A 288,358-nucleotide genomic window follows, 5' to 3' on the forward strand; every position below is an offset into this window, starting at 1 on the left:
ACGAAGAAACGCCTTCGTGGGAGGCTTTATCAATCATCAGAAGCAATGGTGAAGGCTGCGGAGGCGATTTTGAAGGACCTCTCAAAAATCGTTCCCAGCATGTATTTGAAGACAGGCAGAAACGCTGCGACAAGTGCATCACATTCATGGGAGACTACTTTGAAGAGGACCATTAAAATTGTGAGGATGTGTAAAGGTATGTTGTAAAAAAAATTATGGCCATCCTTTATTGAACAGCCGTCAAGGAAGCCTTAAAATATATCAACTCGCTTCATGTTACCAAACTCTTCATTTTATTTGATTCTATGTCCGTTTTACAATGTCTAAGGCATAAGAAGTGGAATTCTAAAACCAGCAACCTCTTCTTGCAAACATTATTCAATGCATCTTATGTGAAATTCATAGACAGACGGTAAAATTCCTTCGGGTTAAATCTCACTGCGACATAATTCGTAACGATGAAGTCGATAATCTTGCTAAAAAAAGCCACAGACTCCGGTGATTTCATCGGACCTCAAACTTATGCCCCATGAACTGTCCTGCCTGACCACACAGAATGCCTTTCAACAACGGAAAGAGGATTGTAACGTATCTCAACTATTCAGGGGAGGATATTACGCCTGCATTCAGCCTGTTATCCCACGTAGACCCTTGTTTCGCGATGTTCGCTCAACCAGATGGCTGATATCTATAGTCTTCAGTATGAGATTCAACCACGAAAACCAAAGTACCTCTATCAATCCAATCCCTCTCTGTGACTATAATGACACTACAGAAGATGACACGAATCACACATCCTCTCTGCATGTGCAAAATGGGAGAGACACACAGACAGTCCTTTTTGCAACAATTACGTCTGAAAGTAGAGTTTCCTACTAGTGCCGCCATTCAACTTTCTTTTAATAGAGCTGCATGCAACGAAGACTTTTCAAATTTTTATAAGCTGCCAATATATCTTAGTAATAATAACCTAGCACTAGGAGCTATGCTAACTGTTATGTTCATCTGTATTTTATATGTACGGTTATTTTAATTTCGGCTCTGAACAATTTTGTTTCCACTGCTCCTATTTTATTCGCATTATGCGTTAAATTGTGGTATTAATCGTTAATGTTGTTATATTTCTATCACTGTTATGTCATCAATGTATGGGTTGTATTAAATGTCTCTTACTTAATGTTTAGCTGGCTGAATAGCCGTTAGCTTCCGGAGGTCAAATAAGTAATACTTCTGCTCTTCGTATATATGCTAGTCTTAAAAACAAGCGAATCAACTTGCTGACATATTTTGCATATTTCTGCTCAGTAAGGTTTATGGAATAATTTTCTGAGATAACTCATCGCTTAGAAATAACATACTGATTGCACAAAAGCACCTACGTACTTCGTCAAGGAGTTGCACTTTTTAACTGCACCATCGCAATGCATATATCATAATGCGACAGAAATAATCCATCACAGTTTGAGAAGAGTAGTGATATTCATACCTACAACACTACACTGCGTTCATCGTAAGAATAAACCCAACGTAAACACTACAGTATGTACTCCGCGTTTGCTGGAATCTCGTTGGATTTCATTTCTTATGGAGCGGAAGTCCAGCCCTCTCGAGAACATTCAAATACGATAATAATATTATTTTTTATGCTGTGCGTTACGCACACATCGATCAGTCGAAAATATAACATGCACTTGAACTTAACTAACACAGTACTGTGTGGGTTATGTGCGACGTAAAAGCGTATTTGAGGGATTTCACCGTATAGTTAAATACTGAAGCCACTGAAGGTAAAGGTGTTAGAGTTAGTCGTTGGTTATCACTGAGTTTCTTTTCTATCAGAGTCCAAGTAATACATTTTATTACTGGAACTGTCATCTACGACATTGGTAACGAAGCGATTAACAATAAAAGCCATCCAAAAACCTACATTTTTCCCTCTTCTTTTATGAGATGTTGGTCTGCAATTCGCCAGCATTCGGCAGTGACGTGCATTAGTTCAGTACGTCCGGAAGCTTAGATGTATTGTTATTTCTCGCGATAGATCCTTTAAATTGGCTCCACATCATTTTTGTCGGGTTCAGATTGCAGTGCTGCGGGGGCAAAAGTAAAAAATACAGCTTTTGGTCGCCACTTTGAATGGTGCTTCGCGCGCGTGGCAGAAAGGAGTGAGAGCCATTTTCACAGTACGTATCAACTGCGCGACGACCAGAGACGAGTAACGTTTACAGAGACTGCGAAGGCACGCGATTTATGAAACTAAAGTACGATTAAGAAAAAGGTCGATGATTTAACTCTTTAGAATAGCTTAAAGTTTTATTTACAGAGACATAGTAATAAGATATCAGGTACATAATGCTTCCCACAGCGAAATAACACTAGCGTAAAGTGTGACGGCTGTTAACCAATCATGGCGTTTGTGTTTGTTTACATGACATTCATTACCCAATATTTAAGCTGTCAATGGCTCAGAAAGGAGTTCAATATACAGCAACAAAAATTTTTGATTATTTGTCCAGAACCATAAAATGTTTCACTGAAAGCAAGTTTTAAATCTAACCTAAAATCATTTCTCTTGGACACCAACCAGTCTTTAAGTGTGGTGGCATGAATAGGACTAAAAACTTATGTCTTCATCGTTACCTGTAAATTGACAGGTCCCGTATCATTTCGATAAAAGAATCCTCAAATATTCTATGGAACATGTAACTAACTTAGTTAAGTAAAAGCACCAACCTGGTTCACGATTTTATGTTGACTGTACGTCGTAAGTGTAAAGTCAGAGTTAACACATAAATGAAATTACGTTCCAGTATGAAACTTACGATAACGGCCAGAAAATAACACACATTTCCCGGTGTTGTACGAATTTTCAAATCCTGGGGGATTTATTGTTCCATCAAAAGAAGAAAATAGACTGATTTGTGACTAAGCGCGTGAAGAAATGAATAGTTCAGATTAATGGAAGATTGGATGGACATCATTAAAACAAAGACGCTTTTCGCTGCGAAGCAATCTTCTTACGAATTTCGTCACCAACTTTCTCCTCTGAATGCTAAAATATTTTGTTCACGCCGACCTACAGAGGGAGAGACGATCAACATGATAAAACAGGGAAAATCAGAGCTCGTACGGAAAGATGTGGGTTTTCGTTCTTTCTGCGCGCTGTACGGGATTGGAATAATAAAGAATTGTTTCGATGGACACTTAAATGTGATATGCAGAGTATCGATGTAGATGTAGATGAAGTTATGGTAAGCTACTGATAGAGCCCTGTAAGAAGCTTGGACACCGTCATTCGGCATATTCTTGCCTTTTGACCATCGGGTAACAAAGGGCTCATGATTCAATCTCGGATGAAAGAGTAAAATTAATTATTTCATCTTACATCTCGATTTGGTTCATGATTAAATCTCAGATGAAAGTGACTATTTCATCTTTCTACAGCTAGATATGTGCATACGTTTACAAACAGGGGCGGATTCAGAACATTTTCTGGGGGAGCGAGGAGGAGGGGGCACAAGCTTTCACGTCAATAATTATCCATGTCACAGCGCTGCACATTGTAGGGTACCTACACTGACGAGCCAAAACATTGTGACCACCAGCTTTATAGCTTGTTGGCCCATCTTTGGAACGCAATACAGCACCAATTCTGTGTACCATCGATTCTAGAGTTTGTTGGTAGGTTTGTGGAGGTATATGGCGTCAGATGTCTACACAAAAGTTATGTAATTTCCGTAAATAACAGGCTATTAGTTGTATACCTGTTGATAGCGCCCGATAGCGGCCCAGAAGGGTTCCATCTGATTCACGTCAGGCGAATTTGGTGGCCAAGACATCAAAGTGATTTCACTATCATACTCTACACTCTTCAAACCAGTGTAGCATGTTTGTGGCTTCTAGACAAGGGCGGTTATACTGCTGGAAGATGACGTCGCCCTCTGGGAAGACATCAAGCACGAAGGGGTGCAAGTCGTCCGCAGCTGAAACGATGTCTCCGACTATTACTACAGGTCCCGTGCAAGCGCAGAAGAATGTTTTCCATAACATGATACTTCCTCCAGCAGCCTGCGCCCATGGCGCGGTGCATGTTTGGAGCCGCCGTTCACCTCGACCACGGCGTTTTTCGAGGCGACAATCGACCTGGTGTATCAACAAACGTGATTCATCCGAAGAGCTGACAAGTTCCTAATGATCAACGATCGAATCTTGATGGCCCTGTGTCCACTGCAGTTGTATATGTCGATGTCGCTGGGTCAACACGGATATACGTAGGAGTCGTCTGCTGCGGAGTTCCACGTTCAACAACGTACTATGAACGGTGGCGTGCTCCGAAACACTTGTGCGTGCCACAGCATTGTCCTCTTTAGGCAGAGATACCACAGATCACTATTTATCCTACTTTACAGAGCAGACAAGCCTACGAACCCAACGTTTTGTGGAGAGTCCTGGACGTCCACCCATTTAGCGCCTAGTGGTAGTTTCACTGTTCGTGTACCACTTTCATGGATGCTCACGACAGTAGCACATGAAGATTCGACCAGCTTCGCCGTTTTCGATATACTCGTTCACAGGCTCTGCCCTTTGTCAGAGTCGCTTATCTCGGTGGATTTCGCCATTTGCAGCCCATATCTTCGCTAGAGTGATCACCCATCGGACTTTCCTATGGTTACATACTTTCCTTACCACGTCACATGACCGAAATACCACCATGCGGCTTCCTGCGTCGCGGTGAACAGAGATCATAATTTTTGACTGTTCAGTGTATATGTCAAAATCAAGGTGGCCTTCACAAGGACTTTGTAACAAATTTAAATCAACTAAACAGTTTTATTCAAATTTTACTGGTTTAACTACAGCAAGGCAAATTAAACATTTTATGCAAGTTTTTTTTCCCCACCGCGTACAAACTAGGGATTGATCGATGAGAGGATACCAAACAAAAATGGTCTAATGAACTTATGTATGTATGGAAATGCATGATTTCCATGTTAGAGACCATTTATTCAATCATATATTGTTAGAGAAACCGCGATTTATTACGCGCTGTACCATGAAGCCACAATTACAGCATGTGTTGAAAATGGTTTCACTGTGCCATAAGGCATATGTGAACGCACCGTAGCATGTCCTGTCTCACACGTTCACATCGGCCAGGCTGCTTCCCAACAGTGTGAAAGGTAGCATGAGTACGCTGCTCCAGTGTCTCCACATCTGGAATGGACACAGCATACACGATAATTTTGAGATGGCCCCACAGCCAGAAATCGCACAGGTTGAGATAAGGTGAGTTAACAGGCCATGCAACTGGACTCCATCATCTGATCCATGGACCAGAGAAGACACGATTGAGATTCGTCCGGACGTTACCGGCGCAATGGGCTGGAGCACCAGCATATAGCAGCCACATAACCTTTCGAATAGTCAGTGACACTTCTTCCAGCAGGGGAGGCAAACTCATCCTCAAGAACTCCGATAGTTCCGGCCTGTTAGGCGACCTAGAAGGAAGAAGACTGGTCCCAAAATACGGGCGCCAATTATCCCGGCCCACACATTCCGGCTGAACTGATGTTGATGACTTGCTGTGACCATACTAAATGTCTTCTTCCAAAGCTGTTTCACAGAGGAAGACTGCACTGTGCTTCCTTCTCTAGATTGTCGCACAGTTGACAAAATGGTAGATATCGAAGTAGATGACAGAGGGATAGAGAAACAATTAAAATCGCTCAAAAGAGGAAAGGCCGCTGGTCCTGATGGGATACCAGTTCGATTTTACACAGAGTACGCGAAGGAACTTGCCCCCCTTCTTGCAGCGGTGTACCGTAGGTCTCTAGAAGAGCGAAGCGTTCCAAAGGATTGGAAAAGGGCACAGGTCATCCCCGTTCTCAAGAAGGGACGTCGAACAGATGTGCAGAATTATAGACCTATATCTCTAACGTCGATCAGTTGTAGAATTTTGGAACACGTATTATGTTCGAGTATAATGTCTTTTCTGGAGACTAGAAATCTACTCTGTAAGAATCAGCATGGGTTTCGAAAAAGACGATCGTGCGAAACCCAGCTCGCGCTATTCGTCCACGAGACTCAGAGGGCCTTAGACACGGGTTCACAGGTAGATGCCGTGTTTCTTGACTTCCGCAAGGCGTTTGACACAGTTCCCCATAGTCGTTTAATGAACAAAGTAAGAGCATACGGACTATCAGATCAATTGTGTGATTGGATTGAGGAGTTCCTAGATAACAGAACGCAGCACGTCATTCTCAATGGAGAGAAGTCTTCCGAAGTAAGAGTGATTTCAGGTGTGCCGCAGGGGAGTGTCATAGGACCGTTGCTGTTCACTGCTGTTCACAATATACATAAATGACCTGGTGGATGACATCGGAAGTTCACTGAGGCTTTTTGCAGATGATGCTGTGGTGTATCGAGAGGTTGCAACAATGGAAAATTGTACTGAAATGCAGGAGGATCTGCAGCGAATTGACGCATGGTGCACGGAATGGCAATTGAATCTCAATGTAGCGAAGTGTAATGTGATGCGAATACATAGAAAGATAGGTCCCTTATCATTTAGCTACAAAATAGCAGGTCAGCAACTGGAAGCAGTTAATTCCATAAATTATCTGGGAGTACGCATTAGGAGTGATTTAAAATGGAATGATCATATAAAGTTGATCGTCGGTAAAGCAGATGCCAGACTGAGATTCATTGGAAGAATCCTAAGGAAATGCAATCCGACAACAAAGGAAGTAGGTTACAGTACGCTTGTTCGCCCAATGCTTGAATACTGCTCAGCGGTGTGGGATCCGCACCAGGTAGGGTTGATAGAAGAGATAGAGAAGATCCAACGGAGAGCAGCGCGCTTCGTTACAGGATCATTTAGTAATTGCGAAAGCGTTACGGAGATGATAGATAAACTCCAGTGGAAGACTCTGCAGGAGAGACGCTCAGTAGCTCGGTACGGGCTTTTGTTGAAGTTTCGAGAACATACCTTCACCGAAGAGTCAAGCAGTATATTGCTCCCTCCTACGTATATCTCGCGAAGAGACCATGAGGATAAAATCAGAGAGATTAGAGCCCACACAGAAGCATACCGACAATCCTTCTTTCCACGTACAATACGAGACTGGAATAGAAGGGAGAACCGATAGAGGTACTCAGGGTACCCTCCGCCACACACCGTCAGGTGGCTTGCGGAGTACGGATGTAGATGTAGATGTAGATACCAGGGGGGTTCTACATAATATCCCCCAGATGACTCTTATGAAGGCTGAAGACATCACTTCGCGTAAAGGTGGCCTCATCTGTCAATAGGATGGATGACACAACTCCCAGAATCGTGGTTGACTTGTAAAGAAACCAGTGACAAAATTACTCCCGAAGTGGAAAGTCTGTCGCTAGTAAGCGCTGCACACGCTTTAAGTGGTAAGGGTAGTAACAATTATGGAGAATGTTCCACACGGTCGTCTGGCTTACCCCGTAGTGGCGGGCCAACTTCCTGGTACTGACACGACGGCCGCCTTCCACAGTGTTCAAATCATTTTCCTCCGAGTCTAGTGTCCGAACATTTCGGGTACGTTCTTCATGATTTCCTGCTTCAAAAAACGACCCTCCCTCAGACAAAAGGGTGAAACACTATTACAAACATGGAATACTGTGGTTGTTGTCGGCGGGAACAGGTCTCCTGATACAACCTTGCTACCCACCGCCTGTTCTTGGCCGCGCGGGATTAGCCGAGCGGTCTAGGCGCTAAAGTCATGGACTGTGCGGCTGGTCCCGGCGGAGGTTCGAGTCCTCCCTCGGGCGTGGGTGTGTGTGTTTGTCCTTAGGATAATTTCGATTAAGTAGTGTGTAAGCTTAGGGACTGATGACCGTAGCAGTTAAGTCCCATAAGAGTTCACACATATTTGAACATTTTTTTGTTACCATAAGTTACCGTAAGTAAACACCATGTCGGCAAGCTCTAGATTCGAATACGGAACCATTGTGTCCAATGCTGTATGACATCCACTACATGGTGAGTCAGTAAGAGAAGTGTATCGGACACAACATTACCAATTACTGTGGCAGGAGACGGCGGAAGGGTATGACGTAAGAGGAACAGTACCACCCTGTGGGAGAAAATCATGCATACTGCAACTGTAGCTGTGTGGTACAGCGCGTATTAGTCTGCAGCCTCTATAGTACTATGAGATTGAATAAAGGGTTTAGCATCGAACCATGCTTTTCGGACGTTAGTTCATTAGACATTTTTTGATCCGTATCCTCTCACTGATCAATCCCTAGAGTTTGTACACTGTGGAAAAAATCACCATGTATAGTTATATCATAAGATACCCTCTGTTAAATACTGCACTCTCAAAGATGCTCTAAGTTCACTCTCCTCTTAAATTTTCGACAGAAGAGTTCCAGCACTTTTTCTGCTTTAAATTTAATGTTCCTGTCCATGCGCATCGAAGGTATGCCCTTCAGCCTGTTTTCTGCCATGGCGGTACTAAGTTAGGATTTTATGCGTCGCAGCGCAGAAAATTATCTTTCTGCTGCGCTAGTAATGCCGGGAGGATCGGCAGGAGCTGAAGGACGTCTGCGATGTTTGGAGCACAAGTTTCTGCTGGAGAGGTTGGCTTGTGATCTTGTTTTTTCCAAAACTGATTCCAGATCATCAGTTCCCCTTCCAAAGCCGCGAAACATGGCCAATCATTTTTGCGTATTTCATCGTTTTTCAGCACTTCCCCAGCGGACCCTTCGAAACTTTATTTGGTATTAGCTTCTTCAAATGAGTAACGGCTTCGAGGTGAGCTTTGGGGAATCTATAGGTCAGTTTCTTACACAGAAAACCTAGAAAAGGAATCCAGACTGCCAGTGTAAAGTATTCCTCATGTGACTACACTGTGGCATCCGTTCGATTCTTCTGTAGGGTAGTTGTTCTAGGAGTTTTTATCTCAGTGTCAAATATCTCAGCGAGTTTCTCTGGTGCCTTAAAGATAGGATAGAAATGTAAAATGCTGTCCTGAAAGAAGCACTTTCAACCTATTGCACGCAGCTTCAATGAGTTGCATTGCTTGGAACAGGTCGATTTCCTTGTCTTGCAGTGTCGAGCAAGTGGCAATGTTATCCCAAGCACCCTGGCAAGTACACATGAACTTACAACAAATTCTGATAACTGCACAGCATGAAGCAAGGAAAATGCTGTCGTTGCAGTACTGCTCCCCCTGCGAATGTCACATAGTTTCTGCAGAGCTATAGTTAGGTTAAGAAAGATGTCTCTAAAATGCAAGAAGCACCATGCCTCCATAACCAACGTGTTTCACGGTTTCTTTACTGTGTGAAACTTTTCTGCTGGTAGAGATGACTGCGTTTCATCCTCTAGTAAGTGTCGTCGTTGAGCAGATTTCCTGATGAAGTTCGCCACTGAATCAATTATGCCCATAGCATTTAGTACGCTGCTTAAAGTACAGGCTTTACTTAAGTGCAAGATTCAGCCTGTGGCTAGCAGAGTGACTGTAAATTGCTAATGGCTGTTCCTGTGGTGTACCTGCTAGAACTCCTTAATATTTACCACTCACATTGGCGCCTCTCTCACAGGATGGTCACGGGCAATAAGCTACATTGACGCCATTGGCTACATCAATGCCATCCCGCAGGATGTTGTTAGCTAAGTTTTCACACGTCAAGTCAGTAGCAGTAATGAATTTTAGAAATTCTTCCCTTGCAATACTAGTCTCAAAATCAAAGAAACGCATGCATAGCTATAATAGTTCAGGGATGCTTGTATCAGTTGTCTCAGCTGTTATTATGATAAAAAATGTGGATTTCTTTATATAATCAATCGTTTTTCTAGAAATAACCTCAGAACAGCAATCCATTAAATCATTTAGTGTTGTCTTACTGATATTACTGGCATTTTTTGGGACCATCTTCATGTGTTGTATTTCATTGCTGCATCCATTGGAAATTTCATTAAAGCACAAAAGTCTCCTTCTGAAGTAAATTCCAAAGGCTCACTGTCTGTCTCCTGACTGCCTTCACCAAGCAACAGTCCATCATCTACATGCACCCACAAGGGAATATTCTGGGCTCCACGTAACATTGTCTTTATAATTCGATTACTTTTTTGTCCACTTTCCTCTTTCTAATCTCATCCTTCCTTGTTAAAACATCCGTTGACTTCCGATCAATCACATGCAGAAAGTGCTGCCAGGCAACTATACAGGGTGAGTCAAATGAAAACCTTAAATTTGTAATAACAAATCTAACTTTGGTGCCGTTATCCGGTAAGTTGGTAAGTGTGCTACAAACAGCGTGCAGAATGGCCTATAGGTGACAGCATAGTGCACATACACACATACCGTCGGAGTATCAGTATAAAGATGGCCGCCCCACTTGCGACTTGCACCAGGGAAGAACAGCGTTCCGTTATTCGGTTTTTGCGTAGTGAAGGTGTGAAACCTATTGAAATTCATCGACGAATGAAGGTTCAGCACGTTGATGCATGTTTGTCACAGCAGCAAGTCTACGAATGGAGTAGGAAGTTCGCAAATGGTGTGACTTCAGTGGAAGATGCTCCTCGCCCAGGTCAGGAACAACGAGTTGTGACTGCACAGGACATTGTAGCAGTTGAAGCCATAGTGAAGGAAAGCCACCGAGCGGCGCTGAATGACATTACAGCATATTTACAGATTAGTTATGGGTCAGCACACCACACTGCGCATGATGTGCTCCAGTTTCACACAGTGTCTGCAAGATGGGTGCCACGACGACTGACTCCTGAAATGAGAGAACGGCGTGCTGATGCTTGTGAAGAACTTCTTCGGCGCTTTCAACGAGAAGGTGGAGACGAAACCTGGGTTTACTTCAACCAACCAGAAACGAAGAGAGCGAGCAAGTAATGGCGCCATTCCTCATCACCAAAACCAAAGAAGTTTCGAACAGAACCATCAGCAGGGAAGGTTATGTTGACTCTCTTTTGGGACGAAAAAGGTGTCATTTTGGAGCATTACATGCCTAGAGGGACCACTGTCACCAGTGCATCATACACAGATCTCCTTAAAAACATCTGCGACCTGCAATCAAATCAAAGTGACGTGGATTGCTGTCAGCAGGTGTTCTTTTGCAACATGACAATGCAAGGCCCCACACTGCCCGTACAACAGTTGCAACAATCACAGGCCTGCATTTTGAGTGTCTTCCTCATTCACCATACTCACCAGACCTTGCCCCAAGTAATTTCCATATGTTTGGTTCACTCAAAGACGCAATGGCAGGAAAGAAGTTCCGTTATGATGAAGAGGTACGCCATGCGGTGCATGAGTGGTTGCACGGACTACCAAAAGAATTCTTTTTTTCTAAAGGAATTTATGCACTTTGTAAGCGCTGGAGAACTTGCATTGAGCGTGGGGGAGATTATGTTGAAAAGTGATACAGCTTTGTACCATTTCTGCACAATAAATAATATTTAAAAAATATTTAAGGTTTTTATTTGACTCACCCTCGTATTTGACTAATGACAGTCTTCCTGTTGGTGACTTTGTATAATTTCAGTGGCCTTCTTACACATTGTCATTGATTCATTCACAAGTCTTCCTAATTTTACATCACTGTTGTCTCCTTCCTCCCTACCGAAGGTTTTTATTTGACTCACCCTCGTATTTGTCTAATGACAGTCTTCCTGTTGGTGAATTTGTATAATTTCAGTGGCCTTCTTACACATTGTCATTGATTCATTCACAAGTCTTCCTAATTTTACATCACTGTTGTCTCCTTCCTCCCTACCGAAGAGAATGCAACCTTTACAAGATCTGCCACTTCATTTGTTGCTGTACGCCACGGAAACATTTTCTTCTAGCCATTTTCTCTGGAGCGATAGCATTTTATTACGTTCTGCAACTTGCAGAAAGCAAAATTTGGTAGGAGGTACCCAAACGCACTTTAACCATTGAGATATTTCCTCTTCCGTCAGATGTCGATTTCCGTTCACCAAATGACCCATATAACGTTCATCCACAATAATCTCGTCATCACATAAACCACTCACATTTCTTGCGGAGGAATTACTGTAAAATCTGAATCTGCAATCGCTGGAAGTGATGCCCCTTCTTCAACATTAATTTCACTTTCACATTTTAAGTTTTTACAAAAACGGCAGTGAAGTGTCTTTTACTGTTTGGACTCACTCATATCGTCTCTTGTGTAACGCACAGCGGGAAGGAAACAACTGGTGAAATGATCACGTTCGGTCCGTTCACTCCACAAATAACAGATTGCCAGCCTTGCTTGTTTAAATTATACCGAAAAGGAATAGCATTGCCTCTATTATAGCCATCTACCTGCCATAAATGAAGTACATAGGTGCAAAACGCGTAGGTCATGAATACAGTTTTATACGAACCCTATTCGGGCCTAGTATGGGCTCGTGCCCCTGTGGTCCCCGCTCCCCGACCCCCTGTAAATCCGCCACTGTTTACAAAGCTGAGTGAAACCACCATGCCGCACAAAAAATCTTAGTTACAAACTTCTTTTTAAACTCCTTATATAAGACTCCGCAGAATATTCTTGAAAGCTGTACGTTTCACTCCTACAGACAATTTTTTTTTTTCAAAATGATGAGTGAAATACGTCTCGCGAAATCACCACAACGGAAATTTTGATAAATTAGAGCTAAACAAAAGTTTACCAACAATCATTTTTCCCAAGTGCCACTCACGAATGAAACAGGGAAGGGGGGCATTTAGTTAAAGGAACCAGAAATACCTTCCGCCAAACACCAAAAGTTAGCTTGCGAAGTATAGATGTGGATGTAGGTGTGGTTCGATGCAGGCGGACATGTAAATTATCTGTAATGGTAACATCTTGTAGATAACTAAGATGACCAAGTGGCTTCGACATCTACATAAAACTATATGCTGAAGAGCACCCAGACGTCCTTGTGTGACGTGGAATTGACCACTACATTTCATGAGAGGCTGATCTGCCGGTATGAAAGGTAGAGGGGAGTTCTGTGTTGTCGGTGGAGAAGCGGCAGCACCAGGATGAGCCGGTCAGGTGAGCTCAGTGACGTCATAGGATGTCACCTGAGTAACAAATCAGTCGGGGACATTTCAACCCTAGTAAAGCTGCCCTAATCGACTGGTTGATGGTGTGACTGTGAAGTGGAAATGCGAACGGACAATGACAGCTAAACGTAAACCAAGTAGACCTCAAGTACTGACAGAGAGGGACCCCGAGCATTGCGGAGGGTTGCAAAAAGTCGCATGGAATCTGCGAAAGGAATCTTTCGTGAGTTCCAAAGTGTTATCAGCTGTTTAGCTTCAACAATGTCAACCAAGTTTCTGAAGCCAGTCGCAAGCGACGCTTGAGGTGGTGTAAAGTGCGATGACTGAAAACAAATGATAAATCACGCTATGCCCTGTGGCAATCGGATGGAAGGTTTTGGGTTTGCGAATGCTCGAAGAACTTCTGCCATCATGTGTAGTGCCAACAGTGAAGTATGGAGGAAGTGGTGATACAGTAAGGGGGGGGGGGGGGGGGGGGAGGGTTCCGTGGCTAGGGTGTGTTCTCCATATCGTGCTTAGGAAAATGCTAAATATGGAAGGATATGAATTACGTTTTACAGCATTATAGACTGTTTACAGTATATGCACAGTTCTGAGATGATGATTATTCGTATCATGTCCATGACCATGCAACAAGAAATAGACTCTACTTACATTTACCAAGAAAAAATAAACATAAAACTCAAAACAGCATTTTCTACCAAGGCATAAAACTGTACAATAAATTGTCAAAAGAGATTAAAGAAATTGCCAAAATACGCTTATTTAAAAAGGCAGCTAAAAAGTACCTGTTATGCAATACTTTTTATATGTTGAAGGAGTACTTAGCTAAAACAGTGTAGGGGTTTGATAAAACAAGTTACACAAATAAATAATAATAATAATGATTATAAAATATCCACCATTCCACATAACACCTTCACTTCATGTTTTTTCCCTCCTTTTTTTCCTTTCTAGAAATACTTCCCCCAAGCTATGCATAGCACAATACTAATACCTCTTCCTCTTTCTGAGCTCAACATCTCACTCATTATGGAGGGATGCTGATGCTGACTCAGTTTTTTCAGGATAGCAAATGGGAAGTTGCGGTACAGAAAATGGCCCCGAGATCACCAGTGTGTGTGTGTGTGTGTGTGTGTGTGTGTGTGTGTGTGTGTGTGTATAGTAAGTGAAGTGTTATGAAACAATGTGTGTATAGTGTGTGCAGTGACTGATAGTGAGATACGAGTGAACAATGTAGCATTACATTATTTAATAGCTTATTTGTAAAAAAAATTATTGTATACCAGGAGTAAATCTAATCATTGACTCTAACTAGAAGTCTGTAAATACACTCCTGGAAATTGAAATAAGAACACCGTGAATTCATTGTCCCAAGAACAGGAAACTTTATTGACACATTCCTGAGGTCAGATACATCAGATGATCACACTGACAGAACCACAGGCACATAGACACAGGCAACAGAGCATGCACAATGTCGGCACTAGTACAGTGTATATCCACCTTTCGCAGCAATGCAGGCTGCTATTCTCCCATGGAGACGATTGTAGAGATGCTGGATGCAGTCCTGTGGAACGGCTTGCCATGCCATTTCCACCTGGCGCCTCAGTTGGACCAGCGTTCCTGCTGGACGTGCAGACCGCGTGAGACGACGCTTCATCCAGTCCCAAACATGCTCAATGGGGGACAGATCCGGAGATCTTGCTGGCCAGGGTAGTTGACTTACACCTTCTAGAGCACGTTGGGTGGCGCGGGATACATGGTCTAGGAATGGTAGAACGATGGGTTCGATGACGGTTTGGATGTACCGTGCACTATTCAGTGTCACCTCGACGATCACCAGAGGTGTACGGCCAGTGTAGGAGATCGCTCCCCACACCGTGATGCCGGGTGTTGGCCCTGTGTGCCTCGGTCGTATGCAGTCCTGATTGTGGCGCTCACCTGCACGGCGCCAAACACGCATACGATCATCATTGGCACCAAGGCAGAAGCGACTCTCATCGCTGAAGACGACACGTCTCCATTCGTCCCTCCATTCACGCCTGTCGCGACACCACTGGAGGCGGGCTGCACGATGTTGGGGCGTGAGCGGAAGACGGCCTAACGGTGTGCGTGACCGTAGCCCAGCTTCATGGAGTCGGTTGCGAATGGTCCTCGCCGATACCCCAGGAGCAACAGCGTCCCTAATTTGCTGGGAAGTGGCGGTGCGGTCCCCTACGGCACTGCGTAGGATCCTACGGTCTTGGCGTGCAGCCGTGCGTCGCTGCGGTCCGGTCCCAGGTGGACGGGCACGTGCACCTTCCGCCGACCACTGGCGACAACATCGATGTACTGTGGAGACCTCACGCACCACGTGTTGAGCAATTTGGCGGTACGTCCACCCGGCCTCCTGCATGCCCACTATACGCTCTCGCTCAAAGTCCGTCAACTGCACATACGGTTCACGTCCACGCTGTCGCGGCATGCTACCAGTGTTAAAGACTGCGATGGAGCTCCGTATGCCACGGCAAACTGGCTGACACTGACGGCGGCGGTGCACAAATGCTGCGCAGCTAGCGCCATTCGACGGCCAACACCGCGGTTCCTGGTGTGTCCGCTGTGCCGTGCGTGTGATCATTGCTTGTCAGCCCTCTCGCAGTGTCCGGAGCAAGTATGGTGGGTCTGACACACCGGTGTCAATGTGTTCTTTTTTCCATTTCCAGGAGTGTATGTGTGTATACGAATTAGCTTATTTTAAATTGATCTAAAGTTGCAAATACTTTGACATGTCCTATATCCTTCTAAAAAGAGATCTACCAATGAATAAAGCTGCTGCTACTACTACTACTACTACTACTATCAGTATGACAATGCTCTCAGTCGTAAAACAGAGGCAATGCTTCGTGGTTTTTTGGGCGATAACATTACTGAAATGAGGTGACCTGCCCAAGGTCCAGAGTTAAACCTAATTTATACCTTTGGGAAAGTTATTACGTCGACTTCACTCCAGGCCCCAGCATCCAACATCACTACCTTCTCTGGTTCAGTTCTTGAGGAATAATGGACTGCTATCCGTCCACCGACATTCAGATACCTCACTGAAAGTGTTCCCAACAGAGTTCACGCCGTCATAAAAGTGAAGGGTGGACACACCTCGTGTCAATGCCCGCTAATATGTTTCCATGTTTTTTTGATCAGACAGTATAGGTACTCCACAAGTCACTGTACAATGCTTGGCAGAGGGTACTTCGTACCAGTATTAGTGACTTTCCTTCCTACCCCATTACGACGTATAATGAGGGGAAAATCATAGCAACACATCTCTGAATTCATTGACGTCTGTTGCGATGCCTAGTTGATAGGAACTCCAAATGCTGGGGCATTACTTTAAAACTGCATGCACTAGCGTCTTGTATGAGGTTTCATTTACAAATGCACTTAGTTTTCCAGAACCTTACCAACAAATCAAAGCCTTCCATACTCCTGGTTTTAAATGTTCGTCCCATTTCATATTGCTCCTTAGTATTACCCATAAATACTTAAACGTTATGGCTGACTTCAAAATTTAGCACTGATCTAATTATGTTTTGATAGTTTATACATATAAACAGAAGCAATATCTTGCTACTTGTTTAGTTAATACTCCAATTAGCTATTTTATTCTTTGTCATGTACAGAAAAAATGCGAGTTACGCAGACGCCATTCTTGTGATGTTATCTACTATTGTTGTCCTACTCATATTCCACAGTTAATAAAGAATATATATTACTTCCGTAGTGGAATTGACCTCGGAATGCAGCACTCATCTATAACCGGCGGGTCGGTGCAGGAACCTAGCACGGCATCCTGCTAAAATTTCAGTGTTTTTGTTTCTTTCTATAATTTATCCGATCTGATAAAGAAGTGTCAGATGTGAAACAATGTGGCGTGGACGTCGACAGCGCGTGGTAGTTCAATGTTTTGTTACGACCGAGTGGCTTAGGATGATGAGAAAAGGACCCGTCCTGACAGAAAGAAAGAAAGCGGTCATCAGGCGTGTCATGATGCATAGGGTGCGCCAGAAATGTTGTGACAAAATTCGAGGGCTTGCAGATGGTGTCTTGAGGAACGAATCGAAGATAGAAATCCGTGTCTGGAAACGTCATGCAATTACGCTACAGAGCGTCTTTTACAGGCACTTGTCACTAGGCAGCAAACAAGTGGAACGTCGCATTGTTTGGTATTCAGTTACCGCGACTGGCTGCCACAGTCGCCAGCGGAGAAGATGGCACTAGCTGCAGCTTAGAAAGGCCTTGTCTCCTATGAATGAGTTGCTCTGTTGCCTCAGTGGATGACGGACATGGGTTTCCATCCGCAATTTATTTTTCTTTCTCCTAAAAGTCTGAAGTTTTTCGGTGTACAGTAGAAAAATAAACTGAAGATGGAAACCCGTGTCCGAAACCGTCATCCACCAAGGCAACAGAGCATCGCATCGCATTCATGAGAGATAAGACCTGTCTATGCAGCTTCTAGCACCATCTCATCCACTGGCAATCGTGGAAATCAGACGCGATCACTGAATAACGAACAACAGTGCGAGACCTTCCACTAACAGTCTCTCAATGTACTGAGTCACGTTTGCTGCCGAAGGGGTTGCCTAGTTGCAGGCGCTGATACCTGTAACTTCGACTGCACGCAAGTGGCACAACATTTCTGGGACACCCTGTATACTCAAGACACAGAAACGGGGAGTGGGTGGGTGACAGGGGGAGAGTTTCAGCCACTCTAACTTGGAAGTACATTCAGAAAACTTGTGTACTTTAATGTACAGGGTGTTTTGGAAAGATACACCTGAGACTGTATCTGCTGCATCAATTTTAACTTACACATAAGACTACAAAGTTTTTATTTCCGAAAGAACTAACCGATTTTAAAAGGGTGTATCTTCCTCATACATGCACACACAACCTTGGAGTACCTTCTGGGATGATGTTTAGTATAAAAGTTAACTATTAAAAACCTAGGTACACGGTACTAACGTTCCAACATAATATTTATTTTATAGTTTGTTGTGAACCAGCTTTCGGCTTTGTTGTCCATCATCAAACAATGTAAGACTATACAGATAATTCACATAACATCACTGAGAGTTTATATCTGTACACAGATTGTTTCTCTAAAGATATGTGACCCCAGTTATTATTTCCATATCTTCTCTGATTCAATGGGCGCCCATCTACTTTCTTATTGTGGAAACTGCCCTGGCTGTTAAAATGTCCTTTGGACTGCCAGTTATTTGTCCGAAGGGTTGGTATGTGAATTATTGTCTATTATTTTCCTGGCGTGATCATTAAATTGTCCCTGGGCTTTCAGTTATTTGACTGAACAGGCTGTGGTCGGAATTCTTGTCTGTTATTGCTCTGATTGTTGTTTCTTGGTGGGAGATCAATTTTGTCATATTCAAGTTCTTGTAAAAAGATTTGAAAATCTTCACTGTCATACTATGACTATATATCTATACGAAATCCACATGCATAATGAAATACGCAAAGAAGCTGTGAACAAATAAACCTTCTATTACATTACAGACATAGATTTAAACTATATGCATGTACAGGGCGAAACAGCGAACACTGGCAAAGACTACTACATTGTATGGACATGCTAGCTTGTGAATGTAATGAACAGGCAAAAATGGGTGGGGTGGAAGGAGGGAGAGGGGAGAAAGGAGTCAATGGAAGGTGGCTGGGAAACAGTTAGTTATATTATTTACAACAATTTGTTATAGCGAGAAAAATATTAACTGACTCCTGCTACTTTACCAAGGGTGAGTAGTGGACCTGTATTTGATCATTAAGGATTAGGTCATGATTCTTTCATTACCTATTAATAAACACAACGAAGACACAGAAATAGTTGTATCAGTACAGTCACAGTTTTGTATCAGTAGTCGTTTGGCTGTGGTGAAAGCACACAACAATGACTTCGAAAATCGTTGCTCCCACCAGTTACAAAATGGCTACTAGAATTACATTATTTTAGTGTTAAAGGATATAATTACGTTCAGATTCGTTAGTAGTTGAACTAGTTTATGGTCATGTAGTAGTCAGTGCAGGAGAGGTTAAATAATAGCGTCAAGATTTCAAAAGTGACCGTACGAATGAGCATGGGGAAGAGATGTAGTAGTGGCAAGCTCAGTTTCAAGGCCAATCAATTCGTGCACAAGCGGAGTGAAAATCGTGATCTGAAAGATGATTACTGATTAGTACTCTAACTGATTAGTTGCCTCACTTTGGATGCACCATTATTTTTATGATTGCCGTGGAAAGGCTCAGATATCACAAATTTTCCGTTACCTACAAACACAAAGAGCAAAGAACGTCAACTGACCGAGCGTTTTCGGACCGCTTTCGACAAGGTGGAGATAATTAATTTTTTGGCTTGTTATGGGCGAAGAAACATGGATATCCTCACCAACGCAGAATAAAACAACATTCAATGCAGGGCCACCATTTAGTTTTACTTGAACCGAAAAAAATCAGGTACTGGCCTGCCACGAGGTGAGAACGTAAGGCCATTTTTTTCTGCGACGATAGAGACTATCTTTTAGCTGGATTACTGGATCGCCGACATATCACGAAGCGCTTACCACAGACCTGCCACTTAAAACCAACGGTGTGGCAACTGTCGACCTGAGTAGCCTCTCCCTGACAATGCAGCGCTCACGCAGTGCTTCCCGCACTCGGCGCCAAGAGCGGCTGTTCAGGGGTGAAGTGGCACTTCATCAATATCTTTATCTTGCCACACTTTAAAAAAAAGTTCATTTATCTTACGACGTATACTGGTTTTTACTCCAAACTATTTCCCTTTATTGTACTGCTGAGAACTTTCTTACAACAGCATGGGCGCGAATCTGACCAGGAGGAGGGAAGTAGCCTTCCTTTCTTGCGGGTCAGCCTCATGGGCGGAGCTACGGGTTAAGCATGTCTGTAAGGTTGCTGTAGTAACCGTCATGTTACCTCCTTGAGTCCGTCACAATTGTTCGCGATTGGTCTGAAAGGAGTTTCTGGACAATTCGAGTGAAAGATTTGGCCACCCAGATCACGCGACATGAATCCAATCGGACATTTGTAGGACATAATCGAGAGGTCGGTTCACACACAAAATGCTGCACCGCCAACACCTTCCCAATTATGGACGGCTATAGAGGCAACATGGCTCAATATTTCTACAGGGGACTTTGTAATATACTTAATAAAAAAAGACTTAATGAAAACTTCGATTCCCTGACATCGTATAGTGCAATACCTCAGTTTAAAATGATTGGTATTGTGGTGATTCGTGAATTTCATAAAAAATGACACTAAATTTGAGACTAATGAGCAGACACTATTACAAAATAAAACAAACGACGCTGTATTTTAACAAACGGTGGCATTCATTGTAGTAATGGGAAAGACTTGCATTAGTGAAAATGGTAGGAATAAAATATATGGTATTAATCACCAACTACAATTATTCAAATAATTGAACTTTTACGAATGTAGTTCACCCATTCAAGAAGCTATTCTGTCGCTTGCAAATGGAGGCACATATTGTAAAACGTAAATTTAGGATGAAAGCTGTAAAGAACATTCCATCTTAATGACTTTATTAATTAAACTTGTACTGTTGTAACCAGATATACGCCTAATTATAAAATTCTAGGCATGTGTTACAAATTCTGTCCATGAAAACCTGTTTCGTTTAACCTCTTAGCTTCAATTATTGTTAAAAATGTGAGTCATTGTGTAATTAGCGTGTATTAATTAATTTTGTGAAGTTCATTATTGTACTCATATTCAGATGGAATTTTCATGTTTAAAAACATTTTTACATTATAAATTTCACATATTATTCAATTCTGTAATTTTAGACGTATTATTCTGTGTAAACAGAACATGTTAGCTTTGGAACTTTTAATTGTAAATACGATTAAAAATATGTTGCCATTATTAAGTAGTAATGGTTCAAGTGACCATCCATTATTTAGAATATATAAATAGGGAAGCAGCGAGGCTGCTGGGACGGGCAGTTTGAGCTGATATCTCGAAGTGTAACCTGTGTTAGTTCAAAATGGTTCAAATGGCTCTGAGCACTATGGGACTCAACTGCTGTGGTCATTAGTCCCCTAGAACTTAGAACTACTTAAACCTAACCAACCTAAGGACATCACACACATCCATGCCCGAGGCAGGATTCGAACCTGCGACCGTAGCAGTCGTACTGTTCAGGACTGCGCGCCTAGAACCGCGAGACCACCGCGACCAGCCCTGTGTTAGTTACTTGAATATTATTTCGTATGTTTCTTGGTTTGCGAACCAGTCAGTTGTTTTACGAAGGCATGCTGTACAACTCGGCCTCTTTGCATTGTGTCATGATGGATTTGATCAGCTGCAACGAACGGAAGAATAAATGTTTAAAAACTGGAACCGAGCACTTTCACTGTAAACCACACACTTCATGAAGATCCAGGCAATCTACGAATATTTCCGTTATGTGGAGAAAACTTTCGTTTTAACCTTCTACTTATGATTCTAGATAACAACAGGCGATATGCACTTCTGATAAGTCAGTTCATCTGTCTTCGAAGTTTTGAGGATTACGTTACCGACGAGTAGATAATAATTAAGCCGAAGTGTTAAAGCTTCCAACGACTTGTTGAATCCATGCCACGTCGAGCTGCAGCACTACGCCGGGTGAAAGGCGGTCCGACACGTTATTAGGAGGTACCCCATGACTTTTATCACCTCAGTACAAGTTCCAGACTGTGAAGCAGTGGCTGTCGTTTGCGTGGAACACACATAGTGCGTTCGGTGCTGCATGTTTTAAATATGAATCCCGCTTATGATATAGTGTATATTTTATCAGAAACACCCTTTTCACGTTAGAGAGACGAAAATAGGAAAGAAAAGCCTTGTATTACGCAATTCTAGATCACGTTTCGATGGAAATGGATAAGAAATTTCACAATTCTTTGTTTGCCTTGCCAGTACCACGCAATTTAAAGAATACCACACACGTTTTCCTTCTAGCGCACTTGTAAAAGTTGTCTGGGACAGTTTTCTCCCAGAAGCTGATGGGAAGTACAGAAAGATTTCCATCGTTAAGATGTTAGTAATGCTTACTGAAGGTAAGGAAATTTTTACGGATACTTATGAACTGTTCTTTCTTACTCTGTACATCTCTTCTACTCCAGCATCTGTGGAACGAAGCTTTTCTCGACTGAAGAGTGTAAAAACATACCTGATGAACGTAATTTCAGAAGAGAGACTTCTTTCTTTGGCGAATATTTCAATTCAGAAGGAACCTCTAGCGCAGTTAATAAAAACACAGCCATTCAATGAAGACATCACCGGCCAGTTAGCATCCTTGAAGGACCGAAGGATTGATTTGGTGTACAAGGAATAGATAAGTTCAGTTATTAAGATAAGTTCGTGTAAACATAGGTATGTTTTCCTTTCCTACTAGCTCCTCACCTAACTTCCCAGCCACGAGCCGCCACTGCTCATCGTATCTGTTGCACTCAATTTGATAAACCATTCTACGATTCCTATCTCTCATTCAGCGACTATTTCCTCTTCGTGCCCTTGAAACAATGGCATCGTGGCAAATAGTTTGAAGACGTTGAAGAACTCACAACTTCGTCCAGACACTCGTTGCCCCTAGTGTTAGTGTATATCTGTGTGATTAAAGGTATGTCACTGGGAATTTTCAGAAGTTTACGCTTTTCGTGTGTAGTGTGGTTCGTAATAAATCGACAGTTCTGAGTTACAGCTGTGTAGTCTATACACTTTGGCAGCCTCGTTCGTAAAATCGTTTACCTATAATCACAACAGACAATTGCGTGGTTAGTAAAAACTTTCCACTTTTTCTCACTCGTTGGGCAGTTTATTCTAAGGAAGTGTTCCATAGAAGTGTTAGATAGAAGTAAACATAGTTAATACTAAATCGACTGCTGTGATGTAATGTTATGGTTGTGGATATTATAGCAGTCATACCGTGTAACAGTTAATTTTGTCTATTAAGGGCAGTGTGCATTGTCTGCATTTGTCGAAAAAATTCTCGTACTTACCGATTTGTTAAGCGAATCTGTTAATGAGCACAACCTCGACAAAACAAAATATGCAGACATAAAATTTCAAATTGCCTTAGAGAATCAGTAAACTTCATCCCAGGTACTTCTCCCGTTACGAAATGAACCTCGCTCTTGAGCCTTGTTGCTTCGATTTTTAAATAGAAATTTTAGTCCCTCTAACGGATCCCGCAGTTAAAAAGTAATTAAGAAGGCTAATTTCAAATTCAGAATGCAGTCCCATTGTGAACTCTGTTGTCAGGCATGGGATTAGTTAGCTACTGTTTGTAAGCAGTTGGTTTGATGCGGCCCAGCACGAATTCCTCTCTTGTGCCAACACTTTTATCTCAGAGTAGCACTTGCAACCTATGTCCTCAATTATTTGCTGGATGTACGAGGCCTGTTCAAAAAATTCCGGAACTTTGTCCATAAAATTTTTCTACACTATCTTTTACTTATTGTGCATGGTCTTCTTCGAAATGCTCTCCTCCACAATTGATGCACCGCTCCGAACGCCGTGTCCGCAGCTCATGGTCACGCGGTCGCGTTCTCACTTCCCGAGCAGGGGGTCCCGGGTTCGATTCCCGGCGGGGTCAGGGATTTTCACCTGCCTCGAGATGACTGGGTGTTTGTGTTGTCCTCATTATTTCAAAAAATGGTTCAAATGGCTCTGAGCACTAAGGGACTTAACATCTGTGGTCATCAGTCCCCTAGAACTTAGAACTACTTAAACCTAACTAACACATCCATGCCCGGGACAGGATTCGAACCTACGACCTCCTTATTTCATCATCATTAATGAAAGTGGCGAGACTGGACTGAGCAAAGATTGGTAATTGGTATGGGCGATTATAACCGCGCAGTTGAGCGCCCCACAAACCAAACATCATCATCCCAAAGCCGTTTCTACTTCCTGAAGAAGCCTTGGTACGTCTCTGTCTGGATCGCGCTAAGAGCCGTCTGAGAATTTTCTTTTATCTCGTCTGTCGTTACAAATCTACGTCCTTTCAACGGCGTTTTCAACTTTGGAAATAAAAAAAGAAGTCTTCAGGGGCCCGGACTGAAGAGTAAGGAGGAGGAGGCAGCACAATGGTTTCGTTTATTGTGAAATAGTCACGCACAAACATGGATAAATGTGCGGATGCGTTATCATGACACAAGAGCCACGAATTGTCCAGCCACATTTCAGGGCGTTTCCTTCTCATTGTTCTCGCAAGAGTCGCAATACGTCCCGATAACACCATCGATTAACAGTCTGTCCCTGTGGCACGAATTCATGATGAACTAATCCTTCAGAGTAAGAGAAGCTTGGCTTTTACAGTTCACCCGACGTGACGAGTTTTTTTTGGTCTTGTACAAACTTATGCGACCCATTGCGAAGACTGAACCTTGGTCTCAACATCATAACCGCAGACACACGTCTCATCACCTGTTACTGTTCTCTTAAGAAACATTTCGTTCTCATTTGCACGATGCAAAAGCTCTTCAAAGACTATGAGACGAAGGTCATTCTGGTCTTGACTCATGGGCCGTGTGACGAACTGCATTCCAAGATGCTGTTTCAGGATTTCATGACATGATCCACCTGAAGTGTCACATTCTTCTGTAATCTCTCGGACAGCCAGTCTTAGATTGTCACACATAATTTCATTGATGTTCCTGACATGATCGTCGTCGGATAAATATCGAAAGCCGTCCAGAACGCGGGTCACTGTTAACTTCCCTCTGCCCATTTTTAAGCCGTTTGAACCATTCGGAACACCGAACTTGGCTTTAGCATTCACATCCGTAGGCTGTCTTCATCATTTGGTTTGTCTCTGTAATGGTTTCTCTGAGTTTCACGCACAATTTAATGCCAGCGTGTTGCTCCTCTATCTCTGCCATCTCAATATTCGCCAACTGTGCGACACAACATTCTACTCGATACAGCTCTGAACAATAACTAACAGACAAACAACAATGAAACTTCCGGAAGCTACACATTAAACACAGGCGTGTGCAGGGATGCCAACCACATTTCGTTCCATAACACTATTGGGCGAAATTACGAATGTTCCGGAATTTTTTGAACAGGCCTCATACCCCAATCTCTGTCTTCTCCTACAGTTTTTACTCGTGAACATACAGGACCTGTCACTGCTCAACAACTAGAGAGTGACTGGCGAGTCAGTGGTAGCTCTACTGGTGCAGTAGAGGGAAGACAGAAGGTACTGCACTCATACCTGTCGTTTCTGTTTCCAGCTGAAACTCAAATTGTGACAGTGTGATACACTTCACTTGCTGGGAAGTCTGCAGGGTTAATGTCAGGGGCAAGCAAATACCAAAGGGTAGGGGGACTGGCAATCATTGGCACTTCAGAGGTACTGTATGGCGAATAGCAGTACCCCTCAGGACAGAGACAGATAAGAAAAATCATATTGTGCACTCAGTCACTGGGAGAGCAGCATACAACCAGTTGAAGATAATGATACACGTTGGAACTAACAAAGCATGTTGTCTCAGTTCTGAGGCCATACTTGAACCATTCCAACAACTGGCAAAGAAAGTTGATAAGACAATCCCTGCTCATGGAATTTCAACGAAGCACACAAACTGCAACATTGTCCCCAAACCTGAAAGTGGGACGCTGGTTCTAAGTAGTGTGGAAGTCTTGCACCAAAGACTATGTGACAAGCTAGGCTGTGAGTTCATTGATTTGCGCCGAGGTATTAGGAACTGTAGGGCCCTCTATATGGGTTAGGGGAGCAGTACACAGCAGAGGCTGATACCCAGCTGACTATGTGTGGGTTGCACACAAGGGGTGTTTAGATAGGCAACTTTTCATCCTGTGCAGGCAATGACCATGAAGTGGTGGTGTTAGACCGAAAGAAACGCCCCTCACAGATACCCTAGTAATCAACAACGGAAATATGTAATACAGAGTTCCAGGGTTTGAAGCGGTCATAAAAAAGTGGAGCTCAGACAATACTGGATATAGAAAGATTGTTAAAACCAAAACTGACACCATTATGATTTTTGGAGTAAATCTTACTGTATGTCGAAAGGGTAGGCTAATGGTAAATGGAAGTGTCATATATCTCTCAGTAGATTAGAAACTCAAATCCACTGAGATAGAAATTGGAGCTGCTTGCAGTACCTGTATTGCTTGGGCAGCACTCAGTATCAAGATAAGACGTAAATTTAGCATAGAGCCCTCGTACTGACCTAGATCTCACTCCCAAACGTAAATGAAAACATTAGCCATTGTCTCAACTCGCTGCTACGTATGCTCCCCTTTATACTGGTATCAGTGGAGGAGACTTTAACCATCCAACAATCGAGTGGAATAATTACAAGTTCATACATAATGGGAGTGACAAAACATCCTGTGAAACAATACTAATTATTTTTCTGAAAATCAATTGAAACAGATAGTTCGGAATCCTCCTCATGAAGGGAAAATAATAGGTCTGACAGCAATAGATAAACCTGAACTCTTTGAAGAAGTTCACATTGAAAGCAGTGGGTCAAGGCACTTGAGCGGGAATAGTAAGTCTTGGCTTGCCAAATGCGTTTGACCCACTACCACCCCAAAGCTTATCATAATTATGTGGGGTCAGGCGACATTTGTGGCCTAATTGATGATTTCTTGGTAGGAAGCGTGTTATCTTGGGTGGAGAGCCATAGACAGATATAGAACTAGGTTCATTTGTTACTGTCGGGTCGAAAACATACAAAGGGTCGGGAGCAACAGTAAATGAGGTACAGCTTTGGTTGCAAAGTGCAATTTCTCTACGTGTTTCAGGTGGAGATTGGAGAATTTACATTGATGCTACAAAGATCGCAGCATCTGCGTTCTTTCAAGCAACCAAACAGCTCTGAAAGCCTTGTCAGCCCCTGCTATGAGATCAAAGTTCGTTGCAGAATGGTATTGATGTACACTCCTGGAAATGGAAAAAAGAACACATTGACACCGGTGTGTCAGACCCACCGTACTTGCTCCGGACACTGCGAGAGGGCTGTACAAGCAATGATAACATGCACGGCACAGCGGACACACCAGGAACCACGGTGTTGGCCGTCGAATGGCGCTAGCTGCGCAGCATTTTTGCACCGCCGCCGTCAGTGTCAGCCAGTTTGCCGTGGCATACGGAGCTCCATCGCAGTCTTTAACACTGGTAGCATGCCGCGACAGCGTGGACGTGAACCGTATGTGCAGTTGACGGACTTTGAGCGAGAGCGTATAGTGGGCATGCGGGAGGCCGGGTGGACGTACCGCCGAATTGCTCAACACGTGGGGCGTGAGGTCTCCACAGTACATCGATGTTGTCGCCAGTGGTCGGCGGAAGGTGCACGTGCCCGTCGACATGGGACCGGACCGCAGCGACGCACGGCTGCACGCCAAGACCGTAGGATCCTACGCAGTGCTGTAGGGGACCGCACCGCCACTTCCCAGCAAATTAGGGAACTGTTGCTCATGGGGTATCGGCGAGGACCAATCGCAACCGTCTCCATGAAGATGGGCTACGGTCCCGCACACCGTTAGGCCGTCTTCCGCTCACGCCCCAAGATCGTGCAGCCCGCCTCCAGTGATGTCGCGACAGGTGTGAATGGAGGGACGAATGGAGACGTGTCGTCTTCAGCGATGAGAGTCGCTTCTACCTTGGTGCCAATGATGGTCGTATGCGTGTTTGGCGCCGTGCAGGTGAGCGCCACAATCAGGACTGCATACGACCGAGGCACACAGGGCCAACACCCGGCATCATGGTGTGGGGAGCGATCTCCTACACTGGCCGTACACCTCTGGTGATCGTCGAGGGGACACTGAATAGTGCCCAGTACATCCAAACCGTCATCGAACCCATCGTTCTACCATTCATAGACCGGCAAGGGAACTTGCTGTTCCAACAGGACAATGCACGTCCGCATGTATCCCGTGCCACCCAACGTGCTCTAGAAGGTGTAGGTCAACTACCCTGGCCAGCAAAGATCTCCAGATCTCTCCCCCATTGAGCATGTTTGGGACTGGATGAAGCGTCGTCTCACGCGGTCTGCACGTCCAGCACGAATGCTGGCCCAACTGAGGCGCCAGGTGGAAATGGCATGGCAAGCCATTCCACAGGACTACATCCAGCATCTCTACGATCGTCTCCATGGGAGAATAGCAGCCAGCATTGCTGCGAAAGGTGGATATACACTGTACTAGTGCCGACATTGTGCATGCTCTGTTGCCTGTGTCTATATGCCTGTGGTTCTGTCAGTGTGATCATGTGATGTATCTGACCCCAGGAATGTGTCAATAAAGTTTCCCGTTCTTGGGACAATGAATTCACTGTGTTCTTATTTCAATTTCCAGGAGTGTATTTGCTGTGAGGCTATAGCAAAGCACCCAAGTGTACTTGCAGTGGGTTGCTGGCCACTCAATAATATGTGGTATTCAACAAGGTGATAGGTTGGTCAGGACAGGTGCTATGATTCCATTCTTGGACAGTAATCTGTTTTAGCTATCGCTAAGGTGACGGGTAAAGTCTAAACCACATGGCCTACATAAAACTGCAATGTGTATGATAAATTGTTTAGGAAAGAAGAGAATAAAATCTTTTGGTTTGTGGGACTACAGAATAATGTTGAAGATTATATAGGTAAATCAAATGACTAATGAGGAGGTACCCAAAGAAATTGAGCGAAAAAAGAAATTTAAGGAACTACTTGACGAAAAGAAAGACACACACTGAAGCGTGTATATGGTAATGCAGGGAATTCTGCAGGGTAAAAATTGTAGATGGAGGAAAAAGTCTGAGTATAGTAACCATGTTTAAGTAGATGTACACTGTAGTAGCTATCCAGGGATGAAGAGATTTGTGTAGTATTAAGTATCATCAAACCAATTTTCAGACAAAAATAACAACAGACAACAAAAACAACAACAACCACCTTCCATCATATGAAAGCAGCTGTACACTTTTGTTTGTCCAGACCATTTTGCATTCTTATATCATGCTGCAACATGATACCTTTTTCCTTTTATTCCAAGATTTCTATGATAACCATTGGCCTCATATTCTGCATTTTCATTAGGAAACAACTGTTAAATTTGTGTGAAAATTAACTTTGAAATGCATTAAATTTATACTTTGTTCCCACAGCCTTTCATTATTTTCTGCAACTGATACTTTCTTTGTTTGTCCTGAGGTGTGTGTTGCAACATTGTTAAATATTCTGTTTTTGTTGTTTACACTGACTTTGAGTTGTCATGTTCTCTCTCATTTCTAATTGACCATCAACAACTGACAATATGCTGAAAAATTGGATTAATATTAACTTTGTTGACTATGTGCAACACTGGTGAGAATTTGCCCAACAGAGCTTGGACTGAACATTTTAAGTAACGTTTACATGTAATGTTTTTCTCAGATGCATTAAAAATTAATATTAAAAACATTAAAAATTACTGTTTCCCTGTTTTATCTGCTATGTGACAACGGTTCTTCAAATTTTTCTATAACTTGAAAGATTCCCATTTTAGATATGAAAAGTGTAATGACTATAACTGTGCTGTTAAATGTTATCACTTCATATGAAAGTGTTTCTATATGTTGTTCTGTAAACAGTCCTTGTCTCTGTTGTTTCAAATTTATAACTGTTATTCACAATGTGATGACTCCTCTTTCTTCTAATTTCTTATGCAATGGAAAGCCATTAATTTACAGTCTGAAACATCAAACAGTTCTATTTCTGTTTTTAAATTCTGCTCAAATACAATACTTCCACTTCTTACTTCTTTTAAACAAACAATAGGCATATTTACTTCTTATTTTCAGATAGCAATATTTTGGAGTGTGACACATAATACATTCTTCTATTTGTCCTTCTTTACTGCATTCCAAACATAGATTAATTTAATCTCCCCCAGTGCAGTCTTCAGACTCCACCAAATGTATTTAAGATTAGATGGACAGATCAGACAAGTAATGAGATGCTACTCAATCAAAGTATGAGGAGGAAGAAATTTGTCATATACCCTAACTAGAAGACAGTTCACCATTTGCTGCAGCTTATCAAGGGTATTACATATTCTTCGCTAGATAAAGTAGAATGTTGTCAGAAGTGTACTACAGCACTGCTCCTCTTATTTTACAGTTTATGATTATGTTATTTTTAAAGAATTGTGACTTTTGTCACGATTTGTGATTAATCATATCTGAAAATAATAATTAAATCTAATCAAATCTAGTTCTCAAATGTGACTAACTGCAACAGCGACCATTACAATAATTAGTTTAAAAATTTTCAAACTTGTGGCATTTATCATGACAATATGTTGCCCATTATTAATAAAGTTTCAGCCCATCCTATCAACTCCATGGAACATCTCAATAAAAGTGATTTGTGAGGCATCCAGCAGATCCACTCTTGAGTGAAGCTCCATGTATAAACTTAATAAGGCTTTTTTAAGTTTCTTCAAAGACTTACAGCAAGCCATTTATTTATTATTTATTTTATTCTTTGCTTATTTGGACTGAGCAGATAGGGCCTTAGGGCTCTCTCTTACATCAAATCAGGAATGACTTATGCAAAAGGATTACAAAATAATAATAATAATAATAATAATAATAATAATAATAATAATAAAGGGGATTAAGAATGGTATAGACTAGTTTAGCACATTGGAAGTGGTGTTTAATGTTATCAGAACTGGAAGGGATACAGAAAGAGTTGAAGACTGGAGTGACGATGGCTGCTACGAAAGAACAGGATCCAAACAGCTCTTTTGATATAAGGTGAATCATTAGCTGTCTTTTGTAGATTGGAAGGGATTTAGTTTCTGATATTTTGAGCAAGATTGTTCCAAAGTTCGTTTCCTGATACAGAAAATTATTTGGAGAACATGGCAGTATTACGTAATTGTACAGAGAGGATTTTGTTTTGCTATGCTTTTCAGATAGTAGTGTAAGAGATGAAAATAAATATGAGAGAATGTAATGATCGAGAAGACGATAGAGCAAACATAAAGCATGACAGTCTGCACTTACCAGCACATGGCCATGGTAACTGTTCATAACCAAGAGTGATTTGGACGCAGTAGCGAACATCACAAATGTATCGTACACAATAGTCCATCAACAGCTCCAGCCAGTGTGAGCTTATGTTCTAAATACCTTGGAAAATAAGAGCACCACAATCAAATATGGGGATATTAGTGACTCTATGAAACTCTCTTTAAGCACACAAGGAAATAATTTCTTATATATGAAATTTAAGACTTTCGAATGTCTGTAACATGCGAGTACTATATTTCAGCGCAGAATCTTCTGGCCATCTTCCGATTAATACTGACGAGCAGTACACTGGGCTCCCCTGTTTGGGTGAAAGCTCGCCTCTTTGATATCAAAACGATTGTAAGATCGCAAGAGCACGAAGTTTTTCTGTGATCAGATTCCGTGTAGAATTTTACTGCAAACCACAGTCTCGATTCGTTAGGGAAATTCATTCTTTGAACTGGTTCTATAATTACCTACCTCCAGGCTGATGAGAAGATGCTGGAGAATGGTTACAAATGTCCGTTATGTTTGACAGTAGTAGAATGATGAGAAAATTGATCATTTGTACTGTTATATTATCGTGTCCTGCAGCTACCAAATGATTTCCCGCAGCTGACTTCCTGACCGTGTTAGAGCCTACTGGCTGCAGCAAAAATTTTTGTTTGTACCAGCCAGTGATACTATAAGGGAATCTATGGCTTGCAGCCTTGTGTCTTGGTCAAAAAGAGATGTTGCCATAGTGATACTCGAATTTAGATCCTCAATAGGAACTAGAGGTTCAGCCGCAGATTTGAGTTTGTCCGTTCCTATTCTTCATAGATTTTTACAGATGTCAGGTCTCTGAATGCCCTCAATTAGCGAGTGGCTCATATTTGAGTTTTGGATTTCTCACAGATTGACTAACTCGATTGTGTAGTTGTCTGTAGGTGAGATGATTATCAGAAGTCGGGTGCCGTTTATATTTACTGTGTGCTGCATCTCTGATGCTTATAACATATTTGAGTTGTTCTGTACGTCATGATACTGGTTTTCTCCTTCTTCTTACTATTTTCAGAAGAGTGTGTTTATCATATAGTCTCTAAGAGGAATTATTTACTTCATTATTTATGTCAAAGTTATTTTTCACCCTTATCATAGATGTCAGCTGTAAGGTCAAACATATACATACCCTTAAAATCTCTGAAAGTCGTCACTTGCAGTTTGTTCTTTGGGCAGCGCAAGGCACCAACAACCGTTTCTGTTGCACTGACAAAGTTCATCTGGCCAAACATACCAGGTAGCATATTCCAGTAAATACGGATACTTGCAGTGGCTGTGGGGGCATCTGCCTCAAATGAGAATTCATTTGGTTTTCAAATGAGAAAGAGAACCTGTAAACAAAGGGAGCAGATTCTTGTGACCTGAAATATTTGGAAAATTATTACTAAAATAATCTGAAAATAACGATACAAATGACTTAAAAAGGCCCAACAGACCGTCCCATCGCGCCATGTCACATCACGGATTCTTGGGAAGAAAGATTTTATGGCGGCATCTCCTGTTAATGTTGGAAGTTAACCTATATTCTTCATGCTCACTCTTTTCTAGTAGTCAGTATTGTACCTTTGTGTTTTCTTAATCTTTATTACTGTGCAAATGTTCCATGGTGACTTGGATATTTTTTTCCGCTGAGTTTTCTTCCACAAGATGGTCGATATGTAAAAACCAAAAATTATTTAGGTTTGACAGTAACAGAACAAAGCTGTATGCAGGTTGTTTGTGTAAGAGCATGCAAAAATTTAACAGGATGTAAAGGTTGCTCTACTGAACAATTTGAGATAGACGACCTGGGTTTGGAGAAGCCTGCTTTAGGAGATAACACGAATAAAATCACATTAGTGTGTACCTTTTCGTTTACATTAGTTACAATTAAGTGCAAATGCCATCAGTGACACAATAAAGTACCATTTGTACTGTATCTCAAAAAATGTGCTGAAACTAGCAACCATCAACCTCAATACAAGCATGACATAGGTGAACAAGATACTGACACTCTCTGACTAATATCTGCTGTGTGTTTCGATTCAAATAACAGGCAGATACAATTCTGGCAACTACTTCCATCTCCTTATCCACTGGGGTCTAATATACAAGTGCCTTTAGGTACCCCCTTGGAAATGATCAAGGGGAGTCAGGTCAGGTGATTTTGCAGGCTGTGGAATAGGACCTTTCCTTCCAATCCAACGACCAGGAAATGTAGCATTGAGGTGGTTGTGGACATCCACACTCAAGTGAGATGGTGCACCATCATGCTATATCCACATCTTCTCATGAACAGAAAAGGGTATGTTCTCCAACAACGTAGGTAGAACTCTTTGCACAAACCTAAAATAGGGTGGCCATTCAGATGGCATTTTGACTTCTTAGTAATCAGACTCATCCTGCTTGTTTCTTTGCAGGAAATAAAGAATGTACATGTAAATAAACATAACAGTATGTGTAAACTTTTACCCATGTTGGCTGTAATGAGCTGGGAAACAGTAATGCTAGACATTATGGTAGTTTACTTCCATATCTCCTCAAAATGGATTCTCGGACCCAACATCCCCTACCTCAAATTGTTCACTTGAGCATTCTCTATGTCGTGTTACATTTTTGTACGGTCTTACAGAAACACCCAGTATAATTAAGAACATAAGTTGGTGAAGCAGCTTCCATTAAACACCATTTTAAGCGAAAACGTGAGCTTTAATGAAGAAGATAAATACAGTTGTCTATGACGTTATTAGTTACAGTAGAAAAATATTATATGGGTCAGCAATGCTGTTTAACTTCAAAGCACTTTACCATGCTAAACTGATAAACATCATATGTTATGAAGTTCACTCAATTCTGATACTATAGTCCTTCTTTTTGAATTATGGATGGTAATTCATAACCTCACTGTCACCATTCAGTACTGGGCTCAGCAGTTTGAAGTGACATGATGCAGTGGCCAGTGTGAACACAACCTGACCTGACATGCTGTGTCATGATGTGACATGAAGTGACAGAAAGTACAAACTGGGTTTATTGTTGTGTATGGCAGTAAGCAAATAACTCTTGGTATTTTGAAATGTTGTCTCTCTTCTCATCACTTTACCACACAAAACTGATAAAAATAATAGCTTATAAAGTTAGCTTGGGCCATTAATAAACTTTATGATTGTTAGTTTCTCAATTCCAATAGTATAATCCAACTTTTTGTATCACAGATGATAACTCATAACTTTACTTTCACAGTTCAGTACTGGGCTAAGAGAACTAATCTGACATAAACTTTGAAAACACCCTGACCTGAAAGTGTCATGTCATGATGTGACGGCCAGTGTGATTTGATCTTATTGCTGTGTATGAAAGGCAGCATCCAGAGGTTCTCAAAAGTAAGGGAACATCTGTTGGTGTATAACACATGCTTGTAGTTAGAAAACCATTTAACATTTGCTGAAACAGCTAGAGTGCGCACTTTGACATTTTTCTCTAGCTTCAAAAAATAATCTAAAAAATTAACACCCGAATATGATATTTCACAAATTTCCTTTATGTATGGTATGATACTGACATGAGATATCAATATTTTTGCTCCAATACCCTAGGCTAGGGCGACTGTGAGTAAAAGTCTTTTAATTGGCCTTTTCGATTATTTGTGACTTAAGAATATCGATTAATGGTATCATAATGACCATTATTTGGTTAATTACTATTGCCAGATTTATACAGGTATGAAATACTTACATCTGCATCCCACAATCACTCCAGTAAGTCAACTTACACAGCGTTATGCCAGTTTATGTATATGTTACAAAAGACGAAAGATATTTTACTTCCTAGCGTGATGTTGCTTCTCCCCCTATCACTTTTGAGCGTTAGGAACTGCTGATAGGTGGATGTATGTGGAAAGTTAGCATCATGCCAAGATAATGAGCTTAGTCTTCAAATAAGCAAAGAAAGACTTTCTAATGTGGCAAAAAGTTCTTGAAGAGTGCAATAGGAAAATCATTCTAGCATTTAGCGATTCTGTATAATCACTTATTTGTAACAGAGTAACACATCTTATTTGGAATGACAAAATAGAGAGCTGTGCTAGATTAGCCAAGCGGGCTAAGGCGTTGTAGTCATGGACTGTGTGGCTGGTCCTGGCGGAGGTTCGAGTCCTCCCTCAGGCTTGGGTGTGTGTATTAGTCCTTAGGATACTTTAGGTTAAGTAGTGTATAAACTTAGGGACTGATGACCTTATCGGTTAAGTCCTATAAGATTTCACACACATTTGAACATTTTTTTAGAAAATTGGGTAAAAAGTATTGGAACTAAGAGAGTGAAGTTGCTGAGACTAATAGAATTCTAGAACAGTCAGTACTGAAAAGGTATTTTTATTTCAATATAATGATAGTAACATTCCACTACTGTCTTTCAGTGTAAATATTACCATGAAACTCTTGACTCTCATTAAAATTCTTTGCAAAGACAACGGTGTTCATATTGGCGCCTTCATTGGTTTGTGACTGTCTTGACAACAGCACAATGTTTGGTTACTAAGTTAGGTACCATACCATTAAAAGAAATGTATGTTTAAGACACCTGTGATCTGAAAATAAAAACAAAGTTGCATTCTTGAAGCAAAAATCTCACTTTCAGGTGTACCTTCAGTGTAGTATAGATAACATAAAAATTTAGAAATAATGCTTTTCAGAATGCAATACATACATTGCAGTGACTCAAGTTACCGAATGTTAGTAGTAATTTAATGCGAGTTGGCACAGGATCTCACTTATGTGTGTTAGACGTTTGTACAGAGCCACAAATACGGCTGAGACTGATTTAAAATTTTTTTTTACTCGTTCGTCCTTGTCAGATAATTATTGTATTACTCTATTTATATTTGCAGACGACTCCTACAAGATACTCATTCCCATATGCCACACCTGGGGATCCATTTTCTCTTCTTCAACGTCACTATAAGCTCTTTGGCTGAAAGCTGCACAACTTCATTACAAATAATTTCACTTTACGCCTTCTTGAAAGCGGCGTAAGTAGTGTTTCCATCTCAGGCACGTGGAAATTCTAACATGCATGTAAGGGTAGTGGTGGGGGGATGCACATGTGAGATTACGTGCAAGTGGAAACCTGGCTTACGTTACAAATTCTTTTTAGGCCTATGACGCATTCCCATAAAATTATTTTTTATAGTAAAATAGTTTGGTTCACAAACAACAAAGTGATATTGCCATACTTACATTTCTATTTATGTAAGCAACAATGCATGCTCTGTTTCAGGAAATACACTGAAGCCTCAAAGAAACTGGTAGCCGTACCTATGTACACAGGCAGAATACGGCGCTGCGGTCGGCAGCACTTATATAAAACAACAAGTGTCTGACACAGTTGTTCGATCGGTTACTGCTGCTATGATGGTAGGTTATCAAGATTTAAGTGAGTTTCAACATGGTGTTATAGTCGGCGCTCGAACGATGGGACACAGCATCTCCGAGGTAACAACGCATGGCTACTTCATGAGTGTACCGTGAATATCAAATGTCCGACATTGCTGTGGCCGAAAAAAGATTCTGCAAGAATGGGACAAACTACGACTGAAGAGAATCGTTCAGAGTGACAGAAGTGCAGCCATGCCGCAAATTGCTGCAGATTTCAGTGCTGGGCCATCAACAAGTGACACCATGCAAACAGTTCATCGATATGGGCTCCTGGAGCTGAAAGCCCACTCGTGTACCATTGATGACTGCATGACACAAAGCTTTACACCTCGCCTGGGTTGTCAACACTGACATTGGACTGTTGATGACTGAAACCATCTTGCCTGGTCAGACGAGTCTCCTTTCAAATTGCATTGAGCGGATAGACATGTATGGGTATGGAGACAACCTCATGAATCCATGGACCCTGCATGTCAGCTGGGGACTGTTCAACAGGTGGACGCTCTGTAATGCTGTGGGGTCTGTTCAGCTGGAGTGATATGGGACCCCTGTTACATTTAGATACGACTCTGACAGTTGACAGATATGTTAGCATGCTGTCTAATCATCTGCATGCATTCATGTCCTTTGTGCATTCTGAAGATCTTTGGCAATTCCAGCAGGACACTGCAACACACCACAAGTCCAGAATTACTACAGAGTGGCTTCTGCAACACTCTTCTGAGTTTAAACACTTTCGATGGTCACCTAACTCCCCAGACATGAACATTATTGTATGCTGTGTAACATGCTGTTCAGAAGAGATCTCCAGCTCCTTGTACTCTTACGGATTTCTGGAGAGTCCTGCAGGATTCATGGTGTCAGTTCCTTCCAGCACTACTTCAGACATTAACTGAGTCCATGTATTGTTGTGTTGTGGCATTTCTGCATGCTTGCAAGGCCCTACATGACATTAGGAAAGTGTACCAGTTTCTTTGGCTCACTAGCGTATAGTTGTTTTCTGTTTAGCAGAATATATACCTATTTAACATTAATTATCAAACATAATTAGTATTGTTGTTTGTGACACAGGTACTATAGTGAACATGTTGACAAGCACCAACATTTTTCTGGAAGTGAACTGAGGAATACTAATGGGTTCATGCACATTGTATCCATCAAGAGCTGTATTATAAATTACGACAAAGATAATCAAATTTAGTCAAAGAGTATTAAAGAGATGAGCATGTTCAGACACACTTATTACATTATTTATTTATTTCTTGGGCGCACACAACACAAGACTTTGGCATGCTACATAACTGCCATTCCACATGGACCTATCTATCTGCGCTGATACCTTTGGATCACCGCAAATCTCATACATTCGTATGACACAGTTCCAATCTACTGCTGGCATAACATATGTCAGTATACGAAAGAACTTTCAGAGGTATGCAGCTACTGTTTTGCAAAGGATGTTTCGAATATCTCTTGATATTGATCACTTTCATATACAAACAGTTATGGTAACAATGTCCAGCCATGACATTTTTATTAAATGCAGTCAGCAAGATAAGATTTTTTTTGTTTGCTTGAAAAGTGCAAAACACTCCTGCCTACACCAGAGGTTATGTTCTTCCTACCTCACTGAACATTAGTATCTTCACAGAGACCACCTCTGAATTTATAGAGCGCTCAATTAATTCAGGTTGGGGTATGCCAAAATTCTCAGGGATGGATTCAAGAACCACCTATGGCAAGGCACGAGTCATAAAGAGGCAGGAAGTGGATTTTTTACCAGGTAGGCACACTGTCACTGGCTGAACAGTTGTCAGCCTACAGACTATGTTATAGAAGCTTCATCCAGTTGACCTTTGGTGCTGTAAACCCTGTACATGTTCAAACCCACACTTTGTGAATATTTCTCAAAATATTACCATTACAAATTGTCACATAAATACAGTTTTTACAATACTTAAAAAAAGTAATTTCCACACTAAACTGAAAGAAATATTGACTAAATTTCACGTACTTTAAGAAAAATGGGTCGACACATTTTCAGCTGCCCATCGACGCCTTGGGCAGCGAAAACGGTTTCATTTCCAATTGAAATGTGTTCCTGTATTTCATTGACCACACTTTTAGATTCAGATCAGTTCTCACTGAGGATTTTTGACTTGTGGTGAAGGCTGTATTTATCTGTGTAGAACTGTTAACCGCCCCACACACAATGACCTGTCTGCACACAATACATCTGTACAGAAAGATGTAGCATGTGGACTGTAGATAACTGCAGATATACCACTTGAAACGTGTTTGAAACCACTGTTTGCTCAGTCTAGTATCTATCGTCATTACACATACAGAGTATTCTGAAATGACTGATTTACATCAATGCTTTAGTGAGTTGATCACTGAGTAGGAGCTACATATGTTTGTGGAAAGCTGAGAATAATGATTATAGTGATCAAGACAATAAGGCAACAGCTTTTAATAGAGAAGACAAGACCAGTTACTCCACAACCAACAGGGAGACTATCACTGAAAGAAAACATAGTTGTGAGCATAAGCAGGATTATTAGTTCTGCCCAGTTTGACCATAGAAGTATGCAGATAGATTGTTATGTGTGGACCAGCCATTATGTCGCTGATATTGGCAACTATCATAAACAGAATGCAGTAAACACAAAACGTTCCAACATGCAACATTATTACACAGTGAATTCCAGGGGACATTGGATTTATTTCCATAGTCAAGCTGTAGACACCAAGTCAGCGCTAAGGTGGCTTTAAAATAAAAGAGGAGAAATTGAAATAATTAATCAAAAGTGTAACTGATTATGCAAAATTAATGTTCATGAAAGAAATATCGGCATATTCATAATCAATTACTATAATAATTGTGATTAATCAGTTGGCTGCACTTAATCACCCATCCCTACACACATCTGATGCATGTTAATAACAATAAGTGATGTGATAATGCCGACAAGCAAATGAACCATCAATTTATTTTCAACATGTATGAGTTCATTCTTAAACAACATTGAAGTGGCATGTGCATTGTACACTCTTTCAAACATTAAAATAATTCATTGTTGTCTCATAAATGGATATTTGAACACAAACATATAAAATATGCAGTGATATCTTTAAACTGATATCATCCTTGAAAAATTAAATATGGTACCTGGATGACGAAAAATGGAAAATTACATTTCTATAGCCAGAGTATTAGAGGTTTTAGTACTTGTGAACAATGCTAAATTTATATTTCTGTTGCCTGAATACTCAGGATTTTATTATCTGCGAACAATGCATATCTCATCAACAAAGAAAGATTACAAGTCAATAAACTCCAAGTGTTACTAATAAGTTACAATATAATAAAATGAAGTTGCCAATCAACAGAGTGATGGAACGTCTACATGTGTACATCATCTCATTAAGAAATATATCCATGGTGAGCGTTCCATCTCGGAAGTCACAGTTCCATTTCCCATGTTATCTGAAATGCTTATTGTGAAACGTCCCCTTAGAAAAATTGTATAAGACTGTGCTTAAACTGACACACAATATGTTTAGCGCAACGCAGTCTCACTTTCAAAAATCCCTACAAAGAATGGCCCTGACTAACATTAACCTATAGCTTTCACAAATCACTTATCTCATCAAAAATCTTCGTTCATCAAACTACTGCAATACAGCGAGCACCACTACTGCCAGCTAAATAAAAGATTCAAACTACTGAAGGCACTAACTACTGATAGTCATAGTTAGCAAATGAAAGATTTTGATAGAGAACAAACAATGTATTTACCTCAATAGTGTTCAAAAGTCATAATGTATATAGCAGTTCATGACATCCAGTCTTACAAATTTCAAAACTCCGCCATTTCTCTCCCCACATCTACCACTGCTGGCGGCACACCTCCAACTGCGCAACGCTGCACGCTGTTAACATGGTGGTGGTGGTGGTTAATGTTTAACGTCCCGTCGACAACGAGGTCATTAGAGACAGAGCGCAAGCTCGGGTTAGGGAAGGATTGGGAAGGAAATCGGCCGTGCCCTTTCAAAGGAACCATCCTGGCATTTACCTGAAACGATTTAGGGAAATCCCGGAAAACCTAAATCAGGATGGCCGGAGACGGGATTGAACCGTCGTCCTCCCAAATGCGAGTCCAGTGTGCTAACCACTGTGCCACCTCGAACGCTACAATGGCAAGTATTACAATAATGCCAACCAGCCACAGACTGCACACAGCACAGCCAGTGATCTTCATACAGAGGTGGCGTTACCAATAAAAACCTAAACAGCCTACTTACAACTGGTGTAACAAAACAGTTACATTATGAAATGCACTCCACAAAAGCTTACTCCTTCAAATTCAAATAATGGTGACCAACTGTATGGGGATAATTTAAAGTAGTGTGTTGTATTATATTTCTTTTCATCTACTGAACAGCTTTTCGTTTGTACTGTGTGGCCACTGATTGGCACTTGTCAGTAGAAGTAGAAAGTTGTCATCTTTGAAACTACAGTACTACCAGACTACGTGGTCTAACAGTGACTGGCCCTCCTTGTGTAATTATCGGTCAACTACCTTCATTTAATTTATTTCATAATCACTATTGCAAGTAAGCATCACATTTAAGTATGAACATCTCTATAATTCCCTTTCACAAAACCCAGTTGATCAGTGCAGCAGAAGAATATTGCTAGCAGTGAATAAAGTTCTCTCTCATTTTTTCTGTAGTTAACACTTTTTAGTAAGTGAACAGTGGTGCATGAATGTTGTTTACTTAGAATTTTCTGGTGTTATGTGCAAAATCTTAGTGAACACAGCGAAAAAAAGACCAATGTTTTTAAATTTTTTGGAACTCAAATGATCAAAAACCTAAAATAAAATTAAAGTAATCGAAAGTATGCTACCTGTGATGAAATATCACAAGAAAATGGTGAGTCATACTCAAATATCTCTATTAGAAAATTACATTAATTGCACTGATGCCAATCAGCCAACTAATCAGAACAACTTATTTTCACACACATCGATTTGAAATTCCATGCTGAAGCTTGGGGTACAAGTTTAAAAACGTAAATGTAGGAATTGCTATCCACACGAAATCATTAACTGTAGGAAAACAATTAATTGAGACAACAGAGCTTACAGTGGTGGTGGTGGTTGGTGTTTAACATCCCGTAACAGAGCTTACAGTGGGACTATTAGAAAATTACATAAGTGGGGTGATACATAAAACCGGGGAGTGCAAAAATAGATTTTGCTATAATTACACTGTCAGCTTGTTTATGTTTATAACATGCGCCAGGTATTAAAAGTGCACTGTAAAAACTAATAGGAGAAAATGATGAGCATATATTAATGTCCTATAAATTTCTGAACTGGGGAAAATGATTCATCCCCACTGATATGAAAATCTGTGCACATCCCTACTGTGGCAATAGCTTGGTGCAATCTGAATTGTTATATTATTCTGAAATACTGCGAGTCACTATTGTGGTGTTCATTGACTGGGTATGCTAAGACATAAGCATAATATGATGTGTTTTATATTTATAGTAGTTTATATTTGACATGCTGATGTTCCTTGCTATCTTTTATTGTGAAACAATGCAGTATCACTACATAACGTGTAAGTTAGTGAAGCTCATGAACTTCTGTTAATATGTTGTAAAATCCAATAATGACATCACATATCTGTGGAAACTGGTAATCAATAAAATCTTGGTCTGCATGAAATTGCAGGATGATATAAAATGAATAAATGTGGTATATATTTGATGTTAAGCGAGTAAGCAGGAAAAAGTTTAAAAACGGTTTGAAATTTTGGTTAAAGTTTGTAGGAAGTCGCTTAATACTCTCACCATCAAACGCTGGATGAATATAGTTTAAGTAACTTGTGATATGTTTTCAGTAAAAGCTAATTCTTTTTGTTTATGGCAGCATATCTCTGGAAGTATGTGTTGTACAATGATCTAATTTTGCAAATACATTCAGTGCTATATGTGGATGCTCTCTGCAAAATATGTTGCAAACAGTGTTAGTAGTAAAGAACTAATAAATCAAAATTTCATACCTGATGCTAAGGATTTACTGCATAAACAGTGAAAATGCAGTGAGTGATAAACATTTCTACTTTCATCATTTTGTGTTTGTGGAGAAGTGTGGTGGGGGTGGCAGCGAGAAAATGATTTATAGAGGTTTGAAGTATATATACTGCTGAAAGTCGCTAAGTGCTCCCATTATCAAATAATGGATGAATATTATCTGCATGCTTGCCCACAGTGAGTCATACTGTCTCAAGGCATGAAAGACTTTCTAACTTGAGTACTTGTCTTCTGGTGTTAATTCTTTTACATTAAATTATACCTCTTAATGAGTAGATTATGACAGCATTTTAAAGTTTAGTCAATAATTATTTGAAATAATGAAACTGAAAAAGTTGTTGACCCTGGAAGAATTTAAATAGCGAACCTGTAACCTGGTCTGCACATCGTGAACCACAAGCCAGGTTAGCCATTTAGTGAAACAGATACTCGCCAGTACCTGTTAGTTCTTGTTTGTGATTAGTCATAGCTTAACATCTATGGTGATAAATTGGAGAAATGGCATTTTGACAATGGTGGAATGCAGAGGATAGAAGTTGTGAATTCGTAAAACTTGATTTTAAACTGTGACAAACTGCAAGTAAACTCACAGTTACTAAAAAGTAGTATTCACAGAAATCACTAATATCGAGAAGTTATAGTCTAGATCTCCCTAGACTGGAAACTCCGACACTGGCAGCAGGTCATATTTCCTAAGCACACTTCTAGAGATATTCCATCTGTCATAGAGACTGTTGTGTACTACAGATCTTGGATCATACCCCAAAGCGAAATTATTTCCTTATATTCAACATCCAAAAGCTACTTACCACTTGTCTTCTAAGAGTGTTTACACTTCATCAAATCATACACAAAGTACGAGTTTCCAAGCGTTTCATGTGTAACATTTCAAGCATTTGTCAGAGACTATTCAATGCCTGCTCTTCCTCCTTCTTGTTCTGTATATTTCAGAGTATGTCTTTCTCAATTCTGGCAACCACACTATATCCGATCTACAGTTACACCTCTCTTTTCTAGTTCTCTTGTTGGCACGTTTATCAAATGTTTCAACATAAACTTTCTTTTTGTAATAATTTAGGTCAGGGAAACCATTTGAATATTTTGCACTTTTATAAGTTTAAATTGATAGTATTTGGAACAAGTGTAGTCGTTGAGATAAGGGTAGTTGGGGGAAAGCCACCATTATCACTGAGTATGTAATTGAACTGCAACCAGTCTTTCAGAGTGAACTGACAGCTTCTAATGTTTTTTTCCTTGGCGTTGTACGATTTTCGTTTAGTGTTTATGACAGTAATATTAACTAAAAATAGGGCATTTCAGTCTTTTGATCGCTATTTTTTATTTTCAGTAACCGGTTTCAGGCTAGCTGCCCATCTTCAGATCTGTTAGACAAAGTTTAAAAATATAATTAACAAGAGAGATACAGGTAGTGATAGAGATATCTTAGTTTACAAAAAGAAATTTTGGAATTAAATGCCAACATACCATATATTGCAGTTGCAGAGTAAGTTGTCACTACAGAACTATCGGTTCTCTGTCATAACTAAAGTAAATTTTAATCTGTTAAAACTTTATATGGCAGTTTTAGAGAAACCTGATTGGTAACAGTAAAAAGTGCCCTCTACCTATAAGAATTATGCATATGTTACAATTTCACAGTACATATTAATGAGGAATATACTTTTTAACAAAACAGTGGACCATGAACCGAAATAATTTAAACTAATTTAAAATTTGTTTATAAAGAAACTTAAAAAATATATAATTAAGATGTAGATATTCTTTCGAAAATGTGCGTTTCCTCTTCTTTGTTTTGATTGGTGGTGGAGAGGATTTCTCTAAATCAGAACGTATACAACGCCATGCCAAGTCCTCTTGCGCTGCGTCAATTCACCTATCTGCCAGTATGCTGAGGGCCATTCCACTGCAGCTTCTTCTCACTGGAGCTTGCTGTTGCATTCAAGAGTAAGCCTGAAACAGGTCTTTAAAAATCTCATAATTACTCCTGTGCATAAAATCACTTTGCTCATTAAGTAGTAGGCCTGGGGTTTTTCTTTGATGAGCGTATATTTCAATCTCTTCGAGCACGTTGAGATAGAGACTTTTTGGAGCCTTTTCTAGCACCTCCATTTGTTGATTTATATTACTTACTTCATGTTTACTATCTTTTACATGTACTCCAAATGCTGTCCGATTGCTATGACAGCAATGTTCCCTGTATCAAATTTCAAAATTCCGCCCTGTCTCCCCTAAATAATAGCTGTCACATTCAGCACATTTGATCTTACATGCTCTGTAATTGATGTATTTCATCGTTGAAATACAGACAGGGCCATGTCCTGCCTCAATCCGACCTGATAGGGATCCCAAACGCTCGAGCAGTACTCAAGATTAGGTCATATTAGTGTTTTATATTACAGATGAACCACATCTTCCCAAAATTCTACCAGTGAACCGGAGACGACTATCCGCCTTCCCCACAACTGTCATTACTTGCTTGTTCACTTCATATTGCTCTGCAATGTTGTTGTTGTTGTTGTTGTGGTCTTCAGTCCTGAGACTGGTTTGATGCAGCTCTCCATGCTACTCTATCCTGTGCAAGCTTCTTCATCTCCCAGTACCAACTGCAACCTACATCCTTCTGAATCTGCTTAGTGTACTCATCTCTCGGTCTCCCTCTACGATTTTTACCCTCCACACTGCCCTCCAATGCTAAATTTGTGATCCCTTGATGCCTCAAAACATGTCCTACCAACCGATCCCTTCTTCTAGTCAAGTTGTGCCACAAACTTCTCTTCTCCCCAATCCTATTCAATACCTCCTCATTAGTTACGTGATCTATCCACCTTATCTTCAGTATTCTTCTGTAGCACCACATTTCGAAAGCTTCTATTCTCTTCTTGTCCAAACTAGTTATCGTCCATGTTTCACTTCCATACATGGCTACACTCCAAACAAATATTTTCAGAAATGACTTCCTGACACTTAAATCTATATTCGATGTTAACAAATTTCTCTTCTTCAGAAACGCTTTCCTTGCCATTGCCAGTCTACATTTTATATCCTCTCTACTTCGACCATCATCAGTTATTTTACTTCCTAAATAGCAAAACTCCTTTACTACTTTAAGTGTCTCATTTCCTAATCTAATTCCCTCAGCATCACCCGATTTAATTTAACTACATTCCATTATCCTCGTTTTGCTTTTGTTGATGTTCATCTTATATCCTCCTTTCAAGACACTGTCCATTCCGTTCAACTGCTCTTCCAAGTCCTTTGCCGTCTCTGACAGAATTACGATGTCATCGGCGAACCTCAAAGTTTTTACTTCTTCTCCATGAATTTTAATACCTACTCCAAATTTTTCTTTTGTTTCCTTTACTGCTTGCTCAATATACAGATTGAATAACATCGGGGAGAGGCTACAACCCTGTCTCACTCCTTTCCCAACCACTGCTTCCCTTTCATGCCCCTCGACTCTTATGACTGCCATCTGGTTTCTGTACAAATTGTAAATAGCCTTTCGCTCCCTGTATTTTACCCCCGCCACCTTTAGAATTTGAAAAAGAGTATTCCAGTCAACATTGTCAAAACCTTTCTCTAAGTCTACAAATGCTAGAAACGTAGGTTTGCCTTTTCTTAATCTTTCTTCTAAGATAAGTCGTAAGGTCAGTATTGCCTCACGTGTTCCAACATTTCGACGGAATCCAAACTGATCCTCCCCGAGGTCCGCATCTACCAATTTTTCCATTCGTCTGTAAAGAATTCGCGTTATTATTTTGCAGCTGTGACTTATTAAACTGATAGTTCGGTAATTTTCACATCTGTCAGCACCTGCTTTCTTTGGGATTGGAATTATTATATTCTTCTTGAAGTCTGAGGGTATTTCGCCTGTCTCATACATCTTGCTCACCAGCTGGTAGAGTTTTGTCATGACTGGCTCTCCCAAGGCCGTCAGTAGTTCTAATGGAATGTTGTCTACTCCGGGGGCCTTGTTTCGACTCAGGTCTTTCAGTGCTTTGTCAAACTCTTCACGCAGTATTGTATCACCCATTTCGTCTTCATCTACATCCTCTTCCATTTCCATAATATTGTCCTCAAGTACATCACCCTTGTATAAACCTTCTATATACTCCTTCCACCTTTCTGCCTTCCCTTCTTTGCTTAGAACTGGGTTGCCATCTGAGCTCTTGATATTCATACATGTGGTTCTCTTCTCTCCAAAGGTGTCTTTAATTTTCCTGTAGGCAGTATCTATCTTACCCTAGTGAGATAAGCTTCTACATCCTTACATTTGTCCTCTAGCCATCCCTGTTTAGCCATTTTGCACTTCCTGTCGATCTCATTTTTGAGACGTTTGTATTCCTTTTTGCCTGCTTCATTTACTGCATTTTTATATTTTCTCCTTTCATCAGTTAAATTCAATATTTCTTCTGTTACCCAAGGATTTCTAGCAGCCCTCGTCTTTTTACCTACTTTATCCTCTGCTGCCTTCACTACTTCATCCCTCAGAGCTACCCATTCTTCTTCTACTGTATTTCTTTCCCCTATTCCTGTCAATTGTTCCCTTATGCTCTCCCTGAAACTCTGTACAACCTCTGGTTCTTTCAGTTTATCCAGGTCCCATCTCCTTAATTTCCCACATTTTTGCAGTTTCTTCAGTTTTAATCTACAGGTCATAACCAATAGATTGTGGTCAGAGTCCACATCTGCCCCTGGAAATGTCTTACAACTTAAAACCTGGTTCCTAAATCTCTGTCTTACCATTATATAATCTATCTGATACCTTTTAGTATCTCCAGGGTTCTTCCACGTATACAACCTTCTTTCATGATTCTTAAACCAAGTGTTACCTATGACTAAGTTGTGCTCTGTACAAAATTCTACTAGGCGGCTTCCTCTTTCATTTCTTAGCCCCAATCCATATTCACCTACTATGTTTCCTTCTCTCCCTTTTCCTACACTCGAATTCCAGTCACCCATTACTATTAAATTTTCGTCTCCCTTCACTATCTGAATAATTTCTTTTATTTCATCGTACATTTCTTCAATTTCTTCGTCATCTGCAGAGCTAGTTGGCATATAAACTTGTACTACTGTAGTAGGTGTGGGCTTCGTATCTATCTTGGCCACAATAATGCGTTCACTGTGCTGTTTGTAGTAGCTTACCCGCATTCCTATTTTCCTATTCATTATTAAACCTACTCCTGCATTACCCCTATTTGATTTTGTGTTTATAACCCTGTAATCACCTGACCAGAAGTCTTGTTCCTCCTGCCACCGAACTTCACTAATTCCCACTATATCTAACTTTAACCTATCCATTTCCCATTTTAAATTTTTTAACCTACCTGCCCGATTAAGGGGTCTGACATTCCACGCTCCGATCCGTAGAACGACATCCTCCTGAGTAGTCCCCGCCCGGAGATCCGAATGGGGGACTATTTTACCTCCGGAATATTTTACCCAAGAGGACGCCATCATCATTTAATCATACAGTAAAGCTGCATGTCCTCGGGAAAAATTACGGCTGTAGTTTCCCCTTGCTTTCAGCCGTTCGCAGTACCAGCACAGCAACGCCGTTTTGGTTAATGTTGCAAGGCCAGATCAGTCAATCATTCAGACTGTTGCCCCTGCAACTACTGAAAAGGCTGCTGCCCCTCTTCAGGAACCACACGTTTGTCTGGCCTCTCAACAGATATCCCTCCGTTGTGGTTGCACCTACGGTACGGCCATTTGTATCGCTGAGTCACGCAAGCCTCCCCACCAACGGCAAGGTCCATGGTTCATGGGGGGTCTGCAATGTTACGCCCAAATATTTAATCTATGTGACTGTGTCAAGTGCTACAGTACTAATGGAGTATTCAAATATTATGAGATTATTTTTCCTATTCATCTGCATTAATTTACATTTGTCTATATTTAAAGTTAGCTGACATTCTTTACACCAATCACAAATCCTGTCCAAGTCATCCTGTACCCTCCTACAGTCACTCAATGACGACACCTTTCTGTACACCACAGCATCATCAGCAAAACAGCCGCACATTGCTATCCACCCTATCCAAAAGATCATTTATGTAGATAGAAAACAACAACGTACCTACCACACTTCCCTGGGGCACTCCAGATGATACCCTCACCTCTGATGAACGCTCACCATTGAGGACAACGTACTGGGCTCTATTACTTAAGAAGTCTTTGAGCCACTTACATATTTGGGAACCAATCCCATATGCTCGTACCTTAGTTAGGAGTCTGCAGTGGGGCACCGAGTCAAACGCTTTCTGGAAGCCAAGGAATATGGCATCCGTTTGATACCCTTCATCCATGGTTCGCAAGATATCATGTGAAAAAAGAGCTAGTTGCGTTTCGCAGGAGCGGCGCTTTCTAAAGCCGTGCTGATGCACGGACAGCAACTTCTTTGTCTCAAGGAAATTCATTATATTCGAACTGAGAATATGTTCGAGAATCCTGCAACAAATCGATGTTAAGGATATTTGTCTGTAATTTTGAGGATCCGTTCTTCTACCCTTCTTATATACAGGCGTCACCTGTGCTTTTTTCCAGTCGCTCGGGACTTTACATTGGGCAAGAGATAAATGCAAGCTAAGTAAGGAGCCAATGCAGTAGAGTACTCTCTGTTAAACCGAATTGGAATCACATCAGGACCTGGTGATTTATTTATTTTCAACCCATTCAGCTGCTTCACAAACCTAGGGATGTCTATCACTATGTCCCCCATACAGGAATCTGCACGAGACTCAAATGGTGGTATGTTTGTACGATCCTCCTGTGTGAAAGATTTCTCAAATGCTAAATTTAAAATTTCAGCTTTTGTTTTGCTGTCTCCCGTTGCCAGGTCAGACTGGTCAGTGAGTGACTGGATGGAAGCCTTCGACTCGCTTACCGATTTTACGTAAGACCAGAATTTCCTTGGATTTTCAACAAGATCTTTTGCTAAGGTTTGACGGTGGTTGTGGTGTATGCTTCGCTCATTCCTCTTTTTACAACAGCATGAATATAATCCATTATTGCAGTGGTCATGGCTATGAGCTTTGGCAATGCTGTAAACAAATCATGCAGTTGATAAGTACTTTAAAACAAATAAAATTGTATTTGTAATAAGATAATACGAAAAGGAAATCTCTTATTGGTGATTAATAACTTAGCTTTGTAAAAAGTATAGGTACGAAGCTTGGCATCCATGATGTCCTTTTGCCTTGCTTATGATAATTAAAAGTCTCCTTTACTTTAAGATTTCCCACAAATAGTAAGTTTTAGCTCATAATTGGTATGCAATTTCAAAAGCCAGTTAAAAAACCTTTCTAACAATACTTAATTTGCCCTTGTACGATAAGTGTGTTAAGAAAAAGGGATGTAGACATAAGAAATAATATATATGATTAGTCTGGTAGCAATATGAAACTTCATGGAAATCAATTTCTCAAGCCACTTTACTTCCTGCACAATGCTGCAGACTATGGCTACTAATAACAAGAAAAAAATGCAAAATGTTAGGTGTTTATGGGTCACTTCTGCATTGTGCAAACGGTAGAGATGAAAGGTTTCGGTTCTTGTGATGATAGATACTTTTATGTGAGATCTGTTCAACACATTAAGCCTTCTATATTAGTAAACAATAACATTGGCACACCTCTCACTGCTGCAGCCTCTTATTGAGATTCCTCTCAATATAAGAACACATTGCTTTTTTCGCTTTATTCTTATTTCAGGCCAATGCTTCATACCTTCTCTCTAGCTATAGGTAAATTCATTACTTTGTGGCTAAACAGGCAAGTATAAACCACAATTACAAAAGCATGCGGGTCAATCCTACAGGAGCAACCAAGATCGTCAGGTACTGTCTGATGCTGTGTTGGTGTCAGCTGTCAAAGAGTTCGTGCACCAGCTGCCAGAGCCGCTTGGTTTTGGTTATTTTGTTCTCTGTGTACAACCTGACATTCCAGGAATGTCACATAGAGCAATAGTTTATTGCCAGTTAAGGTCAGTTCTTCTGAAATTCTTCTCTAGCGCTAACTTGTCTCAGGTCTTCCCAAGCATCTTTTCTATGTTTTTGATTACTTAAGGTTTATTCGTTCCTGGTACTCTGAGTTTCATATTTTGTATAACTGGCTGACTAACTCATAACTTGCAATTGTAGTTGTTTGGGCAGCTAACACCTAGTTATGCCAACATTAGTGACCCTGATGTGATCCCAGCCTAAGTAGTCAGTACCACAAGAGGCAAGAGGCAAGATGAACTCTGAAGGGTGGATAAAGAATTTTCATGAAATGAAAGACACACCGGTCACTGGAGTACCCTCAATATCGCGATTTGCTGTGAGATAGCCTCCATCCTAGCCTCATAATCTTGCATTATAGTTCACACAGGTTGAAGTAAGCTTTCAATATACCATAATAACTATGGATTCGAGAAAATTTGTCTTGGTGATCAGGCATCATTACGTGACTGGAGATGAAGATGTAACAACTGCACCTCTTCAGTGAGATTCCTATGACAAACTCAAGGCCGAATTAATGCACAGAAATTCTGCTCCATCTGATCATCGCGTTTTACAAATCCTAATGCAAGAACATATCGGTGATAGAAACCCCCCACAATTTCTCACACACTTACACAGTCAAGTAAATGCAAACACTGTACCTGATACCTTACTATTTACACAATGTAGCAGCTGTCTTCCAGCCAAAGTGAAAGCTATAATAGCCGCCACAATCCTGGCTGAAACGATACTAGATGCAATAATCCTGACTTTGATCAATGAAGTGGCAGCGCTATGAAACAGTACCTCGTCATCACAATAACATGCACAGATTACAATTACTTTCCAGATAAGATTGAAGCTGTGCTAAATGGATCTGAAATGCTGTCTCGTCGAAACTTCAGCAACGATGGATGCTATCGCAAGGAATCGTGTCGTTGTTCTTCTACAAACTCCTTGGCCCAGAGTGGAGCAGAGCAGCCCTTTCTCTTTGTTGTATCACAGAAAGTTTTAAGATGAGTGACTGGAAGATGCGTCAAAAATATCTTGTGAAAGCTGGTGTATTTGTCCACATACTTTACTGTATAACTGCTAGTCACCAGCTTCGTTCTGCCTCTCCACAGACAATAATTCATCAGTAGCGATTTACGGCACTCAGCATATTGTGTTGCACTTGGGTCTGTGCTGTGCCTTTGCCTGGAATTTCACCGCTGCTGACACTACAGAACAGTAATCAGAACAGATTACCTAATGGGTTTCATGTGCCACTGGATGTGGTGAAAGTAAGACCCATCAACAGCATCACAGGCCTTACAACTGCCAGACTCTGACGCAGTGCAATGGTGCACAGCGGCAATATCGGCCACGTGGCAGACTGTAAATACGCATAGCTACTTTAACAATTTCCAGCTGTATCGCGATCTCCAGGCGCTCTGAGACAGGTATGTCACAATACCGTGCATCACGTTAAAACGACAGATGGACCACCAGTTTTGTGCAGACTAGGTGGTTAGCTCCTGACAGACTGGCTATCGCAAAAGCAGAATACGACTTAATGCTCAGGGAAGGTATATCTGTCCTTCTAGGGCTAGTAGCCCATGGTTTCACCTTTCCACCCAGTACCCAAAAAGTGTGAGGCATGGCTCCTGCATGTTGGTTATAGGACACTTAATGCAAGGACGATGTCAGGCACACATCAAGTTCCTCTATTAAGAGATTACCTATGCTCTGAATCGTGCAGCAGTGTTTAGTGTGCTTGACTGTGCAAATGCCATCATGTAAATTCCTGTAGCAGATGAGGATATCCGAAAAACAGCCAGAATCAAGCCATTCAGTTTGTTCAAGAGTCTCTTCGTAACATTTGGTCTATGCAATACTGCACAGTCTTGGCAAAGATTTATTGACACTGCAAGGGCTGTCTTCCTGTTTTGTCTACCTAGATGACATCCTCGTTTTTTTGGCCACTGCAGAATAGCACCAGCAACACTTCGTGGACGTCTTTAGATGCTTAGAGCAACATGTTTTCGTACTGAGTACTGCTAAGCGTGTTTTTGGCGAACAACATAGTACCTTTTTAGGCCATTTGATTTCGTGAGCAGGGTCACTACTGCATCATGAGATGGCAGAGGCCATAATAAATATTTCATAGCCTGAAACCATCAAGGAAATAAGGCTTTGTTAGGAATACTAAATTTTCACCAGTGTCATCTGCCCCACTTTGCTGAGCTGTCAGAACTGTGTCACTTTCCAGACCTAAAACTAAGGGAAATTTTCTGATCCAAGGACAGACGCAACGAGCTCTGTCTTTGAAGCAGAAAAGCAAAGCATACCGAATGCTTCACTCCTGGCATACCCCATCTGGACGCACCTCTCGCATTGGTGGTAGACACTAGCCAGTCTGCTGTAGATGTAGCATTAGAAAAGATAGTCGATGGTGTTTTGGTAACCACTCATCTAGTTTTCACACAAGCTCTCACCTCGAAGCAAAAAACGGAATCTTTACGATCATGAACTTCTCGCATTTATGAATCGATCGAGTATTTTGCCCCCAGTTATAAACCAGAGTTCACAATTTTTACCAATCACAAGCTGCTTGCTTACACCCTTAGACAAGAGAACAACAAATGCTCATCATGTCAGTATGATCAATTGGAGTTCATTACCCAATGCAGCACTAACATCTGCCATATTTCAAGCATTTGCAACACGGTAGCTGTCTGTCTGTCTCAAGTTAGGAGTGTAACGAATGCTATTGATGTTGAACAGCTTGCAAAGCTTAGGAATCCGAGCAGGAACTCCTAAATCTACTGAAAGATGCATCGTCGACCCTACAGTTACAACTGGTCAACGTTCCTATGGCAGACATGAAGCTATACAGAGATATTTCTAGTGGAAAACCTCATCCTATTCTGCTACCCACACTCTGCAGACGTGCTTTTGACACTGTGCACAATCTGTGTCTCCCTGGCGTTATATCATCAACTCGTCTAGGTTCAGAACGCTCTTTATGGTATTGCATGAATTCATTGCCACCGTAGCAAGACATACCATCATGTGCATGCATGAGCCCAAAATTTTCCAGGTAAGACAACATGATTTTCACCTATAAACATCAGTGTAGTAGGTCGGCTACTTCTGTCACATAGTCAGCATTACTTGTTAACAGGAATCGATAGTTTCACACATTGGTCAGAAAGAATACCAGTTGACAATATTTCGACACAAGCCCTAGCCTTCGTGTTTGTGTCGAATGAGACTTTGCGCTTTGGTTGTCAGCTGCACGGTCACCACAGACTCTTGATGAAAATTTGAATCAGAGCTATTTACTCAGCTAGCAAGTTTTATAGTTTCTCATAGGACATCAAACTACCACACAGGGACAAATGGAATGATTGAACGTTGGCAGTGTTCTTTGCAAAGGTGTTGATGTGTCATGACACTTATTGGACTAATTGGACAACAGCCTTACCCATGGTTCTGCTTGGTCTTTGAAACACATATAAACTGGGCTTAGGTTCTTCGTTGATGAAACACACATAGGGTAAAGCACTGTGAGTCTCTGGCGAATTCTTTGACCCAAGTCCATGCAGCTTCCTGACCACAACGAAAAGAATTCATTTGTCTCCTGAAGGAACATGTTGCTTGCATTCTTGCTCATCAAGCATCCAGGCACAGCAGAAGACCAGCCTATGTACATCATAGTTTACAAACATGTACACAATTCACATTATGCACAGATGATGTCAAATTAGGGCTATAATCACCTTACACAGACCAGCATCGTGTCTTCGAAAGAGGAGCATGAACACTAGAATATCTAGGGCTGGCAACTCTACCACAGTCTAGATTGACAGAGGGAATCGAGTTTACATTTTTCCAGGAGTACCACTAGCATGCAGACCGCAGAAATAGTCTCAGCCTCATCCTCATGCATAGCTGCATACCCCCAAAGCACACCCTCTCTCTGACTGTAGAACATGCCCCAGATGTTAGTGCACTTCCCAGCAAGATTTTTAGATGATGTACTACTTCCCTGTGGGGGCTCATGTAGCAACAAAGATCGCTAGTTACCACCCGCTGCTGTGTTTTCATCAGCTGTCAAAGAGTTCTTGCACCAACTGCCAAACGCTCTGTGTGTGGTGCGACGTTCCATAAACGTAGCTCGATAATTTCTTCTCAATTAGAGACAGTTCTTGAGAAGTTCTTCTCTAGCGAGAACTAGTCTCAGCTTATCAAGTATATTTTCTGTGCTTACTAATTGAGTGATGTTTATCCGTTCCTGGTAATCGAGACTTCATGTTTTGTATAATATGCTGAGTATCTCAGAACGCGCAATTGTAGCTGCTGAGGCGACTAACACCTAGTTGCACAGACACTAGGTCAGTCCTATGGCTTTTTCTGACATGTGTCTCTTCTGTCAACTCTGGGAATGATTTGCATATGATATGTAGAAAAACTACCTTAAATTGTGGGTTCCCTATAACAAACTAGGTCATTTCAGACGTCAGAGGAAGATGAACGCATACATGTGCAATAATACAATGCTACTAAATCTCTGAGGTGTTCAAGGCAAACCTCTGGCAGAGCTTTACAGTACCTAAAGATGATCCATAAAAATAAAGAAGCTTGCAATTTAAAATTTATATGTATGCGTCAAGATAAGTATGAGAGATTTTTTTGTACTGTAAGATCTTACCACTAATTATCCTCTGAGGATGTAATTACTATTACTTCTACTTTTACTAATTTTATAAACATCAATTAGGTGCTTAATATTTTGTGCTGTTGAAGTTGTTGCTAGTAGTTAATATTGCAGATAGTTGATTGTCTCAAACAGTGACAACGACCCAGCATAATGAGCAATAACAAATAATGCACTTGATTGAGATTTTGTTTTTAAGTAATTATTAATAATGTTCCTAAAATTGTGCATTCCTATTACTCACATTATGAATACGGTATACGATTTTATCATTCTATAAACCAAGTTTATCTCATATGACAGTTACGCTTATATCAACCACGAAATTCTAAAACAAAATGAATCAACAGTAGCAAAAGCATAGACTCAACAGTTTCTCGATGATCTATTCAGATCTCTGTTTCTGTAGGAATTTATGCTTCCAGAGGTAACAAAGTTATTGGGCAAAGCTATTAATTTCAGACTTTTTTGTTTAATTATGCAAATCATATTCGCATCCCTTTCGAGCTAGCTTTTGGTGATAGCAAGTACACACCGCTATGAACGACTATACTCATCCTTGCACCCTATTAATTATGTCTGCACCTGTGACTATAAGATGAACTCTGTTTTTTATGTAAGAAAGTGAAGAAGTAGAAATCTTACAACATGGAAGAGAAATAATTTATGTCGCCAGCCATAGTACAAATGGAATTGGCGCCGCTAAGATATGCCTAGTGTGGATTAAATGTTGACTTTGGAGAACAGAATATGCACCTTTGGTTTGTTTATACTATATCTTTGAGAAACATACGATTCAAAATAAATAACAGCTGTTTCCTAGCAGTTGATTTGCGAAGGCTTCCTATTTCAACAAGGTTTTAAAAGATTTCTGCTATGTCAGCTGTGACGTTCGGTAAAAAAACATTTACTCCTACGCCTCCAGATAAGGGCAGCTTTCCACTTGATCATGACGGCGTGTGTAAGACGTCTATGCTAAAATATATGATATGCCTACGCGAAAACAAGAATGACAATTCAAAGTGCCGGAAGGAAGCAAAAGATTATTTAGGATGTAGGATGGATCATAATTTGATGACTAAAGAGGAGTGGTCGAAGCTAGGCCTTGGTGACGTCGATGTAGAGTCGAAGAAATAGACTGTAACGGACTGCAATATTGCGTAACAAAGTGCTTTTGAGGAACGATGCCGAACAGAGATTTTGAAAGAACTCCCGGTGATGATGGCTCATTGCAACAGAAGAAACATATTTTGATAGGTTGTACAGGGAGTGTTGCTACTATTAAACTACCGAACCTTGTTGCATTTTTGAACCAAAAATATGATGTAGATATTCGTATAATTGTGACGAATCATGCACAGCATTTTTATTCGCCTGAAGATATACCCTCCAGTATATCAGTTTACACGGACAACGACGAGTGGAGTATGTGGTCCAGGCGAGGTGATCCTGTGCTCCACATCGAACTGGCAAAGTGGGCCGATATTTTTGTTATTGCGCCTCTTGATGCCAATACTTTAGCTAAACTATCGCATGTAAGTATACCAGTTTACTATTTTTAATGCACATTGTAGACTACACATTTATATGGGTAAACCACACTGTTGTCTGTTTATGGTTTACCTATTGTTTCATGGGATATTTTTGGAGCGGAATTACAGTCGTGTGTACTCTGGTCTTCGTGTGTTCTAGAGGTGATCAGAAATGAGCGAAAAGTGAATAACTGTAATGCCTCATATTTAGACAGTTACAGCTTTTAAAATAGATAGTGCATCCAGTTTTCATTAAACACGAAACGTTGACGACTTGTATTGAACTTTTATTTCCCTAGCAAATACGAAGCATCTTCATTGGCACACTCATGGTTGTAAGTTATTCTCAACAATACTCGTGTTAATTTATCCCAGAATGCAATTCCTTGCTGCATATTTACCTTTCTTATTGATTCCAAAATTTATTATTTTTCACAATTTTTTATGCCAGCATAGATTAATGTACTTCCAAATTATTTTGTTTGCTGTACAGGAAACAGGACGAACACATAAGGAGCAATATTCATGTATATTGTATATGCATTCTGTGATCGTACAGGTCTCGTGTATCTCATGATGATCTGTCACAACCACCACATGCAGTAATTGGTTAACGAGTTGTGACAATGGCCAAAGTGACAAGCTAGAACTGACTGGTTTCTCAGCATTTGGAATTAGTGCCTTGGGCTCTATTGTATAATTCAGGAGTTCTTACTACAAATATCACCCCTGATTGGTTCTAGTTTCTCGTTTAATTTCTTGCCTTTCAATTTTCTGGACGTTTTTCCTATGCAACATTGACAGTGTACAGTAGTCACTGTAATGTTTCATTTTTCCGCATGTCACCATTAACCTCTTTGACTTTGGTATCAGCAGGCCCTCATAACGAAATAACCAAATGCTCCATCATTTAACAGTTTTACAATATAATGTATAAAGTTCTTTGTACATATCACCTATGGCCCTATGTCAGCTATGTGACAATTGTCTGGTGATGCATTTTGAACTGAATTAAATTATAGTCTAATAACTGGCTATTTGGGTCAATTCTTGGTGTGAATGAAGAAAATTCTCATCATCACAGTGTTAGTTTATAACATAAAGTAGTTATTACCCTCAAGAAATAACCAATGGATGATGGTGATAACTGAAGATTCCAGTACCACTGGTCGCTTTTTATCTGTGACGTCACAAAGAGGGCGGAGACTCCTTTTCAACCTTCAATATGATAGCTGTGACACTGCGCACTACATTCACAAACGGATGCAAATAGTACAGAAACAATGTGAAGCTAATGGGAAAGCTGCAGGAATTATGTCATTTTGAGTGGGGAGAAACGAAATAGATGACAGTCCCAATAATGAAAACAATCCATAAAAGTTGCTCTTGTTAAAATGAAACAAATGAAATCCGCAACAATAAGCAAAACCTGAAGACAAGAACCTGGAAAAACTGGTATTGGAAATTTCGCTAATGTACAAAGATCAATCAATCTTGCTACCGTGAACCTACACAAAGGTACAAAAATCAGTACTGAAAATTTCATTTGACCTATATAGCTTTAACAAAATCCATGATACCCTTTACTTGACCAGTGTAGCTAAAATGAAGCCCGCAGTACCAGAAAACCAAAGCTCACTTATACATGGTGAAAAGTATTTAAACCAACAAACTCTGGGAGGTTGTAGGGGACATCAAAACAAATATTTTTCCCTATGACGAGTATTTAAACTGGTAGAGGAAGATCTCTGGCAGCAGATTAATTAAACCAACAAACACTTTTCCATTTTTTTATGACCAAGAGGCAACACATTAATACAACCCAATTTCAATTACAGTAGATTTTCAAAAATGCCTCCATTGACATGTAAACAAAGGTTATACCATTGGATCATGTTCTGTCTGACATGGGCAAAAACCCCAGGATTATCCTGAATTGTTCCTGATGCTGTTCCTATCCGGGCAACCAGATCCTCTTCTGATGCAACAGGATTTGGGTAAACAAGGTTGCACATCCCTCCCCACACAAAAAAGTCCAGAGGGGACATATCTGGGGATCGAGCAGGCCATGGTACAGGACCACCTCCACCAATCCACGTTTCTGGGAACCGTCGGTCCAGGAATCGATGCACACAACGTATGAAATGTGCCGGCGCCCCGTCATGTTGGAACCACATGTGTTGTCGTGTAGGGAGCGGGACATCTTCCAACAATTCTGGCAATGCTCTGGTGAGAAAATTGTAATAGTACCTCCCATTTAATGACCTAGGCAGCAGATATGGCCCAATTAAACAGCCCTCAGCAACACCTACCCACACATTAACGAAGAACCGCACTTGATGAGGTAGTATGTTGGTTATCCTCACTCCAAACCTTGCAAATTGTGCATGTTGAAGACTCCATCATGCCCGAATGTTGCTTCATCGGTAAACAACACGGAGGATGCAAATGTAGGATGCCATTCACACTGTTCCAGGTGCCACTGCGAAAACTGTGTTGTGGGTGGATAGTCAACTGGTTACAGGTTGTGGACACACTGTAAGTGAAATGGACGTAACAATTCCTCTTGAAGGACTGTTCTTACATTCGTCTGATTTCTCCCCATGTTACGTGCAATTGCAAGAGTGCTGGTTGAAGGATCCTACTCCACATGCTGCAAGAGAGCTTCCTCAAATTGCAGCGTTCTTACTGTGTGATGTCGTCCCTATCCAGGTAATCTGCTAAACGACCCGGTCTCAGGCAGACGTTGGTACACAGCAGCAAAGGTCATATGATGTGGGATGTTGTTGTTGATAAACCTGCTGTGCAGTTCGTCTGTTGTGGAGCGCTACGTAGTATGCACCAACCACGTCAGTGTACTCACTCGTTCCATTAGTAAACAGAGACAATGCACTACTACACTGGTGGACAGCAGTTGCCTTCAGCTGAAGAGCGTAATATGCTCTCTAACAATTGAAGATCATAATATGGCCTCTAACAACTGAAGAGTATAGTACAGCCTCCACTGGTTTAAATAATCCTCATAGGAAAAAATGACATTAGGGAAAAATATTTGTTCTGATGTCCCCTACAACCTCCCAGAGTTTGTCGGTTTAAATACTTTTCACCCTGTATAACTAATATAGAAAACCCAGCATCACTAATGTAGGTGAAAGAAACTTCATGGTACATACCAATCACAATCCAGCATTGTCACGAACCAATGTAAGTCAGCTAACACAAAAATCTACCAATTTAGTGATACCAAAATGTTGTCAGCAGCATGTCCACATTAGCCAGCTTCTGAAACCAGGATATCATATGGATGAATGCCATTTTGTCCAGCCAACAGTGCTACGTACATGGGTCCCTGGTCTCAGATATAGCACTGCCGGTCCATCTCATACCTTTTCCACAGACATAACACTTCAGGTACTTGGCAATTATACAAAATAACTACAGGGATTTATCTGTGGTCATCTGCCATTCTGGCACGCTGGTTCCTACTCATAAATTTCATTCTCATGTTCATCACTAACAAATGGGAAACAAAGTTAGGTCTCCAACCATAAAGCGCACATCACACTAACCCGAAAATGAATCTATTCCCTGTAACTGCCAACATCCAAATAACTTTTCAGCCGTCACAAACTCTTCCAATACTATTGTCATCAATAGCAGTTCAGAAGTCCAATGAACCATTAATGTCACTTACTAAATATGAAAATATAAACATTCCACACTAGATAGAACCACTGCACCCTCCAACACACGCTCTGCAAACACTATCCATTTGAAATATTCTTTACTATCATGACGCCGCACAACACAACAGAATTAGGTCATTTGTCAAAGGAGACAGGTGGTACTGTAAACTTCAGTTGACCTAGATGATGTCACTAACATGAAAGAGTTAGAAAAACGAAAACAGACCCTTTAATAGTATCTTGATGGGAATAGAGTTTTGTGGGGTGTCCTTGTTTTTATTAGTGCCGTGTTATTCATAGTCATTGCATTTATATTATAGAACTACCTTAATCAATGTCCCTGTCTCCCATTCAAACATATTAAAGATATCGGACTAGGCTTTTGTTTTTGAACATTTTGGTTGAAATTCAGATGATGAGCTATTTCCATATGTGCTTGCTGCTTTACTGTGTTCAAATTCCATCAACTGGAAGTTCTGAAGCTACGTCATTGTTTTTAGATATTTTGGAGTAACTGAAGCCCTGACACCTCTTTGCAAACTTGCAATCGAACTTTCACCTTTCAATCTAACTTGGTGCCACAATTAAGATTTCATATTCACATTCATGGGCATGTCAGCTCAGGCAAATTGTAACCTTTCAGCCTAACCTATACATTATGCCACACTACATATCAGTTTGTCACCATAACCTACATTTCAAGAAATAGTGTATATGCAAAAAAAAAAAAAAAGGTCCGTTTTGTTTTCTCTTTGCAAGCATTTAACATCATAATACAACAACATGATTACATCATGGCATGGAACTGACATCCAGTATAGATAGATTCAGTTACCCCAAATTTTGGCCTCTTTTGTAAAAGATATGTATAACTTTAAATTACGTATGTAGTTTTTAATAATTGTGTTTCAAAGATGTACATGTTGCCATAGACATTGCATTCACTAACAGCACAGAGGCCGTACTGGTGAAATTGTTTTCCTTGTACAATATTGAACAGTCTTTGTAAGTTGGATGTTATGGACCAGCATGTGACATGATATTCTGTGTGTAAGTCTGCGTACCTTGGCTTATGGTAAAATTGTCTGAGTCATTAGGCTGCATGATGTGCCTACTCAAAGTTCAGTTCTCAACATTTTGATCCCTATGCAGGCATATTGATCTTCAAATTCTACTAGTGTCCTTCAATGACTGGACTGTCAAAAGACAGTATTGTGTTCAGTTATAAGGACTATTTTCCTGTAGTTGAAATATCACAGAAAGAATACAGTTTCAGCTACAGATTTCCATCTTCGAGGCTACTTGCTATCATGGGAGCAAACACCTAGCCGCGGCAAGCAAAGAATGTAAACAACTGAGGCAATACAACAGTAGTATTTTTAATTCAGCCTATCTTTCAATACCTGCTTTCAGTATTTACTCAATAATGATGGATTAGACTGAAGATTTTTACCCAGTAACTCCATTTCTCTGGAAAAGTGTGAAGCTAGTCTTTTTATAATTGAATGCGGCACTATCTATTGATAGTGTTCAGCCATCCAGGGTCACCACTGAAGTCATGAAGACTACTCTGTTAGCGGGATTGAAATGTCGAGTACTGAAGTAGTTTGAAGAGGAGTATGATGTGGATGAATGACTTAGAGGAGTTTTTTTTCTTTTTTTTTTACTATCATAACGCTCTATGTTGATTTCAGTACGCAGACTTATGTTCTTCACTGCTTACCCCATGTAGCAGTTTGGTATTTTTTTCATTTTTGTCTTTTATTCCAAATTTAATCCCACTGAAATAATGATGGGGGTTCTCCTGAAACGTGTCATGGGATTATAAATGATATTATTTTGGTTGTTGGTGTAACTTCCTTTGCACACTTTGTCGTTCTTTAGTGGATAATAACAGTAATAAATTGCAAACAGCAGCATGCAGTGGAAGAAACATGGACACTGTAAGTTCACTGTAGCTGATATTTTAATATGTTGCCAGAGAGAGAGAGAGAGAGAGAGAGAGAGAGAGAGAGAGAGAGAGAGAGAGAGAGATGTCTGTTGTTGACAAAGGCCTTAATGGCTGAAAGCTTTAATTGTGAGAGTCTTTGTGTTGTGCCTATCTGACTCAAAATCTTCGCTATATGGTGAGTAGCAACTTTCCTTCTCATAAAGTTGTTACATATATAGTTTATGTTTGATCAACTGGCTGAATTATCAAAATTTGGGACTTTTGTTATCAGTTTGTTATTTTGTAATGTGTTTTTGCAACTAGAAATTTGTTAATTCTACTTCGTGGTGAATGCCTAATTTCAAGCCTTTCTGAGTGAGTTTCATAAAAAAAAAAGTTACAGTTTTAATTTAGCTTCTTTCATTCACTGAAGAGCCAAAGAAACTGGTACACCTGCCTAATATTGTGTATGGACCCCGTGCTCACACAGAAGTGCTGCAGCATGATGCGGCATGGACTCAATTAATGTCTGAAGTAGTGCTGGAGGGAATTTACACCATGATTCCTGCAGGGCTGTCCATAAATCGGTAAGAGCACGAGGGGGTAGAGATCTCTTATGAATAGCCCGTTGCAAGGCTAAATAATGTTCATGCCTGAGGAGTTTGGTGGCCAGCGGGAGTGTTTAAACTCGGAAGTGTGTTTCTGGAGCCACTGTGTAGCAATTCTGGTTGTGTGGGGTCTGGCACTGTTCTGCTGGAATTGCCCAAGTCCTTCGTAATGCACAATGGACATGAATGGATGCAGGAATTCGAACAGGATGCTTACGTATGTGTCACCTGTCAGAGTCATATCTAGACATATCAGGGGCCCCATATCACTCCAACTGTACATGCCCCACACAATTAAAGATTGTTCACCAGCTTGAACAGTCCTCTGCTGACATGCTGCGTCCATGGATTCATGAGGTTGTCTCCATACCCGTACACATCCATTCGCTCAATATGGTTTGAGACAAGACTTGTCCGACCAGGCAACATGTTTTCAGTCATCAACAGTCCAACCTTGGCGTTGACAGGTTCAGGCGAGGTGTAAAGCTTTGTGTCATGCGGTCATCAAGGGTACACAAGTGAGCCTTTGGCTCCGAAAACCGTATCGATGATGTTTCGTTCAATGGTTCGCATGCTGACACTTATTGATAGCCCAGCATTGAAATCTGCAGCAATTTGCAGAAGGGTTGAACTTCGGTCATGTTGAGTGATTCTCATCAGTCATCGTTGGTCCGATTCTTGTAGGATCTGTTTCTGGCTGCAGCAGTGTCAGAGGTTTGATGGGAAATCCCCACTTCGTTACTACTTCGGAGATGCTGTGTCCCATTGCTCGTGTGCCGACTATAACACCACGTTCAAACTCACTTTAAATCTTGATAAACTACCATTGTTGCAGCAGTAACTGACCTAACAACTGCGCCAGACACTTGTCGTGTTATAGAGGTGTTGCCGACCATAGTGCCGTATTCTGCATGTTTACATGTCTCTGTATTTGAATACACATGTCTATACCAGTTTCTTTGGTGCTTCAGTGTAAAATCCACTTTCCTATGATAAACATTCAAATTCTAAAGAACCTGCTGTCATTCAGTCTTGGACACAGTTATAAGTTGTTTTTGTGGTGGTGGGTCAACCAGAATTTGTGATACCATCTATCTGCTTTGATCTGTGATCCAACTGTGCTGTGTTGTGTGACATCCTGCTATCATGGCATATTTGAAATCAATCACATTTTCACAGGGCATGTTGAATTCGGCATTGGTGCTTTCTAGTGTGGGGTGTAATTGATTCATTGGACTGCTTTAATGCTGTTTGTAATAATGATATTGGAGGTGTGTGTCGCAGCTTGCTAGTGAATTATTTTGATGTTGACAGTTCCGGGTAACAATTCTTTTGGGTTTCAATGTATTAGTGCAATATGTTGTTTATGGTTGGAGATTTAATTAAATGTTTAGTTTTTTGTTAGATATTGATATGGCAACATAGTTCACGAGTGGGTTGTTGATACCACAATGGGGCATGGCCTGTTGACCATGATTAAGTTCTGACAGTTGTCCAGTTTAATTGCTGAATATGTGAAGTGTCATGTTTGTGGAGAAGCTATGAGACTGACTGAAATTGTTGGGCGTATACTATTGTGTAGGGTATGTATATTTAATATGTAGGTTATATTAAAAACAAAGATTCCAAGACTTACCAAGCGGGAAAGTGCCGGCAGACAGGCACATGAACAAAACACACAAACACACACACAGAATTACTAGCTTTCACAACCGATGGTTGCTTCTTCAGGAAGGAGAGGGAAAGACGAAAGGATGTGGGTTTAAAGGAGAGGGTAAGGAGTCATTCCAATCCCGGGAGCGGAAAGACTTCCCTTAGGGGAAAAAAAGGACAGGTGTACACTCGCACACACACGGATGGATATGTGTGTGTGTGTGTGTGTGTGTGTGTGTGTGTGTGTGTGCGTGCGTGCGTGCGAGTGTACACCTGTCCTTTTTTTCCCCTAAGGGAAGTCTTTCCGCTCCCAGGATTGGAATGACTCCTTACCCTCTCCTTTAAACCCACATCCTTTCGTCTTTCCCTCTCCTTCCTGAAGAAGCAACCATCGGTTGCGAAAGCTAGTAATTCTGTGTGTGTGTTTGTGTATTTTGTTCATGTGCCTGTCTGCCGGCGCTTTCCCGCTTGGTAAGACTTGGAATCTTTGTTTTTAATATATTTTTCCCATGTGGAAGTTTCTTTCTATTTTATTTACATCATCATTAATATGTAGGTTATGTATGTGTTTCTTGTATTCCGAATTGGTATTACTGCAGTTTTTATAAATTTTGTGCTTGTGTTGTTAATTTGGGTAATTATGTTGGACTGTGGTTGATAATTTAAGTTTTAAGTATTACATATATTAGTGAGCTTTGATGATGTGGTACCACAGATGTCATTTTAGCTATAGGTCAAATGAAGTGTTTGATACTGGATATTTTTTGACCTTTGGATGGTTTTATGATATTGTGGATTTCATTTGAGCTTATAGATCAAGTGACATTCCTGCTATCCATTTTTGGAACTGTGTGTGGGTTTGTGGTATTATAGAGCTCACTTGAGCTATGTAGGTCAAGTGAAATTTCCATTACCAGCTTATTTTCTTGGCTGGTTCTTTTATTGAGATTTTGTTGATTGTTGAGGATTTTATTTGCTTGATTTTTGCATAAATATTTGTTTTGGCGTATCTTCATTATTAGGATTGCCATTAGTTAGTTTGTCCTTGCCCAAAATGCCCTAATTTTTGTGGTTGTTCTGAAAGTTTCATGTTATTTCTGCAATTCAATATTTTTCGTCTGTTTGGGTGCATAATGTGTGATGTTATGATTGCTGTATTGTACAAGCTTAAAAGAGGGAAGCCTGCCAACTTCATGAAGTCACGGGTAAAAGCTAGTGGGTAGTAACAACAACAACAGTAATAGTAATGATGATGATGATGATGATGATAATAATCCTTCCTGAACTTTTCATTATTATGGTTTTGTTTCAGTGATCATTTTATTTGCTCTTTTGCTGTACTATCTATTGTAGAAATGGAATGATTTCTGCTGTTTTTATTTGGCTCTCTCTTTCCTGTGATGTTTCTCTTGATAGGTGGGAACAACATTTTGTCAATTAGTTCTTTATCCATTTTATTTGATCTTTAGAAGGAGCTTTCAGTTACTCAATCTTGAGGCTTTTTTCTTTGTAATTTAGATAATTTTTTGCTGCTGTCACAGTATATTTCAATAAATAATGCCTTCTTGTGTATGTTTGTGTCAATCTGGGCATTAGAAACAATACATAAGACTAATCTTGATAATACTATTCACTGTTTTGGATGAGCATGCATTGGTTAGAAATCATGTGTGTTGTATATGTCTGACATCAGTGGTAGTAACATAAAAATAATAAAAATAACCAGTTATGTTTTCATATTTGCAAGCACTTTTATTGCTGTTATGCGAGGTTTCGCACATGGCATACCATTCATAATATAGTAGTTGCCAAGAAGACTTATGGTTGTACTGGTACAGAACGTCATTTTTCTTGGTGTGCTCTGCCCTACTATTATGTTTAGAGGAAAAATACCTTTCAGTGTTTCATATTTGATTTCAGGGTATGTGTGATAACCTGTTGACATGTGTTGCAAGAGCCTGGGAAATTAAGAAGCCACTGCTCTTCTGTCCAGCTATGAACACAAAGATGTGGGAACATCCAATCACAGCCAAACAAATTGAGTCACTGAAAGAATGGGGCTACTGTGAAGTTCCCTGTATCTCAAAAACTTTGATGTGTGGTGATACTGGTTTGGGTGCAATGGCTGAGATAGATACAATTGTTGCAGAGATCATGGGCAAATTAAATAAGCCACATGAGTCTATGGCACACTGATTACTGATTTTATATTTTTCATGTGTATGTAACTTGTACATAAAAACTTATGTCCACAAACAGTGATAACTTTGGTGGAAGTCAAATTATAGTCAGTTATGTAGCAACTTAAAATTTAATACTTGTTATGTTCTCCTCACTGCCCTCATAACATCCATGAGCTATGGTATTTATTGATTTATTGTTATATTACTCCTTCCTTTTCCCATTCCCTGTAATCATGTTCTAAAACGAACATTCAGTTTTTCAGGGATCAAGTTTGGCTAGGCTATGTGTAGTTTTGTATATCATTGTATAACTACGTAAAATAACTTATTTTTAATGTGGGTATATTTTTTCAAATTTATTGAGTAAAGCCTTTTGACAAATACAGTGAGTCTTTGATAAACACATTACCCTAAACCGCAACTTAAAAAAGAAAAGAAATAGTATTAGAAAAAATTACTCTACTGCTGTGTACAATAATTAGCAAATGGTCTTCCATGTGTTTTAACATAAAACAGAAAAAAAGTGGATAATATTGAAGTGGACAGCTCAATGTTAAGCCACTGCAATTTTAATAAATTGAATCATATTGCGTTTTTAAATTTAAATCCACACTAGTTCAGTTATTCATTTACTTCATAGTTTTCACAAGATATTTCAATTCACATCGACCAATACATCTTTAAAGAGACAGTAATACAGAATGAGGCGTATTCAAAAAATTTGGCCATAAAAATACAGTTGTAAAAATTTTTTATTGGTAGTTATAGTTTCTTACAACTCTGATTCACTTTTCCACATAACTGCCATTAACTTCTGTGCACTTTTTGTTACATTGCTCATATATCTTCCTTCCGTTGCATAGAAGTTCTCCTCCTAGAAATCAGACCATCTGGCAGCAGCAGTCTCAAGTTCTTTATTATCTTGTCCACAAAGCTATTGTTTCAGAAGGAAGAAAAAGAATGGCCACTGGGTACAAGCTTGAGATTATTGAGTGGGTTGTGAAAAATTTCCCAACAGAAATACTGATTCTTAACTTTATTGTGAAAAGGATGGTTTTGTTACTCACCACACACACACACACTCTCTCTCTCTCTCTCTCTCTCTCTCTCTCTCTCTCTCATGCAACTCCCACACACATGACCACAGTCTCTGGCTGTTAGGGCCAGACTGTGAGCAGAGCGCATGAAGGGGAAGGCAACCAGATCATGAGGGTAAGGAGGAAATGGGCAGGGGGGAGGAGAGGGATAGCAGGGTAGGAGTAGGGGACAATAAAGTACTTAATTATGGCTTGTGCCAGTGTAAAGGGATGAGGTGGAGAAACGGTAGGGCAGCTAGGTGCAGCTGGGAGGTTAGATGGAGATTGGGAGGGGGAGGGGGGGGAGGGTAGCAGAAAAGGAGAGAAGTAAAAAGACTGTGGGTACGTTGGTGGAATTGGAATTGAGGGCTGTGTAGTGCTGGAACGGGAACAGGGAATGGGCTAAATGGGTAAGGACAATTACTGATGAAGGTTGGGGCCAAAAGGGAACATAGGATGTTTTTCAGGAAGAGTTCCCACCTGCACAATTCGGGAAAGCTGGTGTTGGTGGGGATCCGGATGACACAAGCTGTGAGGCAGTCATTGAAATGAAGAATGTCGTGTTGGGCAACATGCTCAGCAACTGGGTGATCCAGCTGTTTCTTTACCACAGTTTATCAGTGGCCGTGACAGACGGCTTGTTGGTTGCAATGCCCACATAGAAAGCAGAACAGTTGTTATAGCTTAGCTTGTAGATCAAATGACTGTTTTCACAGATAGCCTTGTCATTGATGTGATAGATGATGCTTGTGACCTGACTGGAGTATGTTGTGGTGGTGCGAGGATGTGTGGAACAGGTCTTGCATCTAGGTCTATTACGACGATAGGAGACATGAGGCAAGGAGTTGGGAGCAGGTGTTGAGTAGAGATGGAAGAGGATATTGTGTACGTTTAGTGGGTGGCTGAATACCCCCGTGTGTGTGTGTGGGTGGGGGGGGGGGGAGGATAGTGGATTAGGACGTTCCTCATATAAAGGCACAACGAGAGGTTATCGAAACCCTGACAGACAACGTGATTAATTTGTTCCAGTCGTGGGTGGTACTGAATCATGAGGGGAATGCTCCACTGCAGCTGAATGGTGGGACTTTGGGAGGTGATGGATGACTGGAGAGATAAGGTATGGGAGATCTGTTTTTGTACGAGGTCCGTGACTGTCTCAGTGACACCCTCGGTATATTTTGAGAGGGCCCATCCATCACTGCAGATGCTACAGCTACGGGTGAGTAAGCTGATAGAATAGACTTCTTGGTGTGTAATGGGTGGCAGCTGTCTAAGTGGAGGTATTGTCGTTGGTTGGTAGGTTTGATATGGATGGAGGTACTGATGTAGCTACACTCCTGGAAATTGAAATAAGAACACCGTGAATTCATTGTCCCAGGAAGGGGAAACTTTATTGACACATTCCTGGGGTCAGATACATCACATTATCACACTGAAAGAACCACAGGCACATAGACACAGGCAACAGAGCATGCACAATGTCGGCACTAGTACAGTATATATCCACGTTTTGCAGCAATGCAGGCTGCTATTCTCCCATGGAGACGATCGTAGAGATGCTGGATGTAGTCCTGTGGAATGGCTTGCCATGCCATTTCCACCTAGCGCCTCAATTGGACCAGCGTTCGTGCTGGACGTGCAGACCGCGTGAGACGACGCTTCATCCAGTCCCAAACATGCTCAATGGGGGACAGATCCGGAGATCTTGCTGGCCAGGGTAGTTGACTTACACCTTCTAGAGCACGTTGGGTGGCACGGGATACATGCGGACGTGCATTGTCCTGTTGGAACAGCAAGTTCCCTTGCCGGTCTAGGAATGGTAGAACGATGGGTTCGATGACGGTTTGGATGTACCGTGCACTATTCAGTGTCCCCTCGACGATCACCAGAGGTGTACGGCCAGTGTGGGAGATCGCTCCCCACAACCTGATGCTGGGTGTTGGCCCTGTGTGCCTCGGTCGTATGCAGTCCTGATTGTGGCGCTCACCTGCACGGCGCCAAACACGCATACGACCATCATTGGCACCAAGGCAGAAGCGACTCTCACCGCTGAAGACGACACGTCTCCATTCGTCCCTCCATTCACGCCTGTCGCGACACCACTGGAGGCGGGCTGCACAATGTTGGGGCGTGAGCGGAAGACGGCCTAACGGTGTGCGTGACCATAGCCCAGCTGCATGGAGACAGTTGCGAATGGTCCTCGCCGATACCCCAGGAGCAACAGTGTCCCTAATTTGCTGGGAAGTGGCGGTGTGGTCCCCTACGGCACTGCGTAGGATCCTACGGTCTTGGCGTGCATCCATGCGTCGCTGCGGTCCGGTCCCAGGTCGACGGGCACGTGCACCTTCTGCCGACCACTGGCGACAACATCGATGTACTGTGGAGACCTCACGCCCCACGTGTTGAGCAATTCGGCAGTACGTCCACCCGGCCTCCCACATGCCCACTATACGCCCTCGCTCAAAGTCCGTCAACTGCACATACGGTTCACGTCCACGCTGTCGCGGCATGCTACCAGTGTTAAAGACTGCGGTGGATCTCCGTATGCCACGGCAAACTGGCTGACACTGACGGCGGCGGTGCACAAGTGCTGCGCAGCTAGCGCCATTCGACGGCCAACACCGTGGTTCCTGGTGTGTCCACTGTGCCGTGCGTGTGATCATTGCTTGTACAGCCTTCTCGCAGTGTCCGGAGCAAGTATGGTGGGTCTGACACACCGGTGTCAATGTGTTCTTTTTTCCATTTCCAGGAGTGTATATTTGAGCTGAAGGTCAACTTAGAGAAAAGTGACTTGTTGGGTTGAGTAGGACCAGGTGAAGCGAATGGGGGAGAAGGTGTTGAGGTTCTGGAGGAATGTGGATATTGTGTCCTCACACTCGATTCAGATCACGAAGATGTCATCAATGAATCTGAACCACTTACATCTACATCTACATGGATACTCTGCAATTCTCACTTAATTGCGTGGCAGAGGGTTCATCGAACCACCTTCACAATAATTCTCTATTACTCCACTCTCAGACTGTGCACAGGAAAAATGAACACCTATATCTTTCCATGCGAGCTGTGATTCTGCTTATTTTTTATGATGATTATTTCTTCCTATGTACGTTGATGTCAAAAAAATATTTTCTCATTAGGTGGAGAAAGATCGAGATTGAAATTTTGTGAGATTATGCTGCAATGAAAAATGCCTTTGTTTTAGTGGTGTCCATCCCAAATTCTGTATGAAGTCCATGACACACTCTCCCCTATTTCATGATAATACAAAACATGCTGTTCTTTTTTATGTACTCTGTTAATTTTAACTGGTAAGGATTCCAGACTGCTCAGCAGTACTCCAAAAAGAGGACGGACAGGCATAGTGTATGCAGTCTCTTTATTAAATCTGTTACATTTTCTAAGTGTTCTGCCAATAAAATGCAGCCTTTGGTTTGCCTTCCCCACAACATCTTCTATGTGTTCTTTGCAATCTAAATTGTTCATAATTGTAATTCCTAGTTATTTAGCTGGTTTTATGGCTGTTAAATTTGACTAATTTATCATGTAACCAAAGTTTAATGGTTTCCTCTTAGCACTCATGTGGATGATCTTACACTTTTCATTATTTAGGGTCAATTGCCAATTTTTGCATAATTCAGATATCTTTTCTAAACCATTTTGCAATTTGTTTTGATCTTGTGATTAATTTACTGGATGATAAACAACAGCATCATTTGCGACAGTTTCCAATATTGTTTATATAGATAAGGAACAGCAGAGGGCTTATAACACTATCTTGGGGAATACCAGAAATAACTTCTGTTCTACTCAATGACTTGCCATCATTTACTACGAACTGTGACCTCTCTGACTGGAAATCACAAATCCTGTAATATAACTGAGACAACATTCCGTAAGCACATAGTTTCACTACAGGCTGCTTGTGTGGTACAATGTCAAAAGCCTTTTGGAAAAACTAGAAATGTGAATTCAATTTGAACTCCCTTATCATAGCACTCAACACTTGTGTGGGTAAAGAGCTTGCTGTGTTTCACAAGAAAGATGTTTTCTGAGTCCATGTTGACTGTGTGTCAATAGACCATTCTCTTTGCGGTATTCATAATGTACAAACACAATATATATGTTCCAAAATCCTGCTTTTAAGTTGCTTTACTACTCTGAGGATGTCTGCTTCTAAGTTACTCATGTTAGCAGCTCCTCTTGATTCGAAATCTGGAATATTTACTTCATCTTCTTTGATGAAGGAATTCCAAAAGGCCATGTTTAGTAACTGTAGATGGCTCATGAATAGGTTGCATAGGATGATCCCATGCGGGTGCCCATAGCTGGACCCCAGATTTGTTTGTAGGTAATGACTTTAAAGGAGAAATAATTGTGGGAGAGGTTGTAGTTTGGTCATAGTGACTAGGAAGGAGGTTGTAGGTTTGGAATCAGTTGGGTATTGGGAAAGGTGGTGTTCAGTAGTGATAAGGCCATAGACATTAGGGATGATAGTGTAAAGGAAGATGACATCAATAGTGACAAGCAGGGTATCATGTGGTAAAGGAACAGGAACTGTGGAGAGTCAGTGGAGGAAATGGTTGGTATCTTTTATATAGGTCGGTATGTTGTGAGTAACAGGCTGAAGGTGTTGGTCCACAAGAGCAGTGGGGGCACAGTAACCAGCCAGAATGGGGCATCCTGGGCGGTTGGGTTTGTGGACTTGGAGGCATGTAGAAGGTAGGTGTATGAGGAGTGGTAGGGGTGAGGAGAGAGATGGACTCTGGGGAGAGGTTCTGGGGTCAGCCTAAGGATTTGAGGAGAGACTGTAGATCTGGCTGGATTTCTGGAATGTGGTAACTGTGGCAGGGTTTGTAGGTGGATGAATCTGACGTCTGGCAGAGTCCTTCTCCTGGTAATCCTTATATTTCAAAACAACAGCGGTGGAGCCTTTATCAGCAGGTAGGATTATACATTGGGATCGGTTTTTAGGTGGTGGACTATGGTTCTTTCTGTGGATGTAAGATTAGTTTGCATATTGAGGGATTTGGGGAATGATGGTGAGGCAAGGTTTGAGGTTAAGAAATTCTGGAAAATTAATAGGGGGTGATTTGGGAGCAGTGGGGGAGGATCACAGTTGGATTGAAAAGTGAACTGAGTTATGCAGTGTTCAATATTGGTCTTTGGTTGAGTCTGATTGATATGGTTGTAGACGAAAAAGTGTTTCTACTGTAGGGACCAGGAGGAGGAGAGAAGGTATGCAACAAGTTGTGCATGATTGAACTTGGGAATGGGGCAATAGGCGAGGGTTTGGTAAGGACTGATACTTCTATTGATTTACAGATAGACACAAGGATTTTGCAGCTGAGGTTTTACATCATGTAAGATTTGATGTAAGTCACATAAATGGTGTAGTTATTCTTATCATTAAGAGACTTGCTTGAAATGCAGACTATAACCATGCATGTTATCTCTGTGTACCAGTCAAATCCCCTTAACTTTAGAGCACTAAAGCAACAGCTTGATAGAATGGACATACAGAACATTCCACCACAAGAATCAAATCTACGCAATTCACCACTACAAATGTCCATATACCTCACCAGAGAGGTGCAACTCATCTGACTGAGGATCGACACAGGTGTATCAGTGGCACCTTTTAACCCCAGCACTTACCAGTAGCTGGAATTTCCAACCTTGTTGCAGCCCATAAAAGAGCTACTAGGATATGGCAACCATCACATTCCACAGAAGGGGACTCACTCACAGCAGATGTTAAAAATTAATGCATTGCATTTAAAAATGGTGATAGTGAATTACCTCTCTGTAGAAAACATCTTAGAGCTGAACAACTTAACAGATTTTGGATTCTCTATTGCAGATATTTTCTAGTCTCGAAATCCATTGCTTTTCATCATTTGACTCTCTACAGACAGAATTTGCCACTACGTACTCAGTAGAACTCAACTTAGCAACAAACACACATTAAGATGAAATTGGCAAGTTTGATGTGTTAAATGATACTGTCAGAAAAGCAACATGACATTATTGCTGAGGATGGACTAGTACCACCAGTGTTGTTATGTCATTGCTTGCTGCCAATGAGATTTAAAAAGACTGGACAATACACAAGACTATTCCAATGTAGGACTTGGAAGTTTTAGAGCTTCTGTTTGGACCTACTTGTATGACGAAACTTAAGTTGCACTAGAACTTCATGACTTTCCTACTTATAGCATGCTTCTTTTAATGTGTTGTACAATTCTTCAGGTGGTCGTACAGTTGCATGTTGCAATGAGGATAGTTCTTATATCAACAAAATAGGCCAGGCTTACTCCAAAACAAGGAAAAGCTTATTGGAGCTCTGCTTTTTCAACCTTAGAAGCAATCAGCACTGGTTCAAAGAAGGTTTTTACAAACTGTTTGTTTAAAAAAAAGTCTGCTGGCAGAAAATAATGCTATTATTTAGTTACTTCATTAATGAAAATTCACTCTCTGAAAAGAAAGAGCAAAAGCTCCAACATGAACACCTGAAGTCAGGCTGCTGGTCACAGATTTCAACAATACCAGGAAACCATGTACAATAACAAGCAGAAAGCATACCCCGGGCACCACCTCCTGTGCAAATGTAAGTTATCCCCATCTACTGCACATGCAAGGATTTACAGGGGTTTAAAACTCCTGTCTATTTCCATGTGCAGGTAATGCACCTGCTAATGTTCGTAGTTCCACTCGTTCAGCCACCAGATGGCTGTTGTGTTACTATGAGGTGTCCCAGGAGGAATGGTCAGTATTCAGGGATCTGAGAACAACACCACATATGTCCTATTGTAGATGGTTTCTGAGTGAGAATACATTTAATGTTCATTTGTTTTTTAGCTCATGATGTGCACAAATGTGTCTTACCTTCCCAACCTCTTTGACATTTTATTGTAGTCCAACCTACTTCGTTTGCTTTCAATCTCTTTGCTTGGGATATCTTTTTGTCATTAAAATAGCCCATTGCACAGAGAGTTGTCCATGGTGTGTTGTGAATGAAATTGTGTGAGGGACTGATAGTATATCAGACAGATTAAAATGCCATACATCTACGCAAGTGAAGGATATGCAGATATGGTGTGTGTTTATGGCTTCTGCATTGGACTGCTCATGCTACTGTCGGAGAAGAACTTCCTTTTAATGTATTGAATAAACAGAAAAGAATAATAACAATGGGCGTTAAATATGTTCTGTCTAGGAAACCAATCGGAATAGGGCTTATATACATATGAAGTTTTTTGCTTCAAATGATCATTTCTGTCATATCACTGAATATTGAACATTCCTCCATTGACACACTGTATATTGTTCATGGTGGATCATTGTGTAATATCCCCTTAAGGGAGCAACTGCAACCCTGAGTTGTCCTCTGGGAAGACAGGAGGTGGACATGGCCCTGATCCAGGAACACAATTAATATAAAGGCAGCATATCAGGCCTCGGAGGAACTGAAGGTAAGTTGATTTATGCTTGAAATTGAAAGAGCACCAGAATATGCATTTATAGCATGAAGGGAATTTCTTTCATGCTGACGGCGAGGTCTCCTTCCAGGGACTTAGTGTCTATCAGGATGAAGCAGAAAAACAAAGATGGCAAGAAGGAAATTGTACTGACCCCAGCTTACCTTCCTTGCTAGGACAGTGCTCCTCATTCCCAGAAAATGAGGAGACTAGTAGGCAGTTCTTCTCAGCTGAATGAAAAACTGTTTGTTGGTTCTGATGCCAATGCCCATAACCTGGTGTGGGAAAGCAGTGAGGTGACTACCTTCTCGAATATTTACTCAGGAATAAGCTGGATATCCTGGATCAGGAACATAACCTACATTCAGTAACACAAGAAGGGAAGAAGTAATTGACATAACTTTTAAGTCCATCTTGATGGGTAGTTAGGTCTGACAATGGCATGTGGCATTGGAGCCACGCTTATCTGATCACATATATATATATATAAAGTTCTAGATTTAAATGGGTGCTAAACAGACCATGGCAAATAGAATTCCTAAGAAAACAGACTGGAACTCATATAGGAAAGACTTGAACTCATACCTATTTGATGTCAGAACTTCAATAAGGAATCCAGTAGATCTGGAGGAAATGACAGATGAAGTGACATCTATGACTATGACCTTGTACTTTGAAAACTTTCCTATCAACAAGAAGTGTGCAAACAGGAATGTACTTTGATAAAACAATAACCTGGAATTCCAAAGGAAGCAGGTAAGAAGACTATAAAACTGTAAGAAGAGATGGCAATGGTCAAAATATTGGGAGACTTTTGCCAAATACCAACTTGCAATTAAGAAAGCGAAACTATCATCCTGAAGAGTACTTCATAAAATCCTCACAAGAATACCAACCAATCCAGGAGGCAGAGAGCCAAAACAAGAACTCAAGGCAATTCTTCCAATGCATAAAAAATTGGAATCGTGGATTTCAGAGCCCAACTTTTTTCATTAGAGATAAGGATGGCAAGTTGATAAATGACAAGAAAAGAATTGCAAAAAGATGGAAAGAATACTTCTAAGAACTGTTGAATCGGCCAGACCAAGATGAGATATTACCTACAAACACTACAGAGGAAAGGAAAGATAAAGAAGAATGGGAAGTAAGCGAAGAAGATGTGAAAATCGCAATCAAAGGGCTCAGAAACAACAAAGCCCCAGGGAGGATGGAATAATATCAGAATTAATCAAGGAGGGAGGTGAGAGCTTACACTTAGAGATATATAAACTGATCCAGTTGATATGGGAGAAGAAGATACTGCCAGAAGAATGGAAATTGGCTATAATATGCCCAATATACAAGAAGGAAAGCAAATTGGAATGCAGTAACTACAGAGGAATCAGCTTGTTGAATGTAACGTATAAGGTGCTGTCCATCATTATCCTCAGAAAATTGCAACCATTCATAGAGAACAACATACAGGAGTACCAAGCTGGCTTTCGACCAAACAGATCGACAATAGATCATATTTTCACACTAAGACAACAGTTTGAAAAACATTGGGAATATGATAAAGATATGTACAGCCTGTTCATCGATTTTCAATGTGCATATGATAGCATCCACAGGAATAGCCTCTACAATGGAATGCGGGACTTCAGAATCCCTGAGAAGCTAGTGAGAATGATGCAAGCTTGTACGGAAGAGTCAAAGGCAGCAGTACGTTTCCGAGGAGCCACATAAGAAACATTTGAGATTGACACAAGCCTCAGACAAGGGGATGATCTCTCATGTGTTCTGTGCAATGTCATCTTAGAGAAAGTAATAAAAGAGTGTAGGCAACAGGAGTGGGCTGGAGAAGAGATGGGCAGTAACTTTAATTGTCTCGCATATTCAGATGACATAGTACTATTAAGTGAGTCAAAGCACGAGTTGAAAGAAATGTACCAGAAAATGGACAATTATGCACAGAAGGTAGGGCTCGAAGTGAAATGAGACAAAACAGAGTTCACGCAATTAGGAAGAAGACAAGAGCAGATAGATGCCAAGCAGTTCAAGAGAGTAGACCAGTTCAAACACTTGGGACTGTGGTTTACCACAGACAACAACAAAAAAATGGACACCAAGGAAAGAATACCAGTGGGAACCAAATGCATGCATACCCTCAGAGAGACGCTTGGCTCTAAATCGATGTCAGTGAACACAAGGATGTAAATCTACAACACAGTGATATGCCGAGCAGTAATGTACAGTTCAGAAACATGGATCATGACCAAGCGAGAAAGGGAAAAACTACGAATATTTGAAAGACGAGTAATGAGGAAGATATGGGTACCAGTTTTAGATAATGGAGAATGAAGGAGGAGGAAAAACGAGGAAATCTACCTTCTGATGCTATAACCAACTATCCTACAGAAGATAAAGACCAAAAGAATACAATGGGTGGGCTATGTAGGCCGTATGCCAGATGGAAGACAGGCGAAGATGGCACTAGCGGGGAAACCCAAAACCAAACACACCATAGGACAACCAAGGCAGCGCTGGATGGACGACCTGGTGAAGGACCTTGCAGCCCTGGGAATTGAAGACACCTGGTGGAACCGGGCACAAAACAGGAAGGAATGGAGGCAGTTTGTGGAAGCGGCCTGTGATCGCTGAACATCTATCTAAATATTAAATTAAATAGGTGAATGAAAGAAATATTGGTCCGTTTACAATTTCCTGTTTTTACAGTAAGTGATAAGTGGTTGACTACAACAAAAAATCACCAGTATTCTCCTGGTGATGCTAATTCTTTGAAAATCTGCTCAAAATGGTGATGTAGTCGGGATCATACTACTATTTGGGCATTACAAATAGTGCTAAAGGGTGAAAAATAAAGTAGAGAACTTCACTTTTCATATTAGTTCAACTGTTTTCAAGAGCTACGAGGAGATAAAGGCATGTGTGTAGACACAGGCAACAGATCAGCCACTTTCTATTTTTATTGTATACTGCAAATGAATTGTTAAGTTTGTTATTTATTACTGTGACCATAATTTCTTTTTTCATTTGTTATTTCATAGAAATGGCAGGTAAATCTTTAATCCGTTGAAGTAAATGAAGCATTGTACTTTATTGCCATCTCACTTTGTAAAAATATTTCCATGCTAGGGTTGGTGCCATTCTGCAATGAACAGATGTTCAGCGATGACAGCAAGAAACTACTGTATTGACCAGGTGGGGCAAGTCTTGCACACAGCATGTACACACATATCTGCTACGGTCGCAGGTTCGAATCCTGCCTCGGGCATGGATGTGTGTGATGTCCTTAGGTTAGTCAGGTTTAAGTAGTTCTAAGTTCTAGGGAACTGATGACCACAGATGTTAAGTCCCATAGTGCTCAGAACCATTTTTTTTACACACAAATCTTAAGCCACAACACAAACAACAGCAGGAGTATTGTTTCAGCATTGCTGAACTTTTGTTGCTTGTTTCTGTCAGTATTGTTATTAAAATAGCACTGACCAGTTTTCCCATATTCTGCAACACCACAATATTTCAAACCAATGAAAATTTTATGAATACAAATTACTCCTTTTTTAAAAAAGATTTGCATAAAAATGAAAAATTGTAGCATTCCTGCTGTGGCTAATTGGTATTTCCATGGTGTCTACAGATTTTCAGAGGATCAATTCATGACCTTTTCATGACTTTTTCATTACCTCTTTAGTTATATACACTCCTACTACACTCTTGGAAATTGAAATAAGAACACCGTGAATTCATTGTCCCAGGAAGGGGAAACTTTATTGACACATTCCTGGGGTCAGATACATCACATGATCACACTGACAGAACCACAGGCACATAGACACAGGAAACATAGCATGCACAATGTCGGCACTAGTACAGTGTATATCCACCTTTCGCAGCAATGCAGGCTGCTATTCTCCCATGGAGACGATCGTAGAGATGCTGGATGTAGTCCTGTGGAACGGCTTGCCATGCCATTTCCACCTGGCGCCTCAGTTGGACCAGCGTTCATGCTGGACGTGCAGACCGCGTGAGACGACGCTTCATCCAGTCCCAAACATGCTCAATGGGGGACAGATCCGGAGATCTTGCTGGCCAGGGTAGTTGACTTACACCTTCTAGAGCACGTTGAGTGGCACGGGATACATGCGGACGTGCATTGTCCTGTTGGAACAGCAAGTTCCCTTGCCGGTCTAGGAATGGTAGAACGATGGGTTCGATGACGGTTTGGATGTACCGTGCACTATTCAGTGTCCCTTCGACGATCACCAGAGGTGTACGGCCAGTGTAGGAGATCACTCCCCACACCATGATGCCGGGTGTTGGCCCTGTGTGCCTCGGTCGTATGCAGTCCTGATTGTGGCGCTCACCTGCACGGCGCCAAACACGCATACGACCATCATTGGCACCAAGGCAGAAGCGACTCTCATCGCTGAAGACGACACGTCTCCATTCGTCCCTCCATTCACGCCTGTCGCGACACCACTGGAGGCGAGCTGCACAATGTTGGGGCGTGAGCGGAAGATGGCCTAACAGTGTGCGGGACTGTAGCCCAGCTTCATGGAGACGGTTGCGAATGGTCCTCGCCGATACCCCAGGAGCAATAGTGTCCCTAATTTGCTGGGAAGTGGCGTTGCGGTCCCCTACGGCACTACGTAGGATCCTTCGATCTTGGCATGCATCCGTGCGTCGCTGCGGTCCGGTCCCAGGTCGATGGGCACGTGCACCTTCCGCCAACCACTGGCGACAACATCGATGTACTGTGGAGACCTCACGCCCCACGTGTTGAGCAATTCGGCGGTACGTCCACCCGGCCTCCCGCATGCCCACTATATGCCCTCGCTCAAAGTCCGTCAACTGCACATACGGTTCAAGTCCACGCTGTCGCGGCATGCTACCAGTGTTAAAGACTGCGATGGAGCTCCGTATGCCACGGCAAACTGGCTGACACTGACGGCGGCGGTGCACAAATGCTGCGCAGCTAGCCCCACCGTGGTTCCTGGTGTGTCCGCTGTGCCGTGCGTGTGATCATTGCTTGTACAGCCCTCTCACAGTGTCCGGAGCAAGTATGGTGGGTCTGACACACCGGTGTCAATGTGTTCTTTTTTCCATTTCCAGGAGTGTACATGACCTCTTGAGAATATACATGGTACAATGATGAAGACACTTCTTTTATGAGCCCAAAAGCTGGTTGAAATGAAAGCTGAATGTGAGAATTCTTATATCACTTAAGCTGTATGTCAGCATGAATAATGTAACTATGTAGGACTTGTAGTATTCCATTCATCAGATGCGATAAAAACATTAAACTCTCACATAGGCTGGGGTATGACTGTTTTCAGATGTATTTATTATCACATGAAGTAAAATACAAACTGTTTTAACATAGTAATCTAGTAAAAACTACCATTTTCCTTAAGAAATTGTAACAATTTTGAAGGTACAAAATTTATGTCAAATCATAAGCTTCACAGTAAAAGACTCGGTGTTTAAGTTTCTTTGCTAAACCTGAAATTTCAACTTCTAAAACTTTAACTTGTTCTTTTACCTTTTCTATAATCATTCCTCTTTTTTTTTTATTTTTGAGCCCTCTTCTTTCTTGAATGGTTCTTCTTTTTATGACTGGCCACTTCATTTTCATCAGATTTCTTGTTTTTCAAGAGTTCTACTCTTTTTGATGAAGCAATTTTTGCAGTTAGTATCACTGATTTTGCAGTGTCCACATTCAGTTGTTTCTCACTATTAAGTAACCCGCCTAACAGTTGTATTGTATTGTAAACATTTCTTCTAAGTTTTCAACTAAAACTTCTTTGTTACCAGAAAAGCCTCTTTCAAGTGCAGCATTTCCATGAAAAATGCCTAACAGCTTATTTACGAACTCAATGAAGTCATAGTTCGCACTTAGCAGTTAATTAAACAAAAAGTGATCAAGTTTCTCCTCCTTAGGATTGGGTTGTTTGTTATTTTTCAGAATGGTCACAAAATTGGAAGTATTCTCTCTTCACTACGGCAGCTGTTGATGGAGTTACATGTTACATGTTTTGCAGTTGACATTCAAGAATTTCTTAATATGGAGCTTGTCATAGTAATAAACATGAAGCACCTTCTATTATCTTTAATTTCAGTGGACTCTTCTCAGCAGTTTTTGGATACAGGCTTTGCAAAATACCTGTGCACTTATTTCTGGAAATAAGGATACCCTTTTCTGTGTAGTTCTTGCTAGCGGCAGTGGCACCAAATCCAACATCTACATAATGACTCGTTTTATGATTACATACTTTGGTAACATCAATAGCAAGTAATTTGCTAGGACTGGTCACCATTTTGAGAACCCTTTTTTTTTTTATCAACCAACAAGCAATCCCATACATTAAAATACATTAAAATGAACAAATCTTTGTACAAAAAGTGGAAGGGAGAGTAATTTTATTGATACTTAGTTAAATTGACAATAGTATAAGAAATTCAAGTTTTGCACAGGGTAATTTGTCTTCTAAGTCATGTCAAATTTTTGAAGTTTTTGCTTTCAGGTGGTCTTTTATGTCCTTCAGCAACATAAATCTTCAAATGTGGACTAAGTTCAAGTGCTCTCTTCATGTCTTTAGTATTTCCAACACCTCTTATAGAACAAATTTTGAGAGGAAACGTGGAAAAACCCAGTGATATTTAAGAAGTTTGCCCTCCTTGAAAGAAAGTCCTTCATAAAGTACCATATCACCCTAAGAAATTCATGTGCATTCCAACCACTTTTATTGTGAGCAATTTTCAAAGCTCCATTCATTACATGAAGTGAGCAAGTATCACAATTAAACATTTGTGGCTGATTATCTTCTTCACTGATTAGAAATGCGTGCAAATCATGCAACATCTTAAAGTTCACATTTGGCGCATCCTTTGAAATTTGAGTTACAGTCTTAGGTGACAAATTCAAACCATCCACACCATCCTGGAATTCTGACTGTAAATCAGAAGATGTGGCAGGATTCAAAAACATAGAAGTTAAATTTTTTATAGATAGAGACTGATTTTGTTCATCCCAGAAATGAACCACCAAATCCGTGTGTTCCTTTTGGACAACTTTGTTTAAACTCTCATCATAGGACATACAAAAAATCCAACTTTCCTGACTTTGTTAATTAGTAGATTCTGGATATGAGTGCCAAGTCCATAAGTAATTATGCATGACAACTTATCTTTGTGTAACTGGAACTTTTTTTGTCAATCATGTTGCCTGGAAACATAATTTGGAATATGTCTGCTGTGTTTTCAGAATGTCTCATTGAAGAATGAGGCATGACTCTGTTCATAGGCCAATTAATTTCAGACTTCAGTATCTCATTGGTAACTAAAATTGTTTGCTGTGGAACTTTCTTTAGTGTAGGTTCTAGAGGTTGTAGCAGGAGCAAGTGATGGTAGTTTGTTACTGCCATTCAAATTCTGTTCAGCAGAAACTTGTGACTGTGCTGACATGTGATAGACAAGTGGGAAGAGGTCGAGTGCAGGGACAGGTTGTCTGTTTATACCAGCATGGAGAGCTACATCAAACGATTCTTCAGACTGAAGACCACAACAACATGTTCCAAAGCAAAATGTGCTACTATGTGCACTAGAAAGGCCAGTGGTAAAAACTTGAGCATGTACTGGATTTCTACCACTACAATAAGACCTATTATAAGTTATGGGAACAGAGCGAGGTGGTGCAGTGGTTAAACACTGGACTCACATTCGGGAGGACGACGGTTCAATCCAGCGTCCGGCCATACTGATTTAGGTTTTCTGTGATTTCCCTAAATCACTCCAGGCAAATGCCGGGATGGTTCTGAAAGGGCATGGCCGACTTCCTTCCCTAATCCGATGAGACCGATGACCTCGCTGTCTGGTCTCCTCCCCCAAAAACAACAACAACAACAACAACAAGTTATGGGACTACAGAATGGTGGAATAAATTACAACAGAATGTGGCTACTAAGGAGTTTACCAAGGTGCAGAGATTGGCCTGCTTAGCCATACTAGGTGGAATTAGCAGTACACCCACTACTGAGAGGGAGATCATGCTGGACATGCCCCTATTACACCTTTGGGTTACAAAGGAGGCAGCTGTGGCAGCAGGAGCATACAGGTTAAAAACTGGAAATAACTGGAAACCTAGTCCAGAATCCCACAGCAGTATAGTGAATTTGGTAAATAAATGAATGTTCAGGGAAATTCCAGCTGATTATTTAACAATTTCCACATATTTCAATAAAAGTTTCAAGGTAATAATTGGAAATAGGGAGCAGTGGAATAATGGACTTCGATACTGCTCAGGAGAAGGAATCTGGTTTAACCTGAATCAACACATGTGAAGGCACTGGGACTGGAGCATACAAGGTACACCCCAGACTAGAGAGAGTGGGAAGATCATTGCAGAATGACTTGCAGCACTTGCAAAGCTAGGGAAAAGGAGCAGGGTAAATCTGCTTTGGGTCCCTGGTCTCTCAGGAATCAATGGCATTGAACAAGCTGATGGGCTGGTCAGGACAAGCACTATGACTCCATTTATTGGAACAGATCCTGTCCTAGCCATCACTAAGATGGTGATAATAACAAAACTATGTAGCTGGATTGAGAGGCAATATGTAGAATATTGGACTAAGAGCAAGCTAGTGATGCCGAAGCCATGTCTTCATCTCATGACGTGTGTATTTGTGTAAAGCATGGTCATTGATGTTTATTATCTAAAATATAAGTTGTGTAATTCTGGGCTCAAACAGAAGACAGATTAAACTTATAGTAGAACTGGTGATTTGCCATGGGAATGTTAAAAAACACCTACACATGATGGGCATAGAGAAAAAAGTCCCCAAGTGCAGACTATACAATGATGGGGATGAAACTGCACCATATTTTAATCATTGAATGCAAAAGCTAAATTTGGGTCACTACTTTCTGAAGAAATTGTGTCTAATAAAGACCTAGCAAAAGGCTTCCCACTACTCTTTAATGATACTGGCTGGTTTTATATTAATTACAGGTACTTATTCAGTTTTGGCACAGGCAATGGTGGACTAAGACCCTGTTTAGTCTCCTTGCATAAATCAATATATCAGTGCCAGTATGTTCTTGAAAAAAATAAACAACACATTTTTTTGTTGTGCCACATTCTATGAAACACATGGTGTCCTCTATTTAGTCACTTAGTCTGTGTACATGAGGCTGCATATTCCTAGACTCTGTGGAGTTACTGCAAGGTTTGGAAGTATCCAACATAATATGCACCATGTAAAACTACATCTGTTAACAGAATGCCTTGCTTTTCGTTTTGATTGGGAATTATAACCAATTTTCTTTCTTTGCATTATTTACAAACATTGCCAACTCACCATTTGTATGGAAAGTTTTGAACCTATTGTTCATAAGTTTAATCTGTCTTTCAGATAAGTTGTGAGGTTTCTGATTTTTGTTAGCCAATGAATCTAGGAGTTACTCTACTTGTAATATAAACATACTCTTAACCTAAAATAGTAAAGAACAAATATGTGTGATATTACTAGCAGTTATTTCGACTTGTCTCAAGTCAGTTGAGGTCAAAATGTTTATCACTGTTCCTTCATATCCATTGTAATATCATTACAGTAATCACTTCAAGAACTGACAGTTGACTGGATTACTTGAGGAAAGACAACATTCCACCACACTGTATTTTAAAATACTTTATTTGGCACTACTAGTTTTGGACATGACACATTTTCAAATGCATCTACAGTATAACAGGTGTGTGGATACATCATCTTCATCTCATGACGTGTGTATTTGTGTAAAGCATGGTCATTGATGTTTATTATCTAAAATATAAGTTGTACAAAATGATAATGATTGTGAGAACAGTGCATTACCACACTATTAAAATGGGACATCTAACCAGTAACAGGAAGAAGACAAATGCCATTATGCATTGCTACAAATCCAACATAATATTAACACAGAATAAACTTTTGGGTTTATTAGTGGATGATTTCATTGTTGATTAATACTTTATACTCATGACTACTTTTACAAGCTATCAATCAAACTACACAAGGCAAATAGTTACTTAAAATAAGGGAAAGGCAACTAACCATCTAAAATGGACTGAAGTGTGGAGTGTAGAAATGTGACAGGAAACACTATACACACTAGCTTCTAAACTCTTGCTCTTTTGCAGTAAAAGTACACCCATTCACATACACAGTCACCCAAATGTCCAATCCTATGGCCATGGTGAGATTGATTATTGATTATCAATTATTGAAAGCAGTTGCCTGGGTTGAGGGATATGGAGACGGAGTAGGGAAGGACACAAGGGAGTAGGGGGAAAGAGGCAGGTCTGTCAGCAGATAAAACAGTGGCTGTACAAGATGGAAGGAGTACAAGGCACAGAGCATAAAAGAGATAGAGAAAGAGGGAGTAGAGAAAGGTGGAAATGAAGAGGGAGACAGGGACAGGAGAGAAAAAGGGAGAGGAGTGCAAAAGTGGGGGTTGGATGCAGGGGATAGGGGGGACAGACAGTAGACGATCTGGGTGGGGAAGGAGTGGTGTCGACAGAAGAGAGAAGGGAAAAGGTAAGGTGAAGTATTGGGAAATGGGTTAGTGGAGTTTTGTGCTAGAGCAATTGCAAAAGTGCAGGATATGCTGGAGAGAGAATTTCCACAAATGTAGTTCAGCAAAACTTGTTCTGGAAAGTTGTATCCAAATGGCCTGTGGAGTGAAGCAACTGTGTAAGTCATTTGTATTACAGTGAGCAGCATGCTGAGCAACTCAGTGGTCAAGTCTGCCTCAGTTAGGCATTGGCCTTTAATGTGACTAGGCAGTTGGTTACAGTGCATGCCACATAGAGTGCTGTATAGTAATTGCAGCATAGCTGATATGTATCATGGCTGCTTTAATAAGTAGCCTTGCCTTTTATTGGGTAGGAAATGCCTGTGGTGGGAAGAGGTAGTGAGGGGTAGATGGGGGTTTTTGAATCTAGGCTGACCACAAGGAAATGACCCTTGGGGTGCAGAATTGATAACAGGTTTGGAATAGGGATGGTAAATGATAGTCTATAAGGTGGGTTGATGGCGGAACGCTGCCTTGAGTGATGTGGGTAGGATATCCATCTCGGTGCACAACGAGAAACGAGAGGTAGTCGAAAGCCTGGTGAAGGACGTGGTTGACTATTTCAAGGTCAGGGTGGTACTGGATGATCAGAGGAGTGCTGGTTGGTGGTAGTTAATGGGTTTGCTAGTGTCATAGGAGGAGATGGCACAGGAGAGCTGTTCATGGATGAGCTGGGTAGGATATTGTCTGTCAATAAAATCTCTGATAAAATTGTCAGTATATTTTGACATCATCTGCTTACCACAACATATGCAGTGCACATGGGTGATGATGCTATAATGAAGAAACTCTTTGACAAGGAATGAGTGACAGCTATCAAAGTGGAGGGACTGTTGGTAGCTGATGCACTTGATATGAACAGGCATAGCTACGGAGCCATCTGAGAGGTGGAGGTTGACATCTAGAAAGAGGGCGTGTTGAGTTAAGAAGGACTAGGTGAAGTGAATTTGGAAGTAGGTGTTGAGGAGCGAAGGTTGCCCTTGCCATGAGTCCACATCATGAAAATGTCATCAGTGAATCTGAACCACATGAGGGGTTTTAGCTATTGACTAGATAGAAAGGATTCCTTCAAATGGCCTAGAAATAAATTGGTAGACGATGGTGCCATGAGAGTACACATTAAAGTACCATGGATTTGTTAATGGATTTGGCCTTCAAAGTGAAATAATTGTGGGTCGGGATGGGATTGGCTCGGAGAATTACGAGAGAGGTGATGGGCTTCATATCTGGAAGATGTTGGCAAAGATGGCATTGAGAATGCTGGTGTATAAGGCTGTCACATCCACAGTGACCAGGCAGAGTCTCTTGCTAATGGTTCAGGAACTATGGAGAGGTGATTAAGGAAGTGAGCAGTGTATTGAATGCACGATGGGAGGTTACGGACAACAGCTTGGAGGTACTGGTCAACAAATGCAGATGTTCTTTCTATGGGAGTAGGCACAATATTATAACTGGTAGAGGGATCTGTTGGTTTGGGTTGGTGGAGTTTGGGGATTAAATAAAAGTAGGATCATAGGGGGTTGCTAGTGTGAGGAAGGAGTTGGATTCAGGTGTTACACTGTGGTGTGGTCGTAAGGCCTTGACCTAAGGCATTGAGGAACTGCTGAATGTCATGGTGATGTGGTCATGGTCATAAAGTTTGTATGTAGAGATGTTGGAAAGTTGGTAGAGACCCTCAGGCACATAGTCACTATAATTAATGAACATTGTCTCTGGGGGGGGGGGGGGATGATAGTGTAGAATTGGTTTTCAGGTTACAGATAGCTGTGAATTCCAAAGGATTAATGTTCAACTCACTGACGAGGAATAGGAAATGAAGAAGAGACCAGGTTAGAAGTAAGGAATTTCTGAAAGATTACCAGGGATGACCGGATGAAAGTGAGGAGTATCACAGTTGGAGGGAGGTTGAAACTGTTTTAAACAAGGCTATGTGTGGAGGTTTTGGTTGGCTGTTGACAGTGGGGTGTATGGTGAAGAAATGTTTCCGTGGCTGAAAATGAGTAAAGGAATGAGGGTCCTTTATAAGTACTGTGACTTCTGGAGGGGTCATAGTTTTGGCAGAAAGGTTGACAACAGTGTTAGGGGAGGGTTGTTTAAGAGCAGTGTGTTTCATGAATGGTGGAGGGAGTTTCTGGGAATATGGAAGGTGGAACAAGTCAGCAAGGCATGGTGAGTAGCTATGAAGGAATGACAGGGGAGGGGGAAAGAGAAGTGAGAGCAGTAAGCTTTTTCCTTGGTTATAGATAATCCCATGTGGGCACAAGGCAGGAGTACCCGGGGCAGTTTCCTCAGGTGGTACTGGGAATGCTGTTCCAGTTGTCAAAGGTCAAGAGTTCCTACTGCAGTGTTGGCATCCAGGAGATTGTGGTCATAGAGTAAAAGGATTTTGTAAAAGGAGTAGAGGCTGTCAGATATGGGCTTGACCATGGACTGTACGCTAATGAAAGACCAGATTGGTGAGAGTGAGGATCTGATGGAACTGGAAAAGCTGAAGTTCCTTGTGATGATTGACTAACAGTCAGGTTGGACAGCAGGAGTCGATAGTAGAGTATATGTTGTAAATAGCATGGAAATGAAGTGTTTGAAAAGGGGCCATTGCCATGAGAGGAGGGAGATTTAGTATGGAATTAGGAGAAGTAGGTGGAGATGAAGAGGGAGACATGGAACATGGAAAGAAAGGGATGGTTCTGCAGAAGGGGAGAGAGAGATGTCTGCATGGGGATGGCAGAGTAGTAGGAGAAAACAGTACATGATATTGATGGAGAAGGAGGAGTGTGGACAGAAGGGAGAAGAGAACAAGTTAGGTGATGCACTGGAAAATAGGTTAGTGGATGTTTAGGCCAAGGCCATTGCGAGAGTGCAGGATATGCTGATGAGACAATTCTCACCTCCCTACTTCAGAGAAACTTGTTCTGGAAGGGAATATGCAAATGGCCTACGTAGTGAAGCAGCTTTTGAAATCATTTGTGTTGTGGTAAAATGGATGGACTCATAGACCCATGAATGATTTGTTATGATGATATTTAGCATTATGAACATTCATTATCAATGTTGTCATATCTAGATATTTGGAAATGAGAGAAATTCTTGCAGTACCATAAATATCATTACCCTGTCTTTGCAAAACTACTTTTTAGAGCTATATTTAGAAGCACCACAAGTATGATAAATTATGTTAGAAATCAAACAATGGCAAATCTGGGATGGAACTGGATAAATTGCTACTCACCACATAGAGGAGATATTGTGTGGCAGATAGACCCATTTAAAAGTACATTGAAAGATTGCAAACATGCTCACTCACTTGTACATGGTCACTGTCATCTGCATTCCAGAAATTTGTAAATGAAGGAGTAAGCAATGATCTCTCTTCCCTTTGTACTAGACTTTTAAAAAACAAAGACAAATGAACTATTACAATAAAACATACCACTGAGAAATATAATTCCATGTAACTGAAGGTGGAGCGGGCAAAAAGTGAAGGAAAGATAAGGAACTAATGATATCAGCTGCATTGGAATGTTATGTGGAATCAGCAGCAACCGATGAAAAAGTGTGCTGGAATGGGACTCGAATCTGAGATCTCCTACTTACTAGGCAGTTGTATTAGCCACTGCACCATCTGGACACAATCTTTATCATAAATGTGTGGACTATCTCTGCACAATCCCTGGCTTACATTCCCACCTATCCTATTCGCACATGTCTGAAAGAAGACAGACAGCATGCATTCACATAAAAATAACTCTGTTGACATTTGAAGTCAGAGAAGCAATTAATTCTTTGATACTTGAAGAAACTGTTTGGTATGTGTTATTTAACTGCATCCTAGATTGGGTTAAAAAATTCTACATATCTCTATTTGGTTTAATGCAAAAATCTTCAGTTATTTTAATTTAATAATATTTGTGAAACCAAGAACTTATTCTAGAATTTTCTGAGTGTCATAAATTAAATGCTCATGATTGATGCTTAAAGAATGCAGTACTTAAATCCCATACTGGATACATAATCCTCAGCAGACAACAGAGGGTTCTGTATTGCAGGAAAGAGGTCCTCTAACAAGATAATGCAGCTTGGACTGACTCACATTTTCAAAGTAAAAGCTTCATGTTATATTCCAGTTTTATTACAAAATAAAAAAAAATACATTCTTTACAAACTGTAGGATTAAATCACTGTTAATAAGAATAACAGTGCATGGTATTTTTGACTGCACAGTGTCTTCTAGTGTGGAATTAACAAAATTTAATACTGTTAAATGTATGTTACACAACATATAAAATATTACTTAAATCAACATTTTTATCAGTACCTACAATATATTTTCAGAAGTGTTAGTAGAAATATGGCAGGTGGAATTCTTCACTTGTTCTAGAATTTCTGTGCCCAAGTATGTATATAGATCTGCAGCTAGCAGCAGACAAAATAATTCCATGTATCTGTTCTTTTTTGTGTGTAAATAAAATCTTGGGTTCTTAGTAAATAGGTGTAGTATAGACCAAGTAATGTGCTGATGTCTGGTACAGGCAATGGATGCAATACAGCACATTTTCCCCAATTTCAGCAAGTACTGCAAACATAGGGGTTAAGATCTTCAGGAAGTGTTGCATTATAATCTTCTTTGGCAAGGGACCAATACCGCTGTCTCACCATATGTGCTGTCATTTTGGGCTGCCGTGCTCTTGTAAAGATTCCCTTCTTATTTCCTGCAGCACGTTTGGAATCTGCAATTAATCAGTGAATATTAAATTAATTTTTGAACAAATTATATAGTTAGTTCTGTCTCCAATTAGTGTCTGAGTGTGACAGTGGAAGGATTACGCTACTAGACTGTTGTGAGGCACTATCATCTGGTGCACCAATTTATATTTTGCAAAAATGTGACTGATTATTTTGAGCAGGAAGTGGTTTAATGTGTCAAGGAAGTTTTTAAAAATCATTGGATCATCCCCAGGTACACAAAGTTGTCGTACTCACTGTAGGACATACATCCATACAATGTTTTTCACCAAAAATGTAACTTCTGCCATACTGTTATTGGACAAGTATGGGAGTCTTATTTATTAGATTAAATCTATGAAACACTATAATCAGCATTGTAAATAACAAGTCAAATTGTTATGCAAATCATTCCAGATTTGTGTAAAAATTTGATGTAGTGCTGATTCTAGTAGTTCAAACTTGAATATGCTCTTTTAGTATGACAAATCATGCACAACCTGACACACAATAGTTGATTGTTCAACACAATACAGTAAATATTCAGTTTTTTAATGTTGAAGCCAGTGTACATGCTTTAAATCTTTTTAGTTTGTCATCTTTGTATATGTCAGAATGGTTTACTGCACCGTTGAAACTGGTATTTCCAGCAAAGAATGTTGACACACATTGAATGACTTTTACAGCCTGATGATTGAAAAACTCGACAGATATCATTAACACATCATCAAGAACGTGGCTAAAACGAGATGATATTATTATTATTATTATTATTATTATTATTATTATTACAGTCAAGTAGCAAAAGGACAGGCACTGGTGTCAGGTATGGGGCTTTGCTGTGACCAGTGGCAGCCTCTTGGCAGTCAGTGCCTTAAATCATTATGCTGCTGTTGATTACTTACTCTGAGCAGTTTGGAAATCTGCAAAATTCCATATCATTTCCCCAACAAAGTAATCTCTTTCTCGAAGTTTATCAAAAGCTTTGAAGAATGCAGAAAATAAAGCTCCTTGGTACTCCTCTGACCACATGAATTCAGGTTGCTGCATTAAAGAAAAGATTTAGTTATGATTTGCAATATTGTTACTATATATTTCTAATCATCAATAGATAAAAAAACTTCTCTGTTAAAATAATAAAAATAATATAAAATAATAGTTTTCATGTAAAAATGTTGGGCAGATGAAAGTAGTACTCATGCTCTGCGCATTCCATACAAACTTAATTACGTATATAGACAGTTCAGGTCAGTGGCGGATACAGAAAAACGTCAAGGAGGTGGTGCCAAAGATACCTTCGGCTACCTTTACTTTCATCGTAATAAAAAATAATCAAGTCACATGCAAAGCTCAAGAAATTTTTATTTAAACTGATTATACACATATACAGTAGAGTCTCGATTATCCGAACTAAACCGGCCGTGGCAAGGTAGGATAAGTGGGAAGGTTGGATAACACGGAAAATAATACAAAAAAACACAAAAATTAAACTAAAGTAGGCCAATGAGTTAAACATTTAATACAATACAAATCAAATTAGACTGAATAGATATTTACTGTGTGAAGAAGATAGTAATTGTCTTTTGTTTGCTTGCTGTTTTTGCTGGTAAATCATGTAGCCTCTTAAGAAGTAAAACCTCAGTAGACGATGTTTCCTCCAGTTGCTCTACATATTTTAAAGCAGTTTCTAAGGCCTTGTGTCGTTCGTTGTGAGAAATCTTTGGCACACTTTCCTCCACTACATCCGCTTCTTTGTCTTCTTCTTTTTCGTTTACCATGTTGACTATTTCTTCATCTGTCACTTCAAATTCTTCATCCTGGACAATCCATTCATTTATGTCATCTTCTGTGGCATCAGCACATCCCATAACTTTTCATAACAATGAAAGCAGGGTAGTATTTTCTGTTTTGGTTTGCTGCTGTAGATTTTCATTATCTGGAGAATTTTCTTGATTTTGCTGTATCAAAATTTTCCAGGATTTTGCAGTTGTATTTGTTCCAACAGTCTCCCAAGATTTGACCATGTCATAAGCTACGACTTTCAAATGAATATGGCGCAACTGCTCTAGCATGTCTTCTCCCTTGTCCATAGCATTAATTAAAGAGGAAAGCAAGTTTCTGCGGTAGTTTCTCTTCAGTGTATCTAAGGTCCTTTGGTCCATAGGCTGACATAAGGATATGACATTTGGAGGCAAAAACATGGCCTTTATATCTTTATCTTGAAGTTCATCTTCGTTAGGATGACAAGTGGCATTGTCTAGAAGCAACAGTGCTTTGCGGGGTAAGTTGTTGACTTTCAAAAACTTTTCAGTTTGTGACACGGACTCTTTAAAACCCATTCTTTAAAAATCCAAGCATTTTTTTGGTTGTAATATTCCACCAGTAAAGCATTTTTAGATACATTTTAAAATGCTTTCAGTTTTTTTGACTTACCTATCTTAGACAGTTTCATTTTCAAATTTGCTGTGGCGTTAGTGCATGCAAGAATTGTCACTCTTTCTTTGCTATGTTTGTAGCCTGGCGCTGCCTCTTTGGCCTTTGACGGTAATGTTTTTCCCAGTAACATTTTGTAATTGAGACCAGTCTTGTCACAGTTAAAAATTTGATCGCCTGTTAAGTTTTCCTTGTCCAATACCTTGTGAAGTTTATTCGTAAACAATTGAACAGCTTCAAAACTTGCTGAAAGCTTTTCACCACAGACATTAAGTTGCCGAATTCCATATCTTTCCTGCCATCTATCGAGCCAGACTACACTAGCTGTGAAATCAGGTTCACCTACATTTAGTTTGTTATGAAACTTTAAGGCTTTTTTTTGCAAAATAGGTTCCGACATGGGTACGCCTTTATCTCTATGTTGAGTAAACCATAGGAACAAAGCTTCACTTACTTTTTCAAAATCACATTTTTTTCATGGTTTTCTGATCTTCTAAAACAGCTGAGGTTGCTCGCTGAGAACACCACTTCTCAATTTCATTGCGGTTCCTTTTCCAGTCTCCAACTGTTGTTTTCCCAATGTTATAATTTTGCGCCACTTTTAATAAAGTTTCACCATTGTCTATTCTTTTTAAAGCTTTAAGTTTTCTTCCATTGAAACGACCACATTTCTCCCTTTTGAAGCCATCACCACAAATTTTTACAATAAACAAAGTGCAACACGTCCACTCCACTACAGATCTAAGTTAACACTGAGGAGTGAGGAGTAACAGACGGCGACAATGAACTGAGTATCAACAAACAACACGTTAGTCACTGAACTATTGTTGGCTGGCACAAAGCTGGCACGGTGAAAGGGTCGGATAACACAGGAGGTTGAATAACCGAATACCAGATAATCGAGACTCTACTGTACAATACAATGCCATCTTATGATATAAAAAAGTTAACAATTGTGGTTTCTCTTCCTTAAATGATGAATTCTACATGCCTGTTCTTTCCTGGCAAGTTGCTTAATTACATTGTCAATAGGACAATCAATGTCAGGATGAGTGTTCAACAGAACTAAGCCATTAAGTTGATCCCTATGTGACAGACAGAAACTTACAAAATACAACTACTCGATTTAGTCGAGTGGACTGACGAAAGAAACGAACGGATAGTGTGCGAGCTGACTGGTTGGGGCAATGCGGGTGGCATTGTGGGTGGCCCCCATATGTATCTGCCACTGGTTCAGATATCCCGAGAATCGAGAATTGCAATGATTTTTGCCTGTTACTGACACAAATACAACGAAGATATTGATCCCGGAAATTCCAAGACCTTCAAGAAGGTTTTAATTTTAAGTTTGGAATTGGATAAAAAATGACAAAGGAGATATTTTTGTGTCATATGAATACAGTTTAACAGTTTTCTGATTTTTTCCTGTACTTTTACTGTGAAAGCTTGCTACTTGCCAAATTTCATGTTTCTAGGTCAGTAGATTTTGATGAGTGACTTTGTGAGTATGAAAATAGGCCATATAAATAACCATATACAGTTACTACACTGCTAAGGAACTATAGACCTTGGAATTTGACAAACTTCATCTCGGTATGTGTGTCCATTCGTGAGGAAAATGGGGCCTCAACAGATGGATGGACAGACAGACCGACAGAAAGAAAGTCAGATTCCAAAGAGAATTCTTGTCACTGCAGGTAAACTATCCACAGGTGTCCAAGCTGTACGGCAGTGATTTTTGTTGTTGTGGTATGGTGACAGCTGTCAAAATACAGGCATTGTTGGTGGTTAGTTACTTTAATATGGATATAAATGTGGGTGGAGCCATCAGAGAGGTGGAGATCAACATCCAGGAAAATGGCATATTGGGGCTTGAGGAGGATCAAGTGGAGTGGGTGAGGGAGAAAGTGTTGAGGTTGTGGAGGAATGAGGTTAGCATGTCTTACCTTGTCCAGATAATGAAAATATCATAAATGAATCTGAACCAGACAGGAAGGTTTCCTCTAGGTAGCCATAGCTGTTCTTTGGATTTATGTATATACCTCCCCCACAAACAATAAGTAGTGTGTGTTATCAAGTAGTTGGTAAAGTGCATGAGGAATGAAGTAGTGAGTTTGAAGTCAGAAAGAAGTTTGGGGAGGTAGTGTTCAGTAGTGGAAAGGCCACAGGCATGAAGGATGTTGCCGTTTAGGGAGGTGGCATCAACAGTAATGAGCAGCGGTCCAGATTATAATGGATATGGTGGAGAGTTGGTTAAGGAAGTTGTTGGCATCTTTGATGTGTGACAGTAGGCTTCAAGGGATTGGTTGGAGGTATTGGTCAACAGGAGTGGAACTTCTTTCAGTGGAAGCACAATAACCAGTTACAATGGGGCATCCGGGATTGTTAGGTCTATGGGTTCTGGGAAGCATGTAGAATGTGAGTGTGCAGGGGGTCATTTGGATGAGGTATGAGATGAACTTGGGAGAGATTCTGGGATGGGCATAAGGATTTCAGCATGGATTGGAGGTTATGTTGGATTTCTTGGTTGGTGGTCACTATGGCAGAGCTCGTAGCTGAAAGAGTCAGGCCATTGACAGAAGCCATCCATCATGTAGTCACTGTGATTCATAATGACAGTGCTGGAGCCTTTGTTTGCAGTGGGGATGATTAAATAAGGGCCTGTTTTGAGATTGTGAATTGTTGCCCTTCTTCTGTTGAGAGGTTTGTGTTATTGAGGAAGGACCTGGGGAAGGATGGTGAGGCCAAGTTCAAGGTAGGGAAGGTGACCTGGGGTGGTTAGGTGCGAGGGGAGGGGGGGTTATGGTTGGATGGTGGAATGAACTGCGAGAGGAAATGTTCAATGTTGGGATTAGGTTAGCTATGGTTGGAGGGATTGGTAGCAAAAAAATGTTTCCACTGTAACGATCAGGAGATGAGAGTAGGTCTTTGATGAGTCCAGCATCGTTAACCTTGCCTGTGGTGCTTTAAGTGATGCCTTTGGACAGGGCTGAAACTCCTGTGGAATTGGATGTTTTTGATGGAACAATCTTTTGAGTTTGTTTGGGTTTTGGGTTTCATCGAGTGATGGGAGAGAGTTTGGAGAATATGACAAGTTGAAAAGGTCAGCTAGTTAGACTGTGGGGGCTATTAGGGGTTGATGTGGGAGTAGAACAAGTGTTGATGGATAGTGGTGTTCCAAGGTAGGATTAGGATGTTAAGAACTTTGATAATTTGTGGATCTGGTGTCTGAAGTGCTGTTCGAGGTGTTGGGGAGCAAGGGTTTCAACTTTTCGAGATGTGCTGTATATAGTTAGGATTAAACTGTAATAATATCTTGTGGAGAGAGCAGAGCTGGTTGCTTGCACGAGGGAGATGTGTTTTGCAGTACCAGGATTGTGACTGGTGGAATGTAGTTGGTACCACTACTGATATTGAGGACATTTTATTGATATTAAGGACATTTATATTACTGGTGTTACTGATGTTACTACTACTACTGATTTTACTGATGTCGCTGTTGTTGTTGATGAAGCTAGTGACTCTTCCTCTACTTGGCTGTCAGTGACCAGTGGTTGAAAACATGAGGTGTTGGAGTCACTGGCACTGACTGGCAGGCACAAGTCACCTCAGGTAACAGAAAGATCAATGGACCCCAGAATTCGTTAGCTGCTGTGGAAAGGTAACTTGAGTAGTACTACATTCAGTGAGGGTGCAAAACTGCAATGATGGGCTTCCTGTCAAATTAGGAATGTATCCCATACTAACATTGCAGGAATCTAGTCACATTATGTCATGGAGACAAATTAGCTAATAGTTATGCTCTGAGGATTAAGAAACTTGTGTCAGTGTGTATAAATCAGTAGACCTACTTATACAAATAAACATATTAAAATTCATAACCCACAGATACCAGGTGCATATAGTCACAGACAAGATATTAAACAATAGCCGAAGAAATCAATTGTCAACATTGATCATCTTGTGTCATGGTCTCAAGGGCAATCAGTATTACAGTTTATTTTAATTACATATGCTTATACAAATGTGTCATATGTGCAGATTTAAGATGTATTTAGTAGTTAATTATATAATTAATCATTTGGTCATTAATGTAGACAAATATCACCTAAACAGTTCTGAGCACACCACTGAATAGGGCATATAAAGACACTCAATATAAACAGTTCATGTTTGTTTATATTTCCTGATGTATCTTGAGAGAGAGAGAGAGATTGAAAGAGAGTGTCTTAAATACTTTTGTAAATGTTCGGTTCTGAGCAGCAGTTGTGGCTTAGAATTATTTTTTGTGGACTTGGGAGAGATTGAAAGACTTCAACGTTTTGAGTGTGAGTTGTAGGACGATAATGTGAGGTCCTAAACTGTATTTTTTTTTTCAGACAGACTATTGAACTTTTGTGAAGGTGAGGCATTTCAGAACTTTGCACTTACACATCAGTTAAATAAGTTGTTATTTACGGAATCTGCTATCACATGTCATTTATTATTTTTATTTCAAGCTTTAAATTCAGTGCCTAAATTTTACAAGTTACATCTGCTTTGTTTGTTTTACTGTAAGGCAACTATTCATAAGTTCGATTGTTGTGGTTTTTTTTTCAGAATATTAGAGATAGCACAAACAATAACCCATGTAATTTACAGACAGACATCTAAATTTTTAATATAACCAATTGCATCATTCACTAACATCAGTAAATAGTTGAAAGTTCCACAGTAGGTCTTGTTGTGACATTCTGTAACAATATGATGAATGATTTGCTAGGCTGTTTGACTGTCCTATACATGAAAAGAGTGTATTCTTCTGCCATGACGTTGTCCATGTTCTGTGTGATTGTTCAAAGGCATGGGGTTTCTTTCTTATGCAGGGCAAGTCTCGGCAATGTGGAGGACAAAGCCTTTGTCCAGTCTTTTTCTCATGAGTCTGTTAAGGTGAATTAAGGCGTGTACTGTTCCATGGCTGTTTTCTTGATCAAATTTGGTTTCTTTCTAGGATAACCACATCTAGATGGATATGGAGATTCTAGTTGCCTTGTATATGTTTCAAATCCTGGTGCAGAGCTGTTTGTTGTCAGTGGCCAGGGAGCAGAATGCATCACAGTGTGGACAACCATTTGATGGGGGCTGATCTTACTGTGCCATCGATAATTCTCATCGTGTTGTTCAGTTGTGCCTCAAGAGAGTTTGTGTGAGTGCACTATTGAGCCATGCAGGAGCTCCATATTCTGCAGCAGAGTAGACTAGTCCATTGAAGTGTGCAGAGTTTCAACGGAAGAACTCCAGGTCATTCTGCATAGCTCATGTGGGATATTGTTCCTAGCCATATCTTTGCAGTGGTGTTTTCCAGATGCTTCTTGTAGGACTGGGTCCAGTCCAATGTAACCTCTAGATATTTTGGCTGCTGATTGCGGTGAAGCAGTTTGTCACCAAAATAGACCTAGAGTTGTCTGTTGCTGCTCTGTTGCACAAATGAAAGCAGGCCATCTCTGTCGTGATGGTGTTTAGTTACAGTCTCCATTTCTGAAAGTATGTTCCCATTATTGCCAGATGAGATGTTAAGGTGGCTTCCATTTATCCAAAAATTCTAGTGTCCGACTGTAGCATCCAGTCACTGACGTATCCAAACTTATGAGATCGAGTTTCAGGCATATCGGATATGTACAGATTAAACAGGATTGGAGTGAGGACAGATCCCTGAGGCAGTCCTTAAAGAGCTGTTGACCAGTATGGCTTGTAAAGACCTTCCAGTAAGCATGCTATTAGTAAGTTCAACTGTTTTTCTGCATGGATTGTTTGAGTGATTTTGTAGAGAAGACTGTGTCTCCATACTGTGTCATAAGCTGTTGAGAGATGCATAAGTGCATTGAATGTTTTAAAATTCTTTTGAAAGCCTGCTTCTATATAGGTCATGGGTGACATTATCTGGCCTGTAAAGCTTTTTTCTGGGTGAAAGCCAGCTTGTTCAATCAGAATTTTCTCAAGTATTGTAGCTGAGATTCTTTTGTAGATTATTCTTTCAAGAACTAAGAATTTTCAAGAAGTAAGAATGGCTGTTGAGTGTTAGTGTTGTGGCTTGTTGCTTGGTTTCACTGGCTTAAGTATAGTGATGACATTCAACATTTTCATTTTGTTCAGGATTCTCCATCTCATCATGATATCACTAAAGAACTCTGCTTGCCATCTTTGGTATATTTACCACAGTTAAGGGGGAATTCAGGATGAACTGCATAGGCCCTCGTGCCTTTCCTGTTTTAACTCCTTTGAGTGCCATTGTTATTTCCTCAACACTAAAAGGCTGGGAAAATTCAGTAAGGTTGGTGCTGGATGTTGTCAAAGCTGTAAATTCATGATTTATATGGGTGGTGTGTGCTTTTGTCCCATAGGGTTCTTGAACAAGTCACATCATTATTTCCAGTTCAGCCTGAATATGAGGCTGTTCTGCCTTCTGCATCCTCAGGACTTCTGCCTAGTTTCTTTAAAATTGCCCATGCTTCTCTGCTAGGTCTTTTGAAGGCCATGTTCAGGACTGTTTCTGTCTATTTCTCACATCCAGCCATGTCTAGTGTGAGTAGCAGATCATTGGATATCTCTCTGTCCCCTCCTTGGAGGAACTCCTTATATAGTTCTTCACACTGAACATTCCATCCTGGTATGCACTACTTGCAGAATCGTCTAGGGATGGTCCTCTTTGCTGTTTCAGTCACAACTCTTGTGAATCTTTGGGAGCTTTCAGTAGTGGGTGGAATCTAACCTAAGCATTTGTCAAGGTGGCTGGAGAAGTTCTTCCAGTCTGCCTTCTTAAAATTTCATCTTGGATGGGAATAGGACCGGATCACAGGGATGGTTATTCCTATTTCAATTAGAGCTGGGATCAGTGTTTGCTATGTGGGAAGTCTTGAAGTATTCTGCAGGTTGCTTGTAGCAGTATGTTCTTATTGTCTTTGCTCACAAAGCACAAATCAAGGTTGTATTATAGATTCCAGGTTGCTGATTTAAAAGATCCCTCCTCTTTTGCATCATTGGTCCAGCTATTGTTGCTATCATTGGGCTTATAATTCTGTTGCATATGATGACTGTTAAAAGTCTCCAACACAGACTGCTTGGTGGGGCAGTAGAGGCAAGATTTCAGACATGTGGGGGATTTACATACACAGCTCAAAAGAATTAGGGGACATGTATACCAATGTGTGCTACATTAAATCTGTTTTGACACAGGCAGTACCTGTGGTCATATTGCATAATTTTAGACCTTTGTTTTAAGTGTATGCAACAACTAATGTCATTTGCCATCTATCGGCCCCTGCTGCTCCCCAAGAAAGAAGTGAGCAGTGGTAGCACAGAGTTTGCAAGTGAGATACACAGATTGTCATTTGTGGACATTGTATTCAACCAAGCACATACAATGAACATTTTAATGCAGTACAAGTTGCCAGGACAATCTGTTTCATCCAAGAAGGATGGAATTTCTGTTGTGTTGCTATATATGCCAATTTTTCTACATATGCCTCCCATAGATTCTGGATACACTATGGGGAGAAGAGTGTCTACACAAGATGTGTTGAACAAAATTGCCAATGCTTTACAACCTCACTTGAAGACTGATATTTGGCCTTCTCTGCATTGTGGTGTCATATGACTACTGCCAGAGCATTGTAGAACCTTTTCATAAGGGCAGAACCTTTTCAAAAAGGCCATTGGAGCTGCTGTGTCCAGTCATACAGTAAGAAACAGGTTATTAGAAATCACCTTATGACCCAGACATGCTGTTTGAATACTCCACTTGACATGAAAATGTCTGGCAGCTCACCTACAGTTCCACCATTCCTGTCGGATCTGACAACTTCATCATTGGTAAAATGTGTTATTCACAGATGAGTCCAGATTTCCTCTCGTCCAAGGTAAAGGCTATGCCCTTGTGTGGTTAGCAGTAGCTGTCAATTTTTTTCCAAGAAGTCAACAGATTTTGTAAGGTTCTGTGATGGTGTTGGGTGGTGTCAATGTTGACAGCCATTTGGATCCCGTCATTGTGCGTGGTCTCCTTACCTCCAGCTAGTATACTAAACAGAACCTGTTGGACCATGTGGTGGCTGCTGTATATGGTAGTGGCCCTGAATTCATTCTCAAGCTTGATAATTCCAGAATCCATGTGGCAGTAAGTGCCAGGGATGTCTCTTAAAGCCAGGACATTGAAATAAAGGAATGGCCAGTAGTGGGCCCTTCCCTAAATCCCATCAAGAATGTGTGCGACATGCTTGACAGACATGTTTGTGGTCATCCTGTTTCACCACAGACTTTCTGAGAACTCTCAAGTACTCTCATTCAAAAAAATGGGTGTGAATACAACAGGGTGACAGCTGCAACTTATATGGAGCATGCCACATAGGTGTTGCCTAGTGATTATGCTTGTGGAGGGTATATATGGTCTCACCATCCAATGAAAAGCACCCAGCATAATGGAATGGATGATTATTTCCATTTTGTTTTTGACACTTCTCAGGCACTTCAGTTCTTGTTATCTAAATGAATGAAGATATAATGATGTTTTCTTGTGTACATAATTTCTGAAAGATGAAGGTATAATTTGACAATTTATCCAGTCCTCAGTTATTACTCACTAGAGTATGGCAGTGCCCAAAGCCCTGTTTTCATAATTCTTTTGAAGTGTGTATTACTGATGGTTATTTCTCCTAGTTTGATGATGACCTCATGAGTGTTGTTGGTGATGGATTCGTAACAAGGTGGGTATGTTCCATGGAGGAGCAAACGTATGTAGCGACTCTGTAAGTGAATAGGAAATAAACATCTAATTTAATTTGTCCACACATGTTTGTTCTTGGCTACCAAATTCTAAATTACAGCCTTTAAGTTATTATTTAAATTTGTAAACTTGTCTGGCTTAGGATTGTTTCAACTGAATAATCATTTGTAACAGCTGTTTTATTTGTACTGAGGACATCTGCAGGAAAAGTTTGTAGGAGTATGAAATTCACAATGACAACATACATGAGATACTAGAATTCAGGATTACTTTCTACCCAAAACCACTGTACCAGATTGCTGTTTGCTCTCAACAACAGGAGCAAATAGGTTAGGACTTAACAAGATGCAGATTTTGTTGGCCAAACTTCCATGCCATTAGTGCTGTTTCTGACTCATCTAGTATTGCAGACTTTGGATTAACAATCAGTGGCAGATTACTTACAAATATATGAGATTCTGCTACTAGTAATAGAACAGAGTAGAATACATTGATTGAAGATCTAGTTTTCCTGAAAGCAATGAGTTTGCTTCATTCAAATATAAGGCACCCTTTATAGGTAAGTTTATTCCATGTCTATTGAAATGCACATAGAAACAGGGCATATGTAAAAGACAGAAGAATAATTTTTTAAATAGACTATATTGACATAACATGCTTTAAGAGTAAAGGCAACCATTCACTGAGCAGAAGTCTTGAGTTGTCAATAAGCACACGCAAAAAGGACATAAACACCTGCATGCTAGTGCCCCTCCATAGTGCTAGCTGGATGCACAATGCCAGGAGTGTAGTTTGGCAGATAGACTGAGGTGCGTTTGGGGTTGTATTGGGTGAGGTGAAATGGGTATAGTGAAAAGAAAGGTGGGAGGGAAGAAGAGGGCTTGAGGGTGGATAGCTAGTGGCTTGGAGGGAGGCAGCCAGTTTGCTGGTGAGGAATGGAGGAGGGACGGGTAGCAAGTGCACAGGCTAGACATTCATGTTACACGGAGAGGTGTATTGGGAGGGGGAATACAATGCAGAGGGAGATGAAGATATTGGGGAGGGTGTGGGGTGATCAGTTAACAGAGATTGGGGCCAGGATGGTTCTGGGAGTGAAGGAAATGTTGTAGGAATAACTTCTGCTTAGTACTGAAAAGCTGGTGGTGGAAGAAAAGATCAAGATGGCATGGTTTGTGAAGCAGCCATTGAAATCGAGAATGTTGCCAGTGGGTGGTCAACATTGTTCTTGGCCAGTTCAACAGTGGCCATTCATTCTGGTGGAGAGCTGGGTAGTTGCTATACCAACATAAAAAAGCTGTGCAGTGATTGCAGCAGAGTTGGTACAGACAAAAACCATGTCATATGTCACCTCTACTGCAATCACTACACAGTGTTTTATGTTGGTATGGTGACCAACCAGCTGACCACAATAAAAAATGGCACCACGAAACTGTGGCGAGTAACAAATTAGACAACCTGATTTCTTAACATGTAGCTGAGCACCACATGCTCTATTTCAATGGCTGCTCCATGACACTGGTGATGGAGGAAAGGATCAAGATGGCCATCTTGATCCTTTCCTCCACCACTAGCATTTCTGAACTACACAGATGGGAGTTGTCCTTGCAACACATCCATCAGTTCTGGAACTGTCCTGGCCTTAATCTCCATTAACTGACTGTCCTCATATCCTCCACCCCTTTCTCTGTCCCATCCTCCCTCCCACATTATTTTTCCATGTCACGTTCATTGTGTGTTGCTCCCCACCAGCTCCAACACCAGTGCATCACATGCCTAACCAGCACCTGCCACCCCCTAGCCAGTAAACTGACTTCCTCCCTGCAAGCCACTTGCTGGTCACTTCCAATACCTCTACTTGCTCCTGCCTCCCACTCCCTATACCCACCCCATCAAATATAACCCCCCACCACACCTCAGTCCACCTGCTGAATTGCAAGCATGGCATTGTGCATCCAACTGGCCCTATGTATGGGCATAGGCGTGCCTCTGTGTGTGTGTGTGTGTGTGTGTGTGTGTGTGTGTGTGTGTGTGTGTGTGTGTGTGTGCACGAGCATGGGAAAAGAACTAACTCTGAAAACTAATAACTTTTCTCTCTTTTTTCCTTGTGTGCCTTTTAACGATACCATGCTTCTGCTTTTCTATGAGTGGCCTCATTTACTCCTAAAGTATTTATACTCTTGCCATTATACTTGACGTTGCTTAGATATGAAGAATACAAGAGATCATCTCTTTGAGGAAGGTCTATGTAAACTGAATCTCAAAGTTAAATTTGTTGTGTTTTTTTTTTTTAAGTTCATTCCTGTATAAATCATTTGTGCAATCAAATATTACAGATGCTTTGATTGCACAGTGTATTGTTAGTTTTATTACATTTATTTTTAAATTTCATGCATGTGAGTACTCAGTTTCACAGACTGGCTTTTTTCAGTTCTTAGTGGCATCAAAAAGCTTCTACAGTTCGTTTTCTATGACTCTCCAGAAGATGATACTACTGGATGGAATACCAACAGTGGAAAGATTAAAGGTAATGACTCAGCAAATGGCTTAGGCCTTGAGCACTCTGTGTCTGTCCAAGACTCAACTGTATGCTGGGTACTTACCTTTAATTTTTTTGTCATTTTTATTGTGGTTTTGAGATAAATAGTGCATCATTTCATAAACAGGATGCATTACTTGAGGAAATGTAAAGGTTTGGGTAACAAAATAGCATGAATGGTGACTAAAGCACAGAGGCAGCGATAACAAAAGTTTTATACTTCATGTAAATTTAATTGCCATGCTTTTCACTTTATAAAATGAGGCTTTCTGACAACTGTGTCTGTAAATGTTCTTATCTGAAAAACAGAAATCTCTTTCATTCTTAATTTGCAAAATTATTAAATATGTGAAATCTATGCTTTAATAGTACACTACTTAAGAAACAAAAAAACTGGATTGGAGGTGTAGTTTCTTAGCAAGTTCTATAAAAGAAGAAAAAAATGTAAATTCATATGCTACTGTAAGATTTAGATTCTGTTGATTTATTCAGTTTTTTTGGGTACTGGAAGCATACAAACTGATAATGTCATGTAAAATTTGTCACTATCAAATACTTTGTCAGATAAACATACTGCAATTACTAATTTATTTTTCCTTACCGAGTGCAGCCCAACAATGTTTTCAGCTCCATATTCTGTAATTATTATTGGTTTGTTGTACTTTTCTCTCCACATATCAATTTCCATTATGAACTGTGGTTCAATTGTTTCAAGAAGCCCTCCATTCTCATACCATCCTAGGTAACGGTTCACTCCAATAATATCCAAGAACTGACTCTGCAGAGAGAAACATGATTGAAACACTGTACTGCTACTACAGTCATATGATTTGTGGCTGTTAGAGGAACATAAACAGTACTTTACTTGTATTTAGGAAGAAAACCTTATTTCCTGTAGTCTAATGTCAAATTGATATTTTGTCAAATGACTACCAGATTCAGTACCAGGTACCATCATCAGACCATTCTACATTCAAACACATCACAGTGCACAAATAAAATACTCTTTGAGAAACATTTAACTTTCCCATGAATAGGCAAAGGTCCCGAGTTCTAGTCTCGGTCCAGCACACAGTTTTAATCTACCAGGAAGTTTCGTTTATATGTAATATTTTCCTATATGATACAAATGAATATCAAAACACCAAGGCAGCTAAAAAAAGCAGGAAGATATGTGTGTTCAGCAATCAGACAGAGATAAAGTTGTGGCATACCTCAATGAGGAACTTGAAACTTTTAACTCCAGACAAGAGTGTGTAGAGAAACTATGGATCAAGTTTCAAAGAATAGTTGACCAAGCACTGGACTGATATGTACCCAGTAGGAAAGTTCATAATGGAAAAGATGCTCAATGGTGTACAGTTACAGCAAAGAATTTTCCAAAGAAGCAGAGATAGCTACACTATATTTATAAGGCAAAGCATAGGGCTATAGATAGAGAAATGCTGATTGAAATGCATCTTGCAGTCAAGAGAGCAATGTGTGAAGCTTTCAGTGCCTATTGCTGCAGGATATTATCAAATTATCTTTCACAAAAACCAAAGTAATACTGATCATATATAAAGGCTGTTAGTGGCACTAAAGTTAGTGTCCAGTCACAAGACAAGAACTGAAATTGAGAGTAGCAAAGCAAAATCGGAAATGCATAATTCTGTTTTCAAATATTCCTTTACAAAAGAAAAGCCCAGGAGTATTGCACCACTTTAATTCTCATATCACCGAAGAAATGAGTGAAATAGAAATTAGTGTCAGTGGTGTTGATAAACAACTGAAATTGTTAAAACTAAATGAAGCCTCGGGGCTCATTGGAATCCCTTTCAGTTTCTATACTCAATTTGAAGCTGAGTTAGCCCCTTTGTCAACTATAATCTACCATAGTCATTGTCCTTACCCATCTACTTTCTTCCCTGTTCCCATTCCAGCACTTCACAGCCCTCTGTTCCACCAACGCATCCAATCTTTTTACTTTTCGCCTTTTCTTTTACCCCCCCCCCCCCCCCCATCTTGACCATTCACCGGCTAACCTCCCAACTGCACCTAGCTCCTCTAACCTCCCTCCACCTTGTTCCTGCATGCTCCCACTAGCAGTAATTTACTGTCCCCCCACCTCTCCCCTGCTATCCCTTCTCCTCCCCAACCCAGCCTCCTCCTTACCTCCACCAGTTGCCTATCCTTTTCATAATATGGAGTATATTGAATTAATAACACAGTACTGTAGGATTGAAAACCATAGATAGAGTAACATTGTGGTTTTTGGATCACTGAAAAGAGTTATATTTTGGTGTCTGAGGAGTGGAGATAAATGTCAACTGGAAAAAGCATGAACTCTGAAAAACTGAATATATGTAGAGGATGATTATAATTAAAGTTCCAGTTACAAAATTCTGTAAGAAAAGACTTGCTGCTGAGAATAACATCAAATTTTAATAGAATATTATCGAAGAAGGGGGAAACATCATGGAAACAAAAAGTTTAATGAAAATTTTGGAACCTTAAGTGGCAGAATATGCACAGTAAAAGTTTGCACCTATGAAGCTCAACATGTCTTTCTCAGTGTAGTATTGTGCATTGCTGGTAAAGCTCTTTTACAAGAATGGCAACTGTGCACCAGTAACTATGCAGAAGTTCTGGACACTGAAGGGTATAAAAAAAGGCATTGGTTTGAGGTCTGCTAAGGGTCCGGAGGAAACAGTTACTAAATTCATAGAAGACAGGTTCTTTTGAAGTGCAGTGTGGTACAGGGAAAAAAAATTGACCCAACATCAGTAAAAATATTTGGCCTGAGCATTGCAGGAAGGTTGTTCAAACATGCAGTGCATGGGGACGTGCCCATACTTTGGACACACCTGCAAGCAGGGCGCATAAAATTGTATGAAACATTCTGCATTGTTATATTAAAAACAAAGATTCCAAGACTTACCAAGCGGGAAAGTACCGGCAGACAGACACGCGTGTGTGTGTGTGTGCGCGCGAGTGTACACCTGTTCTATTTTTCCCCCTAAGGGAAGTCTTTCCGCTCCCGGGATTGGAATGACTCCTTACCCTCTCCCTTAAAACCCACATCCTTTCGTCTTTCCCTCTCCTTCCTGAAGCAGCAACCATCGGTTGCGAAAGCTAGTAATTCTGTGTGTGTGTTTGTGTGTTTTGTTCATTGTGCCTGTCTGCCAGCGCTTTCCCGCTTGGTAAGTCTTGGAATCTTTGTTTTTAATATATTTTTCCCATGTGGAAGTTTCTTTCTATTTTATTTACATCATCATTATTCTGCATTGTTATTCGCACAAAATTACCCATTTTCAGGAGTTGCTTCATTTTAACCTGCCAGTAAGACAAATGTTTGCTCTAAAATTTCTTGCTGGCATGGTAGTGGGCAATGAATGGCCATGGGGACCTTCTGTGGACAGATGAAGCCCATTTCCATTCCCAAGGACATGTCAATACAAAGAATTGCAGAATTTGGGAAACAGAAAATCTGCTTGTAAATCAACCAGTAGTGTTTCATTTTGCAGAAGTAACTTGTGTTCTGTGGGTTGATGGATCATTTACCATAGGGCCATATTTTTCCTGCAGATTATCCTACCTGTACCGTCATTGCTAAATGCAATGGGGGTCTTTTGCTCAGCAATGTCATTCCAAACCTTCAACATTGTGGATGTCTGCTTAGCATCATTTTTATGCAAGGTGGCACTCCTCTGCACATTACAGCTGATGCAGATGCATCTTGGAAATGCTAGAATTATCAGCCACCATTTCTCTACAGCCTGGTCATCTAGATCACCTGATCTTAATCTGCTTGACTTCTGACTTTGGGGTTATCTGAAAGGTACTATGTTCAGTGCTCTGATTATAAAAATTGAAGGCACACATTGCACAGAACATTTTCAATGTGACCCCTCAGTCACTCCAGTCTGTTGTGCAACATGTTGTTTCTCAATTTTAACTTGTGGCAATAAATGTTAGGTAACATATTGAACATGTCATCCACCAGTCTCACGCCAATTAAAAACCAATGTCATTGCAGCTTTTTCTGTAGTTTTTGGCCTCTGATTTTCCTCATCCAATGTGGTATGACCATGTCAGGGGGGGAGGGAAACCAAACAGTGTCATAACTCTTGAACTGCAACCTTGAGCAGTCATGCGAATTATGCAGTGCACTTGGTTTTATGTGCAACTCACACTATAGCCATCGTATTGCAGTTCATCTGTCATATGCAGCCAAACTTATTTATGTTATTATGAAGCTTATGGCAACATCTAGTAGGAAAATTTTCATTATTTTTGTTTGTTTGCATAACCCTTATCCCTTCTTTGACAATGCTCTGTTCTCTGTATCGTATAACACAATTCTTTCTTATTCGTATTGGTATATCAAAGATAGTTAAAGTTTATTTTTATGTAATTAACTTTACATCAGCTCCCTAAATTGTTTTGACCGGTATAATGTGAATTCAGATCGTTATGTATCTTACAGCCCTTATGTGACCTGTTTTAATTTTCTCTTAGTTTCAGCTTCAAGTAAATATAAAAATCTGCCCATGACTGTAATTGTCATTAAAGTGAATGCACATCAGTTTTATTATCCCAGAAGATTGGCGCCAGGGTTTGTGTTCACAATTCACAGTGGTAGCAGTCTTGTAAAATAATATAAATATTAATCTGGGGCCTTGATGCTTTGATTAAAAGAGAGTTGTTATATAATAGAAATTACTGTAACCTAAACTGAAATATATAATGAAATAGTTCGTACTGTGTACTCAAATTTCATGTACACAGTTTGTCCAGGTGAAATTCGGAACATTCTTATCAGGCACCAACATAAATTATTTTTGATAATATGTGATATCAAATAGCAGAGCTTTTTGCTTGTCATGTAACAATTTGTGATGAATGTAAGTATTATTATTTTATAGTAATTTAATGTGAAATTAAGAAGTGGTGAAAAACAAAATGTTATTCACACTTACCGCCTGATCCTTAGACCAGCTCTCTGACTGAGCAATTGTAGTAGGACGAGTTGTGTCGAGGCTTTTCACATGATTGACAATTTCCCTGAAATATAAACAAAACTATATTAACGTGATATAACTGTGTGTTCTGTGCAATGATAGAACATGTAGGCTATATGTGAAAATAAACTTCGAATTAGTAGCCTACACAGAGGAGTCATGTGATAAGCAGATACTGCAGGCAGCATACACACAGGAAATAGTGTAGACAAATCATTTTCATGGTCTAGTTTTTTAGCTTAGTAGGTTATATGTAGGTAGCACATGAATTTTGCGATAATATAACCAGAATCAAGTTGAAAATCTGAAAGCAGGGTTTACAATTAAACAGAACACTTATCACTGAAGGCATGTTTATTACAAACACCAATGTACAGCCAGAACAGAACTGATCTCTTGAATGAAGAGGGCTACTATTTAGACAAACATAAAATATTCCAGAACATACAAGCATTAGAAAGATAAGAACTTCACAAAATCTCCCAGAAATGGTTAATACTAAATAATCAAACAATGGAAACTCCAGGTACGAATATCAACAATGTAGGAAAAGACAGATTCCTACTTACCATAAAGAAGACCTCTCAATATGCAGACAGGCACAATTAAAAGACACTTACATAAAGGTTTCGGCCACAGCCTTCATCAGTAGAGCAGAAGGAACAGTGTGAAGCCTGTAGCATCTTGCTTTGGTCTGTTGAACTCAAGTATCATGGTGGGAGTATTGCATGCCAGTCTCTCTGTTTGACATCAACATATGATGAGAGCTTACTTTGCAACAACTTATTATTGCAGTCTGTGAGCCCATTTGTCAGTGGGTGGTAGGCAGTTGGCATCCTGTGGGCAATGTCACAGTGTGAAATTACCTTTGCTACTAGTCTCAACTGGGAAACTTTCCATGATCAGAGATCACCACACAGGGTACTCCATGCTTCAAAATGATGTCTTTGATAAGGAACCTTGCAATTTACAGAGCTTCACCTGTCATCAAAGCTTTGGTGACAGTGTAGTAGGTGAGGCAGTCAGTGCTGACTATTATCCACTGATTCCCATTTGTCAGCTTTGAGAACCCCCCCAAGATGTTGATTTCAATGTGATGAAATGGTGTTGCTGCAAGTGGAATTGGTACCAGATGTCTCAGAGATTATTGCGGTCCCTCTCCCATCACTGGCATTCCTTACAGTGGCTCACATCATAGTGTCTAATGGATGGTAGATCCAAGCCAGTGATACCTGTGTCTGATTCTGTCTGGAGTCTTCACGAATCCCAGGTGACAAGACATCTGACTGTCATGGAAATATTTCAATACAGCTGACCATATACGAGCCAGGATTGCAAATACAATTTCCACCCCACTGGATCGTAGTTCCTCTTATATAATGTTCCATTTATTAAATGGAAGTTTACTTTGATTGGTTTCTCCCCCTTCAAGGCATCTGTGGTTCCCAACAGTGCTGGATCCTTCCTCTGTTCAGCGGCAGCATTGTTTAATCCAGTGATGACCGAGATTTGATCCATGCTGATGTGTTCTGCCAAAGGATTTCTTTAAAGGCAATCATGTTCACATGTGCAATTTTATACAGTTGTGACACTGAAGAGCCCATCTTGCCACTTGGTCTGACAAATCCTTCAAACTAGTCAGCCAAAACAGAGAATGGTGGCCCATCACAAGAGTGAATAGCTTGCCAGATAAATACAGTCAGAACTTGTTTATGACTCAAAGAACTGCAAGTGATTATTTCTCAGTTGTAGAGTAGTTCATCCTGGATTTTGTGAGTCTCTGGAATCATCATCTTTTCAGCACCTTCTTGAATTTGCATGTCTACCTCAAATGCTAACATCAGGACTGCAGAAGATGTTAGCACCTCCTTAAGGACAAGGAAAGATCCTTCCTGTACCTTGGTTCAGAAAAATTTTGCATCACCATGCATTAGTTATTGCAGAGGACACAAGTTAGTACAGAAGTCCTTTACGAATCACAGGTATTATGAGCATATTACAAGAAAACGTCATGTGGCACAAATGTGCTGAGGAGCCAGAAAATCTGTGACTGCTCATATTTCCTCTGGACCTTATTTTTTCTCCAATTCCATTCACTTGGTGCCCAAGATTTTTTATTTAGATTTAGGCAGAGGTCTGCAGTATGAACAAACTTTAACACAGTTGTCAGGTGACTTAGATGTTCTTCAGATGTCTTAAAAAATGACAATGCCATTCAGATAGCAAAGACATGTCATCCATTTAAAATATTGAACCATCATACAATGTAAGCTTTCACGGCCGGTATGGTCTTCACTTAAAACTTCCGGGCTGATAGGCCATGGTCAAAGTATAAAACTCTCTCCTGACGTTTCGTCTCCGTCTGCAGGAGAGATCCTCAGAGGTAAAGCGGCGAACTGCAAAGAGAACTCGAGGAAGCGCTGATTATATAGGCAGTACAGAGGGCGCCACTGTCGATCATGTGGCGTCGGCTATGAGATTGTCTCTGGTAATGCCAACATTCTCGAATGAAAGTAATTGATCGTCACTGTTGCGGTGCAACACTGACATCCAAATTTTATCCAGTTTAACACCTTCGTCTTTCCTGTTAAAATTATTATGATGTTTATCAATCTTGATAGCCTCTCTATACAAGTGTGCATAATAATGCAAGGTTTTTGATATGACACTCGTCTCGCAGAATTTTATTTCATGATCACCTTCCTGGTAAACGTGTTCCGCTACGGACGATTTATCCGTGTGACCCAGGCGGCAATTCCTCTTATGTTCAACAAGACGGGTGTTCACACTTCTCTTTGTGGTACCGATGTAAACCTGTCCACAACTACAAGGAATTTTATATACCCCCGGGGTAGCCAAAAGGTGTCGTGCATCTTTTGCTGACCTTAAAAATTCTTTTATTTTCCTGGTAGGTCTGAAAATAGTTTCCACCCCATACTTGCCTAAAACTTTCCCAATGCAGTCTGTGACCTTACTAATGAACGGAAGAAAAACTTTGCCCTTGGACGACTGTTGTTCGTCGTTATTCCTTATTCTCTGCCTAGAGCGAAGTGCTCGATCTATATCCTTGTTAGAATAGCCATTCTTCATGAACGTTGAGCATAGATGTTCAATCTCATCTTTTAAATAAACAGGTTCACAAAGTTTGTACACCCTGTCTACCAAAGTTTTCATTACACGTTGTGTCGTTATTTACCATGATTCCGGTAAACAAAGCTATCTTACGCATAGCGGATATTTTCCCTACCGATATTGTGGCGTTATTCTGACACTGCCTCACCACAACCTACTTACAATACAATAATAACTTTTATGAACAGATTGACAGGGTGGCTATGGGCAGTCCTCTCAGTCCTGCTGTGGCTAACTTATTTATGGAGACTTTTGAACAACGGGCATTGCAGACTTCCAGTAAGAGACCAGCCAGATGGTATCGCTGTGTCGCTGATACATTCGTAGTATGGACACATGGAGCAGAGGATTTGGATGCCTTCCTGACACATTTAAACAGCATTAAGCCGAAAATCCAATTCACTATGGAGACGGAAAGGAATGGGCAATTGAACTTCCTGGATGTGTCTGTGATTAAATGATGGGATGGAATGTTGGGCCATAAAATGCATAGAAAGCCCACACATACTGATCGTTATCTACACAAAGAATCAAACCACCACCCTAGACAAAAAGAGGTGTAATGAAAACTTTGGTAGACAGGGCGTACAAGCTTTGTGAACCTGTTTATTTAAAAGATGAGATTGAACATCTACGCTCAACTTTCATGAAGAATGGCTATTCTAACAAGGATATAGATCAAGCACTTCGCTCTAGGCAGAGAATAAGGAATAACGACGAACAACAGTCATCCAAGGGCAAAGTTTTTCTTCCGTTCATTAGTAAGGTCACAGACTGCATTGGGAAAGTTTTAGGCAAGTATGGGGTGGAAACTATTTTCAGACCCACCAGGAAAATAAAAGAATTTTTAAGGTCAGCAAAAGATGCACGACACATTTTGGCTACCCCGGGGGTATATAAAATTCCTTGTAGTTGTGGACAGGTTTACATCGGTACCACAAAGAGAAGTGTGAACACCCGTCTTGTTGAACATAAGAGGAATTGCCGCCTGGGTCACACGGATAAATCGTCCGTAGCAGAACATGTTTACCAGGAAGGTGATCATGAAATAAAATTCTGCGAGACGAGCGTCATATCAAAAACCTCGTATTATTATGCACGCTTGTATAGAGAGGCTATCGAGATTGATAAACATTGTAATAATTTTAACAGGAAAGACGAAGGTGTTAAACTGGATAAAATTTGGATGTCAGTGTTGCACCGCAACAGTGACGATCAATTACTTTCATTCAAGAATGTTGGCATTCCCAGAGACAATCTCATAGCCGATGCCACGTGATCGACAGTGGGGCCCTCTGTACTGCCTATATAATCAGCGCTTCCTCGAGTTCTCTTCGCAGTTTGCCGCTTTACCTCCGAGGATCTCTCCCGCAGTCAGAGACAAAACATCAGGAGAGAGTTTTATATTTCGACCACAGCCTATCAGCCCGGAAGTTTTAAGTGAAGAAAATATTGATCCAGGTTGCCCATCATATGTTTGAAAGTGCCTGGAGTACAAAGGGCATAACTCTGAATCCATAGAGGCTGTCAGGTGTTATGAAGGCAGTCATTCCCTTATTAGCTCCTCAGCCTTTATTTGCCAGTTATTTGTCATAAAGTCTGTAGTTGAGAAATTCTTATGCCTTTTAAAGCAGTGTAGGACTTAAACAATGTGCAGCAATGAGTAGACGTTTATTTTCATGATTTTGTTCAGTCATTGGTTGTCAACACAGAAATGCCAATTGCTATCCTTCTTCTCCACAGGAATAAGGACCCTCTGCAGATACAATAATATCATCTTGCAGCATATATACAAGTGCTGGCTAACTGCTGGGTGATCTCCTGTGTTGATACTGTATTTTATTATGGACCCCTCGGTCTGACTATTCTCAACTCTGGATTTGAAAGCATCCAAAAATTGGTGCAGAACGGCTAATACTCACTGGCAGTGTTCCTTGGCCAGGCCAAAGCGTACTAACACTTCAATAACAACTTCCTCCAGTGCATTTTCTGTAGTGATGGGACTGAGCTGCCCATTCTGGACTTATTCAGCTGTTCCAATACACATATATTAGTGAATTAGTTGTTGCAGCTCATGACAATGGATGATTAAAAGTTCTCATTGACCACCAGCAATGCTTATGATTCTCCTGGTATGTAGATTTCTTTTGTGAGCGCGTGTAACTTTTTGCAATCAAAAAGAGCTTCACAGTTTAACTGAGGATCTAGAATGATGACTGAACCTATCTTGTTGATGTCGGTGAGATAAAAGTATCTTTGTCAGTAAACTGCTGCCCAGAGCAATCTTTGTTGTGTGTGCTTGTTGAATAGCTTCTCTGTTCTGGAGCTTTTATGTTCCATGGTGCTTGTAAAGCCTGCAATAAGTTCCATCCAATAATAACACTATGACTAAATTTTGTTAAAACAAAAAATTCAAAGGGCTGTGTTGTGTGATTGATAGTTATTCTCGCAACATATCTTCCTGTTTGCTGAAAGTATTTCCCCTTTTATGATCTTCAGCACAATTGCTTTCAAATGATGGAAAATAGTCTTGTTTAGTTGAGAATGATAAACATTTGACATTACAGAAAAAGAATCCACTGAGTTGACTAGTGCCCTTACAAGTTGGCTCTCAAGGAGATTTCCTGACATCTTGTTAACCTTTTCCACAGAGGATTTACATCTGTGATGGCCTTGACCACATACATTGTCACCATGCATATTTTTCTTGAATTCAGTGGTTAGGTAAGTGGCTGGTACCTTCATACAGAGATGAGAAAAGACTATTGTTCACTGAGCAGTGACTTCATCCAGAGTAAGGTGATGGACTTCATCCCACTGGTTGATTATAATCATTTGCAATTGACTGATCTGAAAAGGACTGTTATGATGATTGTTGTCTTTTGGCTTAATAGCCACCAAACAGTTATCTTCTTTCTCTACAGTAGTGGGCTTAATAGTCACCAAACACTTATCTTCTTTTTCTACGCTAGTGTAGAATATGTCCAGGGCATCCATAGTGGGGACATATCAGCATATTTTCCTCCATCTTTCAGATGTCTTTATCTTATGCAGGGCATTATACTTGGTGTAGGAGTTTATTGTACCTGTGTTGTTTGGATGCTGGGGTTTTGTTTGCCACTGTATCATAAGTTCAAGTTGGCCAAGCCTATTCTTCATTGGGCATTCAACTGGCATCAAAGATTTGTGTTAAAGATTGATCATCTCTTCTTCAACATTGCCTATTACATCCTGACATGGGTTCAACATCCGTGGCTGCTATCTCTTGCGTACTTGGTCTGACATTTCTGGCTGCCATAAACTGCTTCATCTCTTCTCTTTTTATCTGGCTTATGAGAGAGGTGAGGTCTAGGTGGTGCACAACAAGTGCCATAGGGACCACATTCAGGAGTTGGTCATACCTCATTTGCCCAACTTTCTCTTTTGTTTTCTGTATGTATGCAGACTGAGGTATGAATGAAAATCTGTACCTAGGCTGGGATTTGAAACCAGGTCTCCTGCTCACTAGGCAGATGCATTAACAGCTTCACTATCCTGGCCCACTGGCTTTGCACAACTTCGTGGACTACCCTAGCACACCTTCCTCAGTCCAAATTCCCATTCACACTTCAGTCCACTTGGTATTCCCATACCCCTGAACCCCTGAACTCGAACAGCATTGCTCATGCTCTCCAACTGTATTGGAATAGTCCTGCCTGAAACCCAGGCATAGCTGCTTTAATCAGAAGAAGCTATGTGGTTCCAGAGACCTTTTTCAAATCTCAAAAGATGATGTGACTTATCAAACAAAAGAGCTGGCAGGTTGATAGACACATGTGTTTGTGTTTGTTTGTGTGTCTAACAACCTGCCAGCGCTTTTGTTTGGTAAGTCACATCATCTTTGTTTTTAGGTATATTTTTCCCATGTGGAATGTTTCCCTCTATTATATCTAAAAACAAAGATGATGTGACTTACCAAATGAAAGGCACTGGCAGGTTGATAGACACACAAACAAACACAAACATACACACAAAATTCAAGCTTTTGCAACCAACAGATGCTTCATCAGGAATGAGGGAAGGAGAGGGAAAGACGTAAGGATGTGGGTTTTAAGGGAGAGGGTAAGGAGTCATTCCAATCCCGGGAGCGGAAAGACTTACCTTAGAGGGAAAAAAAGGACAGGTATACACTCGCACACACACACATATCCATCCGCACATACACAGACGCAAGCAGACATTTGTAAAGGCAAAGAGTTTGGGCATAGATGTCAGTCAAGGCGGAAGTACAGAGGCAAAGATGTTGAAAGACAGGTGAGGTATGAGTGCGGGCAACTTGAAATTAGCGGAGGTTGAGGCCTGGTGGATAACGAGAAGAGAGGATATACTGAAGGGCAAGTTCCCATCTCTTGAATTCTGACATGTTGGTGTTAGTGGGAAGTATCCAGATAACCCGGACGGTGTAACACTGTGCCAAGATGTGCTGGCCGTGCACAAAGGCACGTTTAGCCACAGGGTGATCCTCATTACCAACAAATACTGTCTGCCTGTGTCCATTCATGCGGATGGACAGTTTGTTGCTGGTCATTCCCACATAGAAAGCTTCACAGTGTAGGCAGGTCAGTTGGTAAATCACACGGGTACTTTCACACGTGGCTCTGCCTTTGATCGTGTACACCTTCCGGGTTACAGGGCTGGAGTAGGTGGTGGTGGGAGGGTGCACGGGACAGGTCTTACACCAGGGGCGGTTACAAGGGTAGGAGCCAGGGGGTAGGGAAGGTGGTTTGGGGATTTCATAGGGATGAACTAAGAGGTTACGAAGGTTAGGTGGACGGCGGAAAGGCACTCTTGGTGGAGTGAGGAGGATTTCATGAAGGATGGATCTCATTTCAGGACAGGATTTGAGGAAGTCGTATCCCTGCTGGAGGGCCACATTCAGAGTTTGATCCAGTCCCGGAAAGTATCCTGTCACAAGTGGGCCACTTTTGAGGTTCTTCTGTGGGAGGTTCTGGATTTGAGGGGATGAGGAAGTGGCTCTGGTTATTTGCTTCTGTACCAGGTCAGGAGGGTAGTTGTGGGATGCGAAAGCTGTTGTCAGGTTGTTGGTGTAATGGTTCAGGGATTCAGGACTGGAGCAGATTTGTTTGCCACGAAGACCTAGGCTGTAGGGAAGGGACCGTTTGATGTGGAATGGGTGGCAACTGTCATAATGCAGTTACTGTTGCTTGTTGGTGGGTCTGATGTGGACAGACGTGTGAAGCTGGCCATTGGACAGATGGAGGTCAACGTCGAGGAAAGCGGTATATGATTTGGAGTAGGACCAGGTGAATCTAATGGAACCAAAGGAGTTGAGGTTGGAGAGGAAATTCTGGAGTTCTTCTTCACTGTAAGTCCAGATCATGAAGATGTCATCAATAAATATGTACCAAACTTTGGGTTGGCAGGTCTGGGTAACCAAGAAGGCTTCCTCTAAGCGACCCGTAAATAGGTTGGCGTACGAGAGGGCCATCCTGGTACCCATGGGTGTTCCCTTTAATTGTTGGTATGTCTGGCCTTTGAAAGTGAAGAAGTTGTGGGTCAGAATGAAGCTGGCTAAGGTAATGAGGAAAGAGGTTTTAGGTAGGGTGGCAGGTGATCGACATGAAAGGAAGTGCTTCATCGCAGCGAGGCCCTGGATGTGCAGAATATTTGTGTATAAGGAAGTTGCATCAATGGTTACAAGGATGGTTTCTGGGGGTAACAGATTGGGTAAGGATTCCAGGCGTTCGAGGAATTGGTTGGTGTGTTTGATGAAGGATGAGATACTGCATGTAATGGGTTGAAGGTGTTGATCTACATAGGCAGAGATACGTTCTGTGGGGGCTTGGTAACCAGCTACAATGAGGTGGCTGGGATGATTGGGTTTGTGAATTTTAGGAAGAAGGTAGAAGGTAGGGGAGCCGGGTGTCGGTGGGGTCAGGAGGTTGATGGAGTCAGGTGAAAGGTTTTGAAGGGGGCCTAAGGTTCTGAGGATTCCTTGGAGCTCCGCCTGGACATCAGGAATAGGATTACCTTGGCAAACTTTGTATGTGTTGTTATCTGAAAGCTGACGCAGTGCCTCAGCCACATACTCCCGACCATCAAGTAACACGGTTGTGGAACTCTTGTCCTCTGGAAGAATGACGATGGATTGGTCAGCCTTCAGGTCACAGATAGCTTGGGCTTCAGCAGTGGTGATGTTGGAAGTAGGATTAAGGTTTCTTAAGAAGGATTGAGAGGCAAGGCTGGAAGTCAGAAATTCCTGGAAGGTTTGGAGAGGGTGATTTTGAGGAAGAGGAGGTGGGTCCCGCATTGACGGAGGACCGAACTGTTCCAGGCAGGGTTCAATTTAGATAGTGTTTTGGGGAGCTGGATCATTAGGAGTAGGATTAGGATCATTTTTCTTCGTGGCAAAGTGATATTTCCAGCAGACAGTATGAGTGTAGGACAGTAAATCTTTGACGAGGACTGTTTGGTTGAATCTGGGAGTGGGGCTGAAGGTGAGGCCTTTGGATAGGAAGACGACGGTTCAATCCCATCTCCGGCCATCCTGATTTAGGTTTTCCGTGATTTCCCTAAATTGCTTCAGGCAATCCTTTGAAAGGGCACGGCCGATTTCCTTCCCCATCCTTCCCTCACCCGAGCTTGCGCTCCGTCTCTAATGACCTTGTTGTCGACGGGACGTTAAACACTAATCTCCTCCTCCTCCTCCTTTGGATAGGACAGAGGTTTCGGAATGGGAGAGAGGTTTGGAGGAAAGGTTAACTACTGAATTAGGGTGTTGTGGTTCCAGACTGTATTGATTGGAATTTTGAGGTTTTGGGGGGAGTGGAGCTGGAAGTGGGAGATTGAGTAGATGGGAGAGACTGGGTTTGTGTGCAATGAGAGGAGGTTGAGGTTTACTGGAAAGGTTGTGAAGGGTGAGTGAGTTGCCTTTCCAGAGGTGGGAAACAAGGAGGTTGGATAGTTTTTTGAGGTGGAGGGTGGCATGCTATTCTAATTTCTGGTTGACCTGTAGGGGAATGCTCTGAACAGCCGTTGTGGATGTGGGAGAGGAAAGATTGAGGACTTTTATTAAGGATAGGAGTTGACGGGTGTGTTCGTTGGCTGAGTTGATGTGTAGGTGAAGGATTACGTGGGTGAGGGAAATGGATTGTTCAGTCTGGAACTGGTATAAGGACTGATGGAAAGAATGGTTACAGCCAGAGATGGGAACTTTAAGTGTGAGGCCTTTGGGGGTAACGCCAAATGTCAGACAAGCCTGAGAAAATAAAATATGGGAGTGTAATCTGGCTAGGGCGAAGGCATGTTTTCAGAGGGAATGTAAATAAAATTTAATGGGGTCGTTGTGGGGGTGTTGTGAGGGTAACATGGTATTAAACAACCATTTCGGCTAGTTCTAATAACTTTCAGACTTATCAAATGAAAGAGCTGGCAGGTTGATAGACACATATGTTTGTGTTTGTTTTTGTTTGTGTGTCTATCAACCTGGCAGCACTTTTGTTTGGTAAGTCACATCATTTTTGTTTTTAGGTATATTTTTCCCACGTGGAATGTTTCCCTCTATTATATCTAAAAACAAAGATGCTGTTACTTACCAAATGAATGCATTGGTATGTTGATAGGAGACAATAAAAAACACACAAACACACACACAGATTTCAAGCTTTCGCAACCCAATGTTACTTCGTCAGGAAAGAGGGAAGGAGAGGGAAAGACGAAAGGGTGTGGGTTTTAAGGGAGAGGGTAAGGAGTCATTCCAATCCCGGGAGCGGAAAGACTTACCTTAGGGGAAAAAGGGACAGGTATACACTCGCGCGCACACACACACACACACACACACACACACACACACACACACACACACACATCCATCCGCACATATACAGACACAAGCATACATTGTAAAGGCAAAGAGTATAGGCAGAGATGTCAGTTGAGGCGGAGGTACAGAGGCAAATATGTTGTTGAGTGACAAGTGATGTACGAGGGGCGGCAACTTGAAATTAGCGGAGGTTTAGGTCAGGTGGGCAACGGGAAGAGAGGATATACTGAAGGGCAAGTTCCCATCTCTGGAGTTCTGACACGTTGGTGTTAGTGGGGAGTATCCAGATAACCCGGACGGTGTAACACTGTGCCAAGATGTGCTGGCCATGCACCGAGGCATGTTTAGCCACAGGGGATCCTCATTACCAACAAACACTGTCTGCCTATGTCCGTTCATGCGAATGGACAGTTTGTTGCTGGTCATTCCCACATAAAAAGCTTCACAGTATAGGCAGGTCAGTTGGTAAATCACACAGGCACTTTCACACGTGGCTCTGCCTTTGATCATGTACAACTTCCGGGTTACAGGGCTGGAGTAGGTGGTGGTGGGTGGGTGCACGGGACAGGTCTTACACCGGGGGCGGTTACAAGGGTAGGAGCCAGGGGTAGGGAAGGTGGTTTGGGGATTTCATAGGGATGAACCAAGAGGTTGCAAAGCTTAGGTGGACGGCGGAAAGACACACTTGGTGGAGTGGGGAGGATTTCATGAAGGATGGATCTCATTTCAGGACAGGATTTGAGGAAGTCGTATCCCTGCTGGAGAGCCACATTCAGAGTCTGATCCAGTCCCGGGAAGTACCCTGTCACAAGTGTGCCACTTTTGGGATTCTTCTTTGGGAGGTTCCGTGTTTGAGGGGATGAGAAAGTGGCTCTGGTTATTTGCTTCTGTACCAGGTCGGGAGGGTAGTTGCGGGATGCGAAAGCTGTTGTCAGGTTGTTGGTGTAATGGTTCAGGGATTCAGGACTGGAGCAGATTCGTTTGCACAAAGACCTAAGCTGTACGGAAGCTACTGTTTGATATGGAATAGGTGGCAGCTGTCAAAATAGAGGTACTGTTGCTTGTTGGTGGGTTTGATGTGGATGGATGTGTGAAGCTGGCCATTGGACAGATGGAGGTCAACATCAAAGAAAGTGGCAGGAGATTCGGAGTAGGACCAGGTCAATCTGATGGAACCAAAAGAGTTAAGGTTGGAGAGGAAATTCTGGAGTTCTTCTTCACTGTGAGTCCAGATCATGAAGATGTCATCAATAAATCTGTACCAAACTTTGGGTTGGCAGGTCTGGGTAACCAAGAAGGCTTCCTCTAAGTGATCCATAAATAGGTTGGTGTACGAGAGGGCCATCCTGGTACCCCTGAGTGTTCCCTTTAATTGTTGGTATGTCTGGCCTTTGAAAGTGAAGAAGTTGTGGGTCAGAATGAAGCTGGCTAAGGTAATGAGGAAAGAGGTTTTAGGTAGGGTGGCAGGTGATCGGCGTGAAAGGAAGTGCTTCATCGCAGTGAGGCCCTGGGCGTGCGGAATATTTGTGTAAAAGGATGTTGCATCAATGGTTACAAGGATGGTTTCCGGGTGTAACAGATTGGGTAAGGATTCCAGGCGTTCGAGAAAGTGGTTGGTGTCGTTGATGAAGGATGGGAGACTGCATGTAATGGGTTGAAGGTGTTGATCTATGTAGGCAGAGATACGTTCTGTGGGAGCTTCCCACTGACACCAACCTACAGAACTCCGGACATGGGAACTTGCCCTTCAATATATCCTCTCTTCCCATTACCCACCGGGCCTAAACCTCCGCTAATTTCAAGTTGTTGCCCCTCATACATCACTTGTCACTCAACAACATATTTGCCACTGTACTTCTGCCTCGACTGACATCTCTGCCAAAACTCTTTGCCTTTACAAAATCTGCTTGTGTCTGTATATGTGCGGATGGATGTGTGTGTGTGTGTGTGTGTGTGTGTGTGTGTGTGTGTGTGTGTGTGTGTGTTTGTGTGCGCGAGCGTATACCTGTCCCTTTTTCCCCCTAAGGTAAGTCTTTCCGCTCCCGGAATTGGAATGACTCCTTACCCTCTGCCTTAAAACCCACATCCTTTCGTCTTTCCCTCTCCTTCCCTCTTTCCTGACGAAGCAACCTTGGGTTGCGAAAGCTTGAAATTTGTGTGTGTGTTGTGTATTTTTTATTGTCTCCTATCAACATACCAACGCTTTCGTTTGGTAAGTAACATCATTTATATATATAGCTTCAGTCTGCACACACACACACACACACACACACACACACACATATATATATATATATATATATATATATATATATATATATATATATATATATATATATATACTGAAGCTATGAATGAAAATATTTTACCATTTATGTCTTCAGTGTGCATAATAGATACATCACCGATGTTTGAAACTTGAAAATGTCTGTGGAACCAAATAGTTTCTTTTTTCTATTTCATTTTCATGACGTACTGGTACAATTTTATAAATTCTTCTGTCATTGTGGTATCATTTACCAGATGAATTTGGTCTCCTGTGGCTCCTTTCTTTAGATGTGACAGTATATCGGTTTCTGTCGTATTCAGATTCACAATGTGGCACAGAGTCAAACATTCTGTATGAAAGATTCCCTGTGATGTTGGGCCCTGTTCTTCACCAAATGGACTTGCTATTGATGATCATCAAATGTATTCTTCAGATCAACATGGAATTTGTCTCAGCTATTGAACTTCATTTAATTGTTCTTGAATCATTACCGGGCTGTGCCATCCATGTAAAAGTACACATTTGCCAAACACATTATGTTGTGCCACTTGTTGTATGTGATGATTAGATTGAAACCTTTCAGGCATTTTGTTGGGTCTTGACGAGCATCTCTAGAAAACACTGATGTATGCCTGACATGCAGATGATTACTGGTGTTTTGGATTGGATCTGTCTCTTGAATATACAGACCTTACTGATTGCAGTTCTATTCCTCTCTACGTAGGCAATAGCTTTTACCTGGTGTTTCCACCAAACAACATCCCGTCATAGCCACAGTCAAGGCCAAAAGCAAACACAGGGTCCTCAGTATATTACAGCACTTTACACTGGAAACAGGTTTATTGTGGACATCAGAGCACAGACAGAACAGAACTGCACCCTAGATGGAGAGTGCTGTTATTTATACAAACATTGAATACTCCACAATGTACAAACATTACTGACATAAGAAATTTTGAGAATCTTCTAGAAATGATAAATACTAAATAACAAACACTTGTCAGTGATTGGATTAGAACTAGTAACGCTCAGGACACCAGCCAGCAACACTAACCATTACTCCACATTGCATACAGCACAGCTCATGGCAGTATCTTTCTTATTACCTTTCATGTAAAGTGGTCTTACAATAGCATATTTCTGACTGTTTGGAAAACCCCAAAATTTTATACATACACTATCTGATCAAAAGTATCTGGACACAGAATAGTGGACATTAATATGAGGTATGCCCTCACTTTGCCTTTATGACAGCTTGAATTCTGCTGGGGACATTTTCAGTTAGGTGTCTGAATGGCTCTGGAGGAACGGTAGCCCATTGTTCCTCAAGAACCAAAAGCAGTGAAGGCAATGGTGTTGGAAAGTGGAGAAAAGGTGATGTTCTAACTCATCCCATAGAGGTACTGTTGTGCTCATGTCAAGACTGTTGCCTGGCCAGTCCATTTCAGGAATGTCATTGTCCACAAACCTTTGCCTCAAAGAAGCTGCTTTAGACATGGTGCACTGTCATGCTTATATGAACAATCATAATCTCCAACTCTTCCTCTACAGTATGAAGTACACAATGCTGTAAAATGTGTTCATAGCCTTCCACATTAAGCATTTTCTTAAGTGCAGTAAAGTGCTGTTCTCAAACCTTTTTGGCAACAGATCTTTTTTGAAGTATGAAATATTCTATGGAGTCCTAAAATAAGCAAAACCTGGTTTTATGTTCATTCTTTAGTTATAACCATTTAACGAAAATCATACAAAAATAGGTACATTATACATTACTGACTTCTACAACAATATATAAAACAACACACAATAATACAATACACAAAATAACGCTGAGTCCACTGTAAATTTATAAAATTGTTTATATTCTGTGGCAGTTATGAGGTTGTTTTTTTTTAATGTTTGACCAACTCTTTAATGTCGGGCTTGTTCGAAGAGAGTTAAAGAGGCATGTCAGGTTCAGGTTTGTAGATGCATGTGATGAGAATTCCATTTTAAACAAGTATGTTGCTAGGATCGAGGAGAAGAACAGAAAGAGCCTTTGTGGCAAGTTGTGAAGATTAGATTATATTAGTATTTGTTCCATAGATCATGAATACAACACTTTGTAATGATGTGGAACGTGTCAGGTTAATAAAAGGTGTCTATACAAGATATTACATTACACAAAATATTACATGACACTCAATAATTTTTTTGTGGAGGTTGGGAAATTACCCACTTACTATATCAAAAAATTCATCTAATGAATAGAAGGAGTTGCCATTAAAAATTCTTTTAATTTCCTTTTAAATGCTATATGGCTATCTGTCAGACTTTTGATGCTATTAGGTACGTGACCAAAGACTCTTGTGGCAGCATAATGTACCCCCTTATGAGCCAAAGTTAGATTTAACCTTGAGTAGTGAAGATCATCCTTTCTCCTAGTGTTGCAGTCATGTACACTGCTATTATTATTGAATTTGTTCAGATTGTTAATAACAAATTTCATAAGTGAATATATATATTGTGAGGCTACAGTGAAGATTTCTAGCTCTTTAAATAAGTGTCTGCAGGATGATCTTGGATGAGCTCCAGCAATTATTCTGATTACACGCTTTTGTGCAATGAACACTCTTTTACTCAATGATGAGTTACCCCAGAATATGATGCCATACGAAAGTAGAGAATGAAAATAGGTGTGGTAAGCTAATTTACTCAGATGCATATCACCAAAATTTGCAATGACCCTAATAGCATAAGTAGCTGAACTCAAATGTTTCAGCAGATCCTCAGTGTGTTTTTTCCAGTTCAACCCCTCATCAGTGCATACACCTAGTAATTTTGAATATTCTACCTTAGCAGCTGATTTCTGATCAAAGACTATATTTATTAATGGTGTCATTCCATTTACTGTGTGGAACTGTATATTCTGTGTTTTGTCAAAGTTTAATGAGAGCCCATTTGCAGAGAAGCACTTAATGATTTTCTGAAAAACCTCATTTACAATTTCACCAGTTAATTCTAGTCTGTTGGGTGTGATAACTATACTTGTATCATCGGCAAAAAGTACCAGCTTTGCATCTTCATGAATATAGAATGGCAAGTCATTAATATATATTAAGAACAGCAGAGGACCCAAAACCGAACCTTGCGGCACCCCATTCTTGATTGTTCTCCAGTTTGAAAAATCACCAGTTTTTTGCATATTATGTGAACTGTTTATTTCAACTTTTGCACTCTTCCAGTTAGGTATGATTTAAACCATTTGAGCACTGTCCCATTCATACAGTACTTGAGTTTATCTACAAGTATTCCATGATTTACACATTCAAAAGCCTTTGATAGATCACAAAAAATCCGAACGGGTGACTTCCATTTACTCAGAGCATTTAATATATCAATAGTGAAAGTATATATAGCATTTTCCGTTGGAAAACCCTACTGGAAACCAAACTGACATTTTGTTAAAACTTTATTTTTACAAAGGTGTGAAGCTACTCTACATTACTTTTTCAAGAATTTTGGATAAGGCAGTCAGAAGAGAGATTGGGCGGTAGCTGTTGACATCTGATGTATCCCCTTTTTTATGCAGTGGTTTAACAATGGCATACTTCAGTCTATCTGGGAAAATACCCTTCTTCAGAGAGCTATTACATATGCGGCTAAGAATCTCACTTATTTCTTGGGAACAAGCTTTTATTATCCTGCTGGAAATGCCATCAATTCCATGTGAGCTTTTATTCTTGAGAGAGTTTATTATCTTCCTAATTTCTGAAGGAGAGGTGGGTAGAATTTCAACTGTATCGAATGGTGTGGGTAAGGCCTCTTCCATTAACTGCCTTGCTTCTTCTAATGAACATTTAGATCATATTTTCTCTACAACATTTAAAAAATGATTATTCAAAATGTTTTCAACTTCCAGCTTGTTGTTTATCAAGTTTCCATTCGCTTTGATGGTGATGCTATCATCCTGTACTCTTGGTTGCCCTGTGTGCCTTGTAATAATATTCCAAATTGTTTTGATTTTGTTATCAGAGGTATTAATCTCAGACATGATGCACATGGTTCTGGACTTTTTAATAACCTTTCTTAATGAGGAACAGTAGTTTTTATAATATTTGACTGTTTCTGGGTCACTACTCTTCCTCGTTGTTAGATACAGTTCCCTTTTGTGGTTACAAGGTTTTTTTTGCATGGTTTCTTACAATTAGATTTAACTATTTTCTTGTGGAAACAGTTTTTCAAATTCTCTTACAAGTGTATCATCAAATAAGTTATATTTTAAATTAGTGTTGGGTTCCTTGTACAACTCATCCCAGTCTAGCTGCTGAAGATTTTCTCTGAAATTTCTAATTGTTGAGTCATTAATTGAATGCACAACTTTGGAGGGTAGTTTTGAATTACTGAATGGAGCTATGTCATATACTGTAACTAGCTGAGCATCATGATCAGAAAGCCCATTGTCAACAGGACAAGAATTTATGTTTTTAAACCTATCTTGGTCTATAAAAGTGTTATCTATGAATGTGAATATTTGTCATGAACCCTGCATCAAAAATCATGTAACATTGTTTTGAACAATGATTCCATAATTGAATCTGAAGTCATTTTTAAACATGATTTACAGGTTCTTTCTTTTGACATATTTTCTGGCTTCTGCAATTTCATACTTCATTCTCAGAGTAGCATTCTGTTCTTCAGGGAAATATGACTCAAAAGATATGTGAATATGGAGACATTGGACCAGTTCTTCTAATATTTCATATGGTAATTCAGCTGACTCACTGAAGAACACATTAAGTGTTAAAAAGTTTTCTAGTTCCCTTTTGCAACACAAATGATCAAAAAAATATACGTTTTTTTAAAGACTGTTATTTTTTTACTGGCACTGAAAACTGTTGTCTGTTTCCTTGTAGAGTCTGATTTAATTAACTAAACAAACACCATTTTTGGCCTTGTTTCACAATTTTATTATTAATGTTATTGCACAACCTAGATTTCAGGTTGTAAGCCCATTTTCACGTACATTACTGCTTCTAGTTTCTAAATGTTGGTACATCTTAGGTACCTTGGAACTATTGAGAAGTGTAGAGAGGTGAGCTGCTGGAATCAGCAAACCTGAGACTGATGCAAGATTTGTTACTCTTTCTTTTTCCAGCTTTAGTGAGTCATTAGATATCTTACAACTTGAAACCATGGAGCTTGAAGTCATTACATCACCTTCTTGAATCTCATTGTCTTTACTGGAAATCTTTGAGGTTAGCCACATCTTCTGGGTGAACAACCCTTGAACTTTTGATGCAAGATTTTGTTGAAACACCTTTAAGCCAATGCTTCATTCTAAGCCAATGCTTCATTCTATCTTTTAAAGTTAAATTTTACAATATGATGAACATAAAATAATATTCTGACAACATTTAAAACTGTAATCAGTAACAAATATGATTTAAATGTACTGCAATTTGAGAGCTGTGCAGGAACTAACCATGCTGAATTGGACTGTGCGTCGCTTTTGCAAACTCAAGCAGAAACTTTACTCTGTAGTTCTTGATTGTAGCATTATTGTAGATTTGTTATGCTGCTTGTCACCTCATTTTTGGCACTGTAGTTTTTGATTATAGCATTATTGTTATCATTTGGGCAGAACTGTTGCTGAGGCCTTGCAGAGCCCATGGTGTACACTTTGAGTATTGTTTAATTAAGGGAACTACTTCCTAACTGCAAAAAACACCACAATATTATAACACTACTTCCTCCGTACTTCGTTGTTGGCACTAAACACGAGGGTGGGTAACATTGTCGAGGCATCTTCCAAATTCAAACGCTTCCATAAGACTGCAACAGGTTACAGGGTGGTCCAGTACTCCAAATTACTCATTTCTAGCCATCCACAGTCCAGCTGCATTACACCACCTTAATTGTCTCTCAGCATTGACTATAGAAATGTGTAGGATATGAGGAGCTGTACCTCATTCTTCTTTATCTCCCTGTACACAGTCATTGTGCTAGCTGGACTGTTCATAACACTTTGGAACTAATGAGTGATTCCTTCATTCCTTACAATCATCCTCCACAATGTTTGACAGCCCGTATCCATCAGTACATTATGTCTACCTGCTCTCAGTTTAGCTGTGGTTGTTTCGTCACATTTCCACTTCAGAATCACATTACCAACAACCAATTTGGGCAACTTTAGAAGGGTTGAAATGTCCCTGTTGGATTTGTTACTCAAGTGACATCTGATGAGTAGTGCATGTTCAAAGCTGCTGAGATCTCCTATATAACTAATTCAGCTGTTACTGCTTCTCTACTGACAACACAATACTTCCTGCCTCCTTTTATACTGGCAGGTCCACCTCCTGTGACATCAAATGGTCCATTCCCTGTTACATGGGGTTGTCCAGATACTTAGGATACACAGTGTACAGATTTTTAAATAAAAAAGCACAAAATGGCAACAACTCACCTGTAGCTGATTGATGCACTGTGCACAGATACACACCAAAGGACATAGACTTTACAAGCTATAAAGTTTTACAATTAAAAGTGCTTGATATCACATGTAACTGTGTTATGGTACAGGTGGTTGACTGGGGAGTTGTTTCGGAAATGTTTATACTGAATGAGATGGAACCCTAGCGGCATCCACTGGCAAATGATACCACAACCTGTTGACAGTACTTGTCCACTCTTTTGAATGCCTACAGCTGTGTTTGAAACCCTTGCATTCTACATGACAATGACAATCCATCAGTCACCAGTTACATCAGAATGGTTTTTTGAGACGCAACAGCCATGACAGTTCTTGCCCAGGTTTTAAGGATACTGATCCAAATCTACTGAAAACATATGATGTGCTTTCAAGAGAGACATACATATTGGGATCTTAATACAATGAATCTCAAAAAGCTGTATATGGTTATCGAGCAGTGATGCGTCAGTCTCCCTTTCCAATGCTTTTGGTGTTTTGTGGACACCATGTCAGTTCTTGTCTTTATCTGAGGGAATAGTGCTATAATGTACCCTGAAGAGTTTTTAATCAAGTTGCTCTTTAGTGTATCAGCACTTGATCATAAATATTCTGAGCATACTGAAAAGGCTACTACAGCATTTGTGATTTTTTGCTGCAATACACTTGATTTCTCAGTTCCTGTTACTTTTACTAAGTTGTTATTGTTCAGCAGAGCAGAGAATGGAAATAACAGCAGCTATAACTGCCTATTAATATAGTAGGTTACATCTTTCAGAACAAAGTATGCAGAGTAAATGTTGAATATGTCCATTCCATTTAATCAGACTGGCCAATAAAGATAACCAGAAATTTTATATATGGAGTCTCATTAATTTCCTCTTAATTAACCTCATTCCAGGACATTACAGCAGAGTTTCCCAAACTGAGGACACTATAACAGGGTTTCCCAAACTGTGTTCTGTGGAACTTTGAAGTTTTGCGAGAAGTGAATAAGTGCTCCACAAAAAACTATTAATAAAATAGCTTTTTTAAGACATTTAGTTGTTACTAATTATGTTTTAAAAATTATGTTATGATATGAGTTAAAATCAAAGTAATCACTAAATAAAACAAGTTTTTCTGATTTTTAAAGAAAATGATACCCTTCAAAGTAGACAATTGGTGTTCTCTCAAAGTACCATGATTCTCAAAGTGTTCTGCTTGAGGAAGACTTTGGGAACCCTTGCATTATAGGCTATATCTTCATTGCGCAGAACAACTTATGTTCTTATATTTAACTTACAATTGTCAGTCACCAACTGCATTACCAATGTTGTAGCTGTGCCCTGTATAACAAAGTTCAGCCTCTCAATAGTTTAAATGCGGTGAATGAATGAAAAGGATGTGCATTTGATTAGCTGTTGTTTCACTACATAAGCAAGCTTTCATTATGTACAAATATGTTCTGTCCCATCATCTAAAAAATTAAAAACAGCCCCATCTATGACATAAGTCATGGTGACACTATTTTCAATCTACAGTGAGAAGCTTCTGCCAATTATTTCATGAGAGGAAGGACAGGAACTTTTGCTAGTTCTTGCAGCACATTAGGGCAGTTACTGGAGACTCTGTACATAATTATTGAACAATCTTTTAAAATTTTGAAAATAAATAATTTTTCGTGCCTTGGCAATAAAATACACTCCTGGAAATGGAAAAAAAGAACACATTGACACCAGTGTGTCAGACCCACCATACTTGCTCTGGACACTGCGAGAGGGCAGTACAAGCATTGATCACACGCACGGCACAGCGGACACACCAGGAACCGCGATGTTCGCCGTCGAATGGCGCTAGCTGCGCAGCATTTGTGCACCGTCGCCGTCAGTGTCAGCCAGTTTGCCGTGGCATACGGAGCTCCATCGCAGTCTTTAACACTGGTAGCATGCCGCGACAGCGTGGACGTGAACCGTATGTGCAGTTGACGGACTTTGAGCGAGAGTGTATAGTGGGCATGCGGGAGGCCGGGTGGACGTACCGCCGAATTGCTCAACACGTGGGGCGTGAGGTCTCCACAGTACATCGATGTTGTCGCCAGTGGTCGGTGGAAGGTGCACGTGCCCGTCGACCTGGGACCGGACCTCAGCGACGCACGGATGCACGCCAAGACCATAGGATCCTACGTAGTGCCGTAGGGGACCGCACCGCTACTTCCCAGCAAATTAGGGACACTGTTGCTCCTGGGGTATCGGCGAGGACCATTCGCAACCGTCTCCATGAAGCTGGGCTACGGTCCCGCACACCGTTAGGCCGTCTTCCTCTCACGCCCCAACATCGTGCAGCCCGCCTCCAGTGGTGTCGCGACAGGCGTGAATTAAGGGACGAATGGAGACGTGTCGTCTTCAGTGATGAGAGTCGCTTTTGCCTTGGTGCCAATGATGGTCGTATGCGTGTTTGGCGCCATGCAGGTGAGCGCCACAATCAGGACTGAATACGACCGAGGCACACAGGGCCAACACCCGGCATCATGGTGTGGGGAGCGATCTCCTACACTGGCCGTACACCTCTGGTAATCGTCGAAGGGACACTGAATAGTGCACGGTACATCCAAACCGTCATCGAACCCATCGTTCTACCATTCCTAGACCGGCAAGGGAACTTGCTGTTCCAACAGGACAATGCACGTCCGCATGTATTGCGTGCCACCCAACGTGCTCTAGAAGGTGTAAGTCAACTACCCTGGCCAGCAAGATTTCCGGATCGGTCCCCCATTGAGCATGTTTGGGACTGGATGAAGCGTCATCTCACGCGGTCTGCATGTCCAGCACGAACGCTGGTCCAACTGAGGCGCCAGGTGGAAATGGCATGGCAAGGCGTTCCACAGGACTACATCCAGCATCTCTACGATCGTCTCCATGGGAGAATATCAGCCTGTATTGCTGCGATAGGTGGATATACACTGTACTAGTGCCAACATTGTTCATGCTATGTTGCTGTGTCTATGTGCCTGTGGTTCTGTCAGTGTGTTCATGTGATGTATCTAACCCCAGGAATGTGTCAATAAAGTTTCCCCTTCCTGGGACAATGATTTCACGGTGTTCTTATTTCAATTTCCTGGAGTGTATTTAGAAGATAAAAATCTGATTTTTTTGTAATAATTGAGCCCAAGAAGATATTGACATGACCTTCAGCCCAACTTCAGTGAACATGAGGTTCTTTTTTGCACTGTAAAATCAACTACAATAATAACAGTTTAGTGAAATTGCATGCTTACCTATAATAATCCTCCGTTCCATTTAGTTCAGTAAGAGGCTCATTAGCTACTGACCAAATGATAGCACTAGGTCTATTTTTATCTCTGTTGATTAGCTCAGTCAGTGAGCGTTTGTGATTTTCAAGTAGATCTTCTGAATAGTTTCTAAAACAAGACCACACTGAGTACATACTTTGAAATTCTTTATGTGTTATGTAACAATTCGTTTTGAATTGATTGATGCATCTCTGTGATTTATTGTCATTTTACTGTTCATAAATGTTTGACACTTACGCAATGTTCACTGCTGAACACTCATCAATTATGATGAAGCCTTCCTTATCAGCAAAGTCCATTATTTCTTCTGCATAAGGATAATGTGATGTCCTATAAGAATTTGCTCCCACCCACTTTAACAAGTTATGATCGCGAGTCACCAAAGGAAGATCAAGACCTTTCCCACGAATCTGAAAATACAAGAGGAACGATGATGTTTTATCTGATTTTTATTTTGAATTAAGAGAGATCTTAGTCTTTTTCACAGGAAGACAGTAAATCAGTTACTGTGAGGCAGAATCAAAGTAAATGGACAACTGTAGCATGTGTGTGTGTGTGTGTGTGTGTGTGTGTGTGCTTGTGTGTAGCATCATTTTAGTAAACAAAAGAGAAAAGAGAAGACTGCAGTTTTACATCCCATAATATTTGAAGATGAAAATACTTACATCAGAATCTTCATGTCTGCCAAAACCTCTTATGTAAATGGGTTTGCCATTGATAAGGAATGATGAGCTATCCCAGGTGAGACGCCGTATTCCAACAGGAAGCCTGTATATATCATCTGATACCCCATCTGGAGATATCACATGAACCTGTTCAAATGTGCCAAATGAGTTAGTTGTACAGGAATGTCAACAGGGTACAATTAAATATTATTTTAAATGGATGTTTACTGTTCAATCCAAGAGAAAGTGATTGTGTTTAAATAAAATGAAGTAGAGAGAACAAAGTTAGATACGTACTTTGTACTGGATTAGACATAAAGTTCTCATTTTCACTGAATAAAAACGGCAATGACCTTTTCTCATCTTTGAAAACTAATTAAGTATTTGTGGTATGATTAGAAATATGGAGAAGTAAAACCTTAACAGACAGACAAGCAAGATTCAGAGGACTATTTAGTTTATCTTTCCAGAAAAAAATTTGGTTGTTTGAGGAAATATGTTGAAATATCAACAATAATATGAGAAGGATAGATTGTTACTCACCACTGAGCTGCATATAAGCATTATGAAAAGACTGTTGCATATTGACTTTCCAGCCAAGCCTTCTTCAGGATGGAGAACACACACACACACACACACACACACACACACACACACACACACACACAAGCAAGCATACCTCATGCACATATGAAAGCTATCTCCAGTCACTCCAGCCAGACTGTAATGGTGTTGCATCAAATTATAGTAGAATTCTGGAATGGGTCAGGGAAGTGGGAGGGATAGCAGGGTATTACTGCCCAATGTGTGAGTATGCAACATATATTGCCACTAGTGTTCAGAGATAATCAAATAGTGAACTACTACTCACACAATGCACCTCAGTGTACTGTAAGATCACCAGCTTAGATTCATACACATCTATCACTACCATTTTCCACAGCCATTGCTGTACCACCTGTGCAGGTCAATCATGCTCATGTACTTTCTGCATTGCGACTTCTTGCTCACTCCATGGGGGCCTCGGGCGACACAGCACACAATTCTCTCTCACTTCACAAGTGCACACCACTGTTGCAACCAATGACCTTGATCATCGTTGCTGCATCAGTTGATCACAACACCCTCATGACTTGCACATAGTGTGTTATGTGTGGACATCACCACCATCCTGCAATGCTGACCTCAATAAATGCAGCTCTGCAGCATCAGCCCTCATATGCAGTGCTTAATCAAGACTTCACCAACCACAGCTCTTTGTCACTACCAAGGGTTCTTGGTCCCCTGGTTTGGTATCCATAGCATCATGGATGACGATCTATATTTCATTTGCCTCGTCAGCCATTTGCACAACCACACTGATCTCATCATGATTTGGCCCTCTGCCCACCTACTCATTGTAAGTACTCTGTTAAGATTTCTATTATTGAATGCCTGTTGTGCCCACTGCATGAAGTCATTCATCACATTTTTCATGAAAAAAGCATTGATTTTCAGACTCTGTCTCAAGTCTGTCACCGTCTATGAGCTCCGGTAGATGCCTGATATTGCACTATGGACTCTGTGGCTGATTAAACCACCACATGAATTGCAACTACAACTGCTGTCACATTCTTCCAACTATTTCAAGACCAAACTTAATCTCAAAGATCAAGCCTTTTAGACTTCTTTTTACCTATCCCGGCATCTGCTCTGATGATTAAGTTGGTAACTGTGACACCCTTCCCCCCCCCCCTTTTCACTGCCCCCCTCCAGCTTGGGGGATGTCCAAGAGCCCACATAGGATGACAGGAACACATGCAGCCATCTGGTGGCAGCCTTCATGCACTACCTGTGCTGGATCCATGGTCCCCTCTGGCCACTGCCGAAGGCACACCTGAACACTCTGTTGACTCCACACGGAACTCAACAGATTGTGTGCACATGGTACAGACCACTCCACACCCTGCATACCCTCTCTGTTGTTTCTACACTATGTTTGGAGATGCAGCACAGAACTGCCGCACTCCCTGTGCATATCCAAAATCTGCCTGTGGGCCAGTTTAGGTACCCAGGTTCATGATAACCACACACCATACCTTATTGTGCAACAGTCAGTGAATGCGATCTCCACCACCAGGTGGATACCTCTACATTTTGAATCACACAATAAATTTAAGATCCCTGATCGATATGGGTGCAGTGGCTGGTATCATCCCTATTGCTTCGGCACCTGCTTGCACATCCCAAGCTATGCTCACATTATGTGCAGCTAACAAGTCTAACATCAATATACTCAGCACAGCATAACTCCAAATGCAGCTCACTTCTGGTCTGGACTTTATCTGGACAGTCTACAACACTAATGTCAAAGAATCTGTGCTTGGTATTGACTTTCTTAACCATTTTGGTTTACACCAAACATTCAGTCCGCCTCTTTATTCCACTATGCCTATGATTCTCTCACTCCATGCTCATTCAGCTCTGTGACCCCTCTATTACATACACATGACCCCTCTCCCTCATTCTCTCTCTCATGTTCTACACTGATGACTCGCCTCATTGCATCATTGCTTGAGGTTATGCTCGAGCACTTTCAACACCAAACTTCATCAACTGGTTGATGCAGCATCCAAGCAACAGTCACAGGATCATCATTTGCTATGCCAACTCACTGATGCACAGCCATTGTATACAGTCAACATGCCTGCAGCCACATTCTTGTCCCCTTCAGCGTCACTCCCTCTAAGGACACTAAGGTCAGTGACATTGCGCTCCTCTGTGTTTCTCCTCAGTGCCCTCTCTTTTGCACCCCAACCGTACCCCATCTTCCTTGAGTATGCACAATATGGATGTGGAAGTGATTACTAACAGTACTATGATGGTGCCAGCCATACACCATATGGCTCACCACCTCACCCCTAAGAAACTGCATAACACAAAAGCAGCTGTCAAGGAGCTACTAGACGCAGGCAATATCAACTCCTAAGACAGTGACTGGTCTTCCCCCCATGGACTTCATCCTCGAAAAAGATGTGGACTTCATCCTTGAAAAAGATGGTTCATTTCATTTGTGTGGGAGCTACAGAGGTCTGAATGCTCACATCATTATGGACAACTGCCTGTTCCCACATGTAAAGGGCTTCACTCAACTACTCAATGGTGCACAACTGTTCACTGTACTTGATTGTTGCAGAGCTTACCGTCAAATTCCCATGTTCAAAAAAGATATACCTAAGACTGCACTCATCATTCCTTTTGGATTTTTTGAGTATTATTTGATGCCTTATGACTTCAAGAATGTCGCCCAAACATGGCAATGATTTATTGATTCTTTATCATTCAGCCTTCCATTTTCAAATGTCCACCTTGATGACATCCTGATCTTCCACTCTCTGTCAAAGAATGCCAACAGCACCTCGCCCAAGTCCAGTCCACACTCCATGACAATGGTACCAAAGTCAGTCATGAAAAGTCACAACTAACTTGCGATAGTATTACTTTCCTACACTATACTGTTTTTCTTTTTTTTCTAAATGCTTCTGACTGAGATCCAACTGTGTCAAGTTTATTCATAATATCCCACTTCCTTCTGGATACTGTAAACTATGGAGATTTCTCAGTATTATAAACTTCTGTCACTGACATTTGCCTCACACTAACACCATTCAGGCCCCATTTACCAATGCTCTGGCTGGCAAAAATATCTCTGGCCTGAGGAGAGTACTTTGGACAGATGAAAGACATTGATTCTTTTGATGCTCTTAAGAAGGCTGTAGCCCATGCTGTTATGCTGCCACATACTGTACCCAACATATGCATTTCAGTCACTGTCAACCTGAGTGGTGTGTTGATAGGTGTGGTCCTGCAGCAACATATCACCAATACCATTGAGCCCCTCAGATTTTTCTCCAAAAAACTATCAACTTTGAAGAGCAAGTGGTCAACTTTCGACCATGAGCTCCTTGTGGTCTATGGGGCAGGCAGGCACTTCCATCATAGGGCACGAGTTTACCATCTTTACTGACCAGTAGCCATTTGCAGATGCCACCCAGAAACCAGGCAAAGACATTACCAACAGACAACTCAGGAAAATGGACTTAATCAGTCAAAACTCCATATATATATCCACTACAAATGCAGAGCTGATAACATCATCACTGATTATTTGTCATGAGTGAACATCATCACCTCTCCCATTAATATGAATGAGCGAGCTGACTTTCTTACAAAAAGATGACACTGAACTTGCAAACATGCAAAAGTATCCCAGATGTGCATTGACTTTTGAATAGTGTATACTACCAGTCTCCTCCCTGCCAATCATTTGTGATGCTCCTTCACTCTGACAAGCAGTATTCACACCCAAGCATCGAAGCCACTACATGACTTGTCACTGATTTGTTACTGAAGGCTTCATCTGGCCTGGAGTCAAGACTGATTGCCACTATTGGACATGTGTACAAATCCCTTGTCAGAAAAGCGAAGTTGGACAACATGCACAACCATCTTTTGGTCATTTTAATGTCCCCAAAGGTCCTCTCCCTTCTTATAAAGGTTTTTGAGATATATTCCTGATCGTCAGTTGAGTCACAAGGTGGGTGGAGGCAGTTCCACTATCTGATATTATAGTTAACTCGGTTGCTCATACTTTAATCAACTACTGGATCTTCCACTTTGGTTGCCCTTTCTCCATCACTACTGACCAGGGCTGCCTTTTTGAGTCTTGCGTTTTTGCCAAGCTATTTGAGATGTGCTGTGTTGACAAGTTGCACACCACTGCTTACCACTCTCAAAACAATGGATTTGTCAAACACTGGCACTACACTCTCAAGGCAGCTCTCATGTGCCATTGTGGATCCTTCTTGGCACCTGTCCTGCACACAAAGAGGAGCTACAAGTATCATTAACTGATATTCTATATAATGAACTGCTCATTCTGCCAGCTGAGTTTGTAGAGAGATCTGACCTCCCAACTCAAGGTAGCTCCCTGCTCTAGTTCAATGAGTGTGCTCTCATATTTCTGATATTTTTACTCTCCAATTGAAGCCACACACCCTGCAATGAACCTTCGTTCATAAAGAACTCTCTAACTGTGAATATGTCATGCTTTGTGATGAATCAGATTGGGAATCTCTCGAGCTGTCATACTTGGGCCTTCACAAATTCCTTAGCTAATGAAAGTACACAATTATCAAACTGTTTAACAGCAGACGCCAAACTGTCTCAGTGCACAGGGTAAAAATGGCCTGGCTATAGCTGATAAGCCCTGCCTAATTGAACCCTACAATGCTCCTGCCACTATCGATAATGTTTCTCTCTCTGAGAGTGTAAACAGCGCCTCTTTACAGGATACAGTGCATGAAGTGTGAAATGACATCATGTAAACAACACCTCTTCACAGGATACAGTGCATTAAGTGTGCAATGACAACATGCAGAAAATGTCTGTTTTTAAACATAAGAACATTCACTGGTATACTTGGGAAGACAGGGGAACCAGATCTGTCATTGACTATATAATAACAGAGCAGGAATTTAGGAAGGCTGTGAGGGACACATGTGTATTCAGGGGATTCCTTGATGACACTGATCACCATTTAATCTGAAGTGAAATTGGTATTGTGAGGCCGAAAGTGCAGGAGGTCAGGTCCATATGTAGGAGGATAAGAGTGGAGAAACTTCAGGATAAGGAAATCAGGCACAAGTACATAACAGTGATCTCAGAAAGGTACCAGTTAGTTGAATGTAGTTAATATTGTCACTGGAAAAGGAATGGACAAGGTACAGGGACACAGTATTAGAAGTGGCTAAAGAATGTCTTGGAACAGTAGTGTGTAAAAGTAGGATGAAACAAACAGCTTGGTGGAATGACACAGTCAAGGCAGCCTGTAAAAGGAAAAAGGAGGCATATGAAAAATGGCTACATACTAGAATTCAGGGAGACAGAGAAAGTTGTGTTGAAGAAAGAAAAAAAGCCAAACAGATAATTGCAGCATCCAAGAAGAAGTCTTGGGAAGACATTGAAAACAGGTTGGAGACTTTGGGTCAAGTTGCTGGAAAACCATTCTGGAGTTTAATTAGCAGTCTTCAAAAGGGAGGTAAGAAGGAAATGATAAGTGTTTTGGACAGGTCAGGAAAACTGCTGGTGAATCCTGTTGATGCCTTGGGCAGATGGAGGGAATATTTTGAAGAGTTGATCAATGTAGATGAAAATACGATCAGTAATGTTTCAGATGTCGATGTACAATGGGATAGGAATTATGATGGATGACATTAAGTCAGAGCTTATCAAATAGAGTGGAATGTCAGGTCTTAAATAGCTATGCAGGATAATTGAAATGGCATGGGAGTTGGTACAGGTTCCATCAAACCGGACGAAAGCAGTAATCACACCAATCTTTAAACATGGAAACAGAAAAGATTGTAACAACTACAGAGGTATCTCTTTAATCAGGATTGTGGGTAAAATATTCTCAAGTATTGTTGAAAGGAAAGTGCGAGTATTATTTGAGGACAAATTGGATGAGAATCAGTGGGGGTTTAGGCCTCTTAGAGGTTGTCAGGACCAGATCTTTAGCTTATGGCAAATAATGGAGAAGTGTTACGAGTGGAACAGGGAATTGTATCTATGCTTTATAGATCTAGAAAAGGCATATGACCAGGTTCCTAGGAGGAAGTTATTGTCTGTTCTATGAGATTATGGAATAGGAGGCAAACTTTTGCAAGCAATTAAAGGTCTTTACATAGATAGTCAGGCAGCAGTTAGAGTTGACGGTAAATTGAGTTCATGGTTCAGAGTAGTTTCAGGGGTAAGACAAGGCTACAACCTGTCTCCACTGTTGTTCATATTATTTATAGATCATATGTTGAAAACAATAGACTGGCTGAGTGAGATTAAGATATGTGAACAGAAAATAAGCAGTCTTGCATATGCGGATGACTTAGCTGTGATGGCAGATATGATTGAAAGTTTGCAAAGTAATATTTCAGAGCTAGATCAGAAATGTAAGGACTATGGTATGAAGATTAGCATCTCTAAAACGAAAGTAATGTCAGTGGGAAAGAGATATAAATGGATTGAATGCCAAATAGGAGGAACAAAGTTAGAATACATGGACGGTTTCAAGTACTTAGGATGCATATTCTCACAGGATGGCAACATAGTGAAAGAACTGGAAGCAAGGTGTAGCAAAGCTAATGCAGTGAGCACTCAGCTATGATCTACTCTCTTCTGCAAGAAGGGAGTCAGTACCAAGACTAAGTTATCTGTGCACCGTTCAATATTTCGACCAACTTTGTTGTATGGGAGTGAAAGGTGGGTGGATTCAGGTTACATTGTCAATAGGGTTGAGCTTATGGATATGAAAGTAGCTAGGCTGATTGCAGGTACTAGTAGGTGGGAAGAATGGCAGGAAGGTGTCCACAATGAGGAAATCATAGAAAAACTAGGAATGAACACTATGGATGTAACGGTCATGTCAAACAGGCTTAGATGGTGGGGGCATGTTACACGCATGGGAGAAGCAAAGTTACCCAAGAGACTCTTGGGTTCAACAATAGAGGGTAGGAGGAGTCAGGGTAGACCAAGGTGAAGGCACCTGGATTTGGTTAAGAATGATTTTGAAGTAATAGGCTTAACATCAGAAGAGGCACCAATGTTAGCACTGAATAGGAGATCATGGAGGAATTTTATAAGGGGGTATATGCTCCAGACTGAACGCTGAAAGGCATAATCAATCTTAAATGATGATGATGATGATGATGATAATGATACAGGATACAGTGTGCAATGACATCATGCCCCTGTATGACACTTCTCTTTCTATCTGATGTCCCATATACAGTGGTTACATCTGACATTGTGGGCCTTAACTTAGATGAATTCTCCATTGAGATACAAGACAGCAAAATCGTAGACTTCCTTGTCTCTCCGACAGGGCAGCCCAATACATTCACAATCCACATTCAATTATTAGACATCTTCCAGCTGTTGGCAGATGAGGACCATGTCATGGTCCTAATCTCAAGTGCTGGTGTATTGTTTATTATTGTCCCTGTATGCCTGCCATCCATGGCATCTGCCTTGGTCAACAAAGCTCCTCGCTCTCACAGAGGACTTCACCTTTTCCCTCCTACATCGCTACAGGACTTTGGTGAGTCTAGCTGTCCTGTCCGGCTTCTCCCCCATGTTCCACAATAGTAGGGGAGGGTTGTTTCTGTGGTGACTACTGACCACTCAAACAGCATCTTTGTGCTATCACTGAAAAAAATTCTTTGGTTGAATTTCACTTTCATTTTTGCACACTGGTTAGTTCGCACACTGTGTTTTTGTGTTTTCAATTTTTGAGAGTAAAATTGTGTTCAATAAATCAATATGTGTTGGTGCTACTATTCCCTCATCTACTGCAAGTGGACAGAAGTTGCCCCAATGTCATAGGGTCAATTTTTTTCCCTTATGCTAAATGTAAGTAAGACTTCAGAATTTGCTTGGTTGCTGTGATTACATAGAGCATGATCAGTAGATGTTTTGGTTTGTATCCTATCCTTTCTTTTGACTTTATCCCTTATCTTTCACCTCTCAGTTTTTGACAAATAATTATTAATTCTCTTGAATTTGAACCTCAGCTTTTAGTTCATTGTTACTTCTGAGTGGTGAATAGTTGTGTGGTACAGATTCTTCTAAAAATACCATCAGATAAATGGGTACCAAAGATGCAACCAATTAAAAGGAATACTTACCTCAAGAGTGTAGAGATATCCTGGTACAGGATTCATAAGATATGGCCACCAGGCATTGGCATTTGTGACAGTCAACTCTCCAGAGAAACCTGTACTGTTGGCTACAACCTGGCCTTCTGCATCCAGAAGGGACACAGTACAGGAAACAAGATCAGCAGACTGACCATCTACTGTCACATTATATTGCACAGAGCCTGAAAATGATAAACCATACAGAAAATAACACTGTAAATGACTCTTAGTAGTAATTTTTTAATGGTGCAATACAGGAAGGGAAAATATGTCAGATAATCAAACGTAGATCAAAGTAATGCAGATGAGGAATAATTATAATAAAGTTTAGCTTTTATTCTAGATAAATAAAAGTTATCCATGCATGCCTATGTAAGTAAGAGTTTATAAACTTGTTTGCTTTGCACCTATAGGTAAGTCTGTGAAAGGATGTAAATGATTTCAAACCATAAATTTACAGCCATTCACTATTTCAATACTTTGGAAACTTCTTAAGTGATGAAACTTCCTGGCAGAATAAAACAGTGTGCCAGACTGGGATTGGAACCCACAAACTTTGCCTTTTGTAGGTAAGTGCTCTATCAATTGAGCTACCCAAGCACGGCTCACAACCCATCCTCAGACCAGCATCTCATCTCCTATCTTCCAAATTGCTTGGCTGTAGGGTTTTATGTCTCTTATGAAATATTTCATAGGAATGCTACACTACAAATAACTATACTCATATATAGTGCAAAATGTCACCATTTGCCTGTCTTATGAATACTCTAAATGGTACAGTTACACATACACAATTGTAGAGAATTTGGTATCATAATTATTAACCTTTGTAAATATGAAAGTCTAATGTTTATTGAACTATAATGTCATGACAGGGAGTTGACCAAATATCATAGTAATGGTAATTCCAAAGTATGAATTAGCAAGCCTGCTGCTGAATGACATGAATGTATTTTAATGTGGAGCAATTAGCAGTAGGTCCTCATAATGCTGAACAGCCCCCTGATAATGCCAAGCACATAAGACAATGCTACAGTTTCATTTCTGAAGAGATAAATCTCCAGGCACCTGCAGGAGTACTATTGAACGATGACCAATTATTTTCACTTTTTATGTAGTTTCTATTAGAAAGGTAGAAATCTAGCACAAGTATTCCATGTAATCATATTTAGCTGTGCATTATTTATGTGGCTTCATAGCTGAATTTAATATCAGTGTATGATGCTTGAAAGCCAATGACCTTGCCACAGTGGTAACACCAGTTCCCATCTTGTCACTGAAGTTAAGTGCTGTTGAGCTTGGCTAGAACTGCCCAGTCTGCCAAGTGCTGTGACAAGTAGAATGCAATCGACCCTTGTGGGGCAAATTGAAGAGCTTCTTGACTGAAAAGTGGCAACTCCAGTCTTGTACACTGGCAAAGGCAGAGAGAGTGGTATGCAGACCACATGTCCCTCCATATCCACATCCAGTGATGCCTATAGGCTGAGGTGGCCAGTCAGCACCACTGGGCCTGCCAAGGTCTGTTCAGATTGAAATTAGTAGTTTTATTAGAATGCTTGAAAAATATTTGGAGAGGGGTCTCTTGGATCTTTATGCTACACCATCAAATCCAGCAATGCTTCACAATTGCTAAATATGTATGGTAGTCTGAAGTACATCTTAATCTCTGTCTTCTGTGCCTCTCTGTGCATGACCTCCTCCTCCTCTTTATGTTCATTTCCTTCACCCTCTCTGTCTTCCTCCTCTTGCCCCCCTCTCTCTGATGTTTAGTCTTGTTTATTGGTGTTGTCAAGGGAACCTTGATTGGGAACTGAAAAATGAATGGGTAAATCAGTTGGGATCATTGTCATATAGGATATGAGAGAGACCTCTCCAGGTGCTAGATCTGTGAGGATAGTAGCACCAGTTAAAATATTTTGTGTGGTTTCAATCTGCAAACAAGTTGGATCATGGCCATATTTAGGCACATGCAGTTCCACAGGGCAGCAAATTTTGGGGATGGCAAAATGCTGCCATTGAAAAACTTCTTTTAATTATAATTCATGTGTTCAATCATTTATTGGCAAAGTGTTGACGAATAATTATACCCATCATTAAACTCACATTTTACAGCTTGTCTACCTGTATAACATCTTCCATGTACCAGTGCGTTAAGGCTCTGTCAAACATGATGCATGCCACCTGTCAAGACCCAGTGCTGTCTCTGTTTTGGACACTATGGTGTCGTCCCAGTCAAACAGAAGGCAGATGTGCATGCTAGGCCACCCTTGTCTGCAATGTGCATCTGTGATTTTATACAGAGTCTATGGCATGTAAGTCTGCAAAAGATGGTGGCAGAAACAGGAAGACTGATTGAGTTGCTATATGCAAATGTACTTTTGTACAATATATGACACTGTGATTATAAAAGCTCGATGAAAAAGGTGGCAATGAGGAAGAAAACTGATGCAAGTGAATACCAAACACACATTTTCTTTGTTTATAAATAAATGTGCAGTTGTATGACATAGTACCAGATGAATATTGTAGTATACAATAGAGTTCAGCTGAAACAATAATGTCCTCCCAAAAACTACTGGTGGCACTCTAGTACAGTTGAAGCTACAAATATGCTGCTTTGACAACAGCTTCTTCAATGTGGATCATACGTTTATAGGATTTAAAATGACTTATTAGCTTGGAGTGAGTGTACCAAAGGCATTTTCTACCACACAACAGTCCCTACATATTTGTTTATTGAAAATTGCTTTTGAAGGCTCTTCCAAAGCTCATGAAGGCCTATCAGACAAATCTGTGATTTAAACCCTTCATCACCTCTCAGCATGAGTGATGGCCATGTTTGCTCCTGGCACTGGTTTCATAGGCAAAATACGTTTCCCTCATACAAATTCATGAAAAAATGCAGTTTTCAAAACTTGTGCTGTCACAGTGTCTACCATAGCTGCCCACTTGATAACCATGGAGTTGTAATTGTGATCAATAACTGCAAACGGGAGAACTGAAAACAAGTTTTTGTAACAAAAATAATTTGAGCCACTGTTTTTAGCACACTTCATTCTAACATGTTCCCATTTATGTTGCCAGATCAGTTAGGAAATTGCCACTGTTCCATTAACTTAATCTTAATTTTCTTCCAGGTTTCCTCCATTGGTTGAGGAAAATACAGTGGCCATAAAGCACTGTAAAGTTCTTAACACACATATTTGACTAAGCTGGAGAAAGTTCTCCTCCTCATTCAGAATTAAAAAGTGATGGTGTGGTGTGAATCACCAGTGGCCAAATATCTGCAACAAAATGTACTATTTGTTAGTAATAAATGCATCACATGAAATAAAATAATTTGATTGTGTCTTGACTGACAGGTGAGGCTGTTTGACCCAAATGGAAGAATCTACAAGACTGTTACAGCAAATACCTAAAATTCATGAAGAGAGGAACAGATTCAGCCAAAAAGCATCAGAATTGGCCATGGGCAGATCATTTGGAGTTTCTTCCTGACACACTGTCACTATGTCATACATCATGTATGTCATACATCGTCAAATGCTGAAGTGTCAGAGGGACCATTTCCAGACAATTGAGATCAAGAAGAAGAAGCATAATTGACTGTATAATGTCAGTTCATCCAGTGAAAAAGCCAAAATAAAAAGAAATAAATGACGATGTAGCTGCAGTCACAAATTATCAACTCTCCAGAGACAGTAGTAGGAGAGAGAAGTGTGAACTCAACAATATGGTACCTTATTTTTAAGTTATGCACACTTGTTCAAGACATTCCCAACTCAAACACAAACTCATTTAAAAATACAGCTGGCACAGTATTTGGAGAGACTGAACTTGCAATATTAAACAATGAAACACCACCACATCTATTCTCCACAGTCCTTGCACCACTCAGCTCAGTAGTGTCACAATGTAGTGCTGATACTATATCATAAAATGATGTCACCTGTGTAATTTAGGAGCCAGAGGAATCTTACAATGACTTTTGTAGCACCAGAGAATTGTATGAGAATGCCAAAATTTGTTTCAGTGTTGATGACTGACCTGTAGCTCTAGATAGCATTTTTCAGTTTATTTTTTATTCATATAGTTCCATGTTTTATGGTTATTACTTTTTTTGGTCATATGTAATGTTCTACCAAGCATTGGCAGAAGAATCAATTAACATCATGTGCTTGCCTCAAACAAACTGACAAGTCTTTCTTCTGAACCTACGGGCTTTCTCTAGTTCATTTCAGTTTTTGAGATTTTTGGTTAAATTAGCTTGTGGAACACTCCAGTTGTTCACAAGACATTAGAAAAAGCTGAAGAAGCTGTCTTCACAAGACCACAGTACTGGGTAAAGATAGTGAAATTCCCTGTTATCATTTAGTGTTAATTTCATACTTCCATTTTATTCATTTCCTCAAAGTGAGTGCAAATAAAGGAAACAGTTTATTGTCATTAGAACTGATACTCATATTTACTGGCCAGCAGCTGACTCACTCACAATGCGGCCCTTTCGACAACAGGATCACTGTGTCCTACCCATGCTCTGTTTGATCACAGCTGACCAAGCAGGCAACAAAATGTTCTGAGTGCTCAAGCAGCCCGTTCTCCGGTTGACACAGACTTACTCTCCATGTAAACACGTAGCCTATGAGAGCTTGCATGTGGCATGTTGTTCAATTCTTCACCCATTTATGATAATGTTGCTGTCAGATGCAATGCAATGTTTCATGTGGTTCTCAACTTAAAATTAAGGTATATAATTTGAGTACTAACTGGTCATAATGAAGTTGGTTCTTTTGTATAGTGGACTCTTGATTATCTGACTCATGATTATCCAGCCTACATACTATTCAGCCTGAGGACCATCCAACCTACTTAATTAATATCATAAAAATACTTCCCCATAATACAATGAGGATTCTGACTTTCAAAGTTCTGGAAGGATGTCAAGAAACTACATGTTCTAAAGCAGAGGATTTTTCTGTTCCCATTAATGACCCATTTTATTCAGAAAGCAGTGACCAGACACTGGAGTAATTTGTTAAAAATTGTATTAATCAAAACAGAATTGCAGGTTTTTCTATGTCCTCACAGCGATGTGCCAATGGATCTTAGCACTTTTGAAGCAAAAAGTAGTTTCAGATGGTTTTGGTGAATGAGGAAATTGTCAACCATAGATGTTTTGTATATTGTCCTAGCCGAGGATCATTGTTCTGTGTATGTTGTAAATTATTTGGTTGTGCATCTCAGTTTTCAGCATCTGGCTTCAGTGAATGGACCAATGCTGCAATATGAATAGCTGAACAAGAAAATTCTCCCTCTCACAGAGACATCTTACAAAATTGAAAAACAGGGGAAACAAGATGAAAAGAACTGACAAATGGTTGCTCACTCATTGTGAACATGAAGTTACATATTAGGAAAAAAAAGAGTTGTTTCTGTTGTTCTGAAGCTAGCTTCTAGGGATCTAGCATTTTGTGAAGATGAAGAGGTGCTTTGCTCTGTGAAAAATGAAAATTTTGTGATGTGTCTGGAATTAATTGCAGAGTTTGATACTTTTTGTCTGATGATATAACTACGTTTGCTGATACTGGAAAAGGATTCACTTCGTGCTTGTCACCAGCAACTTATGAAGATTTAATATGTCTTATGGGGAGATCAGTGACCCAAAAAATATGTAATGAAGTTATTTCTTCTAAATATTTCTCAGCCATAGTAGATTCTACATCAGAGTTATCCTATAATGACCAGTTAATTATAATAATTAGATACATAAAAGAAGATAGTCTCTCAGTTCAAAAATTCCTATGTTTATGGAGAGAATCATTCTGAATTCTTTAGAACTACATGCAGCCAACATGTCTAGCACATATTAAGGATTGCAAGCAAGACTCAAGTAGCAAAACACTCTGATTGTCTTCAGTTCATTTTGGGATCACTCACTAAATGTAGTTGACTCATGAGTTAATTCAGGGTTTATAAAACTTCTTTGCAGATTTTACAGGCAGATGAAACATCTTGTAAACATATTTTTAATCCAGAAGTTTGACACGTAAGTCACTGTCTACAACATGATGCTGTACATGTGAGGATGTTTGTAAGAGTCTGAACACAGGATGGAATATTTGTTTTTTCCCTTAAGAACAATATCAGAAAATGAGAGTGTTAAAGCTAGAAGTGAATCTGACGGTCTTCTTAGAAAGTTAAGAAGTATTGAAATAGGTTTCATGATATTGGTGAGGGATTGTATTCTGCTATAGTTTAGCAAAACAATGAAGAAACTGCAAGCTTTTGTAGACAGGTCTAGTTATTGCTTTATTGCAATGAACATGAATTCAGCTGAAAAGAAACTTATGGAAGTCAGGAATTTGGAATAAGTTCCATGTCCTTCAGCTGCTGAGAATCAAAGAAAGAAATACCACATTAAATGCAAGAGATTCTTTGATGATTCATCTGACTCAGAAGATAACCACAAATGTCCTGAAGAAGAAACAGGATTAGATAGTTTTGAGATCTGGAAAAGATTGAAAATGTCATATTGGGAAATTATACAAGTTCTGCAGGATGAAGCACAGAAGGGAGTTAATATTTACAAAAGACATAACTTAAGATTCTCATCTCTCTCTAATATCACCAAACTAGAAACAGTTCAAATTTATGATGCTGCAGAAAGCTTAAAGCCATCTGTAGTTCTAACATAGAGAAGAATGTATACATTTTAAAAGCTATCTGTTGTCTATGAAAAAAATATGGTGGCAACTTGTTCTGTCTTCCATTTCACTGTATGTTTTTTTTTTTTTTTTTTTTTTTTTTTTTTTTTTTTTTTTTTTTTTTTTTAAAAACTAGTGATGTCTATCTAAATGACTACACAGCACTCAAGGCTTACAGTTGAACTCCAGCAACAAAATGTTCAGTTAAAAGATCCTTTTCTGTTTTAAAATGGATTAAGAACTGCATATGGACATCCAAAAATCAAAAATGATTGGTCAATCTTGGAGTGCTAACCACAGAATCAGGCATGGCAGTCACTCTGGATTTTCAGGAATGGAATAAATTGACAAGTACAAAAGTAAGAAGGAAATAATTTCTCTAAGTTCTGTATTTTGGAAAATGTCAGTTAATTGGTATTGTACCATTATTTGGGACTGGCCAAATGTCACATTTAAATGATGTAATTTTGGTACAGTGTACTAAACTATAATGATTTTCTTTGCACCTTTACTATATATTGTGTCCAGGTTTGATGTTTCTGTGGTAAATTTTCAGTCAAAGGAGCTATTGGCCTGTAGTATTTATTTTATTATTTTTGAATATTTAACTTCCACGTATGCTTTGTGTTATATGTTACTTAAATACTTCAGTAACACTTATAACTGGAGTTAATGACTGTGCAGTTTTATTGTTGGTAGTCTGCAAATGAATAGTAATGCTGAAGTTAAGGCATTTGAGGGGTAACGTATTCCCTGGGACATTGCAAACAGCAGTTCTGATGTGATCCTTCAACTCAGGAATGGTGGCACAATGTGTTTGGAACACTTCCTGCTTCAGGTACCCCCAAAGGAAAATGGCTGCACATGAAAGATCAGGTGAGTGAGGCAGCCAGGAAATGTCACCAAAATGGGAAATTACTCTATCGGGAAATGTCTGTCGCAAGAAATTCATGCTGTATGCTAGGTCGCTCCATCTTGTTGAAACCATAATTGTTCCACATCCACATCAACCATACCTAGTTGGGGAAGTACAAAGTCTTGCAGCATCTTTAGGTAGCTTTCACTGGTGACAGTTACAGCCGCACTGCTGTCATCCTCAAAGAAGTTAGGGCCAATAATCCCAAAGGAAGCAACTCCACAACACACTGTGACACAAGAACTGTGCAGGGGCTTGATGTACAGTTCATGCGGGCTGACATCACTCCAATAACGCATATTCTGTTTATTCACTGAACCACATAACTCAAAATGAGCTTCATCTAACATGAGGATGATGTGTAACATTTGTGGATTTTGGCGAAGTAGATCATGCATAGCTAAGCAGAGTGTTTCGTGTGAAACCCTATCACGAGGCCTAATTTTGCTGAACTATCTGCAGCTAATATGGGTGAAAATGGAGATCTTAGTGCAATATTCTCCTGAATGAGCAATCGGACATACGCACAGTTTGGGCATGATGACAAGCAGATATTTTTGGGCTGTGCAATAGTGCAGCATGAATATTTTCCATGGCTCCTGGTGTCTGCACAGTTCTGTCACTTTTTTCCGGTTTGCCATTCCAAACAGAACCTGGTGTTCGAAGTGCACGTACCCACGTCACAATGGTCCGTCCACCTGGAACTTCCCCATGAAATCCCAAGTTGAAATGTTGCTGAAATAGATGCTGAGCTCATTAGTACACGAATGCGGCATGAACTGTCATGCTTTCCTGCAGTACATCATTGTACTGTTGTTGCTGTTGTTGTGGTCTTCAGTCCTGAGATTGGTTTGATGCAGCTCTCTATGCTACTCTACCCTGTGCAAGCTGCTTCATCTCCCAGTATGTACTGCAGCCTACATCCTTCTGAATCTGTTTAGTGTATTCATCTCTTGGTCTCCCTCTTCGATTTTTACCCTCCACACTGCCCTTCAATACTAAATTTGTGATCCTTTGATGCCTCAGAACATGTCCTACCAACCAATCCCTTCTTCTAGTCAAGTTGTGCCACAAACTCCTCCCCAATTCTGTTCAATACCTCCTCATTGGTTATGTGATCTACCCATCTAATCTTCAGCATTCTTCTGTCGCACCACATTTTGATTGTACTGTGCAAGTCAAATTACACTATGAATGCTGCCGCACCCTCTATATCATACCACATAGATTTAAAGTACTATATGTAGCTTGTGTCTGTCTGAATCCTGATGAAAGTATTGTGTGTAAATCTGAAGGAAATCAGTGAAGAGAACATTTAGAGATTTATTTTAACAACCTTTCCCAAATATATATATATATATATATATATATATATATATATATATATATATATATATATATATATATAAAACAGAAAGAAACTTCCACATGGGAAAAATATATTAAAAATAAAGATTCCAAGACTTACCAAGCGGGAAAGCGCCGGCAGACAGGCACATGAACAAAACACACAAACACACACACAGAATTACAGAATTACAAGCTTTCGCAACTGGCAGTTGCTTCGTCAGGAAGGAAGGAAGGAGAGGGAAAAATGAAAGGGTGTGGGTTTTAAGGGAGAGGGTAAGGAGTCATTCCAATCCCGGGAGCGGAAAGACTTCCCTTAGGGGAAAAAAAGGACAGGTGTACACTCGCACACACACATATCCATCCGCACATACACAGACACAAGCAGACATATTTAAAGGCAAAGAGTTAAGGGCAGAGATGTCAGTCGAGGCGGAAGTACAGAGGCAAAGAAGTTGTTGAAAGACAGGTGAGGTATGAGCGGCGGCAACTTGAAATTAGCGGAGGTTGAGGCCTGGCGGATATCGAGAAGAGAGGATATACTGAAGGGCGAGTTCCCATCTCCGGAGTTCGGATAGGTTGGTGTTGGTGGGAAGTATCCAGATAACTCGGACGGTGTAACACTGTGCCAAGATGTGCTGGCCGTGCATCAAGGCATGTTTAGCCACAGGGTGATCCTCATTACCAACAAACACTGTCTGCCTGTGTCCATTCATGCGAATGGACAGTTTGTTGCTGGTCATTCCCACATAGAAAGCATCACAGTGCAGGCAGGTCAGTTGGTAAATCACGTGGGTGCTTTCACATGTGGCTCTCCCTTTGATTGTGTACGCCTTCCGGGTTACAGGACTGGAGTAGGTGGTGGTGGGAGGGTGCATAGGACAGGTTTTACACCGGGGGCGGTTGCAAGGGTAGGAGCCAGAGGGTAGGGGAGGTGGTTTGGGGATTTCATAGGGATGAACCAAGAGGTTACGAAGGTTAGGTGGACGGCGAAAAGACACTCTTGGTGGAGTGGGGAGGATTTCATGAAGGATGGATCTCATTTCGGGGCAGGATTTTAGGAAGTCGTATCCCTGCTGGAGAGCCACATTCAAGGTCTGATCCAGTCCTGGGAAGTATTCTGTTACAAGTGGGGCACTTTTGGGGTTCTTCTGTGAGAGGTTCTGGGTTTGAGGGGATGAGGAAGTGGCTCTGGTTATCTGCTTCTGTACCAGGTTGGGAGGGTAGTTGCGGGATGCGAAAGCTGTTTTCAGGTTGTTGGTGTAATGGTCGAGGGATTCAGGACTGGAGCAGATTCGTTTGCCACGAAGGCCTAGGCTGTAGGGAAGGGACCGTTTGATATGGAATGGGTGGCAGCTGTCATAATGGAGGTACTGTTGCTTGTTGGTGGGTTTGATGTGGACGGATGTGTGCAGCTGGCCATTGGACAGATGGAGGTCAACATCTAGGAAAGTGGCATGGGATTTGGAGTAGGACCAGGTGAATCTGATGGAACCAAAGGAGTTGAGGTTGGAGAGGAAATTCTGGAGTTGTTCTTCACTGTGAGTCCAGATCATGAAGATGTCATCAAATTCTGTGTGTGTGTTTGTGTGTTTTGTTCATGTGCCTGTCTGCCGGCGCTTTCCCGCTTGGTAAGTCTTGGAATCTTTATTTTTAATATATATATATATATATATATATATATATATGGTGTTACAAAAAGGTACGGCCAAACTTTTAGGAAACATTCCTCACACACAAATAAAGAAAAGATGTTATGTGGACATGCGTCCGGAAACGCTTAATTTCCATGTTAGAGCTCATTTTAGTTTCGTCAGTATGTACTGTACTTCCTCGATTCACCACCAGTTGGCCCAATTGAAGGAAGGTAATGTTGACTTTGGTGCTTGTGTTGACATGCGACTCATTGCTCTACAGTTTGGGCAGGGATTGTTGGTGATGTCTTGATTGGGCCCCATGTTCTTCCACCTACGTTCAATGGAGCACATTATCATGATTTCATATGGGATACCCTACCTGTGCTGCTAGAACATGTGCCTTTGCAAGTACGACACAACATGTGGTTCATGCACGATGGAGCTCCTTCACATTTCAGTCGAAGTGTTCATATGCTTCTCAACAACAGATTCAGTGACTGATGGATTGGTAGAGGCGGACCAATTCCATGACCTCCACGCTCTCTTGACCTCAACCCTCTTGACTTTCATTTATGGGTGCATTGTCTACGCAACTCCGGTACCAAATGTAGAGGCTCTTTGTGCTCGTATTGCGGATGGCTGTGATACAGTACACCATTCTCCAGGGCTGCATCAGCGCATCAGGGATTCCATGCGACGGTGGGTGGATGCATGTATCCTCACTAATGGAGGACATTTTGAACATTTCCTGTAACAAAGTTTTTGAAGTCACGCTGGTACATTCTGTTGCTGTGTGTTTCCATTCCATGATAAATGTGATTTGAAGAGAAGTAATAAAATGAGCCCTAACATGGAAAGTAAGCATTTCTAGACACATGTCCACATAACATATTTTCTTTCTTTGTGTGTGAGGAATGTTTCCTGAAAGTTTGGTCGTACCTTTTTGTAACACCCTGTATATATAATTTATGTATTACAAATATGGAGCATATGCCCATCTGTAAGTTAATTAGAGTAGCATGTAAAAATCTGAAGTAAATATGTCAAGAATTTTTCAACCTTTCCCATTTACATAGTGCATATATACTTACATATTATAAGTAGAAAATCTTGGCATTAGGGGAACAGCTAACAACTGGCTCAACTCTTATCTTAAGAACAGGGAACAATATGTGGAAATAAATCAAGAAAGGGACAATGCCATTAGGAAATTAATTCCAAGCTACTGACTGTTAAATATGGAGTACCACAAGGATCAGTAATGGGTCCTGTTCTGTTCTTTCTCTATGCAAATGACCTAAACATAAGCAACGACAGCAGTAAAATATTTCAATTTGCTGATGATACGAGTGTTCTAATTACAGGAAACTCAGAAGAAACTCTTGTAAAAAATGTAAAAGAAGCCACTCACAGGCTAACATGTTACTCTGATGACAATGACTTAATAATAAACACTGAAAAAACTGTAGCTATGTATATACACACAGCACAAACAAAAAATGTGATATCACCCAATCTAGAGCTATGCGGACAGACGATTGCCAAAACAGCCTGTACCAAATATCTTGGACTTCACCTACAAGACAACTTGAAATGGAAAGCACATATTGAGCAAATGACAAAAAATTAAGTACTTCTTGTTTTGTGCTGCGTACATTAAAAAATTGTACCAGCTACAACACCCTTCAGTGTGTATATTATGCAGTTGTACACTCTCACTTCCGGTATGGGATTATGTTCTGGGGTAATTCTGAAGATGCCATCAAAACATTCAAAATTAAAAAAAATATATATATTATAAGAATAATGGAAGGGGTAGATAATCGCAAATCATGTAGACCATTGTTTCAAAAAAGGATGATCCTGCCACTTCCTTGCATATACATATATATATACTTGAAAATATAATGTATTTAAAATAAAACTTACATACAAAAAGACCACTCATCACTCAAAATCACACAATGCACAACTATGATACAAGACAAAAATTGGATGTACATGTTCAAAGTGCCAACACAAAAGTTATTTCAAAACAGCCTTATCCATCCCAGTGTCAAACTATACAGTACCTTACAAGATACCATTAAACACATACAAAACATTGGTCACTTCAAATCTAAACTGAAGTCTTACTTGGTTGATCACTGCTTTTACACAGTAAATGAATACCTACAAAACTAAATTTTTGTGTGTTTACCCAATGTAGTCCCATTCAGAAGAACATTTGTATTTTATCTCTCTGTATATAGCATAACAACATTTATTTAAGTATCCATCATTAATTGATATATTAATGTGTGTTATTATGTACAAAGGTATATTATATGTAAAACTGTTAATATTAACCAAAAAAAATCTAAATATCTCTTGTACATTGTGCAGCTGTAGATGAAAATGGACCAATAAATCAAATCAAATCAACTGACCATCAACAGGGGTTCCCTTTTGACATCTGTTATCACCTCCCCTTTCCCAACAACACCCTGGCCCTTGTGGAGGCTACATATATGATGGGAAGCAAGATTATTCACATACTCATCTTGCCAACGCCTTTATACACCAAAAATGTACTGCCAAGCTAATTCAGAATCACATTTGCCATGGATATGTCCAAAAGAACAGACACTATTTTGAGCCAGCAATCACCATGAATTAAGACTCAAAAGAATTACAGACAATGGCTTTTAGTGTGCAGTGATTTAAATCAATGGGAAAGGGTGAAAATTTGTGCTGGACTTGGAATAAAACCCATGTCTCCTGTTTACTTGGCAGAGGCACTGGCCACTGCACAGTCCTGATCCAGCAGCCATCCTAACTGCATGAATTACACTAATGTACCTCCCGTCACAGCCAAATTCTCATTCTATCCACATACTATGAATGTAGTGCCCCTTGTCCATTATCTTTATTATTTTTTTCATTTCACCAAATTCTATAAGATTTTGAGCCTGGTATGCATCTGCACTGAAGAAATCATCAGCTGTCATTGCCTTAATTGTATAGATGTGGTGTCTGTTCTTTTGGACAGCCAACATCTGCAATTCCTTTGCATCTGCCGGATTGAATATACAGCATTTAATAAAAACTTTCATCCACTACTTCACCCCATCGGTATTAAATTTCCATAAATGCTGAAACACTTATTTTTTACATATGACTGAGGAACCAAATATTAATTTTCAGCTCTAGCTCCAAAATAGCCTTAATAGTGACATATTTTCAGAAATTCTTTATTCACTATTTCACCACTTTCAATAAATTCCGTCTTAAATGATGCCAACAGTATAAGATCAGCCCTCTCCAAATTTTTAGTTTCTATCCTTAGTGGTTTGGCTAGGCAATAATGAGTCAGTCAGTCAGGACATTTCCTTTTATATGTAGAGATATGAATCAGTATAGTTCAGGTAGTCATTTAACAAGTAAAGAAGATAAACTGTCTTTCTTGCTTTTGAAACTTTTTGAAATATCTTTATAGTAAGTTACCTAAAAATAACCTTTTATACCGGCACATTGCCTTCAAAATGAACGAAACTTGTTGCATGTTCCAAGGTTGTTGAATACAATGTACTAGTTTCATACATAAATAATAATTTCTAAAGGTTATTTTCATGTAATTCTGAAAAAAATCCTGCAGTTTCACCAGTTATTGCAGAAAAATGATGTGGCCTATAGCAATTTAATAATGTATATGTTAGAAACTATCAATTTACACCACTTGAATTACAGTGTCTATGTGGTCTCTGATTCATATTTTACCTGTCCCATCAGGTAAGTAGTCAGTTGTAATGCTGATATCATCAATGCAGACCCCTGGTGTGGTGTAGAGATAAACAGGCCGATCAATGCCCGCATAATTAAAGAAATCAAATGTATAGCTCTGGTATGTCTTGGTGCCATTTGTACTGTACAACAAAAACAGTTCATAAAACATATTTATTTTACCTCTTTAAACAAATATACTTGGGGTGTTTCAGTCACATTATTATTGTGCATTCATATCAATCTGGCATTTGTGTATAAAATGGGAAAACTTGCAAACAGATGAAATAATGGTTGAACCAATAAAATAAATAACTCAATAAAATATTGGGACATGTTACTCAGATCCCTGGATTCACCTTATGAGAGGACAAGGGGAGCGCACAGTTTCCCCTAGTCATCATCTCAGGTGAGTCCCTCTCATCCCAGGGTCTAAGTGATCTGCCCCTCCTTTACAGCTTTCCCCATTCCATCCTTCTATCCTTCCTGAGGATGGACCTAAAAATTCCTAAAGCAAGGAATATTGTTTTTGCTTTTAAGTATGCCTGTCAGCAGCACAGGAATTTTACCTCCTGAATGTACACTGAGGTGACAGAAGTCAGTCTCCTAATATTGTGTCGGACCTGCTTATGACTGCCATAGTGCAGCAACTGGCAGGGGCTTGGAAAAGTCATTGGAAGTGCCCTGCAGAAATACTGATCCATGCTGCCTCTGTAGCAATCCACAATTGTGGAAGTGTTACCAGTGCAGGATTTTATGCAGAAATTGACATCTTGATTATCTCCCAGAATTGTTCAATGGAATTCATGTCAGGTCATCTGTGTGATCAGATCATTTGCTAGAACCATCTAGAATGTTTATCAAACTAATTATGAATAACTGTGACCTGGTAACATGGTGCATTGTCATCCATAAAAATTACATTGTTGTTTTGGAACATAAAGTCTATGAATAGCTGAAAATTGTCTGCAGGTAATCAAACATAACCAGTTCCAGTCAATCATTGGTTCAGTTCGACTAGAGGACGCAGTCCATTCCATGTAAACAGAGTCCACATCATTATGCAACCAACACCAGCTTGCACATTGTCTTGTTGACACTCTGGGTTCATGGCTTCATGGGGCTGCACCACACTTGAACCCCACTATCAGCCCTTATCAACTGAAATTGGGACTCATCTGACCAGACCACAAGTTTCCAGTCATCTGTGGTCCAACCAGTATGGTCACAAGCCCAGGAGAGGTGCTGCAGGTGATGTCATTCTGTTAGCAAAGGCACTCACATCAGTTATCTGCTGCAATAGCACAGTAATGCTATATTTCACTGCAGTGTCCTAACAGAGATGTTCATCATACATCTCACAGTGATTTCTATGGTTATTTTATGCAATATTGCTTTACTGTTAGCACTGACAATTTTATGCAGATGGTGCTGCTCTCAGTTGTTAAGTGATGGTCATTGGCCACTGCATTCTCCATGGTGAGAGGTAATGCCTGAAAGCTGTATTCTTGCAAACTCTTCACACTGTGGATCTCAGAATATTAAATTCCATAACAATTTCCAAATGTAATGTTCCATGCATCTAGCTCCAACCACCATTTCACTTTCATAGTCTGTTAATTCCCATTGTGTGGCCACAATCACATTGGACATCTTTTCACATGAATCACTGAAGTACAAATGACAGCTTCGCCAATGCACTGCCATTTTATACCTTGTGTACATGATACTTTGACAACCTGTAAAAATTCATATTCCTATCCAATGACTCTTGTCACCTCAATGTAAGTCTTTCTCTTTGAAGTTCTATATATTTTCCTCTCGGGATTTATCTTTTGATGCAAAAGATGTAAAATGACATGTAAGTCACAACAGTTTTTGTCAAGAAGTTCAAGATGAAATCAGAAGTAAATTTACACAAAAGCACTTATTCTAGTGAGACAATTAATCAAGTAATATTTTAAAAAATCAATTTAAAAACATGTAGTAACTTATCAAACACACATAAATATAACTTACAAATATTAGTCCTCTCCTTGACTATAATGAAGATAATGATGATCATGATAATACTGGTAATGAACACAGGTCTAAAACAATTATTAGACTCAAATATATGAAGCAGTGGTCTCACACTCTTTAAGGAACCTGAGTAATGAATGGAGCATCAAATATTTACTGATTGTAAGATACAAAAGCAGAGAAGTTAATGACGTTTTATTCATTAAGTCACTCATTCAAAATTATTTTCTGTAGCTTATAACATGAAAGAGGACTTACAGTATTTGCAGTACATCAGATCACATGTTAGTTTGAAACATTATTCTTAAAACCTTAAAACACTGCTGAATTTTCAGTTGTATTCAGAAGTGAAGGTTGAAGGGAAGGATGGCTGACAGCTGGGAAAGCGAGGCATCAAGCATGTGGAACAGGAATGTAACTCTGGTGATATTGCTCTGGTGCAAGTAAGGGAAGTTGAATGCAGCACATAATGACATGGGGGAGTGGACTGGGACGGGAAGTCATAACAGAGAAAGAGTGAGGCTGCAGGAAGGAGGGTGTAACAGCAGAATGAGTGAAATAAGGTTCATGAGTACAGAGTTGGATATGGATGTGGGACAAAGGCAAGTGGAGATTGAGGCCGGGAGGATTATAGAGTTGAAGAAAGTGTTGCAGGGATGATTTCCAGATATTCAGAGAATTACATAGAGGGCTACAGGCTGTTGAACAACCACTGAAGTTGAGCACAGTACTGTATTCACCACCAATTGGTCAACTCAACTTTTTGCCACAATTTGGTTATCATTGTTACTGTGAGTGGGGTGTTGGTTGTTGGTCATGCACACATAAAATGCTGTTACAAGTTGAAGCAAAGCTTGCATTTGACACGAGCACTTCCAAAGATGATCCTGCCTCTGGTGTGGTGGATATGCCTGTGACAGGTCTAGAGTAGGATACGCTGGGTGGACACACAGGCAGTTATCAAACCTTTCACAGGAGTATTACGCATGTGGCAAAGAGTTGGAGGTTGATATGGAATAAGGATTAATTAGACCATCTTGTAGATTAGGTGGGTGGCAGAATACCACTTTGGGAAGGGTGAGAAGGATTGGGGATAGGATGTTCCTCATTCGCGAGCACAGTGATAAATAGTAGGAGCCAAACTCTAGGAAACTTAGTTGTGGAAGATATTGCATGACATAATGTGTTTGAGACTAGTAGGTGAATCATCACACATCCTATTTGGATTCTCACCACCAACACAAGTTCTTCTGAAGAGAACATTTGGGAACTCTTCCTCAATGTAAAGAACATTAATGACAGCCACTGATGTATTGAGAAAAAGGAACAAATAACGGCATGCAAAACATATCAGAATTTGAGAATCACAGAATTTGGTTTCTTGCTTTCTGCAGCTACATGACTACTCTGCAATACATAATTAAGTGCCTGGCAGACAGTTTGTCTAACTACCTTCTAGCTACCTACACCTCTACTGTTCCACTCTCACAATGCACGCTGGAAGAAAAAACTTTTAAATCTTTCTGTGCAAGCTCTGATTTCTCTTATTTTGTTATGATGATCATTTCTCCCTATGTAATTGGGCTCCAATAAAATATTTTCACACTCCAAGGAGAAAGTCTGTGATTGAAATTTCATGATAAGTAAAAAACACCCTTGTTTTAATGATTGCCATCTCAGTTCATGTGTCATATCCATGGCACTTTCTCCCTTATTTTCCAATGATACAAAACAAGCTGCCATTCTTTGAATTTTATCAGTATCCTACATCAATGTTATCTGATGTGGCTCCCTCACTGCACAGCAATATTCTAGAAGAAGGTGGACAAGCACAGTGTATGCAGTCTCTAACATTTTCTAAGTGTTCTGCCAAAAAATCAAAGTCTTTGATTTGCTTTCCCTACAGTATTATCTATGTGATTGCTCCAACTTAAGTTATTTGTAATTGTAATCCCTAAGTATTTAGTTGAGTTTACAGCCTTTTATGGGATTTATCATCTAACCAAAATGTAGTGGTTCCTTTTACTACTCATGTGGACGACTTTACACTTTTCATTATTTAGACTCAATTGCCACTTTTTGCACCACACAGATGTCTTCTCTAAATAATTTTCAATTTATTTTGATCATCTGATGATTTTATGAGACAGTAAATGATAGTGTCATCTGCAAACAATCTAAGAGGCCTGTTCAGATTTTCTCCTAAATCATTTATGTATATCAGGTATAGCAGAGGGCCTACAACACTTCCTTGAGGATGCCAGATATTACTTATGTTTTACTCAATGATTTTCAGTCAGCTATTATCAACTTTAACCTTTCTGACAGGAAACCTTGAATCCAGTCACACAACTCAGATGATACACCATAGGCATGCACTTTGATTAGAAGTCACTTGTGATGAATGCTGTCAAAAGTGTTCTGGAAATCTGAAAGTATGGACTCAATTTGACATTCTCTGTTGACAGTACTCACTGCTTTGTGAGAATAAAGAGCTAGGTTTGTTTCAAGAATGATATTTTATGAAGCCATGTTACCTATTTGTCAGTAAATAATTTTCTTCAAGGTAAATTCATGATGTGCGAACACAGTATATGTTTCAAAATACTACTGGAAATCGATGTTAGTGATAGGGATCTGCAGATTACTCCTATTTCCTTTCTTGGGTGTTGGTGTGACTTGTACAACTTTCCATTCTTTGGATTTGGCTCTTTCTACCAATGAGTGGTTGTATGTGATTGATAAGTAAGAAGCTATTGTATCAGCATACTCTGAAAGAAACTAGACTGGTATATAATCTGGACTGGATACCTTGTCTTCTGACATGTTTTAAGCTGTTTCCCTACACCAAGGATAAGTACTTCTTAATTTACTCATATGGGCAGTTATTCTTGATTCTAACTCTGGAATATTTATTTCATCTTCTTCAGTGAAGGAATTTTGGAAAACCATGTTTAATAACTCTACTTTAGTGGAACTCTCATCAATAATGTCACCAATGCTATCACACAGTGAAGGTATTAATTGAATCTTGCCACTGGTGTACTTTTCATACAACCGAAATCTCTCTGGGTTTTCCCGCAGATTTCAAGACAGAGTTTCATTGTGGAAACTATTAGCAGCATCTTGCAATGAAGTTTCTGCAAAATTTCAAGCTTCAGTAAAACTTCACCAATCTTGAGGATTTTGTGTTTTAAATTTGGCAAGCTTTTTTTTTTGTTGCTTTTGAAACAGTATTCTGACCTGTTTTGTGTGCCATGGGGGATCAGTACCATCTATTATTACTGTATTTGGTACAGACCCTCTCAATTGCCACCAATACTATTTCTCTGAATTTGAACCACATCTGGTCTGTGCTTTGGTAGAAGTGTAGACTGTCTCTTAGAGAGGTAGCAAGAATTTTTTTTTATCTGCTTTCTTAATAGATGTATTTTGTGCTTATTTTGGTGGGTTTGGTTGTTATGGTATTCAGTTTAGCTACAACAATCTTGTACCCAATACCTGTCATAATGCTCCCTATTTGGTCAGGCTTATTTGTTGCTAAGAGGTGGAGTATGTTTTCGCAAAAGATGATTTTTTTACCTACCACTGACTTTAAGATATCAAGGGTTAATTGAAGTCACTGTCAACTACAATTGTAGGAATTGGGTACCTATTGGAAACGAGACTCAAGTTTGTTCGTTTTTTTTTTTTTTTTTTTTTTTTTTTTTTTTAACTGCTCAGCAACTGTGTCATCTGTGTCAGGGGGTCAAAAAAGGAACCAATTATTAGTTTATTCTGGTTATCAAGTATAACCTCTACCCATAACAACCCACAGGAACCACCTACTTCAAATTTCAATACAAGATAACCTACTTTTAACAGCAGTAAACACTCCACCACCAACTGTATTTAATCCTTTCTGAATGCAGTTAGACCCTTTGTAAAAATTTTGGCTGAAGTGGTTTCAAGCTTTAGCCAGCTTTCCATACCCATAAAACGTGAGATTCAGTGCTTTCTATTAGCACTTTGAGCTCTGGTTCTTATACAAGAGAGCTACGACAGTTTACAAATGTAATACTGATTGTTGCTATGTCTACCCTCATCCTGTGATCGTCCTGCACCCTCTGAAAGTGAAGCCCTTTCTTCACTTTCCCAAGATCCTCTAATCTAACCTTCCCCTCCCCCCCCCCCTCCACACACACACACGCACCCATGCACACACACACACACACACACACACACACACACACACACACACACACAGCCCCTGCTACCTGTGGAGCCACTGCCTGCATGTAGTGGATCCCTGGTTTATTAAGTGGAATATGAAAACCCATCACACTATGGTATGTGTCAAGGAATCTGCCATCTACACAGTTGCAAAACCATTTGAGTCTCTGATTCAGATATTCCACTCAACTCTGTACTGAAGGACCACAGTCAGTTCAGTTAATGACGCTACAGATGCTGAGTTCTGCCTTCATCTTGAAATCAAGATTGGCAGTCTTTACTGCTTCAGTTAGCAGCCCAAAACCGAAGAGAATTTGTTGTGATACAACATGAAACACATCATTAGTACCAACATGAGACACCACTTACAGTTGGCTATACCCTGTGCTCTTCACGGCATCTGGAATCATCCATTCCGCATCTGGAATGACTCCTCCTGGTATGCACACAGAGAACACGTTGGATTCCATCCTCTCCTTCGCAGCCATATCCATAATGGGCCCTATTAAATGCCTAAAGTTGGAGCTTCCAACTACCAGTAATCCCGCCCTCTGTCAATGGCCAGACCTTTTGGGCTAAAAGGCTTCCTGTGCAACAGAGCAAGCAACTTCATTTGGATGCATGTAGTGTAATCAATGCAGTAACATTGGTGTATGTCTACATCTACATCCATATTGTGCAAACCACCACAAAGTGCAGTACAGCTTTACAGCAGAGGTGGATACAGCAGAATGGTATTGCTCTTATACAGTGGGTGAATGTCTTTGACTTTCCCATGGTGTAGTGAGTTCTGACATTGCCTCCATAGATAATGATGTTCCTGCCAGCAGAAGAGACTGAGTTTCTGAGATACTGGAGTGTGAAGATTTTGCTTAAACCCGATGGCCTGCACATTCTCTGAAATTGTGTTCTAATAAAGAATATGTGGGATGTATATTAAGAGATGTGCTTTGTAGAGGATATTACCACATCTGACCCTAAAGAAACTGCATATCAGATTGATGTAGCACTGGAACAATGTGACCAAAAAATGTGGAGTAGCCTATAGGAAAGCATCCTAAGCAGATGTGGACCATGAATTACTGTACATGATGGAAGCATTCAATACCAATCTCTTGTCATATGTTAGGTAATAATATTTTCGGTCATTTTGGATTTTTGTTGTCCTGTCCCTCTCTGGTGGAAATATCCTGCATCATTAAGTAATTTAAAAATATTCTACAGACATATATTTGGTTTTTCAGCTATTATTTTATTTGTGCTGTTTGAGGCTTTCCCGGCGCTGCATTTGCTTGATAGGTTCACGGGAATTACGCCGGATAATATTGTAGAAACCGCACAATATTTCAGCAAGACAATTGCCTGCCATCTTCAGGTGCTACTGTCGCCTTGCAAAGAAGCTCGCCAATTTATATGCGGGCTTTCTACAACAGCGCAGGCGCCAGCGGGGCATAACATCATCGAAGACCAATCGTAGACAGCGTCAAATACAAGAGCCCTCTGCTGGAGAATGGGTCGTGGTCTGCGAAAGGGTGTTTTAAAACTTCTGAATGATGCTGCTGAAGAAATAAGGCGAGAGGCTTGCAGATCAATAACCAAGATGCCTGCACCCAAGCAGAACGTCACCATTGAAGAAAGAAGAGCGCTCCGTTCTTTAAAAGAAGACAATGATATAGTAATTTTACCTGCTGACAAGGGTAACGCCACTGTTCTTCTGCCTGCTACATCTTATTTTGGTAAGATGATGGACATACTACAGGATACAGCATATCGTCGTCTCCAGAAAGATCCGACGGATGCCGTACAACAAAAGACATCTGCTCTCCTCAAATCCAGCAAACTTCCTGACCATCTGAAGAAGAGTTTAAGAGAATGAGCACCAGTTCCACCACGACTTTATGGCCTGCCAAAGATACATAAGGAGAATGTTCCGCTTCACCCTATCGTCAGTAATATAGGTGCCCCAACATACCACCTAGCTAAACATCTGGCTTATCTTCTGAGTCCCATGATGGGGAAATGTGAACACTATATTCGAAACTCAGAAGATTTTATATGGCGACTGAAGAACCTGCGCCTTGAATCTACTGACTTACTAGTGAGTTTCGATGTGGTTTCTTTGTTCACACGGGTGCCTCTGATGGACTCATTACAACTCATAGGAGCTAAGCTGGAAGAAGACGTCTTACACCTTTTCAAACACGTGGTTACCTCGACTTTATTTAATGACCAGTATTTTGAGCAGACTGACGGTGTTGCTATGGGTAGCCCTCTGTCTCCCATAGTAGCTAATCTTTTTATGGAAGATTTCGAGGATAAAGCACTTCAGACGGCAGTTTTGAAACCCAAATGTTTTTGGAGATATGTAGATGATACGTTTGTGGTATGGCTGCATGGGACAGCAACGCTTCCTTCTTTCCTGCAACATCTGAACTCCCTCCATCCAAGCATCTGCTTCACCATGGAGGTAGAGAAAGATGGTGAGCTCCCGTTTCTGGATGTTTTGGTTCCTAGAAGAGGAGACGCCTTCCTGGGTCACAGTGTGTTCCGGAAGCCTACGCACACAGACTTGTATTTACAAGCTACGAGCTGTCATCATCCCTCACAGCACAGCGGTGTATTACGGACGCTAGTGCATAGGGCTAGAACTATCTCACATCAGGACAGCTTATCGGCAGAGCTTAGCCATCTCCGCCCTGTGTTTGCCCAGAACGGGTACTCCGAAAGCAAATCCGGAATGCATTTCAACCAGCACGCTCCAAACCTCAAGAAGAGCCTGAAGAGGCAGAGATCACCACGAGGTTGGTTTTTCTACCGTATGTCGGTGGCGTGTCTTTTAAGATGGGCAGAATTTTCAAGACGTACCGGATTAAATGGGTTTTCCGGCCTCCAGCACAAGTGCAATCAATGCTGTATTCTGTTAAAGACAACCTCGGCCTGAGAAGACCAGGAATATATAAAATCCCGTGCCAATGCGGGAAGTATTATATTGGCCAGACATGTCGTACGATCAAAGGCAAATGCGATGAACATAAACGTCACACAAGGTTGGGTCAGCCAGAGAAAGCTGCGGTTGCTGAACACTGCCTTGACACGGGACACAGCATGAATTATAAAGAAACCAAGATCCTCTTGCATGCTTCCACATACTGGGACTCCATCATCAAAGAGGCGGTCGAGATACGTATAAACAGTGACCTAATAAACAGAGACATGGGGTTTCACCTGAGCAAAGCCTGGGAGCCAGCCTTGGCGGCACTAAGGAATCGTCAGCTGCAGAGTGGCAACCACACTGAATTAACGCAGATGGGAAGTCTCAGCGCAGATGCTTAAATCGCACGCCAACACCTCGCGCGCGCGAACGGAGTCCGTCGCTCCCGGCCGCATTTTCCCGCACTGCAGCGTGCTTTCGCAGACCGCGACCCATTCTCCAGCAGAGGGTTCTTGTATTCGACGCTGTCTACGATTGGTCTTCGATGACGTTATGCCCCGCTGGTGCCTGCGCTGTTGTAGAAAGCCAGCATATAAATTGGCGAGCTTCTTTGCGAGGCGACGGTAGCACCTGAAGATGGCGGGCAGTTGTCTCACTGAAATATTGTGTGGTTTCTACAATATTATCCAGCGTAATTCCCGTGAACCTATCAAGCATTATTTTATTTGTCAATAGACATTTTGAAGCACTGCTTTATCATCAGGCCTTCATCTGACTACTGAAGGGCTTTCACTGTAGTGTCAGCCATAGATGAACCTGTACTCATGGAAGGTTGTAATGAATTTTAATTGAAGAAATACACAAAATAATAATAGAAGGAAGAAAACATAAATATTTTAGATATTCTTTAGCAGCTATTATCAATGAACCGAAGAGCATCAGCAGATACAGAAACCAGTAAAACTGTTAGAGGAGCAGATACTAAGTCAGATACAAAAATGGATTTCAGGTGGTTCCAAGTTTCTTCCCCAATGGCTGCTGGAAACTTGCTTGAGACTGTTGTACCAGAATAAAGAATCCTAAACTGTAATTTTATTTTTGTACATAAATTGTCTTCATTTTTTCATACACTAACTAGCTATTCATGGCCATGTGTTGCTACGGCTTAGCATGGTTAAATCTAAAATAAAGAAAAGAGAAGACACACATTTGTAATATGAATAGGAACTGGATATACAACCTAATCTCCTTCTTCCTCTTGTCTCTGTCCATCTCCTCGTTTCCACTTTCTGTGTTCATTTCCTCCCACCCCTCTGTCCATCTACTATTCCACATTCTATTTGACACCAAGCATTGTTAATTGTTATTGCAAATTCAGATTCTGTAGATTCTGGAGATTTAAGATTTTAACAGATGAACAATTACATAATGAAATAGCTCATAACAGATAAGTGTCTGTGATAATGTAGCCTATTTGCTCAGAGCTAAGCTTTATACTTTCAGAATTGTTACCAGTAGGTTCAAACAACGTGCACATGTTATGGAAATGCTTCAAGAACTCAAATTGAAATCACTGGAGGGAACACAACTGAGAAAATTTGGAGAACTAGCACTTGAAGTTGACTGAAGAACAATCTTACTGCTGTCAACATAAAGTCTGTGTAAGGACAAATTATGATAAGATTCAAGAAGTGAGGACTCATATGGAGACGTATAAACAGTCATTTTTCCATCAATCTATCTTCAAGTGGTGCAGGAAAGGAAATTAATAGTAGTGGTATGGGATACCATTTGCCATGCATCATGCAGTGGCTTGTGAAGTATGTGTGTAGATGTAGAAAATTCTTGAAAATTCATATTTGTGATGAAATACACAGAACACAAGGAATCATTTAATGTGTGTAGTTGCCATTTAAATATAAATTAAATGTGAGTTTTGAGTGAAGATAATGTTCTATTTTCTCTTGGTAATGAGGAGAGCCAGTCCTGATGAAACTCTGCCATCTGGTGAGCAAGATGTTTGAGACAGGCAAAATACCCTCAGACTTCAAGAAGAATATAATAATTCCAATCCCAAAGAAAGCAAGTGTTGACAAATGTGAAAATTACTGAACTATCAGTTTAATAAGCCACAGCTGCAAAATACTAACACGAATTCTTTACAGACGAATGGAAAAACTGGTAGAAGCTGACCTCGGGGAAAATCAGTTTGGATCCCGTAGAAATATTGGAACATGTGAGGCAATACGGACCCTACAACTTATCTTAGAAGGAAGATTAAAGAAAGGCAAACCTATGTTTCTAGCATTTGTAGACTTAGAGAAAGCCTTTGACAATGTTGACTGGAATACTCTCTTTCAAATTCTTAAGGGTAGGAAAGGGGTAAAATACAGGGAGCAAAAGGCTATTTACAATTTGTACAGGAACCAGTTGGCAGTTATAACAGTTGAGCGACATGAAAGGGAAGCAGTGGTTGGGAATGGAGTGAGAGAGGGTTGTAGCCTCTCCCCAATGTTATTCAATCTGTATATTGACCAAGCAGTAAAGGAAACAAAAGAAAAATTCGGAGTAGGTATTAAAATCCACGGAGAAGAAATAAAAACTTTGAGGTTCACCAATGACATTGTAATTCTGTCAGAGACAGCAAAGGACTTGGAAAACGAGGATAATGGAATGTAGTTGAATTAAGTCAGGTGATGCTGAGGGAATTAGATTAGGAAATGGGACACTTAAAGGAGTAAAGGAGTTTTGCTATTTGGGGAGCAAAATATCTGTTGATGGTCGAAGTAGAGAGGATATAAAATGTAGACTGTCAATGGTGAGGTATGCGTCTCTGAAGAAGAGAACTTTGTTAACATCGAGTATAGATATAAGTGTGATGAAGTCGTTTCTGAAAGTATTTATACAGAGAGTAGCCATGTATAGAAGTGAAACATGGATGATAAATAGTTTGAACAAGAAAAGAATAAAAGCTTTCGAAATGTGGTGCTACAGAAGAATGCTGAAGATTACATGAATATATCACATAACTAATGAGGAGGTATTGCATAGAATTGGGAAGAAGAGGAGTTTATGGCATAACTTGACTAGAAGAAGGGATCAGTTGGTAGGACGTGTTCTGAGGCATCAAGGGATCACCAATTTAGTATTGGAGGGCAGCACGGAGGGAAAAAATTGTAGAGGGAGACCAAGAGATGAATACACTAAGCAGATTCAGAAGGATGTAGGTTGCAGTAGATACTGGGAGATGAAGAAGCTTGCATAGGATAGAGTAGCATGGAGAGCTGCATCACAACCAGTCTGAGGACTGAAGACTGCAACAACAACAACAACAACAACAACAACAACAACAATGTTCTATTTATTTTTACAGGCTTGTGTACTTACGTCTCCAGTGTTGTAAATGAGCCTTGTGGAATAGTTACATTATTAAGCAAATTGCTCACTGCAACTGTAACTAGATTGTTTCCTCCATAGATAATGTCAGATGTGACTTCAGATTGGAATGGTAGATGGCCAATATCATGTTCCATCACCTTGTTGCCATTCACCCACTATATAAAAACAGAAAAATACAAATGTATACTCTGAGAATTACTTAATAACTGCAACTAAAATTTATTTGAAAATTTATGTATTTCAGGTTTTAAATACAATGGTGGATTAGGGTAAGCACTTTGGAAGTGTCACTTACTCAAATAGCAATTTCTTAGCACTCCTAGAACATAACCAGTCAATATTTAATTATAGTGACAGTTTCTTCTCAGACTTTATATGGTATCATCACATGTTAGAAAAGCTGTTCTTATGCAAAATTATATCACAAGTACTATACAGTATTAAAAGGTTATTGTTTCATTTGCATAAAATATGTGAATAAAATCGTAACACATGGATCATATGAAGATTTCAGCAACATCCTTAATGTTGAACATTTACTAGATTTTTAAAGATTTTGATTTTATTGAGAAATATAATTTATGTGCCTAATAACATCACTAGCTAAACATTCGACTTAGGATACATCAAGATGTATGTCCTGATATTCATAATTAGAGAAATACAGTGATTCATGACATTATGCAATACAGGGTAGTAATGTTAGCACTAAGTACACCATGGTGAAATTGTGATATGTGGCATTGTGATGTGGATATGAGATACACTAGAAAACTGTATAGGGGTGGGACTTACTGTCTGTGATGTACCCCCGTGACTGGCACAGACAACATTATTGCACAGTGTGATCCTGTTACACAGTAGTGTTTTCCCATACTATGGACCGAGACATTCTACATGGTGTTCATAAATCTATTTACTGCAGGACAAGTGCCTGCTGGATGTCAGTTATGGTCAATTTTGCCAATGTTTGAATTTTAATCCACTGGTCCAGTGCATACCAAATACATTCATCTATGGTGAACTGGCCTCTCTTATGCATGGTGTCCTCATTTTGCAGGCACTCACCTAGCAAGCCAGCCACATGTGACTACTACAGGTATTAAAGTGTCTTCAGAAAGAAAAAGAAAACTGTATGAGACAGCAAGAACTAGTAAAGATTCAGAAGTAGTTTTGCACTATAAGAATTATTGTAACATACTGAGAAAAGTTGTAAGGAAATCAAAAAATATGTATGTTAGAGATGAAATTAACAACTCCAGCAATAAAATCAAATCAATATGGAATGTTGTTAGAAGGGAGACAGGAAAACTAACCATTGGGGTAGGTGTTAAAGAGAATGAGACCATCTTAACCAACAGTACACAGGTAGCCAATGTATTTAACAATCACTTCTTAAGTGTAAGAGTAAAAATTGGAGAGAATAATTCAAAAGAAAAAGCCAGGCAGTACACGGAAGAATCAGTTTTGAAAAATTTTAGTCAGATTAAGTTTCATCTAACAACTTCTTGTGAAATAAGGAAAATTATTAAAACTTTGAAAAATAAATGTTCTGTTGGAGTAGATGACATCTCTAACAAGTTATTAAAACAATGTGGAGCAATTACAGCTGATGTTTTGAGTAACATATGTAGTGCATCATTGACTCAGGGTATTTTTCTAGACAGGTTAAAATATGCCATTGTCAGGCCTCTCTACAAAATGGGGGAAACCATAGATGTCAACAATTACTGGCCAATATCCTTTCTTACAGCATTTTCAAAAATCTTTGAGAAAGTAATGTACTCAAGAGTGTTTAGCCATCTCAACAGTAATGGGATACTTAGTAAATCATAGTTTGGGTTTCAGAAATGCTGTTCCACTGAGACAGCAATATACAATTTCACTGTCCACATAATAGAGCCTTTAAATAGCAAAATGACACCAGTAGGAATATTCTGTGACATATCCAAAGAATTTGATTGAGTGAACCATGACATGTCAGAGAAATGACAAATGTATGGTACAAATGGAACAGCATATGAGTGGTTTAAATCATATCTACAGAATAGGAAGCAATAAGTCTCTTTATATGCTTAAAGTGATTCAAAGTAGTTTGCCACTTCATCTAAGTTGGGTGAAATTACATTATGTGTTCCACAAGGTTCGATCATGGCTCCCCTCCTGTTCTTGATATATGTGAATGACCTCCCTTCTTACATGAAACAAGATGCTGAACTGGCATTGTTTGCTGATTATACAAGCATAATTATTAATGCAGTAAAAGAAAGTCCAAAGAAAATAATACAAATAAGATCTTTGGAAAAGTTATTAATTGGTTTTCAGTGAATGGGCTTGCTCTGAACTTTGAAAAAACACAGTACATCCAATTTTCTGCTGAAAAAAGTATAATTCCTTCAATAAACATAACACATCATAAGAAGTCAGTAGCCACGGTAGAGCATACTAAGTTTTTGGGTGTACATATAGACGATAATCTTAAATGGTAAAGTCATATTTTGGATCTCCTAAAGCGACTAGGCTCAGCAACTTTTGCAATCAGAATAATTGCCAATTTTTAGGATGTAGAAGTTAGTAAGCTAACATACTTTGCATAGTTCCCCTCTCTGATTTCACACAGAATAATATTCTGGGGCAACTCAACACTTAGGCAAAAGGTATTCACTGCTCAAAAGAAAGTAGTTAGAATAATCTGTGGGGTTCATAGTCACACATCTTGTAGGAATCTGTTTAAAAGGTTAGGAATTCTTACAACTGCTTCACAGTACATTTACTCAGTAATGAAATTTTTTCTCAACAACATGGACCAGTTTAAAATCAACAGCGATATTCATGATTACAATACCAGAAAAAAGAAAGACCTACACTATACTTTACATAACCTATCTTTGGCACAGAAAGGGGTAAAATAAACTGCTATAAAACTTTTTGATAAATTAGCAGATGAAATAAAATGTCTGACAGACAGCAGTAATAGTTCCAAAAACAAATTGAAATCATACCTCCTTGACAACTCCTATACCATAGATGAATTCTTGAATATGAGTAAATAAATCTGGAGATATAATGTATGCATTTTGTGCCATTTAAGGGAATGGGATAGATAATAGAAATATTTAGGTATAACACTATAGTGTTAAAAAAAGGAAAAAAAAACTGGTTTCCTGTGCGCATTTCTTGTGCATTTGACACGTTCCACATCATAACGGTTTTCCGCACTATTGATCAATGCAACATGTAACTAACTAACTAGGCATTATCACTGATTAGATGGAACCCAGACCTAGATGTAGTTTGCTGTGGTGGTGAAACAGATCAAAAGCTGTGCATCTACTCTGCTATTATAGTTATGTGTTATGAAACTGTGCTATTAGCTTTCTGCCTTTTGATCTAGATCCACATCTAGACTACATCCTTACTCTGCAAACTACTGTGTAACACATAGCAAAGAGTACATATAATTTCACCAAGTATTAAGGTTTCTTGCCTTTTTATGTACGTAAGGAGTATAAAAAGAATGTCTGCTAAAGTTCCTCTGTGTGTGCAGTTACAGGCCTATCTTATCATTGCAGTCCCTGTAGGAGTCATGCCACATGTAACAGGCAGTGGTATATTCCTTGATTTCTCACTTAATATTGGTTCTTGAAACTTTGTTGGTAGGCTTTTGTGGGATGGTTGACATTTGTCTGCATCTATACTCTGCAAACCACTGTGAAGGGCATGGCAGAGGGTATGTCCCATTATACCAATTATTAGGGTTTCTCCCCTTTCCATTCACATATGGAGCACAGGAAAAACTATCATTTAAGTGCATCTAAGCATACTGTAAGTAATCTAATCTCATTCTCAGAATCTATAAGTGAGCAATACATAGAAAGTTGCAGTATGTTCCTTTAGTCATCATTTAAGCCAGTTCCTGAATCTTTATAAGTAGGCTTTCTGGATGTAGTTGTCTATCTTCAAGAGTCTGCCAACTCAGTTTCTTCAGCATTTCTGTTACATTCTCCCATGCGTAAGAAAAACTGCAACCATTCATGCTGCTGTTCTCTGTATATGTTCAATATCCCCTGTTAGTCCTATCTGATGCATGTCTCTCCCACTTGAGAAATAGCACTCTCCCACACCCAGGTATTAGTGTGAGTTTACAGATTCCAGCTATGACTCACTGATATTATATTCATAATATATTATGTTTTCAATGTGTTAAGTACACAATTTTAAATTTCTGAACATTTAAAGCAAGCTGACAATGTTTGCACTACTTTAAAATCTTAACAAGATCTGAATTAATATTTATGCAGCTTCTTTGAGACAATATTTCATTATAGATTATACAAAAACTCTAAGATTTCTATTAATATTGTCTGCAAGGTCATTAATATACAACATGGATAGGAAGGGTCCCAGCACACTTCCCTGGGGCACAAGTGGAGTCACTTCTACATCTGACAATGACTCTCCATCCAAAATAACATGATACATCCTCCCTACAAAAAAATCCTCAATCCAGTCACAAATTTCACTTGATACCCCATTGATGGTACTTTTGACAATAAGCATATATATGGTACTAAGTCAAATGTTTATCAGAAATCAAACAATATTGCATCTATCTGACTGCCTTAATCCAAAGCCTTCAGTATGTCACATGTGCAAATGCGAGTTTCATCATCAGCGTCTTCATAATCTATGCTGGTTTGCATGGAAGAGGTCATTCTGTTTGAGATACATTATGCTTGAACTCAGAATATGTTTTAAGATTCTAAGACAAATGTGTATCAAGGACATTGGATGGTAGTTTTGTGGCTCACTTCTGCTACCCTTCTTGTAAATGGACATAACTTGTGCTTTCTTCCAACTACTGGGCATCATTTTTGTTCAAGGGATCTGTGGTAGACTGTATTTAAAAGAGAAGGCTAACTCAGCTACAAATTCAGTGTGTAATCTGACAGGAATTTCATTGTACCTTGGAGCTTTGTTCAATTTTAATGATTTCAGCTGTTTCACAACACAACTGACGCCAGTACTTACTTTGAGGTGACAAATTCATGGGATACCTGCTAACCTTGTGTCAGACCTCAATTTTCCCACCATAGTGCAGCATATAAATATAGCATGGACTCAGCAACTCACTAGAAGCCCCTGCACTACTGAGCCATGCTGCCCCTATAGCCATCCATAGGCCATAACTGTGGAAAAGTCGCTGGTGTAGGATGTTGCGCACGAACTGATCTCTCTATTAAATCCCATAAATGTTCAATGGAATTCATGTTGGGTGATCTAGGTGGCTAAATTGTTTGCTGTATTCCAGAATGAGATTTTCACTCTGCAGCGGAGTGTGCGCTGATATGAAACTTCCTGTCAGATTAAAATTGTGTGTCGCACCAAGATTCGAACTCAGGATCTTTGCCTATGTGGGCAAGTACTCTATCAACCGAGCTACCCAAGCACGACTCATGACCCATTTTCACAGCACTTGCCTACAAAAAGCAAAGGTCCTGAGTTCAAGTCTCAGTCTGTCACACAGTTTTAATCTGCCAGGAAGTTTCATGTTTGCTAAATTGACCAGAATGTTCCTCAAACCAATGATGAACAATTGTGGGCTGGTGACATGACACCATAGTTCAGGAACATGAAGTCCATGAATGGTTGCAAATGGTCTCGAAGTAGCTGAACATAACAGTTTCCAATCGATGATTGGGATCCAGTTCATTCCATGTAAACACACCCCACACCATTATGGAGCCATGACCAGCTTGCATAGTGCCATGTTGACAACTTGGGTCCATGGCTAGATGGGGTCTGCATTACACTCAAACCCTGCCATCAGCTCTTACCAACTGAAATCGGGACTCAGCTGACTAGGTCATGGTTTTCCAGTGGACTAGGGTCCAACCAATATTGTCACAAGCCTGTGAAACATACTGTAGGTGATGTTATGCTGTTAGCAAAGGCATCCGTGCTGGTCATCTGCTGCCGTAGCCCATTAATGCCACATGTCACTGCACTGTCCAAACAGATACATCTGTGTATGTCTCACATTGATTTCTGCAGTTATTTTATGCAATGTTGCTTACCTGTTAGCTCTGACAACTGTACACAAATGCTGCTGCTCTTGGTCATTAAGTGAAGGCTATCGGCCACTGTGTTGTACATTTTGAGAAGTAATGCCTGAAATTTGGTATTCTCAGTACACTCTTGACACTGTGGATCTCAGAACTCTGAATTCCCTAAAGATTTCCAAAACGGAATGTCCCCTGTGTCTAGTACCAACTACCATTTCATATTCTAAGTCTGTTAATTCCCACTGAGTGTCCATAATCAGATTGGAAACCTTTTCACATGAGTCACATGAGTAAAACTGACAGCTTCTCCCTTTTATACCTTATGTAAATGACACTACTGTGTTTGGTATATGTGCATATCAATATCCCATGACTTTTGCCACCTCAGTGTATTTCATTGCCTTCTAAGTGGTACATATATTAAACTGGAGCAATTCTCCTGGTTTTTATTTGCAAAGGAACATTTGAAAATGAGTTAAGCATTTCAGTTTGTGCTTTGTTGTGCTCAATTTCAGTTCTTGTCTTATTTGTGAGTGACTGGACACTAACTTTGGTGCAACTAACAGCCTTTACATATGAACAGAATTTCTTTGGGTTTGGTGAAAGGTCATTTGACAGTACTGTGCTACAGCAGTCATTGAAGGCTTCATACATTGCTCTCTCGACAGCCAAATGCAATTCTTTCAGCATTTCTCTATCTATAGCCCTATGCTTTGCCTTATAAATATAGTGTAGTTATCTCTGCCTCAAGTTGCCAACTTTGCTACTGGGGACATATCTGTCTAGTGCATGGTCAACTATTCTTTTAAACTTGAGCCATAGTTCCTCTACATGCCCCTGTCCTGTGCTGAAAGTTTCAAAATTCTTCAAGAGTGCTGCAGTTTAGGTTTTTCAGCAATTTCATGACACTGTCCCATGTGTCAAACATGCTTGTGACCATTTGTATTACCCTTCTTTGTATAACATCCTTGAATCACTCACAAGTAGGGCAGACAGTGGTAACTTATTACTGAAGACAGAAAGAAAATTATTCAAAGATCCAAATGAAGTCAGTAATCTTTTTAATCGGCATTATGTTGAGGTAGCAGAGAAATCCATAAATCCTAAAAAATCTGTAGGAAATAAAGCTCAAGTATCACCTCCTGTCTGACTGGATGTCTTTTCATGTTCCCAGCAAATTAAACACTAATAACAATAATATTGCATAATTGGAGTGACTAGATAATATATTTACTATAATAATTAAACAGGGTTGATGTGATCATTGACTTTTCTTGAGAATTCAACTATGGAAGAATGAATATTCCCTAACACCTACAAAGAAGTAAGGTAGTGCCTGCATATAAAGGTGGAGATGGGGAAGCTCTCAAGGATAATCTAACATGTTTTACGAAGTGAAAATGATGACAAAAGCAATGGAAATCTTTGTATTCCTACATTCTTAATGCTCTGTAGATCCCATTAAGAAGGAGAACATTCAAGTATGTGGAGTGAGTCGAAGTGTACATTGATAAAATCACAGAAACTTCATCTGTATGCTGTATTAACAGTAAACTGTCACTATACTGCTTAATGTTAATCACACTTGTGCTGGCTAAAATTAATCTGGTAAGTTAGAAAGGAAACTGCTACACTGAGAAAAGCTGCTGGAACCTCAGTTGCACTAAAAAGTTATTATAGTCTAGTTGACAAAGTAAATTATGGGACACATATGTGTAGATGCAAATTTTTGTACAGTGGTAGGGGGGAGTGTAATGAATAACATACTAAAAATCCTGATAGGTGGTGTGTGAGTGTGGAGATGGAAGGCATTGGAAGGTCACTTTTTTGTGTTTTTCTTGACTGTCTCAAAAATTGTGACTTCTAGCAAAAATGTTTCCCAATACGAAATTAAACTACATTAAATTCCCTACAAAAAGGTCCTACTGATTTTCCTGTAGGACTAATAGTTTCCATATTGCAGGAGATGGAAAAAATGCAGATTATTAGAAATATTGTTTTAATGGTATAAAATTAATTTATATTGTTAAATAATGTGAGTAAGAACAAATAGTAAATGTTTGTATCACATCTGCCTTCAGTAAAATTGTATTAAGGGATAATTGTGTTCTGCGGGTGTAACAAGGTGGAAAGGTAGAGGTGCAGGTTAGAAGCAGGAGGGAAAGTAGGTCACTGGGTTGTGATCATGTACTCTTCTCCTTCATAGGCCTGCAAAAAGAAGAGTGAGTAGGCAGTACCCCATTCTTTGTGCTGTACTGCATCACAAAAAGCACTGCAGGGTGTTCCACAAAGTTACAATGATCCTTCAAAAGTTTGCATTATGCATCGATGGCAAAGCAGTGTACAGACAGGCCTGGGGGGTGTCTAATTTCCACAGAGTGTGTTAATGCTACATGGAATACTGATATGAATTATTAATAATGCATATGTACAAAATCTACTTTCCTCTCTGCACATTGTTTCACAATGCTAGAGGGAAATTGATTATTATTATTATTGATCCTGCATGGCAACTATAACATTCCTCCAGGAAAGGCAACTTTCCCGAATGTGAGTGCTGCTCACTTTTCAGTTTGGAGACAGACTATACATTTCAGCATTTCCTATCCAATTCTATCATGTGAGTAGACAACGTACTTCACTGACCTTGTATTTGTACTGTGGACTATTTTCAGTTTATTAAATGAATACTTCTTTGCAGTCATTAAATGAGATGTGTAAAAAGGCTCGACAGCTGCAACTGTCTGCTGTCTACCACACTGAAGAGCCTTCCACAAGTGTAACATACTGTGAATATGTATTCAACAATGTTGATTTCATTGTCTCCACTATCAATGGCTGGAATAGTTTTCACAACTTGAGGGTATCAAATGCACCATCCCAACTATAGCTCTCCCAAAGACTGAAGAAGCCCAGAGGCTTAAACTGGCTCTCTCTATAACAGAAGTAAGCCAACTAGGTATTGTGGAACTCCAGATATTTCAACACAAGTCAACAATTCATTACAGAAGATTATTTTTCTGTGTGTAAACATGATCAGTACTATTCCATCAGACATATTGACACCTGCGGTGTTCCAGATTTAGTAAGCAGCACTGTCCCTATTTTATGTTTGAGTTGCATCAGGTAAACCATAACTGTATATGCTTTAATTATGTAAATTCATTTATATGCTGACTATTCTGAAATATCAGTGTTTTGTGCTTGTTTCATGTTGCATGGAGGAGATCCTGGCAGATGTTCCACCAATACAGCAAATCGGCACTGCAGGTCACTTATCACGAGAGTGCTGATAGTCCGTGGTGGTAAGAACATCAGATCGGTATTGTCAGCATCACCTTTGTACAGTGTTAAAAAGTAATGTTTGAAATGAATATATGAAACTGTATCAGTTCTATATAATGTCTTGGGCTTATGTGACCATTGCAAGTCATCAATGTTTGTAAAGGAAACTGATTGTTAACTACATGTGTGTCAACTACATCTAATGATTAGCATAGTAATAGTAATGCTGAACTATAATGAAGTTAATGAATTTGGATGTCTTGGAAGATAATCTTTAAAAGGATCTGACTGATGCTATATGGGAAGGATGTATCAACTATAAACTGGTGGTGACTACTGAGACCAATTTTGAGGTTATTAATGGACAAGACAATTTTGTGAATTCATGCACAATTGAACACTGTAAAAGTTGTTTCCAAACAGTGAAAAGTGCCTAATTAGGTTTGGGAAATGTTATGTCACTGAAAACATTAACTTTTACTTAAGTGATAAGAGAATAGTTTTGTTTGATCACTTGATTTCAAATTTTATCTTGGCTGTCATTCAAGTAATTGATGTTTTCACACAGACTTCACTTTGCATTCATATCTGGGAGACTCTCCAATTATCATTTTAGATTGAAGAGGAGTTTGATGTTAAAGTGAATGTGGAAATTTAGAATTATAATAATTCTTCGAATTTCTTGCCAGTTATTGATTGACATCTGAATGTAAAGTAGTAGGAAGTGATATATTTTAATGTTACACAATAGGACTGTTGAAGAATATCTGTGGTTGACTGAATTTTATCAAGTTGATGAGCTATTGTTTTAGCAAAACAAAAAAACATTTCTTACATGCTGAAGATGATTTACTATAAAATTAAAAGACAGCCCCTTCTCAACTAGCCAGACTAAATAAATATCATATGTAAATGTTGCAGAAAAATGGATATAATTCCACCTAAATAAGATATAAAATCATCCATGAAGAAATTTTCATATGAGTTTTGGTATTGTTGATAAACACAGTCATTTATGTTATTGGAAAGAGGCTTCGAAGAAATTTAGTTAACCATTGGTACTTCTGAAGGAAAGGGTTCAATGTTTTTTCGTAACCTGAATACACTAGCTTCGGTTGGTAAAATGTTGAAGACATGGTAAGTAGTTCCACTCAGTGCAGCCTACTCTATGAGTGCCAGCAGTTCCTGAATGGAAGAGATTTATTCAGTCTATTGGTAACACTATTAATGGGAGAGAAGTGCAGTAAGTTTCTGGTCGTTCATTAATTCACTGACAAGTGACTAAAACATTGTTATGCGACTTCACAGACAGGAGCAATATGCCACATTTAACAATCCAATCCCTTTCCTGCCAGGGTTACATGTATCACTGAACATCACACTTATTAGTTAAACACTTCTCAGCCATTCTTTATAGCAATGTATTTGACATTAAAGCTCACTTAACAGCTGCAAATAAGTACTCACTTAATAAATTGAAAATAACTCCACTATAAACACAATCTCAGTGAAGTTATTTTGTCTACTTACATAGGAGAAGTCGCAGCTCGTGGTCTCGCGGTAGCGTTCTCGCTTCCCGAGCACGGGGTCCCGGGTTCGATTCCCGGCGGGGTCAGGGATTTTTCACCTGCCTCGTGATGACTGGGTGTTTGTGTCGTCTTCATCATCATCATCAATCATCCCCATTACGGTCGGAGGAAGGCAATGGCAAACCACCTCCACTAGGACCTTGCCTAGTATGGCGGCGCGGGTCTCCCGCGTCGCTCCCCTACGCTCGGTAAACGGAGTATGGGACTCATCATCATCATCACATAGGAGAACTGGACAGGAAAAATTGGGGATATATAATCTGTCTGTAAACTAAAAAGCAAGCAATGTCATGGTGGAAGAAGTCACCTGTCCCGGAAGAAAGCTCTGACTGCTGTAGAGGATGACTAAGAATCAATTTCCCCTGCTACAGTGAAGAACAGTGTACAAAGATTTACATAGAATCTGTCCATATGCTTGTCTTGTGTTTGCATTGTTAGCAACTCACATCTGTGTTCAATCTTTTGTTAAAATACTTGTGAGAACCCTGTAGCAGCTTTTTGTGATATAGTGCTGTAGAGAGCACTGGGAATCACCTGCTCACCCTTCATTTTACACATCTATGAAGGAAGAAGTATGTGACCACAATTTGGTATTCTACCTTCCCTCACACTTCTAACATCCATCCCCAGCTTTCCACCCTGTTACAATCCCAGATCACATTTTACCCCCCTAGTACCAGTCTGCTGTATTTATATTGACATACACATATAATATTTGTTCTCAACTCACTACACTTAACAATAAATGTTAATTTTATACCATTGAAATACTGTTTTTAATAATCTGCAATTTTGGCATCACTATTAGTCTTACCGAAAAAATGGATGTGACCTGTTTTGTAGGAAATTTAATGTAGTTTAATTTTGTACTAAGAAATATTTTTCTAGAAGCTACAATTTTTGAGACAGTCAAGAAAAACACAAAAGTGACATTTGCACACCTCATCTATCCATGCTCACACCCCACTGGTCAGAATTTTTAGTATGTTGTCTGTGACACTCCCACCTGCTGCTGTACAAAAGTTTGTGACTACATCAATATTTTTCCCCAGATGACGTTTTTTGGACTTTGCTGACTGGGCTGTTATGACAAGAGTCATGGGATACCTCCTAATATCATGTTGGACCTCCTTTCGTCTGGCATATTGCAGAGAATTGATGTGCTATGGACTCAACAAGTCATTGGAAATCCCCTGCAGAAATAGTGAGCCATGCTGTCTCTATAGCCATCTATAATTGCAACAGTCTTGCCAGTGCAGAATTTTGTGCATTAACAGATCTCTCAGTTAAGTCTCATAAATATTTGATGAGATTCCTGTCAGATGATCAGGGTGACCAAATCATTCGCTTGAATTGTCCAGAATGTTCCTCAATTCAATTGTGAACAACTGCGGCTTGATGACATGGTTTAGATTAGATTATATTAGATTAGTACTTGTTCCATAGATCATGAACACAACACTTCGTAATGATGTGGAATGTGTCTGGTTAATAAAAGGTGTCTATACAAGATATTACATTAGACAAAATATTACATGACACTCAATAAATTTTTTGTGGAGGTTGGGAAATTACCCACTTACTATATCCAAAAATTCATCTAATGAGTAGAAGGAGTTGCCATTAAGAAATTCTTTTAATTTCCTTTTAAATGCTATATGGCTACCTGTCAGACTTTTGATGCTATTAGGTATGTGACCAAAGACTTTTGTGGCAGCATAATGTACCCCCTTCTGAGCCAAAGTTAGATTTAACCTTGAGTAGTGAAGATCATCCTTTCTCCTAGTGTTGTAACCATGTACACTGCTATTACTTTTGAATTCATTTGGATTGTTAATAACAAATTTCATAAGTGAATATATATATTGTGAGGCTACAGTGAAGATTTCTAGCTCTTTAAATAAGTGTCTGCAGGATGATTTTGGATGTACTCCAACAATTATTCTGATTACACGCTTTTGTGCAATGAACACACTTTTACTCAATGATGAATTACCCCAAAATACGATGCCATACGAAAGCAGAGAATGAAAATAGGTGTGGTAAGCTAATTTCCTCAGATGTATATCGCCAAAATTTGCAATGACCCTAATAGCATAAGTAGCTGAACTCAAATGTTTCAGCAGATCCTCAGTGTCTTTATTCCAGTTCAACCCCTCATCAATGCATACACGTAGAAATTTTGAATATTCTACCTTAGCTACCGATTGTCATCCATAAAAACTTGTTGAGATCTTGGGTCCATGGCTTTGCTGGGTCTGTGACACACTTGAACCCTACTATCAGCTCTCACCTACTGTAATTGGGAGTCATCCCGACCCGGCTACAGTTTTCTAGTCATATAGGGTTCTACCAATATGCTCACGAGCTTGGAAGAGGTGCTGGAGGCAATGTCGTGTTGTTAGCAAGAGCACTCACATCGATCGTCTGCTTCAATAGCCCATTAATACCAAATTTTGCCACTCTGTCCTAATGGATAAGCTCATCATACATCCCATATTGATTTCCGCATATATTTCATAGGGTGTTGCTTGTCTATCAGCACTGACAGCTCTATTCAAGCACCCCTGCTCTCTGCAATTAAGCGAAGACCAGCCACTGTATTGTCTGTGGTGAGAAGTAATGCCTGAAATTTGGTAGTCTTGGCACAATCTTTACACTGTTGATCTCAGAATACTGAATTCCATAAGATGTCTGAAACTGAATGTGTTATGTATCTAGCTCCTACTACCATACCACATTCTGAGTCTGTTGATACCTGTCATGTGGCTATAATCACATTGGACATATTTTGACATGAATCACCTGAGTGCAAATAACAGTTCCTTCAAAGCCCTGCCTTTTTATACCTTGTGTACATGATACTACTGTCAGCTGTGTGAGTGCATATTACTGTCCCATGACTTATGTCACCTCAGTGTTTGTTCCATTGCTTTGATAGCTTAGTATTTAGTGAATTACATTGTTTAGGGCATCCATTTCATTTTTATTAAAAATTGAGACTTTTAAAAGATTTAGAAAAAGACCTGGGATAATCCAGGAAAGAGACATGACACAAATTTTATTTCCAAAATGTAATGGACCCAGCCCACTCCCCCATGAACCAAGGACCTTGCTGTTGGTGGTGCAGCTTGCATACCTCAGTGATACAGACAGCCATACCATAGGTGCAACCATGACAGAGGGGTATCTGTTGAGAGGAGAGACAAATGTGTGGTTCCTCAAGAGGAGCAGCAGCCTTTTCAATAATTACAGGGGCAATCTTGCCTTGTAACATCTACCAAAATGGCCTAGCTATGCTTGTATTGAAAGCAAGGTGAAATTAAACCCGTAATTTTTCACGAGGGCACAAAGCACTACTGTATGTTTAAATGCTGATGACAAAATACTGACACACATTCTTTACAAAAGAATGGAAAAACTGCAGAAGCTGACTGTGGGGAAGATTGCATTGAATTTCTGAGGAATGTCTGAACATGCGAGGAAATACTGACTATACAATTTATCTTAGAAGATAGGTTAAGGAAAATCGAAACCTACATTCACAGCATTTGTAGACTTAGAGAAAGCTTTTAACACTGTTGACTGGAATACTCTCTTTGAAATTGTGAAGTTAGCAGGCTTAAAATACAGGGGACGAAAGGCTATTTACAGTTTGTACAGAAAGCAGAGAGCAATTGTAAGAGTCGAGGGGCAGGAAAGGGAAGCACTGGTTGAGAAGGGAGAGAGACAGGGTTGTAGCATATCCCCACTGTTATTCACTCAATGCTTTGAGCAGCCAATAAAGAATACCAAAGAAAAATTTGGTGTAAGAATTAAAGTTCAGAGAGAAGAAATAAAAGCTTTGAGGTTTGCTAATAGCAATTCAATTTTATCAGAGACAGCAGATAACTAGGAACAGGAGCTGAATGGAATAGACAGCATCTTCAAAGTAATCAGGTTAAAATGGGTGATGCTGAAGAAATTAGATTAGGTAATGAGGCAGTAAAAGTAGTAGATGAGTTTTGCTATTTTGGCTGTAAAATAACTGATGATGGCAGAGATACAAAGGACATAAAATGAAGTATTTCTGAGAAAAAGATATATGTGAATACTGAATATAGATGTGTGTGCTAGGAAGTTTGTTCTGAAGGTATTTATCTTGAGTATATCCATGTATAGAAGTGAAACATGGATGATAAACAGTTTAGACAAGAAGACATTAGAGGATTTTGAAGGGTGGTGCTACAGAAGAATGCTGAAAATAAAATGGGTGGACCATATAACTAATGAGGATGTACTGAACAGAGTTGAGGAGGGAAATTATTTGTGGCACAAATAGAGAAGGGATTGATTGATGGGACATGTTCTCTAACATCAGTGGATCACTAATTTAGTATTGGAGGAAAATGTGGTGGCTAAAAATGATACAGGGAGACAAAGGGATGAGTACGGTAGTTATTTGGAGATGAAGGTGCTTGCACAGGATAGAGTAGCATGGAGAGCTGTAGTAAATTAGTCATTGGACTGAAGACCACAACAAAAGCAACAATTTTTTTCTTACTGTAATGCACTCAAATGATCATAAATGACTTTTAACATTTATTCTACTGCACTGTCAATGTACTTTTCACTTTTATGTATTTTATCACTAAGTGTATTTTCCTTTTGACAGTTTGACAGTTTGTCATAGAAGTTAGCTTATGATAACTCATTCAAGTGTGTTCTGACAATCAGCATGGCCTTGCCTGTTTCAACTTCCATTCTGGTGTTTTATTGCCATCTTAATCACAAGTAATCCACTAAGGAGAACTCATATAATTCTACAGTTCCTCCATTACCACTGATAAAAGAAGGTTTCCTTTTTTATATTTCTGTTAAAATTAAATTTTTTATTTGTCATGATATGACAGTGACTACACAGATGTAAAACTGTTCCATTTCCACTATAATATCTTCAGGCTGCTTACAAGAATGGAGATGGAAATTATTGCTATCTAAACCAACTGAATACAATTTAACATGAATCGTTACTACTAACAGTGCAAAACATTAACAATAACTAAATAAAAATTATAGAGCAAGTTGTATGAGTGCATTCTAATGTGTATACCTTCTTAAGGGAAAAATGCCCCACCAAGGAATTATCTGAATGGGATGGAAAGTGGTAGATGTGATGTACATTTGCAGACACACAAATTATTACAATTTCAGAAAATACGTACATTTTACTCAAGAGAAAGAGCGTCACAAGTTGAGCAATCAGTAATGTATTGGTCCATCTCTGGCCCATATGCCAATTATTGAGCTGGGCATTGATTGATAGTGTAGTTTGATGTCAAATTATCAGGATGGAGTGCTAGATTGTCAAAATTCCAAGCTGCCAGGAGGACCCTGTCCATAATAATCCAAATATTCCAAATTTCAGTGAGATCTGGTGATCTTGCAGGACAAAATAGAATTTAGCAAGCTCGAAGACAAGCAGTAGAAAGTTTTTCCAAGTGTGGGCAGGTGTTATATTGCTGAAATGTAAGCCTAGGATGACTTCTCATGAAAGGCAACTAAATGGAACACAGAGTATCATTGAAGTACCACTGTGCTGTAATGACGTTACAGATGTCAACCAAAGGGGTCCAGTTATGGAAAGAAATGGCACCCTAGACTATATCTCCTGGTTTTTAGGCCGTATGGTGGGTGACAGTCCTGTTGGTATCCCACTGCCGACTGGGACACCTCCAGACATGTCTTCGCTGGTCATCAGAGACCCATCACTGAAGACAATTATACTCCAGTCAAGGTTTTAGGCCAACCAAACCCTACCTTGGTCAGCAAGGCCACCAGATCTCTTCCCGGTTGAGAATGGTTGGAGTACTATAGACTGGGCCCACCAACCACCCCGCGATTTTGACAATCGAACATGCACATGGGACAGAATTTGGCACGATATCCCTCAGGAGGACATCAAACAACTCTATCAAGCAACACCCAGCTGAATAATTGTATGCATGTGGGCCAGAGGTGGACCAACTCGTTACTGACTTGTTAGATTTGTGAAGCTCTTTCTCTCGAGTAAAATTTAGATTTTTTCTGAAATTGTAATGATTCGAGTGTCTGTATATGTGTATCAACACACACACACACACACACACACACACACACACACACACACACACACACACAAACATACACACACACACACACACACACACACACACACACACACACACACACCACCACCATGAACCATGGACCTTGCCATTGGTGGGGAGGCTAGCATGCATCGGTGATACAGTTAGCTGTACCATAGGTGCAACCACAATGGAGGTATGTCTGTTGAGAGGCCAGACAAACGTGTGGTTCCTGAAGAGAGGGGCAGCAGCCTTATCAGTAGTTGCAGGGGCAACGGTCTGGATGATTAGCTGATCTGGCACTGTAACACTAACCAAACCGCCTTGGCGTGCTGGTACTGTGAACAGCTGAAAGCAAGGCGAAACTACAGCCATAATTTTTCCCAAGGGCATGCAGCTTTACAGTATGTTTAAATGATGATGGCATCCTCTTGGGTAAAATGTTCAGGAGGGAAATAGTCCCCCATTTGGATCTCAGCGGGGAGGGGGGGGGAGCTACTCAGGAGGACATAGTTATCAGGAGAAAGAAAACTGGTGTTCTACAGATTGGAGCATGGAATGTCATATCCCTCAATCAGGCAGGTAGGTTAGAAAATTAAAAAAGGAAATGGATAGGTTGAAGTTAGATATTGTGGGAATTAGTGAAATTCGGTGGCAGGAGGAACAACACTTCTGGTCAAGTGAATACAGGGTTATAAATACAAAATCAAATAGGGGCAGTGTAGGAGTAGGATTAATAATGGATAAAAAATAGGAATGCGGGTGAGCTACTACAAACAGCATAGTGAACAGTTTATTGTAGCCAAGATAGACATGAAGCCCACACCTACCAAATTAGTACAAGTTTATATGCCAACTAGCTCCACAGATGATGAAGAGATTGATGAAATGTACAATGAGATAAAAGAAATTATTCAGATAGTGAAGGGAGACGAAAATTTAATAGTCATGTGTGACTGTAATTCGATAGTAGGAAAAGGACGAGAAGGAAATGTAGTGGGTGAATGTGGAATGGGGGTAAGGAATGAAAGAGGAAGCTGCCTGGTAGAATTTTGTACAGAGCATAACTTAATCATAGCTATCACTTGCTTCAAGAAACATGAAAGAAGATTTATATGTGGAAGAGGCCTGGAGACACTGGTAGGTTTCATATAGATTATACAATGGTAAGACATAAATTTAGGAACCAGGCTTTAAATTGTAAGACATTTCCAGGGACAGATGTGGACTCTGACCACAATGTATTGGTTATGAACTGTAGATTAAAACTGAAGAAACTGCAAAAGGCATGAATTTAAGGAGATGGGGCCTGGATAAACTGAAGGAACCAGAGGTTGTAGAGAGTTGCAGGGAGAGCATTAGGGAACAACTGACAAGAATGGGGGAAAGAAATTCAGTAGAAGAAGAATGGGTAGCTTTGAGAGACAAAATAGTGAAGGCAGCAGAGGATCAAGTAGGTAAGAAGATGAGGGCTAGTAGTGAACCTTGGGTAACATAAGATATATTGAATTTAACTGATGAAAGGAGAAAATGTAAAAATGCAGTAAATGAAATGGCAAAAAGGAATACAAACGTCTAAGAAAAGAGTTTGACAGGAAGTGCAAAATGGTTAAGCAGATTGGCTGGAGGACAAATGTAATGATGTAGAGGCTTATCTCACTAGGGGTAAGATAGGTGCTGCCTACACGAAAATTAAAGATACCTTTGGAGAAAAGAAGTCCACTTGTATGAATATCAAGAGCTCAGATGGAAACCCAGTTCTAAGCGAAGAAGGGAAAGCAGAAAGGTGGAAGGAGTATATAGAGGGTCTATACAAAAGTGATGTACTTGAGGACAATACTATGGAAATGGAAGAGCATGTAGATGAAGATGAAATGTGAGATATAATACTGTGTGACGAGTTTGACTGAGCACTGAAAGATCTAAGTCAAAACAAGGCCACAGGAGTAGATAATATTCCATTAGAACTACCGATAGCCTTGGGAGAGCCAGCCCCTGACAAAACTCTACCATCTGGTGAGCAAGATGTATGAGATAAGCGAAACACCTTGAGACTTCAAGAAGAATATAATAATTCCAATCCCAAAGAAAGCAGGTGTTGACAGATGTGAAAATTACTGAACTATCAGTTTAATAATTCACCGGTGCAAAATACTAACATGAATCTTTTACAGAGAATGGAAAAACTTGTAGAAGCTGACCTCGGGGATGATCAATTTGGATTCCGTAGAAATATTGGAACACGGGAGGCAATACTGACCCTATGTTTGGATTATGTAGAAATGTTGAAAACGAGTCGAGGGGCATGAAAGGGACGCAGTGGTTGGGAAGGGGATGAGACAGGGCTGTAGTCTATCCCTGATGTTATTTAATCTGTATATTGAGCTAGCAGTAAATTAAACAAACAAAAAATAATAATAATAATAATTCGGAGTAGGAGTTAAAATCCATGGAGAAGAAATAAAAACTTTGAGGTTCGCTGATGACATTGTAATTCTGTCAGAGACAGCAAAGGACTTGGAAGAGCAGTTGAACCGAATGGACAGTGTCTTGAATGGAGGATATAAGATGAACATCAACAAAAGCAAAACGAGGATAACGAAAAGTAGTCGAATTAAATTGGGTTATGCTGAGGGAATTAGATTAGGAAGCAAGACACTTATAGTAGTAAATAAGTTTTGCTCTTTGGGGAGCAAAATAACTGATGACGGTCGAAGTAGACAGGATATAAAATGTAAACTGGCAATGGCAAGGAAGGCGTTTCTGAAGAAGAGAAATTTGTTAAAATCGAGTATAGATTTAAGTGTCAGGAAGTTGTTTCTGAAAGTATTTGTATGGAGTGTAGCCATGTACAGAAGTCAAACGTGGACGATAAACAGTTTAGACAAGAAGAGAATAGAAGCTTTCGAAATGTGGTGCTACAGAAGAATGCTGAATATTAGATGGGTAGATAACATAACTAATGAGGAGGTATTGAATAGAATTGGGCAGAAGAGAAATTTGTGGCACAACTTGTCTAGTAGAAAGGATCAGTTGGTAGGACATGTTCTGAGGCATCAGGGAATCACCACATTAGTATTGGAGGGCAGCTTGGAAGGTAAAAATCGTAGAGCGAGACCCAGAGATGAATACACTAAGCAGATTCAGAAGGATGTTAGTTACAGTAGATACTGGGAGATGAAGAAGTTTCACAGGATAGAGCAGCATGGATAGCTGCATCAAACCAGTCTCTGGACAGAAGACCACAACAACAACAACAACATGTGTATCACATCTACTGATTTCCATTCCATTCGGCTAATTTTATCATGATGTGTCGCTCAATTTTTTTTGTCTTAGAGTGTATTTGCGCAGTAAATTGGTAGCCTAAAGTACTTGACCCATCAGAATCACAAAAAACGGGAAACTTGAGCGTCTCCAAAAATACTTTTGGGTCAGCGGGACATTTTGGAGAGTAACGGGACTATCGTGGAAAAGCGGGACTAATGGACAGCCTAATGTTGCTGTACATACTAGGTTCTACTAGCAATCCGACTCATCACCGGCCGTGCGGGACTAGCCGAGCAGTCTAGGGCGCTGCAGTCATGGACTGTGCGGCTGGTCCCGTTTGTCCTTAGAATAATTTAGGTTAAGTAGTGTGTAAGCTTAGGGTTTGATGGCCTTAGCAGTTAAGTCCCATACGATTTCACACACATTTTTTAAACTCATCACACATCTTTACAACAAACATTACTTCTTGCCATGTAGTTAACAAAAATTGTCGTTCCTTGACTTTAGATATGAGATATTTTATAAGGGGATTTATTGGCTAGTGAGGTATGTTTTTAATTCTTTTGAGCTCGTTAAGAATGCCACTTAATTGTTTTATGTTAGGTAAACACTAGACAAGCAGGCAAAATCTACATGAAAATTAAATTCATGTTTTGTATTGTGATTATGTACGTCATAGTTCAGCAGGATCTGATTTTTACTATCAGCAGTAAAAGCCATTAAAGAATGAATGTATACGGCGTGAGTGTAAGAATTCAAAATCCTTAAAAAGGATTTTGCAAGACATATGGTACTTTATACAGTAACCTACCCACTAGTTCTGCTGACTAAACACTTTATTTACTCTGCCCCAGAAAGAAACTCTGTGAGACAACAATGAGTGAAAATGTGCAAATTAATTTGGTCAACACAGCTTCTCCACTGTAGGCCTACATCGCACATGCAAGTATTTCCCACTTCATGCTAATACCCGTCTCGTCCGATGTGCATGAGGCTCTGTGAATGAGCTGCAGAAGTGCAAGAAGTAGAGACAAAGCCGAAATTCTGAACCTGAATGATGTTACCCCAGCTTGTGAATGTTCCCAGATCTATGGATTTGGAATCCATGTACTATGGCTTCTCCTAAGAAATTTGAAGGCCAGCTTTGATGGTGATCTCATAAAACTTTTCTAAGTCATATCAGGCTCCAGTGCTAGCCCTGGTAATTATTGTTAGGTCATGGACAAATTCAAGACGTTTGATGCTAACTGTTTTGGGCTTGTTCCCATATTTATATTCCAAGTATTTCGTTCTGCCATATTTTGATGCTCTTATATAGCGCCATATTGAAAATGAATGGAGATAAACTGTCAGTTTTTGTATCACATGATGTAGAGGTTTCGCCTATGAAATTTACAATTAAGGTTGTATTTGTTGACGTCTGTTTGATTAAGCTAGTTATAATATTACTGCATTAAACAGAGCGGTGCCAGCCGGCTGGGTTCTAGGCGATTCAGTCCGGAACCGGGATGCTGCTGTGGTCGCAGGTTCGAATCCTGCCTGGGGCATGGATGTGTGTGATGTCCTTATGTTAGTTAGGTTTAAGTAGTTCTAAGTCCAGGGAACTCATGACCTCAGATGTTAAGTGCTATAATGCTTAGAGCCATTTGAACCAAGAGCGGTGCCGTCAGTAGAATTACAGAATCTTTTACATCTACAAAAGTGGTGACTGTGTGAATCTCGTGGTGGTGCCACACTATCATCATGAGATTGAAATTCTGTTCTGCTCAAGATTGGCACTCTTGGAAACCCGCTCAATATTCACCCATCTTCCATTCTATCTGTTACTGTAATCTGGTAAGGGGGCATGATGGAATACTTTGCAGGTGATTAGCAGAGGAGAAATGCCTCGTTAATTGTTTGGATCTGTCCTGTCTCCTTATGAATCAATGCAGTTTTTGAATCTATCATATACTCACAATGATGGTTTGTAGTCTGTCACAGTTTCTAACTCACAATTCAAGAAGAACCGATATTTTAATCAGACAGAATGGGCATATTATAAGCGAGACGGAACAGTTCAAGTTCCTAGGCGTTTGGATAGATAGTAAGCTGTTGTGGAAAGCCCACGTCCAGGATCTTGTTCAGAAACTAAATGCTGTTTTATTTACCATTAGAACGGTATCTGAAATAAGTGACAGTTCAACACGAAAAGTAGCCTACTTCGCATATTTTCGTACACTCATGTCGTATGGTATTATTTTTTGGGGTAATTCATCTGATTCAAAAAGGGTATTTTTGGCTCAAAAACGGGCTGTTCGAGCTATATGTGGTGTAAGTTCGAGAACCTCTTGTCGACCCCTATTCAATAGTCTGGGAATTCTGATATTGCCCTCACAATATATATTTTCTTTAGCCTATTCCCAAGAGTTATCAGCTTTCACTCAGTTAATACTAGGCAGAAATCAAATCTGCATGTTGAATGCGCTTCCTTGACTTTTGTGCAGAAAGGAGTGCAGTATGCTGCTGCATCCATTTTCAATAAGCTACCACAATAACTTAAAAATCTTAGCAGTAGCCCAAACTCTCTTAAGTCTAAACTAAAGAGTTTCCTCATGGCTCACTCCTCCTATTCTGTCGAGGAGCTCCTGGAAGAGCTAAAAAATTAAGGGAATTCCAGTGTTACATTGTTGATTTTCTTTATTTAAACTTAAGACTTATCGCCTGAATATGTTTTTTTATATTTCATTTTATCTGTTTCTAGTATCGTGTTATAATTCCATGTATTGACTCGTTCCATGACCATGGAGACTTCTCCTTAATTTGGTCCCACGGAACAATAAATAAATAAATGAGTTTGTCTCCGATGTTCAGCAATTCAGCAGCTACCGTTTTCCTGGCGCTTTGTTGCTTTTGAGGCGTAACATTTTGATAAAGTATCTCACCATGACAGTGGAAATAAAACTTTGTTTGAGGAAAATCTGTCCAACTTTAGTTTTTATGTAGCAGATTCACAGTTGCATGTTTCCTGTAAATTGACTTAACGATTCGAGATACCAGAATTAGAATTTGTGGATGAATCGAGCGTTCCATATGAAGGACGGAAACAAATAACTGGGAGGAGGGGGGATTATAGTTAGTTAGGTTTTCTCTAAAAGGCCTATAGAAATTTCGTGCGTTCTGTTTGAAGTCATTATCAATTTCGTACAATCTGTTGAAGTGGGACGTGGACTTAACTCCTCTGTGTTTTATGGAGGTTTTCTTGTGCATTTATAAGTTTCACCAGTTCTCTGGACTTTAGTGGCCATTCCAATGTTTCCAGACTCTGATGCAGAATTCCAGTGTTCTATCACGTTCTGAATTACACCATTGGTGTTTACACTCCCATGGAGGTATGTTGAGTTTGTCTGCTGGGTTTTGAATGCCCTCATGAAATGCATCTTTTTTTTTTTTTTTTTTTTTGGCTGAATTACATGAACGTTTCACAACGGTATAACTAGTTTCGACCAGGCAGTTGTCAGCCTCCGACAGTCAATAAAATTGTGGAAGGATTGTTTTTGAACGAGGAACTGAGTCGTCTTGTACGTTGTTTCCCTCTTGTGAAATCCAGTTACTCCACTCCCCACATACAGAGATGACAGTTCTTCGATAGGCTCCACTAAAGCAGTGTCTGTGAAGCTACTACATGAAACGTCTGCAAGCTACGCACCACTTCAGCGGCATAGGTTGCACTGCCGAAGCGCAGCCACACGCGGGTGTTGGGCGACTGCCAGGAGCGCGGCACGAAGAACCGCCGGTCGTACCAGACCAGACCCACGTGGTCGCGCACCTCCTTCAGCTGAGTCACGTCGTTGTAGCTGGCCGGCACTGGCATCGCTAGCACCTCTCCTGCCTGCAGACATTCAAAATTGGTCAGCTACACCGCAGGACTGAACAAGAAATTTAAAATGGCAGCTTTAATACTGCCGAAGTTATTATTGGGGGTATCACACTGCACTCAGGACTACATTCCTTGCAATTATAACAGAATACTTTTCTACTTTTTCTCAGAATTGAGCGAAAAGAATGTTGCAGATCATGCCGATAAAAGACTTTGAAAGACTGTTGTTACTTGACTGGATTTAACATTGTCCATAAAGATTCGAACAATGCAAAATATTGTGTGGTGTCTATAATTACTTAAATGGCGGAAACAGTAGAAGAAGAGAGGTGCAATATGATGCCAAGGTATAGCCTACATGTTCCAAAAAGCTTGCCGTCAAGCTTCAGGTCTCTGATCGGTCTATGGAGTGGTGAGTATGTGGTGCACAATGGCATTGTTATCAGCACTCTTGCTGAATAAAAAAATATTACTTCAGAATGAAATCTTCACTGTGCAGTGGAGTGTGCGCAGATATCAAGCTACCTGGTAGATTAAAAGTGTGTGCCTGAGCGAGACTCGAACTCAGGACCATTGCTTGGGTCACTCCGTGGTCGATCACTTGCTGGTGTAAGGCTAAAGTCCCGAGATCGAGTCTCAGTCCCACACATAGTTTTACTCTGCCACGAAGTTTGATATCTGCGCACACCCATCTGTAGAGCGAAGATTTAAATCTGGAAACATCTCCAGGCTGTGCCTAAGCCACGTCTCTACAATATTCTTTCCTCTAGGAGTGCTAGTCCAACAAGTTTCCCTGCAGAACTTCTGTGAAGTTTGGAAGTTAGGAGACGAAAGATGTGAGGACGGGTTGTAAATCGTACTTGGATAGCTCGGTGTAGAACACTTGCCTGCAAAAGGCGAAGTCCCGAGTACGAGTTTTGGTTCGGCACACAGTTTTGCTTTGCCATGAAGATTCAAGAGTATATGCATGTAGGGAAACAAAGCACAGCAGTCTTATTCTGTGATGGTGTTACATGGGTACATAAAAGCTGCTTTTTAGAGGAGATCTGACAGCACCAAAGGTTAGGCCATTGAAGATGTCTCTATCCCCAGGACAGATTTGTTGAGAGAGACAACCCTCGCAGCCTCCAGCAATGCCAACATTGCCTCTTCGACTGTAGAGCTGTTAGATGTTGGCATTCATTCGAAGCATTCCCTTCTGTCACTGTGGCGCTAACATTGACGGAAGAGTGCTGTTTTGAGTTACGAAGACAAATTAAATGAATATGGTACTACGAGAATGGCACATAACAAAACTGTATATCTTTGGGAGGAACGAATAAATAAGTTTTTTCCAGTATACCTTCACAAATGAACAAGTCCACTATTAAAATGGATGAAATTAAAACGATTAATAGTTATTAGCAAACGCAGATTTCATCTGCAGGGCACAGAGCAACCATTGTAATTACTGCACAGATAAACCGTCGCAAGTTGCGTATTATTTGATTTGTTTGACTGATAGGTCTAATCAGAAGCGAGCACCAGCATTTTTTAAAATTTTTACTTTTTATTGTCTAGCAGCACCAACAGTAGAGACTTCGAGCTTGTCGGTGTTACTACTCAAGGTGAGATACACCAGCGGAGAATTGCTCCTGACAGGGCACAGAAAAGGCAAATATGTTTCTCTCTAAATGACTGTGACAGAAAATTGCGGAATCAGCTGGCTCAATCTTCATTCTGAATTCCTCATCAAAGGTTTTGGTATGCGAACACATTCACGATCTTTTAACACAGATCATTCTAAATCCTTTTACACAGTTTCTCTTTGTATTTAAGCCTTAAAATTCAGCATCTCACTGTTACTGTCTGTATATGTCTTTCCCACTGTCTTCTATTTCTTCCGTTAATTTACAGTATGTCCTCTCTCGCTTGAGCTGTCTTCTTTCGCCTTTCTTTCCTTCCCACTGCCACAGTCTCCACCATACGTAGGCAACTCAAAAGTTCTGGTGGTCCAACTTATTTTCCACCTATACCCACGTGTTTAAAATTTCGGTCCAAAATGCGCCCTTCCTTATATCTACTGTTCAAGTTCACTGGCCTTCAAGTGTCCAAACCCCACGCCTATTTATAGTCACTACTGACCTATTTTTCATTTCCTCTGTCTCCCTCTATTTTGCTTACACGACATCTATCTTCGTCCATCTCTCTTCTTCTTTCACTGCCACTATCTCTCACTGACCATCAACATCACCTCTCTTTGCTCCCACTGTCATTGTCTTCATCCATCACTCTTTCTCTTTCACTGTCACTTTCTATCTCCCACCGTCTCTGTCTTCTCACTCCCTCAGGCATTGTCTCCTCTCTCTTCCACTGAAACTGTCTCTCTACTACTCTTTTTCAGCACAAAAGAGCACAAATATGTTCGCATGCCAAAATTTTTAGTGAGGAAGGCAGATGAGAATTGAAGCAGCTGGTTCTCCACTTTTGTGTCGTAGTCGTTTAAAGAGAAACATATTTGCCTTTTTATGCTCTACAAGGAGCATTTTCCTGTCGGTTCCCTTCTTTTGCCCATTGTGTTGCTCACATAATACGTATACAATAGTCAGTAAAGTTTGACATTTTACTTAAAAAATTCAAACAATTAATTAAAGTTATTTATCTTGACGCATATAGATAACAAATAAATAGGCATAATATAAGGTTAACACAAAATCGTTTCCTTTACATTTTTTCTGGATACTTTGCTTATTGGTCACAGTTCATTCAAAACACACGGTTTATGATTTGTGTCATTAAACAGTAAAATTGTTATAAGAAATATTTTACAGAATTTGCAATCCTTCCAATTTTACATAATTTTTGGCAGTCATTTTAAGTTCTTTTCAGTCATGTTAAAACCCTTTTTTGTCCGTTGTTTATCACTGCTTTGGGGGAGGGGGGGGGGGGGGCAGGTCTACTAGTCTCAGGAAACAAGGACTCGAGACAACATACTGCACTTCTTATTATATAAAACAGTAAACCAGTGAAAAACTGGTTTTAATAAACATTTTAAATACAAGAATGCACTTGTACAATCCGAGAAAACATACAACATTTCTTATTAAATAAAACAATAAACTAGTGAAAAACTGCGAATATCTTCTGGGGGAAGGGGGGGCAGCTGCACCCCCCCTGCCCCCATGCCACTTTGGGAACATTTGCATATGAGGTGTAAAGTGCCCATTATACAGAGGCAGAGCATTACAAAGTTATCTTGGTGAAAAATGCTGACTAAAAACATAATCTGGTGACCTAAGAACCCTTGCGTGACCCTAGAACCCTTGCCATCTGTTCACTACGTCAGTTAAAACCACATTTACCCCTGAAACCGTATGTTACGTGCGTAAGTACGGTGACTTTGAACCTCTGGATCTCGGTAAGAAATAATTATTTCGAAAAAAATTCCTAGTTGCCCGAGAAAATCATCTTAATAACACATGGAAAAAATTTCGACGATTTGCCATGAATAAAAATTACAGAAGTGGCTATCCTCACAATTGGTACTCTGTGTGCCCCAAAATCATGCGTTCTTGGGGTTTTCACAGGAACTGTCCACGAACAGTCGGTGCTTTTACACGCCGCTTAAGGTCCATCCTGCACCACACGCAATGCAAAAGAACCAATTGGTTTTCTCATTATCCTGGGCTGTTGGATGTGTGTAATGTTTAAATTTTGACCCTGTACTGTAGGATAGCTATAGCATGACCGTTCTTCCAATTTGTATACGAAAGATCGCTAGGCCAAGGGCTATGCAACATACTTGAACCCGTATCTCTGTGATCAGTAGAACCCGAGTATATGACCCCCTGAATGATTACATTTTCGTGCGCGGCTTTTGGAATACAGTGCGCGGACCAATATTATGTACACATTTATGGGTAAACTTTACAAAGTTGAAAGACATGCATCAGTAAGTGGTAGCACGAGAAGTATTCACGTAAGTAAAGTTAATTATGCCTATCTAGTCTACGTTCATCCCAAATCCACATCTACATCTACTCTGCAGACCACTGTGAAGTGCATGGCAGAGAGAACGTCCCATTACACCGGTTATTAGGGCTTTTTCTTCGTTCAATTCACGAGAGGAGCGCGGTAAGAATGATCCCTTAAATGCCTTTGTGTGTGTTGTATCTAGTTTAACATTGTGTACGCGATCCCTATGGGAGTGATACGTAGTGGTAGTGGTATATTCCTAGATTCATCACTTAAAGTTGGTTCTAGAAACTATCTATGTAGATTTTCACGGAATAGTTAGCGTCTGTCTTCAAGCGTCTGCCAGTTCCGTTATTTGAGCATTTTCGTAACATACAAACCTATGACCAACCGTGCTGCCCTTATTTGTATCCATTTAACCTGCTGTCAGTCCTACTTGATACGGATCCCTCACAATTGAGCAATATTCTAGCATAGGTCGCACGAGTGTCTTGCCTGCCGTTGCCCTTGTAAACTGATGGCACTTCCCTAGTATTCTACCACTTAACCGCTGTCTGCCACCTGCTTTACCTACGACTGAGCCTATGTGATCCTTCAATTTCAGATCCTTGCAAACTGTATTTTTATGACTTGAGCGATTACAACAGCGACTCATTCATATTATTGTCATAAGATACCATCTTTTACCATCTTTATTTCGTTTTGTAAGATAAATAATTTTACATGTCTGAAAATTTATATACACTCCTGGAAATGGAAAAAAGAACACATTGACACCGGTGTGTCAGACCCACCATACTTGCTCCGGACACTGCGAGAGGGCTGTACAAGCAATGATTACACGCACGGCACAGCGGACACACCAGTGGTCGGCGGAAGGTGCACGTGCCCGTCGACCTGGGACCGGACCGCAGCGACGCACGGATGCACGCCAAGACCGTAGGATCCTCTCAGTGCCGTAGGGGACCGCACCGCCACTTCCCAGCAAATTAGGGACACTGTTGCTCCTGGGGTATCGGCGAGGACCATTCGCAACCGTCTCCATGAAGCTGGGCTACGGTCCCGCACACCGTTAGGCCGTCTTCCGCTCACGCCCCAACATCATGCAGCCCGCCTCCAGTGGTGTCGCGACAGGCGTGAATGGAGGGACGAATGGAGACGTGTCGTCTTCAGCGATGAGAGTCGCTTCTGCCTTGGTGCCAATGATGGTCGTATGCGTGTTTGGCGCCGTGCAGGTGAGCGCCACAATCAGGACTGCATACGACCGAGGCACACAGGGCCAACACCCGGCATCATGGTGTGGGGAGCGATCTCCTACACTGGCTGTACACCTCTGGTGATCGTCGAGGGGACACTGAATAGTGCACGGTACATCCAAACCGTCATCGAACCCATCGTTCTACCATTCCTAGACCGGCAAGGGAACTTGCTGTTCCAACAGGACAATGCACGTTCGCATGTACCCGTGCCACCCAACGTGCTCTAGAAGGTGTAAGTCAACTACCCTGGCCAGCAAGATCTCCGGATCTGTCCCCCATTGAGCATGTTTGGGACTGGATGAAGCGTCGTCTCACGCGGTCTGCACGTCCAGCACGAACTCTGGTCCAACTGAGGCGCCAGGTGGAAATAGCATGGCAAGCCGTTCCACAGGACTACATCCAGCATCTCTACGATCGTCTCCATGGGAGAATAGCAGCCTGCATTGCTGCGAAAGGTGGATATACACTGTACTAGTGCCGACATTGTGCATGCTCTGTTGCCTGTGTCTATGTGCCTGTGGTTCTGTCAGTGTGATCATGTGATGTATCTGACCCCAGGAATGTGTCAATAAAGTTTCCCCTTCTTGGGACAATGAATTCACGGTGTTCTTATTTCAATTTCCAGGAGTGTAGATAGAGTGTAAACGGTATAAGGCGCCAAAATTATACAGATGGCACATCTCGCAGTGCTTGACAAAAAAGTCTAGTAACATGTTTGCGTACTTCCTACGATTGTCCCAGAAAAAAAACAGTTCGTCTCAGGATAATGGTTTTGGAAATGTAGATACTTGGCCGTGCACATACGTAAGCAATCGGTTCCTGTTATTGCCCGCTGTGCGTATTGACATCGCGAGCGTAAATCGTAAACACATAGGCAACTGCGGCCTGAGTCGCTGCGTCATTGTCATACACCGAGCGACGACAGTAGGAGAGTAACCTGTGCCGATGTTATTGCAACTCTGTTAACTGTTAGGATCGAAAGGAGATTTACTATAGCTGAACTATGCATTTAATTTATGGCGAGGCAGCATCTAAAATCTACAATGAAAGACATTTGCTGCTGTGCAGCAAAGGTTTGTGACATTGTAATTCTCTACTTGTATGCGATTACTATGCATTTACATTTTAATAAAGTACAGTAGTTATCTGCACCTTTGTAAATTTTCGTCCGTATGCGACACGTATCTTCTGTTCCGATATGCTGTCCGTTTTTGTTACATCATGACAGAATACAACGGACGAGTACGAATTTAATTTCCTTAGACTGAGAGATACTGGCTCTTTACTGCCCCGCGCAGAAGGCAGAGGCCCACAACGCGCCGATCGTACGTTGGAAGCTGAGGAAAGAATTCTGGACCGCATCCAGGAGTATCCTCCTCAGAGTACTAGAAGCATCGCCCGCCACGTGGGTATATCGCACGCTGTCGTTCGTCGCACTTTGCAAGAGGAGCGTCTGCAGTCTTACCACATTCAACGCGTCAAGCATTGCAAGAACAAGATTTCCCTCCACGACGTGAATTTTCAGAGTGGTTTTTGTTACACAGTGCGCAGCATGATTTTGTCAACAAAATACTCGTCACAGATGAAGCGTGTTTCACTCGCGACGGAATAACTAATTTCCATAACATGCACACGTGTAGTGTACGCAATCCTCGCCACGTAGTGGCAACAGATTTTCAGCGACGATTTTCCGTATATGTGTGGGCGGGTATGCTCGATAATAACATTATTGGGGCCCATGTTTTACATGCACGTTTACTGGTAACTATTCTAGAGGACACATTGTTACCAACGTTGTTAAAAGACATTCCGTTAGGCATACGACATAACATGTGGTTCCTCTACGATGGTGCTCCACCCCACATTGGTCACAGAGTACGCACATTTTTGGATAGTCGATTTCCAGGACGATGGATCGGGCGTTCGGCTCCACGTCGATGGCCAGCACGCAGCCGTCATTTAAATCCACTGGATTTTTACTTTTGGGGCCATATGAAGAAACTTGTTTATGCTGAGCCGGTAAATAATGTGGACGAATTGACGCAGAAGATGCTGCCAGTACCATAAAGGCCAATCCGCATGTGTGTGAACGAGTGTCACAAGACTGGGTTCGCCGTAATGAAGCATGTGTAGAAGCGAATGGTGGTCATTTCGAAGCATTACTGAATTATTATTGATGCAACTCCTGATTCAAATCATATTGAACAAACAACATTCATTTTACGTTCAAGAACGAAATTGATAAATGTGAAGTAAATGAACGGTTTTTTGAAATCGTAGATTGTAATAGGAAAACGGGAGTTGCTATTGCACACTTAAGTCGATCAACACTTTTGAAACAAAACACTCGAGTCCTATCAGTGAATGCTACGGACAAGGTTATGATAACAGAAGTAATATTAGAGGGTCTTACAAAGGAACTAAGACACGTTTTCTTTAGTGAAATCCTCTTGCAAAACATTCCCTCTGTGCCTGTCAAAGCCTTATGAGGCCTACATCAGCTGAGAGCTGTCACGAAGCAGATACTTATTTCAGAATAATTCAGCTTCTTTATAACCTGCTTAGAAGCAGTCTACAACGATGGGAAATTCTGAGACAATGTGTTGGAAGCTCTTTATATTCTTTGCCTGATAACAGCTGGAGTGCTCTGATTGACTCTGCAATACCAATTACAGCTCAGTTGGATAAGATTGCCACTGCTGTTGAAATTCTCATTAAATTAAATTTGTCACTGTGTGTTTTCGATTACGTGATGACATTCAAGTGTTTAATCATGGTACCAATTTAGCTATAGTTATTGGTATCAACTGCCTATAGAAGCAAATTGCTACAAGCTCGAAATACAGCCCTTAATGCTGAGGTAAGCCACGTTGGGACTTATTATACAGGGTGTTGCAAAAAGGTACCGCCAAACTTTCAGGAAACATTCCTCACACACAAAGAAAGAAAATATGTTATGTGGACATGTGTCCGGAAACGCTTACTTTACATGTTAGAGCTCATTTTATTACTTCCCTTCAAATCACATTAATCATGGAATGGAAACACACAGCAACAGAACGTACCAGCGTAACTTCAAACACTTTGTTACAGGAAACGTTCAAAATGTCCTCCGTTAGCAAGGATACATGCATCCACCCTCCGTCGCATGGAATCCCTGATGTTCTGATGTAGCCCTGGAGAATGGCGTATTGTATCACAGCGGTCCACAATACGAGCACGAAGAGTCTCTACATTTGGTACCGGGGTTGTGTAGACAAGAGCTTTCAAATGCCCCCATAAATGAAAGTCAGGAGGGTTGAGGTCAGGAGAGCGTGGAGGCCATGGAACTGGTCCGCCTCTACCAATCCATCGGTCAACGAATCTGTTGTTGAGAAGCGTACGAACACTTGGACTGAAATGTGTAGGAGCTCCATCTTGCATGAACCACATGTTGTGTCGTACTTGTAAAGGCACATGTTCTAGCAGCACAGGTAGAGTATCCCGTATGAAATCATGATAACGTGCTCCATTGAGCGTAGGTGGACGAAACTAAAATGAGCTCTAACATGAAAATGAAGCGTTTCCGGATACATGTCCACATAACATCTTTTCTTTATTTGTGTGTGAGGAATCTTTCCTGAAAGTTTGACCGTACCTTTTTGTAACACCCTGTATGATTTAAAATAACTTCTCGAAAATTGAGACGCCGTCCTCCGCTCTTGCAGATGCAGTTAATATAGGAGCACACTAAGACGAGCTAGTCATTTCATAATGAAACCAGGAATAAAGTGACATGTGAATTCATAAGATTTATTCATGATAAATGTATTTTGTATCATTATTGCCAATTTATCGTGTAACTTGAAAACCCAATATGAAACAGTGATGATTTTTGATAAAACATTTGAGTTTTATAAAAATACTCGAAGATGACTGGCAACCAGGTCACTGAAGTATGTAAGTTTTTCTGTCAATGGACACCATAATGATATCACAACGGATTTAGAAGAAGAAATTAAATATCTGAAAACAATTTATGCTTCTAACTTTGAATTCATTACTTTGCAACCATTAGAACTTTGGAGCAAGATGCACGAGCTTAAAAATTTAAGCTTCTTTTCCAAACGTACGTATAGCTATCCACATTTTTTACGCTCTTCTAGTGGCTGTGGCCGAAGCAGAAAGGTCATTCAGCACTCTGGCTCTCGTTGAAATTTTGCCTGAGATCAACTATGCGTCAACAACATCTCACAGATTTGACAACCTTGGCAACTGAATATAATTTGACATGGCAACTAGATTTAAGGCTATGATTCAGACACCTCTTAAATGAGAGGTTTGCAAAGCGCCTTTGACAGTGTCATAGACAAGTGGCCTTTAATCTGTGGGCACACCAGGGAGCGCATGGAGACAGAACGTCATATCGCGGCGTTATTGGCATCAGATATTTCGTCAGTGTACAAATCAGTATAATACTTAGCCGTTTGTTTTAAAGTGAAGTGGCCGTAAATAAAAACAAATTAAAAACATAAAATGAAATGGAGCGTACGCACATTTTACAGTAATTCATTATTGAGCGGCATTTGAAGCTGAGTTTGTCAGTCACACCAGTTTTCTACCATGCTGTGTAGATCATAGTTGACCTATCAGCCAGTTCTAGTGGTCTTGGGCTCCTCATAAGTGTCTTCCTCACTACTTTTCAAATCAATTTATTACTAGTCTTTCAGTCTCCTTGTAAGGTGTCAAATTTTGCCATCATACGCGAATAATTTTGACTATTTATATTTCATGTTTGCCTCACATCGGATCGCATTTTTCAGTGGGGTTATTGAATTATTAATCATTTATTGGTTGATACTGGGTAGCCTCATAGTACGATTTCTATAGAGTTGCATGCTTTGAGGATAATTTCGTGCTGGCTCCCTAGGGCGGCGGCTAAATAATCCAAACGGTTGTTGTATCGTTGTGTCGTTATACTAAGACACTTCATTTGTTCAAATGGTTCAAATGGCTCTGAGCACTATGGGACTCAACTGCTGTGGTCATCAGTCCCCTAGAACTTAGAACTACTTAAACCTAACTAACCTAAGGACATCACACACATCCATGCCCGAGGCAGGATTCGAACCTGCGACCGTAGTAGGCTCACGGTTCCGGACTGCGCGCCTAGAACCGCGAGACCACGGCGGCCGGCGCACTTCATTTGTCTGTGCATGCCTTACACCTACTTCCGCCGTTTAAAAGAGCCTGAAAACTATTTTTGCGATCAGCTAGAAAGCGTCGGAGAACATACTGACCGTAATTTCCAGCCTGCAGATCTACATTACGCAGAAAGAAATTGGTCCTACTTCCTATTTACACGGTGGGGTCAGGCACTATGACTATGAATTAAAGTTTGAATTTAATTGACTGAAATATACAGTAAAAGTTCACACATAAAAAATATAAGTCTTCATTCTAACTAATGTCCCTATCGGAAACAGCACTATTAACAGTTCAGAAGCGACCTCTAATGGAAGTTCCAAGTAAAATGATCTATCGCTGTGACTTCTGCTCACCAAAAGTTAATTGCTCGCCTTAAAAGTGGCAAATTAATTTCGCCACTTGCCACGCGGTTTTACCAACATTGTGGGCGACACACAGACAGTTACTTCCGTGAAATCTAAGCGATCCCAGACGGTATACGGTCCTCGTGAGTTCACTCACTACTTTTACTGAAAACGCATTCAGGTCTGTTCATCTCTGACGTCATCCGAGGCATTCACTGACGTGAACAGATTGGTATCTCAGTGCGAAGTGCCTCTTCCAGCTGCTTCTCTGGCAGTTTAATACTACATAGATATATGGGCGCACCGGACCACCAAACGGAACATCCGCTGTCAACAGCCTTAAGCACAGGTAGCAGCATCTAAATGACCATTTTTTCGGACACGTAATAATTAATATCTTCCTATTTTGTATATAAACATAGTTCGCTTTAGTTTGGTATTCTCGGCTCACTCTTGGCGCTGTCGACCTTGGAATATTGATTTTCTTAACCATTTCCGAAGCGGAATGAACCATGAGTCTAGCTCTACTTACCATTCCTCGTCCAGAGTCTGTTAATTCCCGTAGCGTGGCCATAATCATGTCGGCAACCATTTCACGTGAATCGCCTGAGTACAAATTACAGCTCCGCCAACGTACCGCCAATTTATACCGTTTGTATGCGGTACTACCGCCATTTGTATATGTGCATATCGCTATCCCATCATTTCTGTCGCCTCAGTGTGTACTCTATCAGATGTGGTAACAATAGCAAACACAAACAACACTATCGCACTTTTGTGTCCATTTAGTTGTCATATAAAACTGGAACTCTGATCATTTACACAACTTCCGATGGTATGTAGTTTACAGTCATACTTTTCTTTCGTCAGGCAATGTATTTGCACGAGGGCTTGCATCTGGCGTTTAAGAATACAGCTACCCATAAACTTAAATACAAGTCTCATACAGAGAATACCAAATCCAGGACCTCAAAACTGCAGAATTACATAACTGGTTACAGAGTCACACCAACTTAGCTTCTATTACGCCTCATCAAACAAGCATAAAAATTCGTTCGAACTGAACTTAATGTACGAAACTCATAAATTTCACGGGTTTCTTTCCTTGTCTGTAATTATTTACAGTTCCGGACATTCAACAGCGAGTCTTTATCTGAGTCTTTATCTGACTCTCATGCTATTCTGACATTCTTCTAAATTATATGCTTAGTTGCCTTTAAACACTCAAATAAGGTCATGCGGCATACGATTAGAACGTGGCTTATAGTGTTCCTTACAGGGTACACGAAATAATCTTCGCCGCCTAACCGTACTTTAGCGCAGGTTGCTGAAGAAAAGCAAGATTCCCACTGAACCGTGGCGGCTCGGTTTGCTGGCCTAACTACCTCTGGCACCAGTATCGATAGTCACCTCCCTTGTGACTTATCTTTGGTTTTGAGGTGTGGAGGCTCGGCCCTAAGGCAGTGAGTTGTGAACGGCACGTGATGGGAGTGTCTGGCGCCGGGGTAGCAGAACGATCTGCTAGCTTAAAGGGGGTGTGGATTTTCATATTTTACTCCTGCCGCGTTTGTCGTTTTCAGCTTACTTATATCAACTAAAGTAGTTGTTAGAATACAGTACTCTTACCAGTGCACTGATTTTTCTTTATTTTCAGGAGGTTCGCCTGCGTCATGAACTCCAGAGCTTGTCCCGGGATTTCCCACTTTAAACGCGAACATCTTCTCTACGAACAACTAATTCGTGGGCTTCCCGTAAATGGAAGCGTACCCGAGTTAGCAACCCGGCTCCGTGCAGCGGTTGGTTGTCCCCTCTTCACTCTCGGCAGACACCTTTGGCGTGTTAGGTGACTTTCTCTCCAATATTTCAGATGATTTAGAGGAATTGTGCCGCAATATTTCGTTGCTTGAGGCGAGTGATGCCACCTCAAAACAAGTGTGTCGGCTGCAAGCATATTTAGCTCACCTGGGGAACCGTCTAACCGATCTTGGATTCATAGATCTTAAAGACTCCGATAGACAGCTTCGGCAGCAGTTATCTGATAGAGTCAGTGAGTTGCAATTCAGGGTGGTGTCCTCGAGCTTAAAGGGTGGCGGTCCAGATTCTCAGCAGGAATCTTCACTGAATGATCAGCGGGTCAGTGATAGAGATTCTCAAGATCGGGAAAGCAGTAGTTTCTCGGGTCATTTTGGTAAACTACCAAACCCCCTAATGGGTCTTGTTAGTGAGATTTCGGAATTGGCAGTAGAGAGCTTACTTCAGAACCAGCCACAATATGTGGCGCAACTGCCCGTCGGCCTCTGCCAGCAGCAATTACCAAATCGCCAGCTAAATCGAACTTCCAAATTATGTTCTTCAACCTCGGTGCGGAAAGAGGACCGCTCCGTATCCTACAATGCGTTGATTCTCGTGAAGAGCAGCCGCACTATTGTTGTTGTTTTGCCTTCCTGTGTGACCGAGCGGTTCTAGTCACTTCAGTCTGGAACCGAGCTGCTGCAACGGTCGCATGTTTGAATCCTGCCTCGGGCATGGATGTGTGTGATGTCCTTAGGTTAGTTAGGTTTAAGTAGTTCTAAGTTCTAGGTGACTGATGACCATCGATGTTAAGTCCCATGGTGATCAGAGCCATTTGAACCATTTGAACAATCAGTCCCATAGAACTCAGAACTACTTAAACCTAACTAACCTAAGGACATCACACACATCCATGCCCGAGGCAGGATTCGAACCTGCGACCGTAGTGGTCGTGCGGTTCCAGACTGTAGCGCCTAGAACCGCTCGACCACTCCGGACCACTATTTTCAAACCAGATAGATATTTTTCACAAACGTCATTGAAATTTTCTTGCAAAGATGATTGAGCTGCATTGAGTTTGCTGCAGAAGAAAGCGCTAAGGGGACATCAAAGATGGACGCAGCTACTAGGCTTAGCACGTCAGAAATGTACCCAACAGCATCTCTTACGATCACTTATTGACAACGTACGAATATGTCCACGCAACGCTGTTCGCAGGGCTGAGATTCGTCTGAAACGACGACGTGATACCACTCCTGTCTCCTGTGTTGTCGTTGGGCTCAACACTGTCGGCGAGCTTCCCTGTGCAGCCACATCAAGGGAACCCGCAGCAGTGATTGCTGTGCTGACACGTCCCACTGCCCGTGTGGATACTCGTCTTCCAGCACGTAAGCCAATTTCCTAACTCAAGGCGTATGACATATCTGTACGATCTCTCACCGCCAGGCAAATTATGTGTCTGTCCTCTCGGGCGCTGGTTTAGTGGGATCATTGAGATCTACCGTTATGATCCTGTACGGGATACAGCATGGTCTTGTTGAAACCATCGATTCTATAGTCACATGACAGTCATGGAATCCTGACCAACACGAACAGCAGCATTGTGGAATTATGAACTGAAATCTTGGTATCCCACGAACTCCGAAACATGCTGGTAGACATTATCCTTCTTACATGAGGCTTGACACTGTATTTTAAAAACAACATAAAAATGAGATTCCTGAACAAGAAATCCGTTTCGTAATCTTCCCTTACACACAGAATGTAGATGCCATTAACCCTATCCACTTTGTGCTGTTGCACTGAAACGCTAGTCATTTGCACAGCAAAGTACAGCAGCACGCCTCATGCCAAGTTTTATGATTATCACAAGCCGCCTTCAAGGTGTTGCAATTCTATTGGCCGGTAGTGTCCATAAAGGGTGTCCCAGAAATGCTGCGGCAAACTTCGAGGGTGGTAGAGGGTGTCTCGAGGAACACATAGAGGATGGGAACCTGTATCTGGAAATGTCATCCAACTGCGGTACAGAGCGTTGAAATTACTGGCGCGGCGCGTGCAACTGGGCCACCACTTCGGCAGTATACGTGACTGTGTACGTTGACAAGCCGTAGGCGGAACTTTTCGGAACTTGACTGATTGCCACGATCGCCAGTGGTGGAGGGTTGATGCTGCTTAGAAAGACGTTGTCTCCTATGACTGCGGCGTTTCTGTTGCCTCGGTGGAAGACGGTTTTGGGTACGAATTTCCATTTGCTGTTTATTTTGCCTCCTGGAACTCTCTGAAATCTCCAGTGTTTTTAGGTTTACAGGAGAAAAATAAAATGCAAAGCAAATCCATGTCCGTAACCTTCATCCACCAATATAACAGAGGATCACATACACAGGAGACGAAGCCTACGTAAGCAGCAGCTACCTCCATCTTCTCCACTAGCGAACGTGGCAATCCGTCGCGATCATTCAATGACACAAACAACATTGTGAGACATTCCGCCGGCCGGAGTGGCCGAGCGGTTCTAGGCGCTACAGTCTGGAGCCGCGTGACCGCTACGGTCGCAGGTTCGAATCCTGCCTCGGGCATGGATCTGTGTGATGTCCTTAGGTTAGTTAGGTTTAAGTAGTTCTAAGTTCTAGGGGACTGATGACCTCAGAAGTTAAGTACCATAATGCTAAGAGCCATTTGAACCATTTTCTTTTTTTAGACGTTGCACCTACGGTCCATCAGCGGACAAGTTCGCGTTTGCTGCCGAAGGGCCGCCCTAGTGGCAGGCGTCGGCACATATAACTTCAACACTCTGTAGCGTCGTTAGATGACGTTTCCGGACATGGGTTCCTATCCTCGACTTGTTCTTCAACACACGCTCTACAGCCGCTTCATACACTCCTGGAAATTGAAATAAGAACACCGTGAATTCATTGTCCCAGGAACGGAAAACTTTATCGACACATTCCTGGGGTCAGATGCATCACATGATCACACTGACAGAACCACAGGCACATAGACACAGGCAATAGAGCATGCACAATGTCGGCACTAGTACAGTGTATATCCACCTTTCGCAGCAATGCAGGCTGCTATTCTCCCATGGAGACGATCGTAGAGTTGCTGGATGTAGTCCTGTGGAACGGCTTGCCATGCCATTTCCACCTGGCGCCTCAGTTGGACCAGCGTTCGTGCTGGACGTGTAGACCGCGTGAGACGACGCTTCATCCAGTCCCAAACATGCTCAATGGGGGACAGATCCGGAGATCTTGCTGGCTAGGGTAGTTGACTTACACCTTCTAGAGCACGTTGGGTAGCATGGGATACATGCGGACGTGCATTGTCCTGTTGGAACAGCAAGTTCCCTTGCCGGTCTAGGAACGGTAGAACGATAGGTTCGATGACGGCTTGGATGTACCGTGCACTATTCAGTGTCCCCTCGACGATCACCAGAGGTGTACGGCCAGTGTAGGAGATCTCTCCCCACACCATGATGCCGGGTGTTGGCCCTGTGTGCCTCGGTCGTATGCAGTCCTGATTGTGGCGCTCACCTGCACGGCGCCAAACACGCATACGACCATCATTGGCACCAAGGCAGAAGCGACTCTCATCGCTGAAGACGACACGTCTCCATTCGTCCCTCCATTCACGCCTGTTGCGACACCACTGGAGGCGGGCTGCACGATGTTGGGGCGTGAGCGGAAGACGGCCTAACGGTGTGCGGGACCGTAGCCCAGCTTCATGGAGACGGTTGCGAATGGTCCTCGCCGACACCCCAGGAGCAACAGTGTCCCTAATTTTCTGGGAAGTGGCGGTGCGGTCCCCTACGGCAGTGCGTAGGATCCTACGGTCTTGGCGTGCATCCGTGCGTCGCTGCGGTCCGGTCCCAGGTCGACTGGCACGTGCACCTTCCGCCGACCACTGGCTACAACATCGATGTACTGTGGAGACCTCACGCCCCACGTGTTGAGCAATTCGGCGGTACGTCCACCCGGCCTCCCGCATGCCCACTATACGCCCTCGCTCAAAGTCCGTCAACTGCACATACGGTTCACGTCCACGCTGTCGCGGCATGCTACCAGTGTTAAAGACTGCGATGGAGCTCCGTATGCCACGGCAAACTGGCTGACACTGACGGCGGCGGTGCACAAATGCTGCGCAGCTAGCGCCATTCGACGGCCAACACCGCGGTTCCTGGTGTATCCGCTGTGCCGTGCGTGTGATCATTGCTTGTACAGCCCTCTCGCAGTGTCCGGAGCAAGTATGGTGGGTCTGACACACCGGTGTCAATGTGTTCTATTTTTCCATTTCCAGGAGTGTATTTGCCCCAACGTTTCTGGGACATCCTGTATACATAAGTCGACTTCAAGATGTTTGCAACCGAGTGAAGTGGCGCAGTGGTTAACACACTGGACCCGCATTCTGGAGGACGACGGTTCAATCCCGCGTCCGGCCATCCTGATTTAGGTTTCCCGTGATTTCCCTAAATCGCTTCAGGCAAATGACGGGATGGTTCCTTTGAAAGGGCACGGCCGACTTCCTTCCCCATCCTACCCGAATCCAATGAGACCGATGACCTCGCAGTTTGGTCTTCTCCCTCAAATCAACCCAACCCAAGATCTTTACATTCAGCTATAAGGATATGTAAGAATGTTAGGACTCTAGTATCATTCATTGACGCGTAGTGTAAAGAAACCAGTTAAACTTTGGAATTTTGAAGCTGTTGATGTTTATAGCTAACTGGAGGATAACCTATTAGAAATTAGCGAGAACAGCTGACATGAAGAAATTATATCTCTTAGGAATTCATGTTCATCACCACTCCAAATAATAACGAATTTTCAGAGCCCTTTGAATGAACTGAGTTGAGAAAACACAACTGTCGCAACCTTTCTAATGTCTACAATGGTTTTCCTTCTGAATGAAGGAAAGACTGGGTTTGACAGGCTCGTCAGTCTTTTTCTCTATTCCGGTGTATTTCGCTCTCGGATTGTAGTAAACATTACGTACCCAAAATTAAACATGATTGCATAACCTCAGTCCAATAACAGCCGTGTTCATAACTTTCAGTGAAACAATGAAGCCGTGCTGATGTCTCCATCACAATGAACAGGTTTGTGAATGCGCTATATGAGCATAATCCAGTCTGTAAGGAATAACTGTTTAAAATGACATACATAACCTGTGGCAGATTTACGCAATCGCTGTTAAAAGAACACGCAGCAAATATAGCAAAGGGAAGAAAATTAGAGGGTTAGGAAGACGTACACTGTGGGATGCAGACGACAGAAATAAAGAACGACAGAGAGCGCACTTAGGTAGCAGTCTGGAAGGCTACTTACCCTGGCGAGGTCATCGGCGTACCACTGTTGAGCGTGGCCCTCGTCGCCCGGGTCCAGCCTGAAGTTCCAGAGGCCGTCCAGAGACCTCACCTCCCTGGACTCGGACTCCCTGGGATACAGGATACCGGCGTCCACGAGCGGCACCGCTGCCACTACAGCCGACAGCAGCACGCAGAACCTCCACAACCTCATCATGGCAGTCTGTTAACTAGATGGTCGACGCGATTACAGAAGGAGCATTCCTCACGCTAATTTACAGAATTTTATGCACTATTAGACGTATTTTTTTCTTCAAAAAATGCCTCCAACATTCAAGACTCAAAATTAATACAAGAGTAATCCCAAAAATAAGGTCTCAGATTTTTTTTTATAAGTGCCGAACTCTGTTTGTGTGGCAGTTGGTCACACTGTTATGAAGACTGTTTCACGCGCTATGTGTAAAAATGCGCACACCGTGCTGAGGCGCTCAGTCTTGGCTTGAAGCTGAGAATGGAGCTCCCGTTGGATGTTACCACCAAATGCAAATTGTGCGCAGTTATTCGGTTTTTGAACGCAAAGGGCACTGCACCGATTGAAATCCATCGCCAATTGGCTGAAGTGTATGGTGAGTCGTGCATGGATGTCAAAAATGTTCGTAGAGAGTTTGCAGCTGGTCGAACCGAACACAGGAGCAGGAGACCGTCAATTTCTGAGGAGACAGCGTTGAAGGTTGTGCAAAGCATGCGTGAAGATCGGCGGATCAGCCTGGATGATCTATGCACGTTGGTTCCTGTTGTTACCCAAAGGACTGCTCACAGAATTTTAACTGAAACATTGAACTACCGCAAGGTGTGCTCACTATGGGTGCCACTCATGCTGACTGAAGACCACGTGCGGCAACGAGTTGATGCTTCCCGTGCATTTCTTCACCGCCTTGCAGCCGAACAGGAGAGCTTTCTGGACTCAATTGTCACGGGTGACGAAACCTGGGCATACCACTTTACACCTGAGACCAAGCAACAACCATGCCAGTGACAGCGTCCTTTTCGCCAAAGCCGCGGAAATTCAAACAAACACAGTCTGCCGGTAAAGTCATGACAACCGTTTTTTGGGATCGTAAAGAGGTATTGTTGGTCGACTTTACGCCCATTGGGACCACAATTAACGCTGACAGGTACTGTGAGACTCTGAAAAAAACTCAAAAAAGCAATTCAGAACCGGAGAAGAGGAATGTTGAGCCAGGTCGTACACATTCTCCATGACAACACTGGCCCACACATCGTTCGGAAAACCGTTGCCCTCCTGCAACAGTTTCAGTGGAACATAATCACCCACCCACCCCATAGTCCTGACTTGGCGTCCAGTGACTATCACCTGTTCCCTAAGTTAAAAGAACATTTGGCCGGAAAGCGATTCAGCTCCGACGACGAGGTGAAAGAAGAGGTTCATAACTTTCTGAACAGCATGGCGGAGAGCTGCTATGACATGGGCGTACAAAAACTGCCACAACGTCTACAAAAATGCGTCTGCAGAAATGGTTATTATGTCGAAAAATAGCTAAATATTCAAGCCGTAAACTGATGTAAACCATTGTAGAAATAAACAGGTCTATGTACTTATAAAAAAATAGGAGACCTTCCTTTTGGGATTACCCTAGTATAGAAATGTCAGCGTCTGATTTGAAATTCCCACCAGTCTTAAAAATGGCCACACATTCGATGCTGTGGAAAAGTCATGGTCTATAGTGAGAGAAGACATTATTGTTAAACCTTTCAAGAAGTGCGGCATAGGCGACGCTTCCGATGACTATGAAGAGGAAGAAGAAAAAGAAAGTTCAGATAACGATTTTCAGGGATTTTAAAGGTCAGTTCGGTGTTGCAAAGTAAGAATTTTCTTATTATGGCTTGCAGTTTAATAATAAAAATGTTATTTTTTTAAAGACACTGCTTAAAAATTAAGGTGCATCTTATAGTCCGTAAAATACCGTGGCAATATGACTTTGAAGCAAAGTAAAGTTCGATGCTCTGGCCTACATGAGTAAATCGGCACTGACCGACCGCCGTGTTATCCTCTACAAATTGCATATTTTGGTGCGCTATGGAGGGGCATTTGATCACCACACCGCTCTCTCCATTGTTGTCGGCTTTCTTCTCACTCAAGTATCTCCCAATTGGCATCACGAGGCTGTGTGCACCACTTTCCAGCCTCCCGCCAAGGAAAAATCTCTAGCAGTACTGAGAATCGAACCCAGATTCTCCACGGAGCAGTCAGACACGCTCACCATTTGGCCACAGAAGCGGTCGTGGCACGTAAGAGTCCATATTACTACGATACCTATATGAATAAAAAAGGAAATTGTTCGTTAGTTGAAAATCTTAACTTTCCAGATGTTCTTCACCGTTTGCTTTGAAATTTTGGCACTGACACACGAACATGTAAAAGGAAAAGGTTGCTACCAAAAGTCTCGTAAAGTTCTTGATCGATTTATTACAAAATTTTTAGACAACAGTCTAGTGAACTTTAGTGTGTACTGTACATAAGGCAATGTTCTGACTGGCTGACTGAATGGCTGACTCATCACCACCCAGAAACTTAAATTTAGGAGAAGGTGTGGGTCTTATACTGTAGGCTTCGTCCAAGAAGGAATTTTTTTTTCACCCCTAAGGGGGTGAAATAGAGAGTGAAGGGATTTTTTTTTTAAAAATGTCGCTAGTAAGACAATTTTGAATCTACATCTCGAAAATCGGTATTTGGTTTCTCTGTCAGAAGTAAAAAAAATGTCTGTTTCGGCGATTTTGGAAATTTAACATTTTGGGGGTGAAATAGCGGGTGAAAATTTTTTGAACTATATCATTACTAAGCAACTACTAAAGTATTTTAAAGCTATACTCATGAGCATTGGTATTTGACTTCTCGGTTACAACTAAAAAAATACGGGTTTCAGTGTTTCTGGAAATTGAACCCCTAAGGGAGTGAAATAGGGTATGAGATTTTTTAAGAAAATATTTTATTATGAAAGCATTTTAAAGACAAATCTACGAAAATTTGAATTTGGCTTCTCAGTTGTAAATAAAAAAGTACATGTCTTACTCTTTTTGGAAATGCAACCTCTATGGGGGTGGAATGGGGGATGAAAGTTTTCATGGAAATGTTTAATAGTGTAAATCTAACCTAACCTTACCTGACCTAACCTAAAATAACCTAACAAAGCATTTTTGAAGGTAAAACCTATCAAAATTTGTACTTAGCTTCTCTGTTAGAAATAACAAAAAGCGTGGCAATGTTTTTTTTTTTTTTTTTTTTTTTTTTAATTCGACCCCTAAGGCGTTGAAATAGGGGGTGAAACGTTTTATGAAAATATTTCATTGCGAAAGCATTTTCAAAGCTAAATCATTGAAAATTCTCGGTTAGAGGGAAAAAAACGTGTTTCACTGTTTTTGGAAATTCAACCCCTGAGGTGGTGAAATAAGGTCAGATTGATTCACTGATTCATCATCGCCCAGGATAGAAACCGCTAAGGACAGAATGGCTCAAATGGCTCAGAACACTATGGGACTTAACTTCTGAGGACATCAGTCCCCTAGAAATTAGAACTACTTAAATCTAACTAACCTAAGGACATCACACACATCCATGTTCGAGGCAGGATTCGAACCTGCGACCGTAGCGGTCGCGCGGTTCCAGACTGAAGCGCCTAGAACCGCTCGGCCACTCCGGACGGCGCATCTCTGACATTTTTCATTTTCCTGCCTCCTATGTTCCTGCTCAAAACGTAAGACAGGAGCTGAAGTAGTTGTGCGCTATTGATTACGATCTTCTGTTGCGGCGCACCTATTACTTGGGTCAATGTTTAGACTCTTTAGGTGCTTCTAGGACTGGTCTTTATTGCGCTTCAGAGAAGCACTACGAGGCCTTCTAGCTGTGCTCCCTTCACTGTACAAAATTTGTCGAGCAAATTGTTGTTCCTTATCTGCTGGACGGGCCCAATTCTTTTGAGTTGGCGACTAATTACGGTGGCTTCTGTACTATATATCTTTCCCTTCTCAGGGACCGTAGTGTTTGATACGAAGTCATCCCGTTTGATGTTCTTAATGTATCTAAGCTCCTATTGGTTTAACAGTTCTAGTTTCTTAAGAACACCGCGATATACGATGCAGTGTCTAGATTTCGATATCCTGGAGCAGGGTAAAAACAATTGCTCGTTACACCATCAGTCTGTTGCATAGTGTCAGATCTTTATTCAGAAAGACCCTGTGTAGGGGACGTGCAAAAGCAACATGTGCAGCATGCATCCTGTTCTCCACGTCCTTTTCTGGTGAGCAGTTAGTTGATAATATACTTCCTAGACAGAGGAAGTGTTCCACTTGGCCCAAAGGTATGCTGGAAACAGAGATATTGAAATCTGGAAAGGCAGTTACAGGAGCTGTCTGCCTTTGTTTTTGGGATGTTAACAGTCAGACCAAACCGTTTATAACCAGCACTGGAACAGTTTACAGACAGTTGCAACTCTGGGGGAGGGGGGGGGGGGGGAGCTGGAGAAGCATTGTCGTCAACGTACTGCAGTTCAGTTACCTGAGCGAGACGTTTGAACATTTTAGAGTGCAGTGTGGACTGATTAAATCGCACTCCGTCTAATCTGTATTTAAGTTATGTTCCTGTGCTGTTTACAGACGATATCTCGTAAAGCTTGGCTGATAGGCAAACAGCAAACAACTTTGTCATGAGGTCATATCCTTGTATGGGTTCATTCGTAATAGGAAATATATCAGACGTTTCATTCTGATGTAGCACTTGCCCACACATGACATCGTGGAAAGCTTGAATCAGTTTAACAAAGTATTCAGGGCAGCCAAAACGTTTTAAGACCTTCCACACAGGTTCTCTGTGCACTGTGTCAAAGGCCTTTTCTAGGTCATAGAACTCAAAGAGCTAAGGCTTATCTTGTACCCTGAGCTTCTCCTGCAGTTACCGTGAACAGAAGATAATATTAACAGTTCCTCTGGAGGGCTGAAATCCGCACTGAGATTCAACAAGTGCAGGGGCTCAAATGGTTCAAATGGCTCTGAGCACTATGGGACTTAACATCTGAGGCCATCAGTCCCCTAGAAATTAGAACTACTTAAATCTAACTAACCTAAGGACATCACACACATCCATGTTCGAGGCAGGATTCGAACCTGCGACCGTAGCGGTCGCGCGGTTCCAGACTGAAGCGCCTAGAACTGCTCGACCACCACGGTCGGCAGGAAGTGCAGTCTCGGAAAGAGTTTGGAGGCGCTTCGACAGAATTCTAGCAAAGATGCAAAGATTTTACCAGCCACGGAGAGCGAGGACATGACACTGGTTACCACGTGTGCTTCGGTCGCCTTCTTTTTTTTTTAAAAAAAAAAAAAAAAAAACATGGTGACATCTGTGCAGTTCTTCATTTCAACAAATACGTTACAGACGTCTCACATTAGAAGAAAGAGGGAGAAGATTCTGGTTTTTAAAGGCAAGCCACCACTTTGAATGATGTGCAGGGGGTTGCCGTCAGATACAGGTGCCTTTCTCGGTTTCGTGCTTTCTAGAGCCTTGCTGAATTCGTCGATGGAACTGCCATACAGGGTTGTGTTGGATGTTCTGGGACATTTTCGAAAAATACGTCAGTGGTAGATAGGTCAAAATCAGTCACAGAACAAAGGAAAAAAAATGCGATGAAAGACGTTTTGAATTCAACAAATTTTCAGCATTGGGTCGTATAAACTTTTTTGTGCTTATGTCAAACTTCATCATGAAAGTGACACGGTTTTGTCTCCTCTGGGTGCCACTCCTTTTAGAGAAGCTTGTGGTTCATCGTGTCTCATGGTGTAAAACGACAACCAGGAAATCAATGGTGCTTTTCGTGGATGTTGATGTTGAACCTCAGTCACTCCGGCCATACAACATTTATTTTTCGGCGAATACCAAAGACATCATAACATGTTTCTACTGCTTTGTAACGTTGTGGAGCTTACCTTGTATTGGGCCTGCTATGTGGCGTTCCAGAGGATGTGGGACCAAACACTAATAGGCTGCGCTGTGTGTTACCTGATTTTATTCAGAGTAGTTTCCGCATCTCTTATCGCTAGTAATTCTGTACTGATAAAGTGTACAAACAATTAATGACCGGGGCACATGGAATACGTAGCCAGCATAAAGTCGTCGCACACATAACCGAAATAGTCAAGTGGGTCATCCACTTGGACTGCGGGATTTCACAAGACACTTCTGGCACCATCATCAGTGGCCGTTCATCATCATCATCGTCACTTTTCAGTCAAGTGTTCCACATGTTGTTCTCTAATTATAATTGGGAGAGGGGGCATATTATGCCTTATCTGTTTTGTGAGTATGACGTTTGCATCACGGGGTGATTCCCCTGCGCCATCAGCACTCCCTTGCCCCCTCGCACCTGCAAGCGATCACCTGACATGTGTGCTCACAGCGTGAGATGGCACAAATTTTAATGTGTGACCAATATTAGAGAGGACCATTGTTCAACCCCTGAACGGCCATCGTGACTTGAATTTTCTTTACTTTTCCTATAACACGTTAATAAGGGCACGGATACACCTTTCACATTTTGTTGTTAATAGCTACCGGAGCAGTGATGCACCACACTGTTAACCATTTTCTACTTCGGAATGCCAAGCATGTTGTTAAGTCTGTCAATTGAAATCAATTCTTAACTCGTATATCTCTGGGCCGTCATATTTCATTCAAAAAATGGGGACGTTGGTGCAATATGACGAGAACCTCTCGAAGTTTTTGTGAAGTGCAAGTCTATTTATGTGCGTTTATTTCTCTTTCTCTGTCTCGTTTCATTCGCTTTGCTTGTGTTGCTGTGACACGTTTAGCGATTACTAAAAGTGTAAGACATGAAGTGTCTAAATATTTTTTGCTCCTGAGCAAAATACGGGCTGTAGGAGTCTCATTATTAGCTATAAGGGAAATGAAAACGATACAGATAGATAAAAAGTAAGTAAACCGGTTTTTGTTTCAAAAGTAATCGCCATAACCGCTATACATTTATTCCACTGTGAGCAAGACGGCCAATGCCTTCATAGAAAAATGTTTGCGATTGCCTTCGGAACCATGACCATACCCAGACGTGCACCGCTTCATGCGAAGCAAATCAACGGCGACGGATGTCTTTCTTCAGGACTGTAAAAATATGGAAATCGCATGGGTAACTATCGGGACTGCATGGGGGATGTGTAAGGGCTTTCCAGCAAAACTTCTGCAGTGTAGTCGAAACAACCTTGGCAACGTGTGGGCGGGCTTTACCCTGCAACAGAATGATGCCGTCCATCAACATTCATGGCCGTTTGGACTTGATGGCGCGCTTCAAGTTTTGCAAAGCATCCACATGAAGCGCGCCATCAAGTCCAAACGGCCATGAATGTTGATGGACGGCATCATTCTGTTGCAGGGTAAAGCCCGCCCACACGTTGCCAAGGTTGTTTCGACTACACTGCAGAAGTTTCGCTGGGAAGCCCTCACACATACCCCATGCAGTCCCAATAGTTCCCCATGCGATTTCAATATTTTTAGAGCCCTGAAGAAAGACATCTTGTGACCGTCAATTTGCTTCGCAAGTAGATGTGAACGTCTCGCTATAGTCATGATTCTGTAGGTAATCGCAAACATTTTTCCATGAAGGCACTGGGCATCTTGTCTCACAGTGGGATAAAAGTATTAACGGTTATTTTATTTTATTTATTTACACGTCAAGTCCGTAGGATCAATTTGAGGAGCAAATCCCTAAGGTCATGGGATGTGTCAATACATGAAATTACAACATAAAAGTAATAACACGTAAAAATAAATGTTTATGAACACGAAAAAAGTCAATCCATAAGTTTAAGTAAACGAAGCCAACAATACAACAAGGATCACCTTAATTTTCCAAGGGACTCCTGCTGAGTATTAACTGAGTGAAAGCCGTTTATTCTTGGGAATGAGCTAATATTGTTAACAAGAATGTATATATTAATAAGCCAATGTCAAAATACCCAGACTCGTGAACAGGGGTCTACAAGAGTTGTGTGAACTTACCACAACAATTATTGCCCGAACCACCAAAAATATCCTTTTAGAATGGGAAGATTTACCCCAAAATATAACACCATATGACATAAGCGAATGAAAATAAGCAAAGAAGACTAATTTTAGTGGCGGACGATCACCCCGGCAGCTGAGTGGTCACCGCGACAGACTGTCAATCCCAAGGGCCCGGGTTCGATTCCTGGCTGGGTCGGAGATTTTCTCCGCTCAGGGACTGGGTGTTGTCTTGTCCTAATCATCATCATTTCATCCCCACCGACGCGCAAATCGCCGAAGTGGCGTCAAATCGAAAGACTTGCACCAGGCGGTCTACCCGACGGGTGGCCCTCGTCACACAACACTTCACTTCTTCTGAACAAGACCCTGAACGTGTGCTTTCCACGACGGCTTACTGTCTATCTGAACACCCAGAAATTTGAACTGTTCAGTTATCACTAATGATATGCCCATTCTGTAAAATTAAACGTCAGGTTTTGTTGAACTGTATGTTAGAAACTGTAACACAGTAGTGTTAAAATGTGTGCATCATGGTCTGAAAAGCCATTCACCTTTTTACTAACAGAAAGCCGATCTAGTAATGAAGAATGAATAAAAATATTGTCTATGGCTGTGCTACTGTTCCCCTGCACCCTAGTTGGAAAAAATAGAGTCTGCATCAGATTACATGAATTTAGGAGATCTACCAACATCCTTTTCCTTGCACCATCATATACAAAATTTATATTGAAGTCACCACATGTAACTAATTTCTGGTACTTCCTACAAAGTGAATCAAGAACCCTCTCTAGCTTGAGAAGAAATGGCTTGAAGTTAGAGTTAGGGGACCTATAAACAACAACAAGTAGAAGTTTTGTTTCAATAAATTCAACTGCCCTTGCACAACATTCAAATATCTGTTCAGCGCAGTGTCGTGATACGTCTATGGACTCAAATGGAATACTGTTTTTTTCATACATAGCCACTGCCCCATCCGTAAGGAACTCCTTGAAAAACAGCTAGCTAATCTGTATCCTGGTAAAGGAAGTCTCTAAATTGTCAAATTATTTAAGTGGTGAAACTTCCTGGCAGATTAAAACTGTGTGCCCGACCGAGACTCGAACTCGGGACCTTTGCCTTTCGCGGGCAAGTGCTCTACCAACTGAGCTACCAAAGCACGACTCACGCCCGGTACTCACAGCTTTACTTCTGCCAGTATCCGCCTCCTACCTTCCAAACTTTACAGAAGCTCTCCTGCGAACCTTGCAGAACTAGCACTCCTGAAAGAAAGGATATTGTGGAGACAAGGCTTAGCCACATCCTGGGGGGGTGTTTCCAGAATGAGATTTTCACTCTGCAGCGGAGTGTGCGCTGATATGAAACTTCCTGGCAGATTAAAACTGTGTGCCCAACCGAGACTCGAACTCGGGACCTTTACCTTTCGCGGGCAAGTGCTCTACCAACTGAGCTACCGAAGCACGACTCACGCCCGGTAGAGCACTTGCCCGCGAGTCTCGGTCGGGCACACAGTTTTAATCTGCCAGGAAGTTTCATATCAGCGCACACTCCGCTGCAGAGTGAAAATCTCATTCTGGATATTTAAGTGGTGCTTTGATATGCCAATAATTTCAAAGTCAACGTCTATAAGCAGTTCACTAACATTATCTCTAATACCTCTTATATTTTGGTGAAATATGCTAATTCCTTCTCTACTTGGAAACATTACATCCTCTGAAGGTGAGCCCTTAGTTAGAGAGACTTCCTTTAAGCAGGTGTACTTGTCAGCTGACTTCAATCTAAAAAAGGTGCAACTCTAAAACCAATTACCACAAGAATTTTTCCATGAGTGATCCCACCCCTCTGTCTCCTATAAGCTTTGCCAGCCTCCCCTTCCCATATCTATTGAGGTTCAAGCCACGCCTAGTGAATTCCAATCTACTGATAGACCCAGCTGTCACCACTGAGATGTGAGCCAAAGTTACTATCACAGGATATAAAGTGATCCGCTTACTGGCTAGTGTATGGCTGCAGGGTGTCGAAGATGGCCTAGAACATTTCAAAGATGACTCTTCCAAGCAGTTGAGGTGAAAAGGAACAGCTGTATTTTAGGTCTTCATAACATCTTACCGTAGCCAGAAATCGTGTTGTTGCGACTAGCCTCTCTTCATCACTGATGGTAGCTCTTACCTGTTTTGGATCGTATCGATTCCAGCCATTCACAAAATTGTCGTTCATACACCACAAGAGGTTTTTTAGTTTATAGGCTCTTGAACTTGGAGGTTTGGCAACAGATTTATGTGAGAAATATTAGATTTATCTTTGAATCATTTTTTCGTTGATAAACATTTTTTTCCTTGTCTTCATCCAAACAGCCACAGCAATATTTCTCTTTTGGTTTGATGATGAACACTGCCATGCTATCAGGTGCATAGCAAGCGGAGTCCACCGAGCGGTCGCCAGCTTCCACACACAGCGGACGGCTCACGGCTGTGGACGGCGTGGATCGTCGCGCGGTTCACCCGACCGGTGGAGGTCTGATTGGGTACCTCAACGCTGAACACAAACATTGTGCAGCAGATAAAGGAAGAGAAAACTCGGAAGCGGCTCGAATGTACTCGCTGCGGCGGACACGTGGTCGAACTGCCAAAAGTGTCGCTTTTCGGCTGCTGATAGTTACTCGCAAATATTACAGGGAAAAAAATTGAAATTGCACCCAATGGACTTACGAAATTAATGACGATATGAAATTGTGCTTCTTGACGCCACGAGTTTAATACAGCATTGCACGACTCTGTGCGAACTCTAGCGTTACATTATAACTGATTTTTATGAACAATAATGCAACAAATACTTGACATTAAACAAGTAGCAAATGCATGTGGTCAGACTCATTGATGACATGTCAAACGGGAGCTGAGCTATACAGTAAACACATACCAATCTAGGTTATGTGGAACTCGACTGGATCCTGAGCACTGACAGTTCTAATTATCACTAATCAGTTAAGCTGACCACAGCACAATGTGTTCCACAATGACGTTTATGATGACGTCAGTATATGTCAGCATATGCATTTACTCTATCCCCAGGATATCACTGCCTGACAAGAAAAGTAAAGTAAGCAGAAGGGATGGAGGAAAAGCAATGAAACGTCACAGGTTGACAGCAAGTGTGGAGTTCTTTCAGTGACTACAAAATCAAGTCATATTTACCAAGAACAGTACAACGTTACACAATTTCTTGCCTGGATGCATGCAGTAGTTCAGTTACGAAGGGGTCACAAAGCCGTTGTATCCTTTCCTGAAGTAAGCCAACCTACAACTGTTGTAGCTGGTTCTTGACATCCTGGATGCTGCTAGTCAGTGAGGTTGACATCAGTGCTTGTTCTGTTGATGACAGATCTGGGGTTCTTGCTGGGCACAGGAGTGCCACATCAAGTAGACAGTTCACACTGACAAGTGTCATGTGTGCCGAGCATTGTCCTGTTGGAAACTGACGCCACGATGCTGTCACATGGAAAGTAACGTATGAAGGTGCAGCATGTCGGTGGCACGCTATTGTGTCATCAAAATTCCTTCAGTCACTGCTAGTCGTGACGTCCAGACGTACCGAAGGGTTCCCCACATAATGTCGCCAAGAGTAACGCCACTGAAGCTCTCTCTCTCTCTCTCTCTCTCTCTCTCAAAAAAAAAAAAAAAAAAAAAAAAAAGAGAGAGAGAGAGAGAGAGAGAGACAGAGAGAGAGAAGGAAGAGTGGTTCCTCTTCCTGGGTGGCCGACGTACTTGTCGATCATGGTCATCCACGGGTAATAATGAACCGCTATTCATCACTGAACACAATGCGACGCTTTTCATCAGCAGTTCATACATCCCAGTCGCAACACCACTCCAAACGTAGCCGTTTGTATTGTTATGTTAATGACAACCTACGCATCAGATGGTAATTCCCTAGTCTGGCTGCTGCTAGTCTATGACCAAAGGGGTGCGTTACAATGTGCTTGATGCACAATGCACAGGTTCTCCTTTTTGATAGTCAGATCGACTAGGAACTTGTCGAGCAGTATGAGCGCTCTCACATTTGCAAGCAGTCCAGCACTGGGCCACTGTAACATCTGAATTCCAACAAATCTGGATATTGCACAATTCGACAAGCTAACCCAATGGAGATCAACAATGTCGCTCCTTTCAAAGTCTGTCAGGTGCTGATAATGCTGTCTCACACGAGTAGGCACCAGCTCTGTGATCTTTTCAGTGATCAGTCAACGTCTGGCGCTGTTCACCCCCCTTTTATACCCTACCAGACGTGCTAAGAACACTCAAGATGAACGACAGTAATCAGCCCCGGATCTACGAATTTCCGAAACGGGGCAAAAACATGATAGTGGCGCCCCGTCCTCCCCCTCAAGCTTTTGAGACAGACCGTCAAAAATTTTAAAAAATCGATTTTCAAAAATATGTTTATTTTGTAGCGCTCATACTTCTGAAGAGTTCGACATATAAAACATACATGTTCGATGAAAGGTAAGACATGTTATTTGGTCTTGACCTTGCCAAAGTGCAGTGCCGCGCCTCTTCACACGGCGTTCTTCTGTCGCACGTCACTGTATTTCGCTCTGTGAATTTCAAACGTGTATATTTTGTAATGGAAGCCATCGAACTGGTATTCACGACAGTGGAAATTAAAGTGTCCTGTGGTGCCTCACCTGCTTCTAGTCGGCCTGTTTGACATCGTAACTCCCTTACAAAATACTCTCAATTAGTACCGGGTGGGGTTATTTGTGACTGGAAGAATAAGAACTGTTCAGAAAATTTGCACTCTTTATTGCCTATTACTTAATAACTTTCCCTTTCGTATGACCTAAGTTCTTCGGGCTTTTCTCTGCTTGAAAGACCAGAATGTCATTATCTAATACTGAAAAAGCTATTCATATGAATAATACCCAAGACTGGTGTGGTTCCTCGATTTGATTACGTCCATGTTGTCACTGTCTGCTAGATAAAACGAAATAGGCCTTTCCAATATTGCAGCAGTTGTAACACACGCCAAATAAAGGAGAGTGTTTTGGCACAAATGATCATTTTTATCTACTTCATTTACATAAATAACACGAAAGAATGTAACTCACGAAGTACCAATATCAAATGCCTATTACGCCTACTACAAGCAAAACGTTTTATGTTAGGAAATAGTTTCATATTTTATTCACACGCTCCAGTTTCTCAAGCATGAGATCAATAAATAGTAGTAGTACGAAATTTTTATATAAATTTGGACTCTTCATGTTCTTCCATCCTTGTTCTAATAAACAATTTGTCATTACCAATTCTGTAACTCTTCCTGCCACTGTGAAAACGTATTCTCCGGTTAACTTCGCTAGCCCTACCAGAATTACCGTTTCAGTTATCCCGCATTTATTCTCCGGTTAGGCGTTATTACGTATTCGTACAACGTTTTTTCCGAGCTATTCCGTTAATAGAACTTAAGCTCCTGCTAACTGGAGACTGTACAACTTTTGGCCCTTAGAACTGTAGCGTTCTGACAAAACTTTTCTGTCAAAATTTCATTTTCTAGAATACACAGATAAGATAGTATGTAATCATTCTTCCTGTTCACCCTTTGTTTCCACTCTTGTACTCTGAATCTATGGATTTCGCTAATTAATATGACAACGGCTATCATTCGCGCACGCAATAAGTCACGTAAACAGAGACTGGCACTCAGCCGTCCGGATTTATTCGGCTGAGCTCGTGTAGTCTCGTCCCCTTTTGTCTACAGGAAGTTTTTTATTTCTCTATACGGCGGGGATTCTCCTGGCAGAGACATCAAGTACGCTAGGCACGCATTCAAAATAAACTTATGAGTAGTTCAGAAATCAACTTAGAATTTGTTCAAAAATGTTCAAAAAACCAACAGGTGTGCGTTTCAAAATTATATGAATAATCGATAGACCAACATGTGCTGGATGCTAGGTGCTATGTGAAACAAGGTTTATTCTTCAAAAATATGAATTTGGCGCCCCTGAAATTGCCGCCCGGGGCAGATACCCCTGTCTGTCCCCCGCCCTCCCAACCCCTGCGTCGTACATCCGGGCCTGACAGTAATGCAACCCGCTGGCTGTTGTATCTCACAGAGTGTTGCAACTATAATCATTTACCTATCCGCCAGTGGTGTGCTGGTGTACGAAGTTACATTCAGTTTTGACTATATCTTCTTAGTGCTTCTTTTCTTGCCAGGCAGAGTATTTGCGTTTATGTACCAAAATAAACTTTATGTTGATCGTAGTTCAGATTTAGTGGGAGCCACAAAAAAACCAAGTGCGCTACATACAAGGGCAGGTATCGGCACGCTGTTCTGATATGTTGCACGTGTACATATATAAATATTAGTTTGTTTTTTGTTATTTTACGAGTTATGCGTGAAGGCACCACTTTGTGTTATCGTTAACATTCGCTGTAATATATTTACTAGTAGTTTTGTAGGGTCGGGAAGCAACCCGTATGGGAAGGTGTCATTTTCATTATGTTTATTTGTGTAAGTGATGGACTGTAGAAGACCTTGGAGTCAAGAACAGCATACCAGGAAACGGACAATGACGACCCTTGGTCGCCGACTGTGTGTTCAACAGCCCAGCAGAAGTCGCTGCTACCGTATCACGAGACTTCTGCGTATCAGTTCCCTGGGGTCAGCCCTCAGAAAGCGTCTATGACTGGACGGACTGCCACATGCCATCAGCCGCTGGGCTACTGCCTCTATTTCAGAACACTTCCGTAGTGACACAGAAACACGCTCCTCAAGTGAAGTCAGCATCGAGGAGATGTATTTAAACCTCTTCCCAGATCAGTCGTCATTGTCGAGCAGTTAGACAGCAATGTGACTTGCAGCCTATATTGTTCAACATCGTATCGATGACGTGGCCATCTCTACCATCACTGGGATTCGAAACTCTGTCCAGTGGCCGAGCATTAGGACGAAGGGGCAGTTCAGCATGCTGCCACCTCCACTGAACTACGATATAGGGGATCCAGCTGTCCCCTTTCGTGTCGGGGTATCAACGACGGACTTCCATGTCCTGTACGACTGGACGTGGCGCAGCCTGCCGTAATCAGAGTGGAACCGGAGACTAACGGCAGATGGACTAGGAAATTACCGCCCCGTGGGTAGGGTGCCGTTAACGACACAACACGAACAGCTGCATTTGGTGTGATGTCGTAACTGGAAAGGAAGGACTGCTGATGAAAGGCAATGTACTACAGTTCTACACTGTCCTGGATTATCATCGTCGGCACGTATGTTGGTGAAAATGAGGAAAGGTCTCATTCTCCCAATGTTTTATGGAGACGTGGAAAGGTTGGTTTTGGCGCCAAGGTTTGGGGATCTATTGGGTCACTTCATGGAACTCTGAGGACACAACCGTACATCACGGACATCCTGCGTTCTCTAGTGCGACAGTGTCGTGGTGCCATTTTTCAACACAACAAAGCTCGTCCACACGTGGTACACTTCTCTATGAACTGTCTTCTTGATATTGAGGTACTCTCGTAGCCAGCAAGATTTTCAGATCTGTCCCTGATTGAAGATATTTGGGACCAGATCGAGTGACAGCTCCGCAGCAGCACCAATATTCTGCATACCAAGTACCAGTTACAACAGTTGTAAGCCAGTTAAGTCAGGAGAGGATACAACGGTATGACACCATTCCCAAAGTGGGTGCAACGTCGTACTGATAAGAGGGCTTATACTGCGAAATTAATTGTAAATTTGACTCTGCGTTGTAATCACATACCATTTCAACCCATAAAGCTTCATTTCGTTTCTTACTCTCCCTCTGCGAGCTTCACTTTCTTCTTGGCAGTCATTGTACATTAGAAACGTCATAAGAACAGCAAAAGCAGAGGCATATAGGGCTCTAGAATTGGTATAGAGGGTTCCATTTGAGGGCTTGAGCGCCCCCCGGACCCTCCCAGACCCGCACTGTGCTGTCAAAAACTGCAGCGTCCAAACTGGCGACACTGGATGCTGCAATCCTCTATGGCTCGTTGCATATTAGTGGAGCAAATGAAACTTACGTCCCGAGAGACAACAATACTTGACGACATAGGGATTGTCTGAAGGTAGAATACAATGTGGCGCAGGATGGTGTCGCAAAGAGCGCCATTACGATTCTGTCACTAATTATGTATGGCTGTGTGGTCAAGGTTTTCAGCAGACCCTTGCTGTTAAGAGAGCAACTTTACAAGGAGAATACTTCTGCTTCTTGTCGAGGTAATATACACTGACGTTTTTGGTAGTTTTATTTGTTGCATGTTATACGATCTGAAGTTTGGTTAAGTTTCATTGTATACAACGATTTGAGAATTGCTATTTTTGTAGTTTTTTGCTGAGCGAAATCTCAAATGTAGATTGAAAGGTTGCTTTATTTGATTCCGGGGAAAGTAAATACATTGCTGAAGTAAAAGATAGTCATCTGCAGAAACGTAATGAGGTAACGAGCTTGTTGTGTGGATATCTTTTACTAGAGAACGACAGCTCAATACCCTTGCCAGTTTGATCTTTCTTGCGATTAAGTGAAACAGTAGCCCAGAAACAGATATAAGCACTCTGCACGACCACTTGTGGACGGCTATTGAAGTCCGTATCTCTGTTTGCCTACAGCTTATTACATTTATGAAAGTAAAATTTTATCGGTAGGGCACTCAAAAAGGAAATGATAATATTAATGAGATATACAATCACTGAGTGACCTTAATTTGAAGTGGATGTTTTACATAATAATTCTGTTATTCCCTCATTAAGTTGATAAACAATTATAATTATTCCACACTGATACTTTTCACTTGTGTTAAGTTCGTAGATCTTATTTTGGTATCCTATTCATTGGTTCAAACTTGACTGTCGTGTCCAGATCAGGTATTTTCGTCTTATACTTGAGAAATAGGTGCTGCCCCATTACTTCGTGAACGTCCCCCGTAATAATACTGAAAGGATACTTAAAACAACACCTGTTGTGTAAAAAGAAAAGTCAAAATGCTTGGAGATGAAGTTTCCCTTAGGTCATATTCACATTTGTTATCCGTAGTTGTACTACACCGAATGTCGGGATGGTTCACCGCATAAGGCCAACCCGATACTATCACTAACCTTTCGCGGGTGAGTATGCAACAATTTGGGTGGAGCAATGTAGCGAGGAATGCGGACGATTCGTTTTAGAAAGCTGTTACCAAAGCAAAGAGAGCTTCACGGCAAATTTAAGAGTAGCCAAAGCCTCGTAGACAAACGAAAACTAAACGAAACCAAAATTAGCATGAGAAGAGCTAAGCGTGAAGCATCAATGAATTCGAAAGTAAAATCCTTTCTACGAACTTTAACAGAAAATCCTAGGAAGCTTCGGTCTCATATTAAATGAGTAAACGGATCGAAGCTATCAGTCCACTCTGTGATAACAACGGCGTCGAAAAGGTGGGTGACAGAGAGAGCGCCGAATTACAAAACTCCTTTTCTCAAAACTGAAACACTGATGAAAATTGTACTGTAGTTCCTCTTTGAAATTGTTGCACGAACGTCAGAATGACAGACGTCGAAATAAGTGACAGCGGAATAGCAAAACAGCTGACTCGCTCAACGGAGGAAATGCCAATGGACCTGACGGGATACAAAGACGATTCTAATTTGTTATGAGAAAGAACTTGTCCCTTTTCTAATTGCAATACACCGGAAGTCTCAGGTGGAGCGATGCGTTCCCGATATTGGAAAAAAGCGCAAGTCATTCTCGTTTTCAAGAACTGGCACACAAAACTCTGACACTGGTTTCTTGTGGAATTTTGGAACACGCTTTATACTTGCTTGTTATGTCATTTCTCGATGCCGAAAATCTCTGTGGGAATCAACAGTGGCTCCGAAAACGCCGATCACGTGAACCTCAGCTCGCTCTGTTCGTCGAAAAGACCCAGAAATAAACGGACACCGGCTTACTGGCTGATGCTGTGTTATTTGCCTTCTGAAAGGAGTTCGATACAGTTCCGCATTGCCACCTACTGAACAAAATACGAGCGTACAAAATATCAGAGTTATCACAATACAAGGTGCACCAAAAATGTACGGCGCAAATTGCAGGACACGTTGCTGACACGTAGACAAAGAAATCATGTTACTTGAACATGGGTCTGGAAACGCCTTTCTTACAACTCATTTTCTCCAACTCATTAATCATGGGAAACACACAAGAACAGAACGTTAGAATCATGGCGAACACGCACTCTTGGTGACGTCTGGTTCGTTGCGCACCCACAATGTTTTGTTGCCATGAGACGTCGTCATTGCTTGTTTAAGGGTAACATCAACTGTTCCAGGTATCAGTAGGACCGTTCTAAGCACACGGGTTACTACACAGAGTTAATCGCAGATTTGGCTCGTGCAGTGGCAGTGTACACAAATGCAGAGGAGGCAGATACCCATGTGACGTATGCATTGGCTGACGGCAGTGGCGCTCGCGCTCAACGTTTTTACCGGGAGAGATTTCCAGGACGAAGGTGCCCCCGCAGGAAAAGATTTGAAGCCACTGGCCGTCGTCTTAGGGAACATGGGGCGCTTAAGCCTGATACTCGAGACCGGGGGAGGTCTAGAAGGACGGAGACACCGCAACTGGAGGCGGCAGTTCTTCATGCAGTGAGGACGACCGTGGTGTCAGTACAGGACAGGTAGCTGAACGTTGATCGCGTGACTGTCTGGCGAGTGTTACACGAGGACAGCGTGTAGCAGCCCCTATCAGCAGCTGATTTCCCCGCACGGGGTTCTTCTGCTAGTGGTTTATTCAACAAAGTGTCAACCCTAATTTTAGTGGAATGGTGTTGTCCACAGATAAGACGTCGTTTCAACGAGATCGGGTGGTTAATTTTCACAATCGGCATGTATGGGCAAACGTCAATCCTCGCAGAGCTGTTGAAGCAAGTCATCAACAAAGACTTACTGTCAGTGTTTGGACCGGCATTTTTGGTGATGTTTGGTGGGGTCTCACTTTTTCCTCCCAGGTTCAACGGACAAAGTTGTCATTATTTCGCAGAGAATGTTCTATTGATCGGTTAGCAGATGTGCATTTATCTGTGAGACAAATGGTTCAAATGGCTCTGAGCACTATGGGACTCAACTGCTGAGATCATAAGTCCCGTAGAACTTAGAACTACTTAAAAGTAACTAACCTAAGGACATCACACATATCCATACCCGAGGCAGGATTCCAACCTGCGACCGTAGCGGTGGCGCGGTTCCAGACTGTAGCGTCTAGAACCGCTCGGGCACTTCGGCCGGCAGGCTCTGTGAGACAAAACATGTACTTCATGCACATCCTCATTTTAGTGTTAATGTCCGTCGTATTCTAAATAATAGATTCGGTGTGAGATAGATATGTAGAGATGGACCAACTGCTTGACCTCCACTCTCTCCGGACCTAAACTCACTGGACTTTTATTTGTGGGTGCATTTTTAAAAATCTTGTGTATGGAGCCCCAGAATGAGATGATCTGAGTGTCCGTATCCGTATTATGGAAAGCTACTGAAAAATACGCAATACTCCGGCGATACACCAGCGCATCCGAGATCACTACGACGGTGAGCTGATACGTCGATTAATGCTCACGGAGGTCATACTGAACATCTCCTGTGAGAAAGAGTTATGTGCGGTATGCCGGTGCGTTCTGTTCGTGTCTGTTTTCCATGATTAATGAACTGGAGCATGGAAAGTAAGCGTTTCCAGACCTATGTTCATATGACATAATTTCTTCGTCTATGTGTGAGGAATGTGTCCTACAATTTGTGCCGCATATTTTTGCATTTCTATTACAGTGTATATACCGGTTGTCTCTCCTATGGGTCGCCACGCTCATATTCTCTGGTGTTTCGGCAGGTATTTGCAATTTCATTTTTTCGACATGTGGCTGGTGTCAGCCCCAACAGATCGTGTTCCTCAGGTCTTTTTTACGACGCCCAGCGTTGACGGAATGCGTCGGTTTGGTCCCCGTTCCAAACAAAATGATTTTGAAGTCGGAATTTTACGTGTTCACTCGATAGAGCAGTACTAGATTAATCTAGTATGAAATTCTTCTTACCGATATGTATTAACAGGAAAACCACAACGCGAAGAACAATCAGTTCTCCAGCAGTGACTGAGCGGCGCGCTACGCCATGGAGGCAGCACTCGGCGCGTGACGGGCGGTACTTGGCTGGCTGACCCGCCTGGTCGGACGTGCCGGCAGCGCGCTTCGCCGGCCGCAGTGTTTACATCGGTGGCTGCAACGCCGGTGCTGCGAGTGGTGTCCTTGCTACGTGTACGTGTTGTGACAAATTCTTTCTACCGAGTAATTGGGTGAGTGCAGTGATGAACTAAAACAGGGCATACTCTGTGCAATGCGCATCCGATAGAAATTGTCCGTGAGCCACGGCTTACGAAATTCATCTGGATTCGATTCACTTTGAAAATACCGGATAAGGATTTAGGAGGGCATTGAGTTGAACTTTCCGTTGAACTCGTGTTTTTTGAAACTTTGTACCGCTGATGTTGCTGAACGGTTGGTGGCCTGTAATAACGGTGTCCGGAAATTTAAACTTGTGGGTTGTTCCATCAGTGATGTTTTGGTGCAACCTGCTGGATATGGCATTAGGAATGCAAGGATGTCCAATGTAGCGGTATGTAGTCCCAAACGAGGAATTTGTGAAAACTTTAGAAATTTTTGGAAAAGTATATTCTGTAACAAGAGAATTACATGGACAGCAGTGCTCCTTCAGTTTTTTTTCTTTATTGTTATTTTGATACCTCTACAATAAAGGTAGTCCGGCAGTGTCCTAACTACGCCGCTCTTCGGCCACAGTGAACACATACAGGAAACAGAAAGAGAGAAAAACAAACAAACATGGTGGATAAAACGGTAGACAGGTGTAGTAAAAGAAATGAAGCCGTTCACTGACGCACTGTTTGGATAAAAACGTTCGTCACTGTACACAACGGGGAAGACAGAGTTTACACACGTGAACGGAGGAACACAAACGGAGAGACACCGAAGCACTGACGCGAAGACACACACGAGCACTGGCGACGATCTCAGGCGCATGAAGATGCGTTGTTCACACGAAAAAGTCGGGGACCTGCCAAAGGGAAGAGGTGAGGGTAGGAGGGAGAGGGGGAGGGTGTTGATGCCAGTGAGAGAGGAGAAGGGAGGAAGAGTGTAGAGGGTACAGGAGTTTATGGAAGCTCGGGGGAGGGGGGGAAGAGAGGGAGGGAGGGAGGGAGGAAGAGAGGAGGGAGAGAAGGGAGAGAGGGTGCCCTGGAGGAAAAACACAGGGGGAGGAAGGGGAGGATCAAAGTTGGTAGGAGGGGTAGATGGAGGGGATGAGGGCATCATCAGGGAGGGGGAGTTGGCGGAAGCCACCTTGGGAAGTATGGAGTGTGGAGATGTCCAGAGTGGGTGGGATGTGGGAATACAGCTGCAGCAGTGGATGGGGTGGGAAACGATGGGAGAAATAAGTGGGTGAGGGGGATCAAGTTTGCGGGAGATGTAAAGGATCCGTATCCGTTCGAGGAAAAGGAGGAGGTGTGGGAACAGTATTAAGTCGTAGAGGATCTGCGTGAGGGAGGGGAGGCGGATGTGATAGGCGAGGTGGAGCACATGGATTTCCAGGATTTAATGGGATTTGTAGAAGGTAGGAGGGACGGTGATCCCGGCGGGATGGGCATAGCAGAGGATAGGGCGGATGAGGGATGTGTAGATGTTGAGGACGGTGGAGGGGTCGACCGCATGTGCGGCCAGAAAGGAGCTTTAGGAGGCGGAGACGGGAGTGCACCTTGACTTGGATCGTCCGGAGATGGGGCGTCCAGGAGAGGTGGCGGTCAAGGGTGACGGTCGTTCAGTCGGAACGGAAGTTCTAAATCGTATACTTTCTTACATTTACATTTGAGGATATCGAGCTTTTGTGTCGTACAGCGGACAACCGCAGAAATGTGCGACATTTCGCTGCAGGGAACAGCTGCGACAAAATTTTCCTCGAGGAGGCCCGTTCAACTACCTAGGCAACCCTGGATCAGCGACGCTGATAAGGTTATACTGATACTCAGTGAGATAGTGGCTGTCACTGCGTCTCAATCCCAGGACAGACAAGCGGTACTTGTTGTGGAAGCCGCTGCCCACTTGGAACAGTCACCGCCGCTGCAGCCAGCCACGGCACCGGCGAGCAGTGTTGTTGACGCGGAGAAGTTCCGTGCACACTCCAGATACGGGTCCTCCCTCGCTAGAGCCACGTCCTGCGGAGACCGTTTCTCGGGAAAGCGACAGCACGGTGCACCCAGAGAAGGCAAAGTCCGCTGATTAAACGCCCACTCAGAATAAGCCACGGAAAGTAACAGAAGACGGTGGGAGTTTTCGCGAAGTGCCAGCCAAACAGCAGCCAGCTATAGTCACTCGTTGTGGATCGGAAAGTGAACTGTCGTAAGAATCGCTTTCACAACATCAAAAATGGTTCAAATGGCTCTGAGCACTATGGGACTCAACTGCTGTGGTCATCAGTCCCCTAGAACTTAGAACTACTTAAACCTAACTAACCTAAGGACATCACACACATCCATGCCCGAGGCAGGATTCGAACCTGCGACCGTAGCAGTCGCACGTTTCCGGACTGCGCGCCTAGAACTGCGAGACCACCGCGGCCGGCTTCACAACATCCCGCATTAGGCAGTGGATGTCTAAAGATAAGCAGGCTGACTACAAAAGATTTGCATCTCCTCCCCCCTGCACTCACAGATGTATCACTTGGTCAGACAATTGAGGAATTGTCACAATCGTTTGTATCAGGCCACGCAGTATATCCGACATCACAAGCTGTTCTAGTATGTCATCTACTCCGACTCTCTCAGTGTCCTTCAGAGCCTCGCTGTGCTGCACACCGTCCACCTCTTAGTGCAACAGGTCCAGGAAAACTTTCATCTGCTCACTCTCGATGGTGCCATTGTGATCTTTATGTGGTTCCTGGTCACGTCGGTCTGACGGAAAACGAGGGCGCTGACGCTGCTGCCAAGGCTGCAGCCTCATACCCTGCAAAGATCCCTGTATTGCCGTGTTTCAGCAGGTGGTGTCACTTTGTCATCATGACTGGTCTCCTCTTCATGGAAACAAGCTCTGGGAATTAACAAACTCCCAACGGTCTGGTCGCCCTCGTCTCGGTTCTCTGGCTGCGAGGAGGTCGTGTATTAGGCATCGCCATTTGTTAACGGGTGCTCCCTCACCACTTTGTACTCATTGTCCTCAACCTTTGATGGTTCTCCATTTCCTGGCGAAAGCCCCTTTTTTTAACTACTTAGTTCTCGTTTATGTTTGCCGTTCCTATTATCGGCCGTTTTATCGAAGGGCGCACAGTAGTTGCAATATGGTGAAGGGCATTTAATCTTCAGTTCAGGACTTCGGTTGTCTCGATGGCATATTTTATGGAGTTTTCTCTCACTCGCTGTTATTAGCTGTCTTGTCTTCCGGCGATAAGGCGTGACATAGGGTGACCAAACGTCCCGAATTTTCGATATCATCCCTTATTTAGTTTCAAGTGTCCAGTTGTCTCGACAAAATAAATACGAGACCTATATTTTCCGTTTTTTATTAACTGTCTCGTGTATTTTGAAGTAGCGCTTTTTAAAGTAATGTCTAGCGTAACATAATGGAGAACAAATGTGGTCATAACCAAAGATTAGATTAGATTAGATTAGATTAGATTAGATTAATACTTGTTCCATAGATCATGAATACGACACTTCGTAATGATGTGGAACATGTCAGGTTAATAAAAGATGTCTGTACAGGAAATTACATTACACAAAATATTGCATGACACTAATGATTAAGTTTTTTTTACTTAGTTTATATCTAAAAATTCAGCCAATGAGTAGAAGGAGTTGTCATCTAGAAATTCTTTTAATTTATTTTTAAATGTTAGTTGGCTATCTGTCAGGCTTTTGATGCTGTTTGGTAGGTGCCCAAAGACTTTTGTGGCAGCATAATTTACCCCTTTCTGTGCCAAAGTCAGATTTAACCCTGCATAGTGAAGATCATCCTTTCTCCTGGTGTTATAGGTATGCACACTGCTATTACTTTTGAATTGGGTTGGATTATTATCAACAAATTTCATAAGGGAATATATATACTGTGAGGTTACTGTGAGGATCCCTAGATCCTTAAATAGATGTCTGCAGGATGACCGTGGGTGGGCTCCAGCAATTATTCTGATTACACGTTTTTGTGCAATGAATACTTTTCTACTCAACGATGAATTACCCCAGAATATGATGCCATACGAAAGCAGTGAATGAAAGTAGGCATAGTAAGCTAATTTACTGAGATTCTTATCACCAAAATTTGCAATAACCCTAATAGCATACGTAGCTGAACTCAGACCTTTTTAGCAGACCATCAATGTGTTGCTTCCAGTTTAACCTCTCATCAATGGACACACCTAAAAATTTTGAAAATTCTACCTTAGCTACAGACTTCTGTTCAAATTCTATATTTATTACTGGAGTTGTGCCATTTACTGTACGGAACTGTATATACTGTGTTTTATCAAAATTTAAAGAGAGTCCGTTTGCTGAGAACCACTTAATAATTTTGTGAAAAACATCATTTACAATTACATCACTTAGTTCTTGGTTTTTGGATGTTATTACTATACTTGTATCATCAGCAAAAAGAACTAACTTTGCATCTTCATCAATGTGGAATGGTAAGTCATTAATGTATATGTATAAAGAAGGAAGTAAATAATCTGATTAAATTAAACTGAATGACAAGTTCTTTGGTTGGTGTCATAGTGTAGAAATACTTGTCCTCTATGGTTGGTACTACGTAGTGCTTTCACATGGCAGCTTTTCCGTGTCGTGCAGGAGTTGGCAATGGTGCGATGTATGACGGGAAATCCAGACGACCAATCCGTATTTCATTCTTCATTTGTTTCGATGCCTGCACCGCACACAAAATCACGAGTAGTTTATCTCTTTGTATTACTTTTGGTATTGTCTGTTGCTTCATGTTACTGCGTTTAGAAGTGTGAATTAACTGATTTTAGACGCAGCTTACTTTCCCTGGTGTAATATACTGCAAACTTTTGCATTTCTCAGAAATGCCGAAAAGGAAGTGTGTATTTACCGACTAAGTGAATGCAGAATTTCGATTTGAAATTAGCACACCGCAGTAGTTATTCTGCACATTGTGTAAAGGTACTTTTTCAATCGACCATAGAGATCGACGTGATGCTGTGGGACACATAAATGTGAAGAAAAACAAGCTAGCTGTTTCAAGCAAAACTTCGCCACAAAGTATGATGTCTGTAATTACAAAACGCGAGAAAAGCGTTATTGTGAATGATGAAGAAAAGCGACTTGCTGTTGAGGAAGGTTTACTAGCTTTTCATTAAATAAACAACCACTCCTTCAGATCAATGGACTGCACTGTTGCGATCCTCAGGAAGCTGTTTGATAAGAAGTTTACTTGTTCGAGAAAAAAAGTGTGAATCCATAACAGTGAATGTGTTGGCTCCATACACATTGCATCAGATTTGTGCGGAGCTGAAAGATGCGAAGTATATTTCAATTACGGTGAACACATCCAATTACGAAAGTGTAATCACTGCTTGTTAGACATTTAATGCCGAGTAAGACTTTTTAGTCCGCCCGGTTGGCCGTGCGGTCAAACGCACGGCTTTCCGGGCGGGAAGGAGCGCCGTTCCCCGACACGAATCCGCCCGGCGAATTTCTGTCGAGGTCCGGTGTGCCGTCCAGTCTGTGGTTGGTTTTTAGGTGGTTTTCCATGTGCCTCGGCAAATGCGGGCTGGTTCCCCTTATTCCGCCTCAGATACACTATGTCGGCGATTGCTGCGCAAAGAAGTTCTCCACGTACGAGTACACCACCATTACTCTACCACGGAAACATAGGGGTTACACAACATAGGGGCTACACTCGTCTGTTGTGAGACGTTCCCTGGGGAGTCCACAGGGGGCCGAACCGCACAATAACGCTGGGTTCGGTGTGGGGCGGCGGAGGGGTGAAGTGGACTGCGGTAGTCGTCGTGGAGTTGTGGACCACTCCGGCTGCGGCGGGGACGGAGCCTCTCCGACGTTTCTAGGTCCCCGGTTAACATAACATAACATAAGGGTATTTAAGTACAGATGGTTGACTTCCAGAGTATAACATGTGAAATGGCTAATGTTATAAAAACGCTTATCACAGAAGTTCTCAATAAATACCATCTCCAAGAAAAAACCGTTGTATTTTGCGGTGACAACTGCAACACAAATTTTGGAGGTTCAGGAAGAAAGGGGTAAAACAATGTTTTTGCAAGACTTAAACCTTTGCTGAAGAGAAAAATTCGTGGTGTAGAATGTGCAGCGCACATAGTGCATAATACAGTACAAATCAGTGCTGATATTCTCCCAGTAGACATAGAAAAAATTGTAAACAAAATTTTTCGGTATTTCCACACCTACACCATTCGTGTGGAAGAACTAAAAGAATTTTGTGAGTTTTCTGAAGTGTTCGGTAGCGCTAAAAGCAGATGACTCTCCTTGGAACCGGCTGTTAACAGAATTGGACTAAAATCTTATTTTTTGTCTCACGACAAATGTTCTACTAACTTGAAATCATTCTTCAGTGAGCGTCGATCACTGTTTTGGCTCTGTTTCATTCAGGGCGAGTTGAAAATGTTTTCATCAATAATAAAAACTGTTGAGGCAGCGTATATGTCAGCAAATGAAGTTTTGGGGAAGCTGGAAATGTTGATAAGGAAAGATAAATCGAGGAAAGTGGAAAACTTCCACACCATAAAAATTCAGTCGTTGATAAGTACATTACAAGACGATGGGTTGCTGAAACAGTCTGATTTTTTGGACATTTCATGTTTATTTTATTAAACATCAATTGAGTATATTGAGAAGTGGGCTACACATTTCATGTGCTGAAACCATTTAACTGGGTCCAACTCAAATATACCCTTCTTTGGAAGTCTGTTCAACAAAGTCTTAAAAATTTAGCGGAGTTTCATGAAAATATTCTGAAAGGAATATGTGAAGATCAGCTTTCTGAAGAAGAGAACCACGTGAAAAATACATGTGAAGTGAAAATTGGTGAACTGAAAACTACGAAGCGTGTTGGTGAAAAATGGTCTGTTATTTTCAACTTGCCTGCAGATGAAGATATCTTCTGCAAAAACATGCAGCTCATTATTTCCTTTATGCTAGCTCTACCTGGCATAAGTGCAGCTGCAGAAAGAGTGTTCCCTCTCACAGATAGTTTATGGGCAGATGAAAAGAATAGATTTAGTATGCAAACTGTGAGGCAAATAATTATAGCAAAAAATTCATTTTCAGAAGACTTTGTGCGTTGATTTTTCTGAAATTCTATCTGCAAATATCAAACTCCTGAATGACGTTCATGCTGCAGCAAAATACAATTGAGAGAGAAATAAGTAAACTCCGTAAGTAATAATCATAGTACATCCTAATTATTTGCTTGTGACAACTATAAAACAATAAAATATTTATTCGTTTAGTAATGCAGGTTATTTCGACTTTTTTAGTGCCGCCCACCCAAAACCACTTAATTTCTGCGCTTGTCTCGTTGGCTTCATGTTCTTTCTGCTCATTAAATATTTTTGTGATGTGATCATTTTATACTCAAAAGCCCCATTTTCTATCCACAGAAAACTGTACTAAAAATGAAGTGTTTTCGAAAGAAGCAAGTACGAGAACCACTAAATATAACACGTTAGCTCTGGAAAGCATAAAACTGTCTCCGTGCCTTCATATGCTATGTTTGTATTAATTCCTGTGTTTGTGTCTACCTGCATTAATGAGTGATGTCAGGATCGGCCATATTGTATAGGTTTTAAGGGTGTGACCGCCATGTTGATGAAGTCACTGGTCAAAGTCGAGGTTTGGTACTGCATCTTCGGTACCCATATGTGTCTCGTATTTTGATTATGGAAATCTGGTCGACCTAGCTTAGCGTGTGGTCGCTTTTAACTCCTTTCTTTCCTTCCCGTTCAACTGTTGTGACGTGGGCTAATATGGCCCTAGATGTTTTTGCGCCGTGCAACGAAACAAACAAACAAACGGAGGAAAGGCGTGCGGACAGTGTGCCGCTGCACACTGATGCAGCAGCTGAGAAAATACGTATGGAGTGGGCGGACGATCTAGAAGGGGAAGATAATATGGCGCTTAGCAACTGTTGCTTTAAGATTTGCAATGTAAAGGCTAACAAAAAGCGTAGCGACTATAAGGCACTGGCACTGAATTACTCCTTACGGGACAATAAGTGTCACATAGCATTCCTCCAAGAAATGATCCTAGAAGCCCATGATTTTATCAATGATTTCAATGTTATCCGAAATGTAGTCCCAAGAATGATCACAGGAACAACTATTTTGACTCGGCCAGACATTGATGACAAAGATGTTGAACTCTTACGAGAAGGTCACGCAATTGTTTCTACAATAAACAACATTTTGATTGTTAACGTTTACGCTCCTTTTGGCGATAGACCGGAAAGAAGGCACTTTTATGGTCAATAAGTTTGTCAACTTTTGCACCGCAATGACGACCAGACTATCATTAGTGATGATTTTAATGCAGTGCTCAGTGATATCGATTAAGTGGCACAGCCAAACAGCTCTCCCAAACTTCATGCTCTAGCCGACAGTTTCCGCCTTAAAGACACGTGGCGTCTCTCGCATCCAGACGAAACCCACTGCTCCTATTCTCATCGCAGGCAATAGTCGGTTAGGGAGGATGTATGTTTAGTCTACACTAATGGCACACATGAAGCAGCACTCAAGTCACACCCGCCCCATCTTCTCGAATCGTTGCAGCTACTTCTGCCAAATGACTGTGCCTCACAATCGGCCTTCACGTCACAAAAACATCTGGAAGTTCAATTGTGGTCTTTTGGACGATGCCATTTTAGCTAAAGATTTTAACGCCATGTGTCAAAAAGTTCCTCCGGGAGCAGCACACTGCGAACAGTAGATTTGAATGGTGGGATGTTTGTGATCAAGTACAGTCGTCAGAAAGCTCACTGGCGCAGGGCAACGGTCCAGTTCTGTCGGAGCCGTGTACAAGATCTTGGTCAGCACGTTACAGGACAACCAGATCTACTTCAGGTTTGTAAGACATTTAAAGTAAAGCTTTTAAACGACATGAGGCTCAGACTTGAAGGTACAGTCACGAGGAACCAACGCATAGGTGCTGTACATGGGGAGTCGCTCTTAATATGTAATTTACACAGGGAGAACAGGCGTCGGGAAAAATTATACATAACAGACTGGATGAAATAGGATGGTGGGAAAACCCGTGACATGAAGGACAGACGGCCCGAAATCTGCAAGTATTTTGAACTTCTTTTTACGAAACTAACGTAGCTTCCGAAGCGTTGGCAAGTGTTCCGAAAAAGATTCCCCATGTTTTAACGATGGCTGACAGATTACACATCAGTGACGATTTGGAGGATGCTATCAAAGAGAGTCCCAGGGGAAAATTTCCAGCACTTTGCGGGATCCCTGTTGAATTTCATGCCAAATATTTTAACACTTTGACACATTTATTCATATTGCCAATGAAATCCAGAACAGGATCGAAATCACCAACATTTGAGGCACGCTGCATTACGCTCATTCCAAAGTCAAACGCTATACCGAACATTGGCAGTCTACGATCAGTCACATTGCCCGACAGCGACTATAAAGTAATGGCGCTGTGTGTCGCCAGTAGATTGAAGCAGGTGATGCCAGAGGTTGTCAGCCAACATCAAACGTATGCAGTGCGGATTGAAATATATTTGATACTGTTCTGGCATACAGACACTGTATCGCATATGTCAAAAGTGAAAAGATGGGAAATGCTTTGATTTTACTTATCGAGTTTCAAAATTCGTTTGACAGAATTAGTCACGCGTGTCTGACGAAAGTAATGACCAGATTTCGGACCAAGCTTACGACTGTCATTCAGAACATGCTTGGAAACGCCACTTCGATGCTCATCATCATTGGTTGCCTGAGAGGCAAAAACGCGATCACTAGGTTAGTACGGTAATGATGCCCAATGTCGCTGGCTTTGTATGCCATAGCATTAGATCCGCTCCTCCGACATAGACCCCACGAATGCCGGGGGATCACGATGGACAACTACCGACTGATCTGCAGAACTTACGCCGATGACCTTGGAGTTTCCACGGAACAGTCAGCAGATGTGGAAAGTCTATACACTGTACTCTGCCACCCTGAGAAGGCAACAGGCGCGATCGTCAACCCTAAAAGGAGTTACTACCCCTCACACGACGAGAGCGCAATATTCAGCGAACTGGTTCTGTGTCCGGACACAGCAAAAAGTCCTCGGAGTCGTCATGACGGATAACCCGCGGAGAATGGAGGCGCTCAACTGGCGTATCAGTCTGCGTAAAATCGGAGCGGTAGCCAGAATACACTCGGTCAGGGCCTTGGAAATTCACGAAAATGTGCAGAAGATTAACACCTACATTCTAGCGAATGCTTGGTGTCCGTCTCAGGTTTCTACCACGCTATTAAACAGGATGCTGTGAGGGGACATGTCCTCGAGGTCTCCATGCAAACTTGTACACTGACTCTCGAAGACGGTGGACTGGGGTTAATACACTTACATGCTAAATGCGCGGCGCTTTTCATCAAACGCACCAAAGCAGTGACTGAAAAAGGTTCTCGGTTCAAATGGGTCTGAGCACTATGGGACTTAACATCTGAGGTCATCGGTCCTCTAGACTTAGAACTACTTAAACCTCACTAATTTAAGGACAACACACATATCCATGCCCGAGGTAGCATTCGAATCTGCGACCGTAGCAGCAGTGCAATTCCGGACGGAAGCGCCTACAACCGCTCGGTCACAACGGCCGGCAAAAGTTCTTGCTGTCCAGCCGCAAGAGTATCTAATACATTCCGGCCACAATCACTGGATGGCCCAGTCCAGATGAGCAACATCCCCTAAGAGCTGAACTTCATGCGTCAGTTTTACCTCGACACCGGTTACCCTCTACACAGTGAGTCGCGTGGGAACAAAGTCAGCGATGTCACTACTGCACTTTGTGTATCTCCAGTCGGGGATGAATGGGAGTTGCGACTGCCACACAACAAGTGAAAAACTGCATGGAGAAATCTTACCTCCAAGGTTCTGCGCTCAACGTGGTACTAGGTCGTAATTCGACTCTGTTAGAGTCACCTTATCCGATCAAGCGAATGCATCACATGTGTCGAAGAGAAAACAATGGAACATCGTTTTGTGCGTTGTAAATTTCGTATAATGTGGGACTCAGCAAGAGATATGTTTCGTTTCATAAACCGAGTCGCTGTGCAACAACTTCACGGTGTCATACACCATCATATCATAATGGAACCCCTACCCCAAAACAGAAAAATGCTACGACCTGCCTTATTGCACACGCAATTCACGCACTATTCACCTTAAAATGTCTGACAGAATGGATTTCTTTGAATAGAACAAACACAGAATTAATATAATGAAACCTTCGGAAATTTCCTGAAAATACCACAGCCAAACACATACGGTGATATGGTACTCCGACTTATTTGTTCAATATTTTCTTTTGTGTTTTCTTCCCTCTTCGTTTAATGTGATTTCGTGATGTCTGAAGTCCTTATTTACTTATCTATGCTTCAGTGCTTAGATTTTGTTTATTATGTAACACTTTATTAGAAGAACACTGACAGAAAGATAGACATAGACAACTTGCGTCGAGAGTGCTCTGGACTTTCTTGGTGTGGCGTATATTCCAATACATGTCTCTTTGTGTATTAGGTATAGGCGGTTTTTTTGCTGAATGTAACCGCGTAAGACCGCACCTGTAACACAGGTAGAAGGAACTTCTATTTCCTCTATCCAAGATACATTTTATTTCTAAGCAGGATGTAAATTCTGGAGATGAACATTTACTTCCAGTGTCAGTGAGAATGTAGGTGCAGTTTATGTTCTTCCTTATTGCATATTTCTGTCAGGAGTCCTATGATTTAGAAGACGATTGTTATCCACAGAAAAAGTTTTCGACTAAGTGCTTCGAGAAGGATGATTAATTCCGTACAGTGTCCAGTAACTCTCTCGTTTTTTCGTTTGATGACCAAGCAACGACCCAGTATTTAAACTCTTATGCCAGACTGTCAATTCGACCATCTGCTGAGAGTTATGTTTTGACCTTCGTTCTGTTATTTTGAATTCAGAACAACAGTACATCAAGATATTTGTACATAAATTTGCAATGTGAAGAAATAATCTTTCTGTTCCTGCTACGCATCATGTGGGTTTCAGTTTTAAAAAGGAATTCCCACCGTGGAAAATGGACTTTGAGGAATATTTACAATTTCATTTCATGCCATTTATTTCTTGATTGCGTTCTTTAGATTAGATTAGATTAGATTAGATTAATACTTGTTCCGTAGATCATGAATACGACACTTCGTAATGATGTGGAACGTGTCAGGTTAATGAAAGATGTCTGTACAAGATATTACATTACACAAAATATTGCATGACACTAATGCTTAAGTTAGTTTTTTTCCCTCCCTTAATTTATATCTAAAAATTCAGCCAATGAGTAGAAGGAGTTGTCATCTAGAAATTCTTTTAATTTGTTTTTAAATGTTGGTTGACTATCTGTCAGGCTTTTGATACTGTTTGGTAGGTGACCAAAGACTTTTGTGGCAGCATAATTTACCTCCTTCTGTGCCAAAGTCAGATTTAACCCTGCATAGTGAAGATCATCCTTTCTCCTGGTGTTATAGCTATGCACACTGCTATTACTTTTGAACTGGGCTGGATTATTAACAACAAATTTCATAAGTGAATATATATACTATGAGGTTACTGTGAGGATCCCTAGATCCTTAAATAGATGTCTGCAAGATGACCGTGGGTGGGCTCCAGCAATTATTCTGAGTACACGTTTTTGAGCAATGAATACTTTTCTACTCAACGATGAATTACCCCAGAATATGATACCATACGAAAGCAGTGAATGAAAGTAGGCATAGTAAGGTAATTTATTGAGATTCTTATCACCAAAATTTGCAATAACCCTAATAGCATACGTAGCCGAACTCAGACGTTTCAGCAGACCATCAATGTGTTGCTTCCAGTTTAACCTCTCATCAATGGACACACCTTAAAATTTTGAAAATTCTACCTTAGCTACAGACTTCTGTTCAAAGTCTATATTTATTACTGGAGTTGTGCCATTTACTGTACGGAACTGTATATACTGTGTTTTATCAAAATTTAAAGAGAGTCCGTTTGCTGAGAACCACTTAATAATTTTGTGAAAAATATCATTTACAATTACATCACTTAGTTCTTGGTTTTTGGATGTTATTACTATACCTGTATCATCAGCAAAAAGAACTAACTTTGCATCTTCATCAATATGGAATGGTAAGTCATTAATGTATATCAAGAACAGTAAAGGACCTAAGACCGAACCCTGTGGGACCCCGTGCTTGATAGCCCCCCAGTTTGAGGAATCGGCTGTTGTATTAACATTACATGAACCACTTATTTCAACTTTCTGCATTCTTCCAGTTAAGTATGAATTAAACCATTTGTGCACTGCCCCCCTCAAACCATAATGATTTAGCTTATCTAAAATAATTCCATGATTTACACAGTCAAAGGCCTTTGAGAGATCACAAAAAATACCAATGGGTGATGTCCGGTTATTCAGAGCATTTAATATTAGATCAGTGAAAGCGTTTATGGCATTTTTTGTTGAAAAGCCGTTCTGAAAACCAAACTGACATTTTGTTAGTACTTTAGTTTTACATATATGGGAGGCTACTCTTGAATACATTACTTTGTCAAAAACTTTTGATTGAGCTGTCAGAAGAGAGATTGGGCGATAGTTGTTGACATCCGACGTATCCCCCTTTTTATGCAATGGTTTTACAATGGCATATTTCAGTCTATCGGGGAAAACACCCTGCTCCAAAGAGGTATTACGTAAGTGGCTGAGAATCCTACTTATCTGTGGGGAACAAGCTTTAAGTATCTTGCTGGAAATGCCATCAATTCCGTAAGAGCTTTTACTTTTCAGTGAGTTTATTATTTTACTGATTTCAGAGGGAGAGGTTCGTGGAAATACAGTTGTTTCAAACTGCACAGGTATGACCTCTTCTATTAGAAGCCTTGCCTCTTATAGTGAAGATCTAGATCCTACTTTCTCCACAACATTTAAAAAATGATTATTGAAAATATTTCCAATTTCAGATTGTTTGTTAGTACACTTGTCATTCAGTTTTATGGCACTAAAATGTTCCTGTGCTCTTGGTTGCCCTGTTTCCCTTTCAATAATATTCCAAATTGCTTTAATTCTATTATCAGAGTTACTGATGTCAGACATGATACACATGCCTCTGGACTTTTTAATAGCTTTTCTTAGTACTGCACAATAGTTTTTATAATATTGAACAATTTCGGAGTCAGTACTCCCTCTTGCTGTTAGATATAGTTCTCTTTTACGGTTGCAAGATATTTTTATTCCTTTAGTTAGCCAAGGTTTTTTATATGTTTTCTTGGAATTATGTTTCACTGTTTTTCTTGGGAAAACAATTTTCAAATACCCTTAAAAATGTATCGTGAAATAAGTTATATTTCAAGTTTGCATCGGGTTCCATATACACTTCATCCCAGTCTATCTCCTTTAGTTTTTCCCTAAAGTTTGCAGTATTTATATTGTTAATTGAACGCACTGCTTTGAAATTCTGATTTGATAAACTGCATGGAGCTATGCCATGTACTGTAACTAGCTGTGCACCATGATCTGAAAGACCATTCTCAACAGGATAAGCATTTATGTCCTTAAACTTATCTTGGTCTATAAAAAAGTGATCTATCAATGTCGTGCTGTTCTTTGTTATCCGAGTAGGAAAATCAATGACGGAGCTCAAATTGAAAGAACTGAGTAATACTACAAGGTCATTCTTCCTATCACGCTCTTTCAGGGAATCAACATTGAAATCCCCACAAATGATAATTTGCTTCCCCCTGTCTGACAGATAGCACAACAAAGCATCCAAGTTTTCTAGAAATAGCTGGAAATTCCCTGAGGGGGACCTATACACTGTTACAATTATGAAAGTACTATCATTTAGTTTTAGTTCAGTGGCACATTCTTCCATATGTTACTCTACTGCTGTCAAGGTGGAAGGATTTTGAACCACCTTTTGTCGGAACATGATATTTAGATTTAAATTTAAGCAAAGAATTGAAGTTGGCCGTCGAAATCACCGTTGAAGAGCGCAAGGAAGGGATATCAGGGGAGAAGCGAGGCCCCTAAAAAAATAAAAATAACAAATTATAAAAAATATGTAAATATAAAAAGGTACTTCTTTTATTTATTAATCGTAAAGTCCGTAGGACCAAATTGAGAAGCAAATCTCAAAGGTCATGTAACGTGTCAGCCCATGAAATTACAACTTAAAAGTAATAACAGATAAAAATAAAATGTTTATGCACCCGAAAAAAGTCAGTTTAAGTAAACGCGATCCGCATTACAATAAGGATCAGCTTAATTTTACAAGGAACTCCTCGACAGAATAGAAGGACTGACCCATGAGGAAACTCTTCAGTATCGATTTGAAAGCGCGTGGATTCTTGCTAAGACTTTTGAATTAGAGTGGTAGCTTATTGCAAATTGATGCAGCAGTATACTGCATACCTTTCTGCACGAGAGTTAAGGAAGTCCGATCCAAATGCAGATTTGATTTCTGCCTAGTATTAACTAAGTGAAATCTGCTTATTCTTGGGAATAAGCTACTATTGTTAACAAGAAATGTCGATAAGGAATATACATATTGAGAGGCCAATGTCAAAATACCCAGACTCGTGAACACGTGTCAAGTAGTTCGTGAGCTTAGACCACGTATTGCACGTACCGCCCATTCCTGAGACAAAAATATCCTTTTAGAATGGGAGAAGTAACCCCAAAATATAATACCATATGACAAGAGCGAATGAAAATAAGTAAAGTAGACAAATTTTCGTGTCGAACGATCACTCACTTCAGATACCGTTCGTATAGTAAAAACGGCAGCATTAAGTCTTTGAACAAGATCCTGAATGCGGGCTCTCCATGACACTTTATTATCCATCTGAACACCCAGAAATTTGAACTGTTCAGTTTCATTAATCATATGGCCGATCTGTGAAATTACAACGTCAGGTTTCGTTGAACTGTGTGTTAGAAACGGTAAAAACCAAGTCTTACTGTGATTTAGCGTTAGTTTATTTTCTACATGAACTTAGGTCATTAACTGCACTATTTGAAACCGAGCCAATGCTGCACACAAGATCCTTTACTATCAAGCTAGTTTCATCAGCAAACAGAAATATTTTAGAGTTACTCTAATACTAGAGGGCATTATCATTTGTGTAAGTAAGGAACAGGAGTGCCCCCCCCCCCCCCCCCCACACACACACACACTTGACAGTACTCCAAGCAGACCCCACATCACAGCCATTCTCAACAATGTGAATAAATGACCTTTTGCTGCCTGTTGCTAAAGTAAGAGGTGAACTAATTGTGAGCTACTCTCCGTATTCCGTAATGGTTCAACTTCTGGACCAATATTTTATCAACACAATCAAGCGCCTTAGCTAAATCAAGAAATATGCCTAGCATTCGAAACCTTCTGCTTAGCCCATCCAGTACCTCACAGAAAAAAGAGAACATTGTATTTTCAGTTCTTAAACGACTTCTAAAGCCGAACTGTATATTTGATAGCAAATCGTGTGATATAAAGTGATCAATTATCCTTAGATACATCCTTTTCAATAACTTTAGCAAAAACTGATGGCGTAGAAATAGCTCTAAAATTATCTACATTATCCCTTTCTCCCATTTTATAAAGTGGCTTTACTACTGAGTACTTTACTTGTTCAGGAAACTGACTATTCCTAAAGGAAAAATTACAAATATGGCTAAATACAGGGCTAACAAGAGCAGCACAGTACTTAAGTATTCTGCTAGGCACTCCATCATAACCATGAGAGTCTTCAGTCTTCAGAGATTTAATTATTGACTCAATCTCCCCCTTGTCTGTATCACAGAGGAGTACCGGTATTTCAGACATCAATCGCGGAAAGGCATTTGCAAAGAAAGTTATATGATTCCTTGTAGTAACTAAATTTTTTTCTTAATTCGCCAGCAATGCTCAGAAAATGATTGCTTAATGCCATACATATATCTGATTTATCAGTAAAAGAAATATTTTTTCTACGACCTGACTTTATACTGTCGCCCTTGTGCTGCTGACCAGACACTTCTTTCACAACTGACCATATGGTTCTAGTTTTAGCCTGTGAAATAGCTATTTTGTTTGCATACCACATACTCTTTGCCTTCCTAATAACATTTTAAGCACCTTACAGTACTGTTTGTAAAGGGCTACTGTAGCTTGATAGTGACTAATTATAACATTTTGATATAATTCCCGCTTTCATCTACATGATATCCTTATTCCTGTAATCAGCCACCTGGACTACCTATTACTGCGAGTACACCGGCTAGAACGTTCTAGTGGAAAACAACACTCAAAGAGCGTGAGTAATGTAAGGAAAGCATTATATTTATCATCTATGTTATAGACATTCTACCACTCTCGTTTCTTGAAGAGGTTTAAAAAACTCTCTATTCCAATTGGATTTACTTTCCTACATAGTCTGTAATTATATTTGCAGTTTTTCACTTGTTGTGTGGCAGTCGCAACTCCCATTCATCCCCGACTGGAGATACACAAAGTGCAGTAGTGACATCGCTGACTTTGTTCCCACGCGACTCACTGTGTAGAGGGTAACCGGTGTCGAGGTAAAACTGACGCATGAAGTTCAGCTCTTAGGGGATGTTGCTCATCTGGACTGGGCCATCCAGTGATTGTGGCCGGAATGTATTAGATACTCTTGCGGCTGGACAGCAAGAACTTTTGCCGGCCGTTGTGACCGAGCGGTTGTAGGCGCTTCCGTCCGGAACTGCACTGCTGCTACGGTCGCAGTTTCGAATGCTACCTCGGGCATGGATATGTGTGTTGTCCTTAAATTAGTGAGGTTTAAGTAGTTCTAAGTCTAGAGGACCGATGACCTCAGATGTTAAGTCCCATAGTGCTCAGACCCATTTGAACCGAGAACCTTTTTCAGTCACTGCTTTGGTGCGTTTGATGAAAAGCGCCGCGCATTTAGCATGTAAGTGTATTAACCCCAGTCCACCGTCTTCGAGAGTCAGTGTACAAGTTTGCATGGAGACCTTGAGGACATGTCCCCTCACAGCATCCTGTTTAATAGCGTGGTAGAAACCTGAGACAGACACCAAGCATTCGCTAGAATGTAGGTGTTAATGTTCTGCACATTTTCGTGAATTTCCAAGGCCCTGGCGGAGTGTATTCTGGCTACCGCTCCGATTTTACGCAGACTGATACGCCAGTTGAGCGCCTCCAGTCTCTGCGGGTTATCCGTCATGACGACTCCGAGGACTTTTTGCTGTGTCCGGACACAGAACCAGTTCGCTGAATATTGCGCTCTAGACGTGTAAGGGGGAGTGACACTGCCTTTTAGGGTTGACAATCGCCCCTGTAGCCTTATCCAACTGGCGGAGTAAGGTGATAGACTTTTCACGTCTGCTGACTGTTCCGTGGAAACTCCAAGGTCATCGGCGTAAGTTCTGCAGATCAGTCGGTCGTTGCCCATCGTGATCCCCCGGCATTCGTGGGGTCTATGTCGGAGGAGCGGATCTAATGCTATGGCATACAAAGCCAGCGACATTGGGCATCCTTGCCGTACTAACCTAGTGATCGCGTTTTTGCCTCTCAGGCAACCAATGATGATGAGCATCGAAGTGGCGTTTCCAAGCATGTTCTGAATGACAGTCGTAAGCTTGGTCCGAAATCTGATCATTACTTTCGTCAGACACGCGTGACTAATTCTGTCAAACGAATTTTGAAACTCGATAAGTAAAATCAAAGCATTTCCCATCTTTTCACTTTTGACATATGCGATACAGTGTCTGTATGCCAGAACAGAGTCAAATATATTTCTATCCGCACTGCATACGTTTGATGTTGGCTGACAACCTCTGGCATCCCCTGCTTCAATCTACTGGCTCCACACTGCGCCATTACTTTATAGTCGCTGTTGAGCAATATGACTGATCGCAGACTGCCAATGTTCGGTATAGCGTTTGACTTTGGAATAGGCGTAATGTAGCCTTCCTCAAATGTTGGTGGTATTTCGATACTGTTCTGGATTTCATTGGTAATATGGATAAATGTGTCACTTAAAGTGTTAAAATATTTGGCATGAAATTCAACCAGGACACCGCCAAGCGCTGGAGACTTTCCCCTGTGACTCTCTTTGATAACATCCTCCAAATCGTCACTGATGTGTACTCCATCAGACCTCGTTAAAACATGGGGAATGTTTTTCAGAACACTTGCCAACGCTCAGGAAGCTACGCCAGTGTCAAGAAAAAGAAGTTCAAAATACGTACAGATTTCGCGCAGTCTCTTCTCCGTGTGACGGGTTTTGCGACCATCCTGTTGCATCCAGTCTTTTGTGTATTATTTTTCGCGACGCCTGTTTTTCCTGTGCAAATGATATATGGAGAGCGACTCCTCATGTACAGCACCTACCGTGTTGGCTCCTCGTGACTGTACCTTCAAGTCTGAGCCTCAGGTCATTTCAAAGCTGAGCTTTAAATCTCTTACAAACCTGAAGTAGATGTGGTTGTGCCGTAAAGTGCTGACCGAGAGCTTGTAAACACCTCCGATACAACTGGACCGTTGTCCTGTGCCAGTGAGCTTTCTGATGACTGTACTTGATCACAAACATCCCGATGGCAGGGTATGTTGTTTTGACCCACCATTCAAACTACTGTTCGCAGAGTGCTGCTCCTAGAGTAATTTTTGATACATGGCATCGTCCAAAAGACCACAGCTGAATTTCCATACGTTTTTGTGATGTGAAGGCCGATCGTGAGGCAAAGTTATTTGGCAGAAGTAGCTGCAACGCTCCTAGAAGATGGCGGGTGTGACTTGAGTGCTGCTTCATGTGTGCCATTAGTGTAGACTAAACATATATCCTGCCTAGCCGATTATGGCCTGTGTTGTAACAATAGGTGCAGTGTTTTTCATCTGGATGCTATGCTAGACACGCCACGTGCCTTTAAGGTGGACACTGTCGGCTAGAGCATGAAGTTTCGGAGATCTGTTTGGCCGTGGCACTTAATCGATATCACTGAGCACTGCATTAAAATCATCACCGATGATAATCTGGTCGTCATTAAGGTGCAAAAGCTGGCAAACTTCTTGACTATAGAAGTTCCTTCTTTCTGTAAATGTTTACAGTGAAAATGTTTAGTGTACAAGCAATTGCGTGACCATTTGGTAAGATTTCACCATCTTTGACGTCAATGTCTGGCCGAGTTAAAATTGTTGTGCCTGTGTCCATTCTAGGGGCTACATTTGGCAATCATTGATAAAATCATGGGCTTCAAGGGTCATTTCTTGGAGGAATGCTATGTGATACCTATTGTCCGGTAAGGAGTTACTCAGCGCCAGTGCCTTATAGTCGCTACGCTTTTTGTTAGCATTTACATTGCAAATATTAAACCAACAGTTGCTAAGCGCCATAGTTTCTTTAAAAGAACGTGGTTTCGTCACCTTCTAGATCGTCCGCCCACTCTATACGTATTTTCTCAGCTGCTGCTTCAGGGTACGGCGGCACACTGTCTGCATGCCTTTCTTCCGTTTGTTTGTTTGTTTCGTTGTAGGGCGCAAAAACATCTAGAATCATATCCGCCCACGTCAGAACCGTTGAACGGGAAGGAAAGAAAGGAGTTAAAAGCGACCACACGCTAAGCTAGGTCGACCAGATTTCCATAACCAAAATACGGGACACATGATCGGTACCGAAAATACAGTACCAAACCTCAACTTTGATCAGTGACTTCATCAATATGGCGGTCACACCCTTAAAACCTATACAACATGGCCGATCCTGACATCACTCATTAATGCAATTAGACACAAACAAAGGAACACACACATAGAAAGACACAACACTATTTTTTTGCTTTCCAAAGCTAACGTGTTATATTTAGTGGTTTTCGTACTTGCTTGTTTCGAAAACACTTCATTTTTAGTACAGTTTTCTGTGGATAGAAAATGGGGCTTTGGAGTATAACATGGTCACAACAAAAAAATATTTAATTTGCAGAAAGAATATGAAGCCAACGAGACAAGCGCAGGAATTAAGGGATTTTGGGTGGGGGGCACTAAAAAAGTCGAGATAACTTGCACTACTAAACGAATAAATATTTTATTGTTTTATATTTGTCACAAGCAAATAATTAGGATATACAATGATTATTGTATTGTAGTGCAAAAAGCAGGTGTGTCGCTTAAAATTGATGTAACTCAGCCAGTGGGAGAAGAAACCGCTGCAGTTCGACTGGAGAATGACACTTTCTGTCATCTGGGAAGGGATGAAATGACCAAGGACGCAAATTACGCCTCAGCATCACCTGACACCACCGGTTGAGTGTTGGCACCCAGTACCATTGCATCAGAGGCATAAGCGAGATCTAGGTCCTCAGGGGACACCAGAATCTCCAATTCATTCTCAGATGAAGAGCCATGGGGGAGCACTAGTGCAAAGGTTACTGGAGGCTCCCAGTTCTTAGCAAACTTCTTCTCTGACAGTTTTCCCTCTCGCCACTCCTTAGGTGCTTGCTTGGAGGTCTTCTCAGAAGTAGTTTCAGGGACAAATGAAGACAGTGAAGCCTTTTGACCACCAGCCAGTGTCCGCTTGACAACAACTGTGGAAGGTAGAGTCCCAAGGGACCGCTTACACTTGAGATGAGCTGGAGGAGGCTGTTGCTTCTCCAACTGGCGCAGATGTCCAATGTCAATGACGTTTGGGGAAGGGGGGGGGGGGGCGATGCTCCCAAAGTAGAAGCTTTGGGAGCAACAGAAAAAGACATACCCCTAGCCAGCTGGATGGGTTTGGGTGGTCCTGATGGTCCACTGGAGGAAGCTTAGGTGAGGGGCATAATGGCATCTTTGACAGCGACGCCATTGTAGCAGCAGCATAGGTAGATAACATTCGGACAGTGTTCAATCTTTGAATTTTAGTCTAGCCTCACAGTAAGACAGCCTGTCCAGGGTCTTGTACTCCATAATTTTCCGCTCCCTTTAGAATACTGGGCAGTCCAGTGATCAAGCGTTTGGTACTCTCTGTGACCGAATTTCCAGCACTTAAACCACTGCATTGGAGGAGGAACATAAGGTTTGACATTATATTGGTATACCCTCACTTTGACCTTTTAAGGTAACGAATTATCCTCAAGGGCCAAGATGAAAGCACTGGTGGCAACCCTGTTGTCTTTAGACTCCCTATAGACGCATTGGACGAAGTGAATGCTCTGTCGTTCCAAATTGGTGCGTAGCTCGCCATCGGACTGCAACAGGAGGTCGCTATGAAAAATAATTCGCTGGATCATGTTGATGCTTTCATGGGGAATGACCAAACCACGAGAATCATTCCAACTTGTCAAAGGCGAGAAGTGACTGGGACTGGGTTTGGGATGCTGTCTGAATCAAAACTGACCCATTTCATATTTTGGACAGAGCTGTTACTTCACCAGACTTATCCTCCAGGTGCTCAAATAAAACAGAGGCTTTGTATCCAGAAAGGAGTTTTCATTGGTTCTGCTGCACACTAGGCATCGAGGCGAATATGGATCTCTGCGTTCTGTAACCCTAAATTCCCCCAGTGGTTTTACTAGGGAGGGAAACGACTTCAGGTCATACCTGTCAGCATTGCAATCACTCTTCCCCTTCTTGGAGACTACTGGGGCCATTTGGTCCCCACCAAAAGATGACTTGGTCAGCTTCATTGTAGCTCATCCACCATGAAGACATCCACTCTGGTCAGGGGCTGTCCCCACAGGCGCTACCAATCACAGCATAGGCCATCTGGCATGATGGTAATTGCTGGGACTCCTGATGCCCCAAGAAGATGGGCATCTACTCCTTGGCATACGTGAGGAGTTTGCAGCTCTGACATCAGCAGTGCAAGCCCTGTGATGTCAGGGGACTACCACCAAATGGGTACATGACAGCCACACCACAATGGGCTGGCTGCTGTACTGAATGTTGGGTGCTGAGAAATCCAATATTGTCTTAGGATGAGAGAGGGTAGTGGACTATGGAAGCATCCTTGCCCAGATAACTGGATTGCAGATGGAGTTGCAGATCCAGGGCAATATGAGGTGCAGAAAGTCTAGTTGCAGACTAGATGTGTGGAGCACCATGTAAGGCGTCCATCCCCAAATGGCCCACACTTTGTATGTTTTGGAAAGAGGTGTAGGTCAAACTCTGAAGGGGGACCATAACTGAATTGGCCGAAAAGTGGGAGACTTCTTTTAGTCACATCTTATGACAGGCAGGAATACCTCACGCCTCCTCTAACCCCTAGACCTGTGGGGGAAGTTGGTAGGAGGGTGGATCTCATTGTCTGGGAGAGGGAGTTGGTAGAAGTTGTTTTGGGATAGGATAGGGAGTGTGTGTAGGTGTAGGGATGGAGGACTGTGTTTGTGAAGACATGGCAGCATACTAGGTTTGATAATCAGAGGGGAGACAATGAGGTAATTGGAATATAGTTTGCAGACGGTATAGGAGACGCGGTGGTGTTAAATGTGGGTGAGGAAAGGTGGTAATTTGGTTAAATGGTAGAGAATCCAGGTGGGAGATGGTAAATGGATACAGAAGATGAGACAGAGTGCATGGCACTGGATGATTTGGATATCAGAGAATAGGTTGGATCTGGGTTTTGTAATCGTAGAGAAGAATGGAGGGATGTAATCCCCAAGTTCGGCCTGTTAGTAGTTTTAGCCTATTGTGGGCTTTCGCTTGGATGGTTAGTAGGTGAGGTTTTCCATGTTAGTTGCTGGTCGAGAGTTTGTCCAAGATATTTTAATGTTTAGATAGCTGGACAGAAAGTTGCAAATGGTAAAGTAGAAGTTCTGGAGGCTGAAGGTGCAGCTAGTTCATCCTATAATAATTGACTGGGTTTTGGAGGGGTTGATCTTGAGGAGCCACTGGGTACACCAAGAGGTATCCATGGGATTTCTGGAGTGTAGGGTAGAGCGTATGGAAAACTGTGTCATTAGCATACTAAAGGAGGTGGACTCGTGGGGGTGGTTTGTACATATCAGTAATGTAGAGGAGATAAAGGAGAGGAGAGAGGATGGAACTTTGGGGCAATCCTGCAGTGGAATGGAAGGTACAGGCTTTGGTATTTTTAGTAGTGACAAAGGATGGGCAATTGGATAGGAAGGATGCAATAAAGTAGACAGTGTTAATTGGAAGTATGTGTGTCTGAAGTCTGCAAAGGAAACGGGAATGACATACATGGTCGTAAGCTTTTCTAGGTCGAAGGAGACAAAAGTAGCAGATTTATGAGAGTTGTGTTGGTGTGATGGGATATGGGTGAGGTGCAGGAGCTGGTCATCAGAGGATGAACTGGGATGGAAGTCACATTGTTTAATGGGAAGAAGGTGGTGTTGGTTCAAGTGTTCATGAATGTCTTGGGATAGGATGGATTCGAAGATCTTGTTAAACACTGAGATGTGGCATATGGGGCAGTAGGAGAAGGTATTTGTTGGAGGATTGTGGGGTTTGAGGAAAATCAAGATTTTGGATGTTTTCTATTGTTGAGAAGAGTAACCCATAGAGAAGATATTGGTGTAAAGGGTTGCAAGGGTTATGAGAAACGAGAGGGAACATTCTTTGAGGTGTCAATAAGTACTGCAGTCATGATCAGGGAGAGTGTTCCATATTTTATGGAGTACTCGTTGTATGTCATTTGCTGTAATTGATGTGATTGTGGTAAGTTGTCCAAGTGCTGGAAGCTGGGAACCAGAGGTGGAACAGTGGTGTTTGTACTTTCATGGATTGTAGGGAAATGCGAGTATTCAAAATGTGGTTCATTAGGGATGGAGAAGATGTCAGACAGATAGGACCCAGAATGGTTAGCTTTGTTCAGGTTGTCAGGTGATGGATGGTTATCATGGGGAGTAGTTATTGTGAGTGAGTTGACAGGTTGCTTTCCAGTACTTGAAAGAGTTTTTTTATGGGGAGTGTAGCGTTGCGTTTGGGTCATGTCAGGCGCCAGTCCCAATGTTTGTTGCATTTAATAAATTCCTAATATATGTACTTGCTGGTGGCATGTGAGTGTATCCCAGTCATGAGACTGCAAGAAGGAGAGGTACTTATGGCAAGGTTCTCAGAGGAGTATTTGGGCTTGGGGGGAAGGGGACAGTAAAGGAACATGTTCTTACGAGAATTTTGGTGGATATAGTGTCTGACAACCTCTTCTGCAGGAAGGATGTGGTCTCAGGGATTATGTCAGGTCGCAGGAAGGACAGTGGGTAGCTTTCAGTCTTGGTGCCTGTGGATATTCCAGTAGGCATTTCAGTTGGTGCACGAGTAGTCTTGGATAACTGTTCGTTGGAAATTGTGGCGGGCAACAAGCAGATGAGTCTGGGTGTAGAACATGGTGAGGAGTAAATCTAAATGGTCACTTCCAGTTGGGCCAAGGATATCTGCAGTGAGTCATCCAAAGAGGTAGGGAAATGCTAAGATGACATTAGGGGTTGTGTAGTTTTCAAGACTGGTGTGACATAGAAAGGGGAAAATGTCACCTTGCAGAGAGTCAATACTCTGATGCCACCCATTCTGTGGATGTTGCTGCAGGCCTTACATTCACCCCTCCCTGTCTCTTTGCCTGGACATGGAGTAAGTAGGGATAAATTAAATTGCTTGTTTATGAAGTAGTAACAGTTCTGAAGTGTAATGAAATGATATTAAACAAGAAAGTGTATTTTTTTTGTGAATTCAGTGATTCAATAACGAATTTATTAATCCTAACTATCTCTGCAATTAGTGTACGTGAGTGTTTGATTGGAATTGTTGCAATCGAAACCGAGCTTAATAATTTCATGCGGCTGTTTTCAGTCCTCCTCGTGCTTCAATTGCTCATTTCCAAGCGTTATTTTGGGTTGCCTGCAAAGTTGTCAGATGAAACACAACCACTGCGACGAAAGGCCATTACTTAGAGCAGGAGGGAAACTGTCATGGCCAGGAAGATATTCACTGTGTGTGGAAGCTAAGTGAGGATCCGAAGCTGACTTGCCGCACACGTTGCAGCATTCACTCGCCAACGGCAACGGGGTAAGAAACGGGTAAAATACGCCGGTTCTCGTCCGATCACAGAGGTTGGGCTAGGATGGGTGGCCGCCTGGGAGCACAGGGCGCTGTTGGCTAGAATCGATGTTTCTCGTTTTCGGTGCAGCTCGTCATGTTGCTTCCTTCGGTTCACATCCCCACAAGCTCCTCAAGTGCCGCAAGTCTGCAAGTCTCTAGACGCTACGCTAGACGCTTGCTTCCGGCCCGTCATGTACCTTGCCACAGGCGCCAAAGCGTTCGGCTGGCCGACAGCCCCTGTACGCCGGCTCGCGCCACAGCAGCCACTGTGCTTGCAGGGAATGCCGCGCCCTCGAATAACGTTTGGCGCACAATCTGTTTATGGACAGAGAAAGCTAAAAGGGGCCGTTCGACCGTTAATACCGAAATCGTAGCCAAGTTAGATCGCCTGAGCCATCTCGCGGCTGCCGTTGTTATTACGAGCGCGCGTGCCACGCGGTTAACGAGGAGTGCGCTGGCTGTGGGTTTCGACGCCGTGTCCTAGTGCATTTTGTCGTTTCTAGTGGAGGCATCATCGCTTACAAGAAGCTGGTAAATAACTCACTGACAGTGCTTCTCATTTACCACGAGAAGAGGCTTTGATTGCACTATAGATTAACACCGAGACTGCACGAACGCAGTCCCGACTACCAATAATTATGCGCCCAAGTTACTCGCATTTGGAGTAATCGCGGGGGTCAGCTCGACCGAAGTGCAATGGACGAGCCTCACCCCAGAGGAACTGCCTTCATGATCACGGTATCCTCTACGCCAGGTAAGTATGTTTTTCCTCGGGTTTTTTTTCTTTATTGTAATTTTATTCACCTCATACAAGGCGGGCTGGCAGCAGCATATTACCCTGCCTTGAGCCTTGAGTGGTACAATAATATGACATAGAGGTGGCACAGACAATGCAATAAAAACTGCGGGCAAAAAATGTAGATACACTGATGGCGATGATCTCCGGCGCACGAATGTTCGCTGAGCGTGTGCGAGTCCGGGGACGTGCCAAGGGAGGGGGAGAAGGAAGGGGAGTGGAACAGGGAGAGGGGAGGGCAGATGCCATGGGCAAGGGAGACTGGGGGAGAGGAGGAAAAAAGGGGGGAGCCCGGGGGAAGAGGGGTGGAGGAAGGGGACGGGGGAAAATGAAAGAGAAGGGAGGGAGGGTGCCAAGAGGAGAGACCACAGGAAGTGGGGGGGGGTAGAATCAAAGTTGATAGGAGGGGTAGATGGAGGGGAGGATGACATCATCAGGGAGGGGGAGCTGCCGGAAGCCACCTTGGGAGTGGGTAAGAAGGGTGGAGAGATGGAGACCGGGTGGGACGTGGGAATACAAGCGCGGCAGTGGGCGGGGGTGGGAGAGGATGGGCGAGACAAGCGGTTGAGGCGTGTCGAGTTTGCGGGAGGTGTACAGGACCCATATCCTTTCAAGGAAAAGGAGGAGGTGGGGGAAAGGAAGGAGATCGTACTGGATCTACATGGAGGAGGGGAGACGGATGCGATAGGCGAGGCGGAGAGCATGGCGTTCAAGGATTTGAAGGGATTTATAAAAGGAAGAGGAGGCAGAGATCCAGGATGGATGGGCGTATCAGAGGAAAGGACGGATGAGGGATTTATAGGTGTGGAGGAGGGTGGAGGGGCCCAGACCCCACGTACGGCCCAAAAGGAGCTTGAGGAGGCGGAGTCGGGAGTGTGCCTTGGCTTGGATTGTCCAGAGATGTGGGGTCCAGGAGAGGCGATGGATGAGGGTGACGCCAAGGTACTTGAGGGTGGGAGTGACGGCGATAGGACGGCCATAGATGGTGAGATAGAAATCAAGGAGGCGGAAGGAAGGGGTGGTTTTGCCTACAATGATCGAATGGGTTTTGGAGGGATTGACCTTGAGCAACCACTGGTTGCACCAAGCAGTGAACCGGTCAAGATGGGATTGAAGAAGGTGTTGGGAGCGCTGCAGGGTGGGGGCAAGGGCAAGGAAGGCTGTGTCATCGGCAAACTGGAGAAGGTGGATGGGGGGGTGACAACGGCGGCATGTCCGCCGTATACAAAAGGTACAGAAGGGGGGAGAGGATGGTGCCTTGGGGCACATCGGCAGAGGGAAAAATGTGTAGGAATCCGTGTTATGGATGGTGACGTAGGAAGGACGGTGGGAGAGAAAGGAGCCGATCAGACAGACGTAGTTAATGGGAAGGGCGAAGGTTTGGAGCTTGAAGAGGAGACCGGAATGCCATACACGGTCATAAGCTCGTTAGAAGTCCAGGGAGAGGAAGATAGCGAGGCAACGGGAATTAAGCTGGTCGGAAAGGAGATGAGTGAGGTGAAGGAGAGGGTCGTCGGAAGAGAAGGACGGCGGAAAGCCACACTGGGTAACCGGAAGGAGGCGGTGCTGGCGGAGATGCTGGTGGATGCGGCGGGAGAGGATAGATTCCAGGACCTTGCTGAAGACTGAGGTAAGGCTGATGGGACGGTAGGAAGAGACGGTAGACGGCGGTTTGACAGGTTTAAGGAACATCAGGACACGGGAGGTTTTACACAGGTTGGGGTAGTAACCGGTGGACAGGACTACATTGTAGAGCCTGGCCAAGGTGGAGAGGAAAGAGGCAGGAGCTTTGTGAAGGTGAGGTGACCAGGAGCGGTGTTGCGTTTTGTGCGGAGTGTAGCAATAGATCCTGTGTAGTGATTGAGGCATTGAGTTCCGTGTGTGTTATGTTGTCCAAGTACTGGATACCAGGTGCGAGGGAAGGGAGAGAGGTCTCAGTTCGATCGGGGACATCTGGAAAGAGGGAGTAATCGAACTGGGGATCATCGGGGATGGAAAAGACATCACACAGGTAGGAGGCAAAGTGATTGGCCTTACTATGGGTGTCAGGGAAGGGGTGATCATCATGGAGAAGAGAATAGTAGGGGGAGGGTTTAGTTCCGGTAAGGCAATGGAAGGCGGACCAGAACTTGGATGAGTCGATAGGGAAGGTAGCATTTAAATGGGTGCATGTCTGTCGCCAGTTCCAGCGTTTCTTGGCCACGAGCAAATTACGAATGTGTCGTTGGAGTTGCCGGTGGGGTCGTAGTGTGTCCGGGTCACGCGTATGGAGGAAGGCACGGTAGAGACGGCGGCATTCACGGAGGAGGAGGACGGCCTGTGGGGGTGAGGTAGGACGGTGTGGGTGGATAGCGACAGTAGGGACGTGGGCCTCCACGGCCTCAGACAAGGTCTGCTGGAGAAAGGTGGCGGCATGGGTTACATCGTCAGGGTGACGGTAGGTGAAGGGGTGGCTATCAACCCGAGTGGAGAGGGTATCCCAGTAGGCATTGCAGTTGGCACGGGAATAGTCATGGACATACTTAGGGGGAGGGTCATGACGAGGGTCGGGGTGGGGGCGACGACCGTCTGAAACGGTGAGGAGGACAGGGAGATGGTCGCTACCAATAGGTTCCAGGACATCCACCGTTATGCTGTCAAGGAGGTTTACGGAGGAAAGGACAACATCAGGAATGCAGTTGGATTCGGGACGGGTGTGCTGGGGGATGGGGATGAGGTCGCCTTGAAGGGAGGAGAGGAACCGATGCCACTGCCGTAACTTTGCTGCGGAACAACTGTGGATGTTGAGGTCGGCGGTGATCACATAGGAGGAGAAGGTACGGTCAACGTGGGAGAGTAAGTCGAAGGGAATAGGGGCGTTAGGGCGGACATAGATGGTGGCGCAGGTAACGGTAAGGCTGGGGAAGAAGAGACTAAGGATCAGGTGTTCGGTGGGGTTGGGAAGGAGAGGTTGGAGCCGAACAGGGATCTGGCGGTGGTGACCAATGGCCACTCCACCATGCGCAATCGGGAGGGGATTATGAGAACGGTGAAGGAGGTATGGCGAAGTGTGGACGGTGTGGTGGGGTTGGAGGAAGGTTTCATTGAGGAGGAAGGCGTCCACGCGGTGGGTGGCAAGGGTGTGCAGGAAGAGGTTCTTGTTGGCGGGAAGGGAGCGGGTGTTGTTGAAAAGGAGACGGTGCTGTCGTGCCATGACTGGGATTGAGACAAGGGTGTCAAGGCGGGAGAAGGTGAAATGGGCCTGGTTGTTGGAGTAGGTGGCGTACATTTTCAGGTGGAAAACGGAACGGGCGGCGAGGGATACCTGTTGCAGGGTGTGGGGGCGCTGAAAAGGATGAACATTCTGAAGGACAATGGTGAGCAATCTGATGATGTCCTCAGCATAGAGGGTGGATGCAAGGAATTGCCAGAAGGGGTGGGGGCGTCCAGAGGGCGGGCAGGAACGGTGAGCTCAGGAGTGGTAGGAGAGGGTCGGGCTTTACATTTCTGGGAGTAAGTGAGGTGAGTTAGGTTACAGGTATTACAGGAGGGGGGGAACTGGAGATTGGGGCTCTGCCTGAGAAGGTGGGCTTGCCTACAGTGCGGGCAGGTGGGGGCCTTGTGGCACTCAGATGTAGGGTGCGCATTGTACCACAAGCACCTCTGGCACCAGAGGGATTGAGGAGGGGAACGGGAAGGGTCAACTGGGTAGCGGCGGTGAAAGGTAAGGGCACCCTCCTTCAGGAGACGATCGATGGAGGGGGCGTTCTCGGAAGAGACCCACATAAGGCGGGTGGGGCCAGCAGAGTTATGAATGCGGCGAACTGCACGCACCTCCAGATGGGGATGCGCCTTGAGCTCTGCCAACACCTGCTCCTCCATGATCGCCAGACTAAGCCGAGTAATCACGGCGGTGAGGGTCGGCGGGCGACGCGGGGTTTGGGGTTGGCGGGAGGGAGATGGGGAAGGAGCAGGGGTGAGGGAGGCATTAGGTCCAACGCGGGTGACAGGGATGGGGAAAAGGAGGTCCATGTGGAGGGTAGGGCTGGGGGAGGAGATGAGCACCGAACTACAGCGAGGAGTAAGGAGGGAGATGGGGGCACCAGGAAAATTCTGTCGAAGGAAGAGGGTGAGGTTCCAGGCTTCAAGAAAGGAGGGATCAGGACGGGAGAGGAGGTAATGGTAGGAGGGGGTGGAGGAGGATGAGGAGGGGGGCAGGCGGGGAGACATCCATGGCATCATGTGTTGGGAAAGGGGAATAAGGCGGAGCCTTTTTGGGAGTAGAGGAGGCAGGGGTGCCACAGGGGCGCTTGACGGTGGCGGAGGAGGTGTGGGGGATGGGAACGACTGGAATGTGGCGGGGAGTGGCAGGTCTCGGTGCTGGAGTCGGCAATGGATACGCTGAGGGTGATGGCGAAGGCGACGGTGAAGATGATGACGACGAGGGCGAACGGGAGTGTTGAGCATGAGCTGTAGCTCTTCGGGCAACCACCCTAGCGGGGCCACAAAACCGGAAGGAGCAGGGGGAGGGAGGGGAAGGAAGGGGTTGGAGGAGGCATGGGAGGGAGGAGCCGGGGATGAGGTGACAAATAGGGAGGGAGATGGGAGAGTGAGGAGCGGGGGGACGGACTGAGGGGGGAGTAATGCGGCACACCATGTGATAGTGGTGGCAGTGGCTGAGGTGGAGGTGTAGACGATGGCAGTGGTGGTGGCTGTAGTGGAACTGGTGGGGTTTGACATTATGATGAGCGGAGAAACACAGAACAAGACAAGGAAACAAACGAGAGACGGGCAGGGCGACTAGAGACACAGAGTAGAAGGTGACAGAGAAGGACGAAGAGCGAAGGAGACTGTCGCTGGCTGTGGGGGCGACCCAGTTGGCTGGCTGGTGTAGACGCCTCCGCTGCTGCTGTAGGCAGCAACGACCACCGCTGGCTGCTGGGGGTGACTAGCGCTGGCGGGGACCGGCGCTGGAGTATTTTTACATGTGCAAACATTTGAAACTACTGCAGGCCTTACATTCACCCCTTCCTGTCTCTTTGCTTGGACATGGAGTAAGTAGGGATAAATTAAATTGCTTGTTTATGAAGTAGTAACAGTTCTGAAGTGTAATGAAATGATATTAAACAAGAAAGTGTATTTTTTTTGTGAATTCAGTGATTCAATAACGAATTTATTAATCCTAACTATCTCTGCAATTAGTGTACGTGAGTGTTTGATTGGAATTGTTGCAATCGAAACCGAGCTTAATAATTTCATGCGGCTGTTTTCAGTACTCCTCGTGCTTCAATTGCTCATTTCCAAGCGTTATTTTGGGTTGCCTGCAAAGTTGTCAGATGAAACACAACCACTGCGACGAAAGGCCATTACTTAGAGCAGGAGGGAAACTGTCATGGCCAGGAAGATATTCAATGTGTGTGGAAGCTAAGTGAGGATCCGAAGCTGACTTGCCACACACGTTGCAGCATTCACTCGCCAACGGCAACGGGGTAAGAAACGGGTAAAATACGCCGGTTCTCGTCCGATCACAGAGGTTGGGCTAGGATGGGTGGCCGCCTGGGAGCACAGGGCGCTGTTGGCTAGAATCGATGTTTCTCGTTTTCGGTGCAGCTCGTCATGTTGCTTCCTTCGGTTCACATCCCCACAAGCTCCTCAAGTGCCGCAAGTCTGCAAGTCTCTAGACGCTACGCTAGACGCTTGCTTCCGGCCCGTCATGTACCTTGCCACAGGCGCCAAAGCGTTCGGCTGGCCGACAGCCCCTGTACGCCGGCTCGCGCCACAGCAGCCACTGTGCTTGCAGGGAATGCCGCGCCCTCGAATAACGTTTGGCGCACAATCTGTTTATGGACAGAGAAAGCTAAAAGGGGCCGTTCGACCGTTAATACCGAAATCGTAGCCAAGTTAGATCGCCTGAGCCATCTCGCGGCTGCCGTTGTTATTACGAGCGCGCGTGCCACGCGGTTAACGAGGAGTGCGCTGGCTGTGGGTTTCGACGCCGTGTCCTAGTGCATTTTGTCGTTTCTAGTGGAGGCATCATCGCTTACAAGAAGCTGGTAAATAACTCACTGACAGTGCTTCTCATTTACCACGAGAAGAGGCTTTGATTGCACTATAGATTAACACCGAGACTGCACGAACGCAGTCCCGACTACCAATAATTATGCGCCCAAGTTACTCGCATTTGGAGTAATCGCGGGGGTCAGCTCGACCGAAGTGCAATGGACGAGCCTCACCCCAGAGGAACTGCCTTCATGATCACGGTATCCTCTACGCCAGGTAAGTATGTTTTTCCTCGGGTTTTTTTTCTTTATTGTAATTTTATTCACCTCATACAAGGCGGGCTGGCAGCAGCATATTACCCTGCCTTGAGCCTTGAGTGGTACAATAATATGACATAGAGGTGGCACAGACAATGCAATAAAAACTGCGGGCAAAAAATGTAGATACACTGATGGCGATGATCTCCGGCGCACGAATGTTCGCTGAGCGTGTGCGAGTCCGGGGACGTGCCAAGGGAGGGCGAGAAGGAAGGGGAGTGGAACAGGGAGAGGGGAGGGCAGATGCCATGGGCAAGGGAGACTGGGGGAGAGGAGGAAAAAAGGGGGGAGCCCGGGGGAAGAGGGGTGGAGGAAGGGGACGGGGGAAAATGAAAGAGAAGGGAGGGAGGGTGCCAAGAGGAGAGACCACAGGAAGTGGGGGGGGGGGGGGGTAGAATCAAAGTTGATAGGAGGGGTAGATGGAGGGGAGGATGACATCATCAGGGAGGGGGAGCTGCCGGAAGCCACCTTGGGAGTGGGTAAGGAGGGTGGAGAGATGGAGACCGGGTGGGACGTGGGAATACAAGCGCGGCAGTGGGCGGGGGTGGGAGAGGATGGGCGAGACAAGCGGTTGAGGCGTGTCGAGTTTGCGGGAGGTGTACAGGACCAATATCCTTTCAAGGAAAAGGAGGAGGTGGGGGAAAGGAAGGAGATCGTACTGGATCTACATGGAGGAGGGGAGACGGATGCGATAGGCGAGGCGGAGAGCATGGCGTTCAAGGATTTGAAGGGATTTATAAAAGGAAGAGGAGGCAGAGATCCAGGATGGATGGGCGTATCAGAGGAAAGGACGGATGAGGGATTTATAGGTGTGGAGGAGGGTGGAGGGGCCCAGACCCCACGTACGGCCCAAAAGGAGCTTGAGGAGGCGGAGTCGGGAGTGTGCCTTGGCTTGGATTGTCCAGAGATGTGGGGTCCAGGAGAGGCGATGGATGAGGGTGACGCCAAGGTACTTGAGGGTGGGAGTGACGGCGATAGGACGGCCATAGATGGTGAGATAGAAATCAAGGAGGCGGAAGGAAGGGGTGGTTTTGCCTACAATGATCGAATGGGTTTTGGAGGGATTGACCTTGAGCAACCACTGGTTGCACCAAGCAGTGAACCGGTCAAGATGGGATTGAAGAAGGTGTTGGGAGCGCTGCAGGGTGGGGGCAAGGGCAAGGAAGGCTGTGTCATCGGCAAACTGGAGAAGGTGGATGGGGGGTGACAACGGCGGCATGTCCGCCGTATACAAAAGGTACAGAAGGGGGGAGAGGATGGTGCCTTGGGGCACATCGGCAGAGGGAAAAATGTGTAGGAATCCGTGTTATGGATGGTGACGTAGGAAGGACGGTGGGAGAGAAAGGAGCCGATCAGACAGACGTAGTTAATGGGAAGGGCGAAGGTTTGGAGCTTGAAGAGGAGACCGGAATGCCATACACGGTCATAAGCTCGTTAGAAGTCCAGGGAGAGGAAGATAGCGAGGCAACGGGAATTAAGCTGGTCGGAAAGGAGATGAGTGAGGTGAAGGAGAGGGTCGTCGGAAGAGAAGGACGGCGGAAAGCCACACTGGGTAACCGGAAGGAGGCGGTGCTGGCGGAGATGCTGGTGGATGCGGCGGGAGAGGATAGATTCCAGGACCTTGCTGAAGACTGAGGTAAGGCTGATGGGACGGTAGGAAGAGACGGTAGACGGCGGTTTGACAGGTTTAAGGAACATCAGGACACGGGAGGTTTTACACAGGTTGGGGTAGTAACCGGTGGACAGGACTACATTGTAGAGCCTGGCCAAGGTGGAGAGGAAAGAGGCAGGAGCTTTGTGAAGGTGAGGTGACCAGGAGCGGTGTTGCGTTTTGTGCGGAGTGTAGCAATAGATCCTGTGTAGTGATTGAGGCATTGAGTTCCGTGTGTGTTATGTTGTCCAAGTACTGGATACCAGGTGCGAGGGAAGGGAGAGAGGTCTCAGTTCGATCGGGGACATCTGGAAAGAGGGAGTAATCGAACTGGGGATCATCGGGGATGGAAAAGACATCACACAGGTAGGAGGCAAAGTGATTGGCCTTACTATGGGTGTCAGGGAAGGGGTGATCATCATGGAGAAGAGAATAGTAGGGGGAGGGTTTAGTTCCGGTAAGGCAATGGAAGGCGGACCAGAACTTGGATGAGTCGATAGGGAAGGTAGCATTTAAATGGGTGCATGTCTGTCGCCAGTTCCAGCGTTTCTTGGCCACGAGCAAATTACGAATGTGTCGTTGGAGTTGCCGGTGGGGTCGTAGTGTGTCCGGGTCACGCGTATGGAGGAAGGCACGGTAGAGACGGCGGCATTCACGGAGGAGGAGGACGGCCTGTGGGGGTGAGGTAGGACGGTGTGGGTGGATAGCGACAGTAGGGACGTGGGCCTCCACGGCCTCAGACAAGGTCTGCTGGAGAAAGGTGGCGGCATGGGTTACATCGTCAGGGTGACGGTAGGTGAAGGGGTGGCTATCAACCCGAGTGGAGAGGGTATCCCAGTAGGCATTGCAGTTGGCACGGGAATAGTCATGGACATACTTAGGGGGAGGGTCATGACGAGGGTCGGGGTGGGGGCGACGACCGTCTGAAACGGTGAGGAGGACAGGGAGATGGTCGCTACCAATAGGTTCCAGGACATCCACCGTTATGCTGTCAAGGAGGTTTACGGAGGAAAGGACAACATCAGGAATGCAGTTGGATTCGGGACGGGTGTGCTGGGGGATGGGGATGAGGTCGCCTTGAAGGGAGGAGAGGAACCGATGCCACTGCCGTAACTTTGCTGCGGAACAACTGTGGATGTTGAGGTCGGCGGTGATCACATAGGAGGAGAAGGTACGGTCAACGTGGGAGAGTAAGTCGAAGGGAATAGGGGCGTTAGGGCGGACATAGATGGTGGCGCAGGTAACGGTAAGGCTGGGGAAGAAGAGACTAAGGATCAGGTGTTCGGTGGGGTTGGGAAGGAGAGGTTGGAGCCGAACAGGGATCTGGCGGTGGTGACCAATGGCCACTCCACCATGCGCAATCGGGAGGGGATTATGAGAACGGTGAAGGAGGTATGGCGAAGTGTGGACGGTGTGGTGGGGTTGGAGGAAGGTTTCATTGAGGAGGAAGGCGTCCACGCGGTGGGTGGCAAGGGTGTGCAGAAAGAGGTTCTTGTTGGCGGGAAGGGAGCGGGTGTTGTTGAAAAGGAGACGGTGCTGTCGTGCCATGACAGGGATTGAGACAAGGGTGTCAAGGCGGGAGAAGGTGAAATGGGCCTGGTTGTTGGAGTAGGTGGCGTACATTTTCAGGTGGAAAACGGAACGGGCGGCGAGGGATACCTGTTGCAGGGTGTGGGGGCGCTGAAAAGGATGAACATTCTGAAGGACAATGGTGAGCAATCTGATGATGTCCTCAGCATAGAGGGTGGATGCAAGGAATTGCCAGAAGGGGTGGGGGCGTCCAGAGGGCGGGCAGGAACGGTGAGCTCAGGAGTGGTAGGAGAGGGTCGGGCTTTACATTTCTGGGAGTAAGTGAGGTGAGTTAGGTTACAGGTATTACAGGAGGGGGGGAACTGGAGATTGGGGCTCTGCCTGAGAAGGTGGGCTTGCCTACAGTGCGGGCAGGTGGGGGCCTTGTGGCACTCAGATGTAGGGTGCGCATTGTACCACAAGCACCTCTGGCACCAGAGGGATTGAGGAGGGGAACGGGAAGGGTCAACTGGGTAGCGGCGGTGAAAGGTAAGGGCACCCTCCTTCAGGAGACGATCGATGGAGGGGGCGTTCTCGGAAGAGACCCACATAAGGCGGGTGGGGCCAGCAGAGTTATGAATGCGGCGAACTGCACGCACCTCCAGATGGGGATGCGCCTTGAGCTCTGCCAACACCTGCTCCTCCATGATCGCCAGACTAAGCCGAGTAATCACGGCGGTGAGGGTCGGCGGGCGACGCGGGGTTTGGGGTTGGCGGGAGGGAGATGGGGAAGGAGCAGGGGTGAGGGAGGCATTAGGTCCAACGCGGGTGACAGGGATGGGGGAAAGGAGGTCCATGTGGAGGGTAGGGCTGGGGGAGGAGATGAGCACCGAACTACAGCGAGGAGTAAGGAGGGAGATGGGGGCACCAGGAAAATTCTGTCGAAGGAAGAGGGTGAGGTTGAAGGCTTCAAGAAAGGAGGGATCAGGACGGGAGAGGAGGTAATGGTAGGAGGGGGTGGAGGAGGATGAGGAGGGGGGCAGGCGGGGAGACATCCATGGCATCATGTGTTGGGAAAGGGGAATAAGGCGGAGCCTTTTTGGGAGTAGAGGAGGCAGGGGTGCCACAGGGGCGCTTGACGGTGGCGGAGGAGGTGTGGGGGATGGGAACGACTGGAATGTGGCGGGGAGTGGCAGGTCTCGGTGCTGGAGTCGGCAACGGATACGCTGAGGGTGATGGCGAAGGCGACGGTGAAGATGATGACGACGAGGGCGAACGGGAGTGTTGAGCATGAGCTGTAGCTCTTCGGGCAACCACCCTAGCGGGGCCACAAAACCGGAAGGAGCAGGGGGAGGGAGGGGAAGGAAGGGATTGGAGGAGGCATGGGAGGGAGTAGCCGGGGATGAGGTGACAAATAGGGAGGGAGATGGGAGAGTGAGGAACGGGGGGACGGACTGAGGGGGGAGTAATGCGGCACACCATGTGATAGTGGTGGCAGTGGCTGAGGTGGAGGTGTAGACGATGGCAGTGGTGGTGGCTGTAGTGGAACTGGTGGGGTTTGACATTATGATGAGCGGAGAAACACAGAACAAGACAAGGAAACAAACGAGAGACAGGCAGGGCGACTAGAGACACAGAGTAGAAGGTGACAGAGAAGGACGAAGAGCGAAGGAGACTGTCGCTGGCTGTGGGGGCGACCCAGTTGGCTGGCTGGTGTAGACGCCTCCGCTGCTGCTGTAGGCAGCAACGACCACCGCTGGCTGCTGGGGGTGACTAGCGCTGGCGGGGACCGGCGCTGGAGTATTTTTACATGTGCAAACATTTGAAACTACTGCAGGCCTTACATTCACCCCTTCCTGTCTCTTTGCTTGGACATGGAGTAAGTAGGGATAAATTAAATTGCTTGTTTATGAAGTAGTAACAGTTCTGAAGTGTAATGAAATGATATTAAACAAGAAAGTGTATTTTTTTTGTGAATTCAGTGATTCAATAACGAATTTATTAATCCTAACTATCTCTGCAATTAGTGTACGTGAGTGTTTGATTGGAATTGTTGCAATCGAAACCGAGCTTAATAATTTCATGCGGCTGTTTTCAGTCCTCCTCGTGCTTCAATTGCTCATTTCCAAGCGTTATTTTGGGTTGCCTGCAAAGTTGTCAGATGAAACACAACCACTGCGACGAAAGGCCATTACTTAGAGCAGGAGGGAAACTGTCATGGCCAGGAAGATATTCACTGTGTGTGGAAGCTAAGTGAGGATCCGAAGCTGACTTGCCGCACACGTTGCAGCATTCACTCGCCAACGGCAACGGGGTAAGAAACGGGTAAAATACGCCGGTTCTCGTCCGATCACAGAGGTTGGGCTAGGATGGGTGGCCGCCTGGGAGCACAGGGCGCTGTTGGCTAGAATCGATGTTTCTCGTTTTCGGTGCAGCTCGTCATGTTGCTTCCTTCGGTTCACATCCCCACAAGCTCCTCAAGTGCCGCAAGTCTGCAAGTCTCTAGACGCTACGCTAGACGCTTGCTTCCGGCCCGTCATGTACCTTGCCACAGGCGCCAAAGCGTTCGGCTGGCCGACAGCCCCTGTACGCCGGCTCGCGCCACAGCAGCCACTGTGCTTGCAGGGAATGCCGCGCCCTCGAATAACGTTTGGCGCACAATCTGTTTATGGACAGAGAAAGCTAAAAGGGGCCGTTCGACCGTTAATACCGAAATCGTAGCCAAGTTAGATCGCCTGAGCCATCTCGCGGCTGCCGTTGTTATTACGAGCGCGCGTGCCACGCGGTTAACGAGGAGTGCGCTGGCTGTGGGTTTCGACGCCGTGTCCTAGTGCATTTTGTCGTTTCTAGTGGAGGCATCATCGCTTACAAGAAGCAGGTAAATAACTCACTGACAGTGCTTCTCATTTACCACGAGAAGAGGCTTTGATTGCACTATAGATTAACACCGAGACTGCACGAACGCAGTCCCGACTACCAATAATTATGCGCCCAAGTTACTCGCTCTTGGAGTAATCGCGGGGGTCAGCTCGACCGAAGTGCAATGGACGAGCCTCACCCCAGAGGAACTGCCTTCATGATCACGGTATCCTCTACGCCAGGTAAGTATGTTTTTCCTCGGGTTTTTTTTCTTTATTGTAATTTTATTCACCTCATACAAGGCGGGCTGGCAGCAGCATATTACCCTGCCTTGAGCCTTGAGTGGTACAATAATATGACATAGAGGTGGCACAGACAATGCAATAAAAACTGCGGGCAAAAAATGTAGATACACTGATGGCGATGATCTCCGGCGCACGAATGTTCGCTGAGCGTGTGCGAGTCCGGGGACGTGCCAAGGGAGGGGGAGAAGGAAGGGGAGTGGAACAGGGAGAGGGGAGGGCAGATGCCATGGGCAAGGGAGACTGGGGGAGAGGAGGAAAAAAGGGGGGAGCCCGGGGGAAGAGGGGTGGAGGAAGGGGACGGGGGAAAATGAAAGAGAAGGGAGGGAGGGTGCCAAGAGGAGAGACCACAGGAAGTGGGGGGGGGGGGTAGAATCAAAGTTGATAGGAGGGGTAGATGGAGGGGAGGATGACATCATCAGGGAGGGGGAGCTGCCGGAAGCCACCTTGGGAGTGGGTAAGGAGGGTGGAGAGATGGAGACCGGGTGGGACGTGGGAATACAAGCGCGGCAGTGGGCGGGGGTGGGAGAGGATGGGCGAGACAAGCGGTTGAGGCGTGTCGAGTTTGCGGGAGGTGTACAGGACCCATATCCTTTCAAGGAAAAGGAGGAGGTGGGGGAAAGGAAGGAGATCGTACTGGATCTACATGGAGGAGGGGAGACGGATGCGATAGGCGAGGCGGAGAGCATGGCGTTCAAGGATTTGAAGGGATTTATAAAAGGAAGAGGAGGCAGAGATCCAGGATGGATGGGCGTATCAGAGGAAAGGACGGATGAGGGATTTATAGGTGTGGAGGAGGGTGGAGGGGCCCAGACCCCACGTACGGCCCAAAAGGAGCTTGAGGAGGCGGAGTCGGGAGTGTGCCTTGGCTTGGATTGTCCAGAGATGTGGGGTCCAGGAGAGGCGATGGATGAGGGTGACGCCAAGGTACTTGAGGGTGGGAGTGACGGCGATAGGACGGCCATAGATGGTGAGATAGAAATCAAGGAGGCGGAAGGAAGGGGTGGTTTTGCCTACAATGATCGAATGGGTTTTGGAGGGATTGACCTTGAGCAACCACTGGTTGCACCAAGCAGTGAACCGGTCAAGATGGGATTGAAGAAGGTGTTGGGAGCGCTGCAGGGTGGGGGCAAGGGCAAGGAAGGCTGTGTCATCGGCAAACTGGAGAAGGTGGATGGGGGGGTGACAACGGCGGCATGTCCGCCGTATACAAAAGGTACAGAAGGGGGGAGAGGATGGTGCCTTGGGGCACATCGGCAGAGGGAAAAATGTGTAGGAATCCGTGTTATGGATGGTGACGTAGGAAGGACGGTGGGAGAGAAAGGAGCCGATCAGACAGACGTAGTTAATGGGAAGGGCGAAGGTTTGGAGCTTGAAGAGGAGACCGGAATGCCATACACGGTCATAAGCTCGTTAGAAGTCCAGGGAGAGGAAGATAGCGAGGCAACGGGAATTAAGCTGGTCGGAAAGGAGATGAGTGAGGTGAAGGAGAGGGTCGTCGGAAGAGAAGGACGGCGGAAAGCCACACTGGGTAACCGGAAGGAGGCGGTGCTGGCGGAGATGCTGGTGGATGCGGCGGGAGAGGATAGATTCCAGGACCTTGCTGAAGACTGAGGTAAGGCTGATGGGACGGTAGGAAGAGACGGTAGACGGCGGTTTGACAGGTTTAAGGAACATCAGGACACGGGAGGTTTTACACAGGTTGGGGTAGTAACCGGTGGACAGGACTACATTGTAGAGCCTGGCCAAGGTGGAGAGGAAAGAGGCAGGAGCTTTGTGAAGGTGAGGTGACCAGGAGCGGTGTTGCGTTTTGTGCGGAGTGTAGCAATAGATCCTGTGTAGTGATTGAGGCATTGAGTTCCGTGTGTGTTATGTTGTCCAAGTACTGGATACCAGGTGCGAGGGAAGGGAGAGAGGTCTCAGTTCGATCGGGGACATCTGGAAAGAGGGAGTAATCGAACTGGGGATCATCGGGGATGGAAAAGACATCACACAGGTAGGAGGCAAAGTGATTGGCCTTACTATGGGTGTCAGGGAAGGGGTGATCATCATGGAGAAGAGAATAGTAGGGGGAGGGTTTAGTTCCGGTAAGGCAATGGAAGGCGGACCAGAACTTGGATGAGTCGATAGGGAAGGTAGCATTTAAATGGGTGCATGTCTGTCGCCAGTTCCAGCGTTTCTTGGCCACGAGCAAATTACGAATGTGTCGTTGGAGTTGCCGGTGGGGTCGTAGTGTGTCCGGGTCACGCGTATGGAGGAAGGCACGGTAGAGACGGCGGCATTCACGGAGGAGGAGGACGGCCTGTGGGGGTGAGGTAGGACGGTGTGGGTGGATAGCGACAGTAGGGACGTGGGCCTCCACGGCCTCAGACAAGGTCTGCTGGAGAAAGGTGGCGGCATGGGTTACATCGTCAGGGTGACGGTAGGTGAAGGGGTGGCTATCAACCCGAGTGGAGAGGGTATCCCAGTAGGCATTGCAGTTGGCACGGGAATAGTCATGGACATACTTAGGGGGAGGGTCATGACGAGGGTCGGGGTGGGGGCGACGACCGTCTGAAACGGTGAGGAGGACAGGGAGATGGTCGCTACCAATAGGTTCCAGGACATCCACCGTTATGCTGTCAAGGAGGTTTACGGAGGAAAGGACAACATCAGGAATGCAGTTGGATTCGGGACGGGTGTGCTGGGGGATGGGGATGAGGTCGCCTTGAAGGGAGGAGAGGAACCGATGCCACTGCCGTAACTTTGCTGCGGAACAACTGTGGATGTTGAGGTCGGCGGTGATCACATAGGAGGAGAAGGTACGGTCAACGTGGGAGAGTAAGTCGAAGGGAATAAGGGCGTTAGGGCGGACATAGATGGTGGCGCAGGTAACGGTAAGGCTGGGGAAGAAGAGACTAAGGATCAGGTGTTCGGTGGGGTTGGGAAGGAGAGGTTGGAGCCGAACAGGGATCTGGCGGTGGTGACCAATGGCCACTCCACCATGCGCAATCGGGAGGGGATTATGAGAACGGTGAAGGAGGTATGGCGAAGTGTGGACGGTGTGGTGGGGTTGGAGGAAGGTTTCATTGAGGAGGAAGGCGTCCACGCGGTGGGTGGCAAGGGTGTGCAGGAAGAGGTTCTTGTTGGCGGGAAGGGAGCGGGTGTTGTTGAAAAGGAGACGGTGCTGTCGTGCCATGACAGGGATTGAGACAAGGGTGTCAAGGCGGGAGAAGGTGAAATGGGCCTGGTTGTTGGAGTAGGTGGCGTACATTTTCAGGTGGAAAACGGAACGGGCGGCGAGGGATACCTGTTGCAGGGTGTGGGGGCGCTGAAAAGGATGAACATTCTGAAGGACAATGGTGAGCAATCTGATGATGTCCTCAGCATAGAGGGTGGATGCAAGGAATTGCCAGAAGGGGTGGGGGCGTCCAGAGGGCGGGCAGGAATGGTGAGCTCAGGAGTGGTAGGAGAGGGTCGGGCTTTACATTTCTGGGAGTAAGTGAGGTGAGTTAGGTTACAGGTATTACAGGAGGGGGGGAACTGGAGATTGGGGCTCTGCCTGAGAAGGTGGGCTTGCCTACAGTGCGGGCAGGTGGGGGCCTTGTGGCACTCAGATGTAGGGTGCGCATTGTACCACAAGCACCTCTGGCACCAGAGGGATTGAGGAGGGGAACGGGAAGGGTCAACTGGGTAGCGGCGGTGAAAGGTAAGGGCACCCTCCTTCAGGAGACGATCGATGGAGGGGGCGTTCTCGGAAGAGACCCACATAAGGCGGGTGGGGCCAGCAGAGTTATGAATGCGGCGAACTGCACGCACCTCCAGATGGGGATGCGCCTTGAGCTCTGCCAACACCTGCTCCTCCATGATCGCCAGACTAAGCCGAGTAATCACGGCGGTGAGGGTCGGCGGGCGACGCGGGGTTTGGGGTTGGCGGGAGGGAGATGGGGAAGGAGCAGGGGTGAGGGAGGCATTAGGTCCAACGCGGGTGACAGGGATGGGGAAAAGGAGGTCCATGTGGAGGGTAGGGCTGGGGGAGGAGATGAGCACCGAACTACAGCGAGGAGTAAGGAGGGAGATGGGGGCACCAGGAAAATTCTGTCGAAGGAAGAGGGTGAGGTTCCAGGCTTCAAGAAAGGAGGGATCAGGACGGGAGAGGAGGTAATGGTAGGAGGGGGTGGAGGAGGATGAGGAGGGGGGCAGGCGGGGAGACATCCATGGCATCATGTGTTGGGAAAGGGGAATAAGGCGGAGCCTTTTTGGGAGTAGAGGAGGCAGGGGTGCCACAGGGGCGCTTGACGGTGGCGGAGGAGGTGTGGGGGATGGGAACGACTGGAATGTGGCGGGGAGTGGCAGGTCTCGGTGCTGGAGTCGGCAATGGATACGCTGAGGGTGATGGCGAAGGCGACGGTGAAGATGATGACGACGAGGGCGAACGGGAGTGTTGAGCATGAGCTGTAGCTCTTCGGGCAACCACCCTAGCGGGGCCACAAAACCGGAAGGAGCAGGGGGAGGGAGGGGAAGGAAGGGGTTGGAGGAGGCATGGGAGGGAGGAGCCGGGGATGAGGTGACAAATAGGGAGGGAGATGGGAGAGTGAGGAGCGGGGGGACGGACTGAGGGGGGAGTAATGCGGCACACCATGTGATAGTGGTGGCAGTGGCTGAGGTGGAGGTGTAGACGATGGCAGTGGTGGTGGCTGTAGTGGAACTGGTGGGGTTTGACATTATGATGAGTGGAGAAACACAGAACAAGACAAGGAAACAAACGAGAGACGGGCAGGGCGACTAGAGACACAGAGTAGAAGGTGACAGAGAAGGACGAAGAGCGAAGGAGACTGTCGCTGGCTGTGGGGGCGACCCAGTTGGCTGGCTGGTGTAGACGCCTCCGCTGCTGCTGTAGGCAGCAACGACCACCGCTGGCTGCTGGGGGTGACTAGCGCTGGCGGGGACCGGCGCTGGAGTATTTTTACATGTGCAAACATTTGAAACTACTGCAGGCCTTACATTCACCCCTTCCTGTCTCTTTGCTTGGACATGGAGTAAGTAGGGATAAATTAAATTGCTTGTTTATGAAGTAGTAACAGTTCTGAAGTGTAATGAAATGATATTAAACAAGAAAGTGTATTTTTTTTTGTGAATTCAGTGATTCAATAACGAATTTATTAATCCTAACTATCTCTGCAATTAGTGTACGTGAGTGTTTGATTGGAATTGTTGCAATCGAAACCGAGCTTAATAATTTCATGCGGCTGTTTTCAGTCCTCCTCGTGCTTCAATTGCTCATTTCCAAGCGTTATTTTGGGTTGCCTGCAAAGTTGTCAGATGAAACACAACCACTGCGACGAAAGGCCATTACTTAGAGCAGGAGGGAAACTGTCATGGCCAGGAAGATATTCACTGTGTGTGGAAGCTAAGTGAGGATCCGAAGCTGACTTGCCGCACACGTTGCAGCATTCACTCGCCAACGGCAACGGGGTAAGAAACGGGTAAAATACGCCGGTTCTCGTCCGATCACAGAGGTTGGGCTAGGATGGGTGGCCGCCTGGGAGCACAGGGCGCTGTTGGCTAGAATCGATGTTTCTCGTTTTCGGTGCAGCTCGTCATGTTGCTTCCTTCGGTTCACATCCCCACAAGCTCCTCAAGTGCCGCAAGTCTGCAAGTCTCTAGACGCTACGCTAGACGCTTGCTTCCGGCCCGTCATGTACCTTGCCACAGGCGCCAAAGCGTTCGGCTGGCCGACAGCCCCTGTACGCCGGCTCGCGCCACAGCAGCCACTGTGCTTGCAGGGAATGCCGCGCCCTCGAATAACGTTTGGCGCACAATCTGTTTATGGACAGAGAAAGCTAAAAGGGGCCGTTCGACCGTTAATACCGAAATCGTAGCCAAGTTAGATCGCCTGAGCCATCTCGCGGCTGCCGTTGTTATTACGAGCGCGCGTGCCACGCGGTTAACGAGGAGTGCGCTGGCTGTGGGTTTCGACGCCGTGTCCTAGTGCATTTTGTCGTTTCTAGTGGAGGCATCATCGCTTACAAGAAGCTGGTAAATAACTCACTGACAGTGCTTCTCATTTACCACGAGAAGAGGCTTTGATTGCACTATAGATTAACACCGAGACTGCACGAACGCAGTCCCGACTACCAATAATTATGCGCCCAAGTTACTCGCATTTGGAGTAATCGCGGGGGTCAGCTCGACCGAAGTGCAATGGACGAGCCTCACCCCAGAGGAACTGCCTTCATGATCACGCTATCCTCTACGCCAGGTAAGTATGTTTTTCCTCGGGTTTTTTTTCTTTATTGTAATTTTATTCACCTCATACAAGGCGGGCTGGCAGCAGCATATTACCCTGCCTTGAGCCTTGAGTGGTACAATAATATGACATAGAGGTGGCACAGACAATGCAATAAAAACTGCGGGCAAAAAATGTAGATACACTGATGGCGATGATCTCCGGCGCACGAATGTTCGCTGAGCGTGTGCGAGTCCGGGGACGTGCCAAGGGAGGGCGAGAAGGAAGGGGAGTGGAACAGGGAGAGGGGAGGGCAGATGCCATGGGCAAGGGAGACTGGGGGAGAGGAGGAAAAAAGGGGGGAGCCCGGGGGAAGAGGGGTGGAGGAAGGGGACGGGGGAAAATGAAAGAGAAGGGAGGGAGGGTGCCAAGAGGAGAGACCACAGGAAGTGGGGGGGGGGGGTAGAATCAAAGTTGATAGGAGGGGTAGATGGAGGGGAGGATGACATCATCAGGGAGGGGGAGCTGCCGGAAGCCACCTTGGGAGTGGGTAAGGAGGGTGGAGAGATGGAGACCGGGTGGGACGTGGGAATACAAGCGCGGCAGTGGGCGGGGGTGGGAGAGGATGGGCGAGACAAGCGGTTGAGGCGTGTCGAGTTTGCGGGAGGTGTACAGGACCCATATCCTTTCAAGGAAAAGGAGGAGGTGGGGGAAAGGAAGGAGATCGTACTGGATCTACATGGAGGAGGGGAGACGGATGCGATAGGCGAGGCGGAGAGCATGGCGTTCAAGGATTTGAAGGGATTTATAAAAGGAAGAGGAGGCAGAGATCCAGGATGGATGGGCGTATCAGAGGAAAGGACGGATGAGGGATTTATAGGTGTGGAGGAGGGTGGAGGGGCCCAGACCCCACGTACGGCCCAAAAGGAGCTTGAGGAGGCGGAGTCGGGAGTGTGCCTTGGCTTGGATTGTCCAGAGATGTGGGGTCCAGGAGAGGCGATGGATGAGGGTGACGCCAAGGTACTTGAGGGTGGGAGTGACGGCGATAGGACGGCCATAGATGGTGAGATAGAAATCAAGGAGGCGGAAGGAAGGGGTGGTTTTGCCTACAATGATCGAATGGGTTTTGGAGGGATTGACCTTGAGCAACCACTGGTTGCACCAAGCAGTGAACCGGTCAAGATGGGATTGAAGAAGGTGTTGGGAGCGCTGCAGGGTGGGGGCAAGGGCAAGGAAGGCTGTGTCATCGGCAAACTGGAGAAGGTGGATGGGGGGTGACAACGGCGGCATGTCCGCCGTATACAAAAGGTACAGAAGGGGGGAGAGGATGGTGCCTTGGGGCACATCGGCAGAGGGAAAAATGTGTAGGAATCCGTGTTATGGATGGTGACGTAGGAAGGACGGTGGGAGAGAAAGGAGCCGATCAGACAGACGTAGTTAATGGGAAGGGCGAAGGTTTGGAGCTTGAAGAGGAGACCGGAATGCCATACACGGTCATAAGCTCGTTAGAAGTCCAGGGAGAGGAAGATAGCGAGGCAACGGGAATTAAGCTGGTCGGAAAGGAGATGAGTGAGGTGAAGGAGAGGGTCGTCGGAAGAGAAGGACGGCGGAAAGCCACACTGGGTAACCGGAAGGAGGCGGTGCTGGCGGAGATGCTGGTGGATGCGGCGGGAGAGGATAGATTCCAGGACCTTGCTGAAGACTGAGGTAAGGCTGATGGGACGGTAGGAAGAGACGGTAGACGGCGGTTTGACAGGTTTAAGGAACATCAGGACACAGGAGGTTTTACACAGGTTGGGGTAGTAACTGGTGGACAGGACTACATTGTAGAGCCTGGCCAAGGTGGAGAGGAAAGAGGCAGGAGCTTTGTGAAGGTGAGGTGACCAGGAGCGGTGTTGCGTTTTGTGCGGAGTGTAGCAATAGATCCTGTGTAGTGATTGAGGCATTGAGTTCCGTGTGTGTTATGTTGTCCAAGTACTGGATACCAGGTGCGAGGGAAGGGAGAGAGGTCTCAGTTCGATCGGGGACATCTGGAAAGAGGGAGTAATCGAACTGGGGATCATCGGGGATGGAAAAGACATCACACAGGTAGGAGGCAAAGTGATTGGCCTTACTATGGGTGTCAGGGAAGGGGTGATCATCATGGAGAAGAGAATAGTAGGGGGAGGGTTTAGTTCCGGTAAGGCAATGGAAGGCGGACCAGAACTTGGATGAGTCGATAGGGAAGGTAGCATTTAAATGGGTGCATGTCTGTCGCCAGTTCCAGCGTTTCTTGGCCACGAGCAAATTACGAATGTGTCGTTGGAGTTGCCGGTGGGGTCGTAGTGTGTCCGGGTCACGCGTATGGAGGAAGGCACGGTAGAGACGGCGGCATTCACGGAGGAGGAGGACGGCCTGTGGGGGTGAGGTAGGACGGTGTGGGTGGATAGCGACAGTAGGGACGTGGGCCTCCACGGCCTCAGACAAGGTCTGCTGGAGAAAGGTGGCGGCATGGGTTACATCGTCAGGGTGACGGTAGGTGAAGGGGTGGCTATCAACCCGAGTGGAGAGGGTATCCCAGTAGGCATTGCAGTTGGCACGGGAATAGTCATGGACATACTTAGGGGGAGGGTCATGATGAGGGTCGGGGTGGGGGCGACGACCGTCTGAAACGGTGAGGAGGACAGGGAGATGGTCGCTACCAATAGGTTCCAGGACATCCACCGTTATGCTGTCAAGGAGGTTTACGGAGGAAAGGACAACATCAGGAATGCAGTTGGATTCGGGACGGGTGTGCTGGGGGATGGGGATGAGGTCGCCTTGAAGGGAGGAGAGGAACCGATGCCACTGCCGTAACTTTGCTGCGGAACAACTGTGGATGTTGAGGTCGGCGGTGATCACATAGGAGGAGAAGGTACGGTCAACGTGGGAGAGTAAGTCGAAGGGAATAGGGGCGTTAGGGCGGACATAGATGGTGGCGCAGGTAACGGTAAGGCTGGGGAAGAAGAGACTAAGGATCAGGTGTTCGGTGGGGTTGGGAAGGAGAGGTTGGAGCCGAACAGGGATCTGGCGGTGGTGACCAATGGCCACTCCACCATGCGCAATCGGGAGGGGATTATGAGAACGGTGAAGGAGGTATGGCGAAGTGTGGACGGTGTGGTGGGGTTGGAGGAAGGTTTCATTGAGGAGGAAGGCGTCCACGCGGTGGGTGGCAAGGGTGTGCAGGAAGAGGTTCTTGTTGGCGGGAAGGGAGCGGGTGTTGTTGAAAAGGAGACGGTGCTGTCGTGCCATGACAGGGATTGAGACAAGGGTGTCAAGGCGGGAGAAGGTGAAATGGGCCTGGTTGTTGGAGTAGGTGGCGTACATTTTCAGGTGGAAAACGGAACGGGCGGCGAGGGATACCTGTTGCAGGGTGTGGGGGCGCTGAAAAGGATGAACATTCTGAAGGACAATGGTGAGCAATCTGATGATGTCCTCAGCATAGAGGGTGGATGCAAGGAATTGCCAGAAGGGGTGGGGGCGTCCAGAGGGCGGGCAGGAACGGTGAGCTCAGGAGTGGTAGGAGAGGGTCGGGCTTTACATTTCTGGGAGTAAGTGAGGTGAGTTAGGTTACAGGTATTACAGGAGGGGGGGAACTGGAGATTGGGGCTCTGCCTGAGAAGGTGGGCTTGCCTACAGTGCGGGCAGGTGGGGGCCTTGTGGCACTCAGATGTAGGGTGCACATTGTACCACAAGCACCTCTGGCACCAGAGGGATTGAGGAGGGGAACGGGAAGGGTCAACTGGGTAGCGGCGGTGAAAGGTAAGGGCACCCTCCTTCAGGAGACGATCGATGGAGGGGGCGTTCTCGGAAGAGACCCACATAAGGCGGGTGGGGCCAGCAGAGTTATGAATGCGGCGAACTGCACGCACCTCCAGATGGGGATGCGCCTTGAGCTCTGCCAACACCTGCTCCTCCATGATCGCCAGACTAAGCCGAGTAATCACGGCGGTGAGGGTCGGCGGGCGACGCGGGGTTTGGGGTTGGCGGGAGGGAGATGGGGAAGGAGCAGGGGTGAGGGAGGCATTAGGTCCAACGCGGGTGACAGGGATGGGGGAAAGGAGGTCCATGTGGAGGGTAGGGCTGGGGGAGGAGATGAGCACCGAACTACAGCGAGGAGTAAGGAGGGAAATGGGGGCACCAGGAAAATTCTGTCGAAGGAAGAGGGTGAGGTTCCAGGCTTCAAGAAAGGAGGGATCAGGACGGGAGAGGAGGTAATGGTAGGAGGGGGTGGAGGAGGATGAGGAGGGGGGCAGGCGGGGAGACATCCATGGCATCATGTGTTGGGAAAGGGGAATAAGGCGGAGCCTTTTTGGGAGTAGAGGAGGCAGGGGTGCCACAGGGGCGCTTGACGGTGGCGGAGGAGGTGTGGGGGATGGGAACGACTGGAATGTGGCGGGGAGTGGCAGGTCTCGGTGCTGGAGTCGGCAACGGATACGCTGAGGGTGATGGCGAAGGCGACGGTGAAGATGATGACGACGAGGGCGAACGGGAGTGTTGAGCATGAGCTGTAGCTCTTCGGGCAACCACCCTAGCGGGGCCACAAAACCGGAAGGAGCAGGGGGAGGGAGGGGAAGGAAGGGATTGGAGGAGGCATGGGAGGGAGGAGCCGGGGATGAGGTGACAAATAGGGAGGGAGATGGGAGAGTGAGGAGCGGGGGGACGGACTGAGGGGGGAGTAATGCGGCACACCATGTGATAGTGGTGGCAGTGGCTGAGGTGGAGGTGTAGACGATGGCAGTGGTGGTGGCTGTAGTGGAACTGGTGGGGTTTGACATTATGATGAGCGGAGAAACACAGAACAAGACAAGGAAACAAACGAGAGACGGGCAGGACGACTAGAGACACAGAGTAGAAGGTGACAGAGAAGGACGAAGAGCGAAGGAGACTGTCGCTGGCTGTGGGGGCGACCCAGTTGGCTGGCTGGTGTAGACGCCTCCGCTGCTGCTGTAGGCAGCAACGACCACCGCTGGCTGCTGGGGGTGACTAGCGCTGGCGGGGACCGGCGCTGGAGTATTTTTACATGTGCAAACATTTGAAACTACTGCAGGCCTTACATTCACCCCTTCCTGTCTCTTTGCTTGGACATGGAGTAAGTAGGGATAAATTAAATTGCTTGTTTATGAAGTAGTAACAGTTCTGAAGTGTAATGAAATGATATTAAACAAGAAAGTGTATTTTTTTTTGTGAATTCAGTGATTCAATAACGAATTTATTAATCCTACCTATCTCTGCAATTAGTGTACGTGAGTGTTTGATTGGAATTGTTGCAATCGAAACCGAGCTTAATAATTTCATGCGGCTGTTTTCAGTCCTCCTCGTGCTTCAATTGCTCATTTCCAAGCGTTATTTTGGGTTGCCTGCAAAGTTGTCAGATGAAACACAACCACTGCGACGAAAGGCCATTACTTAGAGCAGGAGGGAAACTGTCATGGCCAGGAAGATATTCACTGTGTGTGGAAGCTAAGTGAGGATCCGAAGCTGACTTGCCGCACACGTTGCAGCATTCACTCGCCAACGGCAACGGGGTAAGAAACGGGTAAAATACGCCGGTTCTCGTCCGATCACAGAGGTTGGGCTAGGATGGGTGGCCGCCTGGGAGCACAGGGCGCTGTTGGCTAGAATCGATGTTTCTCGTTTTCGGTGCAGCTCGTCATGTTGCTTCCTTCGGTTCACATCCCCACAAGCTCCTCAAGTGCCGCAAGTCTGCAAGTCTCTAGACGCTACGCTAGACGCTTGCTTCCGGCCCGTCATGTACCTTGCCACAGGCGCCAAAGCGTTCGGCTGGCCGACAGCCCCTGTACGCCGGCTCGCGCCACAGCAGCCACTGTGCTTGCAGGGAATGCCGCGCCCTCGAATAACGTTTGGCGCACAATCTGTTTATGGACAGAGAAAGCTAAAAGGGGCCGTTCGACCGTTAATACCGAAATCGTAGCCAAGTTAGATCGCCTGAGCCATCTCGCGGCTGCCGTTGTTATTACGAGCGCGCGTGCCACGCGGTTAACGAGGAGTGCGCTGGCTGTGGGTTTCGACGCCGTGTCCTAGTGCATTTTGTCGTTTCTAGTGGAGGCATCATCGCTTACAAGAAGCTAGCAAATAACTGACCGACAGTGCTTATCATTTACGAGGAGAAGAGACTTTGATTGCATTATAGATTAACACCGGGACAGCGCGAACGCAGTCCCGACTACCAAAAATTATGCGCCCGAGTTACTCGCATTTGGAGTAATCGCGGGGGTCAGCTCGACCGAAGTGCAATGGACGAGCCTCACCCCAGAGGAACTGCCTTCATGATCACGGTATCCTCTACGCCAGGTAAGTATGTTTTTCCTCGGGTTTTTTTTCTTTATTGTAATTTTATTCACCTCATACAAGGCGGGCTGGCAGCAGCATATTACCCTGCCTTGAGCCTTGAGTGGTACAATAATATGACATAGAGGTGGCACAGACAATGCAATAAAAACTGCGGGCAAAAAATGTAGATACACTGATGGCGATGATCTCCGGCGCACGAATGTTCGCTGAGCGTGTGCGAGTCCGGGGACGTGCCAAGGGAGGGGGAGAAGGAAGGGGAGTGGAACAGGGAGAGGGGAGGGCAGATGCCATGGGCAAGGGAGACTGGGGGAGAGGAGGAAAAAAGGGGGGAGCCCGGGGGAAGAGGGGTGGAGGAAGGGGACGGGGGAAAATGAAAGAGAAGGGAGGGAGGGTGCCAAGAGGAGAGACCACAGGAAGTGGGGGGGGGGGTAGAATCAAAGTTGATAGGAGGGGTAGATGGAGGGGAGGATGACATCATCAGGGAGGGGGAGCTGCCGGAAGCCACCTTGGGAGTGGGTAAGGAGGGTGGAGAGATGGAGACCGGGTGGGACGTGGGAATACAAGCGCGGCAGTGGGCGGGGGTGGGAGAGGATGGGCGAGACAAGCGGTTGAGGCGTGTCGAGTTTGCGGGAGGTGTACAGGACCCATATCCTTTCAAGGAAAAGGAGGAGGTGGGGGAAAGGAAGGAGATCGTACTGGATCTACATGGAGGAGGGGAGACGGATGCGATAGGCGAGGCGGAGAGCATGGCGTTCAAGGATTTGAAGGGATTTATAAAAGGAAGAGGAGGCAGAGATCCAGGATGGATGGGCGTATCAGAGGAAAGGACGGATGAGGGATTTATAGGTGTGGAGGAGGGTGGAGGGGCCCAGACCCCACGTACGGCCCAAAAGGAGCTTGAGGAGGCGGAGTCGGGAGTGTGCCTTGGCTTGGATTGTCCAGAGATGTGGGGTCCAGGAGAGGCGATGGATGAGGGTGACGCCAAGGTACTTGAGGGTGGGAGTGACGGCGATAGGACGGCCATAGATGGTGAGATAGAAATCAAGGAGGCGGAAGGAAGGGGTGGTTTTGCCTACAATGATCGAATGGGTTTTGGAGGGATTGACCTTGAGCAACCACTGGTTGCACCAAGCAGTGAACCGGTCAAGATGGGATTGAAGAAGGTGTTGGGAGCGCTGCAGGGTGGGGGCAAGGGCAAGGAAGGCTGTGTCATCGGCAAACTGGAGAAGGTGGATGGGGGGTGACAACGGCGGCATGTCCGCCGTATACAAAAGGTACAGAAGGGGGGAGAGGATGGTGCCTTGGGGCACATCGGCAGAGGGAAAAATGTGTAGGAATCCGTGTTATGGATGGTGACGTAGGAAGGACGGTGGGAGAGAAAGGAGCCGATCAGACAGACGTAGTTAATGGGAAGGGCGAAGGTTTGGAGCTTGAAGAGGAGACCGGAATGCCATACACGGTCATAAGCTCGTTAGAAGTCCAGGGAGAGGAAGATAGCGAGGCAACGGGAATTAAGCTGGTCGGAAAGGAGATGAGTGAGGTGAAGGAGAGGGTCGTCGGAAGAGAAGGACGGCGGAAAGCCACACTGGGTAACCGGAAGGAGGCGGTGCTGGCGGAGATGCTGGTGGATGCGGCGGGAGAGGATAGATTCCAGGACCTTGCTGAAGACTGAGGTAAGGCTGATGGGACGGTAGGAAGAGACGGTAGACGGCGGTTTGACAGGTTTAAGGAACATCAGGACACAGGAGGTTTTACACAGGTTGGGGTAGTAACCGGTGGACAGGACTACATTGTAGAGCCTGGCCAAGGTGGAGAGGAAAGAGGCAGGAGCTTTGTGAAGGTGAGGTGACCAGGAGCGGTGTTGCGTTTTGTGCGGAGTGTAGCAATAGATCCTGTGTAGTGATTGAGGCATTGAGTTCCGTGTGTGTTATGTTGTCCAAGTACTGGATACCAGGTGCGAGGGAAGGGAGAGAGGTCTCAGTTCGATCGGGGACATCTGGAAAGAGGGAGTAATCGAACTGGGGATCATCGGGGATGGAAAAGACATCACACAGGTAGGAGGCAAAGTGATTGGCCTTACTATGGGTGTCAGGGAAGGGGTGATCATCATGGAGAAGAGAATAGTAGGGGGAGGGTTTAGTTCCGGTAAGGCAATGGAAGGCGGACCAGAACTTGGATGAGTCGATAGGGAAGGTAGCATTTAAATGGGTGCATGTCTGTCGCCAGTTCCAGCGTTTCTTGGCCACGAGCAAATTACGAATGTGTCGTTGGAGTTGCCGGTGGGGTCGTAGTGTGTCCGGGTCACGCGTATGGAGGAAGGCACGGTAGAGACGGCGGCATTCACGGAGGAGGAGGACGGCCTGTGGGGGTGAGGTAGGACGGTGTGGGTGGATAGCGACAGTAGGGACGTGGGCCTCCACGGCCTCAGACAAGGTCTGCTGGAGAAAGGTGGCGGCATGGGTTACATCGTCAGGGTGACGGTAGGTGAAGGGGTGGCTATCAACCCGAGTGGAGAGGGTATCCCAGTAGGCATTGCAGTTGGCACGGGAATAGTCATGGACATACTTAGGGGGAGGGTCATGACGAGGGTCGGGGTGGGGGCGACGACCGTCTGAAACGGTGAGGAGGACAGGGAGATGGTCGCTACCAATAGGTTCCAGGACATCCACCGTTATGCTGTCAAGGAGGTTTACGGAGGAAAGGACAACATCAGGAATGCAGTTGGATTCGGGACGGGTGTGCTGGGGGATGGGGATGAGGTCGCCTTGAAGGGAGGAGAGGAACCGATGCCACTACCGTAACTTTGCTGCGGAACAACTGTGGATGTTGAGGTCGGCGGTGATCACATAGGAGGAGAAGGTACGGTCAACGTGGGAGAGTAAGTCGAAGGGAATAGGGGCGTTAGGGCGGACATAGATGGTGGCGCAGGTAACGGTAAGGCTGGGGAAGAAGAGACTAAGGATCAGGTGTTCGGTGGGGTTGGGAAGGAGAGGTTGGAGCCGAACAGGGATCTGGCGGTGGTGACCAATGGCCACTCCACCATGCGCAATCGGGAGGGGATTATGAGAACGGTGAAGGAGGTATGGCGAAGTGTGGACGGTGTGGTGGGGTTGGAGGAAGGTTTCATTGAGGAGGAAGGCGTCCACGCGGTGGGTGGCAAGGGTGTGCAGGAAGAGGTTCTTGTTGGCGGGAAGGGAGCGGGTGTTGTTGAAAAGGAGACGGTGCTGTCGTGCCATGACAGGGATTGAGACAAGGGTGTCAAGGCGGGAGAAGGTGAAATGGGCCTGGTTGTTGGAGTAGGTGGCGTACATTTTCAGGTGGAAAACGGAACGGGCGGCGAGGGATACCTGTTGCAGGGTGTGGGGGCGCTGAAAAGGATGAACATTCTGAAGGACAATGGTGAGCAATCTGATGATGTCCTCAGCATAGAGGGTGGATGCAAGGAATTGCCAGAAGGGGTGGGGGCGTCCAGAGGGCGGGCAGGAACGGTGAGCTCAGGAGTGGTAGGAGAGGGTCGGGCTTTACATTTCTGGGAGTAAGTGAGGTGAGTTAGGTTACAGGTATTACAGGAGGGGGGGAACTGGAGATTGGGGCTCTGCCTGAGAAGGTGGGCTTGCCTACAGTGCGGGCAGGTGGGGGCCTTGTGGCACTCAGATGTAGGGTGCGCATTGTACCACAAGCACCTCTGGCACCAGAGGGATTGAGGAGGGGAACGGGAAGGGTCAACTGGGTAGCGGCGGTGAAAGGTAAGGGCACCCTCCTTCAGGAGACGATCGATGGAGGGGGCGTTCTCGGAAGAGACCCACATAAGGCGGGTGGGGCCAGCAGAGTTATGAATGCGGCGAACTGCACGCACCTCCAGATGGGGATGCGCCTTGAGCTCTGCCAACACCTGCTCCTCCATGATCGCCAGACTAAGCCGAGTAATCACGGCGGTGAGGGTCGGCGGGCGACGCGGGGTTTGGGGTTGGCGGGAGGGAGATGGGGAAGGAGCAGGGGTGAGGGAGGCATTAGGTCCAACGCGGGTGACAGGGATGGGGGAAAGGAGGTCCATGTGGAGGGTAGGGCTGGGGGAGGAGATGAGCACCGAACTACAGCGAGGAGTAAGGAGGGAGATGGGGGCACCAGGAAAATTCTGTCGAAGGAAGAGGGTGAGGTTCCAGGCTTCAAGAAAGGAGGGATCAGGACGGGAGAGGAGGTAATGGTAGGAGGGGGTGGAGGAGGATGAGGAGGGGGGCAGGCGGGGAGACATCCATGGCATCATGTGTTGGGAAAGGGGAATAAGGCGGAGCCTTTTTCGGAGTAGAGGAGGCAGGGGTGCCACAGGGGCACTTGACGGTGGCGGAGGAGGTGTGGGGGATGGGAACGACTGGAATGTGGCGGGGAGTGGCAGGTCTCGGTGCTGGAGTCGGCAATGGATACGCTGAGGGTGATGGCGAAGGCGACGGTGAAGATGATGACGACGAGGGCGAACGGGAGTGTTGAGCATGAGCTGTAGCTCTTCGGGCAACCACCCTAGCGGGGCCACAAAACCGGAAGGAGCAGGGGGAGGGAGGGGAAGGAAGGGATTGGAGGAGGCATGGGAGGGAGGAGCCGGGGATGAGGTGACAAATAGGGAGGGAGATGGGAGAGTGAGGAGCGGGGGGACGGACTGAGGGGGGAGTAATGCGGCACACCATGTGATAGTGGTGGCAGTGGCTGAGGTGGAGGTGTAGACGATGGCAGTGGTGGTGGCTGTAGTGGAACTGGTGGGGTTTGACATTATGATGAGCGGAGAAACACAGAACAAGACAAGGAAACAAACGAGAGACGGGCAGGGCGACTAGAGACACAGAGTAGAAGGTGACAGAGAAGGACGAAGAGCGAAGGAGACTGTCGCTGGCTGTGGGGGCGACCCAGTTGGCTGGCTGGTGTAGACGCCTCCGCTGCTGCTGTAGGCAGCAACGACCACCGCTGGCTGCTGGGGGTGACTAGCGCTGGCGGGGACCGGCGCTGGAGTATTTTTACATGTGCAAACATTTGAAACTACTGCAGGCCTTACATTCACCCCTTCCTGTCTC

At 42.7% G+C, this 288,358-nt stretch overlaps 2 protein-coding genes and 5 non-coding genes across 7 annotated transcripts; 1 reads left to right on the forward strand and 6 right to left on the reverse strand.

The window, feature by feature from the left end:
- Positions 1 to 56,190: 56,190 nt before the first annotated feature.
- LOC126272378 (phosphopantothenoylcysteine decarboxylase) lies at positions 56,191 to 67,392 on the forward strand. Its single transcript, XM_049975195.1, has 2 exons — positions 56,191 to 56,950; positions 66,745 to 67,392. Exons 1-2 carry the CDS (start codon positions 56,600 to 56,602, stop codon positions 67,018 to 67,020), a joined length of 627 nt encoding a protein of 208 aa, XP_049831152.1. The 5' UTR covers positions 56,191 to 56,599; the 3' UTR covers positions 67,021 to 67,392.
- Positions 67,393 to 90,269: 22,877 nt separating this feature from the next.
- Positions 90,270 to 216,975, reverse strand: LOC126272404 (beta-glucuronidase-like). Its single transcript, XM_049975236.1, has 13 exons — positions 216,922 to 216,975; positions 210,950 to 211,157; positions 192,923 to 193,105; positions 168,907 to 169,073; positions 156,351 to 156,496; positions 141,976 to 142,169; positions 133,256 to 133,402; positions 132,828 to 133,000; positions 132,555 to 132,698; positions 109,586 to 109,670; positions 105,226 to 105,402; positions 91,806 to 91,944; positions 90,270 to 90,905 (listed from the first exon to the last, which is right to left on the reverse strand). The coding sequence occupies exons 2-13, from the start codon at positions 211,142 to 211,144 to the stop codon at positions 90,742 to 90,744; spliced, it is 1,914 nt and encodes a 637-aa protein (XP_049831193.1). The 5' UTR covers positions 211,145 to 211,157; positions 216,922 to 216,975; the 3' UTR covers positions 90,270 to 90,741.
- Positions 216,976 to 257,943: 40,968 nt separating this feature from the next.
- LOC126291842 (U1 spliceosomal RNA) lies at positions 257,944 to 258,106 on the reverse strand. Its single transcript, XR_007551894.1, has one exon. It is a non-coding gene; the product is annotated as a U1 spliceosomal RNA (small nuclear RNA).
- Positions 258,107 to 264,240: 6,134 nt separating this feature from the next.
- Positions 264,241 to 264,403, reverse strand: LOC126291846 (U1 spliceosomal RNA). Its single transcript, XR_007551895.1, has one exon. It is a non-coding gene; the product is annotated as a U1 spliceosomal RNA (small nuclear RNA).
- Positions 264,404 to 270,542: 6,139 nt separating this feature from the next.
- On the reverse strand, positions 270,543 to 270,705 carry LOC126291850 (U1 spliceosomal RNA). The gene has a single exon (XR_007551898.1). It is a non-coding gene; the product is annotated as a U1 spliceosomal RNA (small nuclear RNA).
- Positions 270,706 to 276,843: 6,138 nt separating this feature from the next.
- Positions 276,844 to 277,006, reverse strand: LOC126291858 (U1 spliceosomal RNA). The gene has a single exon (XR_007551899.1). It is a non-coding gene; the product is annotated as a U1 spliceosomal RNA (small nuclear RNA).
- Positions 277,007 to 283,143: 6,137 nt separating this feature from the next.
- On the reverse strand, positions 283,144 to 283,306 carry LOC126291831 (U1 spliceosomal RNA). Its single transcript, XR_007551889.1, has one exon. It is a non-coding gene; the product is annotated as a U1 spliceosomal RNA (small nuclear RNA).
- Between the last annotated feature and the right edge of the window lie 5,052 nt (positions 283,307 to 288,358).

This window comes from Schistocerca gregaria, chromosome 1, assembly GCF_023897955.1.
Source record: "Schistocerca gregaria isolate iqSchGreg1 chromosome 1, iqSchGreg1.2, whole genome shotgun sequence".
NCBI lineage: Eukaryota > Metazoa > Arthropoda > Insecta > Orthoptera > Acrididae > Schistocerca > Schistocerca gregaria.

Bases quoted from the DNA above. Each gene is read 5' to 3' on its own strand.
- LOC126272404 (XM_049975236.1), bottom strand. From the start codon at position 211,144: ATGATGAGGTTGTGGAGGTTCTGCGTGCTGCTGTCGGCTGTAGTGGCA. The intron at 193,106-210,949 runs GTAAGTAGCCTT...GAATGTCTGCAG, and splicing joins ACGCCGATGACCTCGCCAGG to GCAGGAGAGGTGCTAGCGAT. The intron at 156,497-168,906 runs GTAAGTACACAA...TTTGTTGTACAG, and splicing joins TCATTTACAACACTGGAGAC to TACAAATGGCACCAAGACAT.
- LOC126272378 (XM_049975195.1), top strand. From the start codon at position 56,600: ATGCCGAACAGAGATTTTGAAAGAACTCCCGGTGATGATGGCTCATTG. The intron at 56,951-66,744 runs GTAAGTATACCA...ATTTGATTTCAG, and splicing joins CTTTAGCTAAACTATCGCAT to GGTATGTGTGATAACCTGTT.